The 269366-nt window shown below is 39.2% G+C and overlaps 4 protein-coding genes and 1 long non-coding RNA gene across 10 annotated transcripts; 1 reads left to right on the plus strand and 4 right to left on the minus strand.

Moving 5' to 3' along the window:
- Positions 1–30075: 30075 nt before the first annotated feature.
- etv1 (ETS variant transcription factor 1) lies at positions 30076–53809 on the minus strand. Of its 5 annotated transcripts, none has more exons than XM_023277869.3 (13): positions 53026–53809; positions 52653–52755; positions 52026–52116; positions 51653–51700; positions 47172–47225; positions 41146–41275; positions 39717–39905; positions 37754–38001; positions 34721–34789; positions 34558–34626; positions 34277–34446; positions 32754–32855; positions 30076–31907 (listed from the first exon to the last, which is right to left on the minus strand). In XM_023277869.3, the coding sequence occupies exons 1-13, from the start codon at positions 53157–53159 to the stop codon at positions 31686–31688; spliced, it is 1629 nt and encodes a 542-aa protein (XP_023133637.1). In that variant the 5' UTR covers positions 53160–53809; the 3' UTR covers positions 30076–31685. The 5 variants fall into 5 exon arrangements, with proteins under 5 accessions (XP_023133637.1, XP_035807605.1, XP_023133638.1 ...); XM_035951712.2 differs by having other exon boundaries at positions 34721–34792; XM_023277870.3 differs by having other exon boundaries at positions 34721–34792; positions 53022–53799.
- A 1924-nt stretch (positions 53810–55733) lies between these two features.
- On the minus strand, positions 55734–147892 carry dgkb (diacylglycerol kinase, beta). 2 transcript variants are annotated; one of them, XM_035951706.2, is made up of 27 exons: positions 147780–147880; positions 147182–147240; positions 134227–134522; positions 131267–131406; positions 121844–121920; positions 121247–121267; positions 120665–120812; positions 117742–117879; positions 114513–114562; positions 113204–113278; positions 112903–113022; positions 110331–110448; positions 109621–109709; positions 109146–109262; positions 108771–108869; positions 107855–107956; positions 105851–105924; positions 105150–105224; positions 102541–102626; positions 101798–101887; positions 100287–100447; positions 90557–90621; positions 74314–74404; positions 73212–73407; positions 65653–65773; positions 64856–64916; positions 55734–60349 (listed from the first exon to the last, which is right to left on the minus strand). In XM_035951706.2, the coding sequence occupies exons 4-27, from the start codon at positions 131334–131336 to the stop codon at positions 60242–60244; spliced, it is 2352 nt and encodes a 783-aa protein (XP_035807599.1). In that variant the 5' UTR covers positions 131337–131406; positions 134227–134522; positions 147182–147240; positions 147780–147880; the 3' UTR covers positions 55734–60241. The 2 variants fall into 2 exon arrangements, with proteins under 2 accessions (XP_035807599.1, XP_023133624.1); XM_023277856.3 differs by lacking the exon at positions 121247–121267 and having other exon boundaries at positions 147780–147892.
- Positions 147893–176332: 28440 nt separating this feature from the next.
- On the minus strand, positions 176333–237739 carry agmo (alkylglycerol monooxygenase). Its single transcript, XM_023299745.3, has 13 exons — positions 237289–237739; positions 232059–232189; positions 230295–230446; positions 208835–208938; positions 207252–207347; positions 204402–204468; positions 204107–204172; positions 203186–203265; positions 202648–202782; positions 199171–199287; positions 195722–195804; positions 194519–194624; positions 176333–176967 (listed from the first exon to the last, which is right to left on the minus strand). Exons 1-13 carry the CDS (start codon positions 237406–237408, stop codon positions 176887–176889), a joined length of 1338 nt encoding a protein of 445 aa, XP_023155513.2. The 5' UTR covers positions 237409–237739; the 3' UTR covers positions 176333–176886.
- A 2857-nt stretch (positions 237740–240596) lies between these two features.
- meox2a (mesenchyme homeobox 2a) lies at positions 240597–250246 on the minus strand. The gene is made up of 3 exons (XM_023299741.3): positions 248817–250246; positions 244391–244563; positions 240597–241577 (listed from the first exon to the last, which is right to left on the minus strand). The coding sequence occupies exons 1-3, from the start codon at positions 249364–249366 to the stop codon at positions 241359–241361; spliced, it is 942 nt and encodes a 313-aa protein (XP_023155509.1). The 5' UTR covers positions 249367–250246; the 3' UTR covers positions 240597–241358.
- Positions 250247–251426: 1180 nt separating this feature from the next.
- LOC118469635 (uncharacterized) lies at positions 251427–259583 on the plus strand. Its single transcript, XR_004846568.2, has 2 exons — positions 251427–251655; positions 258570–259583. It is a non-coding gene; the product is annotated as an uncharacterized LOC118469635 (long non-coding RNA).
- Positions 259584–269366: the final 9783 nt, after the last annotated feature.

The following is a 269366-nucleotide window of genomic DNA, read 5'->3' on the forward strand; positions in this document are numbered from 1 at the left end:
GTGGGTGGGGGGAGAAAAATAACAAGAAAAGTCGTTATTACGTCTCCATTTTAGGACTGAGAGGGGTTTCTGAATTGCCCCGGATTGCGATCCTGCCTTCGTTCATTCCTATATAGGCCCTCGGAGCAGCAAATGGGCCTTGGGCCAGTGTGATGCTCTGGAGCTGGAACAAGAAGAAGATCACAATTGCATTTAAAGCCCAGAGAGGCAAAGAAGAGGCGGAGAGACAGAAAGAGGGAGCCTATGAGCCCTAATTGCCAGATGGTGAATATTTTCGCTCCCTTTCAACGGCGCATTAATTGCAGGGCTGCCCGGGGGTTGAGACGTACTGATCAGTGTGGTAGAGGATCCTGACCCTGATTATCCCCCCTCAGACTCCCCCTGCTGTAGGGTGGGAGGGGGAGGTGAAGGGGGTCTGATAGGGGAGAGGAGGGGAGGTAAGGGGTTTTGCAACAGTTACTCACCCAATCATTCGCCTATCCAGCCACCTGGGCCTTGACACTTTTGGGTTTCAAGTTGGAAAGGATGGCGATCAAGCAGGGTGGAGGGTCTTCTGGGTGCAGGAGAAGGGGACTCTAGAGGGGTGTGATAGGTAGAGTGGTGAGGGGAGAGAAGACCACCTCCTGTCATCCTCTCTCCTCCCCTTCATCTACCTTTCCCTCCCCCTCCTCCCCCTCCTCCTCCCCCCTCTCTCCCAGCCCCTCGGCTCCTCGTTTACATATCTCCAAAAGATGTAATTGAATTAAATAAAGCTTTCCTTCGGGGCAGCTGCCACAGCTGCTGTTTGTGGCATGTCGAAGGGGCCGCCACTTTAAGAGCACTTACATATGCTCCAAATTAGCAGGTCAGATAGGCGGACGCACGATGACAGGGCCAAGGCTGCCAACGCGACAAGGGGCCCACAGCTGTGAGCAATTCACTGGCAGAGTGGGGCCTCTTTCAGACCCCTGATTATGAAGGGCAGCGGTGCACGTGCTCATACACACACAAACACATTAACAGGCGTAAGAACACCCATGTCAACACTTGCACATCACCTATTCACAGATGTAGACACAGGGGTCAGTGTGGTAATTGGGGAACATCTCTGATTTATTAGAGGATGATCCTGTGCATACGGTGACCCAGAGGAATCCTTTCAAAAGCACTAATTATTCAAAACAGAAAAGTGAATGGCAAACAAATTGAATCAAATAACCAGTGAAATGAAATCAACAACAAATTAGTCACCTGCACAAAACTAAAAAGTGAAAGCAGAAACTTAGAATGAATTAGCAACTTGAGGACTTCAATTAAACTTTAGTGCACATATAATGTGTTATACAGTATGTCCAGCACATAATGTGCATTCAGGACAAACTATTAAAAAGAAACAAGTGCCTAAATTACTTTAAACTCATTTTAATCTTCTGCTTCTTGCTACACAGGGATATTAACTGAACAATAGAAGCCACGGACCACATCCAGTCTCCTGCCAACAGTAAACTCTAGTTTCTTGAAATATGATGATTTGCCTCAAAGCTATCCGCTATTTGTGTTTTAAAATCTACTAAAGCATGCATGCTACTACTCACATGCAAATGATTGCATTTCTGAACAACCCTGCCTCCCAAAAGATATGTTCCTATGCATCACATGGTGTTTTTATTTTTGCCTTGAAAGAAATGCATTTTTTCCCTGAAAGGTTGACTGTGATGAAGCAGACGGCAACATTGATTCTTTTATCGAACACAGAAAAACAGAAAGGGCTCCTGTGAATGCTTCTGAAATGGTAGCTGTGACTGTGCTTTTTACAAGATACAGCAGCTGGTTACAGATCAGACTTTTGTTCTATGTCAATGTAAATATTTCCAAGGTGTGCCAAGTACAGACGATGGATATACCACAGGATTTCTGGAGAATTTAGAACTTGCTGCTGTGTTTGGGGACCATCAATGGAAAGCATGTGCAAATCGACACACCTCCAAAGTTGGGGACTGAGCATTTCAAATACAACTGTATTGTTGATGAATTATAAAGATGTGGAGGATTAAGAATTTCCTCATATGGTCTTTCCCCAAAACAAACATTTGCCGTAACTGCCACTCATTTTCCTAGCACAGCCAGTTTACTTACAGTAAAGACAGCACGTGTCTCAAATTTTGTCCTGCACATGGATGTCACCTGCACCTCATCGAATTGGGTGAATGAAAAAATGCATGTGATGCACACTCTTGCAGACTTTTAAGTGAACATGAAAGATACGAGTTGGCCTTAACTCACAAAATGACTTTAACCCAGGAGACGAAAGTTTGTATCCCGTGTTCAACCATTATTTCAAAACTGAAGCTTTTGCTTTTTTTCTCACTGTTTAGCTGTGGTTAAGTTCAGGCACCAAAACTACTTAGTTAGGGTTATGATTATATTAAAATGGGTCAACATGTTGGAAGTTACTTCTCCATTTTCTGGTTTATCAAGGTCATGAGTCCCTCCCCATCCTTTGTTGGATTGGCTGGCTGAAAAGGAGCAACATTAAAGCAATAAAGTAAATGGCAAAAAAATGTATATTTAAAAAAGCATTTGTGAAGTTGAGTTATTGTTATTTATATAATGAATTTCAACAACAGGCATTGAGCTAAAGTACTTTCCAGTAGAAAAATTAATTTTTGTTTCAAATTTAGCATACATTGAAAAATTGAGCTTAAAGGCCCTACAGTGCTATTTATGATGAATATTTACCTGAATGATTTAAATATTAAAGATAAAAATTCTAAAAAAAAATTGTAGATAATTCAACTTTACCTGACTGTGGTAAATATTAAGGTCAAGACCCTTCAGTAGTATTATTGAAGGATATTCACCTGACTAGTTTTGAGACTAAAGTTATAACCAGAAAAATATACATGAACACCCAACAAAACCACAGGGTTTTAATTTTTAATTTATTTTATTCCTTTTTTGGTCACAAACAAACATAACCCAGCGGAAAATATGTTTCCCTCAAACTGTAATGAAGAAAAAATGAAGAAAAAAAGTTTAGTTGCATGTGAATGTACTTTTGGGAAGCAGTTGCCTGCATGGTACATATAGTAGTGATGCCATAATGCTTAAAATGAAGTAAATAGTTAATAAGCAAAAATGCCAAACCAAAATTCCCAAAGGATCCAGGTGTGATACAGTTTAGGAGGTCTGGGTGCATTCATTCAACACTCTATAGTAAAATAATAATAATAGCTGAATTCCAGTTAAGTGCTTCAGTTTCAGTGTCTTGGTGCGCACAGTTAGTCACTGCTTATGTCTATAACGCCTTTTTTTCTTTACAAGTCACATCGTCTGCTGTGAAAAAGATCTACTGTCAACTTTGACTTGGGTGTGAGGGTGCTTACATTTACATACAAACCCTATTTATACACACACCATAAAAGTTATCACATAAATGAAGTCAAGACTTTTATATTCATCTCACTTGTTCATATTCATCTTGCTTGTTTGTTTTAGTCTCGGTTTGTTTTTGAGAGCTGTAGATCCGACTGCTACAAGGAAATGCTGCAAAAATAAATGAAAAAAAGCACCAGTATTTGTAGTGTAGTGACTGTCGCTGTTTATTGAGGGTTTGGAAGTGATGAGCAGAAGCATCTTAAAATGATCAACACTTTACTCCAGTTATGTATCTAGTGAGACACGCCTGTCATATCGTAATCAACCGTTGTGAACAATCATCTAATGACTTGTCACTCAAGGTCTGCTGGGCAATTATGTTGCATTTGCATGGCAGTGAATGATGTTTATGACAAATAATCCATGTCCTAATTGCTTGTCTGTTTTCCTTAAGACGCGCACTGCTGATAGGATGTGATTAGGTGGGGACTGAGGAGTAAAGCAAAGTTAACACTGATCATACAGGTTATGTTTAGCAGCGCAGTGCAATCTTTTATGAGTGCTGAATGTATGGGGAGCTGCTTTTTTGTTGGGACTCCGACCTGATCATCAAGGGGAGACTTTTGCAGTCACTCTTCTTAGCAAATACACAGTCAGTTTGTTGGCTACCAAAGGGTGTAAACTTCACCGAACTGCAGCTAGTACAAAAACAAATGTTTGCTGAAGTTTGCAAGGTAACAAGAGAATTGTCTGACTTGTGTGGAAATATTATACTACAGAAATAAAACCTTTCTGACTTTACTGAGGTGACAAAATAATGGCTCAGACATCACAGAAAAGGTTCTGAGAGCTTCTTATTTCAGATAAAAAAAGTTCTTGACAAAGCAGAATAATGCGTTTTTAAGGTTATTTATGATCGATGCAAGTGTTTGTGTTATGACCAGGTCATAAAACAACTTTCTTGGAATAAAACAGAGATTTTGCCATGTGCACATTTAAATGAGATCTATGGGTTAACACTCAGAGTGGAAACATTTGTGTAGGACAAACCAGCTATGGACTGTTTCAAACAATGATTGGTACATTGTTTTTTGGTGTTTCCTAAATACTGGATTGTTTATTGTAAAACGATTCAGTTGCAGCCATAATCCTTTTTTAATGGAAGTTAATAGTGTGGGCTAGTATTTAACCCAGTAAGCCCCAGAATAGTTGCACTATCATTAGTTTTAAGCTCTTATCCCTGTTATTATAAAGGCTAGCCATACATGCGGTATCCTGTTGTTGTTTTTTATAATAATGTAAGCCCTCCAGAGCTTCCATCATTTGATATAGTCTAGGGTGACCTATACTCAAACTTTTGAATCACTGCAACTAAAAGCAAACACATTACTTTGTGTTTATTTTTCATACAAAGCGGGATGTACAGTCAGCCCTGTTTTTGAGATGCAGAAATTTGTTGTCATTTAAATAATGAATTACTGTTTGGTACACAGAGAAACAACTCGCGTCAGCAGAAAGAGTAAGTTCGGCTGTTTATTTAGATACGTGATAGGCCTTCGTTTTGATGAAACGACAGACACTTTCTGACTTATTCAACCAAGAAGAGGGTGTGTGAAAATGGGTGAAGAAATTGGCGAAGATATTTACAGAAGTTTGATCTGTCTTTATGTCATTATTACTTTGATGTGTACAAAAATGAAACAAGAATTCTCACAAAGTCGTGCTGTTTAATTTGATGTACGTCACATCTCTGTGTAACAAATACAAAAGTTTAACTCCTTTAATCGCTGCGTATATTTTACAAAAAATTTACAAGCTAGAATTAAAATGTTTTAATGCCCACAGATGCTGGCTGTACATACTATAAATATTCTCCTGCTTGCATTTTAATTTTGTTTCCTTGCTTATCTCCTATCTGACACAGCCTGCAGTACAGCCGAAAAGAATTTTTGTCCTGTGAGTGTTCCTCTTGCTTGCACCAAGGAGCACAGAATTGATTGTTTTGGGGAATCTGGTGCGAAAGGTTTAAATCTGATTATTTTACTTTACACTTTGGTGGACTGTTTAGGCTGCTGAGGTGCCAGAGAGTGCAGGCCTTCGGCTCAGTACTTGCAGGGTTATAAAAGGCCCAGCCCTGAGCGAGGTAACTCTCTCTCTCTGCTCTGCCTGTGACCACATTTTGCTGTAGGCTACATCCACACTAATTAAAACGGCGCTTTATCAGTAAAATGACCTCCAGCCAGATGAGCATTTTGGCTCTGGTTCAGGAATTTCTGTACACACTAACATGCCTGAAAATGCTGTGACATGACGTTTTCATATACGCTGACCATATGGGTACTGGTGTAAACATGAAGCAGGAGGCTGGTTGTTTAGTTGCAGGGAGTGTTACAGAAGAAGAACAGTGATGGTGAAAAGTAAGACCATAGATTTGCCTTAAACACACAAGGTCAGCAACTCCTGTAGCTACATTTTTTCTATATGGAATTAAACAATGTTTTCTCCCAGAAAACGATCACATGGTAGGAGTGTAAGGAAACAAGGAATGAACGAGGTGACACTAAGGCCGCAACAGAAGGGAGTGTCTGTATTATTGACTCCAAAAGGGTTCATTCGGCCTGTCCAGACTAAAAAAGAGCTATCAAACTATAACAGGGTCAACAGTATTTATGTCATCATGCTAGATTTACACACAGAAGGACTTATGTGCTTTAAAATGAAAATGTATCACTGTGGATTTAGCCTTAATTTGACGTTTGTTTTGGTTTCTGCACCTTCCTAAACCTCTCACTACACTACACAACCACAGCTTCACCACAGATACCACCGATTAACACACCCAACACACACAGTAAATAAATATTCTTTCTTGCTGGTGTTTTGCATGTCCATTCCTAACTTTGTCACAGCCCCTTGGCTGGAATAGAACATTGGTTTCAGCTTATGTGATGACAGGACTGGAGCAGGGATTATTAAAAAACCAAACCACGAGGAATGATTCACTTTACCTTCCAAGTAGGAACTGCTCAGACTTCTAAGTCGCTGCTCAAGAACCACCTCTTTTTTTGGCATCTGATTTAAGTTCAGCATGAAGACCTGATTTCATTTCTTACTGCGTTGTATCTTTTATTCCTATTATTTTGTATCAAACTGGTCTTTTAGTCACTGTGTATTATTGTGTTTATATGACCTGCAAATTTTAATTGTGCAGCACTTTGGTACAGCAACTGTTATTTTTTAATGCCCTTCATAAATAAATTTGACTTTAATTTAATATGGAAACAGAACAACGCTCAGATTCCATTCACCTGCACTGATTCTTTCATGGATACGTTTGAACAAACTTTCCCACAAAACAGGAGTCAATGTTCAATGTTTTGCCATTCCAGCAGTATTGTTGCCGTGGCGATGGATACACAGCTTTACTCCAAACCATATTATAAAAGTAGATACCATTAAAGATCCCCTCTGGTAAAACTTCTTTTTATTTATTTATTTATTTTTTTACCTTGTAAACATTTCCATATTGTGTTTTTAATGCTAGAAGACACATCATGAGTAAAACAAGCAGTCAGGGATGATTATTTCCACCTTAAAACTGCAGTTTACTGATGATAGTCACAAAAACACAGATTCAGACTTTCAGGGTTTCACACATAACAAACCCAAGGAACTAACATCTGCAGGGTGTGTGTCTTTCTGTGTCTGTTCATCAGAACTGGTTTCCTTTTTTGTGGTGGTTTTACAGTGTTTTAGCAGAGTCATAGGTGAGGTGGTGTGCTAGAGCTGCAGCGAGACAGAATCATCATACATCTGCACGTTCTAGACATTTAAACAACATAAAGGCATAAAGGAATTATTTGCATGGAAAACGTGCAGAAATATGCTATTTTGATACACACATGAGTTTTTAGGAATTAAATCAGTGACCAAGGAGTGACTTTAAACACATTGTATGTTCCTATCAGTCAAGAACGCATCCATACTTAAGGCATAAGTCAAAACATAACATCTCTCCACAGCATCATTTTCTTTGAATTAATGGTAACATGAAAATGAAATGTTTTTTTTAAGTTAATGGAACCACTAGCTACATGCCAATGTCACAACTACAGCTTACAGATTACATTCTTCCATAATGTAGTTTACCTGAAAGAGGGCTGAAACTTGTGTGTACTTATTCCTACAAATGTGAAAGGCTTTGCCATCACCTGGACTTAAAGAGCTCAGAAAGACTGACTGAACATCTGGCCACAAACCGAACAGAATCACAAGTACTCCAGGGTCCCTCTACTGTGTCCTGTTAGATTATAACACATCATTTGACTTCATCTGCAGACTCCAGCAGGAACAAAGGTTGTCAAACACGATTTAGAATGAATAAATCATATTTGCCTGTATACTAGCGGACACTTTTACAGTGGGCACTCTAATTTAGTATTTCAGGGTGTTCTTGTTTCTTGTTGTCCTGTGGCAGCCAGAAAGGCTGTGACTCAGCTGTTTGCATGCAACATTTGAGAATAATGGATGTGAAGGCACACCAAACACGGACCTTTAAAAATGCATGAGCGCCCCCCCAAAAAACCTCCCTCTCCCTCCACAGAATAGAGCTATCACTGGTGCCTGTTATCTCCCCGAACCCCCAGGTAGAAAATGGTAATGATACCACTTAACATCGCTGCACATATGGAGGGAAAATGGAAATGCCAACAGCACCTCAACTATAAAGCAAATCAAATTGAAATATTAATCCGCTGATTAATATAACATTATGAGAGCCCATTCTCTTTGTTGTTAAACAACAAAGGGTTGCAAAATAAGCAACTGCCTAAGAGGTAAGGGGTTTAAAAGAGTCCCACAGAGGTGCTGAGGCCCCTCTCAAACATCATTACTCTGCATAATGTATTCCCTTCCACAGTGCTGAGATTTGATATTGATGTTTACTCATTTATTTTTTAATTAACGTTCGTTGTTAATGAATTCTTTGATGAGAGGCATTTTGTAAATCATTATCCTTGGAAGAGGAAAAAAGGGATGCATCGCTCTTGCCCCTTTTCTCGTGACAGAAGAAAAAAATGTTAGGTGTAAGGGGAAAAAGTTGCAGCAGAGAAGTAGGGTCATTGTTTAAAGTTTGTTTTTTGATGCGTTGATTTTTTCTCCCCCTCCCGTGTTGCTGTTTTTTTTTTTTTTTTTTTTTGATTGCATCGTATCTACGGGGATGAGCGAGTCGACAGGGACTTGTGCGGGAGCTCTGTGTGTGAGAGAGCCGGTGTGGATACTTAGCTAATTACAGGAATATAACTCAAGGCTTTCAGAGAGTTGCTTCAGTGGGGAGGACGGGTGCAGTTTTATCCATGGAGCCCTTGGTGGAACTCTGTCCTTCCCCTCTTTAATATTGATCACTGGGGATCTCTTGGAGGACACAAAGTAAGCTTAGAGGCAGGGAAAGTTTGTTGAACCAACAGTTTACTCTTTCTCACAAGTGTCACGAGCGCAAATAGTTTGTCAGTCACACGGGTGGTTTTAGGTGATCTGCTGCCCCTCATCTGTCTTGCAGAGTATATGACATCCATTTTGTTTTGTACCACTGCCTGTTCTTCTTTTACCAATGCAGGTAGAGTATGAGTGATTCAAATTTCCATTAAAAAAATTTAATCTGGAAAGAATCCTCAGTTATTGTTAATAAAATTATGGAAGAATCAAAACAACAAACTTTTGGTTGTCAAAGTGTGGACCATGGCCCCATATATAACTGAAGGAGGTGGAGGCAGAAATCTGTTAGAGGATTTTCATCCATGAGAACGATGCTTGCGTACTAAGTGGAGCCATTACCCTTACACTTTTATTTCCCTTCAGTGCTCACTTTGGAATATCATGATTTTGTTTAATTTGTGACCCTCTCACAACATGTTTGGAGCTTTTCTACCACTTTCGGGGTTTCCAGAGGGATGAATCCCACAACATCTTACACTGACTAGATAGACAGAGAATTGTGAACATCTCAGTCAAACGTTCTGTTGGAGTAAATACATTTCCCTCAACTGAGAATGCAGATTAGATGTACATGAGTGCAAACCATGGTAGTATGGCTGTTGCTGTAGATAGTAACTGGAACATTAATGTGTCTTAATCCGCTGCTGAAAATAGTCCTAATAAAGTCAATGCCTATTCTTGTTTTAGCTACATTTCCTAAAAGCTACCATGTCCAGCTGTTTAGGAACGTACTAAGCCTTTGAAAAATATGCCTTTATCATTGACCTTTGAAGTTGTACATGTTTCGTAGAAACCAGTGGTCTTTGGGCTTAGTGGCATAATCAATGAAAAAATTTCTGTCCATGCATGGACTGACAGTTATCAAGTAGCAATTATGCAGAATGAAACATAGCAATGTGCCAGTAAATGACTGAAGAAGCACAGTGCTAGTTGATGACCAATCCCAATCTCCACAGACTCAAGGACTTTGAGGCACGTTCCTGTATTTAAAGGCTTTCCAACTTTTAAGAGGTCAAGTGTATGAGTGCTGTGATGTAAAACTTTCAGATAATATTACATTTTCCGTGAGACTTTCTGCAAGATCTTGCTCATGATTCACTGTAAAATTTATGATATATACATGTTTGTCCTGCACCCTCACAAAATGTACTCAAACTAAACATGGTTGTGTTGGGAAGAAATTTGTTGAGAAGTTTATCTGTAGGTGACAGCACAGTTGTCATGTTTTTTATTTTGAGAGTTGCTGATTAAACTGCGAATGACACATGAGTCAAAGTTCCATTTTTGTATAAAATGACTGTTGTTTCTAAGCTATGTGGTCTCCCGTGATATTGTGTTCTGTTCCCCTTCTTTCTGTCATTTTAAGCCTACATGAACTCATAAACTTGAGTACTAGACATATGACATCAGTTAAGTTTGCATGGGTTTAGTCCATAGGTCTTAAGGTGGGGACTGGATTTAGTCCAGCATGGACATGGCTGTATTATATGAACAAGGTGGTTGCAAAATACTGAAAAATGTACTTTTTTGGCCACTTGTGGCAGTGCAGTTGTAGATAAAAAGATCACCTTTTCAAGTTGACATGCAGCACATATGCTTTGAGTATTGTTTGCAGTCACCTGATGAAATATTCACTCTCACTATAGCTCAGTTTTCGCAATTCTCTGAAAACAGGTGCCTGCTGTGGCCAAAAATGACACCAAGAATGAACCAGGAAAATGCAAACTCAGACGGAAATTCAATTACAAGACTCCTTTTACACTGTCATTTGATACTTTTTTGTAATTAAAAGGTTGAACATCATTATCAGACCTTGAGGAAATGCACAGTGCACTTTGGTAAGAAGCAGTCAGTGTAGCTGTTTGTTTACAAGAAAACTCCATGGGGTATTTAAAAGTGCCAGAGAAGAGAGAGGTCAGCAGGGAAATGCATCATTTACTAATGATTTTCCAATATTGACAACAAGAAGCAGGAATATGTTTCAGAGTCTTGTTCGGGGAGTTGTGGGCCTCTGATACTGTAGGCTAGTCCCAGTGTGAGTTTTGGACCAGTTGGCCACAGATGAGTCTCAAGCCCCCAACCCATCTGGAGCCATCTTGGAGATGAAGCAAAAACCTGGAGCTTGTCCATCTCTTGGCAGGGCCGGCCTCGTCTCTACACATACAAGGCTGATCTGATCGTCTCTAATCCTACCAAAGAATTAATTGCTTAATTGGATCAATTAGATGTCCCAATAGGTCCCGATGACGTGCAATAGGTGCATCAAATAATTATGAATCAAATGTGATTCAGTACTTGAAAGGACTGCGTGGCTGTTGTATCCAGGTTGCTGGCTACTGAGAGTTGTTTGCGTCTCCGTCACATGATATTGAGACAATTCTAGACAAGTTTCAAATCTTGCTTAATATCCATTTGCTCATGTCACAATCTCATTTCAATCATGCAAGCACTTTTTCAAGTTTGCGTCACTCGCCGACATTATGCAGTGCTTTGAGACAGAAGAACTATTTTCATGACTTATGGCGTTTGCAGTATCTCAAAGATCGCACTGCTGTTTTTCTTCCTTCAAGCCAGTTTTAAATGGAGCCAAACCGCACAGCTTTAAAGGCACATTCATCAAAAAGCGAGTGCACTGCAGATGCTGCCACTTTTTCTTTAAAAAAAAAAAAAAAAAAAAGAGAAAAAAAGATTGCAAGTAGAATTATGGCTTTTCATCAGCCGATAAATTTCACTTGTGATTAATTGCAACACTCACTTTTGGGATCACTTCTACACAAAAGAGCATTTCTGCTTTGTAAAATTTATATAAAAGAAATGCAAATCAATGGTGTTCTTGGCACCAAACATATGCTGCCACAATGCCAACAAGCCTGCCCCTGACAACCCCAGCTGGGGGCTTGTAAGACTTGCTCTTGGCAAAAGACGTTTTTTCCACCCGCTTTGCAAATGATCACCAATTAATACGAACAGCATCCAATTCTAATTTTGCACCTGGTAAGATTGTGAGTATCTTGTAAAGCTCTTCTAAGCTATGGATCCAAATTACTGGATGCTTTTTCCCTCCCTTCTGGGATCACTGCAGAAAAAAAAGGAAGAAAAAAAAGATGGCAAAAGTCCATAACCCATCAAGATCAACATGAGTGGAAACCATGAAAATGACCATTTAGCTAGAAAGGTGTTGTGTGTCAGAAGATGAAAAGAGAATTTAGCTGAGGGGGTATCAGAGGCGAGAAATACGGTTAAGTGTGGGATCTTTTATCATGATGAAGCAATATGATTCTAATAAACCAAACAAATATGCCACAAAGAGGAAAAAAAACATGAACTGTTCTACTTCTTGATGAAAGTATTAGAAAATTTCTTTATTTTTCGTGGATCCTAATAACTTTATCTGTTATTATCTAAGTAGAAACGTCACTTTTCATTGTCTCTTCACTCTGAAACTTTGAGAGGTGTGGGAGAGAGAAACTAGGGATGTGTTTATCACTTGGTAACACAGCAGCATCCATCCATGTGATGAATTTCACGTATTTCGCAAAGAAATGAGACTGTAACAATTCAAAGGCGTTTCACGTCACTAATTGCTCATCAGAGTTCTTAGCATCTCCCTGTCTCTTTCTCTCTCCATCTCTCACTCTAAAATTGATACTCGCCATACAACTTATGATGGATAGGAAGCTTTAATGAGCTCTTACAAGCAATTAAGTAATCAGGGAACCCTGCTGCTCTGCGCTGGAGCTAGCAAGAGCAGTGACAAACGGAGGCCCATCAGTACTGTAATCAGCACAGGACACAGTCACCGCTGCTCACTACTCCCTAACCAAGGGCAGCAATGGGCTGAGCAGCAGGCTGCCATCTCATTTTATTGTTTTGTCTGCAAATAGTCGCTGAACTTTGTGACTTGGAGACGTGATCCTGCTCAAGTCTCTGCATTCTCTGTGCTTTTTTTCTGGAAAGTTACACAGTTGCAATGAGATTTACAACTTTACAAGACATCAAAATATGGGAGAAGTAAATGAACACAGTGTAGCTTTCAGGTCTCAGTGTCAAACAGAGCGATAATGGAACCACCTTTTTGTACTGGAGAAGCAGTAATGGCCAACAGGTAACATGTGTGGAGGCAGGTACCAGCTAATTCTCATTAGGCTCATTAAGAAACAGTGCAGTACCTTTGTGTGAGGAATAAATAGGGACACTAAATATACAAAAAAAGAAAGAAAAAAACAAAGAAAAGCAGAAAAAAATCGACCACCTTCAATACAGCCACACATAATTACAAAATTAAAAAGGTCAAGTGACTGATGTCCATATTTTGATGACTTTCAGTCTTATTATTCTCTTTCTGTCATGAATCACACTTGTTTTAATGTCAGCTCTAATTTGTTTGCAGCACTCGCTTTTGTTTTCTTTCTCTCCTGCAATAAAAACATCAAACCACTAGCTAGTAAAATCTATGAAGGAAGTTTCCGAGTGGAGTAAAGCTTTATTCAAATGGAGATAACAGAGTGAATCCAGTTTAGAGGAAAACTGCACCTTCCACTGTTAAGAGGCATCACAAACAGATGTGCTTCTAAAAATGGGACGCCTGCAAAAACTCATTGTTTCTTGCATATGCAGTATTCGGATGTTTTAGTTTTTCTGCCTTTTTCCAGCAATAAGCCTCCTTTAACCAAAGATGGGCATGCATTAAGGAGCAATTTTGAAATGAACATACAATAAACAACACATGTAGTAAGTACTGCTAGAGTACAAATGATGAAACCCCACCCGTTTAAGCCTGATTTAGCCAAATGTTTTGGTTCCCCAAACGGTATTTAGACAAATTGGTGCATCTGCCCATTTTTCTTAAAACAGATTTTTTTTCCTGTATCATTATTACATCATGTAAAATCAGCAGCATGCAGAGGATGACTTCAATAAAGCAGCCCACATGGAAAAATGGCAAATGTTAATGTTTTTTTGCATAATTTGAGTAATCAACATGTCCAATATCACTAATATCTATATTAAGTTGGTGATACATAACACCAGCTTATATGGGGGACACAGAACCACAATGATGGAAGCTTGCTTCATGGCAAATCTTGCTAATGTACAGACTGTATATTTTGTATATTTTACTCAGTTTCTTTTTTTATTGAACTGGGACCATAGTTTACGAATATGACTACCATGCCGTATTCACAAAGTCTTGAAACAAGCAGTTGAAATTATAAAACTATTAGGACAATTATTACTGTTGTAGCAAATTAAATATTGCAAAAGCTCGAATTTAATGCTAGATAATCAGTATTCTTTTTGCCACCAGATAAGTTGCCTCCTGTAGGTTTAAGGCACTTCCATGCTTGCTTCACTGTCCAGAGCTGTAGGCTATGTCATTTCGTCATATGCAGCCAATGGATTCATGTTAGGTGACACCAGCACTGAATCATTTAACATTCATGTGGCTCTAAAGGTTTTCCAAGAACATTATGTAGCTAAAGATATTCTTCATAGTGTAGAAGTTTGTATCAAAGGTGTGATGAGTCACTTGATACTTTATTTTGACTGTGCAATCTGATTATGCGTTCACTATGAAATTAGAGCCAGTTAGCGTAGCATAGCATAAAGTCTGAAAGCAACCTGTAACAAAGCTCTCTCCAAATTACCATGCCGTTTCAGAAACAGTAGTGTAGGCAGCTTTCCGGTGCAGGAACTTGGAGCAGGTATAAAGTGGCACAAATATTTGCAAGAATTCTTCCTTAATCAGCCCTTTCAGTCTGTTTCTATTGCAGTCTGACAGTTTTGACAGCAACATGAACTTCAAGTGTGCCAAAACAAGACACATAGGAGCTAATGGATGCAATTTCAGTTCCACAAGTACATAGGAAATAAAGAAATTGAGGGTTTGTTATGTTAACAGTATATTCGATTTTATGTAGTTGCTGCTGATGTTAGAGAGAAGAGTACTTCTGGATGAGGGCATCAGCAAGGTGGAAAAAATTACATTTGTCCACTCTGAATTCCACCAATCAGTCTTGTCTTCTGCAAGTGTAGCCAATCAAGTCTGAGCCCAGCATAGCAGATAATTTTTGCTTTGAAGAAAACATCCCTGAAAGAGGATCTAGAGCTGCGATTCTTGCACAAAGGTTCAGGTCACCCTACGATGGCACATAGACTAGGCATATAGTTGACCTCTTGCCACATTATCTCATTTTCATCAGTTTTGTGAATCAAAATCTGTTGTTTCAGGACAGTTTGAGCTCCCTTGAGCTACATGTGGTAGCATGTTGTGACAAGGAAAATGAAATCTAATTGTAAGATCTGGCATTCTCAGCTCCTTGCTCACCTGGGGCATCTGAGCTGGTGAGCTCCATGTTCTCAGCTCCACGTTCTCACCCACCCAAAGCATGTTGGGCGCCCCAGGGCGGCGTGACACCTCTCCCACACTCTACGAGTCGCCTGAATAATTCTGCCCCGACCATACCATACACATCTCATGGCATTTTAGGGGGGCCTGAGATAACACATTTCACATTGAAAATCAAATATGTTGCTTATTAATAGGACGACTTTGGCGAACGCTACCTGGAGAAATGCCGGAGGGGGGAGCTAGGAGAGAGGGACGCCTACAGTGTGGTGTGCTTTCTCTCTCTTCCGTGCAAACTGTAAAACAGCTGAGGGTGCAGATTTTCATTGCTAAACTGGCACAGTCGATGTAGGTGCACACACACACACATAGGAGTGTGCTCACACACACTGTATGGAAATCAGAGAGCCAGGGTGTGGTGGTTTTCCATGCATGAAAAGCACAGAGATTCGTGTTTACTGCATGTGTGGGAGAAAGATGAAATGAAGAAGAGACAAAGGAAAAGAGGACAAAAAAAGTGGTCACAGAGATGATCCTAATTTGCACATTTTTTGGTTTCACAGCAGCATTGAAACACCAAAAACACACAAACACATGTCAGTCAAAACAAAGCCTGATGTTTGGGTGGCAACACTAAGAGTAAAGGCAGTGCCAGTTATCTTCTTTTGCTACCATCTGCTCCATTATATTCCTCCTTATTCAAACACAGACTCCTGCACTGTACAGTTTGTTTGTTTCATAAAGCTGCCTGCAAAAGGCTGCCGACGTCTCCATGTCTCTCTCAGGCTAAACGGAAAGCGAGTTTCGGCGCGCCGTGCCGCTAACTTGGCGTCATTTCCTCGGATTCTGTACAGATTGCACCAGCTAATTATGATCTAATAACTGGCAGACTGTCTGTTTCAATATTATTACAGGAAGAGTAGGTTAAATGAATAGCTCATCATCTGCCCCCTGTATCAGTCATGTTGTTTTAATGATCATAATTCCACCATTAAATCTTAATAATATGTCAAGATCATAAGGGAGACATGTCAATTTGGGGCTTCAATGAGAATTAAGCCAAGGATTGCTGAAGTTGAGCCTGTTTTTCTTTCCTGGGAAGGCTTGATTTCGTTAGCTGTGTCCTCACACACAGCAGCAGAACAGACCCAGAGCTGTTTCTGACTCAATCTGACATTCAAAAAATTAATTTCTAATCCCTGATTGATGTGTTGATGCTCAACAGGAAAGGAGCACGGTAAATGTTTTCTACCATTGGCATTCTCAGAGTAAATATGCTCCTTTAATGATGAAATTATTTTGATCTGTTTCTATAGTTTCTGTCAGTTAATAGAGATTTTTTAAATTCTACATTCTATATATAAGCAGCAGCTGACAAAACAGGCACCCATAAGTGCAGTTAGGTGCTGCATTTGATCATATTACATGATTCTCTCCAGTATTTGGAGATTGTCCAGGCAACAGTTGACAAAATAATCTGACTTCAAGATCCATCTAGTAGCTGTTCTGACTATAATATGAAATATTCATAAGCAGATACCAAGTTGACAAAGAAGTGTAGATTTTCAAATGTTCAAGGACTTTCTGTCCACTCAGTGCTGACCTTGGAAACAGTTGACAGCAGCACTAATTTGAAAAACCCTTTTCACCCATATTGGAGCCTTTAAAAACAATTTTAGAAAAAAGAAACAAATTTTATACCACATTTCACTTATGAGAAGTATTCAAACAGCATACTTGAAAAGTTTTGAATAAAAAGCCAACATGTGAAGAAAATATCTTGTTAAGTGAAGACTAAAATGGAGGTATGTTTGATGCTGAAGGATCATTTCTTGGAAGACTCTATAGATCCTCTGCTGCAGTCACAATTACAGCACATTAAACTTTGAAAGGCCTCCAAGGACCTGGAGTGCAGGCACTTTTTGGATGGACTTCTAGAGTCTCTTAAAAAATCACCTCTTTGAGGTACAAACTTGTATTCTAATCACTTTTCCCTCAAGGTTTTTTGTTTGTGAGGCAGAGACAGTCACTGCATACAGCTCCCAGCTAAGAATAGCTGCAGGAGAGGGGAGAGAAAAGCAGCAAAGTGAGGAAAGTGAGGCAACACGAAAGGCACAGAGTGGGGGGAGAGACACAACCATAGGGGAGGGAAAAAAGAGGAAGTGGGCGACAGTGGAAAAAAATAACTTAGGGAGGGAGTGTGAATGAGACAATGGTTCTGTCAAAGAGTCAAACGAAGTAAACATCATCAGTGCGATCCGGCAGTGACTCGGTCTGGCTCGGGACTAAACACGACACTGGGAAGATAAATCTAAATCAATCAAGGGGCTGGTGTGTGTTTGTGAGCATGTGTGGACAGGGGTGGGTGGTATCAGCGTGGTGACGGGATGTACCCTGCCCCGAGGTCACTGCTCTGGTCAGACATGTGTATATATAGATATATAAATCTGTGTGTGTGTGTGTGTGTGTGTGAATGAGTCTATTGACGGATAGCATGCTGCAGAGTTAATAAGTGAGCATTATGTGGGTGTGTGCATGCAGGAGGGGGGTAAAACAGTCAATGAATCTATTGATGAACAGCAGCCTGTATACAAATAATAGGACTGCGCAGATTGAACAGTAGCTGAGGAGAGGAAGCCCACATAGGAAGTTGACTGGCACATTGTTAGAGATGCCACTTAGTGTCATGTATCTGCATCCAGATTAGAAGGAGCTGAAATATATACGTCCATGGTACATAACGCACGATTCACAGTGTTACAGTTTTCCATTTTTTCAAACTGCTCAGGCCATTATTCTTACAGGTTCATCAAACATCCAAAATGCACTAGTACAACCTAAACACTACGTACAATGACAACAAATGTGAGTTTTGTGCATCCCAAAACCCACATTTTGTTCCTCATAACACAAGGACCTAAAACACTAACAACAGGTACCATTACAATATGTATCCCTTTAGCCCAGTGTCACACCAGAATGAGCAACAGCTACATTGGTCCACAGCACAAAAGGTATAATCTTCATTAAAACGCTTATAAAATGCTATAATCCTTTGTTCTTAGCAGACTCAGTCTGGTATGATGTAAAGCTGTTTTCACTTTTTGCCTTTCATTGCATGGAATGCATTTGTATTGAATGTCCTCCTAGCCTTAACCATTGCGCATGATTTTTTAGTACTGTAAAATGACATGTGAAAAGCTCAAAATGCATAGACACCACAAGTGAAATGTGCCTGAAGCGGCTATTCGTGCTATTCATGTTATCACTGTAGTCATCTTTAGAACTTAGAATACAAGCAGAGCCTTGTGATTGCAATTTGCACAAACCAAAACCATGATCTTTCCCTGAACTAAACCAAGAAAACAAAAGCAGACAGTGGCTGAAAATGACAGAAAATGAAAAATAAACACCAAATTAAACACAACACGGGGGTTGAACCGTTAGTCTCTTAGGGAAAGTCTTGCATTTGGTTAATGTAACCATCTAATGCAGACTTTGTAGCTGTTTTTCTGTGCAGAATATACTTGCACGTCGTGTAACATGGACGCAGGCCAATAGAAAAGAATAGGTGGGAAACAAAGACATTTCACAGTTTTACAGCCTTTATTGTGAATATCCTACATTTTGTGCTTGAGATCAGTGTAGATTGCAGTGTAAATTGTTGATTCACTGCTGTATATTTTGTTTATTTATTTCCTATCAACCATGCCTCCACTGAAAAAAGAAACAATTTCAGAATGCTTTGTTTTTATTTATTTATTTATTTTGTGAGCATATAATAATTAAGAAAGTGCACATAATAAAATTCCAGTAATGGAATGTAAAATTATATATTATATATATATATATATTCCCCATGCATGCATGTATAATTTAACTTTGACCACAGATATTTATCACCATCATATCTTATACTATCTCTTGCAATATACAGGGTTATATGTCCAAGTATTTGGGAAAGACATCTGCTGGTCTTAAATTTTTCACTTTCACAAAGGAAAGAATTCCTCTGTGGGCCTGAGGAATGTGGAGTAAGATGGAAAGAAAAGTCACACCATCCTGGGATGTACTGTGAAACATTCTGAATGTAAACACTTTTATCCCCTTTTTCTCACTTGCCACAAGTCTCTCAGGTCGTCAGGGAAATTAAAGTAGGTGTTAGTGCTGTATGTTCAGCTGTACTATACAGTCCTTTTGTCTTATCTTAGTTTTTGAATATAAATGTAACTAAATGGCAAGTGAACATGTGCAAAATAGAGATTGATGTTGGTAGAGTCCGAGTGAGAGAACATTTTCTGAGTTTTAAAGATGCGGTCATCAAGTGCATCTTATGTCAAAACAATGAAACGAGGGATGTTTTTGTCAGAACTGCAATCTTTCCTCAAACTTTAGAAAACTGTGGCTGCCACATGCAAACATGGTCAGATGCCAGATTTGTAAAAATGTGGAGTTTTTGCATCATTGTTCAATATGCCAGTATTGTCAGCTGCAACATAATGATAAACAACTCTGTATATCAAGTGATTTAGATGAAGTATCTCATTAGGGCTTGTTGTGACTTCACTGGAAGCTGATGGTAAGTTGAGTGCCTTTAAATATTACTTAGAGGCTTCGGCTTCAGATCAAGGTTTGACTGACTGCTTTTTACCATATCATTCTAATTTTTTTGTTCTTGCCAGAATGAAAAAGCCTCTGAAACAGCTTTTTAAATCATCATTGATACTATTTTTCCTGGACTTCCAGCCCTAAATCCAATCCAAACTATAATATTATAACAATAGGCCTTCAAAAAGCTTATAAATATGAAGAATATAGCAATTTATAACAAAATATATTGCACAGTTAAGCCTATGTGCATGTACCAGAAAGCCTTGAGCCCATAGATGTAGGTCTGTAGTAGTTGGACAGCCACCAGCAATATCTATCTGAAGTACCAAACAAGCCTGCTGCTGGAGTGGACACCTAAAATAGAGTGCTGGCTAAAATAACAATGTCGTCTCACATGCTTGACATGCTCTAATGCCAGTTGATCAATAGTAATTACCTACCTGTGGACCTGGCTAGCGGAGCTCCTTAGGCTCCCGGGTCTTTCACTATATACGGCTCACAATCCAGTCCTAGGTAACTCCATAGGACAGACCTTTTAATTGCTTTGTTCACTGTGAGTAATTGAGGGTTGGAGTGTGTTTGCCACGAGGAGTGTGACTTCACTTGGCCTCCGTCTAATTAATCCCGTCACACAAGCCTTCTGCCTTTAATTTTCACTTTGCGCGTGGCATCGTGAGGTGCGAATACAACTGGAAATATAGGTTGGTAACTGTATACGGCATGCTGAGCCAGATGCACCACAAATGCAGCCATATGGATAGACGGCGAAGTGTTTCTGTGGGGTTTTTTTTTTCCCCTCAGTGTGGCGGAACATATTGCCAGACGCTCGATGCATCATTTTAGCACAGCAACTGTCCCATGGTTCTGATTTGATCTCATTCCACACCAGGGCCCCTAAATCACATACATGGAAGTGTATCAATATGGTTTCATTAGCATACTGATTAATCAGCTGGTTAATTAGACAAATTTCCTATAGGCTGATTACGCCGCCTGGACCTCTTGGTGTGAAGACATATAGAGTGCATAAGTAATTTAATTATTCCAACTGTCACATGAGACAAGGCAAGATTTACTTTTTTGTACAGTGTAGTATTGTTCATACACAAAAGCTTTTCAGAGTGTTTGAGATAAGGCATCAAAAGGAAAAAGAAAGGAACATTGCAACATGTCCTGTGGTTCTGCTTGATTCGTTGTGCATTAAGGTACACAGTAGACTTGCAGTCATCATTCTGTAAGTCAGCTGGATAATCATGCATACAAATGTCATCCTGTATGTGGCTGAATGAGGCTGTCCTCGCTGATCTTTTGTTCAAACTACATTGTACTTTGAGGCAGAGCAAAGGCCTCGGAGGACAGTCTCAGCTGCTCATCATTTCAACAGAAACCTCAATGTTGGACACTCATTTATGACCTTTTATAATGGTTGCAGCTCATGTCACAGCTCATGTGATAAAAATATATTTAATTAGTCATAGTAACATGTTATTCTTGTGAGGTTCTTTAAGCGTTTGTTATATGTAATTAATTTTTTTAATTGTTAAGTATTCTGCATTGTGACCATGTTTGATCAACATTAAGATGCACCTCAGTGGAAAACAAAATGATTAGAGCTGGGAAAGGAGGAGGAGGAAAGTGTGTTTACAGGAACCAAATATGGACCATGTCTCCGAAAATGACCTTTCTGTAGAACCAACCTACATTTTCAGTTATGTATCAAGGGAAAATGATTTTCTTCCAGATCCCAGATTATGGTTGTACGTTCTGTTAACGAAGTATCTTAAGTACGTTTCAGGTCAACATTTCTTTTGCTAACCAATCCTATATTAGATGGCGTGGGACTCATCACTCTGATAAATGGAAAATTGAGAAGAAACTTCAAACATTAACCAAAACCATGGTATGTTTGTAAACTTAACCAAGCTTCTATGATGTAGTTAACTTGGTGAAAGCTACGTATTAACCCAACTGATATTTTTGTAAAGCTAACCAAGTAGTTTCTGTGTCTAAATGTAACCGTATATCATTTGAAAACAAAAGGAAGCAGCGAATAAAAACAAAACTTAAGTTGAATACCAACCCTAACCTGCGGGGTGAAAGTCTTTTGCCAGACTTATGTCCAGGGTCATAACTTGGAGTCTTTGAAAGTGGCAATCATTCCTACTAAACTGCATTATTATGTAACTGGGAGAAATCCTTCAAAATGTAATTGAGACTGCAGTTTAGTTGTACACGATCATAGTTTGGGAGAAAGAAATTGCTATTAAGACTAATGTTAATTGTCTCCTGCATGCAGTCAGATGTGTTACACACTGATCCCCCATCCCAACCTCCACATCCTTATTTTCTGCCTCATAGGAAACACTATTTCTTGTACTTACCCTGAATCTTGGCATCAGATATCAATTGTAAGTATTCATTCAGTAATATGTGTTATTTAAAAGGATATGCTATTTTTATCCACCTGATAGGTGATCTGAATGTCAGTGCTGTTGTGGCACAGAAAAAACTGGATCTAGAAGATTTACAGAAGAATATTTATCCTCTACCTAAGAGATGTAATTGAAATGACACTGATATATATATTGAAATGTGATACTGCTATGGAAAAAGACAATTTTGAAAAACTTGCACTGCAGCTGCTAAAAAGTAATACAGAGGAGAAAGGATATCGTCAATGTGGAAACACTTTATGTTCATAAACACATTCTCCAGATCCCTGCATGTTTCGCTTGAGATATAAATAATGTATGACATTTGGAACTGTGACAACCACTTGAAGCAGAAAATTTTAGTACGAATAGTGAAATGATGCTATATACAGACACTCTCATCCAGATATTATCCTTGTCCATAACCTGTAAAATAACCTCAATAATCAACAACTTCAACTGCTCCCTGTGCTTTTGGCCTCTGTTTGTCCTGTGAGCTGCACTTGCAGCAGCGAGACGGAGTGGGTGCTGCTGTGAGGTGTGATGGGTGCCGGCGCTGGCACCGCCAGGCTTGGGTGGCCGTGCAACAGTATCTGCAGGCTGCCATCCTTCTGTTCACAGAGCATCTGAAGAAAGCAAACTGCACTGTTGCTCACACTCCCCGATCCCGTTGTTGTCATTGGCCGGCAGCCACCAATAGTGAGCCAACTGAGTTAACAGACACTTCCGCTCTGCACATAAGGAACCATCTGTTTTAAAAGCTAGAAAGAAATAAATAAAAACCTCTCTCTCTCTCTCTCTCTCTCTTCCTCTCTTGCTTCCTCTCTCCCCCTCTTACTCTTTCTACCACAAGTCTACACTATGCAGAGCTCTGCTATTATCCTGCACCTCACTCTTCATCATTTGTAATCTACAGCTAGCAACCAAAATTACCGCTGTGACTACGCTGACTATCCACTGTCCTTTATTGGCCTTTCAAATTGTCTCAAAATGAAAAAGTAACCAATTTCTCATTTCAGAAAACTATTTTTTTCATCTGTTCTCCTGGTAAATAACAAAATTGTCTATTTGTTTTTGCCTTGACTGCCAACTCATAATGCATCACCAAGTGAGGCATTGCGGCTGTTATCGCACACATTTGTAATTTATTGGACATTAGCAAGGTCAGAATCACATTGAAGGCTGATGTTTGTAACATCTTGAAAATCACGGTTGCACGGCTGTCTTGGCTGCGCTGGGCTCCTCAGACATGCCAGCTTGTAGCTAAATAAATATTGGCTGAGGGGCATTTGAAAAAACATATTGTCCTGGCTCAGCACTTGGTCCCCCTGCCCTCTGTTGCCAAAACAAGACGACGGGGGTCCAGAGCAGAATCTCCTCTCACATGAGCGGTTTCGTAATGGTCAGCTTGCTGCCATGGCCTGCTCCTGCAGCCTTTGTGTCTGTGCTTGCAGGTCCTCGAGTGTAATGTATTTACTCGGCTCTTCATCGTGTGGCTTGCGGAGGGGAGTCCTGGAAGCTTGCCCACTTGCGCTATCACACTACGCCTTTGTTTCTCATGCGGCTTACGAGAAGAAGGCTGCACTTGTCCTGTGTGTTTCTTTGCAGGTTTTTGTGATAGCCAGAGATATCTTTGTCACTCCTGTTTATGACACATGTTTTGAGATTGAGCCTTAAATACGACCGTTTACCACAGCGGGGTTTATTTTTCTGGCATTTTTAGTGCTGTGAACTCCATCTGTATGTTGATAATTGTTTGCTTATTTTAGTTCGTATGTATTTACTGTACATGTGCTCTAATTTAAGACCAAGACATGATGCTCTTTCAGTCTTTGATATTCAATATTGTACACAGAATCAGCACTTGTACTGTGTTTCTATTTACATTTAACACCTTGACTGCTTGATGACCCCAAAATCTTCTCCCATCTTAAGTAAAAACACACAAATCTCCTTTTTTCCACTCATTATTTATTGCCTCATACTCTACTTCCCTCACATTAGTTTCCACAGTTGAACCTGTGCAGAGAAATAAAATAACTTTAAGAAAAATATTACTAAAACATTATTGCCTGCATTCAATTTAACCTGCGAATACCCCATGAATTCCTCCCTCTCTCCAAGAAATTAAGGTGTATTGTAACAAGTGCATTATTTAGTAGATTTGACATGGCTGCCACATATTCGCAGAGAAAGAATTAATACGCCTGTGGAAAGGAAAGCAAGGAGAAGAAATCTACTGAAAATAATTAATTATCCGAGCCTATTTCTAGTCCTCCTCTTAAGCCTATTTAAAGGGCATTAGGTATTATGAATGTGAGGTGGTCTAAATTTACCCCTGTAATATCTGTCTTCATCTGACTACATTAGTATACTTTTCCAGGCTCCTTGCTTGCTATTTAAGTCCCATTGCATGACTCTGAAATCCAGACTCATCTGTTTTTCTTTTTTCCTCCCTCTTGTATCTGTATTTCACACTCTTTCCACCAAGATTAATCTCTCCTTATGCTTTACTGTGATCAGATTTGCACACCTGAAAGTGTCGTACAACAAAAAGATAAACCTGACATGATTATTTGCTAAACGGGTGAAAGGCGCCCGTAAGTGACTTGGAGAAATGAATTATGTATTGCGCTAAAGAGAACTCATTTGGGAATTAAGGAGGATAAGTAGCAGTCCATTTTGTGCCTGTTAGGGGCCCTCTTGGAGCTACGCTGAGCTGCATTAGGGAGAGCTAATGGGTCCTGGGAGGGGGGCAGAGGGTGGATGGAGGGGGTTGGGCCCTTTTGCCGCCCAAGGTCTCCGGGCCCCAGTGACAGATGGTTGGCCACCTCGCTGGGTGGCTGTGGCTACAAGGTCTGTCATGAGGCTGATCCGCGGCGTTGACAGCGTCGCGGAGATCAAACGACATTGTGGAAGGTGAAGAGACGGGTGGCGTGCCAGTCCCAGAGCGGGAGAGTCCGAGTTAGGGCTCCGTTCGGGGGTTTTCGCGGAAGCTGCCAATACTGATATTTTTAGGCCCAAGCCACAGATAGCTGATGTTTTGTGCTGCTGTTGAAGAGCTGGAAAATCCTCAAGATTAGTGGAAGTGCGTCTTTGGAAAAACCTCTCAGACACAATAGATGAGACACTGAAAGTTTCACTGAGTCTGAGTGGATAAAATACCTCATTCTGGATTCTATGCATCAGTTCAAGTAATCTAATGTAAATCTGGTGCAGCTTCCTCAGTGACAGATGTATATAAAAACAGCTAGTTGAACGTCCCCTTTATATCTTAATATACTTAGTAATCAATTATATTTCACCTACATGGCTTCAGTGAAGTGTTTCCTTGTTTCACAAAAAAACCTAGAAACTATAGAGAGATTTCTCACACTGTTGTAAGAAAACAATCTTGAATGAAATTATGTTTTTTTAGAACATTTTTAGCAGGAAAACTATTTTTCATGTTCCGTATAATTCCTACTTGCATCTATCTTGGTTGTGCAAATGTTTCTTCCCTGAAACATGAATAAATCCTCTGCTTTAAAACGTAGTTTTAGTTCAGGTTTTTCTCATTTGCAAGTGCTGCAGTCACTCAACAACATCATGCCACATCATATCATAGCTGTCTTGTGTAAATATGTGACTACTGAGAAAGATACATGCATCTACCATGAAGAAAATACAGGTTTTGTATGAGTAAAATTCTTTAATGCTGATTACGTTTGATCACAAGATATTGGACTACTTTACTATAAATATGAAAATACCTGAAAGAAATACAATCCTTGTGGCAGTTTTTATGTAACTGATCAGCGAAAAAGCTTCTATACATCTACCAAGAGTAGCCAATATTAAATTTTTCATTAAAGCAAAGTAGCCACGCACTGAGTTCTCATGTTTATTAAGACGGCAACCGTACGGCAAACAGCTTTCATTAGGTTTCATCACACTCTGATCAAAGCTGTTTGCATAAACGCTGGTGTCTTTCTAAAGTTGCAGAAAAGGAGAACATAAAGTACGGCTACTTCATCTGAATGTAGTGATTTCTTGCCTTGGCCTTGGCCTTGCCTGAGGTGTTTGTACGTACAGACTGACTGCAGAGCTGAGCACCAGCAGGCAGACACTTGTACCCAGCAAATGGTGTTGGTCTGCGGTGAGGATTAGTTCAGTCTCAATAATGAAGGAAGGGAATTTAAAACAGCTTTACGTTAACTATCTCGTAGCAATGCAGTTTCACTCATTTTTTCCCCCTTTTGGTGATTATATTATGAAATGGTTTCATGAGGAGCTTTGTAAATGAAAATGATCCAATAAAATACAAATATGAGAATAAAAACTATACTTCTTCCTGCCCTTGTTGGAGTGTTTTCTCCATCGCTGTGCAGGTCACGAACTGGACATATTGCATTGCACAATAGCATTTAATTGCCCATCAAATGCACCAACATTTTGACAAACAAAAGACATAAAAGTGCTTTTATGAGTCTCGGTGAAACTAAAGAACTGATAAATCCCCATTCAAAAAGAGCACGGCATCAATTCCCCACCACCAATGCCCCGTGGGCACGAGAGACCCGGCCCGTTAGGCGATTAGCCCATCTTACATTCCCGGTGATCGGATTAGTCGATTCCCACAGTCTAGTCTGAAACTACTCCCAACCCGCAGCTCCGGAGAGCATCTCAATATCCAATTTCACAGCTTTCTAAACCTGGATCACAGAGGCTATTTATTACTGTCACAGTCTTTGTATTGGGGAAGTGGGGTGGGGGGCATCTTTTGTGTTTCATCTGCTCCGAAGCAGGAAGATGATCAACAAGACAGTGTAATGAGTGAGCAACCTGTGGTGTTGCCTTAAACCTCCTAAAAAATAACAGCATCCCTGTTAAATTAGACCACAGCCATGCTTGTTTCAGCAGTCAGCAGACCTTTGATCTGTATGCTGACCTGCCAGTGACTGCTGCTGAAAGAAATCCTGACCCCATTGTGTGTCCTGCAGCACACTGCAGTGTGTTCTGCAATGGACAAAAAAGCAACGAGAAAATGTCGACTTGACTTTGAATTTGGGACTTCCGAAGAAAATTGGGATGTTTTTGAAAGTTTCTGATTACAGTTCAGAAATGTGTTCAGAAATAGTGAATTTGGACAGATGTGCTAGTTGCCAAAATAGAGTCTCCCAGATTGTAAAACCATTTCTAAGGCAGCCTTAAACTGGAGCAGCAGCTGTAATAGGGGCCTCCATTATAGCAGCTTTATAATTTCCCTGCTTTTTCCTCTTAGAGCCTCTGTTGTTCCTCTGAATTACCTCTGAATGATTTATGCTCACTGGTCTGGCCACTGATAGACCCTGGCAACACAGATAGAAACACACTTAGGGCTTTTTGGTGTGTAAACACACTGTATTAAAAGCCAACTTGTTTCAAACAGCCAAACACATTTGCTGCGACGGGGGCCGCTCGGTGTCATTTCACTTGTCAAACACTGCCGTGTCACAGCCAATCAGGGGACTCCGTGGGCAACACAAGCCATTTAACCTGAGCAAACACAGTGTGTCACGAAGCCCGAGGATGACTTAAGAGCCTGAGCAAACACTTGCGAGAGCCATCGGGCACGAATCAAGGCGGCCTGGCCGAGGACAAGTCACTCTCATAATGGGTTTGTGATGACTCAAGATCGAGCGGCCATCTGTTTGTTACAGTGGGGGAGGACCACAATTCACAGTTCAGATACACAGAATATTAGCCGGTAGTGCAGCAGAGGAGGGGAGGATTTGGCCGGTGGCACAGGATGTAAAGCATATGTCCATAAATGGTAAATATGTTGATAGCTGAGGCCCCGATTCCCTGAGCAGGGGCCAGATAACAGGATTTGCATGGTGATTTTCAGCCTCAGTGACACAACGCCTTTAAAAGGTGTAAGACAAGTAATCCTGCGAGTGACCTTCAGACTCCTCACTACATACATGTAGAAGATGCTGCGGCATTGCTTGTCCTGTCAGCAACTCACCGCTGACATGGAAAACTCACCACATATTTAAAGCACCAGCGTGTTTGCATGAGATTTCAATGATGTGAGTTTGAATAAACCACAGTCATTTGTGTCCGGTCTGTAACCGTGAAGTTCATTTGAACAGCGAAAGTCAAACCACATGCAGCCTCTGAGGAAGAAACTGGTTTTCCTAGTGCAGGACTGTCCCCCAGTGTAGTCTTTTGTAGTGGGAATCTCACCAGAGACCTACTAAAAATCCTTTAATAAGTGAAAGTACTCGAATACCATGGTGTAAAAACACTCAGATCTTAATAGAAACCTTCATTTACTTAAGTAAATCAGCAAATTGTACTCAAAATCTAAAAGTAAAAGTACTGACTATGCAGGAAAATTGTCACAAAAAGAGGCCATATCAGGCACTGCTGGGTGGTTTAATTCACTATATAACATTGCATCAAATATTGTATCCTTATTATAGAATTTTGAATTTATAATCTAAGAAGTAAGTGTGTAAGTGGTTAAAAATCTAACATGTTACAAGCAGCAGAAAATTAAAAGTAGATAAGTAAAAAAAGCCCAATAGCCTACCTCAGTAAATGTACTTTCCACTACCACCCAGGTCTGTAAAATGTTCTCATCAACCATTTTTTTCTCTTTCTGGTGGTGAAACATCTACTAAATTCACTATACTGATAAGTAAATGTGAACATTGTTTCAGTTTCATTTGTAAAAACCAGAGAGGACATAAACAAAATAACCTCAAGAAGTAGTCAGAAGCGAATTTGTGGTTTTGGAAATTAGAGGTGTTTTAAAAATTAGACTAAAAAATTAGACTAAAGAGCAAATGATGATTCTGGAATTACACTCGATGTTGCTTGTTGCAGTCTGCTGTGGGTTTGGCCATTTTTCATAATGCACTCTTATAACTATGCTGTATTTTTCACGGCTGAAACAGTTTGTTATTGTGGATTATTGCCATTTTAAAGGGAAAACCCAAATTAGAAGTGTCATTCATCAAATTCGGATTAGATGCTGCTAAATATCCTCAGGGAAGCAATCAGGTGTTTAAAGTTAAGGGCAATTCCCTGCGCTACAGACAATCAATAAAAAAAAATCTAAGAGTGGGGACCGTAATAGGGTTGGCTTGTAACCTGCTCTGACAAATTAAGGCAAGTAGTGTTTTTTCATTACTTACACATCCGTTTTCATTTTTTTTCCATCAGTGGAACCAATTAAACAATGCTTCCTTAAATTAGTCATTGATTTTTAGCAATAGTGACACTTTACAGAAGGAAATAATAACTTTAAGGGAGTGTTACCACTTTTTTTTTCATTACTGCCAGTCTTGTGAGAGCAGCAGACACTAAAGGACAGAAACAATCCACCTACATGAAAAAGCGGTGTCTTCAATTAGCCATTGATTTTTCCTCAGGTGTCACTTTGGTTAAATGCTTTGTGGTTGGGAGTTTTCTCTCCAACTTGGAAATTGACAAGAGTCCATAATCTATTAGTCTTTGTACACAGACAAACATACACGCATTTTTGTTTTTGTATTTTTTTTAACCCGTTTCCAGTATGTAAATTTATCACCTCAAACTCTTTTCTGTCAAAAAAAGATGTGATAAACGATAAGTGTGTGTGGAAATAACCAGGAAAATGTTGTTTAAAATCATATGTAAGCAATACATAAATCTGTTAAGAGGATAAATACTAATACTCCTTAGCAACAAACCTTTTATGTAATGATCAGTTACGTAAAACATGTGAAAAGTGGTCATAACTTTGTTTTTCAGAGCTATTTTATTACAGAATTTTTCCTATTGCCAATCCCATCCCACACACTTGAACCTCGAAAACAAAACTGAGACAGATCAGATTCTTTTTTAATGCTTGAATTAAACAAAAATAATAAAAAAAAACAAAGGGAAAATTCAAAAAAGAGAAATAGAATAGAATAGCAGGCCATAGCTGCCACACTTCCTTTCTTTTTGTTTTTTTAAGACTAGAAAATACACCTAGAATTTGAAGCAGCAACAAAATGTGCATTTACCTGATTATACAATGGAACATTAAGATATAACATGAGTTTTTTATTCATCACATTATAAACCTCTAAATAATTCTTATACCAAAAAGCAACCTATTAATGGCAAAGCAACAGTTTTGAAGCAAAATATACACCTTATGTTCGCCTGGAACAAAACAAACAAAAAAAAATTAAGGAAAATTTAGTTTTTAAGTTTTTTGTTTTTTTCAGCTTTTTATTGTCTATGCCAATGAAATCAAATGTCTTTTTTTTTTTAATTATTATTTTTATTCTGGGGATGCAAATATTATCCTGAATGTGAATGAACTGCTGTTTTCACTCGATCTGTACATACACTCCATCTGTTCATCGAAAAACTGAACACCTGAATGACAAAATGAATGACTACTGCTCTGATGCATTTCAGAATACAAAGGAAACTGCTGTTTACAGTGAATGAGTTATTTTACAGCAGCCTGAAGCTTTATCGATTATCCTAAACACACGTCGGTCATGTGTGATGCAGAAAAAATGTATTCTCCATCCATCCATCTCCTTGGTGCATCCTTGTGTGCCGCAGTCTCATGTTTCCCAAACCACCACGTGTTTTTTAGCTGTCGAGGGGATGATCCAGTGCAGTTTATGTAGTTACAGCAAGAACACCTACGTGATGAGATCTAAAGTTTGATTGGACGAGGGGGGCAGAGATCATCGACAGACAGAGGTGCTGTGTTCAGACTGGTGGCGAGGCAGTTCTTACTGATAGCTAAAGGTTTCTTTTATTATCACATTACTTTTTCAAGTCTATATTCATGTCACTTCACCATAAAAGTATCGTTACAATACGTTTCCAGTACAGGATGGTCTGGGACAAACTAAACGACAGTCGAACAAAAAAAAGGTCATCCTTCCATTTGCTGTGTAGACTGTTTCTTTTGCAGGAGATCAAAGTTTCAGAATATCACCTCGGGGTGACCATGAATTAGCCGCTGAGTCCAGTCTCACAAGGCGGACACATGCTCAAAATCATAAAAATAAAATAAAAAAAACAAACAGAATGATTCCCACATTAATGTACAAACATAAACAACGGTCAAAAGCCAACCACATAGCTAGCCCCCGGCAGGTTAACACCATTCCTGTCCATAAAGTGCACTCTCCATTCTGCTGTGCGGCTTGGATGTCAGAAAGACAAGAGCAAAAAAAGAGGGTGTGTGTGTGTGTGTGTGTGTGTTTATACGAGGCGGGAGAGGGAAGGGGAGCTCCGCTGCATGTGTGTGTTCAGTCTTATTCCCGGAGCGACTGTGAATTAGAGGACAGGACAGTCTCAGGTGTCTGGAGGGGGTGGTGGTGGGGGAAGGAGGGCAGCGTGGAGGTGCTGGAGTGTGTGTGTGTGTGTGTGTGTGTGTGTGTGTGTGTGTGTGTGTGTGTGTGTGGGGGCTGACGTTAATAAACGTAGCCCTCGCTGTAGGGGTGCGGCTGGCAGTAGGGCCCGTCCTGTACGTAGGCCATGTTCTCGTCAAAGTGCGACAGCGGCACCGTGTCCTCCTCATTGATCTGCCGCTCCATGTCCGTCTTCAGCACCGGCCGCTGATTGTCAGGAAACGCCATGGAGAACAAGGCCTCGGGGTCGCACACAAACTTGTACACGTATCTCTCGCCGGCCACCTACAAGACGACGGACACGACTTAGAATTTTACATGTAAGATGAAACCTTCTTTTCAATATGTTGTCTATGGAATGCAACTCTTCATCTGAACCCTTCAATGCTTAAAAAGATTACATTTTTATAAACAAATTCTATTTTATTAACCTCATGTCTCAAGTCAGTCTACGGAAATGGCTTCAGGTGAAATAAGATTTGAGTAAATTCAGCTATGGCTGCCACCCAATGCAGCTCGGATGGCTGAAAATGATTGGTGCAGAGAGCATGAAGTGGAGAAGAGGACTTTTTATCATTGTAGACTTCATGTTTGTTTTGACCCCTAATGGCTTCCTTATTCAATTTAAACTCCTCATATGCAAACCTAAATGCTGCAGCTCTTGAGCTCCACCAACTCAATCATTCATCCTACAAAACACTCTGTTTCAGCTGCCTGTGGAGGGACTCTATTTAGTAAAAGAAACTGAGGAGCTGCTCACAGCAGAAAAGCGTCACAAGAACAGAAATAGCTCAGAAAACACAAAAATAACAAAATAAAAGGAAATGAACAAGGTCTTGACTCTTGTTCTTTAGTAGCTGCACCACTTCTGCTCTGCTTCCTCCTTTTATAAGCTACCTGGGGGAGGGGAGTTAACACCTGATGCTGCTTTAACGCAGGTGGTGTCAATCAGCTCATTTAATGTGTGTAAAAGCTTGCAGCTCTTCATCTTAAAATGGTGAGCTGTTTTCAGAATGTGCAAATGGCAGCAAAGAATAACTGACTTCTGGATCCCCCTCGGTGTTGTTTATGATCTTTTTTAAAAACACAATATTATCTGTAGTTGAAGATTTTTTTTTTTTTGGCATTTACCTTTTGCATGATTCCCTTCTCATAGTAGTAGCGCAACGATCTGCTGAGTTTGTCGTAATTCATCGCTGGCCGATTCTTCTGAATCCCCCACCGACGAGCCACCTTCACACACAAACAGCACAAAGCCAGTCAGTAAACAGACACGTCACACACAGGCCTCATTTCCTGACGAGAACATTGCCGCAGCTGAAATGTTAAATAAACTTATCCATATTCTCCAAATAACAGTAATTAGAGTGTGTCCAGCGTGAGCAGACCTGACCAGGGATGTGTTCATTAGGAGCTTGTCACACACCCAGCGGAGGAGGCAGCAGATGTTACAGCACCTGTCTACCAGACCACCCACCACCCGGCCTCGCAGTCCAAACCCACAGCTCTCTCTTCAGCTTCTCTTCTCTGGGATTTTTTCACTCTACTTCCCACTCTCACTCTTCCTCGCCCCATATGATCCTTTTCCCCCCAATCAGTGGATCTGCTGTCTTTTTGTCCGCGTAGCCGTCGACATGCTACACCTGCCCACCGCAGAGCCAGGAGCTAACGTGTGTCCGCGGCGTCCCGAAGCCAGTGTGCTTGGTCACCTGATGGCATGAATGGGCCCCCCTGTCAGCTGCAGCTGGCCTGTGCTTCTAGACACCATGGGGCTGTGTGGACCACTGCCAGGCTCTGCTCCCTCCTGCACTCCCACACCCTCCTGCACCCTGCATCCTCCCCCCTCCAGCAGCCAGCAACAGTGACTGAGTCCCACTGTGTGTGATGTGGACGTACACAGACGCAGCCTCTGTTCCATTTCAAAAGGCCCAACCACCAACATGGGTTATATTTTAAGGAATATGTCCTGTGAAATATTTAGCAGGGGCAAAGCCATGAGGGTCAGATGGTTAGATGTGGCTGAATGCTAAATAAATAAATAAATAAATAAATAAATAAATAAATAAATAAATAAATAAATAAATAAATAAATAAATAAATATATATTGTGGCAAATCAGAGTCTGACCACTTTAAAAGCAGAGAACATTACACATTCCTTTTTAAATGTTGTCCTTTGACATTGTCTGATTTGATGTATCACACTTGTTTCTTTTTAAACTAGCAAATGTAGGTGTGGCACGTTGAATATACACATTTTCACCTGGCACTGGTAGGATTTAGAGAAGTAACTAGCAATTATTTCAATCATAATTGATCTTTTATGTTTGAGTGAATCGAACACCAAATATAACAGAAAAACTACCAAAACTAGTCCTAAAAATCTCATTTGTCTGCTCAACAGTCCAAAACCCAAAGACATTTAATTGATAATAATAAAAAAACTAACCAGAACCTGCTTTTTTTCTTTGAATAACTTAATCAGGTAATCATTTGAGTTTTTCTAAGGTTTATTTCTCACATAAAAAAAAACAATATGTGTAGTAAAATTCAATGGGCGTGCTCCTAATAGTATAAACAAATGAAAACAGAATAAAAACTCAAGATAAAAACAGTCAATTAATACAAAGAATAATGCGTTCCTGAGTCTCTCACCTCCTCTGGCTCGATGAGTTTGAACTCCATGCCGCGGCCGGTCCAGGCGATGAAGTGGGAGTTGGACGGGTCGTCCAGTAGAGCCACGAGGAACTGCCAGAGCTGCAGCGAACCTCTGCGCTGGTATGATGGGCCCTCACGGTACAGGCCTGACTCCTGCTTGATGTCCCCTACAGGAGGTAGAAGAAAGGCTTATTGCATGATCGTCAAAAATTACTACAAAATACTTAGTTTTCATTGTGATATTCAAAAGTATTAAAATCTTCTTCGGGATGACTCACCTTCGACCTTTTCCGGCACCACGCAGGTATCGTCGTAGAAGTGTCTCGCCACTTTGTCAAACATACAACCTGGAAGACACGTCAAAAAGGAGCGTTTGATGCCACATTCAGGGAAAAGCCGTAAGCACACAATCACAACATCCACACGTATCATCGTTGGTACCTTCAGTCCTGTTAGTGTGAGCCAGATAGCCGTCTTGCCGTAAGTAGACAGAATGGCAGCTAGGCACTTCTGCTGAAAGCCAGGCAAGAACAAGAGTGGGTGTTAAAGGGCCCGAAGGCAGCATTAAGAACACTATCTCAGTTATCTGAGAGCAGTCAAAGCCTGTTCACTCAATGCACCACTGGCTCTGATTAAAGAAAATGCCCTCCAGCATCGGCATTGCAATGGCTCCCAGCCACAGGCGAGCTCACTATATCACACTGCTAATACGCACCGCGGGCGTCTCCACTCAGAGGAAGATTTACTACCGAATAAAACACGGCGCTAGTGTGAAAACACCAGCTGACATGATGTAAGTTCTTTCATAATGCGAGGGCTCAAGATGATGCTTTTACACGCTTTTTCAGATCAAAACTAAATGGACCTGCAGGTGTTGGTTTCTTTGACGTTTTCCCTGCGACATGTTAGCTAGAATGGCTCTGAAGCCATCATTTTGGATTTAAAGACCCTGAGAACTTCTCTTCTCAGTCTTACTGCAAGTGAATGCATCCAGCGTAAACACACTATTAGTCATTAGTTGGGTTATTTAACACGAGAAATTTCTGTTTTTCTATTTTTCTCACTGCTCTTCTCACTGGTTTTGAGCGGTTGGGGCTCAAGCGGAAAAAGTTATGTCGCACAGTTTTATACAACACTCAAGATTAAATAACAATGCAATCAAAATGTGAAGACACCTGTTTATCTGATCAAAACACACAACACACATACACAGGCTGGATGAAGCAGATGTACAGATCATATGGGTGCTAATGCTCTGAGTAGCAAGTGTCACTCAACTATTTTTGTCATTAAAGGGACACAAATTCACCAAAACAAGTATGTAAATTTTTTTGGACCATTTCTTGTTTTGTCATGTATTTTTAATATTGAATGCATTAAAACAGAAAGTACATAATATGGGAAGAGACTGTAATTTGGTTTCATTTTGTTTTCTCTGGTCAGCCTCTCAATCTGAGGGCTGAACAATATGCAAAAAACATCACGTTGCGATTATTTTGACTTATATTGTAATAAAAGTCCCAATCTTATTGGAAGTCGTAGTTTTTATATTTCTTAAGTAATTGGAAATCTTTGCTGCAGTCTGGTCCTGTACGTCTAGAGAATATGATTTGTAGGCCGAGGGATCTCTGCAGCAATATGTTGCTTCATTAAAAATGCTATTTTGTGACATATTTTACTTTCATGAAGAAACTGCAGCTCCTGTGATTTGGATGTTGCATTTAGCAATACTGCCATTTTGATCTTTCATGTATTTTTTAAAAAATCTTTTCTTTCCTCAATTAATATATCAAATTTTCACCTGGACTCCCTTGAACAGTTTAATAAATACCGAAGAATCTGTTAAATCTTTTAATGAAAAAATTACTTTTTTGTACCTATTTGGTGATTAAAATAATCTATCTATAAATGTCTAACCCTCTCATAATGCAAGTTTTGTACACAACCCCTCCTTTATCAGTTTGCTTTCTCACACTGTGCCATTGACTTGCCTGTTTACTGTACATGTCCGAACCTCCCACAACACAGATGAGCTGCTGTGATCAAAAACGGCCAAACAGGTTACAAAGTGAATGTTCAATAAACAGACTGAGGCCCTTCATTTAGGCCCATAAACATTTCTCTGAGCTTCATCAAAGTAATGGGCTTGTAGAGGAAATTGCTGCTAATGAAATTACCAGCTCCCCTCCCATCCTTTCCAACAGGCCTGCTCCAGTCAACATGCTCCACTGTGACTGCTAATAAATTCACTCTGATGCTCCATCTTGGATTCACAGCAGTGGATACATCACTGGCAAGACCTCTTGTTACGATTAACTAAATATACATTTCTCTATTTGTTTATAATCTTTTTATTGAACTCTATATTTTAACATGTTTGCTGCTGGTTACTTGTAATCTTACCAATTTTGATAATCGTTTAACCTATTTATCAAGCAATATTGCAGCTAGTTTACTGGTTTTAGTAGTTAAATGCAGTTTATCTCAGATTTATGTCATTGAGAATAAAGTAACCTTTGAATTTAGACTGTCAGTTAGACAAAACAGTCAATTTGAAGCCTGCACACTGAACATACTTTACCCAATTTAGACAAATTAATAGTAAAAATTTGATTCAATGATATATTAATTGATGCAAGCAGTTGTGCTGCTAATAAGAATCAACCTGACAGACATGAGAGAATATCCATCAAAAAATAGGATGTTTTTACACTGAAATCAATGTTTCTTTCTGAAATTTTCCAGTGGTGTTAATTAGCATTTAGAAACCACACGGCTGTGAAACTCTTCAAACATGTCTATAGAGAAGTAAACCTGCCACTGCAAAGTGAGAAAACACCCAGAAAAAAATCACTGCTTTTGGTGACAAAAAACTGCCGAGCTGCTGTAAGGAAAACAAACAAAGTGCAACATACAGTAAAAGAGATGTGAAAGAAGCCCACAGTGTTTTGTTTTGGGTTTTTTTTCTTCTGGGTAAGAGGATTCATTTCATCCTGACTGGTCACACAGATTCTCCTCAAGCTCTGCCTCTCCTGGGTCTCGCTGTCGCCTTGTGAATGAACCCAGCAGTCCGGTGAATGTCCATTCATGTCCTGATGTAGCCTCAGGCTCCACAGAGGCTTCGGGTTGATGATTATGTCCCTTTACTCTCTGACCAAAGGGAGCGGACAAGCGTGGGAGGGCAGATTCTGGATTGTGACCAAGCATAGGCCCCCCTCTTTTCTATTAGAGCACGACAGGAAATGGCGAACGGCGCAGACACCCGGCCCAACCAGATCCCCTGCCCTAATAATGGGCAAACTTAATAAACGCCACCCCCTCCCACCATGTCTTCTTCCATTCCTGAAATTATAATGCTCTGGTAGCAAAATAAAAAAAAATAAAAAAAAGACTGCTAACACTTCTTGGCTCTTTCACTTCCCAGAGTAGTTTAAAGCAACACCCACACACCAGAAACTTTTCCACATCTCTCACCTGAGTCGTAGGTGAAGTCCCTCGGCTCCTGCTTGATCATCATGCCGGCGGGATAAGTGTGGGGCAGCGGCGCCCCCATTATGGCCGGGTGTTCGAAGAGGGGGTCGGGGTACTCCTGCTTGAAGCCTTGAGGAGGGAAGGGGATGCTAGGCTCAGACATCTGCCTGTGGTAGATGGGCCGGCCGTCCCGAGCCATCGTCGGTGGAGAGGGAAACGAGTGGCAAGGCTCTGAGAGCTGACGTCGAAATCTGAGCCACAAGACAAATTCAATGTCTTCAATATACACCAGACATACATTTGATATCGTTTAGTTTAATCCTATTTGAAAAATCAGTGACGAAAAACTATCAAGAAGTAATTTGTAAATACAAGGATGCATGACAGTATATAAAGTTGCATGATTTGAATATGACATTACGATAAAACATTATAAGCTTAAAGGCCTGCTGGCTTATTAGCTTTCACAAAACACCTAACGAAGCCCATTCTTATTCATGGACAGATAATAATATCATACGACCAAAATAGAAAATTCTTGCAACGAAGAAGCCGGAACTAGAAAACAAGACTGGATTAACTTATTATCTGTATTATATTACTTTATTTCTAATGGAATAATCTCCACGCTCTGATCTCAGTTCCCAAAGATGACAAATCAGATTGAACGATCAAACCACATTAGATATAGAAATAGGGGTTGACCAATAGGTTTTTTTAAAGGCTGATTATAATTATTAATAATCAAAGAGTCCAATAACCAATATTTGGAACCAATACACATTTACAGTAAAAATAAAAATTTGGTGTTAAATTTTAACTCATACAAAGTCACTGAAATGCCTGTATTTATTTATGTTTTTTATATGTTTGATTAAAACTGAGGGCTTCATAGTGGCTTGGTGGTTAGGACTCTTGCCTTGCAGCTAGAAGATCCCTGGTTCACATGAAGTTTGCATGTTCTCCCTGTGCATGTGTGGGTTTTCTCTGGGTTCTCCGGCTTCCTCCCACAGTCCAAAAACATGCTGAGGTTAATTGGTAGTTCTAAGTTGCCTGTAAGTGTGAATGTGAGTGAGAGTGTGTTTGTCTCTGTGTGCAGGCCTGTGATAGACTGGTGACCTGTCCAGGGTGTCCCTCTTCACCCTAAGTCACCTGGGATAGACTGCAGCCCCCCATGACCCTAACGAGGACTAAGCGGTGTGTAGATAATGGATGGATGGATGATTAAAACTGAGCTTTTTATATTTCTACTGCAGTGTTAACAGGCTATTATTAGCCAATCAGACAGCACTGTGGGCGGGGCATTGGTCAAGAACAGAAAGTCGTGACTACAGATAGAGGTGGCTGCTTCAGAGTCAAAAAAGAAAACTTTTAAATTCTTTTACTTTATCGAGTTATGTAAAAGCAAATAAAAAAACTGATAATTAGTGAACAGCTGAATATCAGATGTGACAACTGAGTGATAATAGGTGATCCTTATTATTAAAGCAGGCATGAAGAGTGGGAGAAGCAGAGTGTGAAACATGCAGTTAATGCATACAGATAAAGATGTGCTGCCATTTTTAGTAAATACAACATATACTTATAAATTAAAAAGAAATAAAGTTCTGCTTCATGCATATTTGTTTATACAGAATTCCACCAACGGATGACACAAAGGAAAATTTTTTGCCATCACCATTGGCTCTAAAATCAGTAAATCTCTTTGAGGACACTGAAATTTTAATACTAAAATAGAAATGTCTTTGTCACCCACGTTTAGCAGTGAGATAATGTGCATCTGGAAGTTCCTGGTTTTGGCCCCGCCCACTGATGATTCACTCAGCCAATGGAATTCTCCTGTAACTAAAACTCAGATGTGCATCTGCTGCTGTGACCTTATTCTAATATGTTCTGAGCACAACCGCCAGCTAAAAGCCCCACATGTAAATGTGATGTAAATGTAAAAGGCTGCAGGCTGCAGTACCTGTGGTCCATAGAGTAGGCGTTGTCAGGGAGAGGCTGCGAGGGCGGTATGTGGGCGTAGGTCCTGTCTGGTTTAGGTGTCGGGGCTGCCGTGGGTGAGCCATGATGGAGGGGGGACACAGGGGTGCTACAGGGGGGCGTCACTGGGCTGGAGGGCTTCATTCCTGTGGGCTGCTTCTGCTCATAGGCACTGTGGTGAAGGCAAGAGACAAGAGTCAGTGATGCCTCTGTTACTGCAGGTACTAGGATTTTAGAGTTCAGCATATGATCTGTAATGTATTCTAACTGTGCTGAAATGAAGCTTCATATTTGAATTGGATGCTGTAAATGGCATGTTTCAGGTTTTAAACATATGTGTATATGTCAAATAAGAAAGGAGAATTGTTACCGTCTTATCTTAATTTCACTGTATTTTCTGTAGAATAGCTTGAAAGAAATTTGCAAATTGTCGCACAAAAGACAGGTTAAACAGATTTTAATTAGATTAGAGTTGTGTGAATGGTTGCTTTGCTACTTCTTAAATTGGTGTTTCTTTTAAAAGGGAATTTGGTAAAAATGTCTATTCTATTACTGGCCTCTTTTGTTTAGCACTCATCCGTCCTTCCTTCAGTTTTTTAATAAAAAGAAAAGCTACCTCAGAGCAGGGTTGACTTGTTTCAATGAATATATTAGGAAACATTACAACATTTCTTGGTATAAACCATGGGGAATTTTGATGTAAAGCAACATCAACTAAATGATATACTTTGCCTTTTTTGTTCTCTATGTGCATCTGAGCAGATGTCACCAGATGAGCAAATGAATCACAAACTGTCAGCATACGATGTCATTATAGCAGCATGCAAGTAGATTGGGTGCCACGCAGTACAAATCAAGTCAGTTCAGTGTAACTAAGCAACACTCGCATCCCAAGGACCTGTTAATGTTCATTAAAGTGAACAAAAGGAAACACTCACATGACTGTACATGTGAGTCTTTTCTGAAGGTGCTTTGGATTCATTTTAAATAACAGAAAGAGACGCCTGCAGTTTCTGATACATCTAATTCCTGATAGCAACCAAATGCATGCAAAATGTCTTTTTCAGGCCAATTAAAAATAATCACAATACAGAGTTGAACATTGGAAAATTATTTACAATAACTGATTGTACATACATCAGTGCTTTATTTTTACTGCCCGGTTGGTTGATTTAATTTTAAAAGCAAGTGTCTACAGTCATTTTCAGTTGAATACAGAATATAATGTTGAACTGAATAACTGGCAATACAAAATATAGAGACTGCTTTTTTTTGAGATGCTTAAATAGCAGTGGCTGTTCTTGCAGCTTCTTTTCAGTGTTTGCTTTTATTCGCAATTGTGACGGAAGCTTTCGTAAGAATAGTTTATGCATTTGTAAAAGACATTTGAACGAGTGCTGTGTTTCCCCCACCTGATGCTGTACGGACATTTCTCTCCATACTGGAGTTTGAAGGGCCGCTCCTGACTACAGTTGGAGCTCTGCTCTGAACACGGGCTGTGCAGCTCCCTCTTGATCTTCAGCTGCAGTCCGTGGAAAGCCACTATGAAGGGGGGAGGAACAAAGAAGAAGAAAATGTAGTCACTGAAAGACAAGGTGGAGGTGCAAATGATTTTTTTTGCAACATTTTGGAAAGTTTCTGATGTTTCCATATTTACAGCACGATCTCATTTTTGCCAGGGTGAACAAGTGGAAAAAGAAACAACTGAAATTCTGTCCTCAGTTCAGGCACTGTGCAACTCATTCACATAAATTAAGAAGGAAATTGATACATTTTGCTTGTATGTTTTTGTAGCAAATGATGTAAGTGGCCGTTATCCAAAATTTTTACCAAATCTGTCAAAACTACATCCAACAGCTTTCCTCAGATTCGAAAACAGTTGTATTGTATTGTAGGTATCATGAATGTGCACCAAGTCAACGCTGATAAAGTGAATTTGTGATGGATAAATTAACGTTGAAAGACTTGCATTTCCAAGTGTTCGTCTGCCAAACTATTTGACATCTCAGGCCATCACTTACACAAACAACTCACTTCAAATCTCATTTGTTTGGCCTTTTCCTGACGGCGACTCTGTTAGTGAAATATGACAATCATAAAACTGGGTGTGCGGCAAGCTCCTCTAAATGCTTTATCTGCTTTCAGCTGGCTGTCAATACGTTCCAGACGACAACAACAGGGTTCATTGATCTGAAGGGGGCCCTGCGCTCTCTACCTATGGCCCCACAGCGAGCCCAGTGCATCTGAGAGGCTGTTAAGTGCCTGATCAGTCCTGATTAACATCCCATCATCTTGAGTCATGATCAACGCTAATCCAATTGACTGCGCCTCTGACGAAAACCCAGTCAGTCAGAATGAAGTCAGACTAAGGTTGCCTTGCCAATCGCCGTCTCACCGCGACTGCACACAAAGCAGCAGTGCAGCCATCCCACAGCGCTCTATCAAACAGGACAGAGGGCCAGCTCAGGCTGAAGAGGGGGATTTCTGACTGATGTTTCAGGCTGAGAGGTGGCCTTTTCCTGGGTTAAAAAACAAAGTGACCAGAAATTATAAATGGAGAAAGGAAGTTCATCAACTCCTGGTCCAGTCTGAGTGCAAACATTTAGACATTCGATGACCAAAGAGACTCAAATCTGTGGTTTGGGAGTATTTTTCTTTTCAGTCAGAAAGGTCTCTGAGGCTGCAAGGAGCTGAGAGAGGAGGATGTTTTGGGGAGTTTTCTCACGGCTGACTGACAGCTGCCGTACGAGCAGGGGTCGATCTGCCAACACCCCCATCTGACGCACAGCCGAGCCCCTGGGGGACGGACCACACGGGCCCGGCACGACAAAGCTCAGGGGTTGTTCGCAGCCCTCGCTGGGGGCCTGACCTTTCCAGGTCATCGATCGGAGGTCAAAGAGACACTTCCTGAGGGGAGACCTTTGACGACACTGGCATGGCAGAGCCTTGTTAAGAGCTTATGAAGTCAAAACAATACCTCAGCTTTGCCTGTCGACATCACCATCAGCGCCACTTTAATTACCAACGACAATAAACATACAGGAATTAGTTTTTCTGAGTTTAGTCCCAGAGCTGACTCCTCTGACGTCTTGTTTGCAGCTCATTTCTTGTTATACGTTTTTTTCAGTTATTCAGTTTAGATATAAATCTAAAATAAAACTTTAAAAATATTGTGTTTAGCTGCAAACGTTGCATCAGCCATTAACAATGTCTTCACGTGTGCCGCAGCACAGGGTCTTAAATTAGAAATGGAAATGTCACAATAGATTTCATCAGTGGGGTGCCAAGGTACACAAATCAATAGCGAGGGCATTGCCTCTGACTAAAACAGACTTCCTTTTTAGTCCAGAATGTCATGCCCATCACTGCTTGATTGCTCTCATTATCTACATATTGATTACCCGAGATGGTAGGGTGTTTAAAAGAAGGAGCAGTTAGAACAATTACTGGGTCTATTTCGAATGCAAATGTTGTTGGCTTTTTTTTCCTTTTCTGTGCGACTGACTTTAACATTTAACAATTTTATTTGGTCTTTGCAGCACAGACTAAATAGAAATCTTTGCTTTAAATATTGAAAAATCTGTTTGTCTTTCACGGAAGCAATATTTTACGGTTCAACATTCAAGATTTCATTTTTATCTTTATTTTCCTACAACCCTTAGTTCTAATAACTTCAGTTTAGCTGCAATTTTTTTTGCCAATCCTTTCACTACACTATCAAGGAACTCTTGGCCTCAACTGTTGTTTACTCTGAGGTACAAATTGTGCATTTTGGCAGAACCAGAGCCTTCGTTTGGCAGATATTTCTCCAGTCCATTCATAAAAAAATACAGGTCTTTTGGCAACAGCGAAAAACCTTCCATTCCATTTTCACCTACTGTAGGTGCTCGCCTTTGCTGTTAAATGACCGAGGCTCGGATCTGCTGGTAACGTGTGGCCTCATTTTACACCTCCTCTACTCCTTCATTCCCTGCTAAGTTATGCTAATGGTAAGCATCTGTGTTGGAGTTTGAGACAAAGAAATTTCTCCTTCTCCTCCTTCAGCCTGAGGACACTTTCGCTTCGAGGCCGCTCACATGCTGCTTCGGTGCCGCATAGATGGAGAGTGCGAAGTTGACATTGAGGGAAACAGTCACAGCTTCTCGAGAGAGAGGTGATGAATCTGAGGCCGTGAAAATTTAAAAGAACAGCAAAGGGACAAAAATCCTAAACCCACTTTTCTGATACTCCTTTTGAATCTACAGTACGCCTCAACGCAGATCTCTTTTTCTTTTCCCCTCCTTCAGCTTCCACTTGTTATTCTCATTCTAGCTGTCGACTGAAAATAATATCGAAACATTTAAATGTAAATGTTAGCTATCTTGAAACAGACATGAACCTACAGTTGTATAGAACAGATACAAAAAACTGAATTTTTGGATTTTCTCAGGATAACAAACATTTTCATATTTCATTTCACATTCTACAAATAACATTCTTAAATTAATTACACTCCTATCAGAGCATTTTATTAAACTCCTATTCTACTATTTGCTACTGCTATCAGGTAGTTAGCATACACTATACAAACAACACAAAAGGATTAGGTTTTGGCTAATGCTAATTGTGCTACATTCTTTATGGCCAATGTTAGTTTAGTTAGGATATTTTTAAACCTAAATATTGACATATTGATGTCACCTATGTGTGTGTATATCTATCTATATCTATATCTATCTATCTATATATATATATCTATATCTATATCTATATCTATATCTATCTATATATATATATACATACATATATGTATACATATATGTGTGTGTGTGTATATGTGTGTGTATATATATATATATATATATATATATATATATATATATATATATATATATATATATATATTACGTAAAAATAAAGGCAACACAACCTTAGTCTTCTGACAGTGTGCCTCAAGTGAATTATCATAAACGCAATATATATAAAGCTTGTTTAGTAATTTATTTTTTACAAAGCTATTTCCTAAAGTAAGTGCTTAAGTAAAAATTACTTAAGCAAAGTAAAATTATGCATTTTAAGGGACTTTATTCAGATGCAGATTTGAAATTTCCTCCAAATAATCTACAGTGTTGAGCTCTGTTAACAAATGCTGCTCCAACACTATTTTCAGCTGCGGATTACTGCACATGCAGCGCTTTGACGGTTATTTATGGCCAAACTGTAGTGTGTGTGGAACTGACGCAAGACAAACAGTGCCCGCATTGATCGCAATAAAGGAATATGTCGCCCAGTGTTTTTTTGACTCTTTAACTCCCAGACAGATTAGCTACTGTATTTCACACATCCTTACTTTGTGTAGAATCGGTTCATTGTTGTTGAAAATACAGAATATTCCGGGTTTAAAAGTCACCATCAGAGCTGCTTTGTTCCACTACAATATCTCCACCTTTACTCTCTGTCGTCTCTCATCTCTTTAGGTACAACTTCTTCTTGCATCTCACTCCACCTTCACCTCTTTCTGTCTCTCTATCTCACCATCTCTCGGCCTGGTGAAACCCATATGGGAGAGCTGCCGGCTGGGATGCCTGCTCAAGCGCCCAACCACGGTGCCCTCACCCTCCTGCCATCTGTTAGTGCCTCTCCAGTCTGCTGCAGGTTTGCCAACAGGACAATTCAGATGGTCAGCAGTCTCCTGCCACCATGGCCACCCACCCTGGCTACCTCTGAAGGACAACAGGACAGTCTTGGTGACCTCTGGTTCTCTGCTGCTCCTCCATCTTGGATTTTAGGGTAGAATAATTCACATCCAAGGTTTGGACTGTTTTGGTTGCAATACAGCTGCTGAATTCATTGTTGTACTGTTCTGAACAATGAAAACCAAGTCAAATGAATGGAAAGAATTGGATAAAATATTCTTAAATGAAAATGGGTTTAAATGTATTTTTTAGTGGTCTTCAAACTATAGTTGAATTTGATTTCGACTAAAAGAAATCTGTTTTAAATGCAAAGGTCACAAAGGTCATGAAATTGCTCAACTTAATTTCACTATAGCATTTTCCCAGCCATCCAAAGCTGTTAAAGTTTGCCATTTCAAGGTAGAAGCAGTCACGGCAAAAAACAGAGAAAACTTTGACCCCTCCCTTGCTTTTAATCTGGAAAACCACCAGTAACCTGCTACATGATTATCTGGGTCACATGGGGTTAAAAGAGCTGTGACTTTGCTCGATGCCAGACCCATCCCAGTTTATTTTTACCATAATGTTCTGCGACCACTAAATCTTTTCAATGTACACTGAAATTAAGGTTGTTAAATATGAGATGTGACCTTCTCCCCTTGTTCCAGATCAGAATCCAACTTCTGCCTTCTGTTCAACTTTTCATTTCCAGGTTAAAGGGCGTTGAGGACATAGGGAAGACGCAGGGTGTGGACATGCAGTTTTGTGTATTTTCTCACAGTTTCATGTGCATTTTGGCTCCTCTGAAAGACATGTGCTCGCTCCGGGTCCCACTGAGCTCCACTCACTCAATTTCTGTCCCCACCTTGGCACTACTTCCTCCAGAAATGGGCCGTGCCAAGTCACCAGTCCCCATGTGCCACCACCGTACACAACCAGGTGAAGTACGACTAACTACCTTATCCTCTACACTGAGAGCGCAAAAGCGGCTCATGTCAGACATTAGAGGATGTTTACGAACTTTAAGGAAGTATTCTTAGAAACAGAATTTGTTCTTTTGTGGGATAAAATATGTAGAGAAAGAGAAAAAACAAACAAAAAAAAAAACAAATCCACGCTTGCTTTCATGCTGTAAAATCCCCAGTGAAGGTTGGGGGAGTGTACAAGAAGGCCAGCCAAGGATAGATATAGTAGTAACTAATATTACACTGCCTGATTTAGAAAATGTAACCACACTGGATGGTTTGCACAAAAAGCACTTCGAGGAAAGGTCAAGGCGGAGCATTTTTGAAAAGATTTTATTTTAATAAATTCAAAACAGCCATCAATTGACAGCAGTTTGGACTACCTGGAGTTAAAAATATCACTTCAACCACTTAAAAAAATCAGCCACAATATTTTGATGTTTCCTTATGCAAATAAGTCACAGCGCAATAATATCTCAGTGGCAGGGAGAGGTTCACGAGCAACAAGGGAAAGACAGCGAGACAGACACAAACAGAGAGATAACCCCCCACCCAGGCACCTGTCTGCAGACCCACTAGACTGCTGCAGCTCTCCAGAGAGCACTTGTGCAAGCAAAGGTGAGGGGACTGAGAGACACGGAAAAACACACACCGACACTTTCCACGAGTACAAACACACCAGTTGGGACGAGCGGAAAAAAACAGCACAGATGTTCACTCACACCCAAACACACACACACACACACACACACACACACACACACACACACAGAGAGAGCGAGAGAGAGAGAGAGAGAAGCGACATGGTCTCTTACTCACAGTTTTCAGACTGGAAGTCTGGAACGAACTGCTCGTCATTGTCGGGAACTTGAGCTTAAGACAGGAACAGAGGAGAAGAAACGGGATGATTGTTTCTGATGTTGATGGACAACGCAGCATTGATCACAGTTCTTTTACAGTTCAACATTCCCCCCCTGCTGGCAAAAGCCTCCTGGGATGATAGTATGGCCTATCCCAGCACTGTTTGCCTCTTGAAGAACACAGCTGTGAAAAATGTTTTATAGGAAACCAGGGAGAAAATTGGTTCATTTTTACTCTGGCACCTATGTCTATTTTTTAAATGCCTTAACATCCTCATAGCTGTGGCGATAATCTAATTAAATTATCATTTCTTTTAAAATAAAACAAACATTTCAATGACAATTTTTCGTGAAAATTCCAGAGCTTTCAGTCATACCACACAATTTTCACTTTACTGACTTCTTGTCAATATCGATATTATTTTCATCCAGCTTGTATCAGTAGCTGACACACAACCTTTTAAAAATTACAAAGAGGTTAAAAAACCATGTCAGATCTTAATTTAATCTTTTGTTTTGCTGATAGTTAAATCTGACTTTTACTATTCAATAACAGGAAGAAAAACACATGAGTAACCAGGAAAATAAACACACCAAATAACCTTGAAACACTTCCACCAATATATTTTCTACAGTTTACTAAAACTACTAAAATTTTCCAACAAACTCCAGCCTGAGAGGGAGAAAATATTTTGCTTTAGGTGACCGTCTCCCTCCTATTTCCACTTCCTGAGGTCGCTTTGTCCATTGACTGCTCTGCAGCCTCATCGCTCACTTCTTGCCAGCAGCCAAACACCCATTGTTAACAGTATCTAATTGGCTTCTTCCCTACTGGTGAATCCACCTGTACCTACCGAGCTAGGTCTGTTCCAAACCTTGCAATGCTTCACCTGCGCTTCAAACGCCCCTGCACTCAGGCTAATGCTAAAATAATGAAGCCTGCTCCACTCTGGCTCCAATTACGCATGTACATATTTATATCACACATATTTACACTCAGCGACAGTTCTCTGTGTCCGTCAAGTTTGAGTCTCTCAAGCGAAAGGCAAAAAAAAAAAAAAAAGAGGAGAGATTTAAATGTGTCATTAGCACATCTATTTATATAGACAATGAGGTGGATCCTCATTATCACAAGATCAGGAACGTGCCTTGACATGTTGAGCGATTTAAAAAAAAAATTACAGATTTTCCATTTTTGTCACTCTTGATGTGGTCAGGGATGTTTTTCTCCTCAGCAGAGGTGTGAATTGAGGAGAGTAAACAATTAACAGATCAAGAGGAGAAACTGCTCCATATTTTCAAAGAATGTCAAGCAGCTGAACAGAGCAGCAAACAAAGACGCAGAAGTCACTTCATTCTAGATCCTGGTGTAGTTGAAGCTGTCAGCATTTTTCTTTTGAACACAATTTGTATTTTGTCCTGTTTGAATTACTGTCAGTGGGAAACAACTCTGGCTTAATGAGACCTTTTACAAAGAGCTACTTTGCTGTATTACTCCACTTTGTTGCATGCTTTCTTAAAGGGCCATGACATTAACATCTGAATATGTAACAAATAAACAGCAATAAAAGGAAGACTTCTTATGATAACTCATTCGCACACATTACAAAATGTTTGACACTTAAAAAATTCTGTTTTCCAATAAAAAGTTCAACAACCTCAAGTGCCCAACCAACACAACAATAAAAAACACAATCCAGGAACCGCTCCCTCACAAAAAACTTTAGAAAACAGAACTTGGACAGGGACACTGAGAGGAGAAATGGAAAACAACAACAGCAACAACAACAAAAAAAGGAAACAGCAACGTCTCAGTGTCCAAAAGGAAGTACAGGATGGATGAGTCACCGGCCTCAGTCTGTGAATGAGCCAGCTGATCTCTGCAACAAACTCCTGGGGAGAACGGCAGGGCTGGAAATCTGCCGCCATTCACAAAAAAAAAAAAAAAAAAAAAAAAAGGCGGGGGGAGAAGGACAGAAGGGAAAAAAGAGGAAGGATAAGAAAAGGGAGAAGTTGTAAAGGTTGTAAACAAGAGGCCTGAGACTATCAGAGGAGTTTTCTAAAGCTACCACAGCAGTGAGCAGGATTGAGTTTTAAACAAATTTACCATTTTGCCTGCTGATTTCCAAGACAAACAATGTTATCTATGCCTGATTTTCACGTGGTAACACAGGAAAATGCACTTTTAAAGCCAGAAATCTGTGAGAATGTTTTTCTTTGAGGCACTTAAACGAGTGCAGGAACCTGTGTGGAGGAGGAGGAGGACTGCTGTGGTCTGAAGGGTCAAACATTTGCCTGTCAGATGACAAACCTTCAGCCTCTCGGTCTTAGGAGTCGGAAATTCAGTCTGTCGCTATAATTCCTCCTCTTGTTTCAATTACCTGAACTAATAAATCTTAGAAATGGGAAGGTATTCCTTTTCATCCTAATGGACAGGAAGTCATTCATTAAATCTACAATCTTGAAGCGTACATCATCACATTGATCCATGACAGGCAGAACTGTAATCCTTAACAGTAATACCTCTTATCAGCCGCTGTCTCTTTTCTCACTTTGGATACTGAAATATTAAAATCGTGTCTTATTCTTTTACACACCCTGCGGTGTGCGGCGCGACGCCTCATCTCACCTCACTGCTGCTAGGAGTCGGCTCAACTCTTCCAATATCAGTTTCAAAGAATACGTCTCATTTTTTAAAAGCTTTGGATTGCACTGCGAGCGTTTTCAAATGTGTTAAAGAATAGATGGAGCCCATAAATGATTGAGTCTTTTTTGGCTGCGCGGAGAGCGGAAGCTAAAATTTCTCTCAACAGTTTTCCAGTGGATGTATTACGACTCAATCCTTTGTTAAAATAAAGTATTAAAGTTGATTCAATTATATTGCACACTTTAGAGTTCTACTTTACGGCTAGAATTATGGCTTTACGTGTGCACTGGTAAGAAAAAGATATATTCTCGAGCAGGGCAGCATTTTATTCTTGCAGACGTATAATAGAAAAAAAAATTTCTAAATTCACAAATTGTAATTGACTTTGTTTGATACAAATTTAAAAAATATAGTAAAAGCAATTGTGGTCATTCTGTCTTTCTGCCCTGTATTCTTGTTTATCAAAATTTAAATATGAAGCATTTTAGTAAAAAATTACATCCCTCACTCCAGTATTTTTTTCCCAAACAATCCTTTCTTTACTTGAATTTTAATGTTAATTTTACAAATTAACGACAGCTTAAATATTACATTTAGAGTTTTTCCTTTTTTTTCGTTTGCAGAAACCAACAAGCTGCAGAAGAGCAAAGACGGAAATGCTTTTACAACTGCAGTCACAGAAGTAGCAAAGTGATTTACAAACTTAATTTTTACACCATTTTTCAGAGGAAAAACTGTTAATTTGTTTTACTTTTCTGATCTGTAAACAAGCAAAAACTTTCCAAGCAATCGTGTGTTTTCACACTCTACAACTCCACAGTCGCATCTGCTTGTAAAGGGACAAAGCAGATCAAATACTACTTTTAATATCCTCCAAAATGTCACACCTTTAACTGTAAAATTCTAAAATATCCTTCTACGATCATACGTGGTATGAACTTTCAGATTACATGCAATATTAAGGTAAGTTGCATCCCAGTGAGATGCAAATACAAAAGTCCAACATGCACACATGCACATAAAAAAAAACACAGTAAGGATGAACAATATTCACCACTAACCAAAACTTCTGTGCTGCAGACACGACGGAAAGAGGACGCTCGCACTTAAATCCTGAAGCATCACGTCTCAGTTAGACCACAACGAGCAAGTCTTGCCATTAGAGAAAAAAAAATATGAAAAAGCAAAGAAATGGATGGAGAAATCTAAAAAAAAAAAAAAATCAATTGTTGCTTTGAGAGACTGACTGGTGTTCTGGAAGTTTGCAAAAAAAAAATTATAGATCCATTCTCTCTTTTTTTTGCCGCCAAGAAATGAAATTGAAGAAGACAAGGTGATGGTACAGCTGTAGAAGATAGAGAGGTGTGCTGAGAGGAAGCAGAAAGAGAGAGAGAGGGAGAGAGAGAGAGAGCAGATGAGAGAGGGAGAGAGAGAGAGAGAGGGAGCTGGTGGACTACAGCAGAGCTCTGGTGGAGGTGGAGGTAGTGGTGGCGGCTGGCGTGCAGCACGTTAGCTCCTGCCAAAAGCAGAAGAGACAGTGAGCGTCGGAGAGCCTTCTCCTGGTAATTTGTGATGACACTCTCTGGGTAGAGCCTCCTCAGTCTCCCTCAAGACCCCTCGCTCACAGTCTCTAATGTATGCATGACACACAAGGTGCCTCTTCCACACAGGCTTTTAATTGGACTGCGACGCTAGGCATGTAACTCCAGGCAGCTTTTTTCCCCCCTCACAACCTATCCATTTTTACCCATCTCTCAGCTCTCTCCTTTTTGCTCGAGATTTAAAGCACTCACCTTCTGCAAGCCAAGTCTCCTGCAGCTGACTGAGGTCCTGGAAGAGCTCTGAAAGGGAAAAACCAAAGCAGAGAATGAGGTTTGAAGGCGGTTAAAAAAAAAAAAACAGAGTCAAAGCCCAGGAGAAGCATCAGAAACAAGTTGCTTCATTATGGCTGGCTGATATGCCATTGGAGCTCAGTGGGCATGTGTGCAGCTAATAACAAGTCAATTTGTGTCTCTGACCACTGACAGAGGCTTGTGAGAATCATCACAGGCTGCTGTGTTGTAATTGAGATTCTGTAGTTAGCAGCGCAGGTGGCCACAAACCAATTGAATTTTGCTAAATGTTTAGGAGCCGTGAAATTAACTTCTCCCTCTGTCCTGTGTCTACCTTCAGTGTCCAGAGCCAGGTCGGACTTAATGAATTTTCTCTTTCTGTCATTTGCTGGCCTCTCGCAGCTCGTTGCCTTTTCTTGCAGCTTCTGAAAAAGGAAAAAAAAAAAAGAAAAATCAATTTTTTTCTCTTTTCCTCACTGGAGCAGCGATTCTGTTGTTGGCTGCAGCACATGTGCAAGTGAAATAGCGAATGAAAGAGCCTCAAGGAGCCACTCATTGATGCCTTACACACTTGCAAAGCTTGACACATGCAAAAGGGGCCTGCGCTTCACATATCAGACATGATTAACAAGTTGTAACATGGTGCATAACCAACAACACTGTGTAAAGTAGTGGGCACCTTGTTTAGCTGTTTATCTTTGATGATTAGAGGAAACTTAAATGGTCCCTGAGGGAGAAATGAGTCTTGGCAGCAGCAGAGAGAAAGACAGAGATGGGATCAGAACAAATAGAAGGAATTAGAGGGGAGAACAGACTTTCACAATCAGAAACAACACTGAAGATGCTGTGAAAGAGACAAATCAGGATGAAAAATCTTCATTAAGAGACTGGGAGCTGGATGAAGACGAGGAGGCGTGCATTATAAACTGATTCACTGTTTTTTGAGGCAGAGATCACTCACTTTGGAGTTACAGTAAGGCACTTGCTGGTCGTGAAATCCATCCATTCTGCACTGTGGTGGCTGCAATTGGCGAGCAAGCTGCAATCTGTCCCGTCCCGTCACCCTTCAGACACATAAACAGAAAGCAGAAAGAAGAAGAGCATGACTGATAGTTTCTCATCTGTGTTTTATTCACTGAGAAACCCCGTTTTGTATTGTTCTGAGCCCGGAATGACCGACAACGCCTCCGGCACTGCTGCAAAGTTAAGTTGCCAATTTAAGTCATTTGGTGCGTAAGGAGAAGCGCGCCGAGCTAGAGGGCGCACCGAAAGGCTGTTCGCTACGTAATAAACTTATAAAGCGGAGGAAGTATGGGAGAACAACACGTACTCACCCAGCGACTTCATCCGTGTGCAGAGTGCCACAGAACGGCTGCAGGATCTCCACAGTCCCGGCTGCAGCCTGCGCTTCTCCCCGCTCACTGTGTTGCTTTCTAGCCGCTTGGCATCGCCTCCCGGGGCCTCCCATGGAAACAAGCCGCACTCCGCTTCCTATTGGTTGTCAATGCCTTTCACTGGATCAGATTGCTGGCAGTCAATCACGCCCGGTTTCAGTCACGGGGAGAAGTCACTGACAACCCCAACATGTGCTTATATTTACGCTTCAAGTTTGGAGCGCTTCATTAAAAACAGGAATTACGCACCAAACTTCAGCGGATTATTTTTTTTTCCTGCTTTTAAATTTACACTTCAACACACATGCAGACTGCACCTGCACTCCCCCTCCTCTCTCTCTCTCTCTCTCTCACACACACACAGTCCTGTCTTCACCCACTCTCCCTCTCGGTTTCTACGCATACAGTGTGTACACACAAACGCACCACTCACTCCTCTCCCGGTCAAGTTTGTGTCCATGGTAACGGTGTTTTGAAGAGCCTCCAGAGGGACTTGCTGAAGCGCCAGTTCTTCCCTCCTCTGTAAGGGAGACATTGTTGGGAGAGCCGAGGACCTGCAGAAGCCACTGACCTGGAAGTGAAGCTCAGGTCAGCCGAGGAGGACGTCCAAAAACCTCAGCGTTGCTTCCTAACGCACGTTAAGTAAGAGCAGTGGCCAAAGCAAGAACACTCATTTACAGCTATTCCAAAATCTGAGGAAAAAAATAAAAACACAAACACTTTAACTTTTTAAATGAACTGAACAGTCATATCTAATAGTTTGTGCATTGCTATGATTATTGTTATTATTTTACTTTTTGTGTGATTGCATCTAATGGATTAGAGATTAATCAAGTCCAACCCATAAACAGGAATGTGTGTATTATTATGTAAGTGAAGTCCAGATATTGTGGTGAAGGTTTAGCAGGTTCATTCACATCATTACAAGTACACATCATGGCCGCTGCTCTCATTTATTCCTCTCTCCCTGTAAAAATCTTTATGTGGGCGTTGTGGCAAATGTAACATGATGAAGATATTAATGTTAGTTAAACACAGCTGTGAACACCACTGTTGTTTGCAGGGTGAATGTGTGGCTAATTAACATTTCAAGTAAGCTACAGTAGCTATGATAACTAACACTATAGTGATGGTTAATTAGCAGTCACATATTCCTGTTTTCACCTAAAACTTTGCTTCCACTTCATATAACTTCTTTGATATTATTCATTTCTACAATTATAGGTACTACACAAATTGACATATTGACATTAAGATTACTTTTCCAAATATGTTCTGACTAAATTGTCATTATTTTGTCCCATTAACAACTGCTGGGAAGATAACAGATGCTAACTTTATGCATAGTTAACCACTGCAATTTTTCCAGAATGGTCTGCTCACCAGGTATGCTAAGCCAGGTAACGTTTTGCTAGGAATTTAGCATAACAAAGTGAGACAACCATTAATAAAATGAAAACATTTTTGTACTTTTCCATCCTAAATTACAGTTGAAAATAATGAAATACCCATTGTCTGTGGAGAACTGTTCTGAAGCCTTGGGTTTGGCTTTTGTGTGTTGTCATCTTGTTTTTTTGAAACTGGGCATGATGAGTAACTACTAATATTTAATGTGGTTTGCCGGGAAATTTTTTCTAATACTTAGCGTGTCAAATACAGTATGCCAATAATACCAGGATGTCATTCTACGTCTGGTTGCAACTTGCAGTATGCAAGTCAGCTTGGTTTTCTGAACATTCTTACCCACAAAATCTTTTGCTGAAAATACATGACATGTAAATATGTCTGCAAGCTTGAGTTGCTGAGAGTGTACAGATAAATGATTGCTCATTTCAGACTGTGACATTTAAAACACAATCTTGTGATAAAGTAGTTTGTCTCAATTTTGCACATACTTCCTGCAACAGTACGTACTCTGTGGGCAGCTGCAATACGTACTGAAAGCAAAAAAGAAAAGAGAGAGCATGCAATTTGGAGCATTCCCTGCTTTGTATTCTAAGTAACCGTGACTGGGACCAGAATTTACAAAATTAACACCATGCTGTATTAAAGGAGACTTGACACTAGTGATTGAGACCATGAACTCATTAAGAAAATGTTTACTGAGGTAACAGTTCATGTGAGAAGTAGGATCATTATCTCAGACTTCTATGCAATTGGTCTTCTTTGTGCAGCCAGAGGAGTGGCCCCCTGTTGGCCATTAGAAAGAATGCAAATTTAAGGTAATCCAACTTTGGCTGCATCCATTGTTTACATACATTCTATGATTGTACATAACCACAACAGTAAACTAACAACTTCTGCTGGGCTACAGCAGAACAGTTTGGACAAACCACAGACAGAGTTGCACTACATATAATAAATTATACTACCAGAACGTTCAGCAGTACTATAAAATTTAGTTTTGGTCTCATATCAAATAATCTTTAATCCAGAAACGGTTAAGACTGATTTCCATACTATTCACTGCTGAAAGGAGTCCTTGTGTTGTCATTCAGGAGAGAGGAATATGTCCTGATATTTGAGGCAAATGCAATATTAATAAGCTACTCCTGAAAATACAATATATTTAATTACCACAAAACAAATAAAACAAACACGAGAAATTTCTTTTTAGCTATTCTGTTAATTACTTAATCACATGCATGTTTACTGCAATCACAAAACAGTTTTAATGGTAAATTAATAATATTCATTAAGTGAATTTATAGTACACATACATACAGTAGCAGCAAATATACACATCAGCAATAAGAGTATTTATGTGCCCAGGATGTGAAGCGATAAAATTATGTTTTTATTCACATAAATACATAAGTTGCAGAGTTCAGCCACAGTTTGCTGTTGACTGGGGAAGTGATATATTTACTAAAATGAGCTTTAGTAAGCAACACAAACACTTCTCAAAGGCAGAATAACGTTAGTGTAACTGTCCCATATGCTGCATCCAGTGAGTTTAAAATATAATCTATTATACAACCTTATTTTGACTATAATCCTGAGCAGCAAAGTGAGAAATGCTTGAGTAAAAATATAAATAGAACGACGTGTGAATGCAAGAACAGCAGTTTAACTAAATGGTTAGAACTAACAACACTTGCAGCTTTGACAGCAGCAAGAAATGAATCCATCCTGTTGCTCCTTTAGAGTTTTCTCCTTCTCCTGTTCAAGAATGAATTTGGGAAGTATTCCTCAATCAGAATCCAACAAGTATATTGAAATATATATATTTTGATTGTCTTTCCTTCTCACTTTACATTGTTTTCTCTGCACCTATCTAGGCCTGACACCACTAAGACATCCTCAAAAAAAGCACAAAGCAGGCCTAATGGTGAAAATAGAGCAGGTAACAGTGGATAGAACGCAAACATTATTTTGCTCAGATTAAGAAGGAAATCCTGCCAAAAAAATATTGAAAGGAAATATTACACATAAATCTGTTACCACACTTTGCACTAAGATGTGACTGCTGTAGCTTTTCAAAAAAGGTGAGACAAAGAAAACAGTGTACAAATGGTACAAAGAAAAGTAAATTGTCTACAACCACAAAGTATATTTCTGTATATAAATATATAGGACCAAATTGTAACTGGTAAAAATCTATTTCCACTGTGCAACAATCAACAAAGATATCTGTACAGCGATACAGGCCAGTTGTAGGATAAATCCCTCAAAGAGAACTTTACCTCTACTTCAAACACTTGACTGAAAGACGGACATATCGGAAGTCAGTAGTGGTCACGCTGGTGCCATCTTGGATCCAGGCAAGGTTCTCTTACCAGGCAGGTGAAGTGGATGTGAAGTGAAGCACTGTGTCACTCCTGTTGAACACCCCCGAAGACGAAGAAACGCAGGTCAAGTGCAGGCGTCCACCCATCTAACACTGAAAAACCAAGTGGCACTCCAAGGAATACAATAGACCTTTCCAGATTTTGTTTGGCGTGTACTTATTTGGCTAAAATTGTAATCACCAGAAAGAGGGGCTGTTAATCTTTGATATGCACATTATCAGCACTGGCAACAGTTCTTTTTATCACTTAAATTCCAACAGCCTTTAAGAAAGTCAATCACATCATTACTGTTTAGTCCTTAAGCCCCTATATGCCATTAAATTATCAGCAGGTTAAAATTTGTTGATGTAAGTTTTGGTATTTTGATCATTTTTCATTACATGAAAGAGACGCAGCTCATTTGTTAATTAGGCACATTTCCTTTCTAGGATGCAGGATAAACAGCAAATGTGCAGGAGCTCACAATAATTCAGCAGGTGTTGGAATAAATAAACATCTAGGGGGAATCTGTATTAATCTTTGCAACATAGTGCCACCTAACCAACATTGTTTTTTTCTTTCAATTGAGAAAAGGTCTTAGATTGAAGCTTAAACTCTGTTTCTGAAAATGTGAGCACATTTACTTGATGCCCATTTGAAATATGAAGAAAATATGTACAGTCTTTGCTAGCCCAGAGATGCAAAACACAAATTCTGGTGATTTTTTTTCTCCCAGTAACAACCAAATAATGGTGTCCTTATCACTGACAGCAGGTAATGCAAGAACACAACTTAAATTGCTATATCATGCAAAAAATAAAAAAATAAAAAAAAACAACATCTGTACAGTGGTCTTGAACAGAAATATTAGCTATGGAGACCAAAACCGTTATTTGTACCAGGCTCTAAACATGTTTACTTCTTTCGTAAAGTTGGACATTTTGACACTGGGGACTATGAGGCTTGACTTGCTATTGCAGCTGCCTAAGGTGGTCATTTCAGGAACTACAGTTTTTGGCACTTCCGCTTCGCCTTCGATTTTCAGCACCAAAAATTTTGTCTGATATTGTGGCTGTAATATCATTACAGTTTTAATTTCAAAGAGTGAGGAGAATTTAAATTTTAGTTTCAGTATGTGTATTATGATGTGTGTCCATCTGAAATCACTTAAATCATAATCTTGAGAAGCAGAGGGGGAAAAAAACATTGCTCACTTGCAAGTCAAACCACAGACATGTCAAAAAAACTGTTGGTAGAATGACTTCAAAGCGTCTGCTACTGACAGTTTAATTTAAATAAATTCAATTTTTAACACTAATACAATCACTTTAGCTGACTTCATATGAATTACACACTGTTTCTATCTGGTTTTGTTGGATAAGGAACTGAAAAAACAAGTAGCACAACAAAAAGCTAATTCAGACCATTAATCTGTTGTGCTTACAGTTTTTTGTGATAATGTTTGAGAATGTCCAAGTCAGAATAGTTTCTGTTCCCCTCATTCTGCAAACGTTGCTTGAATTCAGCTTTGGTGTTCCAAAGGTCAAGGATTTACAAGAACACCATTTCAAACAACAAAAAGCTTTTTTTTTTAATCATTTCCATCACTTTTCTCAGTCAACACTGGCAGGCATAATTTGTTTTTAGGCAAGAACAACATGGTGTGAGTTCTAGAGTGAAGCAGTAAGCAGAAAAATAAATAATACTGTGTACAAAAATACAACCTCACTGTACAAACGCTGCACCGTACAAAGCAAAGAGACGGGAGACTCATCACCTCAGACCTCAGTCTCCACTGACGTATGGCACTTTTAAAGACTAAAACAGTCAAGCCTAAAATTATTCTCAGAAATCATGCAGAAGAGCATTTCTGGTAAAAACAATGCATTTATCAAGTGTATCTTGCTGGTAGGTCTGTAATAAATCCCCCCAAATTTAAATGAGTGTGTGTTTTTGCCTTTGTTGTGACTGAATAAAGTAAGTAAGTACATAAATGCAGAAATGCATTGAGTTACTACCAGTGCCACACAGGATACTGCAATAATTTGTATAAGGAGACTAATATGAAGCATTTTAATAATATTTTTCAGAAGCTACACTATGAATTATTTCATAGATTACAAGTGCACACACGAGTGCTGTAAAATGCTTCTGAATTATGCTTATTCAATGGCATTGATTTGCAGTATCGATTCTTTAAATCATGCTTGTACTGTATATATGTCAATAGTCATCTTGTATTTAGACTTTAACTGGTTAATGTACGCTTGTATGCGCAGTGGACTGTAAACACTCAACAGTAGACATCAGAACAAATCAATGACCACAGGAGGTCAGACTGCATGTTACTGTACCAATATGCAGTTTGAATACCAGACACTTTCCTGCTGCCTTTCCACTGTTTTTCATTTCAGAAGTACCTGAGTACCTGTACACAAAACACAGGGTTGCATAAAAATGCAGCCATCTCATAGATAAAGGATGATATGGTTGAAATCGAGCAGCTCTGTAGATTCAAAAATGATCAATTTCCATAAGTGTCAAAACAGATCTTGGTCACTCATGCAACACAAAGTGTGCACATAACTGGTAAAACTGTCTGGAAATCTCTCGTGCGACGTAAAACAAAGAATGTCATGCATTTATTTTTATGAACGATCAAAAATCATTCCTAATCTTTCCACTGATGGAGCAGCAACACAGCCAATCAAAGCATGACGAGGATGACTTGCAGGAACCGTTAAAAGAAAGCAAATGTGGTTCTCTGTCTTTGCACTACTTAAAGCCATTCATGAGTGAAGCGCAGAAGAAATGCTGAGCAAAGAAACTTCACTTCTTACTAAACACTTAGGGAAAATCAGCCGCAAACTCCAGATATGTCCAACAGTGGCAGCCTCTTTCACTGTCCATCATGCATCAAGGGTATGCAAATACAAAAAAACAAAAAACAAAAAGCATTAGAAAACATCAATAGCAGCAAAAATCTGAATAAATAAATAAATACATCATATCACAAAACACATTCATCTGTGGGTTTGTTCCACATGGCACAGAGCACAACAGCAAAAATAAAAACAGACTTTGAGAAAATAGAAGAGAAGTGGACTTCCAGAAATAGCTTCAGTATTTTTGGAGCTAAACTACACTACACACTGTAGATCAAAGCATCAGTGTTAAACACGCCTCATTTTGGATAACATGAGGGCTTCTCAGTGACATCTCCATGCTGCAGGCGACACATACTGAACCTACAGTTTGCTACTGTACGCTGGGCTATCAAACAGACATCAAAGACCCCGTTCACCAACGGGCCGAGCAATGATCAACCTGTGACCGCTGACTCTGCAGGTGCTTGTAAGGATGCCAAAGTCTTGAACCATGTTGGATCAGTCCTTGCTCTCAGTGCGTGTTCGTCTGATGACTGAGGAGAAGAAGCTTCGTCCTTGCGGTGGCCCCATTAGCATGGGAGCCTGGTTCTTGTGGACAATCTCAATCTGGAGTTAGAAAAGAAGGAAAGAGGTGAGATTTAGCTTAATGTTGTTCACTGTAGAGCAGGCTGCATTAAAAAGAAATGAGTAGTCAAATGGCACAGAGTGTTCAGTCGACTTTGTACCATATTCTGTTATGTTCTGAACATCCACTCACCCACCATATAGTCCACTATATGAATCAGCCATTTCACACTCCTCCTCCACTGTTTGCGTTGTTGTTTTCAAAATCCCTTTTGCTATGGGAAGCAACACCATACCTCTAGCACGTGGCAAACTTTTGCAGAGAATTTAGATTGTGTAATAAGGCATGCCATTAAGCAACATTTTAATGACAGTGCTCACCTCTCTGCATGGAAATGTTCCACTAAAACATTCCCCTGTTACTATTTTAGGGGCACTGTAGCTACATCCTGGGCTTAGCACCATCCAAGATGAATGTGATTGGTTAACACAAATACAGACAAGTATTTATGAATATTTTTTGTACTTAGTTTAAATATACGATGTATTTAATTTGACTTAAGATAGGTACTTAAATATTTTTGGATTTATTTAATGCTATGTTTTTAAACTAGCATTCTAACTGTGCTGTTCTGTTTGATTTGTATTTAGTTCAGGCGTTCGTATTTTATGTTGCCCCTATTGTGTGTAACTGATATGATCAGTCACTGCATATGTCCTGTTTTGTTCTCTGTTTGGCAGGTCAGGACTGAGTCTCGTTGAGTCAGGTTAGTTGGTCTGTGAAGTTACTTTGTTTTCATAATATGACTTCAGTTCTGTTCATGTGACCTCTTCTATGGGCCCAGCTTGTTTTTTGTTTTTTTTTAAATTGATATTTCTCATTTATTGAGGGGGAAAGAAATAAAACCCTTATTTTGAGAATTCACCTGCGACTCCTCATGCCTCATAACAAAGTGTGGTGTACAGAAGCTGTACCCCACACTGATTGACTTAGACCACCGTGCATCATGATAGCAGCCTGTCTCTCAGTTGTCAGAATAAGAAGTTAAGTATGAACAAGTTGAGTTATCAAGCTTTATTTCAATGTTGTGAAACAGTACATCAAATATAGTGTAATTATCCACAAAATGCAACATTGTGGTGTCCATGGCCTCAAATATGGCGCAGATGTTTTGAAGTTTGTTTGGAGGCAGTTGTGAAAATGCGCCACAACAGCTGTCTTCCCTCGTCCCCTAGTGAGTCTTCTTTGTAGCCAACACTCTATAGTGGACAAGTTGACATATGAAAGCAGCTCTAGTTTCAGGCAGCTGCTTTAATCTAATCAGCTCTTAAAGGCCATTCAGCCTCCTCCCAGCCAGCAGATTCCCCCTTTCTCAGATTAACACTAATATAAACTGAAATTTGTCACTTTGTTATATTATCTCTAATTAGGTAGTAGATTTCAGAACTGACTGTCAGCAGTTTTGGGAATCTGTAATTGAAAAGAGAAATGGCTGCAGGCTTTTTTCTGTTTAGTATCACTCTAGGCTGAATGTCTTTGAGCGCTGAACTGACACTCATCACTGCTTGTGACGGGCCGTTTTTGTGATTTTCTGACAGCAACACACTTTATCGAAAAGTTAACTGAGAGATAAATTGACAAAGAATATGCAAGATTATTTACTTGGATGCGGTTACCCTTTAATTCACAAAGATAAAACCATACATTGCTCACTGGCTCATCTTTCATAAGAGTTCATCCAAATAAAAAGCTCCACACAACAACATAAACTTTTTTTTCCTGAAACTTCAACTCCAACGGTTTTCCCACTGAAAACAGGGCAAACAGAAGTTTCCACCTTTAACTAAAGTAGTTCTCTAGGTATCTACCTGGGTTCTTGAAGGGTTCCACTGAGTTCTTTACCTTTCATTTGAATTGCTAGAATGTATCTTCATTAAATAATGAATTTTCTGGGTACAGTTCATTATATGCAGTGATATATCTACACACAACAACAATGGGTCTTGTGTCCATATGGGTTCTTGTCAATGGAGGTCTTTTTGCTTATAAATGTATATTTGAAAGTCCTTAATACAACAAACTTTGAGAATCCCTGGGGTTTGTGACTGCGATAATGAATGGTAACATATTTTATGGTGGATTACAGTAATGTTTGGCTTTTATAATATCTGCTAATATCCTGTTTGCCAGCAGTGACACCATTTCTTTTGAAAGTTGAAATTGCAGAACGATGGAACAGCAAATATCAACCATCAAGGGTTGTCAGATTAAGCACATCATTATATTGCCACGCTAAGAGTCTAAACGCAGTAATGGGGAGGGGAAATGCGACCATCTGCATTCAATGCCCACGTTCACTTCAAAGAAAAGCTGCCATTTATTGTACTTGTACTCTGACTCTGTAGCAATTACCAGCTTTTGTAGGCTTTCTGTCAACATTTAACGTGATTGAACTTCATGTTTCTGATGTACTTCACAACATACATGATAACCCTTTTGGCCAAGTCCACAATATCTTCAACAGCTGACGGTAGTTTGATGCTATATTTATGTTCAACATCTTGCATATTGCACCTTTAACCATATGCAGCATATGTCTCAAGACCCTCAGTTAGAGACCACGTTTAGACAGAAATTAAGACCAATTAGAACAAATGAATTATGTGTGTATTGTACTTATAAGCTATCAGAAATTATCCAAATTAATAAAACTCAGAGGGTATTATATTTGGGCCTTAATACAGAGGAAATCTATCAGGATTACATCTGGAAAAACAGTAACATTTTGAGTTTGTTAGCAGTTATTTCACACCTAGTTATCAGAGAGGGTGACATACATGTCATGTGTTGCTTCAAAATGCAAATGGTTTGATGATGTTAAATATGTTATGCATGCAGAGGAACTGAGATGCATTTGCATAGTTGTTGTTGTTGTTAATAATTAGTGGAATAACATTCCATTTGAACTGTCATGTTTTTAGAAGTATTTAACAGGTTGAGTGATGCAAATTCAGTTCTGACATACAGTATGAAAAACTTGCCGTGGAAATTATTGCTGCACAATTATGTGTTGTGTGTCCTAAGTTTGCTCTGTGGAGTTGTGCTGGCAGATAGAAGAGCACTTGCAGGCTACTTGTTTTGTCATGCAGTGGGTTTTTTAGCTTTGCCTGGGCAATCCATATGTAAATCTAAGCAACACTTCATCTGCAGCAGCATTCTAATTAAAGCTAAACACAACCATAATCAACACAAACTCAAGAGCTTCATTTTGAAAAAACAGAACTCGGACAGAGAGCAAACACTTACTGAGGTACATGTTTGAGATGTAGAGGGTAAGCAAATTAGAAGAAATAAGCATCGTCAAGGATTTGTTAACATAAATTACTGCACAATAAATACACAAGCAATAATGTGTGCAATTAATGCAAGGGACAGACAAACACACTGGACACATCACTTTCTTACAATTTGACAGCACAAACTCAGAATCCTTTTAACAACCCAGCTGATTTGTCACATTCTATTTGTTGATAGAATATCTGTTTATGCAATATATGTTTAAATGTACCTTGTCTTAGCTTAACTGTAAAAGAAGTCTGGCACTGACTAAAATCTGGCACATTTATGGAATAATTATATTTAATGTGAGGTAAAGAAAAGCAGGAAAGTGAAGTTTTAATTCAGTAAAGCTTAAGAGGAGGGTCACTGATTTTTTTTTTTATGATTGCAGTGAATAGCCGACATCAGCACAGATACCTTTTTAAAGGTTTTTGAAAGAGCTCATGCAGATGTTTCCAGTTATTCTGGCTAATCAGACTCCTATGGAAGATAAGGTTCAGTTGAAGCAATGATGACAATCACCTGAGGTCACCAAAGTTCACTTCGACTGAGAATGATCAAGGTGTGAGCCACAGTTTGTGCTCTAAAATCAGGCCGAGTAAAATCACTGGTGCAGGTGGAGCATGGCTGTGTGAAGGTTGTTAATAGTACGTCTTTCTGTTCTCTTACACCTTATTCACATATGCACCATTAATTCTTTTCAAAACTGTAGCTTTTTGTTTGACCTTTGTTGTACACATAAATGCAGTTTTAGGTCACTGAAAATGAACCTTTTGGAAGTATCTGTCCAGGGATAACATTTTCAGAAACACAGTTTGCAGCGTTAACAGGGAGAAATGGGAGAGACTTTTGGAAACGATGGTGCACATAAACATGTTAGCTTTCTGATTGGGTTAGTATGAATGGAGGTTATTTATGAAACTATTCTTTAGCCTTATATTCTTGCAGAAAACATAGTTTTTACTAATGGAAACAAATCTTGTCACCTTGCAGTAGCGATGTAAACGTGCATCTGTGCATCACCATATCACTGCTAGACGGTGTTAGAGGTGTAACAGATCACACTTCTGACAACAGACAATAAATGATGTGTGTTGTCAAAGGTGCCACATACAAAGCACTCTCTGTGTGATGCTGTGCCCCCGCCCTGACAGTATGTCTCTGCTAAATGTTTAGGAAACGTGAATACATTCACTGTAAAAACTTACAGTGCAGGGAGTCTGCATCCAAGGTTCACCGTCAATCTGCATGGGAAGTGATTTACTGGTTCTGCAAGTGTTAAACAAGAGAACATGTTAGAATAACACGAGAAAAAAAGTCTGAAAAACAAAATCAAACAGAAGCATGTTGCACCAGGGAACTTTATATCCCTGTTCGGTTATTGATTAACCCATCTCATCTCTGTGTATTAAAGTTACAATTATAGAAGTTTTTTTCAGTAAAACAATCTCTTAATGGGTTAAAACAGCTTAAATGGAACTCCACCCACCCCTCTCTACCCACTGCAGCTCAGCACACCAGCTCACTTAACTGCGTGTTACGAATGAAACCTCGAAGTCTGAATCCATGTTTTTGAGACTGTCATTGGCAGCTTAACAATTTTAAACTGGAAATGCTCAGCCATGAAGTTGACTGCTTATTTCTTCGTGATTAAGTCCTCTTCTAGCATAAAAAAACACCAGTGTTAACAAGGCAAAAGGGTTCTTTAAAGGTGGAGTCTGTAATACTGCAGGAAGATTGCTGACAGCTAGTTCAGCACACACATGGAACTACAGCTAGCAGACTGTGAGGAAATATTCACTACTTTTGACAAAAAGTGTACTGGATTAGAATTGTATACTCCACCTTTAACACATCAGTCTTTTTGAATTACAAAAATTAAAATTTCAATATTATTTTTTTTCCCATACGCCACAACATTTGTTGACTCAATAACCTCATAGAGATACAGTCTCTTGCTTGGCAGGGAGATATTGTGGCCATGCAGAAGAGAGTTAACACAGACCTGATGGTCACTGAGGAGCACTGTGCCAGGCGTCTTCCAGCGCTCTTCAAGCCAGTGTAGATCTGACCCATCTCCATGGCTCCTTCTAGCCCCACGACCTCCAGGAGCTGGTCAGACAGGTCTAAGACAAAAAACACCAAAACCATCACAAAAACACATCTTCAACTACAGAAAGTCCAAACAAGCAGACATGTTGCCACAGTATAAGCCCTGTGTTTGTGTAATAGCTCTAAATATAACAAGGTTAAACACGATAATTTGTAATGAACAGATATTGTATGTTTGTTTCTTCGGGTATGCTAGAAGAATTCATGATATACTTTAAAAGTCAGGCTTATTCTAAAATGGTTCAGTAAATGATCTAATATTAATCAAGCATAACATCTATCTTGCTTTTAAATATCACTAACTCTTTTTCCCTGTGTACTTTGTTTAGAAATAACAAAGTAAACAGTGATAAAGAGTTCTATAGGGACAGAAGAAAGTGAGATGCAGGTGAGGAAGAACAGAAGAACATGACACATGATCTTCCTCACTTTGTCTTCTGCATTTAACATTCACAGTTTAAAAAAAAGAAAAAAGGCAACAAGCTACAAACAAAACAGCTATTAATTAGATTGCACCGGCAATGCAAAGCAATCTTGTGATAATATAATTATTAATTTCTCTTCTGTTTTTCAGTTATGAGCATTGATTTTGCCCCTGCTGGAAGCCCAGTGTCACGCAGGGCCCATCTGTTTCAGCGGCCCGCTCTGCCTCCGACTCTCCATCGACTCGTCCCTCCACAAATTAAGAAGCTGCTGCCTCGCTGTTGGGAGTATACAGACTCTAATTGAAAGTAAGACCCATTTTTAGGCACTTGGTGCGTGTGAGCGTGTTAGCTCGCTGTCACTGATGCTGCTCCGTGGCTGTCATGCTTATGCGAGTCGTGTTGGTTTCCTGAGGGAGTGTCGTAGGTAATGTTGCTGTTGTGTTGAGATGTTGCTGTCGCTGCCGACCTGTGGTGTCCAGCTGTCACCATGGTGATGGACATGCGTCTGCCCCTATCTTAGTGCCGCACAGTGAGTGCAGGGCTTTCCAGGGCTGGAGTGGAAGAGTGTGTGTACATATAGTCCACAGCAGGTTGACCTCCTGACACTGAGCTTTAAAGCTGCTCCCCTCATTGTGACTTCTCACGTTGATGCAACCGCCTCACACAGGCTCGAGCTGACACATATGATGGACGGCATCACCGCAGTGATAGGGATTCCTTGTTGCCCTGGGCTACAAAGATCCAGTATACCCCAGAGTGCTTGCTATGGAAAAGAACACAGAGGCTGCAGCGTCTCTGCCAGTTTAACAAGGTCAGGAGGAGTCTGTGCAACCAGTGGATATTAAAAAACAAAAAAATATATATATGTTTTTCCAGCTGGGCGTCAATTCCAACTTGTCACATATAGGTGGCCTGTCAGGGCCCCTTAGTGTCACATTTTAGCATTTTTTTAGTGTTAATAGTAGTCTTATAAACCTTAATTTAACTCCCTGAATGTCTGAAATATGTTGTTGATGTTGCTCTTTTTCATGCAATAAGAAGTCTGCATTGTAACATACAGTTAATGCTGTGAGAGGGTGTGTTTTTAACCCAAATTATGATCTTTTTCCAAAGCAGCAACATAGATTTGGTGCCAAAACATAACTACGCAGTGAACAAAAAGAATATTTACGCAAAAAACATTGATAGAAATGAACTGAACATGTGACACAAACCCCATGCTCCTGTGTGAAAGTCCTGTGACACATAGTCCTATCATCCCTCCAACCTCCTTAGGTGCCTTGCAAACTGGAAACAACCTCTGTATGTCTCCAAGGTGTTTGCTCTCTGTGTGTTATATTGCTGGGCTGAAATCAGACCTGATTGCAAACCTTGTGCATCACAGCACTGATACCAGGGGACGCCTTGTGCGTATCTCTGAGATGCCACTTTGATGAAATGCATTTGCACCCTGGGAATGAGATAGTTAGATGAGGAGTTCAATGCCACTGTCTCATATGTTAGTTTAATACACCTGACGCCTGAAAAAAATACCAATCAGCACACCTGAACACAAATAATTGTTTAATTTGTGCAAAAAGAAACAGAATATGAAATAACAAGCTTTAATGTTGCATCACGTTTTCAAAATTAGCCAACATTTCAGTTTTTCTATTTATCTCACGCTGTCTCATTTTCACCTGCTTTAATACTGTGAAAACACATGATTTCAATAAAGGTCTTGTGTGAATGAAAGTCAGTTTTCATCTAGTATGATTAACTGGTGAGTTTCCATTTTTGCTTTGAATCAGCAACCATTATTTATTATATTCGTAGTTCAAATGAAACACCTGGAACAAACAATAAAAAGTTCTCCCTGCCAAATATACAAAAAGCCAGCTTGTTCTTACCAGAGATAAACTGGGAGAAGACAAGACAAGAGACAGGCTGAATTATTAACACAAGATAAGCAGCCTGTGGCCAAATATAAACCAAATCACCCCTTACCTCACCGTCAATCAGCATTATGTGCCTCACTCAGGTGATGAAATCAGTATTTTGATTGTGATAAACAGACACTGAAGGTGGCAATGCAGAGAGAGTGACACAATCATATGAAAAAACATGTCTGTACGGGACACAAACGCAGCACTGTGCAGAGTGTGGGATTAGAAACGGCGTCCTTGTCACTGTCAAACAACTACCTGTCGAGGCCGGTGGCTGCACTGACACATGTGGAGTGACAGGGTGAGAGCAGAGGAATAAAACACTGGCAGAGACGGAGCGGAGCAGGACCAGCAGCCGATCAGCTGAAAGTAAAACTAAGGAGGAATGGCGGGAGGAGGAGGGAGGGCGTGCGGAGGCCGATCCTCCAATGAAAGCTTCATGGGGCTTGTCGCGGGGGATCAGTCCCAAGCATCAACCCCTCCACCCACACATGAACCCCCCTCCCCACCTCGCAAAACCTCAGTCCCATTCTAAATAATTCACTCTGCAGCCATTCCCTTCCACCTGAGGGGCTTGTCTCCTGGCGTCACCAGCGGGACGATTTAACAGCTCCCGAAAGGTCAGGGTTTTTTTATCCCCCAGCCACCCACCAGCCACCCATCCACACACAGATGCACCAACACACACACACACACACACACACACACAAAAAAAATCCCTGCCAACAGTTTGATCCATGCGTCGTGCTCGGCGTTGCCCCCTCTGGGCTAATGCACTCCTGTGTTTACCTCTAAATACGCTGTTCTCTTGATCTGACAAGTTAGGCGGCTCACCTTGAGGGCACCTTCCACAAGGGCATTTATTCTTACAAATACAGTAGAGGTGGACACAGGACACAAACATCAATACACAGGCACAGACAGACACAAATGGGCACACAAATACACACTCCCCACTAAGTGCCTTCCCAGGTTCTTTTTTTAAACCACTAACACCAAAACAATTGATTTTTATTCAGGGATTAATGGAGTGTTCATCATAGTGAGGTTGGGCTTTGAACTGATCAACTATCTCCCTCACATTCTGCCCTTCTCTGTACCTTCATCTGACAATCACAGCATTACATTAGAGAAGTTATAAGCATCCCAACATGCAGCACTTTGTTTGTCTGTTTAGGCTGATTCCATTCTGACTGACCTGTGTTTCCCCTTTTGTCTTCTTCCCCACTGTCCCTGCTATGATTTACAACACTTTCTTCTTTTCTCAGCTTTTCCAACATCACGTAACATTTACTTTGCCTTTTGATCAGACGTACAATAAATGTTGCTACTGTGAATTAGGGACTAATTTGACAGATTCTAACAAGCTTTGAAGGCACAACTGCTCCAAAGGAAACAAAAAAAATGAATCAAAACAGAAAAAGAGGAATAGAGTTTCATCGGCAGCTTCACAGAGATCTGTTTTTCCAGCAGTCATGTTCCGACCAGTGAAGTCTCATAAGGGATCACTGGCAGCCATGTCTGGAGATCCTCAGTGACTCGTCACATTTCAAGCCCGACACAGATTGTAACATCCACTTTATCCACAAGTACAAACACACTATCCCACCAGGAATCCTAAAGACATGATAGAAATAAAACAGAAAAAACAAAGCCACACATATAAATAAAAATTTAGAAGGAGTCCTGTACTATGCTGGTAAATCCAGTGCGAGACAAGATCCTTTGCAAGAAAACATCCAAAAACAATTTTTTTTTGTTGAATTCTTACAACAAGTAGTTTAAGCAATTTTAGAAACTAAGTAAAATATTGTATAGAGAACATTAGCGAAACATATAAAACCCTTCAACTGCATAATTACATAACGGCAAAATGTCATTGATACACATGAGAATCCATTTACAGCTGTTTGATCTGCTACATTCAAACCACATAAGTTCACGCAAGGCTGATTTAGCCTGTGAACGGCAGATAAAACTCTATTTCTTAGCTTTAAACCTGTTGTCTGTGGTGATATTCCTGCACTGGTGCAACATTAGCTACACATTTCACACGTAGATTGTATATGAAAAAAATATGTGCTGACTGTGATGTCATCATTTGTTTGTGGACTGCTGTTTTTAAGCTTTGAATGTGGAATTTGGTTTTAACATCTTGCTTTTTTAAACCAGATGTAAAGAGCACAATTTGTCAGGTGATACGGTAGCAATCAATCACGATAAATGACAAAGCATGTCCTGTTTTTCCATCAATTTTACTGTAATAAATACTTCACAATGTATACGTTGTGCTGTATGGAAGGAGATTTGAAACTAGTGGTTGAGAACATAGGTTCATTAAGAAGATGTTCGCTGACATAATAAATCAAGCGTCAAGTAGTGTCATTTTCTCATAGACTTCTATACAATCTGACTTCTTTTTGCAACCGGAGGAGTCGCCGTCTGCTGACCGTTAGAAGGAAAGCAGGTTAAAGGTACTTCTGCATTGGCTTCACTTTTCAGAACCAGAGGCCACATCCCATCATAAATACCATCAATGAATCAACCAGCTATAATTAGCTTCACAGATGAGGGGAACAACTGCAGCAACAGTGACTGAGACCACAGGCCACAACTAGAAAAGGGGAACACAGGAGGGCAAAACTTAGGTATTGTCAAAGTTTCTGAAGCTCCAGATGAAAAAGAAAGTTGATGTTCATAGCGGGGGTCACAGTCTAAAAAAGAAAGTGACAGAGCAAGGCATACATCATAAAAACATCTCAACAGTGTTTCTGTAATTTCTCTCACTGCCAAAAGGGGGAGACAAAAGTTCCACACTGCTGGTTTACCCGAAACTTAACATTGTCACAAGAAGAGTTAAACTGTAACGGTAAATTTCACATGATGGGAATGATTGGTTTTGCAGGTATTTGAGCATTAAATAGAGGATAATAACATAACTAAAGTAAAATCTGACCTGCTTGTAGAGCTACAGGAAAAGTCAGGGCATCACCGCAATTGCTAGCATTCATCTTTCATGGAATTTCATGGTTTTAGATCTTGAGATATTTCAGTGCAGAACAGAGCAATTAATTCTACCAGTTTGAGAATGACACTGCCAACATTGCTAAAAATCTTGTCTGTCAAAACAGAACAACACAATATCGTGATCTAAAAGTAATAACGCACAACAGCAGTAAAACTCACTTCTGCTCCATTATCATTACATGGAATATTTGTGCTTTTTCAAATTCTGAATGCAAGACCTTTAGCTGCAAATCAGCACTGCTCCACTTTTGGAATGGAAAACTTATTCTGCTGCTGGTTTTTGGATATTTTTTCCTATCCCTGATAAGTCCTTAAAGTGGTTAACACATTGTCACCAGTTACCACAGAACAGCTGACTCATTCTGTTTCATTCATTCACACATTCCCATTGATGGGCTTCCTTTTGACGTAAATGGATTCAGGGGTATGCCCAACACCCCACTCAGTCCGCTCCTATTAACTGAGCCTGTCCACTGGCGCCCACACATACCATTAATACACAAGTGACAGTTCCAAACAGTGACATGATTGTACCTCTTCTTTGCAAACAAACCCTGCTGGCTGTGATTCATTTTGTCATCAGTGAAATATTAATGTGCTCTGGAAAAGTTTGGCCGAAAGTTGTCTCTGATCTATCTGATAGGAGCAAGGACACAGACGGACTGTGTGTGATGTGGGCTTTAGGAGAAATACCCTCCTATACTGCCAAACCTTATTAACTTGCAGTATTATTCTCCAATAGTGCAAACCAACCATACACTGTAGCATTTGAAATGCTTCTAAAGTGCTGTTGATGACTCACCAATTCCATCATCATGCGTCAAGCTTTCTGACACAATGTTAAACACATCTTTTGTGTTTAAACTACTAGGCTCTGGGTTATTCTTTGAAATTTCCACATGAAAAACATCCCTAAATTTAGTCATTACAGAACAACCTTGGACTGATGAATAAGAGACACTTGACTTGGGAGAATTTTGAAAGACAATAAGCCTCTCTGTCCTCATCATCAGACCAGAGTGAGACTTGGAAAAAGCACTGCAAAAATTGACAATTTTACTTCCGTCGTATCAAAGCTGACGATGAGCAATGAGTGAGAAAACAATGATGGTTTTGAAGCTATTCTAGAAAAAGCTCAACTGCAACTCTACTCAAATTGATGCAACAGAAAGAAAGCACAGCAATGATCGCTCAAACCATCCATCCATCCACATGCATCCATCCTCCGCCTAACCAGACTCCAGTCGTGGTGGCAGCAGGTTAACCAGGGCATTCCAGACATCAAGTGTTCCTCTTGTGGGATCTCAGTGCCTTCCTAGGACACATCAGTAATGTAATCCCTCCTGTAAATTCTGGTTCTACCCTGTGGTCTCCTCCCAGTTGGATGTGGCTGGAAAACCTCCATGGAAAGCACCCAAGAGGCATCCCGATCAGATGCTTAAACCACCTCAGCTGGTTTCTTTGGATCCTACTCTTAGCTATCTCCAGAAGTCCAAGCTCCTCATCTTTCTCTAAGATTGAGTCCCGCCACCCAATGGGGGAAAGCTATGGTCATAGGTAGTGACCAAAAGAACAAGACTGCAGATACAAGTCTTTGAAATGAGTAAGCACTGGAATGTTGATCAACTTGTACATGGAGAGCTTTATTCCCTCTTTACCATTAGGGTTTGGTGCAACAAAGAATGGATATATCCATTGAAATTGGTCTTGGTACAAGGACCTTGAGGGTGGAAAGGATTAAAGCAAGACCAAAAATCTAGAGTCTTGCTAGCAGCTCTCTGGGGCTGTATTTAGGCACTGCTGAGGAGGATCATCAGGATTCATCCTCTGGGCACCACGAGAGTCTGCGCAAAAATTCTTAGCAATCCCCCCACTTTGTTGAGATACTATATGAACCGACATTGCTATCCCTGAAGCTACACCTCTAAGTGTGACTTGAACACAATCATCTATTTCATAACACATTTCCTATTTTAGTTTAGACTTGTGCTATAATGTGTTTGTTAACTACAGTAAGTGCAGGACTAATGTCATCAACTACAAAACAATCGAATGCATTGTGGTGTTAAAGCTACCTTGAACTGCAAACATGAGTTCTTTGGGGTCAACCACTGGTGTCCTTTTGTCTTGGCCCTTTTTCCCTCCTTTGCGGTTCCCCCTCCTTTTCTTGCTCTCGCCCCAGAGGTTGGAGCCGCCGTGCATGCTGGGAATGTTGAGAATGGCAATGCCTTCCAAGGAGATGCTACTGAGGTCCAAAGTAACACCATCACACTTTCAGAAAGGAGAAAGAAACAGAGGGAAAGACAGAATTTAGTTAATCACAGCTGTTGTAATAAGTTAGGTGAAATAAGTGGTGTGGAGTCTATCAGAGCACAAAGCTGAATCTTTCTGTTCTAATCTAAATATTTGTTAGCCTGAGCCACAACCTAGAACTGCCTCTTCTTTTCGAAGTCTGTTTATGAATTCTTACGACCTTACTTTAAATTGGTTCACCATCTGAGCCTGAGTCTAAGCCCAAGACTAATTCTGCCTCTTTGTCTGAACCTGAGTCTGTTTTTCCAGCATCCTCTTCATAGAAAACAGTTTGTCAATTTGATGTCATTGAGCTCAAGAGTCCACCAGAATGATGGCAAACTCTTGGCTCTTCACAGTTGTCCTCTGTTAGACTCCTTACTATGTAAAAATAACACTCTCGATCATCTCCATACCTACTCCTCTATGGCGCTGTATGTACTTATCCAGCACTAATTAATAAAGACCTTTGCACTGTGTGGATAGCTCTGAGAAGGGGGAAGATGAATTGTATAGACACCATCTTCATTATCACTCAATATCACACACAGCGGGGTCATGTAGGGCTAATTACCTGCATGTTGAACTGAGGTTCTGTGAGAAGCGTGTGTGGAGGTGCACAGATAGCCTTCACACATCAACACTTTGTCTAGGTGAATCTGAAACTTGTATAAATTTGTGCTATTAATGGAACAGCGGATGACCAGAACATTTTTTTAGTGTCAAATATTCTTAATAATGCAGAGAATATATGACTGCTTCAGTAACAGAGTAGATAGAAAGGATGAGTTACAGAAGCAGTGACTTTTCTAAATGTTTTTCTTTTGCTTTTGTTTCTTTTCTTGTCTTGGTCTCCACAAACAGAAAAGACATGGTTTGATTTACCTCAACCTCCAGAAAGTCGTGGAGCTTCTTACATGTGGCCGAAAAGGTCTCCGAAGTGCCGAACTCAAAGTACCACAGTTTATTCTTTGTTCTGAAAAAAAAAAACAACAGGAACTGCAAAGGGACCAAGAAAAAAGGAAACATGGGAGTGTTTTCCCCACATCAAAATCTGAAGCTTGTGCACTCTGTCTCAAGTCCCTTATATGCTGAGATTATATATATAGAAAAACAACAACAGAAGACCGCTCCATAAAGGTGTGCTTGATTCATGCTTAAAAAGGAATCTAATTTACACAGGAAATACACCTCTAATGTTTACCGCCAACCAAAATCACACAGCCATTAATCTCCAAAGAATGCATAATGTGCTTCATTAATCACATATTGAAGCATAATGATGAATCTAAAGCTTGTTAAAGAGGCATTTGAGGGAGCACATGGGGTGGCCAGTGGGTACCCATGCCCAACATTAAGGCCCAGGGAAGGGCATGAGAGAGGGTAATCTACCTGCCCCTGCAATTAACAGAGGACTGGGGTGCTGCTCCCCAGGCTTCCTACAGCACACACTCCCATTGCTAAGGCTGATGATCAATGACCTTGCAGGGGTGAGTCACCATCTGTCTGCACACTGCTGCGCTGCATTATACTCGCTCACAACCACACAGATAAAACATTAACTTCATCTACATGCACACTAGTATTCCACTATTACTCAGAATTCGATATGGGTAAACAATGTATCCCATTTGAATATACTGAATGGGGTCTCATTCCAAATGTAGTGTTTTCCGGTTAAGACATATGGGACATGTTGGCAGTCTGTGAGTTTTAGGAGCATTCTTTGGACATGTACACAAAATATGCATTTTAATTAGGGTTGTTACTGCAGTTTGCCTGTTCATGGTCAGTTAGCCAGGAGTTTGTCAGGTTGAGTTGAGATGCATGCCCAAAAGAAAAGCCACCTTTTGGATGGAAGCAACCACACCTACTTTAAAACACTTTAAAAGACTTGGATATCCACTGGTTTAGGACATGCGCAAATATCACAACCTATTTAAGGAGGCGTCTGAAGGAATGAAATAGGGAGGCTGTATTTGCACAGTCGAACAAGTCTGCAAAGAAGCTAAGTGGCACAAGTGGCTCCAGCTGTTCCACGTTTCCATATTTTTCGCTGTGATAAATAACATGTCGGGGCATTGACCCGTCAAACACAGAAATTCACTGATATGGGATTCTCTAGTCTCAGTGGTGAAGATGCGGCAAGCTCCTAAAATGGACCACATTTGCATGAAAAGGGGAAGATTAGTACAATAATTGTTTTCAATATCCATGTAACCAGGCCAAAATCTTATTTTTTTCTTTCTTTCTTTTATTTTTTTGTACAAGGCTATAAACATGTATACTTCTGCTGTAAAGTTGGGCAATTTAACATGGGCATCAATGGGAATAGACTGACTTTTGGAACCAGCTTCAAGTAGCCATTTGAGGAACGGCAGTTTTGGGCATTTCTGCTTTGGTCGCAGAGGTCTTTGCTTGTCACAGGAGGCAGCGGGAGCAAGAGGGACTGTCACTCTTAAAAAATTAACTATCTAAATATTAACAATCTTTCTCCAGAACCACAGATGGCTTTAAAAAGATGTAAAAAACGTGAATATATTCAATATATTTAGAGGCAAAGAGTCAGTCTATCCGCCCTTACACATGATATATAAAAATCAGTCAACAAACACATAAACATGGCTGTTCGATATCAAAGAGGGAGGGTAATTGGGCATTTATGAGATAAATATATGTCAATGCAACAGCTTCACAACTGTGTGGAAAAACCTTCAGATGACTTTGTGACTTTCCCGCACAACCTTTATATCATACGGCATGCCAATATGAAAATTCTAATCACTATACGATTGGAATTATCATACAGTGGTGCGACTAACTCTTTTTCAAATGCCAAGCAGCTTTAAAAATGCTTACTGAATATAATGAATTAGATCCTAGTGCTTGCATTGGCAATTCACAAATTTTTCGAAGCTGCGTTAATGCCCTCAGGCTGTACATATTGAGCTGTACAAGAATTCAAACCTAACTTTTCCCACCAACCCCTGATCCAAGGTGAAATACTCAATGAAACATGTTTCCTCCAACTTTTTGTTGGCAGATATCATAACCTCTTTAGGGCTGTCAGTGAAAAAAGACAGCAGGAAGGTTCACTGATGGTGGGAGGAAATGATTTCAACCAGCCAAACCGCCAAATCTTTACAGCCGTTTATTGTTTTATTAAATATATTTTCGATTATCATGGTATGGATGGGTAATGGTGCTACTTTACTTTTTCTTTCTTTTTAAATTTTTTTTTTTTACAATTTTAGTGAATATACTTTATCTTCTGCATTCATTGTGCAAGAAAAGTGATTTTAGGTTAATACTGAAGCACAGATTGTGGTCGGCTTTTGATCTTACTAAGAAATCCAACAGACAACAGCACATAATTTATCTTAAAGATTCAAGGAGAGGAGAAAAAAAAGCCTACAACAGTGCTGACACGCAGAACTGAACACAATAAAAAATGGCCTTTTCTTAGCTGGAATCAAAGCACTACAAGAGGAACGTATTAGTATAAGCAGAGTAACAATCACTGAATTATTGATTTCCTCATTAGGACTTTTGTCAGGACCATTTAGCCACTTTATAAATGAGCTTTCATTAGGGTACTTGCAAGGTAGCCCGACTCACAGTTGATTTATAATGTGCAACATGGTCAATAGCAGAAGGATGGGTGCAGAGGGAGGTGGGAAGAAGCAGGAGGGTGACAGGGCCATGCTGAGAGGCTTTACACAACACATTTCTACATCTGCTACACCTTCATCACCATCATCATCATGAGTCTGTAAGCTCTGCAGTCAGGAGGGAAAACCAACAGAACACACACACACGGGCCTGTACAAGTTTGCAAATAAACAAATGAAGGTGGCTACTCTGAAAGGCATATTCAAAACTAATGGTTCATTGAGGCAATGAAGTCAGATACAGTACAGGTAATGTTTTGGATCCCTTTACCCTTAGTTGCTGGTTTATTGAAGTATTCAAGAGCCTATGAGTGCAAGGTCAGAGTTTTAGAAGCAGAAGACTGCACCGTGTTCAAGTATTGCACAGTGAGCTGAGGATGTTTCTGTATGAGCTGTTGTACTTTAACCAGAGAGATGATAAACTTGTACTTATTCCAAAATATCACCATACTTCCACAATGTAAGGACACAAGAGGAAAAAATGATGAGAAACTAGAGGAAAGTAAAAAAAAAGAAAAAAAAAAAAAAAAAGATGATTTGGACACATTTTACAGGGGAAGTGCACCAAATTTACACATTAATGTTTGTTTACAGGATTTGCTAAGCTGAAAAAGATTGGATAAGGTTTTCAATATGATGCCAAAAAGAGCTGTGTGCAGTCTGAAAGTGGTGCTGAAAATCTGAAGTCTGTTGCTCTGTTTATGTGCAAAAGGATGTGCCAAACGAGCATAGACAGACAAAACAGACATCTCACAATTTTATAGTCTTTTGGGGGTGTCCTCAGTAAAGTGTGTTTTCCTGAGGCCATACATTTATGCTATACAACATATACCATAAAAGAACCAGCAACAGGGACAGGGCACTAAACGTCTATTCGACGCCGCATTTTTAACATTTTTTCTGGTTGTGGACACCTCAACAACTTTTCATAAAGCCCTGTGCTTGTCACTGTCACTTTTTACCCAATTGTCCAATCACAGTAGAGGAGGGGCGGGACAAGTGCTATACCGACCAACTCACACATTCTACTTGTACAAGTAGTGACAACACTGAAGGGGAAGTTACTTGTACTGGTTTCTGACTGTCCTACCAGATTAACACAGCATTAATATGGTATACCATGCGTGGACAAACATTTCTTTATCATTTAAACAGCAGTCTGCTTTGTCACTTAGTTGACCGATACTTGGAAGACATTACTTCCGTGGATATTTGTATCATGGTAAATGAATAGTCTTAGTAGAAAACATGCTGTACCTGCAATGCATTCACAGGCACTTCTAGCTGGGAATTTTTGGAGGTTTTTTTTTTTGGTTTGTTTTGGTAGACACACAGCCTTGTGGTGAAACTGATGCATATTGCCAATTGTCGTGTAGTTACTACAAAAAATCCAATAATTTTGATGTTAGACTGCATCACCATAGAATAAAAAAAGATGATCTATCTGGTTCTGCTGTGTCAGTTTTGGTTCTTAAAAAATAACAAAGAGCCTCTTTTCAGTCAAACAGTGTCATAAGATTCCAACCTTGGTGCAGTACTCTTGAGATATTAAAGCTTCCAATCTGCACTCTACGGATTCTCATCAAATTTTACAACAGGACCACAACTTGGAGGAACTGGAGGAGCTGGTGGAGGAGCTGGCTGTATTGATGCAGGGTAGCATCAATACAGTACAACATATCAAAACCGAAGCCAATAGCAGGAAAACATAGGCCACTGTAAGAAGAGATACAGTAAGAGACAACATCTGACCATCCTGTCGATTCCCACCACTTAACCTAACAAGCACACCATGGCAACAAATCACCTCATGGCTCTGTTCATTAAGTAATTAGGAGCATCTCATTGGCTGCATTGGATTGTCATTTGTTATCTGCCGGCTAATGCCAAACACTGGACTCATCTGACAGACCGACTGCTAGGAGCATCTTCAACAGTGGCCCGTTTGACCAAGGATTAATAGGGAGTCCATTTGAGTAAGATGATACTTTTAAGGTAGATTAGGAGGACCTTACTTTATGGTAAGTGTAATAAAAGTGAACATAAAGTGCCCATTTACTTAAACTGCTGGCTGAAGTGAAGCTGCTGCATCCTTCCAGGACATCTTAGAAGTTCATTCATTATATTGTCGGTCAGAGCAATTTGTGTTTTCAGGGAAATAAATAAATAAAATCAGCAGCATTAAACGTGTAGCAGCTTTTCAATTCTCTGAGTGGCCACAATTTCTGTGTTTGTGATTGTACCTGCAGCGTATCAATGCAAAGTGTACTGCAGTAATAACTTTAGCGTTGTCCATGTGAGATCAGCTGTAGTAGTCATAGCTGACAGGCCCAAAGAAAACAGTGGCTCAGGTTTCCAGAGCCAGTGAAGTGTTGTGTATTTGCACAAACAAATCATAAAACAAAACTGAAAAAGAGAGGACAGATACAAAGCATGTGGCCAGGAAGAAAAAAAAACACGAGCATTAGAAAACAAAAAAGCAGGAAAAGTGAATAGACAGGTGAACTGTGCAACAGAAAGACAAATGCAGCTCAAACAGCCTGAATCTGAACAACACACCATGTTCATCAAACTGCCACTGCTCGGTCACCATATTAAAGGATGTCAGAGGCGATAATCTTCAGTGTAGCATCGCTGTCCTGAGGCCACAGCACCCTTAGATGCACTCTCCACCGGCCACACTGAACTGGAGGCACACGGCCATTGATTTTTTTCCCCCCTGACACTTAATCTCACCCAGAATGATCTATGACCTTATTTTCACACTAATTTCTTCTTGATCAGAGGTGATAAATATCGCATTGACATAACCAACTCTTTGTGCATTGCATCAATGCACTGTTTTGTTTAACATGACACCGCCTAGAGCGCTCCGAATCCGACTGGCAGTTTGAGAAATGACCCGAGCTGCGTCGTCTTGCCTTCAGAGACGCAGCGAGCAGCTTGAAAGATGTATTTCTTTGTGTTGCACTGCAATGATTTCAAAGTGTTTTTTTTTTCTACTCAACCAAAACCACTGACATATATAAAGTATCCAACATCTTTCGGAACTTACACTCGAATGGAAGTGCTAGAATGAAGTGAAATGATAAACTTAAATATTTTTCAGATACCTTAATTTTGCAAACTTGATTAAAACCTCAATGGAGAGCCAACTGTTTTTTACTCTGCCAAGGAACAGCGGAGTTATGTGACGATCGGCGTACGTCTGTCTTTCTGTCTGTCTGTAACATTATTCAAAAATGAACTAACGGATTTGGATGAAATTTTCAGGGAAGGTCAGAAATGACACAAGGACCAAGTGATTAGATTTTGGGAGTGATGGGGCTTATAGTCTGGATCCACAGCTTTGTTAAGGATTTCCCATTGGGAGATATAGCTGCCAGCACGGCGTCGCTGTAACCATGACATGAACACTGTGTCAGTTACCTGCTGACGATCACATGATTGCGATCCTACTACAAATTGACTGTGATTTATCTATTGGAAATCATACAAGAACAAATGATTAAACTGTGGGGTGTTTCTGAGTCCCATCAGTTCCTGCCTCCCGCTACATATTTAGGTCACGCAATGTAGCAAACCCCAGCCAGACACGTTAAGTTCAGCTGTCAGCCTTATTTTGAACACAAATTCACCTTTCTGTCTTTCACTCATTTCTTCACAGTAAGAGCTTGTCTCCATTCCAGCTGGTGCTTCTAAGTTTAGACACATCCTTTGCTAGACAGCAGCAGCGTGGAACCGTTTTCTTTCATCTTTATGTGAATTTTCGGACTTTTCGGCAGCACCTTCGTTGTGTCAAGAAACCGCTTCTTAGATAAACACTTCCTGTGCCACTGGCACGGTGACAAAATAAAAGCCCGCAAAATTAAAAATACGTCTTCAAAATAAAAGCATGGAGGGAACAGTTATTTTAACACTAGCAAAACAAAGGCTTGCCAAAAGTGATGAACTGATCAACAGACCTTTATAAGAGTAATTTACACGCAATTCAGTATTCATACATAACATGCACATGCATAACACATGCCTGTGCTCAGCGCAAGGTCATTTTTTATTAAAGATTTCATCCGTCGAAAATGATACGTCAACCGAGCAGCCTTGGCGGAGTACGGCGCTCTCTGAGTGCTTTTCTAGTTTTGCTAAGTAATGTCAGAGCACAACTTTGAGACACCATCCCCAAACGTAGTGACACTTCAGGCCCATTTTTCGACAGAGTTATGACAAACAAATGTATTGTGTGCGTAGCTGCAGCTGGAGATATTTTGCTCCTGTTGTAGCTGGTGTCATTAGTGGACACTGTCCTAGTCCTCTTTGTACTACTTGGTCTGTTTGTTAAAGAAGCAGCTTGTATCTTCAAAAAATTGTTTGTGAGTGCCAATATGTAACATATTAATTGCTGACATGAATATATCATTAAATTAATGCCTTCATCAGCTGCTGACTCAAGCAAGAGAAGGAATGTCATGGTGTTCTATTAAAGTTCATATAAAATACAAATAATATGATACATACAGTAGTTCAATTACTGAAATTATTAAATACATGTCTGTTATATTTGCATGTAACAGAAAAAAAATCCCACCAAAATGTTACATAAAAATTTGGCTGCGGAAGAAGATACAACTATATGAAACCGTGCTAGTCAAATTCGTAGTAGCTCTGGTACCATATAAATGTTGAGGCAAGTGAAGTAAACTTAAATGTTGCAAAACAATGATACAAAGATAATGCAAATTAGGTTTGCTCGCATTTTCTATTAGTGTCGTCAGAAGGGGACAGTGTAAGGCTACGTTATGCATGGTTGTAATAAAACAGAGTAGACAAAACTGGTAACAAAACCAACTGGCTAAAAAGAAAAGAAAAACAATGTCTATGTCAGAACTTACTCAGAAATGGCTTCTCTATCACCCATAAAACACATTTGTATGTTTTTAAAGTCCAAAAATTACCTCAAGCAAGTGTGTTTTGTTTTTTTTTGTTTGTTTTTGCAAATCAGAGGAAGCCTTTCTATTTTGTTTTAATCTTTCCATGAAGTTTTTTCTGATGTGTCACTTCAAAATGCACAATAAAATGCCTTATGGAAGCTACTTTGAATCAATACTTCTGATATTAAGAGGACATGAGGTAACATTTGTAGCATTCATGGTGCAGCTGTAACCTGGAATAACATGCAGAACAATCTAAGGTTTCACTCATACTTGGAGGGCAATTCAGGTTTTCAATTTCGTCTCATTTTACTTCCAGCTGTTCCTGTTTCAGTTGATTTACCTTTTAATAATTTTATTGCTATTATTGACCAAGTTTCTTATTTGTGTTCCTGCATAACATTATTTCCCAACTCAGCTATATTGTGAATAAGGTCCAAACACCTTCATGTTTTCCAACTAATTAAAGGTTAAACACTGAATGAATTACTTTTAAACTGATACATATTGCTTTGGGGATTTGCAAGTCAATAGAAATGTAGTTATTTTGTTTAAAATTGGGTTAAATTTGGTTGAAAGTGGACATAGACAAACTGAAATACAGTTTGAAGACTTAAGGTTGCATACAAGCACACCCACATATAATCATATGCCACCCAAACATATTTAAGATTTCACGTTCCAAGAATATGTGTAAATATATTCAAGAAAATCGGACATTTTGCTACATTTACAGCTGATGATAGAACACTTTGGAAACTGTATTTAAAAAATTAAGAGGGTGCAGAGGAGTGAAGACAATGTCACTAAGTTCTACACATGGTGCTCCTGTTGTTATTTTCATGATTTTATATTTTAAAAATCTAGCTAATTATCAAAATTGCAGAATTGTATGGGGTTCTTTGCAAAGGCATTCATGTTCTTGAATTAAACATTTCATTGTGTGTTTTGTTAAAGGTGTTGCTGTGGAATAATTTAAAACAAGCATTATGGTAATTTAAGAGTTGAAATGAAACAAAGATTCTCATTTGTGATCCATAACGCTGCACCAGCAACAACCATTAATTCTAGGGATTGTTAGACATCTAAAACAAACTTAACAAACCAGTGCTGTTAATTAATGATTTCATACTATTTACAAGGCTGGAGGTGTTTTGGTAATGTATTTATCAGTATGTTAGTGAGGGTGTGACTCAGTTTATTTCATCAGCATCAAAGTAAAACCGCTAAATTATCATGACATGATTTTTCAGGCCTCTTACTGAATGTGCAGATTCTAGTGTGTAGGTTTAATTCAGGTTATGCCTTTTTGTGTGTGTTTTGGATGTGTGTGTGTGTGTGCGCTCCCACTGAGCTGGGGACAGGGCCACAGGTGAGATCCCTCTAAATTACACACAAGTGGTCATTAATTATAGATGACACTTTAGTCACATAAACGATTTCATCCTCAAATGAGGTCTGAGGGCGACCGACACTGAAGTCCACCATGCATGTGTCTGTAAATGAGTGTGTGCATGTGTAATATAGAGTGGTGTCACCTGTGGCCCTGTTCCCAGCTCAGCAGGAAACACACATACACACACACACACACACACACGTGTGCACATGGGTGTGTTGTGATGGGTGCGGGTGTTAGTGAATCCGGCGGCCCCATCCAGCACATCGCAGGGCTTTGATGAACGTACTCATTATGCTAAAGAGTGCTTCATGCCTGGGCTTCCCTGTGCCTTCAGGAAAGGTTAACTCAGGATGGTTACACAGCACAGCGAGAGCCTGTGGGCACACAGGGACAGAGAGGCTCTGGAGGAGCATGCTGATGGTGTTAGAAGTCTCCGGACCAAAAATAGATCGGGGTATGCAGAGCAAATATCATGGGAACATCAAGGTGTCATGATGGATGCCGCAGCATAAACAAACATTGCAGGTGAAGCCACAGCAGCTTTCACACTGCAGCAAAATGGTCCCAGACCAGATGTTTTCACAGATATGCTGTTGTCTGATGAGTGGAAAACGCTTCACGGAGGCCAACTGTGTTTGCAAAATATGATCTGAATGACACAGAAAAGTGATCCTGAGGGAAGCAAAAACTAGTCCTGAGAACAGAAGACAGTCTATTTGAAAAACCTCCTGATACAGCCGTAACCTAATCATTTACAATTGAAAATAATGTATTTTCTCACCAAACGGTAAGACTGTAACACAGTAGGAAAGGCTTAAAGTTTGAAAGAGCCACAGTCTGTGTATGGAAGGAGTAGGTGATAATGGAGCAACCAATAAGCAACAGGAATTCCACCCAGCAGACAAGGATTAGCTTCCAGCGTGGGACTTTAAGTGTCGTTTTCATTTGATGGATACTTTCGGTTGTGACTCACCATTTGTATGTATTTTTTTTAGGTCCAAACATGTCATTTGGATGTTTTTTAAAGTGCTTTTTTCAAAGTATTATATTTAAATCTAGAAGACCTTCCTCACCTATAATGTTAAAAATAAGACACTAAAATGGCTGTGTGCTGCTAACTAGAAGCTTACAATCCATTACAATGGGAGCAGTTGTACAAATTAATTTAAAATAAGAAATTACAGCTTCAGCACTGAAGGTAGGACATGCCTTTTGCTGTTCCAGTTTCAGCAGCATAAACCTGTAGGGTGTATTATTTCCTGCCACAGCTGATCAGCAGAGTGGTGCTGTGAAAGGGGAAGCAATAACCCATGAAGACCTTAAAGGATAAAAATGGTTACTACTACAAATCCTGGTGAAATATGGACAAAATGTTAACATTTAATCAATTTCTTCAAAACCTTGTTCTAAACGTCTTTTTAGCAGTGAGCATTGTCATTTTATTAAAACATCTTTAACGGAAAAGTGCTCACTGGGTCGAGGTTTCATTCAATATCATTGTTCTTCATGGGCATGAAGAATTAAATTTATCCTGATGCTGTAGTGCCATGGAATGTTAAAAGGCCATCAAATTATACAGGATTACACGGGTTGATAAGTGCACTTGTTAACTGAATTTTCCTGCAGTTACCACAGTGTTCATGAGTTATTGCTGCTTATATTGGGTAAAATCGTTTAAAAAAAATGGTAACAGGATATTTTTCTTCAGTACAATCTGTTGAAATTAGTTTTAAAATGTGTCAAGATGTGAAGGAAAACATTTGCTAATCTAAAATTTTTGTGGACAATATTCCAAGACCTGCACAGAAAAAAAAGATCCCCTAACTCTCCACAGACTTTTAATAAAAATCCATTGGCAAGGTATTAATCCTGCAAAATAACAAACAGACCCACAAATGAGAACGAAAGTGAAAAGGCTGATGTGATTTGTTGGGAAATTCATAAACAATCAAGTCAAAATTTTGCACATGAAACTCAATGAAATATTGTTTGTCTGCCTGAACTTGGCATCACTATATTGGATATGAGTGACATTGTAGAATGTCTAGAACTTGTTCAGAAAAGCTTAGTTGAGCAAAATCCATTTCAGTGTAATCTGTGTCACACACCAAACAGAAAACTGGTTAATAATATGAAAGAATAACTTGTAAGTGGTTCATAACCATAAAAAACGAACAGTGCAAAAGAATGAAGATGAATGACAGCACAAAGTTCTAAATTTTCTAAACCGCTGCTTTCTCCTTCTGCACCTCTTTCTTCTTTTCCCTCACTATCTGTGTCTTTCCCTCGGAGTCAGAGATTAGCGTGTAATTACATGGGAGATCAGCAAAAAAAAAAAAGGGGGGTGAAAAAAGGGACCAGTATATTTTAACAAGGCGGTCGAGGAGGAGTGGCATAGGGGGAGGAGGTGGCGCAGCCCTCGTCACGGGCCGACTGATTGTCTGCTTTTAATCCTCGACCTCATTATCACCTCCAGGTCCGGCAGTGGCAGTAAATGAATCTATCTGCCGAGTGTCAAATCTTCACACCTTCACCCTGGTAATCACCCCAAGGTGCAAATACAGAAGATGGATAGAATGAGAGAAATGAAAGGAGGGAGAGAGTGAGTGTATGACCCCAGCGTTTCATCAACAAAATCCCCCCAGTTCATAATTAAGTGGTGCTGCTTAATTATGTTGTTTGCTTGGTAATTAAAGCTAATTAAATATTCAGTCTCTTTAAGGTCAAAGCACTTCCAGAATGTATAGATTTTATTCATATAGGAAGTGAAGAGTCATCACTGTTGTCAGATAAAGGCCTAATAATTGAGATTTTGACATTTTTCTTTTCACACGTATTACATCTTATGTGCTTTATTATAATTTTTTTTATTTCGACCTTGAAGCGTGTCCAAGAGCAAATGCAAGGATTCAAAAAATGCCAGAAAAATAACACAATAACAAATTACAAATTAGTATTTAGATGTTTTCAGATATACAGAAAGACATCATGCTTGATTCTAAATACTAGCAGTAAGAGATTTCCTAACTTTTTTATTTCTATTTTTTGTATGTACAAGAGGATATTAAAATAATCATATAATGCAAGTGAGGTGTGATAAGAATCAGATGGACATCTAATGGGGTAGAGAGAGTGTACAATATGCAAATAAAACACTTTCATTTATGTTTTTAAATGTTGACTTTGCTTAGAAAGTGGCTCATTTAAAAGGCAAATTTAAAAATATATATTTAATTAAAAAAACATAGGATTGTCTCAAAGTAAATTTACTGTAATAATAATGTGCATTTAAAAGACAGAAAACAGAATATTTTAATTTCAAATTACAAAATATTTGATTAAACTAATAAGATATAGAAATGAATAATCACACTCCATCTTTAGTAGAGGAACCATAACCACTGTGTAGTTGTGTGTCTGTAACGCTGTATAAAATCACCAGTGCAGATGCTGTATCTGTTCTGTGAATATTTTCTGTGAAACTTTTATTCAAGAAAAAGATGAACCCATTTATTAGAAAACGTGTTTTTTATTTTATTATACTGTAACAATGCTGTCAGTTTAGCTTTTATATGTTGCTTACGATTACGCGTTGTCTTGTTTGAGTATTTTTTATACTGTTTAATCTTTTTTCTATATTTAAGTTAAAAGTGTGGTGTTGTTATAATGGTCATCGTGGTTTTGTAAGTTATTATTGCATTTCTGTTTCTAGGTCTTTGCTAACAAAGTTAAGGATTTTCTTTTATTTCACAGGAATTTTAAAGTGCATCAATGTATTAAGTTAGTGTCATGATATTTGAATCCTGTTAGAAACTCATCAAAAACATTGCAGCTGCTCAGCCTTCTTTAATTCACTCCTGACTTGCACATACTCATTGCAGACTTGATAATAATGAAATAAAATCTTGCCCTCCGGACACGCCACACTTTGCTCCAATTGTCACAGAAGTTCCTGAGAAAGAGCTTCCAGCTGCAGCAATATGACTCAGTGATAAGTTGCAATATACTTCCAATGGACATGAGCCCTTTGGACAAATCTAACAAAATCTATGCTACCTTGAAAAACTATAATCATGCATTATTGAATTGGCTAAGGATAGTGTGTAATAGAGAGATCCTAAACTCATTCCCCTGCCTGAATTATTAATTGAATTCAAATAACAGACAGAATAATTTTCTTAAAATATCTCAATCATTTTTCACAAGGGCTTAAAATGGTGTAAAACAACAGAGATGCGGCCCTTATGTCCTGTATGGAGGTACAGAATGGGACTGACAGCAGGAGAATTATTTACCAACATCTGTAAAGGATGCGGAACCATGTTTTAGTGGATGATGACCAACACTCGCCTTTTTAATGAGGATATTAGTGTCGATAAAATTACAGTCTGTCCTGCTTGTTGGCTTTCCTCCAATGCGGTGCCACGTCTGCAGTAACGACTGTTAACAATTAAATGGCAGGACTGTGTTCATTTGAAACCTTGTTCACTTCCGTTTGGACCATTTCACTGGCTTATCTGCATGTTCTAGCAGCGGACGGAAAGCTGGCTAAATGTTGTACTAAGACCAGAGTAAAATATGATAATGAGTACAAATGGGATTATTAGGAGGCTGTGTGTCATCAGTCTGACTGATCCATGATGTCAAACTAGCCAAGCAAATTCAATTAGGCCTGCAATTACTCCCTGGCGCTAGTGGAGATGTATTGGAGATGTTAAATATTGATGGAAACATAGATGCCACATTTGTTCATCTCCAAAGGTGAACGCATCTCCTCAAGGTAATCAGAAATGCTAAATATGAGGCCTGTCCATTCGTCATGCCGTGCAGCTACACAGTCTCTTGTCACAAAGAGGCCATGCAGAGGTTCTACGAATGTACTGCAGGATTATTTCAACTGAAAACACTGTGTGATTTGATTTCTGAGACTTTTTTATATCAAAGTGTACAACAGAAATGAGTTCACCAAAGTGCAATATCATTTAAATGGCAAATGTTTCAAAGTGGTGTTACCACCTAATCTATAAGCTGACAAGTAGAGTATTTATCCTCATGAACAAGTAGGAAATCAAAAACAAATCCTTAAGAGCAACTATACTGAAAATTCAGGCCCCAAAGTAGACATTCAATGCAACAAAAGTAAATACAGCTGTCATCACTGACACACAAGTTAGACAACCTGTGATTACTGGAACTAAACAGACTACATCTAATCAGCTTAATTGCACAAATGGGGTTATAATAAGGCCTGTGCACCAGAACTCTCTTAATTTTGGACCCATGGATCCATGGACCCTATTTGCATGTCTGCATCATGGCTCCACATGGAAAACAACTGCCAGAGGAAATGAACAATCAGATTGTGAGACTGAAAAAGACAGAAAAGGATTAAAAAAAAAAACAAAAAAAACAAAACTGTGAAAACATGGATGAAACAAAATCAGGAGTGACAGAACAGGCCATAATATCACTAATCAGAGCTGCAGTGGTTATATGCCTAAAATGACACCATTGACAGTTTAGCATTACTCGTACAATGTAGCTGAGAAAAACAGACTGACAGGTGTCTTAGACTTAGACCTATAGACAGTGTCCAGTAAGAAAAATCTTACTTGTTTCTGGGCACAAACCTACAAGATTAAACTTGCTAAAGAACATTAAAAGATGCCTAATGTATGTTAGGAGCACATTGTTTGGTCAGATGAGTCCAGCATGTTTGCTGTGAACCTGACTAGGACTACCACAGTGAATGCATTGTCCTTACAGTGAAGAACGTAGGTGGGAGTGTGATGATTTGAGGCTGTACAAGTGCAAGAGGACATGTATAGACTGCACCAATACCTGTGGATGTAGCAAAATACTGGCTGACAAGATGATTCCTAGTCTGCAGAAGTTTAGCAGAAAAGGAATATTCCAGTATGAAAATTATTCAAAGCACAAAATCACACCTAGTATGTCACCTGCTGTGAATCCAATACAGCAGCTTTTAGGGTATTTCAAAAAGAAAGGCGGCAAAATAAAATAACTCAACTGAAGAGCAGCTGGAAAAAATAGTAGGTAGAATGGCAAAAAAACTCAAATACCATGTACTGAAAAAATAGTAGATTTAAATCTCAGGAATGTAAGGTCTACGACCTTTCGTCCCAATTTTTAATCATTTGACAAGTGACAATGCAAAATTGGTGGTTTCGACATATAAGGATGGAAAATTTATGTAATGTCCATGAGAGTTCACATTATGAATTTCCCCATTTAAAAACAAAAAAACCTCAAAGCTTCAACAGTGTACAAGCTCATTAATTTTAGGAAAAAAATAAAAGAAATGTGGTGGTTCAATTTCAACTTGTGTGTTTTACAACAAACCTTGCATTCACAAAAATAAGGGATGATGGAATTGGTTGATATAGTGGAGAAAAAAATCTGCCTCTTGTGAAGTCATTTTTAAAATTGCATGGCATGAAGACACCAGTAAGCTTCAACTGATACCAGAATGTAATAATGAAAACAATTCACTTGTAATTACAGCACAGCAAATATAAGCAACATGAATTAAAACATGCAAGTTATCACAGTGGTTACTGTTAAATGATGGGCTACAGTTCAAAACTAGGCCGTGAATCCATTCTGAGTTGGTCTTGAAAGAGTCAAGTTCATAACTTCATCCAAAATCATTTGGAATTAATTAGATTTTCAGCACAGTACTTCTATTTTGTAGTATATCTTCACTTTACTAGTGAATATGTACATTTAATCTGCCAGAATGCTTCATCAGACGTACTTTCTCAGGCGGTCAAATACCTTCCAAACTGAGGAGATGATGACTTGCTTGAAAGTATGTTACACACAGTTTTTCTCGAATCAAACATTGTATTTTTAAAAGCTATATTTAAATATTTGCTTTAAAGACGTGATTTTAGTAGAATGTATGAGCTGGAGTTAATTGTAACTCTACCACTACAGAGCTTCAAAGGTTTTGTTAAAATGTTGGATTCTAAGCCCTAATTGCACAGTTTTTTTTATTTCATTAAGCTTTTAATCTCAGTTGTACTTGTTATTGTAGTTAGAATTGAAACAAAATGGGGCTCAGTGGGTAGCTCAGTTTCCTAGAAGGCAAAGAGACAAAAACATACCTGCTGTTAAACTTCTCAGGGTGCTTCTCTCTCATAACATGGAAACGATGTGCAATGGAGGCATCCTGAAAGAGAGAACAAATCTTTAATGAAAGCACTGACGATATGTATATTTTGAGGTTTATTTCAGCTCGTTAGGTTAGGTTGATGTTATTGTAAAATTAAACCACCGTATCTGCATCCAATTCGACTGCAAGTAAATCTGATCCTTTCAAATTTAAAACCTGCAGTTTTGGCTTCTTACACCCTGGAGTGGATGCGATGGCACACTAAAGTAGAGAAAAGCCAAATAAAACCCCATGTTTGCAACTCTCCAGTCCTTACAACATCTAATATTTTTGCTTAAAATATGCCATTGAACATAAGATTAAATCTATATCCATCTGATATTTGGAGATGCTAAGATGTGGAGGTACTTCACACCCAGAACAGAAATATAATCATTAACATGCAAATTTTACTTTCGCATCCAGTGCAGCCTCTTCCTCTTCAACTCTAACACTCCCAACTTCTCCAGCATTGCAGCTACACCTCGCCTGTCCCCTGTTTGTATTTCTATAAGATGAAAGGAGATGTGTGCTGGAGGTGGCAGCGAGGCTGAGCCTGGGATGGAGAGGTATTGACAGAAACCCTGATGAACAGCATGCCGTCTCCACACGGGCTAATTAATTAAACACACATTGTGAGTAATCACAGCTCCCAGCTAACCTACAGGATGCTGCCGACACCCCAGCAGCCGACTTGTTTTCACTCTCCACTCTCTCTCTTTCTCTATATGTTCACTCTCAACCTTTCTCTCACCCGCTCTATGTTCCCCATCCCTCCATCCCCCCTCTTCCTCTCACTCTGTGACCTGGGGAAATAAAGGTGCAGCCACATTGGAGTTCTTGGTGTTAAGGCATTCTTGTTACATACGTTATTGTGGTGCAACTCACGGTACACTTCAGCAGTATATTAACACCACCTCAGTGTGATAAGGCTGTTAGTAGCGTAGTAGTGTGATCTTACAAAATAAATTATAGAATAAATCTACATGGTTAGTTCATATAATTTAGTTTGCTAATAGACAGAAAATTCCTTCACAGTTAGATGATGAGTCACACCTCTTATTTACATGTCATCTGCATCTGCGATGAGTATTTCGATCAGGAAAAATGCAAGTTAATGGAAAGCTGAAATATCCCTAATGACATAGAGGTGGTATTAGTTGCATTGCCATTTGACCTACAGTGCAAATGCAATCTGATCAATTTGGACATGTTCTTAAATGTAACTTAAATTAATGTAAAACAGCAGATGGAACGGGTGTGTTTCCAGGAGCTCACTTGGATTCTTGAGACAAATTCTGATAGAGATATTTAGAATTTTTAAAAAAATCTAATGTTTAGGCATTGCTCGATTTTGAAAAGAGTCATTACATAAACAGTCTTTCATTTATGAGAAAAATACAACCAATATTCTCTGGTGGACAAACTAATTCATAGGTTTAAAATTCTAAATTACTTCATGCCTACTTTGGCATTTCTGTCCTGCAGTAGGTTGCTTATCTGGCTGGTTTATCTGTTTTATAATCTCTTATCAGAAGTGCGTGTTGTCAGATCTTACAGTACATTCCTATACAACTAAACTGCATCCTTAATTACATTTAAAAAGAAGCAGATTTTCTCCTGGTCAGATAAAGTCCACATTGAGAGGTCTCTTCCACCAAGAAGACTGGAGTTTGTGTCCCATGTAGGAGCATTATTTTGACTCACTGTCTGATTAGGGTCATGAAAATATCATTTGATTTAGTTTAAAATAACCCCTTTCACAACATGTTTGCAGCTTTCCCTCCAATGTCATGGTTACCAGGGATATGAGTCCCATCCCATCTAAACATGACTGATTCACTGAAAAGGACCAACACAAAGCAATAAAATAATGCTAAATATATGTTGATTAGACATGTATTTGTGAGAAAAAGGAGGAAAAAAGAGAGAAATAAATACTTTTCCTTCTAAACATGAGTGAGAATTCTGTTTAGTTGAATGGGAAAGTAATTTTTTTGGAGGCAGATCCGCAGCAATCCTAGAACTCACCTGTACATCACTGCAGCAAGGTGATAGTTTAAACCGCAGGAGGTTAGCAAGAGCAAGATTTTACAGTGATTTAAGATACTGTTGAAGAAAAAAAGATTGCTGTCCTTCACCTCACACATGCCATGTTTGTTGTCTGCCTGCACCACCTGCCTAGAGTGCATGTTATTGCTTTGTATCTGCTATTTTCTTCCAAGAAGTGTTAGAAATTATGATTTGAGAAAATACACATTCTTTTGCATGCAATTACCCACTGAATTATATTAACTAACAACACGACTGTTTCTTACTATCAGGTGTATCCAGATAGAGATCATATGTTCGTAGCAGCTGTAAAAGGTGTCAGAATGACAAAACCACCAATCCAGTATTAGTTAAACAATCGTTTCCATGGAGTTAACAGCTGACATTTTATTGTGGCCATGCTGATAGATTTGTTTCACTTATTGTTCGACTGTGTTTTAATGGAAGTTTTTCTTCAACTGGGTCATAATGTTCAGTGCAAATGTAATTCCCTTTAAAGCATGACAGAAGCTCCTTTACATAAACCTGCATATCAACAATTAAAATGTATTCCAACACAATATTGCTGCCTAAGAAGATGTTGATATACTGTAAAATCTATCTTTTGTGCATTAATGCTAAACAAGGTGTTTGATCAAAACGCCAGTAAGCCTGATAATAAACCATATAAGTTTAATTATGTTCTAAAAGATGCAGAGGACCTCTACAGAGTGTGAGGTCTGAACTAATGAACCACACAAAGAGATATAAGACTAAAATTTCCTTTCATTCACACTTCCGAGTCAGTGTCAGCAGAAAAATGCTGGCAAGGTCTTTGTGGAAAGACTCTGACGAACGCAGCAAACTTGTCCGGCTCTGAAAACATCTCAAGAAAGAGAAAAGGAAAAAGTTGCTGTAAACTTTTTGGGTTTGTTCCTCCTCCCCCCTCCGCTGAAGCAATCTGTTTTGACCCACTCCGTTTTGAGTGGCACTATTGAAACAGCACCTACAGGGAGGACCCCCTGCTAGCTCTCTGTACAAAAATTTAGGAGAAGCCAAAAGAGAAAAATCAATGGAGCCTCTCTTGATGTCTCTTCAAGACGCTGTAAGCAGAAGACCAAAAGATTTCTTCAAGATCCCCGCAGACTCTCCTCACGCTTCCAACGCGAGCCAGAAAGGTGAGGTGATAGATATATCTGAGAGATTGTAACTTGATTTTCTTACAAACAGGACAATAGCTGCAAACAAGAGAGCAAAAGCGAGGTGAGGTTGTCTCCCCTTTGGTTTGGGGTCTATTATCTGAGATCTGTACAAGCTTGGAGCTGTGGCTTCGCAACAGTAAACAGCGATTTCAAGCAACCAGGAGTGGATAAAGCACTTTGTCATTCTTCATTGCTGGAGCGTTTGTTTGATTTAAATTGTGAAACTTTTAAAATGATCCAATCTAGCACTGTCCTGCAGCTCATATCACAAACACGGAGTCTATAAATGTTTTGACATTTAGTTTGATAGGGTTAGGGTGAATATATTTAAATATATAAAAACATTACAGTTACACACAATTATTTAATTACAAAATATTTCAGACAAATCTTTACCCACATCAGATGCAAAAATGCAATTTTTTGGCCTTTAAAATGTGCATCCTTCAATCTATCAAAAAAAATGGAGATGTTTTAAAAGTATTTCACAAGAAAAAATCATTGAGAAATAATTGTTTCTTTTTTACTGCTTTTATAATCTTTTTGGATTCATTTAAATTGAATTTAATTAAAAATGCAATATGATTATAGCATTAAAATAAAGGAATTCTGCCAAAAGTTGAGTATATAATTCAAAGATTTTTTTTTCTCATTGATTTAACAAAGCACAAGCAAACAGCTACAGAAAATCTTTTTTAATTTAATCTGAGTTTCAGTGATGTAGAAGCATACTTCAGGACATGTTGGTTTTTCATTTGTCACCACATAATATTATGACACTTATTCTAGTCAGGTCAGTTTGTAGAATTTGAATCAGAAATAATCCAGTAATATAGATTTCTTCACGCTATTCCAGTTTTAAGAGTTCAGTCTTTAAAATCAATCAGTACATCTTTGTTTAAATAGTAGCTCTCGGTAAACTATTGTACATTTATGAGGTTCAATCTTGCCCAGTAGTCATGAGAGTGTAGATATTCTGGTTTTCATATTTCCTGAGCAGGAGGTGCATGATCCTCTACAGGATCAAGCAGGTTAAGAAAAATGGCCATTTCAAGAGCACTTTTCTGTCTTCATGTTGCCTTAAAGTGTCCAAACTTCCTTAAACATGAGATACTACAGAAATCTCCAGAGCAACTATTAAATGGACCTGGTGGCTTGATTGTTTGTTAAATTGCTATTTTTAAGGTCCAAAATGAACTTTGAAGTTCAGTTTTCAAGCAATGCCCTTGAAATGATAAATTGAAAGATCTACAATTCTCATAACCCCTGCAACTCCATCTGCTGATGAAGATCATGCCATATGATGACTGAAAGATTCAGAATATTACTTGGAGCTTGGTGAGCTTTTTCCCCCAACTACTTCATAGAGCTTTACAAACTTCATTCTTTTTTACCTGGAGCCCGATTGTGTGTTCAAAAACTATAAATTCTGAATAATACAAGACTGGTCCGCTACACTGTCAATACATGCTGGACACATCTTGGAGCGCTGACCCCCTCGCAGCGGTGGGACGTCGGCTCCTCACTCACTCTCTCTCCCCCCCAGTTGCCCTCAAATAATTACCAATGTAAAAATCTGGCACCCGAATTAATACAGGACATGTGTAATGTCCTCTCATAGCTCAAAGTTTAGTCCAATTATGAGTGGGCCCCAGCGGTTTGATGTGCCTTTCACTACAGGGGAGAGTAATGGCTTTGACAGGAGCGCCAGGGTCATTAGGGCGACTGACTGCATTATGGTAGTGGAGTGTGCTCAGTGATTAGTTCTGTCTCTCACCCCTGGCCCTGATTGAGATCATTACACTTCACGTCACTTCCACATCCTCCCAAAGGGATGGCGCCATTAATTCTCAATCCAACTGGGCCGTGGCAGAAGGTTAGGTTGGAAGAATTTACTAAAAGAAAAAAAAAAGACGATCCTTTCTTTTCTTGGAAGAATTACCTGAGCTGTGAGATGGAAATGATTTGGAGAACGGACTTGTACTGAGATTGCTTCAGATTGTTTGTCAGCTGCTAACATTCACCATTTGTGTCTCAGAGCAATCAAACAAAATTTACAAGGACTTTTCTTGAAATGGCTCCACATTCAAGCACATGTTGGCGGCGACGCTCGCTGGGGCTGCTAGTGCTGATCTTTGGATTTGAATAGTGTCATTACAGAAACAATCTACTCTTCATCTGCATAATCTCTGAGGTAATTATTAGCTTGACTTGTCACATAATCTTTAATGCAATTTTTTCATTCAACGGAAAGCAAAAAATTTGATGCAAACAAAATATTATATCACACTCAAATCCATAGAGAGCTCAAAGTCTTGTTAATCCCCCACAAACAACTTCATTTGTCATCATCGCGCCTGCCGGGTGCTAATCCCACTAACAGCAAAGACAACAAGGCCTATAATGAGTTTATGAAGCAGTCAGGACGGAGTTGTTTTCTTTTAATGTTCTCATACAAGTTTGGTATGGTGAGAAGAAATCAAGTGGTTGCTGAACAATACAAAAACCTTCTGTAATTAATAGAATGCTGTAGCTGTAATAGACGTACCATGTGCAAAAGAGTTACAGAAAGAAAGATGGGGGAAGCGTTAAAAGCCACTCCATATATTTGATATATTTGGTGCAAAGTTTGCCTTCTGAGCAAACAGTAATAGAATTCTTTTTCAGTTTGGGAGCTGCCTCCAACTTCAGTGACTTTTTGTCCTTTTTTCAGTTACCACCCTCACATGTGAACAACTGTAATGTACTCTAGTACTGCTCAGATCTCCACATACACTCTGCCTTCTTTTCTAAAACTCTGCATTCATTCTTATTTAGACAAAATCATGAGTGATTTTACAAATGCATACATGTGTTGCCACACTGTAAAAAATGTTCTAAGCAAATTTCAGTGTATTTTTTTAAACAATTTATTATTAATTTACAGAATTCTCTCTTTTGCTTTAGTAAAATCACTCAAAAATGCACATGCTAACCATAAAACAACAGGGTAAGACTGTGAATAGTGTCCACAATTCAGTTTTGCTTTACAAGTGATTTTACTCAAGTTTTTACAGGTATTATAGAGTAACTTTACAACCATAAAACTATATCATGTTAAATTATTGATTATTTTTGTCTACTTTTAATATAACTTATATAATACACTATATAATTAGGATATTAATCTTCAGCTGAAAATCTGTAAGGTTCTAATACATTCCTGTCATTTAAAAGTAATTACTAGTGTAAAAGTGATATTTATCTGTACATTTCTATTCATTTTATTACACTGAGTTAGTGAATTAATCAAACAGCTATAAGCTATAAGAAACTATTACAATTACATCTTCACCAAAATTCATTGTGTACCTTGATCATTATCAAATATGTAAATATATTTCCCTCTGTCTCTTTAAAGCTGCCCTCCTGAAAAGCTCTGAATGCTCACCTGGCCTTACAAAAATGAGTAAATACTGAATAACTGCATACCTATGAGGAACCCAGGCAGAAGCAAATCATGGTGACATAGATAAGTAATGGAAGAAGGACCTGGGCTTCAAATGAGGCAAGTCAGACAGATAAGCAGCAGTGTTTTCTGTGAGAGAGATTAACTTGGTGGAAATTTTGGACTTTGTAAGTTTGCTGACCTTGTACATGGACAAAAAAAACTATAACACACTAAAGGAAAAGGGAAAATTCAAAAATCAGGACATGGGCTCTTTAAGATATATTGAAAATAACACTGTGTACATCTATGCATACATCAGCTAATGCTGATCTTATCCAGGGATAACACTAATACTTAATTTGTTTCTTGCACGTTGTCATCACTAAGTTTGGACAATCATGAAATCACACCCTACTGCTGCTCAAAGCTTCATGGTGCTTTAAAGCTGGGTTTATAATTAACACAAGGGATTACAATAAATCTTGATTTAGATTTTGATCAAAACATGAAAGTCAGACTTCAGCAGTCGATATAACACTTCATTCCCAGGCATCAAAAAATCAATATTTGACACAAATAGACATATAGGAGCTTTTTCAGTTAAAAAAAATAGCCAAGACAAAGGATCTCTTTGCACTCCTATTAAATGAGAGGTGCATAGGAGAGGGATGAACATATCATAAACAACCACACGCTCATTGAGGTGTCCCATGTAGAACCATTCAGTTTACTTTTGTTTCTTTTTTTGTTTTTTACCACATTTTGTTCTATTTTGTCACTTAAATTCAATTTTCACAAATGATTTGGTTCAGTTTAGGCAGTAAATTGTTTGAGTTTAGGAAAGAATTATGCTTCAAGGTAAAACAATTTTACAACATTAAACATGTTACACGGAAAACATCTTGTTCCATGAAATGGTGACGACACCGTTGGAGAAAATCTCGAGGTGTGTATTTATGACGTTCAGGGATCATACAGGCCTACTCAACTGTGGTTTAATGTTATGGACCTGAGCATCCTAACATGTTTAAGCTCTAAAACCCCTTTTATTGTTTGAAAAACTGCCTTCTGCATAAATTACTTTGCTGTCCAAAAAGAAGCAAAAAAGACAAAGCAACTTTTATGCTGGGAAATGAATGCTGTGAAACATTAGGATGGATGTTCGGAGATGTTTTCCACACTGTAACCACTTCCCCTGCACACATCACCATATGTTCAGCCCTGTAGACAGATTACAGCCATTGCTCTCCTCTATCACAATGTTAACAAGACCTGTCCTCTAATATCCTCAAACATCGTCATTAGGGGCCCAGGCTGGAGGTGTTATTCAACTAACATTTGTAAGGCCATGCATCACTTATGTTCCTGCCACGGTCTGTTCAAATCTCACAATCCCGAATGGCTCCCTCCTCTGCCACCTGCAAATGTCAATTACCATATTTCCCCCTGACATTTATCAGTAATAGCTAACATGAGCTACGTGAAATCAGTGTCATTACGGTGGAGATGTACATGGGAGGCGCTGATGGGTGAGTAACTCCATGCAGATACATGGCAACGCTTGTTTATCAATCAGACATGGTTGAGGCTTGAGCACATCTTAATAAAGGCCTAACCAAACTGTGATCAAAACTAATAAACTGACTGATCATGATGTTACTGCAGGTGCTCTATTGCGTATTTTTTATTTATTTATTTTTTTACCCAACATTTAATGACAGACTTAAGAATCATTGAGGAGGGAATGTATTTTCAACATGTCAGTCTGCACCTTAGTGGCTTCTGCCTTTGTTCTGTTGTACCTCGGTTAAGCTGTTAACTGACTCCTGTGGCACTCTGTGACTGAGATTCTTTCTCGTCAGGATTAAACTTGTTTAGTCAGTGTAATTATTATGAATCTGATATCAGCCTGTTTAAAGTCTTCCTATTTCACTGGGAAACTTATTAAGATTCGACCAGCTGCCATTATTTTGAGAAGCGCGTTCCACCACATTTTTTATCCACAGAGCCCAAAGTTGTTTATTTTGGCCTCACAGTTGTGTAGCTATTACATATTAGCGTTTGCAGGACGAAATGGGAGTGCAAAACAGCTAGCTAATGCAGGCTACTTTGACATCTGGACCAAACATAACTTGTCGGTTTGATTATTTGTTTTTTGTTAGTTTAGAATACCAAAGACATTATTCTATAGCAAATAAAATTACAACCCCTCTTTATTTTAAATGTTGATTTCAGTGATTTACCATATTATTATTAGTAGTTTCACTCATCAACTTTTTGCCTGACATTGATCATGTTTTGGTGCTGCATCTTTCACTGGATTTATCTTGTCTACTTTGATCATCCAAAATGTGTGAGGAAATTACACAAAAATCGCTTAGAATATACAACTTTGGGTGCAGATGCTAAACAGTCGAATCGTGTTTTTTCCCTCCAACTTGGGAGTCGTTCACATTTGACACTTAAACTGTGAGACTCACCACAATCCCGATCACACCGAGGTGTTTTTGTAGTGAGAGGCGTCATGCAATTGCTAGGCAACATGCAATCAGCTGCCAATTGCTTGTGTGCAGACAGAGCTACACATAAAATCAACTATAAAGATTGTTTACGTAAAAACGGATTTACTGTTAATGCAGTGACAACAGCTATTGCGGATCTCTGTGTAATATTAAATTCTTATTATGGTACTCAAGACACTGATTGGATTGGAGTTTTCCATCTTGTTTGCATTAGTAATATTCTATCTTTCTCTTGGGAAACAGATTACAGTTTTTTTGTGTTTAAACCATTCAGTCCTTTCTTTTGTTTCAAGATCTGAGTATTTTTCTGTGAAAATTAATTTTTTTAAAGAAACTAATTCAAAGCATGGACCACTAAACTCGCATAGAAAAGTGAAGAAGCATGATGTATGTATTTGTTGATTTAAAACTAAAGAATGTGAACTACCAAATTAACGTATGCATTATCATTATTATGCAGAACTATCTGCATGTAAAACGTCTCGGTGTCCGACTCACCACTCCGATGGAGAAGTAGTTGTTGATAATGCTGTAAGGCACTGGGTCCCCGCGCTCCTCCTTGTCTGTGGGTGTGACATCAATCTTCCAGCGATCCAGCATCACCTCCGTACTGTTCTCGATGTCCCGCAGGATCTTAAGGAGGCTCTCGCCCTCATAGCCTCAGGAAGAACAAGACGAGACAAGTGAGACTTTAAAATGAGCCCAGGACAGCTTGTGCCACTCGGCGGATACTTTGTGACTTGTGCGAACACAAGTGCAAACAAACTACCATTGATTTCTTCTTGAAATAAGTTTATATATGTATGCCTATGTTTATATTTAATTTTATTATTATTTAACTTGTCTAATTTTGTGCAATGCTCACTTAAAAAGTTAAAATCCTGAAAATGAATGAACATTTGGCAGCTATAATCAGGACTGAAGTTGTGTAAAGCAACTGAACTGAATAAAAGCAGACATGTAACATTTTGATGGGAGTTACTGACTCTGGCATTTTTGTCCTCTTAGTTCTTGAATGTAAATTTTTATAAAAACTGCATTAAAAACAATGTACTAGAATCACTGTTGGTGCGAATCACTGACTCATCCTGGACTAAGCCTCCCATAAATTCTACTTGTCACTAATCGCATGGAAAATGATAATTGTTTTCTGTTCAAAATGATGACATCATATAAACAAACTGGCATTTAAAGGGCTAAAATCCTGAAGATGAATGTTTAGTAGTCATGATCAGGACTGAAATCTACCAAAATAGAAAACAATGTTACTAATGAAAACGTATGTAGTATTTTTATGGCAGTTTTTTGACAAGGACATTTTAGTCCTTAAGATCTAGAAAAAATAACATGTCATAATCAGAGATGTTGCTGACTGACACATCCCGGACTGAAAAAAAATCCAATAACCACTAATTATATGGAGAATAAATCTTTTTGCATGTATCTGTATTCATAAAGAATAACAGCGGCATCATGTAAACAAAATGGCATTCAAAAGGTTAAAATCCTGAAAAATAATGAATATTTCATAGTTATCATCAGGACTGGCATTGAAGTTAAATTGAAATACTAAAATATAATATTTCTTGACCCTTGTTTGATGAGGACATTTTTAAGAACCTCTGTGCTGTTCTAAAACTATAAAAGTGTTGCTAGTGTCTGTGTCAAAAGACCTTTACTTAGGTAAAAGCAGCAATAGAGGCATGTAAAAATACTCCATCACAAGTCAAAGTCTTGCATGAAAAATCCTACATGAGAGAAAGTGAATTAGTATAAGCAGCAATATGTAGGTAAAGTATTAAAGAGAAAGTGCTGGTTGGGTTTCCCTGACTGATATATTGTTGTATCAGACACCATTAGATGGTTAATAGTGAAGCATCAGTGTGTCAGCAGCATGTTACTGTCGTACCAGCGTTGTAGTGTAGTACACTAGCATCGCGACCTACGACTACAGCAAAGGGAAGTGAAGTCATGTTGTTCACTGTTTTGTATCTGTCTTCTGTCAGTACCTCCTCCCCATCGCAGACATCTTGCCAGGTCGTTGCCAGTGCCAAGAGGAAGTATGCACACAGGGGGGTTCCTGTCCAGGTTGGCCTTATCTGGAGCAGCGGGACAAATAGCACAACAAGATGCGAAACAAGGCCAAAGCGAGAAAAGAAAACTCACGGTAAAAACTCGCAAAGACAGCACCAAATCCATTTTGCAGCCCCTACTTGTGAAACTACAAGTCAATGTCCAGTTGTACAGTCTATTTCAAGAGACACATTTTGCCTGACAGTTATTACCTCTCTTTGTTTTGATTGATAAAAAATTGAGGCAATTTTTGAAAGCAACACATCTTCAAGATCAAATAGAGGAGGCCAGGTGATTTTATTTATTTTTTTCAAATGATGACTAATATGTTGTTTTCCAACTCCTGTAATCATGCCATTTTACCACCCCTGAATACACAGGCTTGGACATAATGAAAGTGTTTATATACAAGTCATAAATTACGCTTTACCATTTCAGTCTGAACAAGAGTGCTGCAGGCTTTGAAAACTAATAAAAACAAACACAATTTTGCGCAAAAAGGGAAATGGAGAGTTGAACTTCTGTCATGTTTGTACTTTACCACAAACATAAGATAGTCCATGCACATTACATGTGCAGTAGCACCCTAGGCAGTTTGGTGTGGAGGAAGGACAAGGCCAAAAATGCTTGTTAATGTTGTGATAGTGTAAAACACTATGAAAAGTAATATATTGTGTACCAATGAAGTCCAGGATCCAGCCTACAGTGCCGTCGCCTCCACAGGTCAACACTCTGAAATCAGCAACATCTCTGAAGAAGTTCAACCTGTAAAAAAAGACAGCACTGTTTTTTGGTAAATGTGTATATTAAAAGAGAAGTTACCTACTTATACATGTTTTATGCATAGTAACAAATTTTCATTGGTTTGGTATCTCTGTCAGGATCTGAAAACATAATGTAGCTGAAAGGTCAGTTTATTGAATAAATTGTGCTCTGCAATACAATCAGTCCTATTTTCTGCTCTTACAGGTGACAAAATTGTTCAGCTGATTAAAATAATAAAGTTTTATTAATAAAATCTCACCTTTTCTCACTCTTTTGCGTGTAACAATTCGAACAACACAAGCATATAAAGAGTGCATTTTTTAACCCACTGCCACAACAAACCCCATCAAATCCCACAAAATAACACATGTCGCACTGATAATTATTCATTCAGTGAGCTAGCCTGCCTGTTCAAGGCCTAATTGGATCATGACAGGCAATGTTCAGTCCAACTTCTTCCGTTCCTTCACAATAACAAAGCCCTAACTGAATGAGCCAGCCTCCGAGCCTCGTATGGCGGGTAAATGATTCGCTCAATTACTCTCCAACTGGGACCACAAACCATATTAGACGCAAAACAGACGGCCGCGAACATGAAAGGCAACTTTGGGGATATTTAAATACCAAGAAACACACACTTAATTTGCTGTAATTGCATTAGTGAGGCAGCTAATTGACAGCAGTGCGTGCGGCTGCCTCGGCCTGCAGTGTCCGACGGTGACCGTTCGCCCTGCTAATGTGCGCTGTGGTGAGCACACTTGACAAAATATTAACAAGGTTACAAGGGGGCAAGGTCATCTGGAATGTTCTCAGCTCTGAGGAGAAGCTCTGGATTCATCTCCAGGCAGCAGAGCAGAGGTAGGTGACGCTACACATCAACGGAAGAGTAAGAAAACAGTGGGCAGAAGGTCAGTCCCCTAAACTTGGAGCTGCGTTGGCACAATCTGTGACATGAAGGCTGTGCCAGCTCCTCATGCAGACAGTCTGAACCTCATGAAGGTTTTTGAGCCCTGTGTGTGCTGCCGTGTATTTATTTTTTATGAGTCACAAAGATTCTGTTTTCAGATCTAATCAAAGCCAAACAACGTGGCAGCACGGCGCTGAAGCATTCCTGTGTGTTTCACCTCTGCTAGACGCAAACGCCAAATTGAAGGATCCTTATGCATGTAAATGATCAATTCATTTTCTCAATCACAGATGTGAACCATAGGAAACCCAACGCCGCCCACACCGACAGCCTGCAGTGAGCCGCTTGTCTGTATGCATGATCACATGTGGTATGAGGAGAGTTTCACCTCGCTTCATCCATCAGTCATTTGTGTCTGCGGCTCTCCATTCACAGACAGCCTTATGCATATGTAGCCGCTGCTCGTCTGACGCTGCAGCATGATACTGTCGTCTCCAGGATTGGTTATGTGTGAACTCACCTCATTTGCGTGTGTACTGTGTGAGGCAGCCGAGTGGAGGCTTTAATACTAAAGGCCTCTCTTGCATGTGATGGTGGCTATTATATGTGAGCAACAACACAAAACACCAGTGTGTTTGTAAACAGAAGATCATTAGTTGATATGATTTATGAGCTAACAAACAAAGGGATGGACTTTGTTCTCTTTTTTCTATCCCTCTTCCTTCCTTTCATTTTATTTCGTACCTTATTTGTTTTTTGGTTTGATATTGACAATTAATGTAAAAAAGAAAAAAAATTATATTTAATGCAAAGTATAGAACAGTAAATCCAACATATAGGTGGAAATACAATAACTGAATTTTTAAAGCATGTTTTGTAATAAAAACCTGCAGTGTAACAGAATGAAGATCTTTTTTAATTTAATTTTGCTCTTTTCCTACTGTACTTTAAGCAAGAATTGATTTTAAACAGTGCATTAGCTGTTTATAGGACAATTGTCTTTGACAGACTTAAAGATTATGTTTACTTTTTTGCATGTCTGTCTTTACAGCTTGGTGTGATCATTGCTCCTATTAACATGTTATCAGTGAAAGTTAGGCCACGCATTTGTGAGTTAATCAAATCAAGTATGTAAGTGTTTTGCAAAGATATGGACTTTTTAGTAAAAAAAAAAAAAAAAAAATCTTTTTGTTAAAATTTTGACCTAAGAAGACAAATTTTGGAAGACTTCACAAATCTCATTTTCTCTTTAGATGAATACAACAAAAATTGCAGCTGTTTTTTTTTACCACCACTTGCTGACTGGCCTCTAAAACAGGAGGAATGATTAAAGCAAGCAAAATCTGCCTCAGTAATTGTGAAGATATCCTCTGAGGCACGCTAGCTGTCCCTGTCATTTTTTGTCCTCATTTATTTTCAAATTAGTAAAGAACAACTGCCATAAAACTTTGGTAAATAATTTCACAGTGTGTTGTTTGGTATTTAAATCAAAATAAACAATCAGTAGGGTAGTAAGGTTCTGCATTGATGATATATTTGATAAATATTTTTAAAAATGCAAATCATGTTATAGACAAATGTGTTGTTTTTCGTCAAACACATGGTCAATCACGTACCCTGGCATGGGTCCATTCTTGGCCAGGTTGTACACTTGTCTCGGGTTCAGAAGATACTGGAACTTTCTGTAAATCCTACAGGAGCAAAGATTCAGACAAATAACATCAGAAAACATCTGTGCAAAACATAAAGACAAATAACTAAAACTCACATTGCAAACATCTGACTGAAATCTCACACATTAGCCTGGGGTTCAGTGTGTTCAGTGCAAATGCAGACCGGTGTCCAATCAGAGTGTGAGTGCAGTGGACTGGGCAGCGGGGTGGGACATACCCAAAGTCCCCTTGAGGAGAAACCATTAGAAAGACTAATTCATTTTAATTTCAATTTCATTATATCAACTGGCTGAAGTCATATTTTGATCTCATAATTTAAACAAATGAGATCTGGCGTAATAAGGAGTGAATGAATATGTTTCAGTAATAACCCAATTAGCCCTGGGTTAAAGAAGAGGGACCAGCCAGCGACGTGATGACAGTGAGAGGAGTGTCTGAGGGCAGGCTGAGTGTGAGAGCTGACGGTGGAGGCAGCAGCTTTAGGTAAATATTATTGTGTTTTTATTTGACTACGGGAGCCTAAAGCACTTGGCAGCCATAGGCCACGTTGCTGCTGCTGCTGCTGCTGCTGCCTTTCCCTCTGCGGCTGAGGAGTGCCGCTTCAGAGGCCTCTTGTAGCATGTTGAGACAGATTGTGTACTTACCTCTCTCCCTGCTTCCCCCCGCTCTTTGGATTGACAAACACTAGCAGAGGATGAGTGCCCTCTATTGTTGTGATCTGAATGGGAGATGTCAAAACAAACCGTTGGTGTTTGGAGACTGCAGGATGCTTCACAGGAATTCACTTTCAAGCCATATCCCTCAGACATTTTATTGAGTATATAAAGCACTTCCAAGCAATGCCAGTCATCAGATTCCTTACACACACTAGTTTTCCTGTTACCTGGCTGAAGCGAGCTGTGAGCGGTCCATGTTCCTCTGGCCGAGCAAAAAATTAATCTTGTGTTAATTATAAGATCTAATTATAAAGGAGAGCAGTGATAAAGATTCTTGAGCCAATATCCCCGGATTTTTATTGAACTGATACAGTGTTTTTAAAATAGTGCAATTCCATCTTTTTTTTTAATTGTCAAAAACTCAAGCAAATCTGACTAAAACCAACAGTTTAGCAGTCTCACAACTGTATTAATTCTAAATAAGGATGTAAATATTTAGATTTTTCAAAGGCTGGAGAATTTCCTAATGGTTTATGTAGGATTGACTCAAGATAAACTGCAATGTGTGTCTTCTAAGTCAGGAAATGGCTAATTCACATGTTTGTTTTTAAAGATTTTCAGACTATAACAGAACTCAGGCTTTGTATATTAAGCGTTGACTACACAAACTTATTATTTGTTGGATCAGTTCATTATTTTTTGTGGTCTTCTCATGGGATTTGCTGATAATAATAAGACTCACACCATGTTTATACTTACAATACTGACTAAATGATAACACCGAATTAGTTTTTGTTCTAATTTTCACCCAAATTTACGATTGTTGTAGTACGGAATGCTTTAAGATACAAGCCGTTCTTCAGGCTTCAGTGCCCATAAAACACTGTATATATGCAGCACCGTAAAACAACTAATCTATCTAACAGCCAATCAATACTCTCAACCTGATAACTCATAATTCACAATTTAGTGGTAATAGTTGTTTGTCACTGCCTCCTAATCGGCAGGGCAGTTTGTCTCATGTGACGTGAGAAAGGATTTTCTGGTTTCCTCTGAGCGGCAGTGAAAGCGTGGACAGGCAGAGCCCTCAGTGCCGGAGGCCAAACTCACAAACTGCCACAAAAAACAAGCTCCGATCCAGCGGCCCCTGTTTGAATTGCCCTTCCTGCAGCTAGTCGGCAACAACTCGCCCAGTGCTCTCCCTGACACAGATGAAGCACTTAACTCCCCCTGTCTGCTATCCCAGCAGGCCAAGGGTGAATTAATGAGCACCCTGTCCAGTCCAGAGTGATCCATTACTTCCTGTAATTATAAATAATAATCTTGATTATTACGCTGGTTAGCCAGCGAGAGGCATAGATGGATGTGCCTGGGATATGATTTATCATATTTCTCTCCCAGCCACACGTAGACGAGCAGTCGCCACAGACGGCGGCAGGTTTCCATCGCCAACATGCTGGCTGACAGATATTAGAGGGGATCAGGCTGGACTGGGATCTGCTGTATGATACTGATTAGCAGCAGGGCCTGCAGAGTCCCATCACACATCCCAACACCAACTGCAGAGGTTCATTTCAAAACATGACATTTAACAGTGAAAACAGGTCTCTTTATTCATTGCTTTTGGCTCTTATCTTAGAACTAAATTTAGGATTCTGTCTGTACTTGCAAATCCCCAAATACTTTGGCTCCAGTTAACCTTTCATATCATGTAACCTCTTATTCTGCGCCAAGAGTCCTCCTCGGTCAAATGCTGTCCAATCCAGGCTTAAGGAGTCTTGCTTTTACTTACTCACTACTGAACTTGTGACTCATTTAACAATTAAGAACTCAAAAGCATTTCTCAAGTCCCCATCTGCAGATACACCCCTTTTGATTTGAGCAAGTTTGATTAATCTTGAAATTGCATGTAGCATATCTATACCATAAAAAGGTGCAAATTAACACATAAACCCAACATTTATGTTGAAAAGAGTCAGATTTGAGTGTAACCTGCAGTCCTTGGCCGTCCACTGTCACCGAGTTGGCTCTCTGCATTTTCCCTCGGCTGGACTGGCTGGATCGAGAGTCTTTCCTCAGCGTCGACTGCCTTTCCTGAGGTCAAAGGACAAACATTACTGAAAACCATAACTAATGTTTTGATCCAAAAAAGATTATTTCTTCTAGGAGGTTACGAAAACTTTATATATCTCATCATTTACTTTGTTTTTAAAGTAATTATTGACTGAGGTGTATGACGTGCAGCACAGACTCAAACAGTGGATTTTGTATTTCTGTGTGTGTGTTGGAGCACAGCAACCACTGCATGACTTTGTTTTATTTTTCTGACTCATTTGGTGTCATTGACAATTGATAAATAAAATAGTAAACACACATTTGGTGAAATTCAGACTGAACTGCATACCTGGCACCATGGAGCACAGCAGTTTAGCCTTCATGTTAGTAGACAAATCAGCAATGCTTCATTTATTTGACTGTAATTTTGCACAAAGTTACCTGGAAATACCAATTTAACCTTAAGTTCTTAGTGTTATTTTAGCTACAGCTCAGCAGATTCTATACTCCAGAGGCACTTCCTTGAAAGAACTGCCCATTCTAAGTAATTCAAATTGACTGCTATTACTCAACAAACAAAATGTAAACTATCTGGTTGCCTACTCTGTCTGGCCAGCTTTTACCAAAAAAGTTTAAAAGTAGCTAATTTATGTTTTATTGAGCAAACACAGTTTTCCCCTTCAAACAAACTTGTGCCATTTTAGAAATAAACTCCTAAAAAGTAAATTGTTGCGATTTCGGAGCTCAGTGGGGGAACACAGGTTGATGATTGGATGCTCAGATAACACGGCGTCAAACAAGGTCAGGTTCACTCAGTCTCTGAGATCCTGACCGGTGAGAGGCGAAGTCTTACCAGGACGATGGGACAGATTGAGTTTGGGGGCAGGATGTGATCCTTCAGGGGTCCACAATCACACTCAGGTTTCACATGGGAGGCACACTTGTTATGGAGCTGGAGGAGGTGGCAAACATTATTAACAACCAACTTGTGTCACTAACATGTTTAACTGTACAGTTTCGGGTATATTTTTGGCATTTATTTGCATTACATGTGTCACTGCCTCTGTTTTGTTTTCTATTAACTCGTGACTGAAAACAAGTGTTTGCCGAGTGTAAATTGGTGGGATGACTTGTGAGGTATTGGAGGTGCAAAAACGAATCCCTAAACAAGAAGAAGCAGTGGGAATATAATGAGGAGGTGGCTGCCTCTCCTCGGGTGGCGGCTTACCGTGATTTGACACCACACACAGTGGAGCCCAGTCAGGCCCTGGTAACACTTAATGGTTTTGTGACACTTGTCACACTTGGTGGGGCAGTTCCCTTCCACCCAGAAATGATGCATTACCTGCAGAGAGAGGGAGAGGCAGCATACAGGGAGGGAAAGAAGTGAGAAAAGAAACATGGTGCAGAAAAACAAGATATATACAAAGGCACAAGTGACACAACAATTAAAGAAAGCAAGAGGGAAAGAAAACAAGCAAGACGGAAACAAGAAAAAAAGCAGAATGGAGAGAAATAAAGGAAAGAGACCCAACAAATGATGCTGTTTGTCTCTAAACTTGGCTCGTCCCGGTAATTAGCAATGCTTAGTGGCACACTGAGTAGTTTCAATTCCATTAGAGGAAGAGAAGCCCTTGTCCTAAGCTCCATGGAGCATCGCTGATCCAAGCGTGCTGACTGGTAAACACTTCAATTGGACGCACCTCTGTGTTTTTCTTGGACTTGACGTAGGTTTTAATGCAAGACAGCGGAGCACGAGCCACGCAGCGCTCATGGACTGTGTACTTGCAGACTGGGAAAGGAAAAAAAGAAGCATTTTAATTTTTTCAATTATAAAAAATAGGGAACATAGAGGATAGAAAAGCAGGCTTCATATATGGTTTCGTACATACAAAAATGCACACTTGAGATTGAGTCATGTGTTTGTAAAAGCTGTGCTGAAGGTGATCTCTGCCAATATTTTGTAGAAAAACAGCTTGTGTGTAGGGAGTAGAGTTTTGTGCACTATGAATAAAAAGGAAATTAGGCACTGGGCCTGAAACACAAGCAGTTTCCATACTTTCAGAATTTAAAACCCATACAATAAAGAGCAGTCTTTTGTTTAGTGACTTGTTTCTTTTATTCTCTCTCATTTGATAGTTTCTCATGAATCCTTGGACATTTTCAACAATTACACAAATTGGAAAATCCTCTGAAGCAGCTTTTAGATGATCCCAGGACACAAAGGCTAACAGGCTAATTACATATCTATTTCAAGGCCAGGTGATAAAATAAATTGTCAGTTATTTTTATGTAAATATGATCACCATCATATTGGAAATGTGACACGTGAAAGGCCATTGTAGCCTATTAGATTACATTGCACCTGTCTGAATAAATCTGTCAAACCCTTAATAGTGAGTGAATTACTCACACGAGCAGCAGAGTCCCTGCTTCCCCAGTCCAATTAGCATGTTGAGACACAGGTTACAATAGGCTGGCTTGTTGAAGTGCTTCAGTCGCCACACATGTTGCCCGTCATCTTTTACATTCTGCAGTGACAGAACAGATCCAATGATTAATTGATTGAATGACTGCTGATTGGCTGCTTCATTACATCGCTTTATATTCTGGTGGGAGATTCATTGGTTAATTATGTGACTGATTTATTTGTCATTTAGCATCTTGATTGTGTCACCAGTTGAATTTTGTACAAAAGCATTTTGTTTGTATTTTAGTTTTCCGGTGAAGCGATCCAAATTCAGGAAAGACAGCTGACAGGATTTGCTGTCTTCTTTTTTGTGGTAATATTCATTCACAAAAAACATTACATCTGATAGAGATTTTCTATCAAAGCTGGTGAAATGCTTCCACCTAGTGGGCAAATTGTGAACTGATGGTGTTCTCAGTTTGTGGAGCAACAGAGTTGTATGTGTTCTCCAGGAAACAACTAGAAGGCATTTGAGCTGATGTGATTATTCATGAATAATAATAAAAAATCTTCTGTTTATGAAACACATAATACACACTGCCTCCAGTCTTCCTCGAATTATCAAGTTCAGCAGCGAGGCCCCAAAAAGCAAAAATAAAGCGATTCATTTTGGTTTCATGTTTGAAATATCAACATCCTAGTTAACACTATGAATCACAGTAATTTACAGTGAATTAGACCTATTAAAGAAGGAATGCAAATGCATGGGATCTAAGTATCATTAACATAATTATAATCTTATTGGAATGATCTGAAATAAGACTGAAAAAGTCCATTTACACTTGTGGGATGTGAGAAAAGGCACTGTCAAGTTTTGGCAGGTGAACGAAGAACGTTGTATAACTAAGTGCCTTAAATATTTATTTTAAAAAAGCTGTGTCTGGTAGAAGTTCAACTACTAATAGGTTTTGTATTTATATTCTAAAACATGTCAGGTTGACTGAGCATCCATACGGCGTTTGGTTACCTGGTAACAACTGGGCAATATTGAGTTAAGTGCCTTGCTTAAAGGCACACGGCACTTTCTGGCAGTTGTGTTGTCTGTCCAGATGATTCAGTAGTTTGATCTGGATAGAACATCAAGTAATGTATGATACATAATAATGCACTAATAAAAAAAAGACAAACAAAAAAAATGTAATTAGCTTATCTATTTGTCCAAATAATTGATAACCTGAGTTATTTATGTTTTCCCAAACATAGAAAATTCGGTCTGATATAATCCAAACAATCGTTGCAACTTTGATGGAGTTCAGGACTCAAACTGAGGACGACCCACACGCTAACAATAGTTTATAAACTGACTCTGTGTGACAGCTCACCTGTGTGAAGAAAAGTATACGCTATCATTTGGTGTTACATCTTGATCGATACTGGATATTAATCCTGCTGCTGCCTGATGCTGCTGGTATCCAGTAAACTCAGAGAAAGGATTTCTACAAACAGCTGGAAGCAACAAACTAAACTTCAACTCCACTTAAATCATGTTGATTGTTTTTACTTATTTTTTTTCAAAACCTAGATTAGATTCATTACTGATGAGTGTTATTAATCTACTACCATCTCTGTCTTCATCACAGTTAAGTTTTACTTCTACGGACACACTGATGTGCTATAGTCGTGAATGAATGAATGAATGAATGAGAAAGGCGTCTTGTGATTTTGGCCGCAAACCGTGTCTGTTGCTTTGTGGGATGTTTTTGGACCAATATATGTGCTAAAACATGGAAAAATATTTCCCTAAATCACTTCACATAATTCAAAGTGTGTCTTGTCTGTTAATGTGAAGGACAACATGCAGTTCAGACTTGTGCTGTGTTGACAGTGGTAAGGAAATGTCACTTGGTCGGAGCAAGTTAAATTATTGCAACTTTTACAGAAAGTGACCCTGGTGGCCAGGAGAAAGGAGTGCATGTCAAAGAGCGGCTTCTTTAATGAGACTGTTTTTGTCTTTTGTGAAAACTGTACAAGTCGATTTGAAATATATTACATACAGTACTTTGAAGACTTTTAGCAGTGCACTAATTCTGAGAGTTGTCAGAGGCCTCATCTTGCACCACCACCAATTTAAATATGATTGGACCTGTACTTCGATTTCTGAACAGCTGTAAAAATACTGACTTCACACATCAGAATTTGTTTTATTTTATGCGTGGTGCTAATTATTAAGAGTTGGCATTGTGGCATGTTGATACGAGGGCTAACATATTAAACCAGATCATTGGCACTGGGATCATGAACCTGTTTGCCCCACAGAGCCCAGTTCCTTCATTCGGTTGTTGTTAAAAAGCTACAACTGATTAAAGTCGACACAAACGCTTTCGAACCTTTGCATTGTTTTTTTTTTTTTTTTGGTTAGTTTTATCTGCTTGGGTGTATCCATTGTACTTACAGTAAATGTGTCCTTTATGCAGCACTTTTAAACTCTGTATTAGAAAGGTACGATATAAAAAAATACAATTTGACAGTTTTCTTTATATTTGTGCATCTTGCTAGCCAGCAGTAAGGGTCTCACCGTCTCCAGGCCCAGCAGGACCAACAGTGGGATGGTGGTCAGACCTCCTTGGATCCACTCCCCCAGTGACACTGTGCCATCGTGATCGTAGTCAATCTCCTGCATCATTTCCTGAAGGATCTACGATAGTAGCAGAAAGAGAAGTCAAAAGAAAGCAGAAGTAGATGAGGGTACGTTTATTTCACTAACTGCAGTATGAAATATGTAAAAAAAAATACTGTAATATAACTTAACAATCAGGGTATCATTTATTGCTCATATTTTTACTCATTTCCAGTGCAGGATCACGTGTCTTTCTTACTGGTTTCAGCTCTGTCACATCCCACTCCAGGTACTCTGCAACATGCATCATCTGGGAGATAATGTGCTCCAGCTCCTGCGGTAAAACCACAGACAGTCATTACAAGCACAAAAATACTGTATTTACCTTTCTGTATATTGTAGCCTTACAAGTTAATGTCACTAAATGTCTCTGGCGTGAATAGACTGATAAACAGCCAGTAATAGCAGGTTGAGAATGTCATTCTTCTGCACATGAGAGTTGGAAAACAAAGGCAGCGTGGGAAGAGCTCCGCGGCTGATGGTTTAATTACAATGGTTGCTTTTTGGAAAGGAGGGGGCAGAGGAGGGTGACATTATTATCTAGTGGCGGAGTGAATCACTATGATGCCCTTTGGGCTTCTTAAAAACCTAGTGTCAGAAAGAGTGTAAATCGAGATTTCACACTTTTTTGTTTAATTTACTGGAAAATCTTGAGTAGAATTTGGGTCACACTGAATGAATATCTCTGTTTTTGCATTGTGTGTCCTTTTGTCTTCACTCCTGCTCTTTCTCTGCATCTCCCTGCCAATATTGTGTGGGAGATGACTAATAATTGGATACATGACAAACCCCCTCCACCCAGCCCACCCTTTCCCTATTAACCCTTTAATTCCAACTGCTACTCCCACCTATATGCTGTCTATAAACATAAACTCTGGTGTTCTTTCATTCATAAAAATTTGTTTTCTCTCTTTTGTTTTTTAATTCATTTGTCCATTCATTTAATTTCATGAATCCACTGGTTACATCTGTTTAAGGATTTCATGTCCAGGGTTGTAGAATGCTACATAGATGTGATACATAGAGATAGATTTAGAGAAACAGGTGGATGGAGGAACAGAAAAAAATGATAGAGACAGAGAAAGAAAGACCTAGAGGTGTTGAGCTGGCTAACTAAGGGTTAGGATGCATAGATACACCTTTTAAATAACATATACAAACACGTTCAATTTAGCTTCTCAGTTATGGTAATTTATTGATTTTCTTTATATTACATGGTAATAAACTGAATATCTTCATGATTTTCATGTCATTTTCACTGTTTTCAGTCATTTTCTGACATTTAACCCAAACAATCAATTACCTTATTAAAATGACAATTGGCAAAGAAAATTTGAAGTGAATCTTGTTTTTGATTTGACTTTTAAACACCCATCATTGCAATGCTCATGTGAAAAGACCAATATGAAATCTTTTGCTCATTAAAAACAACATTTCTGGGGAGTGGGATCAGTTTGAACACTGAAAATATTTTTAAAATAACACTCTCTAGGAAGGGCAATATTTACCGAGCTGTCCAAAGACCCATTTCCATCTGTGTCATAGAGGCGAAACATGACTGTGAAGACAAAAAAGAAAATGTCAAGCTCCCGCAGCAACTCCCTGTAGCCTTCTCAACCCTTAAAGTGAATATTTAAAGGCCCACTGCAGCTCTGGCAGCAACCTACACAGCACTCTTCTGTGTGAATGTCACTGTGCACTTCACTGCAAAACAAAGCCCATATCTCAGCAGCTGTAAGCATCTGAAGGATGCAACTTTAAGTGTCCCCCAATTACCACTCAAAAGTGTCGCCATGGTAACAGACAGGTCCCACATCAAAGCTGCGATTGGTTGCTCCTTAACGGCACCGACTCTGAATGTAACGGAGTCGTGACAGCTACAGCGTGACCTGGCTGCAGATCATTTCCATGCTAATGCCTCCAGATAGAAGTGCTCCAACCCGCCGCCGCTGCACCTCCCCTCCCCCAGCTCGGCCTTCGTGTGAGTGTGGCCGAGCTGCAGCAGAGGGTGGCTGCTGACATCATAAGGAGTTTACGTCAGATGGCTGTTCGTCAGGCCACTAACGAGGAGCTAATTGCCAGTTTCCTGAGGGGGTGTGACCTTTCAGAGCGAAGGGAGGGGGAGGTGATGCCGGTGTCTGGCGTTTGGTGTTGGGTGGAGGTTTATGGTGTTCGGAGGAGGTGACTGCGGTGACCCAAAGACGCCCCGAAAAGGCAATAAAGTGCAGACGATGAAAGGGTACTGCCTGCAGTATGAATGCGTTGGAGGGAGAGGTGGAAAATCTTTTCATCACTTCAGTGTGTTAAAATGAATCTTCGTGATTGTACAAGTTCCAAAGCAGCTCCACTCTAAACAAATAGTTTCCTGATTATTTCCTGTTAACTTATTGTTGTCTTCTAAAATGAAGGCTTTCCAATCATTGCCACTAATGCTTGAGACAAACTGGATTGCATTTAGAATCCAATACTTAAATTGTTGTTAGAATATTTTAGAGCATCGAAAAAGAAAAAAATAATTTTCTACAACCGCTTAGATATTCTCTCTTCAGACCAAATTTTTGGGGATGTTTCTGTTAGGTTTGCATAAACCTTGACGCAAACACAAATTTCAGAAGTTGGTACTTTTTAAGTTCGTTTCTAAGTTAATTGATTAATTACTTGATATGTGCCTAAAGGAGTTTTCTTAAACATGTACATTCAGCTTTAATCATTTCTCACAAACACACTGAACACCTTTGCAAAGCTATTTTCCCCCCCTTACTGTTAAAAAAAAAACACACGGCTTACAATGAACCTTCTTCTTCTTTTCCTGCCTTTCTGAGACTATTGCAGCACATCTTAATGTGTTACTGTCACCTGTGCTTAATGTGACACCAATGGTAGAAAAATCTCAGCTGCATAGCACTGACAGAACAAACCCTCTGACCTCTGGGCTATTTGTTTGGGTCATTTTGACACCTTCACTTTTAAGCTGTTATCGCAGGTGTTGTAATGGCTAGCCATACATGCTGCAGCTTGTTTTTCTCACAACAGTCCAGGCTATCCAGATCTTTCATCACTTGATTTTATAATAATCAAGAAAAAATGTTTTTACATATATCACATATGTGTCTCACCACAAAATGCTGGCACTAGAGGGGTCTTTCCTTAGTTGTGCAGGTGAGATTGAAATCTGCAAAAATCAAAACCATGCTGGTGGGAAACATGACGGAAAAATTAGGAAAAAAAATCACTAACTTACGTTGATCTCGATAAAAGGCAACAGCACAGAACCAACCTAATCAAGCTGAAATCTGAGCAGCTCTCAAACAAACCAGCAGAGGGACCCATCTACTACAGAAACACAAGGCAGGGACCCACAGGAGGAGACAGACAGATACAGAAGCAAGTGAAGTTAATTCCATCATGTGTTCACACATAGGCAGTATTGGATGAATTATTTAGTCATCCCAGCACTTAATGAGCACCACTCTTCTCAATAATTCAACATATGGATGACAACTACTGCAACACAGAAAAAAGGCTGCTGTCCAAGCAATGTAACCTTGTGAATAAATGATGTGATAAATGCAATTAAGAGATGTGTCGATAAGCTGCCAACTTGAGGCATCAAACACTCATTCGGAGAAGCTTTATAGGGGCTGTGAAAATTGTTTCCGAAGAACTTACAGAAAGAGGAAACAGTTTAATAGAGGGGATTTCATGTGATAATCAGCTGTGAGTATAAGGTCCAGCCAGAGGGATAAAACGAGTGCAGAAAACCTAAAATCTTAATATTGCATTGGTATCTTTTTAGTTATTATTTTCACTGGCAGGGAAGAATAACAGAATAAACGAAACTAAGTTTGATTGAATGCACTGATTAATCACCAAAATACAACCCAGAAATTGCAAATAAACAGAAAAGTAACAGTTTAAATCAACAGTGAAGACTCATGAGTAATGCAGCATTTCATGAGGTCTGTGTGGTACTAGTTAGAAAAAAAAAGGCTGTCGGTATGATCGGTTTACTGCAGAACCAAAGTTTCATGGCACTGAGCTTCTCATAGCCTGAAGTAACAGAAGCAGAAATAATTCAAATCCACAAATTCGGGGAGTTCAAGTCAAGTACTTCACAGTACAGTCACAAGTGAGGAACTAAGGTCAAAATACAAAACAAAAATGATAAACAAGAGTGATTCATTGATTTTTCCTGGCGAACAACCATTTTGAGAAATTCTAATGGGAGCATTTCACAGATTCCTTCAAACATGATTTACATATTGGTTTGTTCTCAAAGTGTCTGTTTCATTCATTTTTAAATATGATTCAGTAATAAACAGCTACATTTAAAATGAGGTGGTCATTTCACATATTTAACAGGCAGATTATACAGTATATCACCCCAGAATGCATGCACAGAAAAGGACACATCTCTTAGCTAAGATGCATGACTTTATACTCTCTTACCCTTTGGCTTTTTCACTGAGATTCAGTCTGACCGTACTGAGCCTGAAAAACTGCCCTCCACCCACTGAGGTTTAACTCAGCCTGTGACATTTCTCCTACCTCTCGGTGGCTCAGCTGTCAGGCTCATGTGCTTTATCGTTTCATTTGTGTTCGAGAGGTTCCCAGTGTTTTTTGCATCCATACAATTTATAAATCTCTGACTTATTCGCAGTCTGCACATTGTTGTACTTGTGATGCTTGCTGCGTACTAATCTAAGAACCACTCATGTGACGTGGCACGATACTCACACTCCAGCTTGTCCTCGGGACGGCCGCCCTCCAGCAATGAGAGGTAACACACAATGTCCTTCAGCTGCACTGTTTCCAGAGGCCTGGGCAGGGCGGGCGTCTTCAGAGGGGTCGAGTTGCCTTTGATCAGCTTCAGGCCTGGAGGGAGACACATGAAAGGTCAAAATGTCCTCCACAATCCCTCTAATTTTAGCCCTGCCACCTGCTGGGCTCGAATGCTGGACATCAGTCATATCCTCAGATTGATCAATGGTGGTTGGTGTCAAGTTCACCAAACAAACGGCAACAGTATTTCAAGGCCCATCTCATTGTGTTTAATGGCAGAGTTGAGATCAATACGCAACGCTAAGTCATTAACACGCCCCCTATTGATTCACCGTTCTGATTAGGTGATATAGAACTGAGAAATAGACCTCAGTATTGAAGTCAAATATACAGCCCCATATCCCACATGGTTCTTTTGTTTCTCTCTGTGGTATATGTAATATTGTATTTACACATTTGCAAGTAAAACACAAGGTATTTGTGGTGCTACAAAACCACACACTCAGCCCATAAATATGAAATTATGGATTTTTTATTAACACTGACAGGAACCATGCATTCAAAACTACATTAAATGTATTTTTATTTTTGAATCTTAACCGAATGAGCTTTTTTTTCCTGACCGACTTTATGATTAGAACTACATTCATTTCTACACTACATAGCTGGCCAAGTATTACTTTAAGGGAAAATATGTTTTAGTTTGAAAACATGCCAGCGTGGCAATCCCCAACTGTATTTATAGATTTACAGCTGTGGCAACCTCATTTTTTGCTGTTGCTGTGTTTCAATACATTTCAGTCTCTATGAGGAATGTTTTCAGCCTCCAGTTATTTAAAGACGCCAGCAACTTTGTTTCAGTCTTATTTTATGATACACTATTGATTCTGCTGTTCAATGACAGAACAAAATCTGCACTAATATTGCAGAATAAATGTAGGCAAAAAAACACAGAGGCAACTCCACTATTTTAACAACTGTGCTCGACATCACATTTATGCATAACTGCAGCTTGATGTAGTTATAACACTATGTTTAGTTATTGCTAGTTAAGCTTCCAGAAGTTGTCAATGTAACGAGCCAAACCTGCATGATTCTGACATTACAAAGAAACCTAGTCCTTAAAATAAACTGCCATGAAAGTCTCAAAATTGAATTACTCAAGAGACGATTTTATCAACACGAACATTTTTCATACATCATCAATTTCAACTGAGTGCTTTAGAAGAATTTTGATGATGGCTTTCCTTTCTCAAATCAGTAAGTAAAGATAATTTAGTTTTAAGGTTTTGCCTGCAACTCATTTTTGAAATCACATTCAGTTCGAAAACATGAGGTCCGATTGCAAGTACTTTCATCAGAAGTTTGTAGAGAAATGGTTCATTAGAGAAAGCTGGTGCTGATATTTGACATCTTTAGATCACAGGTGAGCAAACCACACTATTCAAACAAGTTTTCCATATTAAATAAAATATTTTGTTTTTTTATTACCTATAGAAAAACACATAGGTGTGATATGAAATCAGCAAGAAGACAGTTTGTTACTATTAAATAAATGTGTTTAACGATGTGATGTTATAAAAAAGAAAGACTTGGCTAGGTCAGACCAGCCCCTGGGACTGGAAAATGAAGGCAATGTGAAAAGCTGCAGTTTCTTTAATGACCACTTGAGGCTGATTCCAAAAATGAATCTCCATAGACCTCCATGTTAGAATGTCCAACTTTACAGCATAAGTAAACATGTTTACAGCCCAATATAAAAAAACAATTTTAATCTGTATAGCTAATTACCCCTTTCATGACAACTATACATTGGGTAAATTATGCATCTTTAGTTTTTTGATTAGCTGGGATTTGGGAGTCAGGTTGTGCTGAGATAGCAATGGCAGAGGACCTATACTGAGCTGTAAAAAAGCTTTTTTTTCTCCACAAAATCTGTGGATGAAGTCACAGAGTCCGCCTTTATATAGAGTCAGTGGTTTGGACACAAAAATTTCTTGATTAGTTTAACTTTTGAATTATTGGAGCTTTATCAGTATGTTCACAGTAACAAATATGCAATTATTACTTAAAGTGATGTTTTCACAGAAACAATGCTGACTCTTGGTTGAAAATGGTGGACTCCTCTATTAAAGTTCTGTGTTTTGTTAACCGCTACACCCACTATCTCACTGACCTCTATCTGCTTTTGTCAGAATTACAGCTGCCTCTGGAGAGCTTTGCCGCTTCAACATGCTGGATGTCATTTTGAGCCACTCTCTGAAATGACTGATGCTCTTCTTGGGAGACCAGCCTCTATTATTCATCTCTGATACTAGGCAGGCATGGAGGTGTGCAGCCAAGTGTCAGTGCAGGGAGGACAATGCTGAGTGGACCAGCACTGGTCTGACTAAGTGGTATTTTAATATCAGTTAGTCATTACCCCACAAGAATGAGATGTTAGTATAAATGTGATAAACAAACAAGACTCTTGCCAAGACAATTGGCAGCCACTGCACTACAATTTACATTTGGTGCCACCGGGCTGGACTTGGCAGAAAATTGGATAAATCATCTGACAGTACATGACAGAAACAGTAATAGTGGCATTTTTAGAAAGCAAAGAAATTTAAGTTTATGGCAATGGCAAGGCAAAGTGGCAACAATAATAACACTGTGAGGGCAGAGATTTACTGGCACTATGTCAACAAAAGCTGCAAAGGTTTCTTATACACAGTTCATATATATAAGTATATATATGTGTGTGTGTGTGTGTGTGTGTGCGCGTGCGTGCGTGCGTGTGTGTGTGTGCGTGTGTGTGTGAAACTATGACACACCAGCATGATGTGTTTATGAACCCAGGGTTTGTTCGGGAAAAGAATTTCCATCCTACACTTACCAGAGACTCTTGGTTTGTCAGAAGATGAGGGACTGGGTTTGGGGCCCTTGTTGCTAAACGACATGAAGAGGTGTTGACAGAACTCTTCGGGGAGTTCACTTTCCAGGAACGTTTGCATGAAGACCTTGAAGCCCTCAAAGTCAATCTCCTGAAAAACCAAGACAGAAATAAAACATGTTGCTTGTCGTGGACGGCTACAGTTGTTGCCTTCAGGGTTACAAGGAAATACAGATTAGTTTTAATATGAACAGAGAAAATCTGTGATCATTTGCAAAAATTTAGGTTGCAAAGATACAAATCCGACTATCACTGATTGTTTGATTTATAGACTGAATCTGTCACGTGTAATAGAAAAGAGGGCCTGTATTGTCTTACATTTTGCTTATGAACGTACCAATTACCAGTCAGTGGAAGACATCTTAAGTGCGTAATATTTCCCTGTAAGTGGTTGTATGTCCTCGAAAAAGACGATTTTTTTATTGCTTCATCTCTGCTTGAGAGAGTTGAGTTATTCAAGGAGGAGCTATTTGAGCACTCAGCAAAACCCCAACAATAAATTAGAGAGGAAGAGATGGCGGTTACCTGGGAGAGGATTTCCTGCTTCTACAGTCCGTAGCATGGGAGAAAGAAACAAGCTCAACATGTTCATGGATGCTTTTATGCAGCCACAACACTTAAAATGCACAAAATATTCACATTATATATGCTCTTGTAAAGCATTATAACTGCCAATAAATAAAAGAACGGTCAATTTTTCATCCTGCATCTATTCCCTTTTTCCAAAAAACATACAGATATTTATTCCATTCATTATTACATGTTTTCAGCTTATAGCTCTGCTGTGTGTGGAAGGATTTTTAGGAAAAGTATGAAAAAGGCAGACTGTAAAAACTGCAAAGAAGATTTAGAGCAACTGCTCTGAATTGATCATTTCATGTCTAATTGTCAGCAAATTCAATGCTTAAAATCTGTTACAAAATCACTTATGAATGTCAGGATATTTTTCAGCAAAGAAAAGCAACTATAGCAACGAAGAAGTGTCTAAACATCAAAGAATGGACATTTTTCCATTTCTATCAACATACAGATAGGTGTGCTGTATAGACGCACACATTGGCAGAGTTGGCATCAACGGTCTATGAACTGTGTGTTATATAATGTAGTATAAACTGAACATACCTCTTCTGGATTGTATTTAGCCAACACACCATCTCCATGGAACTCCTGCAGCACATCCTTCAGCTTCTTGGTTGAGTCTGAGGGGAAACATTGAAGACAGGCGACTGTGTTTACATTTTGTTTAATGTTAAAGGTTCATTTATAGTACAAGTTAGATTTATATATGCATTTTGGAAAGAACCACTCCATATTATATCCCACAGCTTAAACAAGTGCATGTTTTCACTGCAAGTGACTAAGCCACCTCAGCTGCACTGAATGTAATTTTACTGGACACACATCACACAGTGGTAGCACCTCTAAGAGCTACAGAAGCAAACAGTGCAATGCCAGGCACCCTGTCTGGATCACACATTTGGCTTAGATGTAACATCATCATGTCTGCAGGGAGACATCCTCCCCATCTGTGAATCAGAGGTGTGAAAATGAATTCTACACTCCAAGCACTCTCAAGTTCTTGTCAGTACATGATGGGAACGTCACTCAAGATCTGTAACTTTTAGTGATCTTAATGGTATCAGCCACTATTGGAAGATTCAAAAATAGATGGTCTTCAGTTAGTGCAGCTATGAACCACAGAATTTAGCAAGACATACAAACAAATTGGCATGTGGTTTAAAAGAAATTAAACTATATCGGTGCAATAAATACAGTGTTGGAGTGGGATGTGGTTAGTATTTGAGCATAAACACTGGAAACAGCCAAACTGTCTCTGTTCATGGAAAAAATACACTTTCCAATACCTTTAAAACTCACAATTCAATGGGCTGTATCTTGTCATTGTAACTTGTGAAATATACTGAGTTTATATAGGTTTCTGAGTTAAGAGTTTATACTCATCTGATGTTAGCTGAGATGTGAATGGACCATTAATGTCAGTTTGACATAATTGATTATTAACAAGATTAACACATGATAAATAATCAGGACGGTTTCATGTCAGCTCCATAATGTTTCACTCTGAAACCTTTAAACTAATATTGCACATTTGGGAGCTTTTCAAATTACTGACCATTCATCACATAAAAGGCAAAATTGTGGTACAAATACAGTAATTTCCAACAACACTGTAGTGAGTTTACCCTGTTTGGTAGTCTACTATTTTGCCTGTACAGAAACCAAAACCACAGACTTTATTTGGCAGCCTGCGCTATAGCTGGAAACAGTTCACATGGAGCAGCCACAACATTAAAGCCACCTGCTGAATATTATGTGTACCAAAACAGCTCAGGCCTATTAGTTCATGGATGCCGGATGTCTGGAGTGTTCTATGGGTCCTTAATCAGATGGGGAAGTGGGAAGGTTAGATGCTGGATCAATGCCTTGAGCTCTTTGTGGTGTTCCTCTAACCCTTCCTATGCTGATTTTGCAGGGTTTCGGGATGAACTGTCCTGTTTCAGAGTGCCGTTAGTGTGAGGGGGTGCTCTTGGACTGCAACAACGCTTAGGTGGGTGGTACATGTCAAAATAACACCCACATGAATACCAGAACTGAAAAGTTTACCAGCAAAACACTGCACTATTACAAGATGATCAACATTGTAAACTTCAGCTTCCAGTGGTTGTTATGTTGCTCAGTGTCTCATACAGAGTATAAGCCTTTGTTTCTCAGAAATATGTTGAGCATATAAACCTCCCTAAAACCACAAATTGTTGTTTTCATATTTTCTTTTTATGAACAGGTTACATTTCCTCCATTCTTCTCTAGACTATTTGTGTATCCCCTCGCAAAAACTTTTGCAATCCTTCAGATCTATATGAACAGTTGGTGTGTTTTCCAACAGGCTGCCAGTTCAGGGTAAAACCCCCTAAGAGACTATACAGAGACCTGACACTTAATGCGATGCGTTTATTGCCCATTACTTATTTTAAAAGGGCGGATTTCTGATACACCCACTGGCTGTGAGCAAAGCTGCAGCTGCTTTCTTGACTCTGATGGGTGAGACTGTGGCTGGATTTGGTTGTTGCTCTTAATTTCTGGTGCTATCTATATATCCAGCTGCACTGCTATTTGAACCTGTGGTGCTTCCATGACAGATGTGTTACAAATAAGCTCAGTAATACAGGAACACTCAGACGGCAAACTATCACAGCAGCATTAATGTTGTGTTGCAGCCATTATTAAGCCAGATTTGTAACAACTAAAGTACAGCCGTGAATGCAGTCACAGTCACAGTGATGCTAGTCAGTGTCTCAGTCTGTGATTGGTCAGAGAGCTGGGTAACAGCTGAAATGCAATGATGTAGACTTGAGCTTAAGCAGTCACAGCTGAGGATGTACCGATTCTCGCTGGAATCATACCCAGCTGCAGTCAACTATACAAGATTTTCTTTCACAATACAGCTCATCTCAGTCTCTGTAGGTCAGAAGAAATGCTAAAATTAATGCAGGGTAACACAAAAGCAATCCAGACAAAAATAATTTCCATCATGACCCTTACTCAAGGGCTTTATACGTCTGCACAATGGCAGAATAAGCAAAATTGCCGTAAAACAAATAAAAAATAGACAGAAATAACCGTAACACAAAGGTTGATCCATTTCACTTGCTATTTAAGCAATCAGCTATGAACAAATAAAATAAATAAATAAATTGCTGTGATAATTACTGCATGCAGCAGAGAGTTTATGAGCCCGGCTGCTAAATCAATTTGCTGCACCACAGATACTAGGTTCTATTGTTGCTGAAGTTAATTAGAAGCACTATTTCCTCACATGCACCAGAGGGGCTCGGTTCATCCCTGAGCTTAAGCTGCTGCCTGCTCATCACAAATTATATTAAGATGCTTGCTTAAGTTCATACTTTATATTAGCTCTACCTCTTTACAGGTCTAATTAGCACAAGAATATGGATCTTTAGCTCCTCCCTCTAAAGGTTCAGCATATACACAGACACACGGATGAATGCAACATAGCAGCTGTAGACAAATGTTTGTCGAAGTAGAACTCCAACCCACCTTTAATTACACCGAGCAGCCCGGGAGGCCGAGGTAAATTTGTTGTTTATAAAACTGCACAGCAGGGCATAGATTGATAATCAGCTGTTATGGTGGGAGTTTAGGCTTGCTGGTGGGGAAGTAAAGTGCAGTTACTTGGTTAGAAAAGCAGTCCAACTTGAAACTGTATCATCAGACTGAGTAAATTAATCAAAACTCAGATTTCAAAACATATTATCTTAAAAATAGCAAACGTCACACAGGCCTCGAGCTACAACATCTACTTCATATTACTTCCTGTTGCTGTTGTGGAATAAATGCCACAGAAAGTCCCTGCGTTACGTTACAGTTGGCTGATATTCTGTATCTAGTTGGATGTGCATTTGAGCTCTCTCCCTCGTAACAGCAATTTGTCACCTTCTGCACTAATGGCTTTGCAACTTTGCTTTGTCAGGATCCATTTTACCAATAGTGAGTAGAAATAAGCACCTCACAGTCTCACAGTGGCCCGTCTGTGTGTCATCATCACTGACTATCTTTATTAGCACACCATCCACACAAAACCATTATGCAGCAGAGTGATTATGTATCCACTGATTGTCTGTCTACAATATATTTTCTCAATCAGGGTAATGATTTAACCATTGTCTGGCACACGGTAATCACACAGTAATGTTTTTTATAAACACATCGAGCTGTTCCTCTACCTTCCAAGGTAAAATAATTGTCCTTCTGTCCTTCATCTCGCTGCCACACGACTCATATTAGCAATGATATCACATAAAGAGAAACTCTAATTGTTGTGAGTCAGATCTTCGGTGCCTGCCTGGGCGCATAGCCATTAAAATGTTATGAAAGTGTGCACAGCTCACTTTAATGAGAAGGAGATGAAGGCAGAGATGAGGAGGGAAGGTGAGGCAAAGACATGCCCATTACTGTACCTCAGAGAAAGAGATATTTTATAACCTGTAGCGAAAGTGTGCAAAAGGAGACGCCCTGAGCTCGTTGAAACGCGATTATCAAAAAATCTGCCGGGTGTGCACAGACGTCAGGACCTTCTCTGCTTTTTTTTCTTTTTGTACGATTGCAATTTCAAACATTTGTGAAACGTCACGTCTCGGATACATGTTGAATTCAACAAACATTTTAAAAGTTCTGCCGGAAAATACTTGCAAAACACGGAAAGAACAAGCAGAACCTGACTCAATTGTAAGTCTGTCATCCACCAGAGAAAGAACAGAGTTTTTTTCCTCAGAGTGGAGAACAATGTTTGCTCTGGCACAGAGCAATTAAAGGGAGAAATGTCGTTACCAAGTGAAACACTGGTGCTAGAGATCCTGGGTGAAAAGCATTAATTATTAAGATTCATACTCGGTGCTCTGAATAGCAAATATAAGAGGTTAGCTCTGAAATACATTCAACCACTATATCTTCCCTGCTACTGCATAAAGACAGCTGATAGAAAAGGCACTTAGAAGCTAAAAAAGTTGGATACTTAATGACTATTCGTGTCCATACTTAGTTTCACCATTTATCTTCCTACAAAGGATTTACTGTGACTGGTGTTTTGTACTTTCAAAGTCTGACCAAAACTATGTGTGGGTGGTGCTCAGCATCCTGCAGTCAGCCTGCCAGGTATCGTCATATTTTCCATTCTGGTACTATTTCGAATGATGAAACGTGTCAACATCTTGGAGTGAAACATAAACTCCAGGCATCCACAGCACAGTCTGCTGAGCAGGGAAGCCATTTGTCGGGCTGTGAATTAATCATTCGGAGCTCACCATGAAGTTTAAATGTTTGAGCAGCCTGAGCTTCCTACATCAGCAATTTGAACTGAAAGTCGGCAATTACAGCATCAAAGTTATATCATTAAAACAAGACGTGTTTGAGATGAACTGCAGTGAATTTAAGCGCACTGCAGGTTACAGCTCACAGACCTGCTCTTGTTATTGTTACTTTGGTGGTTTGATGCTATCTGAGAGAATCTGTGTTTGCATGTGGTGTGCAGGGACCTCTGTGAATGTTTTGTTTCCATTTATGAGGAGGATTACTGAAGGCACGAAAGCAGAAATCTGATTCATGCCAACTTTCCAGCAGCTCAGAGCGCTGAAGTGAAAATTTGCCTCGAGTCAAGAAGACTCAAAAATCTAATGGTGAGTTGGAGGAAAGTACACAGACAAAACAAACAGGAGGTAATGAGGAGAGAAATACTTTAACAGTGGAGTTTTGTTTTCTTAGCAGAAGCTAGAAGACTGATGATAAATGTGTATTATGTAGAGAGATCAGCTAAGGATGTGTTGTGCCTAACAGCAAACAAGATAGCCACGGTATCCTAAAACCATCTGGGGTTTTCAGAGCAAAGGAAACATGCACAGCTGAAATTTCAGAAAAACCTTGCCTACCTGTTGTTAATATAAAAAAGTGTGACCTAATCAACAAGCTACATCTGTGCTCACATTTACCTAAATATGACCATTTTGGAAACACCATCTTAAACATGTTGTGCACCTACAGTTGTGCACAGAAGGCATGGACTGGCCTTGTTGAAGTTTGAGAATTTTCTTGGCCTTGCTAGAACTGATCTTTATATTCCTAACTCTGGCATCAATAGCCGATACGACTACATACAGATACTCAGCAGGTCATCTTAGCTGGCACAGCATGACTGGAGGAATCTGTAACGGAAGGTAGCAGTTGCCATCACAACTGAAAGCACCCATTAAAGGTATCAGCACTCGTTAGCGAAACATGGATAGAAAGAAAAAACACACGATCAACTGTGCAGAGAATGTGTCAAACAAAAGGGGGGGGGGGGAAGTGTACTAAGATGTAACAGATTCATTGAAGCAGTCTGCAGGTGATGATGACAACAGAAACACCAGAAAGGACTGAGCAGGGAGCAGCTGCTTTGTCATGCTCATAAGCTTTCTACTGTGAAATCACAAAATGCTTTGGTTACCTGTGGGCTTTCAAAGCTGCTGCAGGTTTGAACATTTTCCTAGTTTTAACAATTTAGATTCGGTGCAGAAATGCTTCCAGAAATGTATGCTCAATTTCACAATGGTCTTCAGCTTTGAGTGCAATGGTGTAAAATATGTGATAATGGCAGTGAGACCTGCACAGATGCAATTAGGGGTGCATGATTGAATGTGACTGTGAAATAAATTAGTATACAATGCATCGTTAATATGATAAGGCTGGACTTCATTCAAGAAATTCATTGTTCATTGGTGAGTAAGATGCAATATTTCAAACAATTCTGACAATAAAAGAAGGCTTTTAAGTCATATTAATTATCAGGAGATTATTACATTCGTTCAGCTTTTAATTTTTGCTTCCTGCACACATAAACATCAGGAGGAAAACTTGGGAAACAAGGCTGGTTAATCAGGATATTTTGTGATTCATTGATTGACAAACATGTTGTGCCAGTTCTAATTATGGAATCAAAATGGAAGTGCTGGGCAACAAATTCCTGGGTTGCTTTTAGTAGAGTGTCTGCCCTTGATACACAGTAATAAATTGGTATCAGCCTTCTTGTAGAACTCCCTGCAACAGATAAATTAATATCAAAATATTGGAAGAGAACTATGTATACACATCACCTTGTGCTAGTTATTTGTTCACACTGTGAGGGTTGACAACCTTATGCTGAGCTACGTTGAGGTAGAGCAGAGCAAAGACACAAATATATGTTGAAGATTTAGGCTTATAAATAAAAGAAAACTGAGATAAAAGTAGCAATAAACCTGTGAAAGGAGCAAATTAGATACAACAATTAAGATTTCAGGTAAGTTGAATCAGCCATCACAAGAACAAAAACATGATTTTGGCCGAAAACGAGTCAATCTTTAAATGCGTGTTATTCCAGGTTGTAGGTGCATAGTAAGTAAAACTGGATTTCCCAAGTTCAACAGAAACAGCTGGAACTTGCAAAGTAATCCAGTCATTTGAGCAAATTCAATAAGGGCCTGCATTCAGCAGTGAAGTAATGTAAAGGGGTGAAAAACCAATAAAAGCCTCATAAGTAAATAAACCCCAGTGTCTCGCATGCTTTACAGAGAGGGGGAGCCAACTCAGCATAAAACTCACACTGATGTGTTTTATAATTATCATCAGTTATAAATCTTAGTGCAGAGTGACAAAAAAAAATCACATCTAAGTGCATGCATATAAAAAAGCCACCACAATCCAATAGTGATAGAAAAGTTATGAGAAATCATAGGAATTGTCAGAAAAGAAACAATTCTAGAGGTAAATGGTACAAGGACAACAGAACCTCACACTGAGGATGGGGGGAAAAGAAGCATGGTTATAAGTCTACTCATGACTATCTCTTCTGTCCTGCAAGCATATTTCTGCTGGTGAGTCAAATCTGATTTTTCATCTCCTCCACAATGAATGTTTTCAATCATAGATCCATTCAAAGATCACAACCAGAAAGATTTGCATTCAGGAGTAATGACAACAATGGATAACATACTGATGCAAACAGATTCAGCAATGTGAAAGTCTTGCAAACAGTAGCCCTCATCGAAGAACATTTTTATATTCTTACAGCAGAATTCTGCTTCTGTTCAGGCATGGGTAAACCTATGCAGGTTTACATGCACGTGACCTGCACAGATCAATGGTATGGGTAACGGAGGGTCCCAGAGGCTCACAGAAGGAACCACACTGTTTATCTTCTAAATCTCAACAATATATTATGCAGTTCAGCACAGTTACCCAGAACACTCTTCTCTGTAGAGGCCATTTGACACATAAACTGGTGCAGGTGGACCTTCAGAGAAGCATAATTCTGCTCAAGAACACAAAAAGTTCTTGCATGAGATTCTGCACATCACACAAGCTGATTGGTTTGCTCGGTTTCTGTTGTGATGCAGGCACAAAACATAAAGATAAACAGGTATAAAAGAAGCTGCCATATAATGCGACCTCACACATGTTCATTTCCATGCAAGTATAATTAAAATTTTTGCAAAGTGGCCCCGTACGTCCCACAAATTACTCTAAATCTAGCAGTATCTGTAGTGGTATTACAGGACCTTAAAATACTATTGAAAATATCATCAGACTTGTCAACAGTGTGCCACTCACATAACATGAAAGTGAGAAATATTTTGATGTGAAACGGGTTAAGCGAGTGACCCATGTACAGGGGCTGGTCCCCCACGCAGCGGCCCGGGTTCCTGCTCACGGGTTCCTGCTCACGGCCCTTTGCTGCATGTCTTCCCCCAACTCTTCTCCCTACTTTCCTGTCTGCCTCTCAAACTGCACCTATCAAATAAAGCCAAAAAAATAACTTAAAAGAAATTGAATGATACAAATCATCTTGCTGAAGCGAAGTGATCCATGAAAGAATACAGTCAAGGGAATGTGATCAATATGGATAGAGAAATGAGACAATATTGTATGTATGCTAATATAATAACAAGTCAGAACTCCAAATTTATTTTTTGGCGAAGACAAACTGACTTTAGAAAGACTATTTGTGCATTAACTTTAAGCCAGGCCTTGAATTTTTGCTTTAAATGTGAAAGAACGGGTGACAGATAGTTCCTCTATATCCTCAGCACATTATTTTTTAGATCATAAGAACATCAAAAATCTTGCCCAGTCTACGTACTACATCAACGCAACATCAATAATCTCATACACACTTTGATTACATCCCATACCGACTATTGTAGTCCTCTCCTCTTTGGTTTTCCTCTCAAGCGCCTTTATAAAGTGTACTTGGTCCAGAATTCAGCTGACTGCATCATTCCCAGAACCTCCCCCATAAAACATAGAACCTCTGTTCTCCAGCAGCTCCACTGACTCCCTGTTAAATATCATATTGATTTCAAGAATCTGCTTCTCACCTTCAAAGCTCTTCATAGCCTGGCACCAGTATATCGCTCCAAACTCCTCCATATCTGCACACCCTCCGATACTTTCAAATCCTCTTCTGCCATCCAGCTCACTCACACCATCTGCATGCTGGACTGCTATGGGGCCAAGGGTTTTCGGTCATTCTGCTCTGTGCTTCTCAAACTCTGCTCTACAAGAAATTTGCAATCTCTTTCCAGCTTTAAATCCCTGGTCAAAACGCCCTTTTTAAACTGGCATATTTGGTCTCACTCTGACTTTGATATTTACACATGCTCAGGTTTGCCCTGATTATGCTTTTATACCTATTTATTGTATAAAGTTATTACTTTACATCACTGCTTTGTCTAATTTTGGTGCCTTAATTCATTGTTGCCTGCTTTTTTGAGTGCTTTAAAATACACCCAAATGCATTATGCATTATTATTAGTGGAAATTTTAACAATCACACACAATATCTCCTTGTTATCCCAGTCACCCATTTTTAGCTGAGCTGTTGGCAGCATCTATAGGCACCTTCGTGGCTGCCTGAGGCTGTAATATGTCACCTGTTAGTGTTAATCAAAACTAACAGGAGCACAGTCAGACAAAGAGAGCATCTCTTCTACTCACACTGGGTGTACTCCTGCAACAAGGCGAATTCAGCTGGGGTCAGTGTGACCCATTTGTCCTGGCTGCTCATTGTGTTCGGGCCTCGTCTCAGTGTCCACCGAGCATTCCCTGGGCGGCAACACACAGTGGGTCGTCTCACGCTGGAAAAACAATAGACATCAGATCACATCAGCCACAACTGCAGACATCTGTTTTTTAGATAATGGAAAACAGAATGGCAAAGCAGGGTAGATGCACCAACTACGTGGCTGAAGCGGCACACAGCTAGTGATGCGTGTTGTCTGTAATTAAAGGAGGCAACCAAACCAAATAATTGCTGGTACATTGTAGAGAAATAAAGAAAAGTCAGAAGTAGATGCCTCATTTTGTCTCTGATCCTATAAGACAAAAATTTTGGACGTTTTCCTGCCTGCTCCTTCTTTTACAGCTGACATCTTAATCAAAATGTTCCTTTGTCTGTTGATCACATACTTTTCAAAGTTGATGCAAGAACATATCGTGCACTAACATTCAGTTTTATTACACAGTGCAAAAGGAAGAATTTAAACTTCCGCTTCGGCCATAGATTAACTCTCTAAATGCCAGAATACTCTTGAAAATTTGAAAAGTATGTTATCACAATTGTCACAATTTGTCAGATCCAGAACTGTAATAAATATTCAGACAAATTAGATAGATTGAGAGCTTAATAAAACATAGTTGATAAATAAAATAAATACAGCATGGCTAAAAACTGGTATGCAGAGGTGCAAATTTTGGAAGATACATTCAGAATGGTGAAAGATCTCTTCAAAGCTATGAATAACATGATTTTAGAGGGTGTAAAAATGTAAATCATAAAATATCAATATTAGTAGATCTGTATTTTTTTTCCCAGTGTTGGTAACACTTGTAGACACTTGGACAAATATTGTACCTGTTGATTCCAGTTGCTTTTTATCAATTTTCAAACCAAAAGAAAATCGAAGAAATTGCATTTTTGTTTATGACATTATACCTTTGTACAACTGCACAACAGACAGAGATTTTTGAGTTCTTTCTACTTCTAGCCATGGCTGTGCTGTTTCCTAGGATTAGGGGATCCTCGGTTTACGACGTCCTCGACCTACGGCATTTTGTCGTTACGTCGGAACTGGTAACGTGGAACTAGTTGCCGAGCAGAGCGGATGGTTACGTCGTCACATGGTGCTATTAGAGGAAGACGGCTTTGTTTTTATTCCATGATCCCATTTATTTCTGATTTTGGCAATTATAATATATACATAACAATATGAATAACGTGGGTGTGCGGTATGCATTCCCTTTCCAGAAATCAAAAAAACAAACCACAAAAAACCCCCAACCTGAATCTAATATCAGCTCAACTGTCTGGTTTTGAATGTGGCATCACAAAATTTCTGCAACAAGTGAAAGGCCCGTTTTTGAAAGAAATGTCTAATTTGGGCATTAAAAGCTGTGTTGGTGCTGCATTTCAAATGATCCTGCCTCAGCCTGACTGGTTGCTATGATGACAAGATCGAGTTCAGGCTTAATGGGCTTTTGTAGGCAGGTACTTACATTTTTGAACTGAGTCCAATATCCAGTGTTTTCACTGGAGGTAAATTACGAGCTGCCTGTGTTTCGGCTTGAGCTGTAATTCTGTCTACATGTATTGAACCAACTTTTAAATTATAACAGCAAACAAAATATGTTACAGTCTGCACCTGATTTAAGGCAGGATGGTACACTTTACCGGAGGCAGAACATGGAACAAAAGTGTGTAAATAAATCAATTTCAGGTTTTGCAGGATAGCATCAAGAAGGTCAGCGTATAGATAACATGCTTCGCAGATATTCACTTGATACTAGCAAAGCATCATTTATCACTTAAACACAAACACATTCAAGTTGTAAGAATTCATTCAACGTCACGATTCTGGTATTGAGATTTCAATGACCTTGCTTTTCCTGTTGTTTGTGCAATATAAATGTGCATGTAACGGTTTGTGTAGGTGTCACACATGCATCTGTGGGTGTGTTTGTGCCACATCACCAGTGAAGCATTTGACCCAATTACTGGGAACTGAAACCCTCGATCAACAAGTGGAGGTTCATTCATGTGGAGGATAGATGTGTACGTGTGTGTGTGTTTGCATGCCTGTGTGTAAATAATTTACATTAGTGTGAGCGTGTAGTGAGGTATAAATGTGTCTAATTTCTACTCATGTCTGTGGGTGCCTGTGTTCATGCCAGTGTGTGTGCATTCATGTGGAAGTGCAGAGAATTTGCTTGTGCCACATTTTTACCACCAAGAGGTGATTGCATAAACAAAACCTATGTAAATTATTAAGTGAGCATCATTATTATGTAGACCGCACAGATGAGGCAAAGCAGTCAACACAATGTGCTGCCACCAGTGTTGCTGCGTTAACACACTGGGTGCGTGGGAATCAGCCTCCCTCGCATAAACTTTGATCTGCCTCTGGAGCTTAAACTAGAAACGCTCTGCAACACCATTTTTAATGTTTGGCACAGACAGCCAAAAAAAACAAAAAACAAAACAAAAAACAAAAACGGAGATGATGGGATATTTCTTGTTATTTATCTCTCATCTCCGCTGTGTCTAATTCCAAGACAGTGATACCATCTCTAATATAGAACTGATGTGTGCAGCGTGTTCCTTCTGTGCCCTGCACTGTAATCATCCTCCTCTTTCCCTTATTGCCTAACTGCAGTGCATCCTCACAAAACGCTCAGCTGGCATCCTCTCAACAATCAAAATCCAGCTCAGCAAATGTCATCAGACCAGCTTCATTGTCCTCCAGTGGTGCAGTGAGGAGATAAAGTGTGGATCCATGTGTTACGCCCCACCAGCAGAAGATCATAGCTGAGATACTACTGTTGCCGTGACTCGTAGGTAGTGGCCACTGCGACATACAACACCATGAATGAACGAGATGAGACATCAACATGCTGCTCACCTGCTGCAGAGCTGGAGTAAAAGCACCAAGAGAGATGAGGGAGGAGTCCTCCAGGCAGATGCTTGCAGATGAAGCTCCTCACTCACATAACCCTCCTCTGGATCTTCTCTCAACTGCAAGGCAAGCTGGGTGTTTGTAATTAGATGGAGTGTGAGGAAGTGTATCTGTGTATAGAGGAGAGAAGACGAAGGAGCAGCAGCAGCAGCAGCAGCCCTCTCCGCTGCATGTCAGTGTATGAGAATGTGGATGGTTTAGTGTTTGTTTTTCTCCGGCGGAGTCTGGTCAGAGTAGCATCGCTGGGGAGGAGAGAGAGAGAGAGAGAGAGAGAGAGAGAGAGAGAGAGAGAGAGGTGAGAGATGAGAGAGAGCAGAATTATCCAACGCTGCTCTGCCTGCAATGATCAGTTTCCATACTCCCGCTCGCTCACGTCACATCGCTCCATCCCTCCCCTCAGCCGCTCTGCTCCTCACCATCCCCTCCCTCCCTTGAAAACCCTGAGTCTTCTATGCTCTCCTGCGCTCTGCCCCGTCTTTCTCATCCCTCTCCCTACTACTCCCCCCACCTCCCTCCTCCTCTCAAGCCATCTCCACTCCGGTCACTGTGGCACGCATCAGCCGGCCATATTAGCATTCAACACCACCACAGGAGGTAAGTGCAGCAACCTGTGAGATATTCTCTCCAGAGGGCTGAGAGAAGGCAGAAAAAAATGGAAAGATGAAAACAGAAATGGGAGAGGGGATGGGAGTAGGTATACAAAGTGAGAAGGAAAGATGAGAAAATGGGACAAGTAGATGGAAAAGAAGAGAGAATGATGGAGAGGATAGTAGAGGAGGATGGTCTACCTTATTGTGATCATTTTTTCCCCCATTCCGTTTTCCCCATTGTCTCTTTACCATTTAGAGGTCAAGTGTGAAATTTAACATCATACAAAAAAAAAAAATCACTCTAAATTCCTCTGCTATCAGTCATAGAGGGTAATTTTACAGAAATTATGATGATAAAACTTTGATTTCTACTGCAGGAACTTGGGGCAGGCAGAAGATAGTGCAACAGTGCGTTTACAGCCTTCCTGTTTCCATTGTGTTGCAGGATCAGACAGCTTCAACTGTGACTCTAACGGTATCTCCAAGTGTGCCAAAATAACGAAAAATAATAGTTACTGGATGTAACTTCAGTTCCATGAGTATGTAGAAAACAGGACAACTGAGGTTTGTTATATTAGTCTATATGCAAATTTTATGTTTTTTATGGTGATGTTTAAGAAAATCACTGTAGTTGATGTGATTGGAACACACACAAAAGTCCTGGTCACCATAAAATGATATGCAAGTTCCTGCAGTGGAAACAACCAACAGTTAGTATTTTAATCAAAAAAATCTAAAATATAAATGTAAATATATATAGAAATATAAATTATTAAGCACGAAACCAGAAGATGATGCACAAGCAGTATACCTGCCAGAAAATGTGTAGATTTAGTGCTTGTACCACCATGTGGAGTATTTTTCTGTTGACCGAGTTGGAGTTACAGGTGTGTTTGCTGACTGATTCATGCTGACACTAAACAAAGCTTAGATTTCAATTGCTCTGATCAAAGCTGTGCACTACTAATCTACTTGCATTATTGTTCGCAGAAGCTGCAACTTTTGGTTCCCTTGAGTACAAACATTTGGGGGAAATGAGAAAAATTGCATGATCCTGGATCAGGTGGATAAAAAGGGTGGTCGAATAATGCGATGCATCTCTCAGTCAAAAACTACTTTGCATAGAGTGCTGAATGTGCTGGTACACTGTCCTGATGAAGGATGAAACCATTTTCCCATAGTTGGGACAGCTTTCTTCTTTCTGACCCTTTCTCAAAAAGTTTCTCGAAACTGTAAAACTCATACATTGATTTATGATATTGGGGTCAGACTTTGTATATAAAGATGTATGGAATTCATAACAGCTGGTGTTCTATGTACAGGGTTAGGCAGGTGGTATGCTTGAAACACTGCTGCTTTGTCTGCTTTGAGACAAAAGGATAAGACAGTGCTGCTATTCCCACCAGCGACTACTGATCACTTACATGCCATACAGGCACCATACAGACACAGAAGGCAAACTATAACAGCACTGTGAATACTAAAAAGGCTGCAGGGCCAGAAAACCCTTCACAGACTGCTGCCATCATCTTCAATCTGTCCAAAATTAGTCTTCTTGCTTGTCTGATATTTGCCACAATCATAGTAGCGCCCAGTAACACCAACCATAGCAGTGTGAATGACAGTGTGAATGCACTCAGATTTGGTTTAAAAGTAGATTAAAATCACTCTTCCATCTCGCTTATAACCAGCATACCTACAGAGAAAGCCATCATCATGTCTCTCCAAACTGCATTAACCCACCTTGAACAGAAGAGGATGCTTTTTCTAGGCTAAAGCTTTGCATTCAAAAGAGCAGGTTCACCAAACTACTTGACCTGTGTCCCTGTCCATGTGGGTCAAAAAGCTCTTATCTAACCGCCTACAGATAGCCAAATTCAGTCCCCACCGCTGGTCAAGCTGGATCCTTTCCTATCCCCAATCATTGCATTTTCAGATGATGCCACAGGTCTGATCTCAAACACGGATGATACAGCCCACTGAGATGAAGTCTGAAAACTACGTAGGATGTTGTACAGAAAACAATCCGTCAGTGAATGTCAAGAAAAACAAAGAACTCATCACAGACTTAAGCAGATACTGAGAAGACCTCCTCTAAACATCAACAAAGAACAAGTGAAGAGGAGTTCCAGTTTTCCATATTTCTAATAAACACATCATAGAGGGGGCTGCACAGTGGCGTGCATTATTTCATTACATTTAGAAAAAAACAGATTTTCTCCTGGTAAGTTTAAGTCCACGTTGAGAAGTTTCTTCCAACAAGAAGACTGGAGTTTGTGTCCTATGTAGGAGCATTATTTGGAGCTAGAAGATCCCCAATTTGTGTCCCAGCTTTCCCGGGATCTTTCTGCATGGAGTTTGTATGTTCTCCCTGTGCATGCATGGGTTTTCTCTGGGTTCTCCGGCTTCCTCCCACAGTCCAAAAATATACTGAGGTTAACTGATTATTCTAAATTACCCATAGGTGTGAATGCGAGTGTGATTGTTTGTATATGTAGCCCTGTAACAGACTGGCGACCTGTCCAGGGTGTCCCCTGCCTTCACCCCAAATCAGCTGGGATAAGCTCCAGCCCCCCTGCGACCCTAATGAGGATTAAGCAGTGTATAGATATTGGATGGATAATGGACACCATAGATGACCTTATATTTAAGATCAGCGTAGGATTGTCTGCTTTCTCAGGACACTTTAAAGGATCAGAAAACTAATTTGCCTGCGATGGCGAGTGTACCAACATACTGTACTACAGTGAGATACGCCTGTTCAGCTACAGACCAGCGGGCTCTCTGGAGAGTCGTAACCACAGCCCAGAAAATAATTGGACTCCCCCTACCCTCACTATAAGACACCTTCAGATCACGGTTCCTCTCAGAGCCAGCAGCAGCCTGAAGGACACAACCCACCCCTATCATCATCTCTTCTCTCTGCTGCCATCTGGAAGGCGCTACAGGGCCTTAAAGACCAGTAGTTCCAGCTTCAAAAAAAGCTTTTACCCCAGAGCCATCACTTAACTGAACTCCCCTAACACTGTCACTGACTCCACACTCACAAAAACTCATCATAACACTTCACATCACAACGAACAACTGGAATAATATTTCCATACAGAGAGGAAACATTAAATAACATCTGTAACTATCGGTACATAACCTGGAATAACATTTTGATAAGGTGCAACTGCATTTGGTGCAATGTGCGTTAGTAGCGTCTGAGATGCTACTTCTCTTTTTGTGTGCCAATTTTTAAGTTTATCTTTATGTTGTAACCATTTATATGGATGGACAAGAACAACAAAGAAAGTGCTCCATGCTACTGTACAGAAAAGCAACTGTACAATAACTGAATTTCTAATTTAAATACTGAACCTAATACATTCAATATAAAATGATGCATTTCAAATTCAATGGATTATTAAATAAAATTATTAAGGTTGAGCAATTTAAATTGAAAGCTTGTTATTCAACTTGGGGGCACATGTTTCTGCCCCAAGTTGATAGTGGATGATTTAGCAAAATCTTGAAATACATCCAGCAGCAACACCACAATAACAGATAAACACTAGATAAGGGCAACATTCCTACCACCTCTACAATCGTACCTTCCCACCTTGCTTGATAAATGACATCCTTCTTCTGCATTGTCACTTTACAATAGCATTGGATTTAAATTGTAAGTCTTCAGGATAATAGAGAAAGAGAAGGAGTATTTTGGGAATTTTTACATTGCTTAATCCCATCTGTAGGCTCTTCGTTAGCTTAAGGTAAGAAAAGTAATGATTAACTGCTGGAAATAATGAAAAGTCAATCAGAAAAGATTTATCTGTCAAAAAAGTCATATCTCTGTGGACAAAATAACCTTTTCCTCCACACAGTTGCTCATGGCATTGTGTGTTCATCTATCATTAATATTCCAAAGGCTGTCATTGACATTTCAGGCATTTAGCTGACACTCTTATCCAGGGAGATACATGAGGAGCGCACATGCTGAGATAGGCTCAGATTCTTATTTGGCCTCAGTGACAGCAATCAATAGTAATGAAGTCAGGGGTTAGAGCGCCGACACGAGATGTAAGAAATCATTCAGTTTGCACAGAAGGATCACACGAGGTAGAAAAGTGTGCAAAGAACGGAGGCGAAAATAAGACTCAATTTTTGGGTCAAGGGTTTGTCAAAAGGTTCACACTCATGTGCGCCACAGTTCACATGAACGTTAAAAACATCAACAAAATAGGAAACAAGTCAATGGAAACAGTAACTGTAACAGCACAGTGCATGTATACTCCCCAACATAACATATACTGCACATTCATATAAAGGATGCAGAAACACCAAGTCAACTGAATAAGAAATATTCTGTCTGTCAAGCAGAATTTATGCGTATATACGATTATTTTGTAACATAAAATATGCTTTAAAAGAAACAAATCCAGGCAAAATTGCATTTTCTATCAACATGAGGAAATGTTAATTAATGTAACTACCAAGTCAACAAAGGAGTTGATCCTGAACAAATCACTGCAGGAACCAACGATGCTAATGGAACAACCAGAATTTAATTAACTATTATGTATACATTGGGTGCTACTGTACTATTACCCAGGGCTCAGGTAGCTCTATAGGTAGCAAAGACACTTATTTTGACCCCAGAAGAACAAAGGATTTTTGACCACTGTGATGCTAAATGTTTATTGGTCATGCTGCAAGTTGTGTACAGTTTATCGACACTGGAAAATTTACGTTATTCACATGTGTACTTTGGGAAGCTTACGGATTTTTTACTGAACACGGCGCACAGCAAATGGTAACAGCAGACTAAAGCAAAGTGCATCAACCAGGTCAACCCTGGGTTAGACATCTCAGTAGGTTAAGTAACAGATTTAGGTGCTAATTTTTACTAGTCCTCAGGCCTATTCTTATTCTAGATTCTTTTGGTGCAATATTTTGCAGTGTAACTCATCCCACAGCTTTGAGCAAACCCATACAAATTATTTATAAAAACATGAGGCTCAATTGGGAATGGTGTGCTGTGTCTTCTAGTAGTGATTCATAGTACGGTTTTAACAAAATTAGTAATTAACATTGCCAAATCCCCATTCAAATGAATGGGAAGTCTGCCGGACAATGTCCAAAACCCAGTTATCTTTGCAACCCTGTAGCTCTGGCATTTTTTACAGTACAAACTTCATTCGAAATTCAAATGGGTTACAAGGCTTTGAATGTTATGCATTTATATCCATGTTTTGATATCTTTTACAGATTTTCACCAAGGTTAAAAGACCTCAAATAATGCAACTCACTCCGTCATCACTCCTCATCAGCGTGTAACACTGCGTTATCTTTTTGAGCAGAATACAATGGTGGGTCATTCTATGATGATTGAGACAGTCAGAGGCTGTCATATGCTGTATTTTGACACAAATTTGTAATTTGGGCTGCTAAATTAACAAAAATAACCCTAAATTGGACCATACCCAAGATTTACAATGTCAAGGTACACCAGTGTGCCGTACAAATGCCGAGCTTTCTAGAGCAAATGTTTACAGCAAAGCCCTTCTGCAGGAGATATAAAGGTTACAGTTTCTGCCCTGCTGCTCTGCTTTTCATGAAAGCCTGCAAGAAGTAAAGGCTATAAGCATGCCATCCCCTGGAACAAACCTAATATCCCCAATGTTTTCACCTGCCCACTCTTAGATAACCTTTACGTTGCCAACACCTTTTATGTAGCCTCCCACCGACCGGAACCAGCATTTGATCTGACGCATGGGACCAGCGTGAACTGAGTTTTATGAAAGATTGCTGGACAATGACCCAGATATGAGGGTTGTGTGGAGGGAGGTTGCTGACCAGTTTACCAATAACGACTGTGTTTTAGTGCGGCCCCCAGGCAGTCTGTGCTGGTCATGTGGGTGTTTACGTTTGTGTCAGAGAGGCAGAGGCAGTTGGGGTATCGACATGCCCTTCAAATGTGGGTAAATACAGGACATCTGCTCCTCAGAGTGATGCCCAGCCAGCATCTGGCCTCTTTCACTCTACAGAATGTTTTACATTGATCTGCTACAGAATAGTTGAATCATTATAAGCCAAATAAATGTGGGATTCTTGATTAAAATGTATATTAGTGTTTTGTAAACCTGCTTGAGGTACACTGACTTTATCAGTTTATAAAGTTCTAAACTTTGCTGCTTCTCCTTCCTCTTTCCTTAGGCACACACACTGAAACATTAGTATTCATTTGCACCTGATGAATGTATATTCAATAGTCACTTTGCTTTTATCTCAGGATTTGTATCGAACAGCTCCTGAGAGAAAACTCTCTTTAGCTGCTGAATACTCCACTTTGTTTACCAGCTAGGCTTGTCTGCTCAGTGAAGCCAGGCAGGTAATGGTTTGTAATGGAAAACTGTCATTAATCGCATTACCTTAAATAAGAATACAAATATATTGCTAAATTTAATATTGCACAAAATGTGGAAAATAAAACTCCATTGGGAGAGAACTGCATCTCTCTCGCTCTCTCTCCTAGAGAAGAATGAATGAATGGTTTATGGTTTAGAATAACAGCTGATGATAGTGAACACTGAACCTTTTCCTACTGGCTCATATTTAGTTTGTAGGTTTAAACCTCATGCCACTGTTTTTCCAAGTTTTACATTTCTTAGAAGACCTTACTAAAGGTGGGATCATTCGGAGGACCTGTGGCCTGCGTTACCTTTCATAAGTCAACCAAGACTTCTGAAAGTCAAGACTTATGGTCTTCAGACTGAAACTCCAAACCTGAGAGGACCAACAAGCTCATATTACAAACAGCAACCTGTACCTTTGAATACATAAGAATTTTATTTCTGTATAAACAACTGAACTTCTGAGCGTTTGATCGCTAACAGACGATCACCAGATGATTTACACATAAATAGCAATGACTTAAGAGCTTACAACTGATTTTTCTTTAACATGGTTCATCAAAGCAGGAAGTGAAAGTAAGACTGAATGAAAACAGTAACACTACTGACTGGTCCAACTTTAATTAGATTTTTTTTATATTTTATTATGGTTAAATTCTCAATCAGCAGGAGCAGATGTAAAAAGAGTAACACCACTTTTGCTGTAAAATACTTTGTTCCTCTGTCTCGGTTTATGTTAAAAATCATTTGTCCAGTATTTCATATTTTTCAAGCAAAAGTCTTTAAATTATCATTACTAAATTCTGCGTTATAATTGCTTCCAAACAAATATAGAAGTACAGTAGATATAGATCATTTTATTAAAAAAAATATAGATAATAAACCATGGCATAAACATTTACATCTAAAGCAAGCTGTTCAGTGAGATTTTGCAGTAATTTCCTACTATAGTATTAGCAACAGTAAGGTTTCTCAAAGTGTACTTTGTTATTTTTACAGTTAATCTATGCCATTGTTGTACATTGACTAATTGCATTAACGTGCTATTTAGAAAAATAATAAATGTTTAAGATAATTTTGTTTTACATATATACACATGAACTGGAGGACAGCCCTCTGCATTATGCATTAGTTACAGTACTGTGCAGACATTTACGAACTTTAAATGTTAGATTCTTATCCATCACACAAAACCATCAGGGAGACATTAGATTGGCCTCAATTCCCTGTGCAGCAGAACAAGGGCCCTAAAATATACATCTTTAGTCACAAAGAGTAACGCTCATCCACAAGAACAACAAGGAATCCTGCAACAGATAGTCTGAACCCACAGAACCATGGGACTACATGAAGAGACAAAAGACTCTGTGGCAAGCTTTCAGGGTGGGTGCTGTTTTAAGGCCAAAGGGCAGATACATCACATATTGATTTTATCATCATCATTATTCCTGAAAGCATCCTCACTTTACTTTGTGCCTATCGCTTTTGCACATCCAACTCTTGACAGATTCAGTTCAATGTGATTGTTCTCCGTATCTGTGATCAATACTTTCTTTTGTTGTTGTTTTTTTTGTGCAGAACATGCCGGTGAGTTTCACATGACACAATAGATGGACGTCAGATGCGACTGTCACTAAGCACCAGCATCTGACCCGCATCATCATGGGGCCAGTGTATATGTGGGTCAGACACACTGCAGGCAGCTTGAATTAGCCTCGCTGGCATCACACTTGGTATCAATAAAAATTCAAATATAACCCTTTTGCCTCCATAAAAGGAGTGAAATGTGCAGTCGGCTGTCTGAAAGTCTAGCGCTGATCTTTTTTTGTCCTGAATGTCAGTCTCCAAGCCGATCTGGGGGCAGAAATAATCTCACTGGTTCAGTTCAACCAATTTAGTTATGGATTTGTAGTCTAGCTAAGCAGCATTCAGCTGAAACTGTATGAAATGTCAGAACGCAAAAGAGTCGTGACTATTATGGAACATCATGTTCTGTCTGAGACTATATCCACACGCTACCACATCAACCATGAAAATGTGTTTGCTCTTGCCTTATACAAAGACACAAAAGGGAATTCTGACCTGAGATTTTTATTAGGAAGATCACATTATGCGTCTGTGCCTCTTACACATCACTGGGGGAAAAATAAATCTGTTGTAGGGTTTAAGTCTAGGAAAATATCATGGCTTGTGTTGAAATTACTGCTTAGTAAGGTTATGGAATGGCTGTGGTCATCATTTAAAAAACCAATATACTTTAAAAGGCAATTCAAGCTTCCACATGATGGAAATTTTGTCATCTGTTCAAATCCGCGGTGGACCCATCTGTGACCTCTCTATAACCCCGTATGCAGTGTAAGTGCATCAGCTGAACATGCACCAGGAAAACAAATGGTGCACATAACAAATTCTTCTTTTATGGAATGACTGCATGAGGATATTCACTGCTGTCCACATCTTTAAATTCATCGTTACATTAGTTAAAATTATGGGAGTCGCTGCTAGACTTTGGAGTTGCTTTGATTTGCGCATGATTTCCATTGATGGTGCCCAGCTTCATAGCGTGAAGTTCCAAATTTTCTAGAAAGCCTGTGCTATGTCCATTCATGTGTCTGTGGCAGCAGGGCAGCAGACTCCAGGTGCAGGCTATTCAATAACACAGAATGATCACTGACATGGTGCTAATGTCCGATCCGTAACCAGCTTCTACATCTTGTCCAAAGGGTGAAGTCACAGGCAGCCTTTAGGCGACATCCTAGAAGTCCTGTGTGCTTTTCTCTGTTCAGTGTGAGAGATAATGCAACAATTTGGACAGTATGTAAATTAGGATATGAATGAACTCTGGTGGACATAAGCTGTTCACAGTCAAGGTCTGCAAAAATCAGCACACAGGAATACAGAACCATGAATTTGCCTCGGTTCCTACTATACACTAGAGGGCTTTATCACATGAGTGTAGGTAATGCTAGCCTGGCTGCCAACTAAGCTAGAGATGTGCACCCATCCTGCCAATTGTCCAGAATCACGAGCTAAACTCTGTGCCATCTAGATTCTTGTCGGTTCCCTTTTTCCATCTAAAAACCCACAGAGGCCCTTCAACCTGCTGAACAACATCTGTTACTTTCTTCTGTTTTGTTTACATTGGATTAGTGACAGATAAACAGCTTCACACGACACAATAAGACAGTAGCACTACAATGATGTTAGTGATTGTACATATTGTTAACTAATCACTGTACTATATGCAAGAATGTGAAGCAATTTACATGGATTTTACTTTTTACTTCAAATGTGTGAACAGACTGCAATGTAACATTACTGTCATTAATAAAAAAATAATAATAGGACCTTCCACAGCTGCATCAGTCATCTATATCAGCCTGAGGACTGATTTCTATGTGAAAATGTGACTTATTCTCACTCCTCAGTGCTTCTGCTCTGCTCCTCTACAGCACCAATGCTAACTTCAACAAATGATAGTCTTCCAGTGCATCCAATGTTAACTCTCCACCCATTTCTGTTCTCCACACTTTTGAGCTAGAGGGTCAAATATAGTCTATAGTCTCAAATATAGCTTACAGTCAAAATATTGTAACAGTATAACTTGATCTGTCAACATGATGGCAGTCGATCTTCACTCGCATGTACGTCTTGCCACTAGACGCTTACTTGCTGCAGGACATAGGCTGTAGTTCACAGCCATCAGCATCATTTAAATATTACACACACAACCTTTAAAACTGTTAAGTTTGGTACAGAATGTCTCAGCCTCCCGTGTCACTTGAACCATCAATCAAACCAAAGTCACAACTGACTTCTTGAACAACATTTTCTGGAGTATGAGAGGGACCGGGGAATATATTTCCTTTTCATTTCCATGCAGCGTCTAGGCACTCTACAGGCATTTCTTTTTTTCTTTGGAATTTTCAGTTGATGAAATGTTAATGTCGAAGTGGTGAATTACCCAGATTTGGTGGTTATTTGCCTGTCACGCCAACTATCCAGGAAAAACCATTAGGAAGAACTGCAAATGCAAAAGCTTTGAAGAGCCAGAGATGGCTTCATTCCTCTGGAAAAAAGCTGAACATTTATTTACAGGCATATTGCAGGGCTTATTACACCATAGCAAATTTGTTCTGGATAGCAAAGTACAAAATTTAATGTGTTAAGCTCGTGTACATTCTCAGGTCAATACACACAGCTAATGCAGGCACACTGCTGATGACAGAAGCTCCCATATTGTACATATTGCAGCTTCAACCCTCTGCTGTGAACAGATGGGTTGTAAAATAAATGCACCATCATCCAAATCAACTCTACAGCTTCAATCAAATCTCCCTGTTATGAGATCCTGTGACTCGGTCACCATCACGACCCCGACTGACTGTCCAAAGCATGTATCAATCCTAGCCTACTTCTGGCTCTCTGTGCTATAAATAGCAGCTCGAGTGTGGAGTCTAGTGCAGAACACGGTGTAACATAATGGGACTATTACGTAAGGTCCCATCCTGAGCATCTACACAGGCTGACCCCGGGTCTTCCTTCCCGTGGGGCCCATGATGATGCTGCTGCTGAGGTAACAGACAGCTGGGTCACCCTCGCTGAGTGAACATCCCACAGGCAGCAGCAAGAGAGACTTAGGCATCTGTCATTTTCAGGAAATGTCTCAGTATGTTGGAGGAGCACTAATTTAAAGAAAAAAGGATTTAATTCCACGCTTTATGCTTTTAGACTTGTTTGCACAACCCTTCACAGACTGCATTCATACACACAACTAATTTGCTTTTAAATTAAAGCCTCTCTGTGGCCACAATTAAGCTCTCAGACACTTTAAACTTGAAATGACAACAATGCTTTTTTTGTTTTTAAGTCAGCACTGATTTCATATATTTAAGCAAGACCATCGCTTTGCCTCAAGTTTCCAATTGAACCGTTCTGTTTTAAAACCCTGTTTTGCATTGATGCCCAAATCAATAGGACCAACACAAAAGAAGCAAAAGAAAAAAAAAAATGGGTTCATTGCATGTTAGATCACACCATTGAACACTCAATATTTTTCATCTCTGCTGCTGTTGCATGTAAGTTCAGCACGCAGTGATGACTTCATCAGTTCACATAAAAATTAACATCCATTAGGTTATATACTATTTAAACTGCCTATTCCTTAAAAAAAACAGAATAATGAAAGTATCATTTTCACCATATTCTTTGAGTGTATTTGAAACTAAATTATAGGCCTATTCTGAGGTAGCCTATTAAAATAAATGTCAATAATAGCCAACATTTGCTGCTTCTAGCAGTAGAACGTAGGAATATTTGTAATGATGCTGACCCTGGTAATCCTCAGTATCAGATCTGAACTGTGCTACTGCTCTGAAGTTTAAAGGGAAACACAAGACAGATGTTGACAGTGAAGGTTTCAGAGAGAGGCAACGTAAAATATGACACAAAATGCAATTAGGGATTATTTAGGGTGGCAGAGTTGGTATTTTGCTAGCAGCATTTGATTTCAGATCAATGCTCTGCTGCTATAGCAACCTCTACTGGGACAGTTCTGCAGCAGTTTAACTGATTTTAGTTACTTTGGAGCCATTTGTCAAAATGGTGACCAAGGAAATATTTGCCATTTAGTTGTTGATTTGTGACAAACCAAGCCGTCTGAGGCCTAAAACAACATTCAACTGAACTATGTGGACTTAGACAAACTGGCTGAACTAAAATGATTGTATTCAACCAATCAGAAAAGTTTAGCACTAGTTTTGGAATTTCACAAAGTGCTATTGTACCCCTTAAGCAGGGACTTTGTGGGAGGTAAAATTATTTCCCCAGAATTTAATGTATGCCATATTCCTGCCATGGAAAGGTAGCTTGAAATATAAACACCAATTTTCACATTTTTGGTTAGATACTTACAGCATGTTGCCTGGAGGGGTGTATTGATCCTTGTGAGGCATGAGGAGGCCAAACTTCATCTATGAAAAAAAAAGAAAAAAAATCAAGAGGAAAAAAAACTGCTGCATTGTGCAGTTTCTGAACAAAACCATTACCTTTGCTTCTCTCTCATTACACTCATATATATATATATATATATATATATATATATATATATATATATATATATATATATATATATATATATATATATTAAACTGGCCAATCAGGACACATCTACAATCCGTCCTGCCCACTCAGGTAACCTATCAAATGGCCTCCACAAGGAAGAAACTCAGGTGAGAACTTCTGCCAACTTAATGTGTTTGTATTAGTGATGGTGAGATGAAGCCTCATGAGCATGGACTGTATGCTCATGAGGCATCGAACCACTCATGCCAACTGGTTCGAGAAAGGGTTAATTTCTTGAAGCTTCACGTGCACATGAAACCTCCTACTGGCCAACTGTATAATCACAGGCAGCTGTATCTGAACCACATGCCTGATGCATTGAATTTTTACCCCGCCGAAGAACGGCGGAGTTAGTACGCCGTCAGCCTTATTTTAAACACAAATTCACCTTTCTGTCCTTCACTTATTTCTTCAGGAAACACCGTCAGAGCTTGTCCCCATCCCGGCTAGCTGCTTCTAAGTTTAGACACATCCTTTGCTAGACAGCAACAGCGCGGAACCGTTTTCTTTCATCTTTACGTTAATTTTCGGACTTTTCGGCAGCGTCTTCTTCATGTCAAGAAACCGCTTCTTAGACAAACACTTCCTGTTCCGCTGGAATGGTGACAAAATAAAAGCCAGAAACATTAAAAATACCCCTTCAAAATAAAAGCATGGAGGGAACAGTTATTTTAACACTAGCAAAACAAAGGCTTGCCAAAAGTGATGAACTGATCAACAGACCTTTATAAGAGTAATTTACACGCAGTTCAGTATCCATACATAACATTGCACATGCATAACACATGTCTGTGCTCAGCCCAAGGTCATTTTTTATTGAAGAGTTCATCCATCGGAAATGATACGTCAACTGAGCAGCGTTGGCGGAGTACTGCGCTCTCTGAGTGCTTCTCTAGTTTTGTCTGTTATGGCTGTTGGGAATGACTATAAATTACAAAAAAAATGTATGACCAAAAATTTCTGTACATAAATGATCACGTGTATAATAAAATCTATTTTCATGTATTCTGTGTGTGTAAATTTTCCCAAAATGGTACTATCATATGATATGGCAGCAGGGATGGACTAGCTATCTGGCATACCGGGCACTGTCCCCGTAGGACAGACTATCTCCAAACTATCTCCCTCTCTCTTAACTATATAAACGCTATCCAAACTCTAGTATTCAAATCTCAACTGACTGCAACTCTATCAAAAACCCACATTTTGAATGGAGCCTGAAGGCTTTATATTGCTGTCAAACCTTGCGGCAAAATCTGAACCACTTCCCGAAGCAGTCACATGGTTCAGCCAAGCAGCGAGGCTTCGGACGTCATCATTTTTGGCTCCTCCTCTAAATGAAGCAAGCCTCGATACGCGATTCGTGGAAACGCCCCCTCCATTACTCGACACATGCTTCTAAGCCTCGGCACATCTGGCAACATCACTAGTTTTTATTAACATGCTGTAAGTAAACTTTAAAGTACAATTTTCCCTGTAGCCACTGAACTAAAAGTAAACAGACAAAATAGTGTCGTTCATGCCCACTTCTCTACACAAAAGGTCTGCATGAGGTCAAGTAGAGAGCTCTTGCATGCGAAATGTTTGGAAATTTAACACTTAACTAAAGCCATTTTTTCCCCCAAACCTTAAACAAGGGACTTCTTTTGCCTGAACCTGAACTACAAACTGGTCTCAGGAGGTGAACCTCAGTCTCTGGTGTCATTTTCCCAATTGGTCGATCCATAAAATAACAGTAAATAATGAACAATCCTTATTATAGTTTCATACCCGTGCCAAAGTGTCATATTTAAATATGTTCAGAATCCAGATATGGAAGGTTACTATTATTTGTGACACCTTTGAGAAGATACCAATGGAAACATTTGACATTCTTGGCGAATCCATTATTCCATTATAGAAACAGGCGTGAGATTAATTTGATGTCTGACAGTTCTATTTTAAGCATACAACCTGCACGGATACTAAGAGCAGTGGAGTGTATTTCTATTCTCTGAAGAGGTATTTTGTAAGTGAGATGCTATAATTAAGACCACAGTGAGTAGGACATCTGAATCATCATTTAATGTTCTGAACACACAACCCAGCTATTACCAATCACATCTTTGTTTCTGTTCATGATATCATGAAAATCGCAGCAATACTTAGGAAGTGTTCTTGTTATGTTTTCAGACACCAGACTTCTGCAAACTGCTTTAAAAAAAAAAATAAATAAAAAAAAAAAAAAAAAATATATATATATATATATATATATATATATATATATACATATATATATATATATATATATATATATAAAATCAACGCATTAAAAAGATACATGCATGTCCTTTTAAGACAATTGATTGCTCTGAGATTTTTCACTCAGATGATAGAAATCTGAGCAATTTCTAGTTTTAAGCCCATCTCCCACAGCACCCTGTTGGTTTTCAGACAGCAGAGCCTGAAAGGAAACAGTTCCCTGCGCAAAGAGCAAATGTAGAAATAGGACGACACGACATCTTTGCATGTACGTCTGTCATGTGTGCTCGCATGTGCCCACATTTGTGGATTCATGCATGTTCCCTACATCCCCATGCGGAGCGTTGAACTAACTCTACAGTATTTTCATAGGATGAGTCACTGGAACATTCTGTGGCTCCAAGAGAGCAAATCACATTTGTTCGCTCTTCCCATCTGCCATGTAATGTGAAAAGGAGCAGAATAAACGACGACTCACACAGACAAATAATATGTTGAAGCCGATGCGTGAAGCCGGTGTTTGGACAAAGATAAAACTCACATCTGTCGAATATGAAATAAACCGAGTTAAAAACAAAGCAAATGAAAATGCAGAATGTAGGCTGAACTAATAATCTTCCAAATGTCTGCTACTGTCTTCATCTTTGCTACTGCAGCCTCAGTGCTTTGGTGTTTTTGTACTACACTTCCCAGAGATCACCTGTCCAAACAGTGTAAGCTTGACTGACATGATTCCGTCCGTCCATCCGTCACTGCTTTATCATCTAGAGTGTCTTGTGGGATTGAAGCTTAATTCAGCTGACATTGACTGAGACACTGATACATTACCAGTACTGTAATTTTCAACTGAAAAAGCATTTTTTTTTCTGACATGCCTTTCTCACCAAAATAATGTGTATCCCTACATACTAATAACATTTTGAGTGCATTTCCTGTCCTGTGATTTCTGCAAAACTTTTTTTCTTAATTTCTTTAACTACTGCTCTTCGAGCTGGTTTACTACTGTACTTCTTGAATCCTCGTGCATACCATCTTTGGTCAGCCAAAATGTGTTTCACAGCATCCCTCAAGCTCTCAGCATGGTGCATGTAGAAAGATGTGTGACGCATGAGCACACAGTGCTCAGTGGTTACAAGTGTAGGCAAACTCATGACTTGAAAGTCATGCTCACCAACATTGGAGTGGGTGCTGTGAATTAATCACTATACACTTCATGGACTCTATATAAAGATGGACCACATGGCGGCTCTCTGGAAGTGAAGCCAAAACATCTTGACTTCTCTCATAAACCCCTCCATGTGAGCAGATGGGATATCAGCCAAATTAAAAAGTGCATCTTAAATTTTTTCCAAATATAGTTTCGATCATATTAAGCAATTGTCATTGTCTTTTAGTTTATTTGATGCAATAAAAACAGTTGATATCAGCTGTGACTGACATCTGCTTTCATCAAAATTGTTATAAAGGCACCCAAAGAACCTCTGATCAAGTTATTACGGTCATCTTAGTACTAATTATAATTTACATAAGAGCACAACCTATCTATGAAGAAAAAACTAACAGACTTTGGGTGCGTTCAAATACCCATCCTTCTTTTTTTTTTAACTGTATAGAAAAAACACATTTAGGTATGTTGTAATACAAAGCATGTCAAATGCAGTATGCCTCATATACTATAATGTTCTATTACATTCAGTTGCATTTTGCAGTATGCAAGTCATCATGCTTTACTGACCAGCCTGACCCACAATCCTTTGCACAGTGGAAGACTGTGTTTGCATGAGTATAAATAAGCTTAAACACAAATGGATGACAGCTCATTTCCCACTCCAGCTACTACAGGGACATAGCTGGAATGCACTACAGAGCACTATGTCCCCGTTATATGCATATTGTATGCTGCAGTATGTACTTTGTAATGGCAACTGCAGTACATGCTGAAAGGAAAAGTATGCCATTTGCAACACAAACCCAACGCTGCAGCAACTTGGCTACATGTGATCTGAGGCTCACATTTAGTACATGCAGGACTCTTAATGCTGCATCTCTATCCCCTGATCCCTACAGCACAGACTGCTTGCAAATGATGTCCACGATATTTTGCACAGTGGAAGGAAGTGGCAACATGTCGTCCACCTCTCTGTACGGTCTATGGTTAACAGCATGTACACAGGATAGTGTCTGACATTTCAGACTTTGAGAAACCTGTAGTAGTCCTGCATGATGGATGCTTCTCTGTTAACAGGTCTGATTCTGCCTCAAGGTGTTGGTGGAGGATGGGTGCATGAAGCATACAATGAATCACAGTCCTGATCTATGACTGCCATGCTATTTCATGCTACAGTTCAATATATATTTACTCAGACGTTAACCCCCTGAGGAGCTCAAAATTTGCTGGAATGAAAAAAGATACTCAAAGTACAAAGTCACCAGATGTTTGCTAATCCTCTAAGTGACCTATATGGTGGCGGGAAAAATGCTATGTTATGCAGGTTTAAAGCAGCAAAATAAAATAGTTTGTTGCTGAGGGAAGACTGATAATCACTCCATGTCTTCACCGAAGCCAAGACAAACCTGACTGAGTTTAGCTTAGCATTATAGGATTAAACTGACACACATGAAGATAAAGCATATCTAGGGTATAGCATAAAATTATATCCACGAGTAGTCTCTGTGGGCCTTATTCTCGCTGGATGCTCGTCTCTCATGTGTCTTTGTATTTTTTTTCCACAAATAATTGAAACAGCTGTACACTCCTGCAGCAGTTAAAAGGGTTTTGAAACTGCCACAGCTGATTGGTTGAAACACCTTTTAGTTCCCACTATACTCATATGAGCTCACCTAGTCTCATATAACATTGGGGCAGCTGCTTCGCTCTCTGTGGCTGTTTCTGAGGGTCACGTGTTCATGTTGTTAAGCTTTCTAGGAAATATTGATAATTAATGTTACATGACATCATTTCTATTATGCAGATTAATTGATATAATGCACAAATATATCCTCCAAGCCATCCTGGTTGACTCCCTCCAAACATACCACTATTAGTTCAATCCATATGGAGACTGTGCATACAGGATCAACACTGGCTTTTAAAGGTTTAAAAAAAACTGCAACATTTTTCGTCGATCTCTGAGTTTTGATAACAACTGAGGAAATTATGTTTAATCAACAAACTACACTAAGATATGGGGAGTTATTTTTTCCTAAACACTTTCAATTACCAGTCTTATTTGTCTGAAATTGTCCAGGCATGGTAAGATAGGGAAGGATAGCTGACCTGAAGGTGAATCAAGCCAGTTCCATTAAGTTACCTCAATTTGAATTCAGTTTTAAGTCAACTAATTCAGAAATTGCATTTAAATCACATACTATATTAATTTGATGCAATTAACATTATTCTGTCAACCCAACCCATTAAAATAATGTCTGCAGCTTAAAATGTGTATCTAAATCTGGGGATTAGATTTTTCAAAAAATCTTGCAACCATGCATTCAAGTGGTAGGAACAGGTACCTATCAACGACTTTTAGTGTGAGTCTCTGTGCACATTGATGCTCCAGCATCAGCAGTTACTTGGCTAATGATTAGCTGACTGGTTTAAAGAGGAATCCTAGTGGACTAAATCTATTTACACTTCTTGTAAGGGGTGAGAGGGGCCTCTGGCAGCTGTTGTGAAGTTTTTGGATACAATGTTGATTCTCTCAGCTGATTTATTCAGCCAAGTTTATTCTAGCTTCTGCTTTTTCTCCACCAAGATGCCCCCAGTTAGTGAGTTTTATAGGTAGGTTACTTTTGACAGAACCAGGCAGGCTGTTTCCCCTTCTGTGTCCAATTATATTGCTAAGCTAACCAAATCACCCGCTGGCAAGGAGGCAATTAAATAGATTTCCCAAAGAATCAAACTCCTCTGTTGTTTACATCCATTTACAGAGCATGTATTAACTGATCAATACCACATAAATCATAGGTGGATGGCTCTGAAGTGTTTAAAGCCCATTTTCACATTACATTCCCATTAATCAATATTGAAACTTTGTAATAACTGTTCACATAAAGAGCAGTCAATTTAAAAGACTATTTTCAAAAAAATAACTTCATGTCATAAAGACACTCAACTACAAAATGATGATGATGCACTGATAGTCATGTACTTACTCCCGGTACAGAAGCAGTGATCAGCATTGCAAAGGTGATGCTGGTGAAGCATTCAGGTGTTCACAGGTTTTCCCATCTTTCACATCACTCTTTTACTGGACACCTTCAGTTAGTTTTGCAAATTATGATTTTCATGCAAAAATACATACAACGTCATGGTTTTTCTGAATCAGGCAATAGTTATCAGACTACTCCATAATATTAGGAATAAAATAAATAGTTGCCTTCCTACAAAATAGTTAAGATTAAATCCATCTGCATTAATGCACCAATTGAAAATAATAATACACAATAGTATCACAGTCACAGGTACATTTCCCTTTGCTTGTAACAGAGTTTGTTTTTTGTTTTTGTTTTTTTTCTTAAGCACAGTACTTTCTTCACCGTTTCTTGGGTTTTTGATGAATGGATATTTTGACTCAGGGTTTTCTGCCTTTCTAGTTAAATGCCTTCACAGCCCTCTCAGAGCAGCGAGAGGAGAGTTTGAGCTGAGAGAGGAGCTGGTTAATTGTATCACTGCAAAGACGTAGCTGCTTTTTGGGAGAATATTCATTTTTATTATGGCTATTTGGCCCGACCAGGATAGTAGTGTTTCCCATCATTCCAAATCACGTTTAAGTTTTTCGGTAAAGAGGTCCAAATTGAGTTTAAAGGTGTCACTTGGTTTGAAAGTTCCTAGAAATTTAATAGACTGGAAAGGATGGACAAAGAGTACGTTTTTGACCACTGCGTCCCAGAGGAGTCACAGAATCTTAGACTTGGACCAGTTTATGGAGGAGCCAGAAACCTTATTCCTCGTCTTCCTCTCGCCAGTGAATCGTATCCATTCCAGAGTGTCTTGTGGTTTTTGTTTTGGGCAGTTTGAGTGCTTTGTGCTTTCCCATATGAGGCTTAGAGAATTTTATGTTCTTTTCTTTATGACTTTTATAGAGCTGATGATATTTCATATTTCTTTTTATGGTCAAAACAATCCAATGAAAATACCAAAATCCAGCAATGAAGTGATCCAAACAAATGCTGTCTGTGTGTCTAAACCCTGATTGTTCTCTCTCACAGGACTTGCACAACGTTATTCTATTTGGACACAGGCTTGCTCGAGTATAGAATATTGGTCATATTTCTACTACAACATAGCTTATATTCTAATAAACTGAAACTGTAATAAATGTAACTGTAAAAGTGCAGAAAATGCCAGCAGTGCAAGGAATTGTTGTGCAGATTTTACCATGGTTTAAGATGATATGATATAGTCCGGTTTATGTTAACATCAGCCAGCGATGCTGATGTTGTAAACTCTTCTAGCAGATGGGATGAAGGACCTGCGATAGCGCTCTTTCTTGCAGGGTGGATGTCTCAGTCTGCTGCTGAAGGAGCTGCTTAAAGACCCCACAGTGTCATGCAGTGGGTGAGAGGGATTGTCCATGATGGATGTGAGCTTTGCCAACATCCTCCTCTCACCCACCTCCTCTATGGAGTCCAGGGAACAGTCCAGGACAGAACCGGCCCTCCTGACCAGTCTGTTTAGTCTCTTTCTGTCCCTTTCTGTGTTTAAAGGCTTCCCTTATCCATCACTTTGGTGATTAATGATATACAGGCATCATATTGAACTTGACCAATTGGATTTATCAGACGAATGAGTCAGAGGTTGTTAAATAGCTGCCATTACACAGTGGACAATGAAATAGCAGCTGCTTTGCTTCCCTTTTACATTAGAGCGAGCCCTGTGAGATCTAATTCTCATTGACTTCTTACTGATCGTCTATCTTGAGTGACATTTCCTTGTTCCATTAAGTGAGCCCGTGGGCAGAATTCCCTCACCGCCAATTAGTTGGATTTCATGCAAGGTGAAGGCTGCACCCCTCTACACTGGGATCAATACATCGGCTCCTCATCCTGTTGGTGGATTGCTTTAATAACGCAGAAGATCATTAAAAAGCAAGAGAATGTGAGCACAGCTGCACAGAGAAGCACTCTTAGTGTCAGTGTCGAGGAATATTCAGTAACATTAACAGGTTAATATCACTGCGCTGCAATAAATAAACAGGCTTAGTTAAACATTAAGCAGTTTTTTTTTGGCTTCACAATGTCTTCCCCTCGTCATATTTATAGCTGTTTAAACATGATATGAAGATGGAAATAAGGATTAAATGTGAGTAGCTGAAGAACATTCCCAGAGGGACTGTAGACAACTACTCCCTAAGCTCTCTTTACTTTGTCCCATTTTCCAGTAATCATTTATAGAAAGAGACTGAACACAAACAGATCTGAAACACATTAAGCTAAACCTGATCACCAATATGCATCTGCAGCACTTATCGTTAGGGATTAGAAGAAAAAAAAACTATAATATTAAGTCTCAGTAAGTTGTCTATTCACAGCTTTATTTTCTAGAATGTTTTTTTTATTACAGCTAATGCTAAAATGTTACAAGCACTAACCTTTATATAGGTTTTAATGTTTGTCTACAGCTTGCTACTGTAACTAAATAAAGCGATCCCCTACAGACATACTTCTACATGTACAAAAACTACTACATAATGCTATAAAATTACTATATAATAATTAGGGTTTGCTTTTTCCATATAAAACTCCAGTGACCTCATTAAAAGTCATTCTACCTCACTGAAAAGTAATGAGCAAACATTTTCCACAGCACTGAAAAGTCCACTCTCACCGTAAGAGAGCTGGAGGCTTTTATATATGACCCATGTGTCTGAATGGGATATGGGTCACAAAGTGATTAAACAAATATCTGAGGTTCAAGGTGGAAACAGAAATGCTGGAAACTGCTTCTGCATTGCTCTTTATGATGCTGAAACTGAAGAGCATCACACAAACAAGCTGAATGTTTGTGATCACCAGGCAACCACAGTGGTCAGCACACTGTAAGACCGAACAGTTAAAGCTCACTAAAAAAATAGAGTTGTAATCACTCAAAAAAATAAAGATAAAGATAAGATAAGATAAAGTTCCTTATTTCTCCCCACTCCAGGGGAAATTTACATTGTTACAGCAGCTTTATTTACAATATATACAAGGGTGGCAAAAATTTTTTAACAGAAAAAATAAAAATAAAAATAAAGTTTAAAAAGTTCACCTCTATATTTCTGGGTTATATGTATTCGTTTTAAATTTTAAGTTTACAGTACTTAACCGCTTTAATTCATTTTTGTTCGTTTACTCACTTTTCACAGTAAATCCCATATCTGACGTCACAGACGTAAGTACGTGCTCCTCCTTGACCGAGCAGGAGAAATCCGCCATGTTTTCTCAGCTCGATTCGGAGGAGGAAAGGTCGCCACTCCTGGGCTAACTGGTGTTGTTACTACATTAAAATCGAAGAAGGACATTTATTTCTGCAAGAAAATTCATTGTGGGCTGCGTGGGACGAGTTTTTGAAGTGGAAGCATAGCCTAAAGCGGTGAATGTCGCTGTGGCATGTGAGACTTTCCGAATCTGCTCAGACGGCCTCCACCTTGACCGCACTGACCGCCATCACGTTGGTTTTTGCTTTGGCTGTGCTAATCTGGTGAGTAAACGCTGATCATTTACTGTTATAGTTCACTGCAGTGCTACATGTATGTATGCATCAAACGTATTTAATGATAAGTGGTAGTGAACTATTACCTTAAAGTATGAATGTGTTTTGTATTTAAGAAGTCAGTGTGATTGTACTAAAGGTACACTTTCTTTTTTAAAAAAATAAGAGTGGTTAATTTTTCGACTGAGGCTGAATGTTCTTTAATACTTTGATGATTTCCGGGGCTCACTTACAGGGAATATCTCGGTAGTGCCGTCTGCATACACACACCGGAGCATCCATAGCATATTAGCGCGGGACGCACCGGACCGGAGCATATTTCCGTTAGCGCGCGCGCACACCGACACCAGCAACGTAGCTTACAGATGTACGGGAGCGCGGCGGCTCCTAAACACTCATACGCAGTTTATTAAACTGCGGTTAAAACTGCTTTCTCGCGGCGACTGAACTACACACGTTAGCTGCACTACGTTGAACAGGCGCTCTGTGGCTTTCACAAACGGTCGCCTGTACTGATAGCATTCAGGTGAGTTTTGCTCACATTCATATAAAACTGCACACACGGCACACCACTTCTCATTGCTCGGATTAAAGTGTATCCACGCAGCTGAGTCTTCAGCATTTTTGTCATCTGTTTACCTGGTGCTGTTGATATGCCTGCATTTGTACATGTAAAGTATGCTGCTGACAAACTAATTTTTTCTATGATTTTGTTCAGCATCTAAAATAGAACTATAAAAACTAGCTTATCTTTTCAATTCTTTCTCCAGGCTAAAATTGAGATTGCTGGCTGCTGTACAATCTTCTCTCTCTGGTATGTTGAAGGTCAACAATCAACTTTAATACACACTTATTGCTCAACACATGAAAAAAATCTAATGGAAATGCAAAATCTGTGCTGCTGTCTTTGATAAGAGGACACGTGTTTGAACACTGTCGTTTGCGTCATAGTAATGTTTCCTCCGTCAGCCCATTGCCATGTCTCTATGATGACTGTCTGCACCTTTCAGTCAGTAAATGCTTTGAAAATTCACTTAACATGGCTACATACTCAGACTATTGTGCAAAGTGGAAATCACATGGAATGTGTATCATTTATCTGTCCAGTGTGTGGATTCAAGCAGCCCTTTAATGAGAAAACTGTAATCAGTCATTTAAGAACACATTTGAAGCAGCATGAGATGGGGGATTGTCCATTCAAAAATTGTCACTACCGTACAAATGTGTATTCCTCTTTTAATGCCCACAAAAGTAGGAATCATCCAGATGGCGATGTCTCAGATTTCAAGAATGAGATAGTCTTGACAGAAACTGCACACATTGACAGCTCAGTGCAGAGTCAAATTGAATCGGGCAATGCTGGCCCCTCTCAGAATTTCCCTGAATTGGATACTCCTGTCTGTAATCCTCATGAGTGTAGTTATGACATTGTTGAATTGCAGGCTCAATTGAGAATGAACTTGGCTTCTTTGTTCTTGAAAGTGCACAGTGTTCTTCATGTATCAGAGATAGCAATACAAGACATAGTTGACAGTTCGGTACAAATATTCTTATTGTCTAAACCTCTTGTAAGAGACTCAGTCATCATGGTACTGCAAGAGCATGATCAGTCTGTCAGTGATGTTCTTCTTAATGAATTAGTGGAAGCCATCATGAAAAGTAATGTCTTGGTCAGTGCAACTGCAGAAGGTGCAGAGCTGTCCACCACTAAGCGGAGGAAAACATTTATTAGGAGCAACTACCTCTGGTAATGCCAGTGCAATATACTGTAGATGTCAGTGGGCACACAGCAGTCTACGTTCCAATACTACAGATGCTTCAAACAATGTTTAAAGAAACTGATCTTCTTGATAAAATTCAAGAAGCTAAACCATCACCACCTGGAACATACATGTGCCATGAAGATGGGACATATTTCAAAGAAAATCAGTTACTGTCAGAAGAGGGAGAGCTTAAACTGTCACTGATTTTGTATGTGGATGACATTGAATTAGCAAATCCTTTAGGCACAGCTAGAAAGATCCACAAGCTTTGTGCAGTATATTGGTTGCTTGCCAATGTACCCAGTAAATATAGGTCCAGCCTGCATGTCATACAGCTAGCTCTGCATTGCAAAGTACCCGACATGCAGAAGTGTGGTTATGAAAGTGTCCTGTCACCTTTGTTGAAAGACTTACAGACTCTTGAGCAGGATGGCATTTTCATTGAAAGTCTTGGTCAGTGTATCAGGGGCACTGTGATGTGTGTAGCAGCTGATAATTTGGCAGCTCATGGTCTTGCAGGTTTTGTGCAGTCTTTCCGGGGAAACTATGTGTGTAGATTCTGATGCTGTACTACAGACCAAATTCAGACCAGTGAAGTATCTGAAGCAGTGTTTGCCATGAGGACGAAGGCCGACCATGATCTACATGTGCAAAATGTTGTGCAAGGAGAAAATGTAATCCATTATGGTGTTACTGGTGAGTGTGCTCTCAGCAAGGCATTGCAGCATTTTCATCCCATCACTGGTTTCCCACCCGATATACTGCGTGATCTGTTTGAGAGTATTGTACCAATTGAGCTGGCCTTGTGCATTCATCAAATGATTCGACTTAAATATTTTACTCTTGAGTATTTAAACACAAAAATTCGCACATTTCCATATCAGCACTCTGATAAGCTTGATAAACCGCAACTAATACCAAAGAATTTTGCAACAAAACGAAGCATGGGTGGGAATGGGCATGAAAATGCCACCTTGTTCAGGTTATTACCACTTATGGTAGGAAGTAAGGTTCCTGAAGGAGATGAAGCATGGGCTATATTGATGGACCTTAAAGAAATTGTGCAGCTAGTGTTGTCTCCATCTGTCACAGAGGAATCCCTGCAATACATGCAGACTAAAATACGTGATCACAGACAGGGTCTTACAACAGTCTTTGCAGACTTGAAGCTCAGACCCAAGCATCATTATGTTGAATACTACCCAGACCTGACGAAACGTTTTGGTCCCTTAGTTCACCTATGGACCATGAGGTTTGAAGGAAAACATAGATTTTTCAAAGGGTAATACATGATGCACAAAATTTCAAGAACATCTTGAAAACTCTTGCTACTGGACATCAGCACATGATGGCGTATTACCGCAATGCCCCCTCATTTTTCAAACCTCACACACAAGCTGCAAATCTCACCTCTGTCCAAGTTGCTACTCTGCCTCAAGTGGCGCAAGACTTCATAGAGACCAAGACTGATAGCCAAACCAGATACAGTACATCAAAGGTCTCTATGAATGGCACAGAGTATGCAAATGGTATGTTTGTTTCTGCAGGCCAGAGAGGAGGACTTCCAAAATTCAGCAGAATTGAGCACATACTGCTTGTGAATAACTCTGTTTACTTTGTTTGCAGGAACTACGAGTGCTGGTATAGTGAGCATCTGAGATCATTTGAGCTGACATCATCAGACACTTGCTCTGTGCATCTGCTGACCGAACTAAATGACACAGTAAGTCTCGCGGCATACTCCATTGATGGACATTTACTGTTAACACAGAAAAGATTTATTATGGTCAGAGACGTGGAGGACTAAATTGCATTTAGAAATTGGGACTCATACTACAGTAAGATCCGGCCAGAGCTTCATATGATAATCTCCTGAAGAAGAAATTACAATGTACAATCTGAATCACAGTTTTTCTCACCTCACTTTCTTGAAACACTGTTCAGAAATAAATTCACACAAGTTAACAACAAATTAATTTATTCTCTCTTTTCTTTTTAAAAAATAGGAGATGGCAGCACAAAATTTCCTACCACATGTCCATGTCTCCACAGACCTTGTGAGGAGATGATGTTATCCTCATGTCCGGAATCTGTGGATGATTTAAAAATAATGATAAAAGAGAAATTTAATCTTGACTTTGACTTCAGCCTCTCATACGAAGATCCAGACTTTGATGGACAACTGTTCACTAGTAGATATTGAGGAACTTCTACAGAAGGCTGTAGTAAAAGCTATAAGATTTGAGAGTGATGACAGCTCAGTAGCATCAGATGACACAATAATATTGCCCCATGCCATGACTCCAGAAAGAGCTGAGAAATGGCCTCAGGTTTTTCCAGTGCCCACTTTTTCCTATGAGGTAGAATTCATACTCAGTGAAGGGAATGCTACATATGTGACAACAGGGAAAACTCTCAAGTTATCTAGAGGGCCAAAGCATGACATCCTTGAGACTCTCGCTGCCAAAATGCATAGCTGTAAAGCATACCCCAGTGATAGGGAAGTTTCAGTGGTAGCAGAAGCTCTTGTAACTAAGCATCCTTGTCTAAAAGAACCAGGATCTCAGACAGGGTGGTACGGTTGGAAAAATAGTCTGAAGTTTAAAATGGAGAACTACCGCACTAAGTTAAATCGGGCTGGATTTCAGGAGGTAGCTGTAAATTCAGGGAAGAGAAGTAGAAACAACCCAGAGAAACAGTCTCCTCACAGTAACATCAAAAGACCCAAGAAGGCAGAAGTGAACTTCCTCCCCAATTACCCAAGGGGTGAAGATGCTGCAAGCCTTGAGCAACTGAGACTGCAAAATGTGGACGAAGTGAAGATGAGTGACAAAAATCTTGTCCATATTACAACGTTATTGCAGACCACGTTTGCCCTGCGGCGCAAAGAGGTTGTCAATGATGACCTACCTGTTGCTGAGATCCTGGAACAGTGGCCTGCCCTCAAAATAGAGTCACAGGTGAATAGATTTTCCTTTGTACACCTGTTTTAGCACATGTACTATGTCCTTTTTGTATCTGTGTCAGTGATAACTGGGTCAAATTTACATATGAAAACTGCATATTATCAATCAAATCATAGTTCAAAATGTTAAGCTGTTTTTCTTACAGGGCCACAGACAGCCGATAAACACATACTTAAACACAGAGTTAAGCACTGATTTATATCTCTGCAGATCTGTGCTGAGTTTCACAGAATTACAAACATGAACCTGAAGAATCACTTCTATGCTGTGTTGGATCGACATTCTCCCCATCTTCAGAACTTGTTCAGGAAGAAAGCTGCTCGCACTGGGAAAGTGGCTGAAGTTCTGGGTCAGCTCTTTGGGATTTATGACCTCCAGGTCAGTGGGTTACACTTCCTGATGCCTGAGAAAGATACTGCAGTGGATTTGAGATAGTTTATATTTGATCTGTGTCTGTAAAGATATGATATGACAATACATAGTATTGTGTGTCTGTGAATTTACAATACGTTCTCACATTTAAGGAACATGTTGACGTCCATGTAAGACGAGCTGCTGTCCTCCGTGCTCTCACTGTCTATCTACATGAAGATGACTCTGGCTTTCTAAAGATGTGGCACGTAAGTGAGCTTGTTGTTTAGAATGTATGACAGTACCGGTGTAAAAAGTGTATTCTGCCTTGTTGTCATCAGAAATGGATCTGAGCTGTTTTACTGCAATGTAAAATAACCAAATTGTTGTGAACACAATTTAAACCTAAGATGTGCCCCAATTCTATTTTTTGGTTAATATTTATTGACACCTGAAGGAAATAACATGGATAGATAGTGATTAATTATGTTTGACAGGTCTCTTTAACTGTCCCCTTATATGTCACTGGGGACAGCTAAAGAGACCTGTCAAACGTAATTAATCACTATCTATCCATGTTATAGTGATTGCATTTTTTTAACTTTAAATTTGACGCACCAGGTAATGGTTCTCTTTTTCTGTTTTTAGGTGGAGCAGTCTGATGACCCAGACATTGATGACATACCTCTTGGACTCCTCTCTGTTGGTGCCAATTCAAGAGATGTCACATTCTTCTGCCCAGAGAAGATTGCAGTCGTGGTTGAGGGTAACATAGTTATCAGTGTCTCCACAATGGCTGATGCATATGTCATGCTGTTTGCACTGATTTACTCCCTGCATCTAAGTTACCCAAAAGAGTTGTCCAACACATTTGACTTTATCCAGAAAGTCTTGATGGGTCTGGAGGATGGGAAGTTGAGGCCCAGAGTGCTGAGTCTTATAAATGACCTTTTAGCCATGGAGTAAACTCTGTGTTGGAGTTTCAGTGTCCACTTCTGTTTCTTTTGGGACACAGCCTAGAAAGGATTTTTACACATTTTACAGGTGTGTGTGTTGAAAGTATTGTTGTTCATGTTGTTCAGCTTAAAATATAACTTGTGGATTTTTGAACTTGGGCTGTACAAACAAAAATCAGATTGATCAGTGCTGTATTCAGTGAGTTATTTAAGTCAGTTTGGCCTTAAATTGAAAATTGGTTTGTAAAGCATTGTGCAGGCATCTGTTATCTGTCAAAAGTATGCTAATAAAAGTGGTTGTCATGGAAATAAAAAAGTTAGAAATTGTTTCCATAATGATGTCAGATGCTTATGACAAACTGAACTGGTTAGCAGCAAAACAAGCAACCTGCACAGTGCTGTATATACTTACGTTCGGTTTCAGGCAAAAAGTCACTGAATATAGCACCAATCAAGATAATCATGAACATAAAGTAAACACGTTGTTAGTAAGAAATTAAATACTTTATGTTAGGGTAATAAAATTTTTAAGTTATAAATGCTTATTTTAATTAGTAGAGTGAACCCCAAATACCTAGTACATATGACTTAATCAACAATGTTTCTCTAACTTATAAAATTAAGTAAGTTTGACTTAAAATGAGCTAGTTCAGGTTACTTAATAAAGAATGTTCCCTAAAATTAAAATATGAGGTAGACTTACTTAAAAATTTCGATGTAATCAGTTTCAAAAAAATTTTTGAGTCACAATAACTCATTGGGTTTTACAGTGCAGTGGGTTTCTACAATAAAAACTCAACAAAAGCTAGCACATACTGTACAATGTATCCTGTTTCATCCCCATACTGCCTTCAAACTTTTTAGCAAGTTGGATGTGTGGCCAAACACCAATCAGCGATGTCCCAGCAGGTGTTTTTGCTTCACCAGCTGTTGCAAATTACTGACGGTGACATCTATGATTAAGATATTTGAAGCCTCAGAGACCAGCAGCAGAAGCAGCGGTTTCCAGCTGTGTGTGGTTCTGCACTGATTGAGCTGCTGTTTCCAAAACCGGGATTCATCTGCAGGTTTTAATGGACATTTTACATCACATGATGGTCTGACACTGTGACTGTAATTCCATCATGATGTACTACCCTGTAAAAAAAAAAAAAAAAAAAAATAATTATATATATATATATATATATATATATATATGTATATATATGTATATATATATATATAAATATATATGTATATATATGTATGTATATGTATATGTATATATATATATATATATATATATATATAAAATATATATATGTACATGTATATATATGTATATATGTATGTATATATATATATATATATATATATATATATATATATATAAAAGCTTCTGTGATGGTATTTGTTTTTTTGCACATCTTGAGTGTTTTAATGATAAACATAAACTGTATAAAAATGTTCTTCCCAGGTGTTCTGTGCATCTGCTCAGTGAACACATTAGATAAGGTGTCTGGTATTTAAGTGAACACACCATGAGTGTTTCATGCACATATGCACAGTAGAGTAATACCATCTGTAGACCCGTTAATATGACACATCATGAATATTCACACGCCCACTTGTGCTCCTTCAGTTTTCACAAAATACAGTCATTTACATAATCTGCATACTGTTGTTTATATGATGAATACCATGTTATCACACTAACAATGAAGTTTTTTTTCCTGTTAAGATATACTCACTGTTTTAGAGTTCCATCCCATCCATCCATTATCTATACACCGCTTAATCCTCACTAGGGTCGCGGGGGGGGCTGGAGCCTATCCCAGCTAACTCGGGCGAAGGCAGGGGACACCCTAGACAGGTCACCAGTCTGTCGCAGGGCTACATACAGAGACAAACAATCACTCTCACATTCACACCTACGGGCAATTTAGAATGATCCATTAACCTCAGCATATTTTTGGACTGTGGGAGGAAGCCGGAGTACCCGGAGAAAACCCACGCATGCACAGGGAGAACATGCAAACTCCATGCAGAAAGATCCCGGGAAAGCCGGGACGCGAACCAGGGATCTTCTCACTGCAAGGCGAAAGTGCTAACCACTACACCACTGTGCAGCCCTGTTTTAGAGTTAATGTTATGTAATTTAGCAGCATGTAAATAACAGTTGTTTCATATAAACACATCACAATGTTTAAATGGTCATCACTTGACCAATTCATCACTTACAACTGATAGAAGCCTGATGTTGTGAGACAGAAGTGTTTTATAATATCTAAAATTGTGACATGTATATCAGCTTAAGTTAGAATACCTTTGTATTAAAATACACATTTCTGTAAGTTATTTGCTTTAGATAAGCCCCTTAGAAATCTCTGAAGTTGCTGTCATATTTTTTTTGTCAGTACCCAACACTAACTCTGATGCAAGATTTATTATTTTCTGGTCAATCTCAGTACTTTGAGAAATGTTTCAATGTTGAAATGCTGAACACAGGTGCTTCTTGACACTGTGGATTTCACATCAAAATAATGATGGGTGATAACAGCACCATCTGCTGTGGACTGTTTGTCACTCCCACACAAGATCTAAGGGTTGGGAGCAATGTTCCCTCTAATTTTTCATGAGTCTGAGCAAACACACAAACTCCCTGAGCGTCCCTTGGAAATTACAGCATTTACATTTCTGTTAAAACACTTTGTCAACAGGAGCCAGTTGAAGGCTGCAGTGATTTTAGTGACACTACAATGTGTAAGAGTGAAGTTATTGAATATTTGTCTCTCTTTACTGTTGCAGCGGTTTTGCAAATTGCAGATGGACCCTGTTCACTCCATAGACACCAATGTTATTCCTGTAGCTTGAAAGACAGCTACTTTTGATAAAACTGGGCTTGTAGCACATTGTCTGCCTTGCAACAATGGGAAAGAGGCACCGTTTATGTTTTGACAACCTATATCTAATGAGTTATTGATGCTGGAAGTGTGAATCTGTGAATATCTTTCCAACTTTACTGAACTGTGGTCCCGAGGACCGTGGTGGGCGTCCTTTATTTTCATTTCTGAAAGGTGGCAACCCTAGAGTCAGATATAATGTGAGCAGTGAACCCCAGGAGTTGGAGTTTATTTGTGTGTGTTGACCAGAGAAGAGAGTTAGCATCCAGTGAATATTAGCTTTAATGTGAATTAGCGATGCTAACCAAGCTAGCTGACCAGTCTTGATTAGCAGCTAGATGTAGCATCAAGCTAACGATGTTTGTGTTGTTTCCTGTCAGCAGCTGAAGTGTGTTGTGTTCCTGTAATGTGGTTCATTAAGTTCATAAAGCTGTGGCTGGTTGACGTTAATGTAACGTTCAGGAAACTTAAATGTGATTAAAACAGTAACGTTAATGTTCTAGTTGTCAGTAATCAGCTTTGATTTAACACTAAAACAGACTCTGATAGTTTTAAACAACATCAGTTTCATTAATTTGTTGAAAATTGTCTCAGTTGTGATGTTGCTGCGGATTAGTTAAAACCAGATGATCCGTGTTGACACGTAATGTTTAATTTTCTTTTTAAACGCTTCATTGTATTTTCTGTTTAATTCCTATTTAAAGCTTTATTGTCTTTAAGATTTAATTTTCTAATTAAACATTTAATTAAAAAATTAAAAGTTTTGTCTTTTTAAAGGTTTAATAATCTAATTCAATGTTTTATTTTTTTTAAATGTTTAATTATTCTTGTTTAATTGTATTTTTCGACATACTACACTATGGCGTTTTTTTACGCCAAAATTCATGATGATTTTTTTTTTTTCAAAGAAAGCCTTTCTGGAGTGTTTTTCACAGCTTGCTTTACATTATTTCATCATATGGCACGTTTTTACAACATGTTTGAAAAATCGCATTTTTTTTCGACATAGTATAGTAAGGCGTTTTTTTGCGCCAAAATTCATGATGATTTTTTTTCAAAGAAAACCTTTCTGGAGTGTTTTTCACAGCCTCCTTAACATTATTTCATCATATAGCACGTTTTTACAACATGTTGAAAAACCGCTTTTTTTTTTGGACATAGTATACTATGGCGTTTTTTTTTGCGCCAAAACTCATGATGATTTTTTTTCAAAGAAAGCCTTTCTGGAGTGTTTTTCCACAGCCTCCTTTACATTATTTCATCATATGGCAAGTTTTTACAACATCTTGAAAAATCGCATTTTTCGACATAGTACACTATGGCGTTTTTTTACGCCAAAATTCATGATGCTTTTTTTTCAAAGAAAACCTTTCTGGAGTGTTTTTCACAGCCTGGTTTACATTATTTCATCATATGGCATGTTTTCACAACATGTTGAAAAACCGCTTTTTTTTTTTGACATAGTATACTATGGCGGTTTTTTTTGCGCCAAAGCTCATGATGATTTTTTTTCAAAGAAAGCCTTTCTGGAGTGTTTTTCACAGCCTGCTTTACATTATTTCATCATATGGCATGTTTTCACAACATGCTGAAAAATGACATTTTTCGACATAGTATACTATGGCGTGTTTTTTTGCGCCAAAATTCTTGATGATTTTTTTTTTTCAAAGAAAACCTTTCTGGAGTGTTTTTCACAGCCTGCTTTACATTATTTTATCATATGGCATGTTTTCACAACATGTTGAAAAATGACATTTTTCGACATACTACTGTGGCGTTTTTTTTGCGCCAAAATTCATGATGATTTTTTTTTCAAAGAAAACCTTTCTGGAGTGTTTTTCACGGCCTCCTTTACATTATTTCATCATATGGCACGTTTTTACAACATGTTGAAAAATCACATTTTTTTTCGACATAGTATAGTAGGCGTTTTTTTGCGCCAAAACTCATGATGATTTTTTTTTCAAAGAAAACCTTTCTGGAGTGGTTTTCACAGCCTCTTTTACATTATTTCATCATATGGCATGTTTTTACATGTTGAAAAACCGCATTTTTCTTTTTACATAGTATACTGTGGCATTTTTTTGCGCCAAAACTCATGATCTTTTTTCAAAGAAAACCTTTCTGGAGTGTTTTTCACAGCCTCCTTTACATTATTTCATCATATGGCAGTATAGCATGTCGCTTTAAAAACATCATAGTATAGCACGATGCTCAAAAAAGGTCAGAGTATAGCATGTCGTCCAAAAAACGTCATAGTATAGCATGTCGCTTAAAAAATGTCATAGTATAGCATGTGGTCCAAAAAACGTCATAGTATAGCCTTTAGTCTACAAAACGTTCTTATGTCCCGGCTGTCTGAAGTAGGTGAGGAGCAACACCAAAACAGTCCAAACGCTGGTTTCCAGAGGGTTAGACGAGTATTTATTTGAAAGAGTAAGTTTACAACAACACAACATGTGAGGGGGTTAAAAGAAAATGGTTGTTAGTAAAACAAAAATAAATAAACAGAACTAAAAGTGAACTTCACGTTGACATTGATGGGCATTCCAACCAGGAACAAAGTAACAGATAATCAATAGAAAAAAAACTCTTCCTGTTCACCTCTTAAAGCCCAAAAACACACCACAGTAGCACCCTAAACTAAAACTACTAATGGGTTTCCTCTTTTCCTTTCTGAACAATTCAAAGGTCCCTCTCTATCTCCCCACACATCCACCAACCACTGGAACACATCTCCAAAGTTCTGCTGGGCCAGCTCAGCTTCCCCTCAGAAGAAGTGCCGCCACCTGCCAGATGAAGGAGCCTTTTGAGAGGCAGCTGGCATCGTGATTGGACTGTACTTTGGTCTGTTCCAATCCAGCTTCAGCACCAGAGACGGCAGGCGGGACGAGTCAACGGAGGCCTGGTGGACGAAGGCATGCAGCTGAGTACAATCCAGAAAACAACAGAGGAGGAGTGCAGCGGCCAGAACAAACAGAGTAGCATGGTATGTCTCTTAGAAAACATCATAGTATAGCCTTTGGTATGAAAAAACGCCATCATATACATCGTATATTGTACAAATAACAAGTCAAAGGAAAGAGACATACATTGTAGAATTGTAGTAATTGTGGGCTGACTGATTTACTGATTATCAGTATTTTTACTGATTTACGGTAATAAATACATTTAAAAATGGCGCTGCTTTGGCTCTGAACCTTTATCTACCTGTGGTTGCTCTGTCTTCTGGAGTGATTTGATTGGTTATGCATCACGAATAAAACTCCTTTAACTTAACATCTGTAAACAAAACAAAAACGTATCAACAAAGTTTTCTGTTAGAGTTTGTGTTCTTCTAAGTTTAACTCAAGATTTTAAATACTTTCATTTAATGCAAATGAATATCTACTCCAAATGTCTCACTAATAATCATTATCAGCCTTAAAAACCCACAAAACACCCCTCTATACTCGACCACACTTAGTACAGTCTGGTTCCCCCTTCTATAAATCTGCTTGGAATCTTCCACTTCCTGTTTGTCAAAGTGGCCTTCTACCTGGACAGGTTTTCTTGGAGCTCATGCAACAAACATTTTGGGTAACTGCACTTTAATGTGGATGGATGACACTGAATTAGAGTCTGTTTTAATGAGACTGAGTTAAGATGTGTAGCTCTGTCATTAAATAGGAAATTATTTCTCAGAATTCACAGAGAAAAGTCTGAAATGTTTGCTAGGTTAGCGTCCCACATGTTCTTTGGCTCAGCTAAAGCTAACTCTCTGCAACTTCTGGATCTCTTGAGTTGCTTGTTGTTAAAATATCTTGCTTGAGGTGCTGAAGCTCAGAAAGTCTGAGATGTTTGTTCAAAATAAGCTCATTCTCAAGTCTTATCTGAACTGTCCTCTTTTGTTTGAACTTTCCCTGAACTTAGAAGTTAATGACAGAGCAGCACATCCAGACTCAGTCTCATTTATGTAGAGATTAAACTTCAGTGTCATACATTGATGTTAAAGTGCAGTTTTTAAAATGTTTGTTGCACATGCTCCCAACCAAACCAGTCCAGGTGGAAGACGATGTGAAGAGAAAGCTCCAGAGGATGAATATCACACATTTACGTTGGAAATAAATGTCCTTTAATTAGACATTGTCATGCAAAAGTTGGATTTCCCTTTAATGATGTTCAGATCTTTGTTGAGTGTTTTGTTGATGTTGGTTTCTAAGTGTTTTTTGACACTCGGCCCCAAAGATTAAAACCTTCTACGGCTCACAAACTGCAACAATTCACACATTATCAACTATTTTTCTGACTAAACTAAGATAGAAAGTGAAAAACTGCCAGATTCCTGCATCATGAATGTAAATCTTTTTGGTTTTTATGACAGTAAACTGAATATATTTGGGTTTGACATTTTACAAACCAAAACAAGAAATAAATTACTGGAGAAAACAACAGATTAATGGACAAAGAAAATGTGTTTTCCAACATATATGGCTGAATTACTCCAACATTACAAGATACATGCAGTTTTAATTTTATTTTATTTATATAACCCCAATTACAGGTCAAATTGTCTCAAGACGCTTTATTTTTATTTATTTTCTGTCATATTTAAAATGTGACAAAGTAAGAAATTTAAACCTCTTGACTAATCCAATTTATTTTTTGGTTTTTAAGAGACTAATCAACAATTAAAATAACTTTCTCGACTAAAACTAATAAACATGAGGTCAAGTAGAAGGAACAGTTTTAAATACTGCAGTCCCACGACGACAAGAATAAAGTTTGTCAAGAAAAACTAAATCTGTTGGTGGATTCCATTAAAGTCCTAATAAAGGATAATAAAGTGTGATACTAAAGGTTTGTGGTGCTAAAAATGTCAAAGTAAAGATATCAAGTTAAACATCTGGATGGACGTTGATAAAAGTTGACCTCCCTTCATTTCTCATTTCATTTCTCTGGAGCCGACTCCATGGATTTTATGGATGGTGGTTAAAGATCTGCTCTTCTAGTGGTCGTCCTTCTAGTCGCTGTAAAAAGTCAGTCCATCCTGGCCTACTTCAACACCTCTTCATGACAACTTGTTCTGCCTCCGACCTGGTGGAAACTCCAGAAACTCGGGGAAACCTGTGGAGACTCGAAGAACTCGTCGGGCGGGGGAAGGTGTGGTGGGCGGTGGAGGGAGGTGGGGGAGTAGAGGGGGGAGGCCGCCACCCACCTCCCCGCCTACTCTCCGCCCTGACTCCACCCAGGCTCCGCCTTGGCTCCGCCCGTGTGGTCACTTCAGGAACTACGATGCCAAAGGGACGACGAATTTATTTCTTTTTATCTGATCTGTAGCTCAGTGAGTTAAGGATTTGCCTATGGAGCTGCAGGTCGCCGGTTCAAGACCAGACACTTCTTAAATTTTCTCAATATTCTGACAAAGACAAAGAAAGAAAAAGGCCGGTGGCGGGTCTCGAACCTGCGACCTTCCAGTCTGTAGTCTGTCTTCTTTTCCCCTGAGCTACTCGCTCAGATACTAATTCTTCTTTTTTTTGCGCATTTATCATCTATTTTTTGTCGTTTTCGAGTTTTTTTTTAACTCGAGTCTCGACTCGACCGTTTTTCTCAGGAGGTTGGACTTCAGCCTTTGTGCTGGAGGGTGGAACCCTCAGTTTCAAGACTTTCCAAAGCCTCCACACCTCCCGAGTCCTCAGGACCTGAGCTTTCACACAGTCTGAGGACTGAAATTTTCTAAGTCCCACAGTAGTTCTCTGTTAGATTTACCTTTCAGACAGTCCAAGGACTGAAATCTTCTCAGTTCCTGAGTAGTTCTCTGTTAGTTTGAACCTTCAGACAGTCCAAGGACTGAAATCCTCGAAGTTCCTGAGTAGTTCTCTGTTAGTTTGAACCTTCAGACAGTCTGAGGACTGAAATTTTAAAAGTTTCTCAGTACTTCTCTGTTAGTTTGAACCTTCAGACAGTCTGAGGACTGAAAACCTAAAAGTTTCTCAGTACTTCTCTGTTAGTTTGAACCTTTAGACACTCTGAGGACTGAAATTTTAAAAGTTTCTCAGTACTTCTCTGTTAGTTTCAACTTTATGGTTAACAGAAGCCTTAAAACTTGTGACCATGAGTCTTGATTTCACATTTAGACCATCCATCTGAGTTCTTCTCAGACCTTCACCTGTTGGTTTTTTTAGAAATCCTCAACAAACTTTGAATTCTCTTCACTGAACAGTAAAGTTTGTGGAGATCAGAAGGTAACGTTAGTTTGATCGATGCCTTCAACTACTAGTAGACTTTATCCAGAAAGCAATTTTCTGAAATGAGTTCTGAGTAAATCTGTCCACAATCAAACCAAGAACATAGAAAGAGGAAATGTTTGAAGAAACAACTTGATGTTTTCATTTCAGACTAGAAAACGCTTTAAGACCTTTTATCTGTTTTTGCTCTTTTTCATCGTTTTATTGTCTCTTCTGTTTAATTTGATCTTCTAAAGTTTAACTGGTCTTTTCAAATGTTTTGTCTTTAGTTTGATTCTTCTTAATGTTTACTTTTGCTCTTTTCTCACCTTTTCTTTTCTAATGTCTGATTTGATTTCAAAATGTTTTGTCTTTTTAATGTTTAATTGTTGTTTTTTCAAATGTTTTATTGGCTTGTTTGAGTTTGTTTTTCTTTCCTAATATTTAATGTTTCGATTAAATCTTTAAGGTTTTTCTTTTTAAATGTTTTACCACCTTTCAATGTTTAATTTTCTTTTTAAATGCTTCCTTGTATTTTCTGTTTAATTCCTATTTAAAGTTTTATTGTCTTTAAGATTTAATTTTCTAATTAAACATTTCATTTTTTAATTCAATGTTTTGTCTTCCTTAATGTTTAATAATCTAATAAAATGTTTTGTATTTTTTTAAATGTTTAATATTGTTCTTGTTTAATTGTATTTTTTTAAATGTTTATCGAAAATATTTCATCTTTAATGTTTAACATTTTTGTTTAAAAATTTTTGTTTAATTTCATAATTACATGTTTTGTATCTTCTGTTTAATTATCTAATTAAATACTTTGTTTAATATAATTTAATTGTATTTAATGTTTAATTTTCTTTTTAAAAGTTTTATTGTATTAAATGTTTTTTTTCCTTTGACTTAGTTGCTTTTTTAAATGTAGTTTATTTCTTTAATCTTTTTTTCTGTCAAGATTTTAACCCCAACCTTAAAAATGAAATAAACCCTTAAATCACAATGAAAATACTTCTGTTGTCACAATCATGAGTTAGTCAATTATTCAGTTTATCAATTCAACTTTATTTGTTTAGCACCTTTCACACAGATGACAAAACTAAACAAGCAAAGAGAAAAAACTATGCTAAAACTACGATTAAAACTCAATAACATATTTAAAAAAAAAAAAAAGATTTAACATGATAATAAAATATGTTGTGTCCAGGGGATGGAGGGAGTTTATTGAAGTCTTCTTGGGCTCACATGGTAAATCATTTAAAATATAAACTTGATATTCAGTCTAAGGAAACTGGAAACTGCAGAGCAACAGAAGAACCAACAATATCTCCTTTTTTCTCCTTTAATGAGTCGACTCTACTGTGCTTTCAGACCAAAGAACTACAGACTCTTCACAACCTGCTCAAACTCTTGGTACAGGACCTCACCACACGGGTCAAGAAGGTTTCCTTCTCATTTCTACTCTGAAGATCACCTTCTCCTGCTCAAACTGCTGACAAATGTTTCTGCTGCTCTAAAGTCTGGTCTCCAGAACTTCCTAAAAACTCTCAGACTCTTCTGCTGCAGGTTGCTATGTAGAACTGTTCCAGAAAACCTCACTGAACCACATGGAGGGGCCTCAAGATAGTCGTCCAAATGAAACCGTACAAAAACCAAACTAGCACAACCCAAATGCTAAAGTCTCCTGCAGCCTACCAGAGAACCTCTGAGAACAGAGAATCAGGACAGGAACTCTTACCTTCTGGACAACCAACCTTGGTTCACAAACAAGAATACAGAATGTGTCTGACCAAAAACCTCTAAAGACTCACTACAGCCAAGATAAAGACACAACTCAGCTGCAGCAAATCCACTAATCACTGCACACATTAACACCATGTGCTAACTGTGGCTAAAGAACCACCTTTATCAGGACGACTATCCAGTACAAAGCCCCAAAACACACCAAGAAACACATTAAAGACGATTTTACTGCTGGAAGCTGCAAGCCAACGCCTAAAGAACAGAGTAAAGCAACGGAGCTAAACCCGGTTCCGTGGTGAAGAGAAGCAGAGGAAATGTTTGGCTGCAGCTAAATAAAGCAGGAAGACACTGAGCTGCTCAGGTGTTCCTGATAACACCAAGCAGCCACCTGGACAGCCAATAGGAACACAGCTTACTGGAAGTCCAGAGGGCTGGCTTAGTGAAGGAAATTTAATTTCAAGTTGAGGCAGAAAGTTAACAAAGAAAGTTGAAAACCACCTTCTGATACCTGAAATCTCTGAGTTTTCACACAAAGAACGCCTGAACATGTCAAACTGGTTCCATAGTAGAACCATCATTGTAAAAACGTCATAGTATGGTGTGTTGCTCAAAAAACATTAGGACCCGGCTGTCAGGGGACAAACATGTAAGAAACATGAGAACAGAGAGAACCCAACCAGTAGGTCACAGTTTATCATCATCTAATCATCTCCTGAAGTCCATATGGTGAGAGACATCAGTATCTGGTTGTTAATTTACCAGAGGATGCTTATAATCATGCTGATGTGGTCTGTACTCTACAGTATTTTAGTGACTCAATAAATGCCTAAGTCAACCCGCCCGGCCAGCAGCCTGATGGGTCCCCCCACATTAGAGCCGGGTTCTGCTCGAGGTTTTTTTCCCTGTTAAAAGGGTGTTTTCCTTGCCACTGTCGCCTTTTGGCTTGCTCTGGGGGTCAGGCATATGGGTTCTGTAAAGCGTCTCGAGACAATTTGACTGTAATTGGCGCCATATAAATAAAATTGAATTGAATTGAATTGAATTGAATTGAATTGAATTGAATTGAATTGAATAGTTTTTTTAAAAATGCGTTTTAGTTTTTAATAAACATTTAAGAGCCTATATGTAATCAATAAATGGCCTTTGCCTATCTTAAGAAAAATTCACTCAACTCTGATATGTTAACAGTACTAAATAAATCAATAAATACATGCATACACACATAAATAAGTTAATACATTAACTGTGTTAAGATAAGATTTAGATTTTTAAAAAAGTTGTTTATGTTTTTGCAGAATCCAGTATTGCTCACTGGTTGGTCATTACATTTTATTAGTTTGATTTCACTGTTTAAAATGATGCCACCTCTTTTCAGACAGAACCTGTGATAATAAAACAATACAAAATTAAAATTAAAGCTTTAAGTATGGCTAAATGCTTTTTTCAAAATTAAATATATCACTCCTTAGGTGGTAGTGGCCCCAAGTTCAGTTAAGTAGGAAAGATATTCACAGATTCGGACTTCCAGCATCAATAACTCATCAGATATAGGTTGTCAAAACATAAACGGTGCCTCTTTCCCATTGTTGCAAGGCAGACAATGTGCTACAAGCCCAGTTTTATCAAAAGTAGCTGTCTTTCAAGCTACAGGAATAACATTGGTGTCTATGGAGTGAACAGGGTCCGTCTGCAATTTGCAAAACTGCTGCAACAGTAAAGAGAGACAAATATTCAATAACTTCACTCTTATACATTGTAGTGTCACTAAAATCACTGCAGCCTTCAACTGGCTCCTGTTGACAAAGTGTTTTAACAGAAATGTAAATGCTGTAATTTGATTCTTTTAATGAACCATGTAACTTGAATGGATGTGATGCTGGTGTGACCACAGTGCACACGTCTGATGTTGCTCACAGTGGTCCAAGGAACGCTCAGGGAGTTTGTGTGTTTGCTCAGACTCATGAAAAATTACAGGGAACATTGGTTGGGAGGAAGATTTCATAGAACGTACCCGCTGTTTCAAAACCTTATCAAAGCTGACAAGCCGCTCAACCTCTAGGGTTTCATTTTGCATGTAGCTTTTTAGATTTTGACGGGCCTACATACACTTTTAGGGGTTACAAAACAGGCATGGAAAAAGCAAGATTACAATAGTTTATTGCAACTAGGAATGGATAAACAGCTGACTGTTGTGCAATATTGCAATTCAAAAGTGAAAGTAGCAGGCATTAATTCTGAACAGCACTTGTTTTGTTAGTGGTATACAGCTGCATGTGAAATAATAAACAATGTGAAGGATCAGTTTGCAATGTAGCACCACTGCTATTTTAAACAAAAGCATCGAAGATTCCCTGAAAGAGAAACATTTATCAGAATAAATCTCATATGATAAAAAAAATTGTGAGCACCGTGCCTTGTCTGGGTTAGTGGCTAATTCACAAGACAAAGCTTTAGTTATAAACAGGCTTTAAAAAGCTACTTTTACATAACAGGTTAAACATGAATCAAGCAGAAGCTAAATTCATTTTGTTTGATTTCTCCAATAAACACGAGAGGTTTATGGATGCTGCATAAGGATAAGGTTGTACCCAGTGTTTAAAGTGATTGAAAACATGTTACTATGAAATTACTCCAACACTGATGACTCCCAAAGTTCATACTTCCACCCATGGCTTCGTGTCATCTTGATTTGGATCAGGCTGCCTTCCTCTTGATGCTGAGCAGCTGAGAGCAGCTCTGCAGAGCCCAGTACAGCAGAGAGAGGGAGACAAAGGCCTGGACAAGACAGATAGAGAAGGTTAGGGTTAGAGGCCTCATGTTGGTGGATTTCATTCAGAATAAAGGCTGAGACACTTTGTGAAAGACTAAGAATTTGAACACATTACCAAACAAGCAGAAGTGATGACCTACGCTGTTAATTAAGCTCTAAAAAAAACGACAGCTGCAGTTTTGTGCTATAGAACAGACAGAAGCTGAAAATCTGTTCAAACTTCAGAGATATAGATTTGTAAAAAGTGTTAATGAGCTGACTGCTTGAATTTAAATTTTATTCAGTGTGGATATACTGGATTATCGATGTTTCGCTGAGATATTTCTCTAACCGTCAATTATTTTCTCAATTAATCTATTCTGTATATAGTCAATAAAATGTCAGACAATAGCAATTTCTCAGAGTAGAAGTTAATTTATTTATTTTATTAAATAAGAAGAAATCTACCAAATATTCACACTTTAGAAGTGTGGACCAATAAATGTAGCAGTTTTGGGCTTTAAAAATAACCATTAATAATTTTAACTTTTAGAAATCTGTTAGTAGTACTACTTTTACAGATATATTTGCCTTATCAAAGCCACAAAATAGTAACCTTTGAGGTCTGAGTTTGACTTTTTTCCTTGCACATTTCAATTAAATCAGGGATTATATATATAAATATATATATAAATATATATTTGCATGTAACGCTCTGATAAATCAGTTTTCATTTTGTTCAAGAGTCCTTAACCTGCCTCAAACTGCTGAGAGATTTATTCACTTATTCTACTTTACAGCATCAGTTAAATTGCAAGCTGCAAAGTGTTCTGCTAAAAAAAAGCAGGTTGGTTCATCACAACATTTAAAAAAAACAAAAAAAAAAAAAAAAAAAAACATGAGTGGTACTGGGATGATAACGTGAAGCTGAAAGTTAGTCCATAATGGAAAGAAAACAGTGAGAGGACTCAGATGGAGCCAGTCTCAGGATGATATAGAAAGTGGGCTCAGGGGTTAAGGAGCAGGTCTTCTCCCCCGATGCTCTCGCGACGAGGTCACAAGGGTCACAACCGAGAGGAAACTCGCTATTCGGATAGAAGAGAAGGAGGCCTCAGCCAGAAGCAGCCCTCGCCTCCACCCCTCGCTGCGTTCTGGCCCATAAACTACATCCTACACCGCAACTTAAGCCAAAACCAGACCGTTGTCCATCAGAGGCAAAAAAGCCTGATGGGGGGGAAAAAAAGTTCCCTTTCCTCGTGGACACGGCAGCTGTTTTCCTCTGAGAGACACAGAGAGAGTTGAGCTCTGCTTTTCTACCTCTCACTACCTGCTCTGATAACTGCCGCCCCGCTGAGAAAGAACGGGAGTTTAACCAAAAGATGAAACAAACGAATAGAGGGGTTTATTGATGGTGATTAGATTCTAAATACGTCTACACTCCTGTTTTTAAGTTTTCCTTCTACTGTTTCACTGCCCAGCACTGAACAGCATCACTTACACACCTGTAGTTTTAAAATCACACCACCTAACAGCATATAAAGCAGTTAAAATTAACTCCAGCTACGACAACTACACCATCAAAATGCTCATTATATTTTGATGCTACAATATTAAAAATAAATTATGATCTAAAACTACACACGTCATCATCAGTGTCAACTTTAATCATGTTTTATTGATGATACTAGTAGAATTTTACTGCAATAAAAATGCTTTTTACTTACAATGAAAGACTTACTGCGAAGTAGTAATAATTTTGCTTGCGTAAGAATTAAAACAACTCCTTCTACTTATTATGACAGAGAAGACAATAAGAGAATAAATTATAAAAGCAGTCACGTGTATGCAGTGCTTAAATAGTAATGAGCTCCTGGTCACCATTACCAAAAGTAGTAAAATATTTAGAATGTATTTCATCAGTCCATTTTTACTTGAATTACTTGCACATAAAAAAAATGAAAATCAAAATAAATCTGCACTCAATATATTGAATGAAATGAAATGAATCTCTGTGCAATTGTAGCAACAACAAAAAAAAACATCATATATTTCTGCATTTTTTATCAAGACAACAGAAATTGAAACGTGCATTTACTCAATTTGCTTTTTGGAGAACAACGAAGAAAGAGATTTCCATTCTTTAAAAATGAGTTACTCTTTCCATTATAATGTTAATAATGAAGAGATTGTTACTTTTAATGTTTCTGTTTTTGCATAACTAAAAAAAAAAAAAATCTGAATGTGGGTCAGAGAGCAGCATAGCTTTACTGCAAAAAAAACTGCAGTTGCCAGGTAATGCTATCCAATCAGAGCACCACAAAAGTATGGCCAGTTGGTTAATAAACTGCTTTAGACAATGGAAACTAGTTAAAGACAGTATGTTTTTCAACTGGATCTACACTATGAAAGATAGACAACAGGCAAATACGGTAAATCTGACAAAGATTGTTGAGACAAAAATGTTGGATTAAATGTATAAACCAGCAGTAAGTGAGACTGTTGTCAGGATTTTTCAATTTGATTCAATGCTTTCCTGTAGGATCATTTGCAGTAGGTTTGTTAGAGATTGTGTGTAGTGTAGAAGCTCAAATCAGGAATTTAAAAATCTTACTGGATAAACTCGTTTCACAACCAGCTCCTTGTTCCTGGTGAGTCTGCTAAATACAGTTTAAATGAGAGGCTAAAAGTCTAAATTCCCAAAAAGAAAAACAGATTAAAGACTGCAAATACGTGAAGTTGGATGGTGATAGACTGGGATTGAGAGCGAGGGCAGGCTTGGTAGAACCTCGCAAATCACATTTCAGCCAAACTCGAGGCCCAACCATGACAGAAGTTTCTATCAAAGCCGCATGTGGAGGGCACCTATTTTTCTCTGTTCCCATCCCTCCTCATTCGCCCCACTATGCTACATTTTAATAGACTCTGTAGGAAATCCATGTGGGACAGATTACATGGTGGAAGGAAGCAGGTTTGATCGTCTACAAATAAGCACTACATCCAGACAGCACTGGCTCCCAAAGTAGACATCTCAGCAGATCCACTCACACTCACTTTGTTTTGGGCAGAAGGCACTTCGTTAAGGGTAGTAATATGAAAAGCCACGAACATGTGGTTTTTGTAGTGTTTCCTGCTTCTTTGTTGACCTTTATTTACTCTGGGAAGACATGGAGGCTTTTACTCAGTACCAATGTGCTTCTGCACTCTGAGCTCCACTGAAATGCTTGAAGTCAAAATCAAGTAACTTGCTCAAGATCAGCTCAGTTACTTAAAGTTGTCAGCTAATTAGGTGCATTTTGCAATAAAATTGAGTTTCTTGAAAGTTATAATGTTCAGTTTTTGTTGGAACTGTTTTTGAAAGGTGTTATATGATCCAGTTTGAGGTACTGCTGACTACTGATGTGTTATACCGACACTAGTTTTTTTTTGTTGTTGTTGTAGGCTAAATAGCTGTAAATGTAAGGCAAGACTACATTTCTACAGAAACTGTGCTGTCCAATGCCATCACTCACAAGCCAAACATAGTTTTTGCACATAAATAGTAGCATGTATACGCTATTAAAGTAAGACAAGTCACAATCTATGAAAAAAAAATGTTATTTAGCATTTTTATGAGTAATAAACACTGAAAGAAGCACTTCATGGGCATTGCTAGGTTTTTGCACTTAAGCAAAAATTGTATAATCTTGCAATATTCAAATGTCCTGAATCCACAGGACATCCTTAAATTGCTTCCACTGAAAACACCAGTTAAGTTAGTAACATAACTGTTTCATATAGTTTGTTCCATTTCTCAGAGGAGAATTTAATCCTCAGTAAACAATGTCAAGAATCTGTTGCAACCTGAAAAAAATAAAATCTTCTGGATGCTTAGTGCTTAAATCATAGTGAAATATCACTGATCATTTAATGGGAGCTACTGGCAGTTTCCACATAAGACCATCTGTGTACTGACCTCCGAACCATATTGTTCCAACATTGCATTGCATTTTGGGTGTTATTGATAAATATGATGCATCAAGAAGATGTGCTAAACACCCCAGGGTGCACTTGGTAACAATCTTCCAGCCTTCAGCGGGTTAACATGGCAGAGGCTCGCTGTTCTCCAATGCAGCTGCACTCGTGATTGAAATGAAAACAAGGCAGAATGGCTGCTGTCAGACGTGTGATATATGACCTGTAATGGGATGTTTCCAGAGCTCCCTCTCCATATGGCTGCCTACAGTCCACCAGACCTGGCCTGAACTGTATCGGAAAATAATTCTGAGCGTTTTGTTTTAAACTGGCTGTACAGCCGGGGTGGGTGGAGTCTCTTGCATCAGGACATTGCTGAACTGCTGAAAATAATGGGCCTTGACCCGAGCATTATGAGTACTGATACACAAACAACAGACGGAAGTTTTAAGCAGAACTGCATCTGTATTTTCTTTTCATTCTTCTTTATGAGGATTTGGCTGATTTGCAATAAGCGACTCTCCTCGCCATGTGGATGTAAAGACAAAGGAAACCAGTGGTAGAAGCTAAAAAGCAGCTTCCTATATGTAACAAAGTATGCATGATGATCTATTTTGTGTCTCTTCACACTACTTTTCACTACATTTTTACAAGTGCATCACATCTAGTTGACAGTTTTAGCAGTTACATTGCAGGTCAAAGACTCTGCACACCCATACAGGTGTCTTCAGTTACATGTGCTGATCATACTTCTGGTCAGGTGTCTATTAGGTGGAGCAATGCATTGAATTTTCACCAAACTCTGCACTATGAATAATGTTTGTTCAAATTGCCCTGCTACAACTGGCACAACAAGACCAATAGAGGGTTGATGGAGATGACAATCAAGTAACAAATTAATTAGGCAAAATATAAACAGGTTGACACATTTAAAGGAAAAATTTGAAGCTTGACCCCTACAGTGAGGGGATCTGCTAGCTCTGCTGTGTTACAGGGGTCATTTTTCTGGCATGCTTTGGGTCCCCTTAGATGGAAGGGTCATTGCAAATCAATAAACACTGAATGGTTTGATGGAAATGATGGAAAATATACACTACGACCTTCACAATCACTAGATCTCAACTCAGCTCAACACCTATGAGAGATTTTTCTATCTATCTGACAGCGTTCACCATCACCATCAAAACACCAAATACCTTTAGAAGAACAGTGTTCCATCTCACCAGTAGAGACTTCAAGAATCAATGCCAAGGCACACTGAAGCTGTTCTGGCGATATGTGGTGGCCCAACACCTTACTAAGACACTTTTTGTTGGTTTTTCCTTAATTTGTCACCCAACTGTAAGTGAAACCACCTGTATTTGTGGACCAAAAGTGCTATAAAAATTATAGGTACGTTTATATTATATGATGCATCACTACCAATTAAGCTGCCAAACAGTAAGTAGTAGCATATGCTCTTCGCATCAGTAGTTACAAATTAGTAATGCCAATAATTTAACACTGACATGGTCCGCATTTCATAAGGCATGCACTTACTTAATACCTTTAATTTCGATTTGATTTGATTTTCTGATAATCCTTACATTCTTTTACTGAAAGGTGAAGTCAGCAATTCTAATCCAGTACTTTTTTGTCCAATTCAGCGAAAAATCCTCTCACCGTCCACCTGCTGTCCATTCTATGTGTGTGCTGGAAAAATAATCTGGTGTCGGTACACAGCCACTCCCATAAACAGGAAACAAACCAAAGGACTTGGACCCTGTCTCCACAACATTCCATTCCTATACAACTAAAATTCATTCTCAATTATGTTTTGAGCTCAACTCTAAAATTATGTTTGCTGTGTACTATGACCATCAACACACTTTCCCCATTTATTGTATTGCTTTACTGTCACCCCTTTTCAGCCAACCAATCATATATGGTACGAGACTGATCACCCTGGTAACCCAGAAAATGCAGATGAAGCTTCAAGCATGTTGTAAAAGGGTCATATGTTCATGCTTGCAGGACATCTTTCCCCAGAACTGCAAACTTAATCTTCAAACAATATTTGGTATTCATCTTATTTAAGTAGAAGATCTAAATACTTCTCCTCCCAATAACTGAAATAAAAGAGCTTCTTCGTGCACCGGATCATTGCTGAAGTCTGGAATAAAATCAGTTCAAACTCAGTTATTCCTTATAAAAATACCAGTATTTTCTGTTGAAGTCTATAAAACCAAAAAACGTGAGCCTAGCAAAACAGATAATCTAAGATAAAAGAAAAAAATGTGCATGTCCACCTACAGAGATGCACTGTATGCACATCTACACAGTGAGAGACACTGCACACAGTAAATTTTCTGGTAGATATACATGTACACACACACACACAGCTTTTTGCACGCACAGTTGTACACACGTACACCTGCACATGTGCACAAAAACATGTGTACCTTCACACACACGCACACACGGAGGACTTCCTGTCTGTTCATTATGAGCAGATATACAGTCTCTGGGCTTGGGTTGTTTGAGCAGACTCAGGAAGGATACGCTGAGCTGGTTAACATCCCACCAGAGAGTCACAGCAGTGCCTAGCTTGTAGCACTGCCATGAGAAATATCGCTGTTCCACTCCCACGCACACACACACGCAGACATAGTGCAGCCAGACAAAACACATGTGAAACGGCAGTTGCTGCTTGGTGAAAGTGTAGCAAAAACACAAAGTAGTCTGATGATACGCCAGTTTGGAGGGATACAGTTGTTTAGACATTTTTCTTCTCACATCTGGTACTTGCTGTCATCAACCATGTGTCAGTTAGAAGGTCACATGAAAGGTCAGCAGCGACTCATCCAGACCACTGTGCCATTGAAAACACAAGAAAAAAACCCAGAGGACACCCGTTTTCATATATCTACAATGCACTTCAGACCCCAGCAGCTTGGCACCACTTCAGCCTCAATAAGAGAAGTCTTCACCTCATCATTAACCATGGTTCCCTGGGTGGCCACATTGGGGGAGTTGCCGGTAAAGAGGCGGAAATGTAGAAGCTGAGGTATTCAGCAAAAGTCCAGAGAAGGGGATGAAAGCACAAAGTCTGTAGAACAGACAGGAGGTTAAATATGTTCTTGCAAAATAAAGCCCCTGTTTGTATTTTAATGGAGCAAAGAGAAGACGTCTGGGTCCACTGTGAATTAGTTCAATGGATTCCTCTGAGAAGAAGTACAGATGAAGGAGTCTCCAAGGCCCTGTAAGAGGTGTATCTTTACCCCAACTCCTTCAATCCACCCACTGAATTTTATAAAAACTCAAACAGTCTCTGTTGTACATTCCTACTGTGGAGTTTGGAGCCAACTGCTCTCAGAGCCATTCTGTTTTCCTGCCACATGTGTGGCTTTCTGGCTAGGCACATCCAAAGAGGCAGTAATCAACAACAATCAGCTCAATGATCAGAAAAAATGTCTATCTCTGTCAGCCTGAGCCAAGGCTCTGGCACAGCCACAAAACTGGCAAACAAAGATCCACTGCCAATTTTAAGTTTATTTAACTAACACAATGTGCAGAAAATCGGAAACAGGATCAGATCTTATCTTTATAGAACAAGAAAAACAGCAAAGTAAAAAAAGTGACATTCAAGAATTTGGCAGGAAAATGAGACCGAGAAGGCAAACAAAGTTGACATGAGGCAGTAAATTAACTGTCCAAAGAAGATGAGCAGCTCAACTTGCTGTATCAAAAAGAGAAGCAGGTCAGGACCTCAGAGAGGAAGAAATCTGTCACAGTAAGAGGGAGCACAAACTACATGGATGTCTTTGCCAGTGAAGCACCAGCCGCAGCAGTTGAGTAGAATTTAAGGTTCACAGAGCAGGTACAATCAACAGAAGCAGTCTAAGGATGATAACGCAGGAGACATATTTTTGCTTCCCATTTAAAACAATTTCTGTAAACAAGATCAGCTGTGTGACATAAATCATATATGAGAGGTTTCAGTGGCATAACGCTGCCTGCTCAGATGGCTGTGCACCTAAATTCAAAGGCTTTGAGAGTGACAATGAGATCTAGAGCAGTAAGGCAGAGTGGACTGAAGGGCTCAAGATGGTTTCAGTGCAAATCCATGTGACATCTCTCGTACCGCGACAATGATTTACTTCAACTCCATAGTGGCTGCTGGTGGCACGTCCACAGTAAACACACAGGAAGGCTGCTGTTGAAGGAGAACGCTACTGTTTTTTGCTGAAACCTTTACAGGTCTTGTACGCTGATCAGTCACAACATCAAAAACACTTACAGATAAGTGAATAACATTGATTGTATCATTAGAATGCAATGTTGCTTTGGGTGTTTGTTGGGTCCCACCTACATATTGTTGAAGACCAAGCGCACCTTCTTGTGGCAACAGCAACCCTGGACAGCAACAGCTTCATTCAGTAAGACAATGTGCCGTACCACACCACAAAAACTGAAGAACACAACAATGACAATTACCCATTTTTTTCCCCCTGAAGCCACTTGGCTTGCCCGTCAGCTCTTTAGAGAGGCACAAGCCAGGTCCGTGAGTCAGCCGAAATAAAATGACTTTAAACTGCAGGTGCACACTTGAATTTTCAAAGCCCAGCATGAGAAATGTGTAGTGGACCTTAACATGTGGTTTGGCTTAGATGGCAGTGCAGGCCCCTAAAAGTCTATAGGAGTTCAACATGAAGGTCCAGAAAGAGAAAAATTTTTGTGAGTGGAATAGCTGACTAATACACAGGATCAATAACATCACAGATGCTGACCTTATTAAGGAGGCTGGGCGATGTGTATGGTCCAGTTTAACCGTCTGGACCCTGAAACCCTCCACTGGCGTTTACATTTTCCATCAGTCCTTCAACTAATCATGTGTGACTTGGGTTTCGTTTAGGAAGAACAACCAAGTCTAAGCTTACAATTAGGATATTTCATCAAAATCTTTTTACTGTGCCTGTCTCATTTTAAATGTGTAAAAATGAAACCTTTTGAAGTAACCAGATTTATTAAGAACAACTGTGAAACCATGACTGACTGAGCTGTGACCAATAATCTAACAAAAAATCAGGCTAAACAGCAGGCTGTGGTTGCACAGAACAGATAGAAAAAAGATGAAAACAAATGTAAATATGTAAGTAGTTAAATACTGATATATGTAATGCCACCAATTTTGTGATTTGTAACACTTGTGGGCAATTAGAAAATGTTAAACATGTTGAGTCCAGTTTTTTCACTTAAAAAAAATCATAGAAGATCAACTTTAGTTTCTTGATTTATGGCATTATAACTGTCTCAGACATCTTTGAGCTGTTTCCACTTTTTGCCAGGGATGTGCTGTTGCCATAGATGTGTGGGACTTAATGTTGCAGTGAAAAATGAGCCCACAGTGAGAAAAAATGTGACAGGAGCAAAAAATAAAAAATAAAAAATTGACAAACTGCTTGGAGTTCGGAGAATTAAATGTTACTTCTTAGTGCCTCTGTAAAATTATGCGTTCCTGCTCTTGAATGGCACGTGGACAGTGTTCATAGGAGCATTTCTATCTAAAATGTTTTACAATTTGCCTTTTACTCACCCATTTGCAAACCAAAAGCAGTGTACTATAATGTAAAGTACAAGGAAAACCGCTGGATACTGGAGAGGAGGTGGAAGATTCCAAGCTTGAGGCTTAGGCAGCAATGCTGCTTATCCACCAATACCCTGAGATTAGGTATTGTATTCCTGTCTGCTCCCAAGAAATATGCAACCTCGGATCGTTTCATCACACTTCGTCAATCGATTCTTTGTCAGTGTAAAAGATATTCATTGGTGGAGCTGTAATCTACGCAGTTTCTCTGTGATAAGACAGCAGGCAATGTGCTTATTGTGATTTGGTTCTTGTGTGACAGTGGCTACTCAAAGTTTTATAACTTCAGATTTGAAGTCTGTCCAAACTGAAACCCCCCACTGCTCACAAATCCTGGCAACGGGAGACACTTCCCAGCTAGATCCTGTAGCTTGAACTATTGTGAAAAAAGGACCATGAAGAATTTCATTTTACTACAATATCACATGTGTGATTGTTAGCCAGTAAGCCAATGAGCGTGGCTGAGGAGAGCTTAATAAACTGAGTGGGGAGCGATGAAAGCTTGCACTGCAATAAAGATAGCTAAATTAATAAGCCTTCATTCAGAACTATCTTGAAATATTTTACAGTAAAAATCTTTGAGTTCTTTATATTTAAACTTTATGACTTGGCATCTTTTATCAATTCTGATGTTTTGAATTTGTGAGCAGACGTCTCTGGAAACTGGCGTTACATTTCTGTGAAATCAGCTTTATATGCATTTTAGAAGAGAGAGAAATAATACACTAAGAAAAAAAAACAGAACAGCGTCAGGTTCAATAAGGTTCACATGCTGGCTATGAAGCTGTATCACAAACTGGATGACTGTTGTGTTTCACTCATGAATTAAAGCACAGATAGGAAGACAAATCTCAGAGAAAGTCAGTGTTGGCCACAGAACCTAATCCCACAACAGCCAAACTAAATACAGCTAGAAACCTCCCTGAGGACCACTTTCTGTTAGATTTCCATAGCTTTACCTGGCAAATGGTTTGACAACATAAACCAAGCGGTTACTTTTTGACGGGCACGATCCCCTGCACATTGAGTGATAATATTTCACACTGTGTATGCTCGACCACCCCGCTGTTTACTCCAACGGAACAGTCCTACCCAGCATTTCTCTTTCAAATCCCTCCATTTTCTCCCTGGGAGGAGATTTCCTTTCCTTTCCATTCCTGTGAGCTCTCAGATGATGTCATGCTCGCTGAGTTTCCACAGCTCCAAACAAGCCTGTTAACCTCAGCGCTGCCTCTTGCTACCACACATTCCTGCTTCAAAAGAAGAGGCCGCTAACCTCTCGCACCTGAGTTTTGGCGAGTGAAACGACACACTCAGATAACTGCGACCTCTCACCGTTTGCTGTCTTATCTGCCTGCTCGTGGCTACGATGCTGGGAAAGACAGGGTGGGATTTGTAATTTTTACAGACAGGGCAGGTGATGTGTGAAAGATAAAGTCAGTTTGTGCTGAGGCACTGCCTTTGTGTTTGACATCAACTTAATAATATTGTTCTGACCTCTTCTTGTGGCCACGGATCATTTATCTTTCCCTTCAAATGCCTGACAGAAAAGGGCTCTTGTGAGATCAAAAAACAGTATCAGCACAGAGATGAAAAGATGGAAAATCTAATGGGGTTTGAAAACAATTTTAATTTTTTTTTTTATATATATGTATTTTGGAATCAAAAGGATTACATAGATTTAGATTTGCTTCTCATGTGTCAAACTTGCATGAGCTAATATACCACTTCTTAAGCTCTTTTATTGCAAGGAAACATTTCAGTCAGATTGTAAAAGAAAAGCAAAGTAGACCATGTTAAAAACCTCCCCGGCTTTTTATTATTTTATTTGGGTGATTTTTGCTTTTTTTCCGACCATAAAACAGGAAAACTGACAGAAAGAATTAGCAAAGAAACCAAAGAATACCAAATAAAGTTTTTTCTTTATTTTAATTTAAAACTGGTGATATAGCTAGTACCAAAGCCAGCAGGAATCGTTGAGATGCTTTCTCTTACTCAGCCAAAGACAGGTGTATTTTTATGAGCGCTCCTCTTAAATTACTGTGACTTCACTACCAGTTAGTGGCCTTTTGAGAGAATAGCTGCATAATTACTCTGGGATATACAGCACTGTGTCTATGCTCGGCTCTGCAGCTTGTTTCACTGTGCCTTCAGGCTAAACCAGGGGCCGCCACAGCACACAACCATGTGTTACATCATTACAGTCCAAACTCCACAAGTGGCCCCCTGATAGCACACAGAAATACATATGGACACACACATAGACTGATGGTAGATGGAATAATACCAGATATTATAATGCAATCAAACCGAAGAGCTCTGCAGAGGAGAATGTTTTTTTGAAACATTGTCAGGAAGGTGCTGATTCAGGTAACTGCTGAGATGATGGTATCTTGTCTTGTGGTGCAAAGAGTGACAATTATGGTCACTGACCTATTAGTTATTTTCTTATTGTGTTATTTTTAGATATTTATTTCAGCAACAGAAAACAAACTTTTTAATCAATCATATCTTTCTCCCTTCTTAATTCTTTTTCAAGCAAAATAGCAATCAATTCCTGATTACAGCTTCTCAAATGCAACAGCAAGTGGCTTTTGTAAACTAAATATTTGGGATTTTGAACAAAACAAGATATTTAAAAATGTCACTTTTAGCTAAGCGCATTCTTAGTATTTTCATCCAACCTAAAGGAAAACAAGAAAATTACTACCAGATTAAAGCTGGGGTAGGTATATTTTTGGGCAAAAAAGTGGGCAAAAATTCCATAATAGGCTTTTAGTATATTGCAATTCCAATGATCTGAGATGAAAACAAGACTTCTGCACCTCCTTTTGACTCCATTCTCAGGCTTCAGAAAATCTACGATTGTGACAGGAGACTTCCGGTAATCCCAGACCTATAACTCAGATTGTTTTAGATGGTATAAAGAACAGCAATGTCGGAGGTGGAAGTATGATGTGGTTGTGCAATGTGTCAGCCCAGTGTTACTGCTGTTATACTTTTTACGCAAGAATGCAAAGGTCTACGTGACATAAATTTTGTCATTTCCTCAAGTCTGTGCAGACCACTCCATAGACATCTGCCCAAAATGTGTATTTATATTGCCCATGCGGTGACTGTGTTACCAGGGTTGTACTACGAATGCTTGACAGTAGAATTCATGCACAGAGTACACAGATGCAATTGACAGCACATGTATGAAACAGGAAGCTGCAAGCAAACTCTCGCAGGCGAGAAAAGTAGCACAACAACAACAACTACGTGTGCATGGTATCCATAGCTGTCTGTGTGCACGCCTGCCAGGGAGTATAATTCAGGTAATAGACGAATTAGAGGACTTAGAGAAGAGGGTGGGTATTAAAACCCATGTGCAACCACAAGTGAATACTGATTAATATCTTGATTCATTTTTTTGAATGTTTTCAGTGGATTGTAACAGTTTTGCATTTTTTCCCTCAGATTTCTGCATGCTACAGCTTTAAGCAACAATGAAGGTAATCATTAGCTGCAGACTCCATTTTTCTGAACACTACCATCCAACCAACAATCTCAGCAGCTAAACTATTCAGTTGAAGTTTGGTTGAAGGGGTGTATTAGCAGTCTGCAGGCTGGAGGGCTCAAACTCAAAAGCAATTCACTGTTCATTGTTAAATGAGCTGATGCCTGCTTTGCCTCCAAACTATGACTATTGTTGATTTTTTTTTTCATAAAATGGCTTTCCACATTATGTCATAAGCAAAATATATTTGTTACAGGCCCTGGCTGGCTTCAGCTGGCGTACTGTGAGCTCCATTTGCTGTTGATTTTGCTTGTCTGAAAACTTGCTAAATGTAGTGACAAAGATGCCAAATGGGCAACCGAGCATGTATGACTGTATCAACTCAACAACTAATCACATTACTGACCTGAAGACTTGAAGTTAAACGTACTCCAGTCATTCTAGGCTACTGCTTGTGCAGTGACAGTATCTTTAATAGTCTTCTTCAACAAAGACAAAACTGCAAGACAGTAAAACACACAACTTCTCTCTCTGGGGTTCGTATCAGTCTTCCTGTGAAAATATCTGCAAGAACTAAACTCAGTAAGAGTGAGCATGGCATGAGTAAAAAAGGAACTTAAATGTTACATTACAGCTGTAAAAAAAATCAAAGGGAAATAATGGCAAAATTCTGCAGCAGTCCAAAAAAACATGTACTGGCACATTGAGCTATATTGTGTAAATACACAACATAAATGAGCCAAATAAACTTGCATGATTGACAGATGAGTAAAATAAATATGGCTACAGTGAAAATCACAGCAGTCTTTGTTTTTCAAATTTTCTTGCCCAGTGGCTTAATAAACAGTCATGTAAATCTGATAAATTAGCCAAACTGATGCTAGCATATTAACAGATTTATCAAAATCTGCATATTTAAGTACTAACTACAGTAAAACAATACCTAAAATATAGGGTTTAATTTATAAACTCTACAGCTATGACATAGTTAGAAAAGAAGTTAATTTTGTAAATGTCCTGGCCAACACGTATCTTGGTGGTAATCTATATAAAATATATGTATAAAAGCAAAACTTAACTAATAGCGCACACACTCACCAACACACACATCAAGCTGCTTGTTGCGCAGACAGCTATAACCTCGTTCAACCCCACCCCCTGCTCCCCCAGTCTCACTCATTCACACACACGGTTACCAGCCTCGTCTCGTCTGCAGCAGCGAGGCCTTCATGTGAGCCGCACAGACGTGGGTTTTGGCGGGCGAGTAGGCGGCTGGGAGCAAGAGGCAGCCCTGGTTTACAGGTCAAGCCTGCAGCTTTACAAGGGAAATCTCCAGAGCCACTATAAATACCACTGTGAGCTTTAAGGGTGCAGTATATCACACAACTGGTTTTGAAGGACCACAAACCGACCTAGTTTTTGTACTTTTTTTTGTAGTCCCCCCCCTCCTCTTTTTCCCAAATGTACAGTGAGCCTGAATACAATTAAATGTGAATTTCCCCTTCTCCATTTCGAGTGACTGTTAATTGATTGGCTCGACTTCAAAACATGCCCACCCCCCTCCGGTCCCCCCAACAAAGAGTCAGCCGTTCCCCTCACGCGTCAGGCCCATATATCATTAAAGTACCTTAAAAAGTTTGGGGGTGGTTTCACCATTTTTCCCTTTGCTGTAGTTCTGAACAAAGGGCACAAATATGTCAGGAACCATTTCAAGTAAATTGTGAGGATTTTCAATGAGCCCCACCTGCAAGTAAGACATTTATTCAGCTCAACCTGATGTACTGCGACTTGAAATGAGGCCTAATGATTTGCTTAAGGAAACGGCTGCATAAAACTTACAGCTCAGTCAAAGTGACACAGCCATGCAGCATGTGCAGCATAAATCAACACGGTCTCAAGCTGATACGGTATGCACTTCGTTTTAGACAGGGCTTTAAAAAATTATAATTCATTCAGTTTTATTTCATTTTATGGTGAGAAAAAGAAAAAGGTGGGAAAGCCTCGAGTTGTCATTTGAACACCTGAGCAGCACAGATGTGGAGTCAGAGGACATAAAAGCAGCGATTGCAAATCTCACATGCAAATCTCATCAGCCAGCGCTAGTTAGCAGCAGACGACACTAATTGGTTCCAGAAGTGTTGCTCTCATTCACACTAGCTGAGATGGCAAGCAGTGAGTGCGAGCAGAACGAGGGAGAAACCAGAAGAAAAGAAAAAGGGAGTTGGAGTGAGGGAGGGCGAGTAATGAGAGGTCAGCCGCCTTCTACAGTTGGGTTGCCAGAGCCAGAGAGGCACGCCAATTTTATGGTCAATTGGGCGACGCATCTGGACTCATAGATCACAGGACTGCAGGGGTGGACTTAGCACCCAGCTCACACACATTTCACAGTTCACACACACAAAACAGACCACACAACACACACAATCGCAGGCAAGCAGGCTGCACACACCAGGGAAACATGATACTGTCAAGGAAACATATGAAGATTTTCACATGCACACTTTTAATTTCACATTTTCCCCCTGACGATGATTTCATGATTTGAGGATTTCTCTGTGTTATACTGGCAACACTCAGTCATCCTATTAAAACATATCACCACTGACATGAAAAATTATTCATCATATTTTCTTTCCAGTACTTTCCACAGTTACAAAGATCTGGAAGCTTGGTTTCAATACACTGCCAAACTTTTCAGATTCAATTAACGCCAAATAAAATACCCTTAAGATTTAACTTTGAATAAGTGTGTAGTTACAAAGAAAATATCACCACAAGACAAAAACTAATTAGCAAGTAGCCTGAGATCGATTTGTGCTCATGTATGCATGCTTTTATACACTGTATACCCAGTCTTCATTCTATGCCCTGACAGCAGGCTACTTAGGTGCTGTTTGGTTGACTTTGTGTTCTTCATGTTTAGACAGATTCAATGTAGCACATAATGTACTTTGGACACAAACTGGGTCTCTGGTTCATGCTCAATTATGCTTTAATAGAGGAGAGTACACAAAGGGCCAAACTCCGTATTAATCCAAATGAATAAAGGATTTCCACAAAATGTAATTACAGGGAAAAATGATATGGAAAGAATTTTGGAAAATGTTTTGAATGGACATTCAAATGTCAGTTCAATTCTATGTAGAAGTCGTCAACTCAGTGAAGGTCATCATATTGGCATCATATCAAAATGATTGTAGGTGGTATAAGACAAAGGGGGCATAGGGTATTAAACAAAGCCAATTGAAGGTCATGTGACATGATTGAAAGGTCTCTGACTGCTACTTAATGGAGGCTTGGAGGTTAGATAGTTTTGCCAACTTCTGTTTCCGTGAGCTCTGAACTTCAACTGTTCAGCCAAAACAAGCAAAATGGGCCAAATATAGAAAACTGAATCTACAGTTTCATGACATCTGAGCAAACACTGTCTGCAGATGAAGATCATGTCCTGTGATCAAATGCTTGCACAGATACTGTAAGGAACTTGAGGTCAATGTTTTTTTGCCAAATCCTAAATCCTGTCAGCAAACATTACTGCTTTGACCACAGTGTTATGGCCAGTGTTATTATCTTACCGCTGCAGTGCCACTTGAAGCCATCACAGTTTTGCTCATATGTGTGCTCTAATAATCCATCGGAAACCGTGTCTTTTGTTTTCATTGGCGACCGCCAATATCTGCAGCTGAAAAAACAACTTCACTGTAGCTAATTATTGTTAATTCCATGAGCTGGCCAAACTATAAATTCAACTCCTGGCTGTTGCCTGGTTAACGTGGTTTCTGCAGGCCAGTGTCAGTAGTATTTACACTCAGTCAAAGATGGTTTGGTTGAAAAAGAGGCAACGTCTGTGTAAATAATCAAGATGATTGCATCAAATCATTGTTAAAAGGTAAGTGGCAGGACAGTAAACACAAGAAGGAAGCATAAACGAACATGTTGGAAGATTTTCACCTTAAACACTCTGAATCAGGACTTAGAGGATATTAAAAATGTCTGCAGGCAGCTGAATGTTTAAAACTTGTTTTGTGTGTTTTCTGTTTTTGATTTTCCATGTTGTCCAGCCAAATTTGACAATCAAAGCAAGTCTTCTATTCCTGTCAAGAGGTCGCCATTATGTTTTCCAGTGCATCTTTATGTATAAAAACACACAAAACTCTGTTGTTTGGAGCTCAATCTGTAGCAGTCCTTCTAATCATGAATAGGTTTCTGACAACTGTCAGTACTCAGAGGACAGGTCCATTAATTTTATAATTTTTTAGCATTCAATAAATAATGATAAATTGCCTCACATAAGTCGACAATAGCTGTGTCAGAAGATTAAATGTTTGAAAAAATAAGAGAAAGTGAGTTTACGAGAACTCTACATCTTGCTTCTCATCGCTGCTTGAGGCTTGTGGCTCAAGGCCACATTAGCAAAACAGTAAAATCTTCAACCAAACCACTGGCAGCAATGAAGGCAACATGTTTCCACAGTACCTAAACACACTACAGTTGGTCTTACCTCTGTGGGCACAGCCAGCAAAGGCAGGAAGGGCTTTATGTAGCTGTACCTATGCATTGTCACCATGATGACACAGCGAAGCATCTCCAATGAAGCTGCTCTTGGCCTGAACACAAAGATACATCACAGAGTAACACAACACTGACGTGGAATAGTTACAAAACCCTTCAAACTCATCCAGTGGGCATACTTCATGTAATGTTAAGCAGAGTAAACATTTTACTACCCATCTACCCACGTGGTCGCTGGTGTCACAGACCTTGATTTCAGCTGCTTCCACAGTGAGTCTCTTGTCTGACGGTGGGCTTGAACTCTACAGTTTTGGACAGTAGCTGGCTGGACTGTATTTGGCTATCGGACTTTAGCAGAACAAGGCCTAAAACCAACGGCTGCAATCCAAAGTTATTGAGTTGGAGTCCATCCATGAGAAGACCGACTCACTGGAGAGGCAACTGAATGACATCAAGAGCCGCCACAGCAGTGACCTGGCCGGCATGGACACATGAAATGAGACTTGGCTAGTTGGTTTGCAGTGACTGAATTTAAGAATAAAATACCTACATATTACACCCTGACTGATTGGAATGATTTCTCTGGCAAGCTGACTATATACAAAATTACCATTGTCCACAATATGATTGTCAGATCGGCCAACCCAGGCTGTTCCAGCTGGGCTTCAGACCTCTGACTCTGGGCTGGCAAAGACCTGTAGCTCCCGGGCCATTTATTGTTTTTTTGCTCGTGACCCATTTTAGCAAAGCAATGATTTCCTTCTCAGACAATTTGATTGGCCTTAGAGGCCTAAAGAGGTCAGACTATACATGTATCTATATCTATTTTATTATGCACAATAAAGAGGCTACATTTTTAATTCTTTGACTTAGAGCTACAACAAATTATGAAATATTATCAGTTAGTGGAATAAAAGACAAACTGTTCAGTTATTTAGTTTAGTAATTCCTTTTTCAGCCCTTAACCTGCAAAGACTCAGTGAACCGCTGACCTTAACAAAAACTTGACTACATTTTGTTTCAGATTTATATTGTGATGCTATTTCAGGGTTTCAAAGCCAAAGCCAGAGCAGAACTTACTGTTCTCTAAGCTCCAGCTTCCTCAACATTTTATCACTGCATAGTCAAATATGCAAATGCTCTGAATGCTTCTATGAGAAAATGAATCCATTAAGAAATGTGAGAACTGTACCTCTGGTCAATGATGAAGCCCAGGGAGGTGAGAGTGAGCAGAATGTAGCAGGTCATCCCCAGTACGGTTAACTGGGACAGCATCTAGGAAGACACAATTGCATACCATGAGAAATGTGGTTAGGAAAAAATACATTAGACTCAAACCCCTAAATCAATATCATGGCTGGTCAAGTTACGATCACAAGAGACCTTACTGGGAGAGCAGTCATAAACCGCAAGACTGTTCAACTGTTTACTTGGCACTGCCAACCAAAACATGTCTGACCTTCAGAATAAGTGTACTGGCACACACAGTACGCTCCAGCAAATGCGCTCTGCCTCTTACTTTACACTGACATGCCTAGTTTACACAGACGCTACAATCATCCCAGATGGATCTTGACAGGGGACTTGACCACAGTTGAAGAGACTGCAGTTTGAATCCCCTAAACAGAGCCAAAACAACCAACATCGGAACAGAAATCCCATGCAGATTCTCGCTGACCTTTTCCGAGCTATTTGGGACGTACACACAAACAGACTCGCACAAACACACAAAGTACAGAACGTGATGTACGGTCTAATTCGTGTTCTCTAACCTACAGCCTTGGCTGAGGGCAGCAGCTGGAAGCCTGGTGTCTCCTGAGGATGCTGTGGGCTGTCAGCTTAGGTTTATATTTCTCTGACACTCAATACAGAGTCTAACAGCCAAGTCTCACTGACGGCTCCCATACTGTACATACCCTGGAGGCCATATATAGGCAACATAAAATCAAGCCATCAACAGGATGCAATAAAGTAGTATTTATTTATGTTTATCCAAGAGTCGTAATAATAAGGACCCATAAGAACTATATTATCTGAGCCTACATAGGGGAGACGGATGATACAATTAGGTTTTTCATTAATCAAATGGGGGGAAATTTGGGACTTAATCCATCTTTCACACTATTGGAACAAAAGTCACCCCAGACTGTCAGAGTTTATTAAAGCTGAATGATCACTGTGCTAGAGTTCAAAAGCTACAGATTCAGTTATTTTTTGTATGAGGTATGATGAGTAGAGAATTAGTTTGGTATCAAAAGTTATGTGAACTTATCTCCATTTAATAACCCAAGGGGCTCAGCAGTCCAGGAGCATTTGGTCACGATCTTCATTTTTTTGTTTGTGTGACTATCAGTCACCCTCAGGGGACGCTGCCGAGACGCTACACTGGAGACAAAATCACCACGCATCCCTCAGTTGTTGTGAGGTGGAGCCACATTTAATTTCTAGGTCCTTTTACAGAAATAGGAGAGGAAATGTTTTTGTTTCTGTCATTGTGTTAATTTTTAATGTGATCAAGTGTCAACCTGCAGCAATAACAGCAGAGGACAGTAATGAAAGCTAACATCTGGTGGCAGTAAGCATAAGCAGAGGACTGATTGTGTTATTCTGTTGTCCCCTGAGACAAAGCAGATTAACTCATTATTCAGGCCATTATTTCAGCCGTTATTATGATGAAGCTCACTAAAGGTTGGTTAGACAGTTGGAAAAAAATACAACAGTGCCTCAGTTATGAAATGTTATTTCACCAAATTACACAGATAATATGCCCTAAGGTGCTGGTTAATCAGGAACAAGTAGCTAAAAGTGGCTGTAGTTTGTGATGCTGTTCAACTGGATTGCATTATTTATCTCACGCTGACTGTTGTACAGAGGGTGGACAAAATGTTAGACACCTGTTAGTAAAACACAATACAATTACAATCACAGTAGCACAAACTGGATCTGCAGACAAGTATTTATTGCAGGACTATTGCCTTATACAGTATTAGTTTTAGATAAGTGTAACTAAATAGTAAACTAGCAACACAGCGTACATAGATATTATTGCTGTGTACATGTAGATATGAGGTTGGGCTATTGAATAACAAGACTCAGGTCATGGAAGATGAACTACAACATGCATGCATGAACTGCATGGTACACATCAAAAATGGAATTAAATAAAAGTGAATTACTGCCTTGGTCTATTTATTTAATAGCCACAAGTTGTATATTTAATTTTGCATAGAATTAAAATGCACAACTGTTTTTTTTTTTTTGTTTGTTTTTTTTTTTTTTAACATTTTTATAAAAAGAAACACTAAAAAGTAAAAAGAAAATGTTTAATCACTGTTAAATGACAACTTAAAGAAAATTCTGGTCATTCTGTGCTTTTGTATGAGACCCTAAAATTTTACTCCTTACGCATTTTACATAAATTAAATAGTTTATTTTGCCATGTCATGTCAAATGTTGCTCTGTAGTGCTTTAAAATGAACTTACGCTATAGGCACCACCAATGTCCAAATGCTGCAAACACGGAAACACTAATGCAGACTTGCGTTTAAATAAAAAGTCTTGTCACGGTCAATTTCCCTCCCTGCCTCTAATAGCAACTGTTTAGCAAACCTATAATAAAACATACACGTTGCCCTGATGATGTAATTGAAGAGTAGTTTCTCTTGTTTGAAATAGCCATGTTTTCATGGCTCCGAATTAACGCAAAGCCCATAAATTGTCCAGCAGTGTATCATCAATTGTCAAGCTAAATAAGCAGCTAGCGAACATGTGGGTATAAATACATAACAGTGACATGATTTATTGTTGGGCCAGAGTGCTCACTTTGTTATTTTCCCTCCAAGTCCTGATTGCTGCATCCTGAAGGCTATTTGGGTTGGGAAATGGTTAAGGCGTTTGTGTTCACTGCTGGACCACCAGCTGGTGTTTCATTCGCCAGGAAGGAGGGGAACCCTTGGAGGAGGTGTGTGTGAGTGTGTGTGTGTGTGTGAGGGGGGACCACAACTGAGGTCGTGATCAGAAAAAAAAAAAGAAAGACAGGCCATTTTATTTGGGAGTTTGAAGAGGCTGGGCGTGACAGCAGTTTTTGGCTAACCAAAACTATGCCTAGGGAAAAACGCCTTCCAAAGATAACTGCTGAGGAGACCTGTTTCTGTTTTTTTCTGAAGAAGGAGGAAGGGGGTCTTTTGGCTTGTCGAGTGGAAAATAATAGACAAAGGTTGTTCTAAAGGGGAATGTCGATCCGTCATTCTGTCATGATGTTAGACAGAGCTAGTCTTTTCCTGCTGCCTAAGTAGAGGACTCTGCTCCACCATGGATCAGCCACAACAAACTGCATAATTGGGTGAAATAATGTTGGCAAACAAACACACAAGAACCCAAGCAACTTTAAATTAAGAGCTCTGGACCACCTTGTCATACTGTATATGAGGGATTACAGTAGCCTAAACATATCAACAGTCAGTCTGGAATAAAAAGTTCACCAACTTCAATCTTCAGTCTGACTAAAGAAATGAACGTAAAAATCTCTTCCCTTTTATCAGAAGTACTGTCGAGGTGCTTCTGAGCTAAGGGTGTAAATCTGTTGATCAACTGTAAGAGAAAATCCTCATTTACAGTTTTCCTAATGGGTCAAATACATACCATCTTGTTCTCAATCAATTCATGGTAAGTCCCCAAAACCAGCAGGAAATGTATGACCACATAAACTTGTAAAGGCATCGACCAACTGGGATCATGAGGCACTTCCTTTCCGGTAACCTGCACATGGAAAATAAACATGTTTAATTCTCCAAAGCCTAATTTTTGAGTAAGTAGGGTAATTTTCTGGACAGATTCTCAACACCAGCCAACATGTCTATACTTATATAACAGCACTTCATTCAGGTTTAACTGCATGTTAACAGTTACAGGTTCAGAAATTTTAAATTGTACCTTTAGGGGCAGTGAAAAACTTGAACTCCGACGGCCGATTAATAAATAATACAAATAAATGTGAAGAATATTGTACTCTGTGTGTTATTTCTGACTTGAAAGACCATTAAAGTCATGAAATCAGTGAGCCAAAATGCTCCCCATTCATACCGCCTGTTAGGTTCCATATGTTAATCTGAAATCCAAGGAATTATAAGTAATAAAAACAAATAGATATATTTACAGTATCCAGGAGTATGCAAAATATTCACTCAAGTGAAAATTGACATAGTATCGCAAAAGATAACAATAATCCCATTTATCATTTAAGAAGCTGTGTGTTCATGCAATGCATTAAATCAGTGTCTATGGCGGAGGGTGGGGAAGACAGGCAGTGTCACTGGCATGCATCTTTAAATAATGCAGGTTCTGGGGTTTTGGTTGAATAGTCTATTTTGCTTAGGAAGGTTTCTAACTGAGTGAAATTGCACAGAAGTTTCTCAGTAGCAGAAAAGAGCTGGGCAATTTCTGTAAATGCTAAGGAGAAGTATTGGAGAGGATACACTGGTCCATCCTTCACAAAAAGAAAGGAAAGACTGTTGACCCTTAATTCCTTGTGACAGCATCTGGCCATTCATTAACTGCAGTAGTGTCATTATCTTACCTGATAGTAACATCTTTGTGGGATCAACTATTTTGTCACATTACATATTCACAGTCTGAACAATCAAGTCAATATTTCCAGGTATTAACTGAGTTGTACGGTGGTCCTTTGGCTATTATAGGCTGATAATCAGATCAGAAGCAGCTTATAACACAGAAGTTTGTCCAAAAGAAAAAGGGATATGAGATATTTTAGGTGGGTGATGTTTATATTTCAATATAAGGCCTAACAAGCTATGCTGAACTTGTATTAATTTAAGCCTTATATTTATACAGTCAAACTAATTGAGGTTCATGTCGAGAAGAATGAATAAACACAACGGTGATCATGTGCAATAATTCTCAATGTGACAAATATCCTGTATAATTTTTGCGACCGGTAGCTTATAATGTTATTATTTGTTATTTCAGTTTCAACCTTGGTAATGAAGTAAGGATTTTCATTGGATTGCCCACCTCAATATAGCCTCCATGAAACAACACAGTAAGAACACTTGTTACTTTTAGCAATCCACTGGCGCATAACTACACGGCTAAATAAGATGGATTCTCTTAGCACCACTTGCCTTTTCCGATGACCTTATGAATTCTCCTTTACATCTTCCCTTGACTTTATAACATTTTCCTTTAAAGTCAACAAAAAGTGTTGAAGAAAAGATACATAACATAATTTTTGACTATTCGACCATAACCCTTGAATTCAGTTTGGTGAGCTACCACTGGGGGAAGAAAATATCCCTTTAGAGTTTTGTCAGAAATGCAACAAGAAGAACAGGCGTGTCAGTTTGCAGTGCAGCCAAAAAAATCTGGAGCTTGGAGGATTCATCCTGTCACATTATGTTAAAAAAAGATGACTAAAAGTCGCCCAGATAGCTCAGTTGGCTGAGTGGGCGACCCATAAACAGGGGCTCGAGTCCCTGATGCAGCGCCCTGGGTTCAATTCCAGCTCATGGCCTTTTGCTGCAGGCCTTCCCACCATTCTTCTCCCTACTTTCCTGTCTGCCTCTTGACTAACCTGTCAAATAAAGCCAAAAAAAGCCCTCCAACAGCTACACATCCTCTTCCAAATGTCTGCAACTGGATTTAGTTGTGCATCATGTTCTGTGTGTGAATGCATCACTTCCAGTGAATCAATTTGAGCATGGGTATTCAATTCAAACCATGCAAGACAAATGTGTACTCCGCCACTAATAATAAAAATTACTAAATAGAGAGGCAATTACAGAATTCAAATACACCCAGTGACTACTGATGAAAAAAAATCCACACATACATAGAAAAAGGTTTCTAAAATACTGGAAATGTTCATGAATATAACTTTAACAGACCCTAAAAAGACAATAAGCAGCATTGAGGGAGGGGTGGATTAAGGACATGACAAACAGAAAAGAAAATAGGATCAAGGGAAGAAAAAATGCTAACTTTATAATAAAACTAACAAAAAAAATCATGAGGAAAACCTCGTGAGTCCAATGTGTTTATGCAAAAAACAGGTTCAACTTTGTCTTGACCTTTCTCACTGCTCAAAGCCTCTTAATTTTTTATTTTCTTCAAAAAAGACCTTTTGCTAAAGTCTCCTACAGGCTGAATTTCAAAACTGTTGACATTTAGCTTGTTGTGTTCCATTTACAAAGTCATCCAGGATTTAGTGGGTGTAACGGTTTGCTCTAAATATTGAGGAATATATGAATTCTTCTGTGAGAATTCCCTGAGTCATTTGACCTGCTTTTGTCTTCCAATGCGTGCATAATGATAAGTGATTAGGCCTGAGGGCTTCATATTGAAACTGCAACCTCTCTTGGGGATGAAATATAACAACAAAAAAACTGGCCAATCACAGATGCCTCTCTCTAATTCAGGGGGTTTCCCAGGATCCTGAAGAACCAAAAGACCACATGTGGGTTCCCCCTGCATCCTATCCCCAACCCTGTAGGTATTCCAGCCTGTTGCTCTGGTTTTTCTCAAAGAGCTGAAACCTTTTCTCCTCCTTTACTCCCCTCTCTTTGCTTTCTTTCCCTCACCGGCAGATATCAACAAGAAGCCGCCTACATGAAACCTTTAAAGACATTTCAGTTAAATTCCAACTCTGTATTTAGAATCGCCCCGCTGCGTTTAAAGGGCCAATTTAATAGTAAAGACAAAAGGGAGTTTTTTTTTTGTTTCAAGTGTGAAGCATGAGGGAACTAAATATGTGACACCATCAGCGTTATTTCAAAGCTAACCACTGGGGCATTCAGCTGGAGCCTGTATTTCTTTCTGCACACATACACATACATACATGCACGCACATGCACATTTACACTCCACTGAATGTGGTTTTATTTCTGCAGACTGTGTTTAAAGACAGTGAAACTGAACTTATTGTGTTGCCTCTACAAAGGCTTTGCAGCTTTATTTGATGTGGCAGTTCCTTGTAAAACTTTTAAGAATATATGAATCCCTCAATAAGGAATGCTCTGAGTCATTTAAGGCCTGTGTTTTGCGTGTGTCAAAATGATGGGTAATGAAGCCTGAGGGCATTTTTCTTTGAGGAATGATGCAAACCTTGGGATTGTCGTCGTGGTCGCCCAGCCGGGATTTACCAGGTTTCCAGCTTGGACCATTGAAGAAAGTTGCCAATTTGTGGATGATTGTTTTGTAAATTTTGGACTTTTTCCACAAATATAAATAGTAGTGGAACTAAAAGAGAGAGAGAGAGAAAAAAACCAGAAGTCAGACATCAGTGTACAGTCACAACACTACATTTAACTGACGAACACTAACGAGGCAATAGCTGTGATAATTAATCCTGAGTAGGAATGTTTCTGCTTTCATTGGGCAGGACATCGCTCACGCTGCGCTCTGCCAATGGTGAGGGCAGCAAAAATAATCATAACATCCACCTGGCATTTGGTTTTATTGGCCTCTTTCACCTCAGCTGGGCAGTTTGTTTAGAGTAGAGTAATAATGTTATGGTTACAAACTGGCCAGTCAGCCAGCGGGGGAAACATGAGCTCACACCTCATCTACTGAAGGCGTTTACACTCAGATGGAAGTGAGCTGCTTGACCGATGGCCCACTCATGGTGGAAGATAAGACTGACCTGAACGTGAAGGATTTCAAATCTCCTGATAGGGAAGACAAGGCCATATATCACTTTATCTGTCTCTGAAGCAAAGGTGCCTGAGGAGGAGACACACCAAATAATTAGACTTAAATTTGTATTCAATGATTCTTGTAACTTATTCAACTTATCAAAGATAATTCTGTAAAGACTAACATGTCGGGATCACAACTTCAGCGTTCAATCTCCTTAAAACAGTTTGCAGCTACAAATAAGAAAAAATGGGCAAAAAGATTTTTCAGTGATGTGCACCTTAAAATTTGAATGAATTACCACATATAAGATTTGCTGCAAATCTGAGTCCAGTACGCATGTTATAAGCACCTACAGCTTAAAATGTCGCAGTATCCCTTAATTGTGTTTTCGTCATTTTAGAAATGGGTGACACCTTAACCATTCTCGAAAGTTCTGCACAGTTTCAGAAACAATTTCAGAATGTTCTTCTTAAAAGCGGGATACCCAACTTTTGGAATTTGGTGATAACTCCGTTAGATGGTTATGCCTAAAGATTCTTAAAATTAAGTGCTGTGATTGTAACAAGAGAAAGCATTGCTCGTATTGACAAGGGATCCTACAGCTAACTGAATACTCCTTATTTGGAAAAGATGCAGATGATACTTCTCAGTGCTATTCAACCATTACTGCTCTAGTGATCTAAAGCCATGCAGAAAACACAAAAACTAAAACTCACTCTGTTGTCAAGACAACTACATGGAATTTAAAATAATTAAAACATTTTTTTTTGTCTGCATTTATTCTCATTGTTTAACTCCACAAAAGGGGTGTCAACATTATATGAGATTGATGCATATTTTAGTCTTGCAGCCAAATATTTTAATAATTAAAACATTAGAAAAAACAAAACAGGTATAGAAGCAAACACAAATTGTTTTTGCTTACCAAATATTCTGTCCCAAATGATCAGAATTCCACCGTAGTTCTTGTCAATGCAATAAAGGTTTCTCCCTGTTGAGGTTACACTGTGAGGTTACTGCTGAAATTATTCATTTGTTTAAAAATAAGTACATAAACAGATAATTGGCATGCTCCTTTTATTCCATTTTTTCCAATTCTGTCCTTTTTCTCCACAATGATAAGCAGTTGCTGCATCAACCTTTAGGTCTTTATTGTTTGATATACTCAACAGCAAAAGGTTAGATTCCGATTCTCACTTATAAAATTTAACTTTTCTCACCATGATGAACTCTGTGATGTTTTGGGGTGTTAAAGATCAACTCGAGAGGTCCCAGGTCTCTGATCAACTGAAAGAAAACAATATCGAAACACTGCTATTAGATATTTTGCAAGCAGACACATTTTAAAGTAATAATCTCTTACATTTTCTATATGTAATGTACTAAAAAATTCATTCAATCTACGATCATAGCATCAATGTGTTTTCTGTCCTCCAAAGGTGTTACAACTTATATATAACATGATGTTTACACTAAACGTACAACTCTAAGTTTAGTGCAAACATGTTTTTTTTTTGTCCTTAATCTGCCAGTAAAATAGGTGCAGAAGTTTTATGTCTGATATAATTCCACAATATTTCTATTCTGTACCTTCAGGAGAACCCAACACCACAGTTATGAGTCAAATAACCCATTTGTCTTGACATTACCATAAGGGTTAGGGTTAGACTGAATCAAAAGGATTTATTTTCGCATTGGGAGCATGAATGGGATCAATAAATTTTAAGGGAAACTTGTGTACAAAATTGACATTTTTGGCTCAATAGAAAAGTTCATGGTGTATCAAAAATGGAAGGAAAAAAAAGTTCCATCCACTGGACAGCATTGTGGCTATCTGACTATTAGATGTTGAAATTTTAAATTTCTTGTTTATAAGTGGAAAATCTGGACTGATGGTGGCAGTAAACCAACATATATGTGGTCGCCAAAAAGGGACCATGAAGGATCACAAAAAATAAATTCCTCTGAACGCCAGACGGTGTTCCAGGATACACAAACAATGAGTTCCCTGAAATGATGCTGAAGCTTTTCTTGCACAAAAACATTTGCTGAGGGAAATTTTGACTAAGTGGCAACCTCAGTGGCTGAAAAATGAGGCCACCACAGAACTGCCAAAACTGTTGTTTCCTGAATAGCCAGTAGAGGCAGGCTCCAAAAGTGAGTCAATGTCCATAGACCACAATGTTAAAATGCCCCATTTGAAGCAGAAATAATTATGTTCATAGCCTGGTACAAAGAAATAGTTTTAGTCTCTATAGTTAATTTCTCTGTTCATGACAGCTGCCCTGGAGGTGAATTTTTATATAAATCAACCATTTAAATTGTATTGAAGCTTAAAGTTATGCATAATTAATGGTGTAGCCACTAAAAAGTGTTCAGAGACACACGTGACCAGCCTTAGCTCAAATCCTGCTCCACCTCTTTGCTCTTTTTTGGATGTAATTTCAAGTCAGGCACAAGATGAATCCACCTAAAATGGTGACATGATGGCCAAATGGCTGAAGTTTTCAGGCTGAGCCATATTTATATACAGTCTATGATATATATACAGCAGTGCATATAATTTGTTTTCCTCATTAAAAGCTAAACTTGCTTTATTTCTACGTTTCTTTGATGGCACTGGTGGTGGCTTAACAACTGCAGTACTGGGAACGAGACACAGTGCCAAAAGCAGGGATGTTAACACTACTGATAATAGTTAAACCCATTAACACACACACATACAGAGCCCATCCACATGTGCTCCAGTCTAAACAATCATGCAGTTGGATGCCTTATGAGTACATTTCATACGCATTAATCATTTTAGCTGGAAGATATCAAACAGATGCATCAGTGAGTCATTACAGATTGCAAAGGTCACGCAGCACATTTCACACAGTTTATGTTTCCCTTTAAGTTGCAACTCAGATATTTTGATGGTTCACACCCGTATGACAGACCTCTCAATCTGGAGAAATGCGCACGGCTGGACAGAATTTCTCAGTGATTCATTATTTCCATGTAATGGCTGCGTCTGGCAGCCAAGCGTGAGAGTTTTATCTTGAATGAAAGGGGTCTCCACCACTTCACTCTAGCTCTGACGCTGCAGCGAATAGTGTGCCAGTAAATTACATGACATCAAAAAAAGCCTATAAAGGAGGCATAAATTACATCCCCTCAGAAAATTGTGACTATTACGACTGTTTTCACTAATAGTGCACTAAAAGATGGAAGGCATTCCAAATCCATTCATTCCCTCTAACGATCGCAGGGATTGTAAAAGTGATACTCCCAGTCACTTTAAAGGCAGACGGAATGGTCATGCTTCTGTTTGGAATATTTCATAAAATCTCATTATTTTTTATTGAATACAGGTTCCACTACAGCACTGAATCCACAAAAGCTTGGCTTAACAGAGCGATTAGTATTGGCACAGGGAGAAAGATAACTTTTCTTTTCATATTAATTCTGCATAGCAACAGTGAATAGACGAGTAAATTCATACAGAGAAATATATTTGATCACTGCATTACATAACAATTGATCTTTCCCATATGTATAAAAGAAAGACAGCTTGGACTTTTTGGTTCATCTTATAGTTGCAAAATACCAAAAAATAAATAAAATAAATACAAATTGCTCATGGTGTGTTACCAGAGTGATTCCTTCAGTTGCTTAGTTAAAACAACCTAAAGGTTTTCCATTTAAAATGGTAAGAAAATATCAAATTTCAGCAATCTCTTAAAAGCTTCTTCATATGGAACCGTTTTACTGAAAGACTATCTACAAAAGATATATGAAATATATTTATATAGAAATATATAGTAGGAGACTAATGCTATTCATCTAGAGACACTGAAAATGATTATACAGGTGAAGGAAGAAAAATAGGACCGGTGGTTCCTTTGGACAATGGCAGCTAATGATACAGGACATTATATGTCATTGCAAATGTTTGAAACATCTATAAAACAACCTGACACCAAATCTCTTATCAATCTACACATCTGCTATCTTGAGGTTGCTTCTGTGCTCAGTGTTTATCACAACTAGAGACAGATGGATTAAAGAATTAAAGAACTATTCACCTCTGTGTGGATCCAGAACTGGTACAGCAGGTTTAACTGTATGTGAACAGCAAAGATGGATGGAGGTAGAGCCAGAGCCAAGGGCATGTAGAAAATCTGAAGAAGAGAGAAGGGAACCAAGTCAAAGAAATCTCCTGGAACATCTTTACACAACTTCACAGGGCTCCAACAACACAAGGCAGAGCAATGAACTGATATTTGGTTTCAATTAAACAGTGATGATTTCATTCTAAGCAAAGCCAGCAGATTTCTTTGTCTTTATTGGTATACTGTGTTATTTACCAGCTTCAACACTCCAACACAATCCACAATTCACAAGCCAAGCTATTGACAGGTGGAACATTTCTAGTTGAAGGAAGAATGTTTTCTAAATGTAACTTTAATATTCCAAATTAGTGTGATTACCAGTAACTGACTCCTGTACGTGTGCATGTGTTGACTTTCCAATATCTTGCTGTAATGAATGTGGGTTACAAGGCTGTTACTCAACATGCTACCTGTCAATTTTACAAAAGCAATAATTTTGCAAAAGACAACAGAAAATATAAAACAAATTCTATAAATGTGCTCACATCGGTGAAAACATTGTAGTATTGTGCTAGAATTATATAAATATGATTGTGATAGAGTTGAGAGAGTTGGAGCCATGACAATACTTCAAATATGAATGATGCTGCAACAGAGCTAAAAATTCAGAATCATGAATGCTTTCCTTACATCTTCAACCGAGTAACACATAAAATCTACACAGTCCTGAAGGGTTCATCCTGAAGAGTTATCCTATTAATCATTTCTTTGAAATTTCACCATAACTAGTGTATAAATTCTTGAGTTATGGACAAAGACATGTTTTGTGATCATAGAGATCTTTGACCAACAAAGTTCAGTCAGTTCATCTTTGACTCCTTGGAGCAGGGACATAAAAGTGCACCTTTAAGGTGTGTGAGTACACTGTGACATTTGAAACAAACACAGTTTTTATGACAGTGAATTTTACCTTAGCTGCTTCTGTGCTGTGTGCACGAACGCAACAGCTACCAGCTCAAAGCTTTCCTCTCCTTTTTTTCTTTGATTGCTTCAAACATTTGAGATTTTGTAAACATCGATATCAGGCTTTATGGTAGACAATTAGACCCAAAATTTGAGTTACAGCCCTTGTTTCCAGGTGAGGCCAAGAAGTACCCTTGTATATTACCTCTTTAATTATTAAATCTATAATAAAACAGCTATCCGTTGTAGCTGATAGCAATCATGTACACAGCGCATTTGTTGGAGACATTTATTGCCAGCAGGTTTGATGTTCTAGTGAGTAATTACAGTAGCAGGACTGTATACTAGCAACTGACAAAGTAAACTACAGTGATCAAGAAAATGAAGGAACATGTCACAGTGCAACTGTGCGGCTCACTGATGTATTTTTAATAGTTTTGGGACAACAATGGAGCTCTGCGGCACAGAGAAATAAAAAATATCACTTTCAGTCACTAATCATTCTCATTCATTAATCCATCCATACATCATTGTCTATACATTGCTTAATCTTTACTAGGGTATTTATATATATATATATTATTATATCTTACCCATGACGTGAACTGCTGCGTGAGGGACTGTCGGAGAGCTGTCGTGAGGTTGTAGTACTCAGAACTGTGGTGAACCTGGTGAGCAGCCCAAAGGACGGCCACCTCTGGAAAAAAAAAATCACACACACAGATTTAACATAACATTAGTTTGTCACTTCATTCACTTTCTCCTGATTCTTAAAGAGCTAACAGCATTCATGTAACTTTCTACACAAGATTCATGCACACACACCTCGAACCCTCCCACCACGACAAGTGATTTACCCAACAATCAACCTTCCCCAGATGAGTAACTTGACACTTTCATCCCCAAAAGGAGTCCTTTCAATCGTGCTCCTGGCCAGCCGTGATGAAAACTCGAGGCATGAGACTCGCTGGCCATTAAGGGGGGGTGGGGTTTCAGGCTATTATGACTACGGGGGTATTGGGCTGCAGCTGGGTAGCCTCCAGCCTGATGTCCCAGTGCTCCAGTTTACATTCCTCTGCTGTGTTGTGATACTTGCTACATTAATATCTGTGTTACACTTCATTTTAACATCCAAAGGGAACATGCTTGTTAAATTTCACTGGATCTCCAGACCGTTTCCGGACCACCCCGTCTGGTCTGTGCTTTTTGGCACCTCCCGTCCACTTTGGCTTCTGCTGCCGTACAAGAGAGAACAGTAACCTTCAAATATTGCAGAACCACAAAGCCTTATATGCATTATACTATGTATAGCAATGTATTCATTATAATAAAGTCAACTTAAGTTATTACATTAGGTTTAAGTTTTATATGGCAGCCTTGATGTGTAATGGGATTTGTGATTAAGGGTTAGATTGTCGAACTGTTAAACTTGAGTTAAATAAGATATTTAAGATGAGTGAATGTGGTTTTATTTTGGGTGGCTGAAAAGCTAAAATGTCAAGGTTAAAATCACACAACTAACACACAGGAATGTGTGTGTTTTTACAGACATATACAACCTTATTTTTAGCTCAAAGAATTTTAGTTTACTACCTTAAAGAAATAGTTGGAAAAATGTAGGAAGTGTAGAGGTCACCATTGATGTGAGAGCTCTACCATTTTGAACCCTTAGTTTGGAATTCGGTTGCTATCTTGGTCTTTCGAAACCACACATGACCAGTGAGAGGTGGATCTCACTGGAAGTCAAGGACACTATGTACGCCACATACCTGGCTTTATTGTCTATTTTACTCTAAATGGGACCATAATTTAGAATATTAACCTCATGCAGTATTGACAAAGACTTGAAACCTCTCTCTGAGATTATAAAGTCATTAAGAAAATGTTTCAAGGAAATAAATCAAATGAGGCAAAGCTACGTTCTCATAATTTTCTATGCAACCTGACTTCTTTTTCATTCAGAGTAGTCACCCCCTGCTCGTTATTAGAAAGAGTGCAAGTTTATTGCACTTCCACATTGGCTTCATTTTTCAGATCTGCATGCTACATCCATCTGTTATATATAGTCTGGTAACAGTGCTCAACTGCCTAACATGTATCCCAAAAGACACATATAAAGCATAATACATTTGCCTAATGTGGAATTACTGCCTTCTATTCAAAGATAAGCATGCAAAAGTTAAATCTCAAACTCTTCCTTTCTCTCTGTTTAATAAACTTGTGAATTGTATGGAGGCCGGCAGTCGTAAAGCCCAATGGGTCGAGGCTCCGCTGCAGCTGAACAAACACACCGCTGAGAACTGAAGGTGAGTGCTGTGAGAGCGAAGGAGCACCACGATCTGTCTGAACACATTTCTAATCAGTTAAAACTGAGGTGGAATTCCTCAAGTGTTTGGGAAACCCCGAGTGAAAACTACTGCTCCTGAGCAATACTCCACACCTCACTCATTTAACAGGGTTATTGCTGGATTTCAGCAGGTGTGAGAGAATAAATGTCACAGAGAATGTTTTTGGAAGTGTCACATACAGTGTTAAATGGTGTATTTTGGATTGAGTCAAAATGGAAGCAACAAGGTTGGATTTTATTTCAAACTTTATTAGCCCTCTCAACGCAACTGACAGAAGTCTGCAGACAAGGTTCGAGTGTGAGAGGGGAGTAAGGGGGGAGGCTGGCTGCATCTACAGCAGTCAAGAACAAAAATTATGATGCTTCTTCCGCTCTGAGCCGTGGGGGATTCAAAGATGAACTGTCCAGCTAAGAGACATATTCAGGGGATAATCCAGCCTTTGTTTAATTCCAGCAGCCTGAGGTTTTTGCTTTTTTTCTGCTCACTGGAGTCATGCTTGGCAGGGTCCAGGACTAAGGGCGGCTAAGATTGATGCTTGTTGTCATTGATAGGAAGTTGGAACTGCTAGGCTTCAGTGCAAGCCCATGTCCTCATCTCTGGACTCGGCGGGACGCTGCATAGTTTGGCAGGGCCTATTCAGGAGGGAAGCCCTGTTAATGGTGAGAACCAATGCCACAGAGCCCACATTCCCAGCAAGAGCAGAGAAATGCTGAGGACGGCACTTCCATCTGGCCTCCAGTGAGCCTTAAATCATGACTTCTCAGGAATAACAAGGATGAGTGCACACTAATCAGGTGAGGGGACATTTATGGCACTTTATATCACATCTACAGACAACACTTGTTTGTGATCGCCTGTCAGATGTCCACTAAACTCAGAATAGCTCAAATAGTGGTGACCAACCCCCCACAGTTAGGAGATTTTGTGACCCTGTTAAGCTAGTTTGCTGACTGAATTTGGGTCTACTGAAGATCAATACAAAGCTAAGTAGGGACGGGTATTGTTAAGATTTCAACGGTACTACTATTTTTATTGATACTGCTAATCGATCTGGTACTTTAACAGTATTGTTATCTGTACTTTTGATTGTTTTTGCTCGTTTTGTTTTGTAAAGATAAAAAACAAAACAAATTAAGAACAGAATAAACATTGCTCTATTTTCTCATACATACTGTACAGTATGCATGAGACAGTAATGTGTTGATGGGAATGATCAGAGACCTATGGACACTGTCAAAGATTTTACTCACAAATAAAATGTTATGCAATGCATTTCATTTAACTGTCCAGCATTATATTGGAATGTAAAGCTCTACGGTATTTTCATCGTGTCATTCTAGTAGTTTAGTGAAGAAAACAGTGAAAGCACTTCTTCTGCCACTAATGACAACATTCAGCTAGATATTTGATAGTAGATGTTTCTGCTCTGACATGCAAACAACTTGTTTCTCTTGTGGCAACGAACATTTTCTATATAAGCTGTAGTGAAGTTTAATTACACTATTGAATGTTTGTCACCTGTTTGTGCTGCTTTGCCCGTCACACACTAGGTATTCTTTCTGTTGGAGCCTGTAGCTCCGACAGATCTGGAAAGCAAAAGTGCAAAATCAAAATCAGAGTCAGAAAAATTTTATCCCTGAGGGGCAATTAGGTAAATTAGGTGTCATAGACACATACACATCAGACATAAGTCTTCCAGTGACGAGAAAAATGTGCAACACAATGTTCTTCTTACTTTCTAAAGTACTGTTAGCAAAACGTTAATGACGGATCTTATCGATCCTCCAATATTAAAAAATTTTACCCCGGTGCTTGTTTAATACCGGAGCTAGATACCCATCCCTACCTTTGATGAAACATTACTACCTTGTTGGGAGTGGTCTCTTCCAGGATGGAAATGTACAGGCCATGGGTCACCTAATAGTTTGATAGGGATGAAAATGATGCAATTCATATGCTGTGGCCTTCACAGCGACCAGATCTCAACCCAGTTGAGCACCTATGGGAGATTTAGATTAGTGGGTAAGACAGCACTCTTGACTACCATCATCAAAACTCTAAGGATTCTAAGACTGCGTTCAATCCCTCCAACTGAGTTCCAAAGACTGGAAGAATCACTGCCACAACAAAAAACTGCTCCAACTTACTTCTTGTTTTGTTAGGAATTTGGAGAAATGATACACTATTAGTAAGATCTTTGCAACAAGCCAAAACTCCCCAGGGTTGTTCACAGCATTGAAAAGTGGCATTTGGACTAGACTCTCAACAAAGATTTGACAGTCATGCTTGTGGTCATTTGAGAATGTGCTTTGGTAATGCGGTGCTTTGAGCTAAATGCTAATGTCAGCATGCTAATAGGCTCACAATGAGCCTATGGTGTGTGATTTGTAGGCCAGAGCATCTCTGTAACACCACAATGCTTCATTCATAAAGGCACTTGGTGACACATTTGACCTTTTTCAAAAAACTGCAAGTCTTGCAAATTGGATGTTGCACTTGGCCAGATTGCAATTGCAAATATATTTCAGTTCATTTTTTAGGACAACTGTGCACCATAGAACAAATTCTATCCAAACAACCATACCATTTAATTGGGCTGGTAGCAAAAATCTAAGAGATATCTGACGACTTAAACACATAATGAAACCATCTGCATAGCTGGAAACGAAAACAGGTAAATAAGAAAGCAATTTTGTTCTGTCACAAGAAACACAAACTCTGGCTGTACAATTCTGATCATTTCCAACATCGATTAATATGTTAATCATTTTCTCAATAAAGCAATAAATAAATAATTAAATGTATGATATTCAATTTACCAGAAGTGAATTTAATAGAAACAGTGGCAGGACAAGGACAAGGAGTACAATTAACTCAACCGAGACTTTGTGGACTGGTGCCTGCGGAACTGCCTCCAGATCAATGTGGTGAAAACCAAGGAACTGGTGGTGGACTTTAGCAGGAACAGACAAACTTCTCCTTCACCAGTGAACGTCCAAGGAACAGACATTGAGATTGTAGACTCTACAAGTACCTGGGTGTTCAATTAAACGATAAACTGGACTGGACTGTTAACACCAACGCACTCTACAAGAAAGGTCAGAACAGACTCCACCTGCTCAGAAAACTGAGGTCCGTCGGGGTGCAAGGAGCGCTTCTGAAGACCTATGATTCTGTGGTGGCATCAGCCATCCTGTATGGAGTGGTCTGCTGGAGCAGCAGCATCACAGCTGCAGACAGGAAGAGACTCAACAAACTGGTTAAGAAAGCCAGCTCTGTCCTGGGCTGAACCTTGATCCTGTGGAGGTGGTGGGAGACAGGAGGATGATGACAAAGCTGTTGTCTATCATGGAGGACACCTGCCATCCCCTGCAGGAAACAGTAACATCACTGGGCAGCTCCTTCAGTGACAGACTGCTTCACCCACGGTGTCTAAAGGAGAGATACTGCAGGTCCTTCCTTCCTGCTGCAGTCAGACTTTACAATCAACCTGCTCACAGTACTTCACTTCACCCACGAACTAACTGCAATAACAATGTAAATAAGGACACTATCTGCAATTTCACTGAATTTTTTTCTGTATATATTTATATTCATATTTCTTCTATAAGGAGGAAGTAACTGTTTATATATGTGCACTGTGTGCTGCTCTTATTCTTTTCACTGTTTCTGCTGCAGTAACACTGAAAATTTCCCCGCTGTGGGATCAATAAAGTTTTAATTTAGCGATCCATCTATCTAAAATCATCATGTTTAAGAAACTGGAGCATTGATTAACCAATTACTATAATTGTTTGGTATATAAATTGACTAATTAGTCAACACACCAGTTCTTATGTGGCCCTTTTCAGATATTTTGATATCTTCTTGTTATTTCTGTCCTTCAGCAAAATCAAACAATACGCAATATACAATAAACCTTACTCTCCTGGCTTTCTGTGAACAACAACAAAAGAGGTCTGTTAGCAGGGTGAAGTAATGTCTTAGTTTTTAAGCTGAATTGTTAAATTATATAATGAGACATAATCAAGGCCTATAAGTACTAATCAGTCATGTAACATGACTGGGTTAGACTTTGACATAGACTGTTTACATCCTGCTGCACCCTGTCAGGAGCAGTGCTTACATAACTAGTCATATAAACGCAAGAACCAAAGTTCTATTGAGCTCCATAAATTTTGCTTCTGCAGAGTCTGCAATAAGCACCAATGACTGCCAATCTGTACCTTGAATAATGCTGCTATAAAAATAACATATGACTACACAAAAGAAAAATAATCAGCATAGGAAGAGATCCAAATTGACAATCTTTACCCACTCAAACCTTATAAAATGCCTTTACAGTTGTATCAATCAGCTGCTTAAATCATCACCCTCAGCGACAAACTCCTGGCGTTAACAAGTGAAACCCTTCATCTGCAGCCCTATGAGTGGTGGGCTTGCCTGTCAATCACAGGAGTAATGGGCTGTGAACAGGCCTCCAGTGTTTGGATTGGAGGGCTCTTGGATAGAGTGCCAACCCAAACAGCGTGAGCAGGACTCGGTGGGATGGTCGGCCAACTCCCCTCCACCGCTGCCATACTTCATGCTGTCCACACAGCTCACTCACACACTCTAAGCTAAACACACTAACCCTGGTCAGGCCCACTTGCAGCTCTCACAAACAGGGAGTAAAAACTATGCATAGAAAGTGACAGGTGAAGTAAAATGACTTTTCTGTTTCATTCTATTGCATTAACACATCAACGTGCTGAAATCCAAAAAACCTCTTGGTTCTCTATTTACTGCTCTCTGCGGCAAACTGAGTTCCATACAATTGTTAAATATTTTACATATGATGTAGGGATTGTGGAAAATTTTAATTGTCAACATTAAAAAATAATCATATGAAAAGACATAAAGTAAAATGCTACATACATTTTTAGTTGTATTTCTTTTTAATGCATGTATTTACTGTGAGAAACTGAATCGTTTTTCATTGTGGCATGAATTTTCCTGCCACAGTAAAATTTAAATACAACACAGAGAGCAAAGTGTAGCATTAAACTGATGCCCAGTAGAGGGCAGTTTATACATGCCAACACTTAGAACATTAGTTTTCACAAAAAGGTGCAGGGAAGCCCTCTCTTTTCTGAAAAGGAGACACACAGTACACCAGACTTTGCTATGACACGGTCAATGCATACTTAAAACACATCTACAGTCATGGAAAAAATTATTAGACCATCCTTGTTTTCTTCAGTTTCTTGTTCATTTTAATGCCTGGTACAACTAAAGGTACATTTATTTGGACAAATATAATGATCTCAACAAAAAAAGCTCATAAGAGTTTGAGCTGATATCTAGACATTTTCCATGGTTTTCTTGATAATAACCAAAATCACTAAAGTTCTTACATCAATAGCTATGGCATTGTACTGCCAAAAACAGAGCTTTAAGGCATTCCATGTTTTCTTTTCTGTCTGTTTTAGTCACATGATCCACACAGGAGTTAGTACTTTATTGCATAATCACTGTTTTTGATGACTGCAGCCATGCGTCTTGGCATGTTCTCCACCAGCTTCTGACATTGTTCTGCTGTCACAGCAGACATTTCTGTTGCACAAATTCTAACAAATTTGCTTTGTTTTTGGGCTTGTTTTTCTCCATTTTGTGTTTGATGATTTTCCACAGGGTTTCAATTGGATTTAGATCTGGTGATTGAGGAGGCCAAGGCATGGTTGGAATGTTCTGGTTCTCCATTCAGGCTTTAACTGACCTTGCTGTGTGGCAAGGGGCATTGTCTTGTTGGAAAATCCAGTCATTGGAGGCAGGAAAGTCTTTTCCAGCTGATGGAAGAAGACTGTTTTCAAGAGTAGCCCTGTACATGACCTGGTTCATTCACCCTTCACACAACTGCACTTGCCCTGTTCCACCCACACTGAAACAACCCCAGATGGTCACTGATCCACCCCCATGTTTTACTGTAGGGGCAAGACAGTCTGGTTTGTAGGTTTCTCCAGGCTTCCTCCTAACCAGTAATTTGGCTGGAGTGAACATCAACTAAAAATTGGCTTCATCGTCTTTCTACATCATGAGATGACTCATCCATTCCTGTGTCAGGAATCGTCGTCAGACCTCCAGGGACCTTAAAAATGAGTGGGCATTGTGGAGAAATGTGACTTGTTAGGTAAGGACAGTTGGAAACCGACTTCTTGAAGCTGGTATGAAGTCACACAGGGCATGGAAGAAGACCTTCCTCAACGAAAGGCAGAGAAAAGCACGCCTTTAGTGGTAAAAGGCATTAAAATGAACAAGAAATTGAAGAAAACAAGGATGGTCTCATAATTTTTTTCCATGGCTCTATGTTCCCATGTTTGTTTTCATTTAGACAGTTCAAATCCTCCATAAGAAGACCAACTAGGCAGAGATCATGATAATAAAAATGACTGTTGCAGTCATAAAGTAATGTATTTTACCACTCCAGCAGAGACGACTGCAGTTAAGAAAATGAAAGAATGTAAGAAAATATAACAGCAATGAGTATGAGCAGCCTTAGCGGAGTAGACAAAGACAGAAACTACAGAAACTAGCTAAAAATTCCAAATAACTCAAAAATCACAGAAGGAAAATTGAGGAGAAAAGCTATTAAAACAAACTGCAATTCAAAAGCATGAAATGAATGAGCATGTAGAATCAAAAACATACTCAAATACATACTTGCAGTTTTAAAATTAAACCAAAACATCACACCTGAAACTTTCACAATAATCGAGCATTGTCCTATTACATGTCGTCACAGATACACTGATTACATCACCAGATAAGTCACCAGTTAACTATACTGATGAGAAGAATGAATAAACCCCGGTTGTGGAAAAAAAAAAGTTTTACTCTGAAATATCTCCCTATCCTCATATTTATCCTTCATATTCACACTTCATCCCTCCAGTCGGCGGAAGTTCATCCTCAGGTGAGTCTGCATTCAAAATCACTTCCTCCGTCAGCAGTGCTGACAGAGGGAAGTCTGTCCCTGCAGCGAGCGGAGCACACGAGGGCAGCAGACAGCCAGACTGTGGCCTCCGCTGAGCCCAGTGACCCTCTCAAAGATCATAACACGCTCTTCTTTTCTACACTTTGTTTAAAGGCTGCACATACAGGCCCTGAGGATATTATCTCTTTGTGGTATTTTGGTTCAATCAGACCATTTTCTCCCTCTCTTAGCAGACATTCCCCCTCTCTCTTTTTCAACACAAATGCAGCAGGCACAGAGTATGAGCACAGAGACCTATAGATCACTGTTGATGTTATCTTTACCTCCCATGAGGCCTTTGACTTGCTCTCTTCTACGTCTATGAGCGAGACCCCCACATCCTGACCAAACCATACCAGCAGAACCAGCAAACCAAGCAGGGGCCCGGATTCTTTTGTCGGCCCCGCAACCTGCACTGGGCCAGGAACTTGCCGTCAGCGTGAAGATTTATGGAGACCTGGCCGCCCAGGGGCATTTTAAACCCCCCCGCCCCACCACACCTCCTCCACCCTGCCCCACAGCCAGGAGGAGCTCCTCTTAAAACAATAACATCCACACTGACGGCGTCTCCTTGGGGACGGAGGACAGTGGAGGAGTGCTGAGCACATCTGTTTGTCTTAACTGCTGCTGTCTGCAGGGTTGAATGCGAGGGAGGGATGAGGACACCCCAGCAAACACTTACAGAGGATGTAATAAGGTGCCAGCAAAGCAAAAATACTTTAAAGAGGCTGCTCATTCCAGGCAGCAGAGGGTCCGTCCACATGTTGAATACATAAACTTCACGGCCCACATTTCTGTCAATACACCTTTTTTATGCTTGGAGGCCTTTGGGTTACCTAGATCTATATACACCATTCTTACAAACCTCTGCCTCAGCAACTTTTTGTGTGCTTTTACATTGCCTGAACATGAGCTAAACAAAAACAAAAATCTGACAAAGTGAATGAAATAACAGTTATGTGAAAAGAGCAGCAATGACGTAGCTGACACCAAGTCTGCATCCTATTATAGACCAATTCTGACCTTCCTAAAGACAGAAAAACACAAAGAATAAATGACTGAAATGCTTAATTACTCATTTCAGGAACCACCAGTCACCAGAAGTATCAGCTAAATAACTTTCCCTCCCTTATTACATTGCATAATCTCAGACTGCACCCTGATGAGTTGAATCATCAGCCGACTGAGATTCTTCAAGTCAAGCATTTTTTTCCAGTCACTGCGCAATACAATAAAAGGAAAAAAAGGGATAACATTTCAATGAGGAATTATAAATAAAGGAAATAATAAATCTGTTTTTATATTCTAGCAGAGCAAAGAAAAAGCCTCGTGACAACATGCACTTGTGGTTAACTGATGAGAAAAGCAGAAAGCTGAGGTGGAGTGGTTGGTAAACTAGGCTAGTTATAACTGTGTCTCAGAGGGAGCCCAAATTATGGCAACATTTTGAACTATTGGTGCACAACCCTTACAATGTAAAATCCAAATTCTGTATGCAAGACTTCACATATCATGCAACAACACTGGACTGGGAGAGCTGCATAGCAGGCAACGATGGGAATATACACTACCAGTCAAAAGTTTGGACACACCTTCTCATTCAATGGTTTTTATTTGATTATTTTATACATTCATTCAGTATTAATCTACAATGTAGAAAATATTACACATAAATAAAAAGCATTGATAGAGAAGGTGTGTCCAAACTTTTGACTGGTAGTTTATATATAATTTTTTAAATTCTTTTTAAAGTTCAAGTGAAAATAAAAATAGTCTGTAACAGCAAAATGGTAGCCACCGTCAAATCTTACGTCATATGCAGCCTCTTTTGATTTTCTCAAAAATCAGTTCCGATGACTCTGTTGCATATAATCATGTTAATGTGATTGAAATCACAACTACAACTCAACTGATTATATGAGTGCATGATAATCAATAGGAAGGAGTACTCGAATCTTCAAATCGGATTCGACAGGAAAAGTTCTGAGTTTTTTTCCATTGGAAATTACCCAGAAGTGCATCAAAAGAAGCTCTACTTTAAAAGGATTATACAGTATATTAGCATGCTGCATGTTTTGATATATAATTAACACTTGGATCCCGGAGTCTAAAAAAGCATTTGCCAAGTTTGCAGTTACATTCAGTAAAACTCGAGAAGCTGTCTGTAATGGCTGTGGCCCTGCTCAGTGAAGGGATCATGTGACATGACTGAAAGAGATGGGTGACTTTTTAGTGGAAACTTTTGAGTACTTGCCATGACTTTGTCATTGAACCCTGGTTATCCGCAAAAAGGGAATACCTCAACATCCGCCTACCTTCCAGGAATCCACATCATTACTTTTTACTGTGATATTGTATAAAATGTCATCCAATTTAAAAAATGCCATTGCGTTGATACAGCTAATCCTTTCATGATGTAGAAAAACACTTCTGACTTTCTATTTTAATTGCAACACAGTTAACATGCAATAGAAGCAATTAATGGGTGGATCAAAGTACAAGCAGACATCTGGAAGGTGAGGTCCCAAATGCAGGCTCTCAGGCAGGTGAAGTTTAGGAGAGTAAATTTAGTCAGGATCACAGGAAAGGAAGGAAGAATCAGGCTTCACAGGAGATAATCTTAAGAGGTCATCAATCAGCAGGACAAAACAGGAAGGGATTCCCTACAGCTGAGACGGATTACAGTAGAAAAAAAAATGGAGGAGCAAATTCTGTGAGTTCATTTTTTTCCACCACAGGAGTGCAAACACTATCGAACGAAAATATTGATTTACAAAAAAGTTTACACTGTGTGAAATATATTTGATGGCAATTTTATTCTGTCTGCATCAGATTGTCAAATGATAATACTGAGGCACAGCAGATGGTTTAATGAATGTCTGATAAACTGCAGAGCTACAACGTAAACAGGTTCTGTCTACAGTGGTAGCTACATTTTGAAATGCATCCAAAGAGTTGAGGCTGCAGTCGATATTCAGATTTATTCAATTCATTTGCATTTATGCTGAATACACTTTTAGCTGGAACATTATGCCAACTCGGGCTGCACAGTGACTCGGCAGTTAGCACTGTCACCTCACAGCTCGAAGATTGCCGGTTCGCGTCCCGGCTTTCCCGGGATCTTTCTGCGTGGAGTTTGCATGTTCTCCCTGTTCATGTGTGGGTTTTCTCCAGGTACTCCAGTTTCCACCCGCAGTCCAAAAACATGCTGAGGTTAATTGGTGATTCTAAATTCTCCCTAGGTGAGAATGTGAGTGTGATTGTTTGTCTCTACATGTAGCCCTGTGATAGACTGGCGACCTGTCCAGGGTGTCCCCTGCCTTTGCCCTAAGTCAGCTGGGACTGGCTCCAGCTCCCCACAACCCCATTGAGGATTAAGCGGTGTACAGATAATAAATAGATGGATTATGCAAACTTACCAGTATATTCTGCATCTAGTATAAGCGCAGGCTGCCAGCAAAACAGCTGATGACTAATTTAGGTGAAGCCACCTACCTGAATGTGTGTGTGTGTGCTCTGTTAAAGAGGCTGTGTCCTGCAGAGTGGAGCCATCTTCAGGGTTTGACTATTAGCTATTAGCAACATAACTGAAGACAAAATTCATTAAGAACTGCATAAATGGCATAGACAGGGCACATCTTCATTAGACAGGCAACTTCAGAAAACACCAGTTGCACCAAGTTGACACTGACATTTGTGGGCTTAACAAATGAACAAATTCATGAATAATCTATATTTACATTGCTCTTTTTATAGCAGATGAAAATTAGACGTTACGTAGATTCACATAATCGAGTGATAGCTATTTTTGACATGGTTTATTAAATAAAAAAAAAACATAAAAATAATCTCTTTTTTTGCTTCATTGGAGTGGCATGCACTGATAAATTTTACAGTAAGTAATTAAATAAAAAATTATTAATAAGGTCTCATGATTCTTGATTAAAATTAGGCCATTAGTACTTACATGTACAAGAAACCCAACTCTCCTTGACGGTCATTCAAAACATTTTTACTATCAGGTTGGCAAACTCATTATAATGCAGCAATTAAGATCAGCACATATGCAGCAGTGGTATTAGAAGGTGCCACAGACCACCAGAATTTGGGCTTTTGAAGCAGATTTTTTTCCGCCCAGCGAGCTACTTCCCATCCTTGTGGAAAGCCCTGTATTCTGCATCATTATATTCTGATTTTTTGTTTGTACATGTTGGTCATAGCAGCAGTTAAATTGTGGGATTTTGGTCTTAAACATCTGACATAACGTGTCTCCTAGTACGATGTAAAACCACCGTTTCTGATTAGTGACTCAAGATTTTGCCCCTTTTTTTCTTATGACCATTGATTTTCATCTCGGAATGCACTAGTGGGTGTAACAAAAACAAAGCTCCAACCAAAGGAAGCCAAATCTAAATTTTTAACAATTCCAGCGTTTTGCCTTTCCAATCAGATAAAACAGCCTTTCTCTCAAAATACATCACTTTGCGGAGGTAATGATACCATTTCATGAGGTCTTTAAGTGATGCTCTGATGTTTCAGAGCTATAAGTGAAACACGGAGCAGCAGCCGTCAGTGTGGTCAGACAACTGCAGCGTAACTCCATTACCTCACATATAATCAGAGTACAGACAGCTGACTGCCTGATTAATGGCTTCATCCTAGCTGGCACGGCTGGATATAGATGCTGCCCGAGAGCAGAGCTGCTATTAGTGGCCCTTGCGATATGAGGTTAGAATAAACAGAATCAACGTGCCTGTCAACAACATGGCCGCATCCGAACCAAGCCGACCTCCTGCTCACCCAAAACCGTGCAGTTCCAGGCGGGTTCAGAATAGAAAGGTTTTGAGCATATATAGTCTGACTGTTATTGAAAGACGACAGTAGGGAGAAGGAACAGAAAAAAGTGGGATAAATTGGAATTTGTTTTATATTCTTGTCAGTCATCAGGTTATTGACCCAATCTGTTTATAAAATGTGGCTTCGATGGCTGTTAATACATAAACCAGTGGTTAAATGTTTAGCAAGGGTCATATTTGAGAGAGCAGGGGAGCTACGCTTTCTGGTAAATCTGTCAGCAACTGAAAACTTAGCTTTGACTCTCTAAAAGCAAAATAACACCATGAAAAATGCAATAAAAAGAGTTAATTAGGAAAGTAGCACTCACTAAAGCTACTGCACTGGTCCTGCATCAATGATGAGAATGAAGAAAATATTTGTGCCAGCAGTCCAAATAACGATTCACTTTATTTGAGTCCGTGTGTGCACAAAGATTATTCAAATATTTGGCTATCTAGATGTGCCTCAACTTGAACCACAACTAGTGTTTGTCCATGCAGATTCCAATCAAATGCAAAGCAAAGGCAATAAATCCTAGTCTAGTCCATTCACAGGATTTTGCTAATTCTTCTATGAATGGAGCATCCTGAATTTCATCCCAGTCTAAATTAAAAAGCGCAGATTGAGGCGGTTGAGTTTCCTTTCAATCTGTTGCTATCTCCAAGATCACAGTGTCTGGCAAGAGCGAACCCAAGCAGTAATGTCCCCTTAGTAAAGATGGCATCAGCACAAAAGACTGCAGTGTTTCAAGTACTTTCCACTTAATTATCTTTGAGCTGTCCTTTCATGTGGAAGTCATGAGAAGGAAACTATGAAAATGGCCATAAAACTGGCCAAACTGAAAATGATATTTTATGCTGAGGCTAATATGGACTCATACTTGCCAGCACAGAATGTCACTTCTGCTTCTTCTTGCAGTTTTCTATTGTAATATTTCCCTTATTATGCCACATCAAGATTTATAGCTCATATGTTTTGACACAATATGACTATACATGCAGCATTCCTGCAGGTTTGAAGCAAAACCCAGCGAGATTGTGAAACTGCTCCAAGAATGCAATAAAACTAGACAGTGCCCCTAAAGCATCATTACATGACAGTCTGACGCTTTTTGAAGTGTTGAAAAACACTAGCTGCATCCTACATGTTTCATTCCTCAGTGCTTCATTATAGAAAAAAATCCACCCGTCATATTTTGGTTGAACCTTCCTTTGGAAGGAGCTGGAGGTCAAAACTGGGTTGACCAAGATGACCTCGGCTGACCAGAGTGAAGAGTGAGGATCATGCCGGCCCTGTCCTGCGGTCGGAGACAGCCACTTCCCTTTGGTAACAAGTGGAAAAGCTTATATATCCTGAGCGAGCGCTGTGGCTGCTCAGCTGCAGTAGACTATCTGCGACCCCACAATGTTCCATAATAACAACCCCAATAGGCTGGAAGAAGAGGAAATGAAAGTAAGTGGAAAGTTTTTGAGACATTGAAATGATTCTGCAGCTCAAAAATAAAATAATTCCGACCGTATAAACCGAGCCGATATGTGATACTGTAGGCGGCATTCCTCTGCGTCGTCGGACAATGAGAGAGAACACACACTCCATGAAATCCCCTCACAGATTTTATTGAATGGTATTCAGCAAGCACACTGTCTTGGTAAAAATGTCACACACAGATCATCAACCTCTGAGATATCAGAGTATATTGACCTCGGTATCCTCGATTCTGAAAGCACCACTCTGAAGATGTGTGTACGTGATTGTCATGCTGTGTATTTTTCCAGTCAAAGATTACAAAATCTAGAGGGGCAGGTGAGAGGAGGACAAAACTGTTCACTCTATGACAGAGTAACTATGAACTGGTTAATGTTAATCTGTATGAATTGGACCTTGACTTGATTCCGGTGCAAACTTGCACAACACTAGATAGAAAAGATACAATAGTGATCAGAATAGAAAGGGGTTCATCTGTATTAGGGGACAAACAAAACATGTTCAGTTACTGTTGAATGGAGAGTTTCCAAGTCTCATTTGTAGCAGGACTGCATGATATTTTAAAAACTGACATTGCAATATTTTGTTTTGCTGTGATATATTGCATTATTAAAACCACCCAAGGAATTGAATCATTTTATTTGGAAAGAATTACTCACCCTAAAATAATCGGGTGATTTTGTAGAGGAGTGTAGAGAGAATAAAACAAAATTTAAAAAATCTGAAAAGTGACTTTTGAGTGTGACCCATTTAGACTCTTTCTCAGGTGATATAACACTGGCAAATAGTTGGGTTTTTTTTTTTTTGCTTTGAATTTCATTCAGATCTGTATTTAAATTTGTCATACAGCTTTGAGTTCTGTGGTGCTAATTTAAGGACAAACAAGTAAGTTATGTTGCAACAATTGGAAATCACCACTAACAGAGTACCTGTTTTAATCAACATACTCCCTTGTGTAGCAGAATTATTTCCATACAACTCACTAGGTCTTTTATTGATAACCCTTTCATCATCAACATTGCAGTCAAAATTAGCATGTTATCACAATTATTGCTTGATTTTAGAGACAAAATATTTTCATTGCACTCACATTCAAATAAACAGAGTACTGCTTTGATTTCCAGGTTTAGCTACAATCCTGCTAAAAATCACTGAATCAAAATAAGACCTAAAAAAAGGCTCCTCTTCCCCTGAATCTGGTTGATCTTCAAGGGGCAACATATAAATGAAATTGTACTCAAAATTCCTTACTCTACTGATGTTCTCTGAACACATCAGGAGCAGGGTGCAGAAGATAGCTGGGAGGTTGTGCACATGGAAGCCTCTAGTCTCCACTCAGTTACTGTAGTGCAGCAGCTCATACAGGTATGTGATCAAATACTTTGAAAGGAGTGAAACAAGATGTTCTAATATCAGATTTACACTCAGTTAACAAACTAGCTTGATTTTATCAATGAACAGTGCATTGTAAAGGTCAATACCGCGTCAATATATATGTCTTCATTGAATTGTGTGAAGCCAAAATTGTGATCATGACTAGCATTTCATTAATTGGGTAGCCCAACAACTAACATGGAGTTTCTGTCCTTATTTTGCTATTAACACATTGAGCTTGCAAGTCAACGAACTCTGCAAAAATGAACTCAGTATATCCAAGAATCCTAAATTGGAGTAAATTATGTTGTATTGTGCAGTATTATTTACAGCCTTGACGTTGTTAGGCTAGCGAGTGTTTTAGGTCTGTTTATTTTATATTGAGTCTTAAAGAGTTAATCAGCACTGAAAATGTTTGGTTGGATCAGTTCAACCTGCAGGAGACTGTGAAAGCTTCTGCAACATGTTTTACTGTCATAGATTATATAATTTAATGATGAACTGGGAGAATATCACCTGTCACAAGTTCACAGAGACATACAGAATGTCTACGCCCTTCAGAGACCTTGAGAAAACCTTGCACAATGCACACAAGAAACCTGGTTCACATGGCTATAGGCACTGCGATTGTGGTTACATCACAACTTACATTTACATGCAGCTTAGTAATCAGATATCGCCATACCCCAAACCATACTAGTTCATAATCAGTTTACTTTTGGGTTGAGGCAGGCCAGAGGTTTAATAATTCTGGTTTCAAGGGAGCACAGCTACAATTTTAGATTTTTTAGACCAGTCACACTGACACTTTCACTGTCTATTGGTCTTGATCTTGTACTTACATATATGTGGTAAGAGATTTTTTAAGTTTAAAATGCCTGAAAAATCAAGTTCACCAGCAGAAATTACGGTTATTTATCATCACCAAATCAGAATTACAGTATTTATATAAAGTAAGTTACTGCAGTAGGCTGACTGCTCTAAGCCTACTCACTGTTGGACATACTGGCCTATCTCACTGTCTTTACAGCTGCCACTAATGTCAGGTTATGTAAATGGGAGGTTAAACAATCACTTACCATATGTGGAAATAAACTGGGGGCTATGCAGAGCAGATGGCCGAATGGCACTTTGACAAAAAAAATGTAATATTGCAGCACTGCAATGCTTAGTTGATTAAATAGGGCCAGAAATGTAAATCATTTGGTAAGTATATATAATAGCTGATTAAATAAGTATTTTTTGTTTGCAGTTTCTTCAATATGAGGTTTTGCTGCTTCCCTCTGTTTTATATCACTGTAAACTCAACATTTTGGGGCTTTCACTGCTGGTCGGGCAAAACGGGTCTTTGGATGATCTCACCGTAGATTGTGAGAAACTGAGCTGGACATTTTTCTGTTGTATCTGATAACTTGTTGACAAAATGGCTATTTGGTTACTGGAGAAAATAATAATACAAATGGCGATTAGTTGCACCTCTGTAAGGATGCTGCGCTTTGTCTAAGACACCATCTCTGGCTGTCTAACAATATTCTACTCTCTCACACATAAACCGTCCAGAACTTCATGTCAACAAACAAAATTAATGTCTAATGCCTGACCAATATGGGTTTTCCCATGGCCAATATTTGACCTATATCAATGGCGATAGTATAAAAAACTATTTTTTTAACAATTCAATCTGATGAAATAATGCGATTTAAAAATAACAGCAAGTAGGACAAATTTCTGAACTTTTTTATTTTATTTTACACTGTTAATATATGTCTTGCTATTGTTTGATAGCTTGCCATGGCTTAGGCCTCTATCTCTGCTCATTGTGCCACATGCTTAGTTTTTCCTCTACCTCTGTTAGCAATAATATCTGTAATAAATGCACTCTCTTTAAAGCAGTGGCGACGAGGTTTACTGAATGGGAAGCTAAGCTCTGCACCATGGAAAATGTCCCATTAGCTGCGGTAGCTAGTCTGGCCCCAGTATTCGGTGTAGACAAACCCAACGTCACCTCTTTAAGACTCTCCCTCGTTATCAACCGATGCCAATTAACTCAAAATAGTATTTAGTCAGTCCTTAATCAGTGTATCACTAAATATGATAAACACAAACTTTCTAGCTCTTTGCCGTTTCAAGAAATGTACTGTATCCCCAAAGATATGTATTAATAACTGATTCAGTAAAATACACACATCTAATTAGATCAGCTTTTCAGCAGAGGAACCTGATGTTTACAGATGATGGATTGCTTTGTATGTATTGTATTCAAAACAAAGTGTCTTAACGCAGACCTGCACATACAGACACCATCATTACATGCCCTCTGCCATGGTGGTTGGATGCTAAAACCACCTCTGGTGCAGCTTTAAAGTGAAGTAAAAGTTAAAATGACCAGCAGAATCCTGAGGCGATGTTCACAGTCAGAAGCATGTCGGCCAGTTCTTGGCGAGCTGTGGCAGATGGTTTAAAAACACAGCCTCTGTTTAGCCAGATTCTAACATCAACACAGCAGCAGCAGACTTTCTTCCAAAACTATGTGGACTAGACGGCTGGCCGCTTGATGTGCCACTGACACAAATAAACATGAGTGCAGGCCACAAATAAATACCTCTCTTCCGGTGTGCAGCTGAGCATCTGGCACGTGCATCAGTGAGCCAACACACACGGAAAGAGTCTTTTTTAAAGATGTTGAGCCACTACTGTAGAAATACTGTATCCGGTATATATTTTTTATCTGTGTTCTTTTATAGTGATGCTGCAAGACGTCGCTGCTTCAGAGGCATAACTATATACAGCCTGTTGCTGTGACAGCTCCGGGTTAAGACCACAGCTCTCTGGAGACCGAGGCCTCTCACATCTGCACAGCTCTAAAGCAGCTGGATGTAACTCAGAAATAATTGCTTCCTCTACAACGTCCAGGAAAGCATGATGTGTGTCCTATCTTCACGACTCCTCCCTGTAGGGATGGCAACTAAGTCAACATTTTACAGCCATTTATCATCAGCTAACTTTGTAGTCTCTTAGTAGTATGTGAGGGCAACATGAAAGCCAAGATAAGTTAGTTTGACGCTTGCAGGCAGCAGAGTTATAATGGCAAAGTAATCTAACATTCAATACAAAGAGAACAAAAACACAATACTGGAAACTATAGCACCACCTATAAAGCATGACATGGAAGCAGCTTATTAAGCCATAATTTGATGTAAATATAATTGCTTGAAATATACAGAGTGTATGTATGGTCAGTGGAGAAGAGGACTATGCTAGAGGCATCATTTGAAAGGTTTAATTGTTTTCTTTCCCTCTAGGACAAGCGTGTTACCACCGTGAATTCAAGCTGACCACAGTGACCATGCTCTGTGAAGGAGCAAACTTCAAAGCTGATACATCAACCTTTGGAAGCTTAGAGGAAAATGAGTCTTTCTTACTCTATGTGCTGATTTATAGGCTATAGAGAATTGCTGCTTTTACTCCACAAAACAACAACAATAAAAAAACACTCAAGAAGTAACAAACCGATTGTAGATAGCTAACATTGCTTTTTCTATCTGGGGACTAATTAAACCACTAAAATCATCTTTGTGTATCAAAATTAAATATTTAGACATTCTTTTCCCCCCCATTTCTGCTTTAAAATGGCTTCGATATAACTCTACACTGTTCTCAATCTAGACTGAGCAGGTCAATAAAGAGCCTCTCGCCTGCAGCTGAGCACATCAGCTCACCTACGACTTTGCTCAAACATTGTAGAACTTCAAACAATGGGAAGTTGAAATATTGGAGTATTAAGACATGCACATTCAAATTGATTTTGAAAACGTATGATATGGAAAATCCCACCCTGCAAGTTGACAGAATTGTTTTTTTTATGTTTGTTATGAATGAAACCCAAATAAATCTGAATCCGTGCTTGGTACGCCGTAGTTTTAAGTTGGAAAAGCTCAGGCATTGTGATAGCAGCTTACTTCACTCATGAAACCATGTAAAAAACAACATACACAAATGTTAATAAGATTTTTAAAAAGTATGTTCTCAGAGCAGAAATATTAATCTACACTAGATTTGTTGCAATGCGATCAAGAATGAAGCCTATCAAGGCATTTTTCTAATTGTTTGGTATCAGCTTTATTGAGCATGAATTCAATCCTTTGTTTGCATCTGCTATCATACGGGTGTCAGGAAGGGAGAGCACAATTTGTGGCAGGATGCTCATAATGCAATTTTTCAATAATTCTTTAATCAATAATCAGCTGCATTAGTCATTGATAATAATGCAAAAGGACATTTATCCTGTGCTGATAATATTGATTCAGTTCATGGACACATGATATGGGCGTCAAAATTGGCTCTGTTACACACGCCACTGCGATATAGGAATGCTGTTTAACTTGATCCCAGCTGGTCTGGAAGACATGAGCTCTGTCTACAGGACATTATGTGTCCCAGAAGTCTTTGTCATGGTGGCTCATTGCAAGCTAAACTCCTACAAGGCTCTCTCCTGTCAACACAGAAGTGTCTGCAGTCTAAGTGACTGCTTACTTGAGTCACTACACTATGAAACAATAAAAGGCACCACCTGGTGGTGCAGCCAGGTACTACAGCTAATGTACAATACATGTTCTGACATTCATGTATTGAATACGTCCACATCTTTCACAGCTTGTGGAGCCACAGTACACCCAATGCTCTTAACACTGCATTTCTTTCTAGATCTTTTTAACAAGCTTCGCTGTTTGTTGTCAATCATCTATGCAACATTAAAGAGCAGTCTGGAAGCAAAAAATGTAGTTTATCTCAATACTTTATATAGCTTGTCAAGCATATACACTGGATTGATTTCAATCAAAGTGAGTATTATTTAGAAAAATAATTCTGGGCTGAGAATATTAAATGACTTGGATAACATTAAAGGCAAGAAAATTTGATGGCGCCATCCCTAATCTACACCTAATGAATTTGAATACTTGTCTACTATGGGAATCAGTATCAGAGTCTTGTTGGTACCGTGAGCAAACCGATGGACCCAGTAGTAGCAGAAGTCCACTCCCAGGAAGGTGAGCCACCAGGTCCAGGCAGAGTCCCAGGGCAGCTCCACCAGGTGGTAGTGGTCCCAAACATACATGTAAGCAGACAGCTCACAGCCTCTCATCAGCAGCCTGATGGGCAACCAAAGCTCTGTTAGCTCACAGTGTGCTCAGGTAAGTATATTATGTAGTGCATGTTACAGCTGTAGTCTGGGCGTGCATGATAATCATCTGTTCACCTCATGCTTCACATCAAAACGTCATAATAGAAAGACTTGATCCTATTTCATTTGTAAATTTCTTTCTGAGAATCAAACATTTAAGAAAAACTAAAGGAATTTTGCATGACACCTGTCTAATCCCTTTATATACAGTATATAGGATCAAACAGAGTTACCTTGTCTATCTTATTCAACTTTTTTTTGCCATTATCCATTTTAATCATTTCAACAGAATGCAATACTATAGCAATGTGACTGTCATGTACAAAAGGCAGCACTGAATGTTGTCTGGTCTAAACTATCTTTAAGGAAACAACCTATGTATCTTGTGGCTACACACAAGAGCTGCATGTTTATGGTCAAAGTGCTAAAAATGATTATTATGATCAATGTTGACATCACATGTATTTATAATATTAGGTCATTGATTTTTTTGGGAAAAAAATAAATGTATTGCAATCCCTGTTCTGATACATTCCTGCTAATATAAAATAGCCCAAAATATTTTTTTCAAGGGGCACCATAAAAATAAAACTGTACTCGAAATGCCTCACTTGCTGAACATCTGCTAATGGAAAGAAAACAAGCTATGCAAGAACCCCAAGCTATAGCAAGCCCTAAGTAGACTATGCACAGAGAAGCCTCAAGTCTCCAAACTCAGCCACTACAGTGCACAAACTGAGACAGGTGTGTGAACAAAAATTACTTTTAAAAGAGTGAAACAGGATGTTATTTTGTCAGATTTTACTGAGCTGAAACTTAGTGATTCTATCTATATTTGATGTTTTCTATGGGCAGAGTTTTATATGAGATGTTAAGCCATAATCATGATCGTAATCAATATTTGATAAATTTTGCAGCCCTAACATACACACCAAGAGTGGTAGTGCATGTAAAGTATTGTGAATTTAGTTACCAAACTTCACATCCTTTTTAACTTATTTTATCAAATTCTAATACTTTTTGACCATAAATCTTAAGACAAACTCAGATTCATTATTCTAGCAATTTTGGATTAAAATATAGCAAAATAACAATAAATACTACTAGTGCATAGTAGTGCACAGCTATCAGGGGTATGGTGGCTAGATAATGTTAAGGGAGATGGTAGTATTATAATTATTCAATTACAAAAAGTCACATGGACAAATTACAGCTTCTCCCAAAGAAAAATATACACGAGTCCCAAGAGAAAATTGGGGCATATCTTCTGACTTCTATGCTCTTTCTGGACCTACTGAAGTAGATATAGATTACATTAGCTCACTTTAGTTACAGAAATCAACTAAAATGCCTTTGAGACCTACGAGAATTGCATGGGTACCCTATTTCTTTTTAACCCTTTGATGCACAACATGGGTCAAAAGTGACCCATGTTGTGCATCAAAGGGTTAAATTCAAAACATAAAAGGTGACTACGATAATGACACAAAAGTAAAGTAACACTTTTTCTGCAACTGCACACACAACTTTCCCATTTTATCATACAGTGTGACCTGAGTGCTGCCTGCTTAAATGCTCACATTGGGAGTCTGGAGACCATTCCAGCAGATATGGAGGTGAGTCCATCACTGATGGTGACCACCGAGCCCCCTGTCTTCAGCACGCCCACCAACAGCTCCAACACCATCAGTCCTATAAAGAAAGGAGTGGCCTGCACACACACACACACACACACACACACACACACACATATACACGCACACACACACACAAAAAAAACACACAAACACAAATCATGATTCAGCACTGTTGCATACTGTCAAAACAAGACAGTTTTAAGTCCACTGTTGCTTTTACCAGTTGTGTTGAGCTTGAGTATTTGTTTTGGCAGATGAGCTATAAGCTTGCACGACTTTCATGTCTTGTGATCCGTGATGTTTGTTTCACTGTAAGAGCCAGGGGCAACGGGTCTAAAGCCACAATAAATTGGCAGATTGGAGAGCACAAACATTTGTCTGAGCAGAGCAGCAGTGGGGGTAGAAATGATCTCAGTGGATGAATTAAACATCATTGCTAACAAACAGCCCATTTCCATTTTATTATTATATTGGAGCCAAGCGAAAATCAAACAAAGGGTAAAAGAGGCTATTTTAGGAAACGTAATAGTCTTTATGCCGACTCATAAAATCAGGGCTGCAAAATAGTTGGCGATTAATTTATTTTTTGACAACTAATCGATTACTTGGTTATTGGCTTTGAGTTTTTTTTATTAAATCAAAAGCAAAAAAATCAATAAAAAGTCAAGAAAAATAGAAACTTCTTCGATTTGAATATTTTCTGATTTCTTTACTTCTCTGTAACATTTTAGGACATAACCTTGACTGTCTGGAAACCATTTTCTTTCATTTAATAACAGACCAAAACAATCTATTAGCCAAGATGAAGCTAGTTGCAGTTCAAAGAAATACAGTCACACAAAGTTACCTATGTAATGTGAAGTTAGTCTGTTAGCCTCAATAACTGACAAAGTAGCCATAAGGACATGTAGAGAGCAGGCAAACAAGCTACCCTACCTTTAGAATAATTTGGTCCGAAAAGAAAATAAAGAAGTACCTGTCATTTTCAGTGTATTCCTAATTCAGGTTTCACGTAGAAGTCCCTCTCTGCAGTGCAGGTTTGTTGGTAACAAGAACTTTTGCTCCAGAAATCTTTGTATGATGCTTTTAAAATTCACTTCGTTTAAGATTAACACAGTACTTTTTATGTAGTTTGAAACGGCTGAACCGTAAAGTCGTGGTGGAAGAGCTCCAACTTTCACTCATCTCACGAGAATGTAAAGTTGAAAGCTGCAAATTAACAAGTCCTAAGGCTCCATTTCAAAGTGAATACAACAATAGCAGACATCAAAACGGCTTAGTTAAAGTCCAAGTATGACATTTGCACAGTTTGTGGCAGCATGTCACATGGAACTTTCGGTTACTACCAGGATAAGTAAACCATTTCTTTTAATCTCATGAGACTTCATTTAAAAGAAAAAAAATCTTCTTTTTGAAGAAGAATGTTTGGTATTTCCAGCAGTCACCACAACAAAAAAAAAAGCCAACAGCAAAAAAAAAATAACACTGGAAAGAACAGATGACACGCAGTAACGACTTATGACAAAACAAATGGTGAGCACTAACCAAAGAGTCAGTGACAGGCCTTTATTTCTAACGGTTCTGGAAACACGTAATAACGTCTTAATGGGTCTGTCAAACATGGAACAAATTAGTGAGGGACGGGGTTAGTAAACAGGTCACTACTGTGACTTGAGCAGCGTGTGGGCCCTGCTGCTCAGCTTTAGCTCGAAGGCGCTCATTGACCAAGTGACTGCAGTCGTAACCGGGGGACACATGGCCTCGGTAGGAGCGAGGAATGAAAGGCTTGACGAGACCATGGAGGAGCACATCTGCAGGTGGGGAGAGAGGAAGTGTGTGTGTGTGTGTACTCATGTGTGATGGAAGTGAGAGTGAGTGTGCATACATGTGCATATCCCCATGTGAATGATTCCACTTTAGCACGCAGGTGTGTGATGTGAGTGTGTGCGAGTGTGTGTGCACCAGCAGAGGCGAGAGCGCCACTAGGGACCTGCGATCACACGCAACGCTCCAACATCTGGCAGCAGACTGCAGAGCTGCAGCTAACAAATGGGCTCGCAGCGCAGGCAGACCTCCTCCAGACCCGCTGAGAGAGAGATTATCATTCTGGACCACGGCCTAAAACCTTCCCTCCTTTTTTCTCTCCTGTCTAGCAGATAGTTTTACCTCTGCAGCCCTGAGTTCTTGACAGCTCGGGACAGAATTATTCAGCAGGGCAAGCCGATTCTCATGCTGTGCAAAGAAGAAGACTGACTTTATTTTTCTTTTCTTTTTAACACATGCATCTCCGGCCACCGTCTCCATTTTTATGCTCCTTTCTGTTCCATTTGTTCATGTAATGTTACTTTGATATTTTTAATGTTTTTCTTTGTCATCTTGCGTGTTTTTTCCTACATTTTATCCTTTTAACAACAAAAAAAAAAAATCACATTAAAGAAAAACTATTCTATAACGCAGCATGCTTTGAGCTCATGCAGACTGTTGTGGCGTCTAATAATTCTATTTTGTTTTCTTCTAAATTCAACCTTCAACTTCAACTTGACATTTGTGGACCAGATGTCTGCATTTTCCTCAACAGCCCTTTTATAAGGTCATGGATGACTGATGTTGGTGGAAAACATTCAGCCTGACAATACACTTTTATCACTGCTGTCTGAGAAATATTGTGTTTGCGTTCAAATCACTAAATAACAGAGACCTGCCAACAACCCGCAAAGCCATAATTCCAAACAACTCCAAAATTAGAGGATTGTTTTTTGCTTTTATCTAATTAATCTGGCCTGTTGGGATCACAGAAAAACAGTTGTGAAGAATAATTAATGACACGTCACACACTGTAAACAAAGCTGAGTCACTACACTGGCCGGGCACACCCATGCAAACTTTTATCACCATCAAGCCCTGCAGCAACAACAAATTTGCTTAATCACATTTGGTAGTGGGTTATAAGGACGCCTGCTGTGGGGGTAATTGTTCTCCTCCCCTGATGTGCTCATAAAACTTCATAACAAACATGTGCTGGCAAACCTGCACCAGACATTCACAACAATAAAATGGAATTGAGACACTGTAATGTGACAGCAAGGCGCAGGGGGAAAAAAAAACGCCTTTTTGTAAATTGTGCATTAAGCAGAAGTAATTAAGTGCATAGATTTAGTCTCTGCAGGCATGTGTGTTACCACTGGATTGAACTGCAACACAACTTGAGGTTAGTGAGACACATTCATGAGAACTGAAAATTTTGCTCTTTCTTTTAATTTGTGCCCATATTAATTAGTGTCTTTGTGCAAAATGAGCCTATTTTATGACCTACCTGTCTTGCTATATGTACACATGTGATTTATTTTTGAGTCTCTAATGAAAAAGATTAGACTCTAGCAACCGGTCAAGTTGCAGTTTACATCCATGCCTCTCCAGATTCAAATTACATATGTAATAAAGACTTTAAAGTCCAAAAAACAGAGTCAAGTTCCTAGTATGTGTTCATGACTGGCAAAGTTGTAGTCATGACAGTAGACAATGCCTCAAATATGGATGTTGCTGCAAAGAAACTGTAAATTCTCATGCAAGGATCCTTTAACTTGGTACCACAGAAGAACAATCCAATCATTACAGTTTCAAGTTGGGCACCCAGCATTAGTGTTACTAATTCAGCATCCAACAAAATGTAAAATCTGATTACAATCTTCAATTTTATTCCCGAGTTCTGGCATTGAATAAGGACCAAAAATGTGTTTTTGCAGAACAGTGTGATTTCACAGTAAAGCCGACCTTTTAGCTTTAAAATGTCATCACTTCATCATTTTATCACAAAACTCTTAACATCTGACCACAAAATCTACGTCACTTCAACCATGAGTACAACAGATATTTGTGTCAAATTTGAAAACATTTCCTCCTGGTGTCCCTGACCCATTGCATTCCTGAGCATGAGATGTACACATGACAGAAGCCAAAAACACAATGCCTCCAGATATAGCTTACATGAGTGCATAATAAAGGTCAAACTAACTAACTTTGCAGATTAGCTTTTTTGGATCTCTGAAACATCCAACTTTATAGAAAGCTTGTCATGGCTTGACTGCAACACCACCACACAAGATTTTAGTTGTAAATTTCCTGTCATGTAGAAACCCATTTAAACCTTCAACTCATCTGCAAGTACAAAAATACAACAACGTGGAGATTAGCAATGATTTGCATAACCAAAAGTCATTCATGTCAGCAAAACTTCACTGGTTTCGGCTTCAGGAGTGTGAATATTTGCTAGTTTCCCCTTTTTTTAAATACAGCTTTAAAGTCAGCATTATCTGGATTTTTGGATATTTAACATCAAAATCTCTATCTCATTATTTATGACATTGTGAGTTTTTCCAATTCTGTATTGTTTTTAAAGAATTGTTCTTTTGATAATGTCTTATTGTTATTGTACAGCCTTGAGAACAGTCACTTTACATTGCACTGCACATACTGTATGAGCATGTGACATATAAAACCTCTTGAATCCTGAATCCAGTCAGACAAAACAAGCAAGTGGAAACATCACAATTTGCCTGTGATTATAAGTAGTACTACGCATAACCAATTTTGTTGTTAAAATGACTTCTGTGATGCTAGATTTTAAGTTTAACACCATTCCATGACACTAAAATTCACAATTAGTACGTTGGTGTTGATAGCTGGGCTGCAGAGAATAGCTACTTTAATTATCAATTAACCTGCCTGTTATTTTACAGTTGCTCCATCTTCAACATGTCAGAAAATACTGAAAATTGCTCGCTATAACTTCAGATGATTTGTAAGTGCTAGTTCTATACAACTAAACAGAAACAGAAAGATATTCAGTTTGGTGTCATTTATGGCAAAGAAAGGCAACACTGGGAGGCTTGAACCGCTGAATATTTTACATTTTTATCTCACAAATACCAAAACAACGAATATTTAATTTGCACATTAATTTTCAAGTGATCAGCTAATCAAATAATTGACTAACCACTGCAGCTCTACTTCACTGTGGACTCAATCCCATTTGTTTCAGTTGTATTATTCCTCCACCTCCGAATGACAGTAAAGGTCAGTGGAGGTCACAAGGAGTTGGGTGAAGGACTCATTTTCATCTTACAATAAAAGCATCAGATTTATTCCATGTGAAAGAGAATGAGGCTACACCCACCTGTTCCACATACTGAGGGACAGCTTCCACTTTCTGAAAAGATGATTCATTGGGTGTGAGCATGAAAAACATGCTCCGGAACCCCCTGGACACCGTGCCGAGCTCCATTCCTCCTGCCATGGTCCCCGCTGCTGCAGCCCAGGTGACTTCTGATACCTGTACAGGTGCTACACTCAGCGGACGCTCCGTTGCACCCGCTGGAAGACCTCACTTCAACTGTTTAACTGCCTTGTTTTGGTCTTGTTTCAACTGAAGTAGGTCAGTTACGAAATACAGAGCCCTCCACAGCTGATGAGTGAACTTCTCACACGCACGAAAACCGTCTGTGTCGGTTTAAAGCGGCCGCAGCATCTCGTTACTACTAACGCCCATTAATCCGCCATTGATAGGAGCCGCTAAATTTACCTTTGGTCACGTTGGTTGCACTTGCAGGTGTCGCGTTCCGTGTCACCTTATCTCGCGAGACTTCGTGATACACGCAGCCTGTTGTTTACATGTTTTGGAGCCTGCTGATCAAAGTCGAGCTGTCCTTTCGGTCATGGTCACCGTGCTATTTATTTTTTAAAGGTGTTATTGTGTGTATAAAAAAATACTTAACAGGGCTGTAGCTAGGTTTAGAGAGTGCAGGGGGCGTTGCATTAAACACCATATTTGAAACCTTCATGTTTAACAGTGTTGTTAATTGATTTATGAATTGGCTTCACCATAACCTTTAAACTGTGAAATGTTAACTATGTTATTTCGTGGTGTGAAGTTATGTAAGTAATTTGATGTCATTCACATGCATTCATGAAATATAAGGCCACATCTAGCAGCCGTTCGGCTTAGTTTATCATAGCTTAACTTGGTTATAACCATAAACTGACATTTTGTGTTTCTTTACAGTTGTTTTGCATCTGTTTGTGGTCATTTTGCATCTTTTTTTGCCATCACTGTGTGGCTTTTATTGGTAGACATTGTGTTTGTTTTTTTTTTTATCATTTCATGTCTCTGCAATATTTTCCACGTTTTTTTGTTTTTCCTCTTCCTTTTATTTATTTATTTTGCATCATGTAGCTGTTTGTAGTCCTTCTGATGTTATCATTTTGTGTATGTCTTTGTTGTCTTTTTATAGTCATTTGATTTGCACGATTGACTTCAAATCAATATTTTTGTTGTGTTTTGTGGTTGTTATAAATTTAAAGGTGTATAATCAAAGCTGTTAAGATGTTGGGATATAAAGATGATATAACGATAGAAAGGGGGCAGGATGGGCAGCATCTCATTGGTTTTCAGAGCAAAACAGCTTGTTTAGAACAGCCCTAAAACCAGGGGTTATATACTCATGATGAAATTAAGCTTCTTTGCAGTATTTAGAACAGAAATGTGAAACTTGAATTAATTTGTTCAAAAGAGGTACAAAATGGGACCTTTAGGTTACTTCAGACAGAGTAGATGAATACCACTTATTGAGAGGGTGCTCAGCTGATGTCCCTGCAGACTTCCCTGCACTCTCACACACATTTCACATTACACAATGCTATATCACTTAGTGGCTATTTGTAAAAACCAGTCAAACTGGATTGAAATGGATTGCATTCAGGCTAATAGGTCTGGGAAACCAGTGTGACCAACCACTGTGGATAAAGTCTATAGATATAGTGTAGATATGAGGTGGGACTGCACAGCTGCTCTTTGTTTGGGTGAGAGTGGGTTTCAAGTAGAAATACTTCAGGTCAAGGCTAGATGGCTGACACCTGATACAGGAACCTAAACCCAACCCAGGTCCAAATTCTGCTCAGTCTTATCAGGTTAGTTAACGTTTTAGTTTACTGCTGACAGTCTCTGCTCTGTGTGTTGTTACCCATCACTGATGATATAACATAATGACTGCAGGAAAAAACAGTGCACGGAGGGGAGGATGTAAACTTGTGAGTGGATGTGGTATTATTCAGAGGACAAAATGTAAGGAGGTAAAAGCAGCTGGCTCAGCTATGATCATCTCACATACCTTGTGCTACAGATATTTTTTTGGCTTTATTAGATAGCGACAGTGAAGAGGCAGACGACATGCAGCAAATGGCCGCAAGCGGGATTCGAACCCGGGCCGCTGCATGAGGGACCAGCTCCTGTACATAGGTCGCTTAACCTGTTGAGCTATACAGGGGTCCAATTATAGATATTTTTAAGTGAAACAAGCTAAACAAAGATGGAATGCATCTACCAGCTATGTTGTAGATTTTATTATTATATAGCTATGACTGTTAATTTACCAGTTTAACTGATTTATGCAGATGAACCACATTTTGCATCAGGTAATCCTTGATTTCAAGTAGCATTCCCATGGGCCTGTTTGCAGAAGACCTCTATCTGATACCCACTGCTGGTCTTAGTTACAGACCCAAACAGGATTCAACGTTGACTGGGCGGCACATTTGCTCTGTCCCTTGATGAAAGCACTCAACCAAATACTGGTGCATTTCACCATGTGTATCAGCGGAGGATTTTACACTATCAGAGGAGACCACAAAAATTAAAGAATTTCCAAAAATGTGCTCACTTGTCTTATGATCATGGTGCTGTTGTATAGTTAAGAGATAATAGCTTTGTTTTTTATTGTTTACAGATACAGTACATCAGGCCCACTGATACTGGCCTGTTGGTAAAGAGCATTAATAGTTTTGAATGCACATATCTGATGCTTTTAGTGAAATTTTACCTATTTCTGTTTTAAACAGCCAGAGAAGAGGCAACAAGAACACAGCAGCTGGTTGCTGCTGCTGAAGTGGAAAGAACATATTTGGAGGTGAGTGTGCTGTGACGCATGGTTTGGTACATTTAAAGTTCGTCATAACTTGGCTGATAATGTCCACATACTAGATTCTGAGGCCTCGTGGAAAAGGTGAGTGTCCTCCATATTTGTAAAACGCTGCACTGAGTGAGTGTCGATGCAAAACTGGAACATTTCCATCTTGTGGGTTGCCTTTAGTGGAAAAGGAAAAAACTAAAAGCCTCAAATGCCGTGCGAGGTGCCTCTTCAAGAAATTAGAATGCACAATCACAGCGTGGTGAAAGATGAGCTCAAGTCATGAAATTATTTTCAACTGGATTTTGTAACAGAATCCGATCCTTTGCGGGTTCTCCTGAGTTTTGGCAGGAGCCTCCGACCCTGCCCCCAGGCAAAGGTGAGTTTAGCATGCACCGGCTTTCTACACTCTCTGCAATGTTTAATTCATTTCAGCTTCACTTCGTGGAACCCACATTCATCACCCTGGATATATGTGGAAGGATGGCAGCGTAGATGAAAAAAAACAGTTATTCATAAGAAATTCCATTTACCACTGGTTAAGTTTTATTCAATTTGCAAGTGTCCCTGAAAAGGTTTAATAAAATACTTATTTCAGGTTTCAGATTTGTTTGAAAAATGTAATCTCTAGGCAGAAAAGTGTCAGCTAAACAGCTGTCAGTGTTTATTAGTGCGTGAGCTGAATAGTCTGGGTATAGAATTATTGTTAAGGTAAGACAATACTGAGAATTATTTACAGATCATTTATATTAGCGAGGCAAATTTGATTTCCTGGCACTTGATTTGATCAAAAACTCAATTACATCGTAATTTACACTTTTATACGGTAGAAACTGATCGAGGTGCAGACTGTATGTTTAACAGTGCAAGCCCAAGCCTTAGCCTGCTGCTCTCTAAACACGCAACATGGAATGTTAACAACAGTTTTACTAAATATGATTTTCAAACTGTATTGTAATATTCAGTAATCTTCTATAACCAAGACACATCGCATTTGAAAAGTTACAATATTCTCTTTTTTTGGCATTTGTCAAGGAAATTTTAACCAATGGCTCTTTGAAATAGTTCACCATCTTCTTTTATGTGCTCAGTTCTTCAAAATTTACATTTTGCTTACACGATGAATTCATTTTCTAACATACGTCATTCATCTGTACATTTGTACACTTATTTAGCATCGTTGTATGACGATGGCGAATCAGCAAACAGCAGTCCTTCTAAGGACGGTCCTGAGGCAGAGGCAGGGCCTAAACTCATGAGGGAGGCGGGGACGGATGTGTGTGCATCATAAGTGAGCGTGCTCGGAGCTCTGGTCGCTGTCATGACTGTCCTCATTGGCTAAGGAGTCCGTCGAATGGTGGAGCGCTGCGATGCCAGAGAACTCTGACGGCAGCAAAGTCCCCTTTTTCACATTCACCAGTTCTTTCTCTCGAGCTGCTGCCCCCTGCTGGCCGCCTTTAACTCTTTTCCACTTCATCCTCCTGTTCTGGAACCACACCTTCACCTGTGGGGTTAAGTAGACAGAAAATGTCAAATTCAGAGCTCTTTAGGAGAGAGCAAACAGTCACAAAAATAATCAAGAAGTAGTTAGGAAGCCCTACTGCTTGACAGCAACTTTCTCTTAAAGTTTGGCAGCTATTTCTACAGCTGCAATTAGTGTGTGTACTGTTCCATCTGCCACTTGGCGTCTACCTGTTTTTCCCTGACTCAACAGCCTCGGCCGTATTTACGTCTCTCAGATTGATGATTAAGCTGTTGCTTAAAACGGTTTACACGTCAAGTAGCAGCAGAGGCTCCCTGAGTGTCGACACATGCGCCTGAAGGGAGGAGGGGTAGGACAGTGGTCGAGCTTGCCCCTGTCAGGCAGGGTGGGGTGGGTTTATTTTTGGGGAGTGTCATTCCGAGGGGACCGAGCAGTCACATGGCCAGGAAGTTAGTTGACAGCACAAACGTTTATCTTAAACGTCAGGGCCGTACGCTGTGCTGAGTATCACCTCAGATTCTTTACAAGCCTCAGGGCCTTTTCTGAAAGTGGGAGAGGGGCGAGTACTGCGGCAAAGGATCGCTTATTTATGGCTCTAATATCAACCCAGACATGTTATTCTCAAGGTCCATGGACACACACTACTCAGAATCAGCCACAGTGTACCTGGACTGCTTGACATTACACCTACAGTGACGCTCAGTTAACACCAAAGACTCCTGACCTCAATGTTAAGAAGGTTAGCAGAAGTGTCGATCTACAGGTTCTGCACGGCTCATTTAAACAAACAGTAATAAACCCCTCAACCCATTTTTACAACTTGAAATCAAATTAACAGTCTACTAATGAAGCACAAAAGCACATAACAAGCGTTGAATTAGTATGACTTGATTTGCAGGTCAAAAGATGCTGACATTTTGGCTAAAACTGCTAAATGAAAAGTGGCATCAGGTTATTCTTTTATAGCATATCGACAGCTAGATTTCATTGTGTTACTACTATCTTTTAAATACAGTTAAAATAGATGTAACTTAGAGATCTAGAGAAAAACCTACTTTTTAACTCAATTTAGTCTGGTTTTAAACTAAGCGTGCAAGACCTGACGCTCCACTGCTGCCATCTTTGAAAACAGTCCAGTTTTCACAGCCTACAAAGACATAAAACATCCATCAGATTTCTCCAAACAGCTCACACAGCATAAATGAAGCGCCGTGGCCAACTGATTGTATTGCCAATATTTACCTCACTATCTCCTGCTGTATATTTTCCCAGACAAAGCTGAGGTCACACACATCGTATGCAGCACGAGCTGAAGAAATTTCACACACATTTTATGCTGCTTAAAGCCACAGAAAGATTAATTGCAACAGTCTGGGAGAAGGCTGAAGGGGAGTTATGGTGGCGAACTCTGCACTTGGTGGCCCCGTGGAGTTCAAGGGAACGATGCCGTCTTTAGAGTTTTAGCACTTTCGTAACGTAATGCATTTGCAGAATGATACTTACATACTTTATGGTACATTTGTCACTTTTCATGTCACAATTTACTGTTGTTCTTAGGCTGAGGATTATGAACTTTTATGCGATAGTCCAGATGTACAAACCCATATCGCTTTAAAATCCCTTACAACACACCTGCAGACATTTTTATTCACTGGAAAAGGCAGATTTTTTCATAATAGCCACTTTTATCTAAAGCTCCTGAAACAAGGCCTTGAGTGTCGTACAATTTTAGCATCTATATCTATATGTTTAAGTAACGGAAAAGGTCTTACATTTTGAGAAACTTTGAGACTTCTATAAACGAAACAATATTCAGTTAGTTTAAATCAACACTTAGTTGTTTAAAATTGCCATTTATTCAATTAAAGTTGGGGTTGTTCATACACATACACTGTAATTTTTATATCTCATCCCTTTTTAGATCTTGTTTTTTAATACATTTCTCATGGCTGACATTTTTATTTGTGATTGAAGGAAAAGTAGGTGTAACTAAAAGCATTAATGGTGGCTAAACCCCGGTAAGCTGTGCCATTGAACCACTATAAAAAGCAGCAGCCTGGTACTAAATGGAACTGAGCCACTGCTGATGTTATTAGTTGCACCTGCTTTTTGAAGGTCCACTAGAGTTATTATTCTCCTTCAGGGCATTAATGTTGACTCACCAGCTCATTTTCTACTTTTGGATGTACTCAGCTTATGTCGTCATTATAATTTTTAATTTCGCATGACATATTAGACTTAAAGCGTTACAAACATATATATCTTTGGGATCTTATGTAGTTATTTGCACCCGAGGCATCATCAGAAACTCCATTTTTCCATCCAGCATTTTCTTTACATTTAATCACGTTGCAACATATCACTGGCAAGGTGTCAACTAAGTGTGAGTTACAGCTTCCAAATGGGTGTCATAGAATAACAGGCTGGACGCCGTTTCCTTCCCCCAACCATTTGTCTCCTGTTATTTATTTCATGTGCCTGCATTTTACAGCAAGCGGCCCACGCTCGGAGACCAATTTGTGCTTGCAGGGGTAGTGGGAGAGAGGAAGTGACTTGCTAGACAGCACTTCCTTCAACCCGTCTCCCTGCCTTGACTGTGGGCTGCCTGAAAGAATAGACAGGAACATCTGGAATATGATAGTCCCGTCTCACAGCCACATCTGGAGCACAATAGCCCTTGCACCGAAGTTACAAAAACACAGTAGCGAGCCGAAAAGCCTCCTTGTAGTCCCGAGGCCACCTCTGTTTTCACAACATGGCATTAATGTGCTAATGGGGGGGTTCAAAAATGTCTAAACCCAGGGGGAAACAAGCAGCAGTGGATAGGAACATACTTGTCTTTCAGTGAGGTCGAGGTTGACGGCGATCTCGTAGCGCCTTAGTCTGGTTAGGTAGTTGTGGTGGGCAAACTCGGCCTCCAGCTCTCGGATTTGCTCCTTGGTGAACGCCGTCCTCTCCTTCCTGGGCTTGCTGCTCACATCTGACTTGTAATTCCCATCTTGGGACTCTGAAACCAAACACCACACAGGTTTCTGTTGCACTCAGGGCAGATTTATATGCAAGAAAAATAAAAAATAAAGCAAATGTTATGTGGCAGGTGCAAGACAGCAGGGGAAGAAAAAAGGCAAAGTAAGAGAAACAATGAGAGCTGTCAGTCACACTTTATTGTTCAGTCATTGTTTATGAATTCTTTAAGTGGCTGGAAGGACTCATGTGCAGTAACACGTGTGTGTCTGACTGCAGCAGCTGTGCTGTTACAATAGGCTGCCTCTTATACTGCCAACATGGATTTAATTTATCTTAGTCTTGAAGAAATCTGCAGCTACAACCTCATTTTTTAAATGTGGAACAAAACAATCAGCAAAGCAGAATCAGCCAAAGTGCCACTATTTGGAACCAATTTTTTCCTTTTTTTCTCCCAGCATTGTATCTTTTGATTCACATCTTTCAGAAAGACAGTAAAAGTCATATATATTTATAAAAAAATATCCTGAAATCATGAAATTGACATTCATAAAATACTTCAAACACATTATTCTTACATTATTACAGTAAAAAATGTGCACGCACTAGATTTAAGGCAGATATTTGGGGCAGATTATGCGTTCCCCTTAGAAAAACAAAAATCCCCTGCTTGTGTCATCCCCACTTCAGATCACCACCCCGGAAAAATACTTTTTGTTTTGGTATTTCCAGACTTTCCGAGGAAAACACATACAGTTCATTTGCCCTCCGAAATTTTCCTATTGTGAGCAGCCTTTGTGGTTTCTTTGTTGGACACGCTTCAGTTGCACATTGCACTTGAAGGCAGCAGCGATTGCATGCTAATTCATCTGCGGTCCTGTTCTGCAGTGTGTGTTAATCCAGCAGGCCTCCACCAAGCCAAACTGTAAATAGTCCTCCAGCCCTGAGCCAGACTCACAAACGGTGCAAAGCTGAAGCCACGTAAGAGGAGAAACTATCTATTCAAGTAAGATCTCTCCCCTTAGGGACCCCTGCTGGTTCTGTTTTTGTGTCGTAAAGCGAATCTTCCTTCTAATTAAGTGTGTATTTTTTCAGAGCAAAATAACTCCCATGAGAGTCTAAAGAGAAGATGAGGGGTGAACTGAAACTGCTCTACAAAAGTTATATTTGTAAAGCTTTGTAAGGCACTGTTTTAGAGACAGAGACAAACAAAACAGATGTAAAACTGCAAGAATTCCCTCATGAATTTTATGAAATGAAACAAATCATTGCTTGACCCGCAGCTTGTGTCCGGCTCCCCCCTTGACCTTGCCTTTCCCTCCTTGTAATTTCTAACTCGGAGCGCTCCAAACAGTGTGTGGCTGATTGAAGTTGGCCTTCAGACGTATTCAGTCGCTCTCTCTGGTAAACACAGACATTGTGTAAAGAGAAATAAAAGTGTAACACCGCCAGCTGCTTTAGACAAGCAGGCCTGGAGTTAAAATGAGTGGCAGGCTTTTATGACACAGCCACTACACCACAGCAATTAGGTCCCCGCCGTAACTTTCATCTCCCCACAAAAAAGGAGGAATAATATGAGAAAAATACATGCACCCAGACAGGGCACGTCGTTTTGGGTTCCCAAATGAACTTGTGCAGAAGGGACTTTAAAATTAATGCAAGAATGGACGGTTATAATCATAATATGCTGATTTTTTTTTTTAATTTCACAGGCTGGAAATGGTTATTTTCCCTTAGTGAAAGTTGTGATATTTTGTTTTTTTCTAATATATATATATATATATATATATATATATATATATATATATATATATATATTTTCCTCACACACACAAGAATGAAGTCAAAAGCACCAACACGTCCGCAATGTTTTTCTAAAGCTTTCTCAAGGAAACTTCAGCCGCCAGCGAGAGGCATTCGGCACCTCACTCCTCCTTTTTACAACTCGGCCTCAAAATAAGACTTCAAGCACCTTTTATTGTTCCAGAGAATCTAGTAACTTCTTAAAGAACAACCACTCCCTCGACTATGCAAGTATGACCCAGAAACTGAGCTAAGACACTCTCCCCTTGCTTGCGCTAACAGCTTGCCCACAAAAAACCCGAGCAGGTTATCCAGAAACCAGACACCCTGACTCATCTTATTAGCCCACCCTGCGACCTTCCTTGAGGAAACAATCACAACTGGGTATTAGACACAGAAAGTTGAGATGCTTCATATGTGAGCAAAAGGGGGTAAAAGCTTGCATGGAAATGAGCTTTCAGGTGTTCCTATTATTTCTGTATCTAAATTCAGGTTTCGCTCAAGTTTCTGGCCCAGATGGTGAAACCTAATCAGAGCTGTATCTCGTGCAACAGGCAGCGGTCTGATATTTAGACAGCTGATTGAGTCAGCAACCCAGTTAGCCCCAATAATCAGCGTGATTGGTGTTAGCGAGGAGAGAATGCACAGCACATGTAATGAGTCTGCACTGACTATTGTTACAGGGGAAGTGGGATTTGGAGGCAGAGGCTCAGTTTCCCAATGATTTGACAAAAGAGAAAAGGAAATAGGAGGTAGTGTTTTAAATTACCAGATTAAATACACTATTGCAGCATTTTGCGTGTGGATAACTGGACACTGAACACAAACTAAACAAAAAAAAAAAATGAAGCTTTGAAAAGCTTTGCTGTGTTACATAATTTTGGTACATTTTACGCTGCAGAAAACTGTCACATCTGGTGTTTCTGTTAAATTGATGAGAAATGTGGAAAATAAATCATGTCCAGTGATGTGTATTAATTACAGCCAGTCAAAAGTTCAGTTTATTATATTTGCAAACTTGAGGTCGGTAAACTTTCTGTAAACTGCAGAAACAGCAGCCTGTCAGGGGGAATAGAAGGTGTCTTAGGTGACAACCAGCATCCTGAGCAAAAACTAATCACAATAAAGTGGATATGGTGCACTATGAATACGAAGAAGTGTTTAAAGGGTGCAGAACGGTGGTGAAGGCCCACAATCCTCAAATGGACAGAGAGAACGGCGAGACACAGTTTCCCTGGAAAACTCTAACCAATATCATTTTCCCAGCGAGAACCCTGGCGACCCGACCCCGGCAGTTTGTCATGCTGTGATTGATTATTGTGGTGACTGCAGGTTGGAAATGCTCTGCAGGTCATCAGGGAGGCGCTATCTATTCGAGCATAGTACTAAAAAAAGGATTTGTTTATAAATTTGTGAAGAAATGTTTTTCGAATTGTCTGTGGTTTGGAGTTTTTGCATACTGTCAGTCATAAGACTGTGTGTTGATTTTAGTTCAATAAAAAGTTAACATCACATACATGATTTAAGGATTTTATTTTTTTGTGTGTGTGTGATTTTTTTTGTCAAAGATTAAGGTAAGAACACCTGCAGCCACTTTAAGCTGTACAGTCGCAAAGTTTCCTGAAACTTTACTGAAAAGTAGCCTTAGATCTCACTGTGCTCACAGTAGTTTTAGGGATCAACAGAGAATTTATGAATGGAATTAAAAAATCTTGAAATAGAAATATCTTTCACAAAGATTTAAATAAGATAAATTAATTTTGCAACCCACTAGCAACCATTGCCTTTAAACTGCAGTAATTTCAAATGTGACACCCTTAATCATTCTCTGTCCCAGTATTTTGGTTTAGTTCAGTTAGTCTGACTGCGATTTGCTTAACATCCAGGATTTAGACGAGAAGAAAGCCTGAGAAGTCGCGTCCGCCGGGGTGTTTAGTGTGGCGCGAGGCGCCGGTGTAGCCTTTTACAATCCATGACATTAATTCTTTACTATGCGCCTCATTCTCTGCCCTCTGAAGAGTGTCGCAACAAACCAGATGTGATTTTTAAACAAAACATGGCAGTAGTCAGATGTGCCCACACAGTTATGATGTGGCCTTTGCTCCACGCTTCAGTCTGAGTGCTGCCTGCAGCCTTGCTGCGTGTCAGCCGACACCTACAAACTGCTTTTCAGACAGTTTTTTGTTTTTCTATCAGAGCTGCAGAATTCTCAACAGTGGTGCTGCTGAATGATTTAGAGTGACATGTACAGATGCTTGTGTTATTCTTGAGCTCTGCCTGGAATTTCTTGGAATGCTGATATTTATGTGATGATGTTTATCTAACAAAAGACACATTAGAAATGTTTCCAAAGATTTTTACTTTAAGTCTTTGGTTGAAAGAGCGTTTCATTTCATGATATCTCAAGAAAAACTATCCGAGAAATAAAATCTCTGCATTTAGAATCGTTCCTCTTCCTCTTTCTTAAAAAACTTCTCATGCAGCTCCTCTTACCTGAACTGTCACTTTTCCTCTTGCCGTTTCTCTTCTCGGCCTCAGCAGGTGACAGCGTCTGTCTGCCAAAGTCTGCAGGCACACAGGAGGCCCCTGTAGGGGTGCTGCTGCCGCCCAGACTGGGGGTGCTGGCACACATAGGGTGGCTCCGGTCAGGAGGTGTGGGCCCATTGTCATGGGATGAGTGGGAGTGGGAGTGCGGGTGGCAGAGGCTGTGGCGCGTACTGCTGCCAGGTGACGGCATCTGTGGGATATGCCAAGATGCGTGGTGTTGAGGTGGATGGTGATGCTGCTGGGAAGGCAGGTGGCCGCGGTGGGGGTGGTGGTGGTGCTGCCCGGGAAACAGGCTGTCATCACCCGGGTAGCTGGAGATGATACAGGGCGAAGGCGAGGACGTGGAGGAGGAGGACGAGGAAGAGGCCAGGTCTGGGTAGGAGACGTGGTCCGAGCGTCCGTGAAGAGTCAGGGGAGACTGGGTGAAGGCGGGATGCAGGGCCTGTGCTGGGGCGTGGGGGCTCCGCAGGCAGCCGAACAGTGTGTGATCCATCATGTGCAAACACACACGGCCCTCCAGTAAAGGTGAGAAGGGCAAGTGAAAGGGGGTGAAGTTACTAAATCGACCGAAAAAAACAAAAAAGATCACAAGCACATATCCAAGATGCTTCTCTTTTCTCCTCGACTATCCCAAAACTTCTCCCTTAAGTTAGAAAAATCAAATAGTCAGAACAGAAAGCAAAATGAGTTTTGAAATGGGTGTCCTGTGGTAATCCGGAGCATGCGGCCAGTTGCCAGGCTGTACAGGATAAACAGTTAGCCCAGGACAAGCTGCAGCAGAGCCTCTCAGATGTCAGGAGGAAAAGGGGACTGGAGCTCGAGGCTGGGAGCAGAAGGAGGTTCCTAGGAACTGCAGAACGACGGGAGCCGGCGGAGGGGATGTTATAAATAGGGTGTAACGTGAGAGGGAGGCTGGGTCATAGACTGCATACGCGCTACTGACCACATACATATGATCACCCTCCAAAAAGCACAGCACAATAAATCTGTACTATTAAAATGGCTGAGCCTCAGGAAAGAAGGCAATTTATTTTGGACTTGGATCTGACCTCCGGTGGCCATCTTTTTCCCTGCAAGAAAACAACCTTAATGGTTGATGGGTGGGGCTGGAGGGGAGGGAGGGAGGGAGGTCGTATGAGGGGAAGTGGGGGAGCGTGGAGAGGTAGAGGGGGAGAGGTATCAGGGGTTAACTCGGCATGTCATTCCATCTTTGTCAGTTTTGACCTCTTCAAATACTGTTAGTCTTGTGGAAGCGAGGCAGGGATGCTTGTTGCTTCCATTAATGGTTTCCTTTGCACACTGTTTTTGTCTTCTCATGCTCCAGTTAGAGACTCTTAGTTGCCATTTATCAGAAATATGAAAAGTTTTGTTGCAGAATAACTTAAAAGTGAAAATATATATATTTTTTATTGCAGGTTTAGATGTGATTCAACTAAGTTACCTGCTTCTCCAGTTCATTTTAATGTAGTTAAACCATTTTGCTAGGGATTTTTTTCCCTTTTTTTTTTTTTTTTTTTTTTTTGCAAATGTGTTTATCTCATTTTGAAATGAAACACATCATCAAACCAATCCGCTCACGAATACAGATACTAGTTTGACATGATACGAGGTCATGAAATTGTGAGAACTGCTTTTATTCCAAAAGCTGCCTCAAGTAACAAATTAAGTCACTTTCAAATGACTTCTAATTACTGACTCAAATTTTTAAAAAGGCTGTTTTAGATGCCAATGCAATGATTTCTTTTTTTTTTTTTTTTTAATGAAATCAAGTCTGTTACAATTTATATCATAATCTGAAATTATTGACATTTACTAGTATGGCGTAGAGTTCAGAGTGACCAAAAGGAAAGTCCCGAAAATTGCACAAGATGGAATATTTCAGCCGCCTACACACTTCAGAATACATGAAACACTCATATCACACACTGTCAGGGTGTCTCGCTAAATGTGTTTGGTCATAAAAATGTCATTTTCTAGGAGTGAAGTAGGATAAAAAGACAACAGCCGGGAGTGTTTCGCTGGTCTTAGTCTCTGCAATTATGATGATCCAGGTCTATATGAATGCTCAAAAATAAAAGAACAGATTTATGACAATTATTAGTCTTCAAATTCATTTACATAATTTATGATACAAAGACAGACAGTATGGTAATTAGATGACATATGAATAATACTGATCTGTCGGTGTCTGTTACTGATTTGATAGGACATGCTCAAAAAAGTGATTTTATGCTATTGAAATCTCTTTGTTATTTTATTTATACAGGTAGGAATTGTCAATATATATACTTACACATGTACAACTAAATGTTTTGAGCAAATATGTCATACATCTGGTTAAAGTTAGGATAAATAATCACCCGATATTCTTATTCCCCCCTTTTAAATCTCTTAAAGTCAAAGCAACATCAGGACCAGTGTCTAAAGTTTTGTATCCTGATCATAGTATGAATTAAAAGAAAATATAGGACAAATTACATTCAAATAATATATAAAACCAAACTAAAACTCAGCACTGGGAGAGTTTTTGTGCAGCAGTCGGATTTTACTGGAGGACGGTCGCAGTAACTCCACACTCTGGGGATCCAGTTGGACGACACAGGCTGTGCCACAGGCTCTGTGGGCCGCCTGAGAAAGGAAATTAATTCCTCTTTGAGAGAAAATTACTTTAACAGATAGCATGGCGGAGGCAGGCTGTAACTTTGCCGCCGTTGCTCGCCCCCCCAGTCCCTCCAAAGCCTCCGAAGGCAGCAGAGGCAGCGCAGCAGAAGAAAAGGCACCTTAGGTGAGTGAGTGTCAAACTCTTCTACTGTTTATCTTACAAATTAAGGCTATTAGCAGGTTAGCCGGGGCTATATATTTGCTCTGGGCCTTGAGCAGGTATTAATACACACGTGTTTCCAATCCTGTGGCTGGTCTCGCAGCACAGATGGCCTGTGGCGTGGGTGTTTTCAGTCAGTCCTAGTCTTTGCCCCATGTGGGCTATATGAGGCAAAATCTCCCAGAGTGTGAATAAGTGTGAGTGTATTTGTGTGTGCAGCAGGGACACTCATGTATTGGACTTCTATTGTGAAAATATGAGTTATCACCCAGTCATGTTGTCCACTTCAGCATCAATTAAATGTTATTTTCATTACACATTTTACTTATTTAATTTGTGATTTTTTCCATTTTCTCGTATCCTCAAATGTGTCCCTTAATACTGAATACATGTGGTGCCTTTAAGAGCTGCTAACCCCAAAATAAATGTCATTAGTTCAGATTCAATGAAGAGTTTTAGTGTCCCGTGATGGTGTAAATTCAACTTCCCATCTGAATTGAGCAAAATCCAATTGGAAACTTCTTATTTGGAAGTGAAAAACTCTCAGATACTGTGGCATAAATCATCAGTGACATAAATCTCAATCTACTTATGCTGGCCTCCAAAAGCACATATTTGTCAGACGTTTTATGTGATGACTTATGCAATGAAACGGGGAGTAAAAAAGAGGTGAAGGTGCAACATATATAAAAATTGTAAAAGGAGAGACTGCTGAGAGGTTGTGTTTGGGATGATCTTGATGCCGTTGCAGGCCAGGGAGGTCGTGGCGGCGCGTTTTCTCCACAGTAGACAGAAACTGAAGGTAGACCTGCTGCTCAACCTGTGGCTGTCAGTCACACAGGCAGGAAGGATTACAGCAAACGCAGCTCAGTGCTGCTGTCGCCAAAACAAACACGCTACTGCCACTTTAGTCTTTTTCTCAAATTAATCTAAGAGTAACCGGATCATTTGTTGCATGTTGAATAAGCAAACCTCACCTCTGGATAAAGTTTGTCTTATTGCAGAAATGTAACACTGAACAACAGTGACAGGCTGTGCCTTTCACCAAAAGATAATACAATAGAAAAGCACTGAAGCCTCTGCTTTAATGCATCCTCAAAAGCTCCCACAACATGAAAACAGTTTAATTTAAATCCCCATATTTAGCACATATAAGCCATTTAGGCATTTAATAAATGGTGTAAAACATTATAATTAATGTGAGCTGATTTATTGATATATTTGTCAACAGATATACAAGTAGTACAAACAGATCAAGAATGGTAATATAGTAAATTGTGATAATATAAAAATATGTCTTGAGAAGCTGTATGTTAATTACCATTTTTAAATGTCCTTATAACCACATAAAACTACATTACAGTGTGTTGTTAATTATTTATGTGGATATATGGATTTTAAATATAATAAAACTGGGGTTAAAATAAAGGGTGATTAAAAAAAGTTATTTAATATTTTTGCTCATATTTTATTTAAAACAAGCATTACTGAAAGTGAGAGTTGAAGCTTTTTTTTTCATATAAACCTAATAGCTGCATCGGCACACCATCGTAAGATTTTCAATCTTGAATAGATGGTCTGATAAAACTGAATCCTGTTTTTGTTGCCACTCGCTTTGCTAAATTTACCAGCCCCGGATGTGTAATATGCTTGACTGCAGAAAAGCTTTGATGTCGCTCTCAGTGTATAATATGAGCATTTAAAAAGACCCAGTGTGTGTGTAATCATTATTAAATATTTTCCTCTTGATTTAGTCAGTCTCCTGCTAATATGGAAACATTTCAGAGCGTATAACACTCAGTAAACCTCTCTTGATACATAAAGCGTGCAGCCAAGTACACTGAGATTAGAATTAATGTGTTTTGTAGCAGCAGTAAACCTCACATATCCTAAGGAGGACATAATCGCATCCCTTGTAAATAAACCTGCAGGATTTTGGCTCCTCAAAACTTCAAGAGCACAGATTTCTTTTGTTGGTTTTTAGTTCTTTTCTGATTTTGAAGAACCCCAATTCTACTCCTTTAAACTGGTGGCTGGTATGAAGGTTAGATTTGTAAGAGGACTGAAAAACTTTTTTAGATGTGCAGCAGTAAAAGTGAAAAGTCGACCATTAATTAAAACAAACTTTTTAGAACTGAGATTCCTTATAATTTGACAATGCTGTATTATGTGAGCGTCCCTCAGCTTCGGGGTTAAATCACATATTTCCTTGGTCTGATCCTGCGACTAATGACAGAGCAGGGACAGTGACAGTGTTGGAGCGTAGAGATGAACATCTGCGGGTGGCGTGGAAACTGTCATCGCCGCTCATTTCCTTTCAAACTTCAGCCGCAGATTTACAGCAGTTGTCAGGAAAATTGTCCGTACGGAGGACGCCTGTGATACGCGATGAAGAGAGAGAAACAGTAAATGTTGTCTCCATTTACAGCTCGATTACGTGAAGAGAACAGCAGCCTTCTCAGGGAGTGACAGCAAGACAGCATAAAGGAAAAAAGTGTGACAGCTTTGAAAGCATTTGTCATTTTTAATCCGACTCCCTTTGGCTTGAGGAGGACAAAATCATTTGGGTATTTGCTCTTCAGCGATTTGTATGAGGTTCAGTGAAGTTCTCTTTACACGAGGATGGAAAATTGTTAAACCTCTGAGAAAGAAAGTTTGGATCTCATTTTTAAATATAGTTAAACACCAACATTTTCAAAGGGTTGCGTCAAAAATGTTTATTAATCTTGAGTTTTTTTAAATCACACTTTGCTTCAGTGAGTTGTTTTAGAGTTGTAATTTTAAGTTTAAAGAGTTTGTATTTTCATTTCTTGTATCTCTGCTGTAATGGGAAACTTTTTTCCCTACATTTTCCCCAATCAATTTTTTCACTTTGTTACATTTTCACCTAAGTAAAAGTATCACCAGGCAGCACTGACAAAACAAATGCAGTTGACCTGATATGATAATTTAAAAAAAAAAAAAAAAAAAATTCTCTTTTAAAAGTGCCATTTGTTAGATGTAGCAGCCCTGATGTAACACCGATGATATATTTATGAAGGAAAATGTGTCTTTAGAGTCTGTTTTGCTGCTCTGATGGCATCATCTAAAACACTTGCAGCTCTTAGGTGGCCACTTTCTGTGTCTGTAATGGCCGTGGACAGCCGGGATGAGATCATCATCTATAATGGGGGGCGGTTGGAGCAGCCTGGTGCGATGGTTCCCCTCCGCCTCCAGCTTGAAGGCATTGGAGCCTGAGCAGACGTGTGTGATGCTGTGCAGGGCCCCGCACCGAGTCAGACCACACCTCAAACAGCCCGGGGTCGCCGCACTTAAACCTCCATTTAGATCTGGACCCGGTACAACCGCCAAAACCAAAAGCGGCACCGACTTCAGCCAGCCGCAGTGCTAAGCTCGTTTCCTCCCAGACTAAATTTGTAAACGCCCTCCTTCATTTCGCCCCCTTCACACTCCTCACCATCCTCAAGCGAGGGGGAATTGGTGCCAGGCGGGGAACAACTCCAGACTTCTCAATTTGTGAACCGGCCCATTAGTGATTTTTATTTGTTCGATTGGATTGCCTGCCCACCCACCACCCGACCAAAACCACCCTGCACACTAAACTTCCTGCTCCACACTATAGCACATAATGCTGCCGGCTCGGTCCAGTCGCTGTGGAAGAACTCTGGCCATATTGCATCACTCCATCGTCCCTCTGATGGTCCGGCTTCAACATGCTGTTCCAATAAGGCAAATCATTCAGAAGAGTGAAGTCAACCTTTTATGATTTAACGGCTTCCTTCTCTCTTTTGGTTCCTGGGGGTTTCTGGAAGATTCCCAGAGAATTTGTTCCATTGAGCTGCTATATGGGGGGACTGGCCTGTTTTCTGACTAATGTTAAGTCAGTGTGTCGTGGCTGGTGAATCTCATTAACACTTAATTCAGACTCTGTGCCATCAGTTTGATTTCTGCTAGTCATCATCATACAGCTCTGGTGGGCCGGTGATAGAGCTTCGTTTGCAAGTCCGTCTTTCAAAACGTACATTTATATAGGACTCATTTGCAACAGCATCACAGGAAACATTTATAAAGTCACAAATATATTGATTTTGAACTAATCAGAATGATCAATGCATTTAGTTTGTTTTGTAGTGCAATATCCACTCACATATCGTCATTCTGCTTTTATTTTAGGCACTTGGTTAAGATTAGGGAAGGACTGGACTGGTTTAATACAGAAAAGGTCCACAGTGACTTGAGAGACAATGTGTTTATTTACATTTAACTGAAGACAGTTTTCCTAACTTTAATCAGTGCATTTCTTGCCTAAACACAACCACAGACGGATGTGATCACTCGGGATGTGAACTCTCTGCTGTCACACACCCACTACGCATTTCGCAGTTTCTAGATTTGACTAACCAGTCTCAGGAAAAGACCACATCACAAGAAAAGTTTAAAACTTGATTAATTCGTATAAATATACTGTAATTAAAGGCAAACTATCTAGGCCTGTAGCAATAATGGATAAACCTTTGGTGGCATCCCCCATAGATTTCCTGAACAGCGGATTTGAAGCTCAGTGTGGAGTGTGATTGGTGCTGAGGCAGATCTCTCAGTCAGTGACTTTTCTATGCATAACTTTAAGCCTTAATACAATTTAAACAGGTGAGTTATAAAAAGAGTTATTCTCCATACAGTTGTTATGAACGAACAAAGCAGCTAAAGAGACCAAAACCATTTTCTGAACCGGTCTGTAAATGTGTTTTTTCTGCTATAAAGTACAGCATTTTGACATGAGAAAATCGGGTCAATGAGTATTTTGGATCCAGCCTCAAGTGGCCATTAGAGGAACTGCAGTTTTTGGCTCTTTACACAGGGAGTTTGTTTTTTAGCCCCAGAGGTTGCTATTTGAGCTGACGCTGATCTGTACTCAGAGACACATAGGAATGAAGTTAGCAGTGTTTTCTGCATGTAGAATACATGGACTACAGAGTAAACCCACGCTTAGACACACCTCCACCCCCCACACACACCTAAAACCACCCCTAGTACAAGTTAGTGTGAAGGTGATGATGCAGAGCTACTGTACTAATATCTACACTCTGTACACTCAGTATCCACAACTGAACCTCTCCCTGTAACTCCATGTGATTATTAAATGTAGCAAATCAATAGCTTAAAATAAAACATTGCTTCTAAACATAATCCAATATTTTTCACCACAACATAATTGTTAGGATGTTATATCTTTGGTTTAGATGGACTTTATCATAACAGATCTGTCAACAATCAATCACATCTCATGCCAGCTGATAATTCCCATAGAGCATAGCCAGAAGGGCTGTCATGTGGACAAGACTTTTGGTGAACTCTCCTGTTTATTTTTAGGGTGCCCAGACTTTTGCACATACCACAGTTACTCTATGATGATTTTTTAGGTTTGACAAAGTAACTGTATGCATTTGAAGAAGTGCAATTTTTCTAAGTCTGTCTGCTGCAGGGGTTCTATTTACTTTTTTCCCTTGAAAATTCATCAGAATCTGTACATTTTTTTGCATGCAGCTGTGTATAGAAGGTCGCTGTCAGGGATTCATTTAGCTGATATTTCCCAGGTGCTTTCATTCCTGCCTGATTAAACCTCTTTTTGGGCTGTTACTGACTGACACTTCCGTCACTCTCCTGTTAGCTTTGTTGCACCTGTTGAAGCAGGACAAACTACAACCTTATCATTCTCATAACTTTGCACGTTTCAGTCCGACCAGATGTCCAATCAGCCGCAGTAACTGAAAACACCTGTATGGCTCTGAGAGTAGTTAGTTTTATTTAGTTTATTCATTTATGAATTTTTCAATTCATTTGTCAATGACAGACTAAGCTTTTACTATTACTAGCATTAATAGTTATTTAATACTAATTACATCTAATAATTTTATAGTGTTTAATTTTATCCTCAAATATTTTATTAGTGAGTAATTAGTGCAAATCAAGTACAACTGTATACTACTACCACAAGCACCACTAATAGTAATCATTTTACTAATAAAACTTTAAGAATAAAGTGAATTTCCTAGAGTGACGACAATATGTAGAAAAACAAAAAGCCACCAAAAAGTAAAGTAAAAATGATTTCATAAATTAATATGTTCAGACAGAAGCAAACTACACAGGATGGGATTCACGAGGACAGATAAAGATGCTGAAAAAACATTGTATTATTTAATTTTAAAAGATTTTCCCATCAAAGCGAACTCTGCAACAGAAATGAGACTTTGATTTGTAGCAGTAGTTAAACTAAAGTTAGCTAAGAGAGCTTATTCGAGAAAAAAATTAGAATAAAGCGTTCTTTTTTTCAATTAATCATAATTAATGTTAACATTTAGCTTGGTAGCTGACATGTTGCTTCTTGCATGTCTCTTCCTTTGTTGTCTGTCCTTTTTTCTCACTGCTGTAAACAACAGCATTGTACCAATTGATTGCTAGTTAACCAGAGTTCGGTTAGTTTGTTTATTGTGAAGGTGCTTTTTGCTGACTGTCTGGGAAAAAATGTTATGTCACTGTGATATTACTGCCACACCGTCCTGGTGGTCTACATGCTGTTTCATATGTCTTTTCACCACAACAAAGACAGATTTGAAGCTTTTTTAAAGCTAAATTGGCCAATTTTGAAAATTTCATGAGTATTTGCAAAATCTTCAAGTAGTTTCAGTCTAGAAATACTGACAAAATATTCCTTTTCTTAACCTGATGAAACTAAAATCTTGTTTGCCGTAAAAGGCCTTTCAGAAATTCAGCTGATTAGCCTAAAAATGAAATGTAGATCGCATTGTTAACATCTTCCAGTCATTTCATACACAGTTGTATATGGTTCTAATATTGTTATTTTGTGTTTTTTGAAGTTGCAGCAGATGCAGTGAGTCTTCACAGTGATCCATCTTTCTTAATGCCGAATCTCCCTGTGACCTGAGGACCTAAAGGTGCTGCAGCCTTCATGGCTCCGAGGTCACAGGAGGTGCAGTGTGCAGCAGGAGAACAGTGACCTCCACTGGTAGGTCACGATATTAGTCTGTGATTGGAGGAATGGGGATGTATATACAAGCCTGCAAGTGCCCGAGGTGTCGTGTGAGTTCCTGTTTTAAAAAAGTGGATGGAAGTCTCATTTATCAGTGCTGTATGTGGAGGCAAAAACCTGCTTATTTCTTAAATTGAGTTAATGACACACGATGCTTATGAACCAAACAAATGAAAACCAGTAGTAATAGAAAGACACAGTATTACAATTTTTCTCTGCTTTAAGATGAACATGCCTTCACTTCCTTCATTTAGCTTTGAATTTTTCACAATGAAGTGACTGTAGAGAATATTATGTACCCAAAGGTTTGAGAAAAGATGCCAATACATAGAAGATGAGGTTTTTAGCAGGCCAATGTTCTCTACAACCACAGATAGATTTAACATCCAATGGTCCAAAATAATTTCATCACACCCCATAGAGTTTAAATGAGCGAACAAAATAAAAGGCAAAATAAGCATGCTTCGAGTTTCTTTGAAATGTGAATGTGCAAATAAATTTAGATTTGGTGTTATTTTTGTGTTTTTCAGTCCATTGTTCTTTTTTTTGTCATGTTTGGCTCTGATGTTATTTTATTAGGATGGCTATTGTGACAATTTTGTTTGATCTATGTAATGTAAGTCCATCTTTCATGTACTGTTTATAACCTGTAACAAATGCCTTTAACTGATTTTCTGTGGGAAAAAAATGCAAAGGATATGCCTTGCCTCAGTATATCTTCTGCTCCCCTACAGCACCTATAGTGTGCAACTGTGGCCAAAAAAAGCTCAAAAATGGAGTCTACTTACGTCAACAAGCAACTGACTCCTACCATAATACAGACTCCAACACAAACCCTCAACCTGTCTCTTATCTCCTCATTTCACTTTACATGATGCTGGCCATGTTCAGTCTTGTGTTTGTCAGTGCCCAGGATCATTCATAGTACCTGTGAAGCTCGAGCACCGTTGACTGTTGGGACATCTTGGCAGTGGCTGACTCCTTCTAACTCAGAGGCCAGTGCTAAAATGAGGAAAGTGGTGGTGCCTGAGTGGAGCTTAAATGGTCGTGCAAACGTCTCTGCACCCTGCACTGTCCTATGACAGCATCCACCGGTCACTTATAGCAGCCACACTCTTAATTATGCATACATTTATGTCTTAATACAATTTAACTGGGTGAGTTATAGAAAAATGTCCTCCTGGATAGTAATCCTAAGCAGAGAAAGTACCTGTAGAGACTAGAAATATTTTTTGTAACAAGCTGTAAACATGTTTGTTTCTGCTGTAAAGTTATACGTTTTACCATGGGGGTCTAGGGGGATTAACTCACTTTGAAGCCAGCCTCATGTGGACATTTGCGGAACTGCAGGACATTCAAGTAGGTACACAACACTATTAAGCAGTGTATTATTATTGTGTTGCTAATATATATGTGGTATTTTTGCTGTAATAGATTGAAATGGAGCTCGTAATTTCTATTATTTATATATCTTTATCCAAGATAATAAAAAATAATTGTCAGATAACTACCAACTGTTCCTCAGAAGAAATCCGTCACTCACCACACTTTACATCACAGATTGTTGTCTACTGAAGGCATGTTTAAAAATGTACAACTGTTAGCTTGACATTCATCTGCCTGTAAATAAATAGTGTGTCTCTACGGCAGCTCTGGAGTCAAGGGTTATTGCTGCTCGGTGTCAGTCAGATTTAGCTCTTGCCCAATAGAAACCCAGTGACCTCTGCATATTTTGCACTCAGAAGGGTCAGCGGCGGAGCCTCCGGGGAGCCATTCTGCTCTCCGTCTCCTCTCACGCTGGGAAGTGGAGTTCCCAAGCATTTCCCCTGACTGTGGTGCAGAACAATCCCATGTCGTCGCCCAGAGCAACCGGCTTCAGCCGTGTGGACATGACGCATGGTCAGGACAATAGGAGGATACATAGGCATGCTGTAAGGGTGAAAATACGCACGGGGTGAGATAGGTTGTTAGACAGTGTAGTGCCGATTTCCTGAATTTTATGTTGTGACACCTTAATCCAGCTGAGGTCGTATCTGCGGTTTGCCTTATTAAAAATGATGACCCATGCTGCATAAAAGAAACCCTGATAATATAGAAAATGTGTTGCCTGTGGATCATTTCCATAGAGAGTCACGCTATGAACTGACCACAGTCGGGCCTTTCTGTTGCCTGTGCGTTGTGACATCTGTTGAAATCATAGCCCTGTTTTCAGCAGGACCCTATCCCGTCCTGTTTGCAGTTGCCATAGCAACAGGTCAGTGTGCAGGAGGCAGAGCAGGGTTTGGTCCAAGCTCGCTGGGACTGAAGAGGAGGCGGCGGTTTGGACGGGATGGACTGCACTGAGTTCCAGGGCTTTCCAGAACCTCCCAGGGGCTTCATTAAAACAAAAGGAGGAGGCGGAGGAGGAGGTGGAGGAGGAGGGACTTCCTGTTGGAATGCAACAGACCAACCATGACCACATAGGAGCTGCAATTTTTAATGTGGACAGAAGGTCTGCACACTATAGAATTATCGTGCGTATCACTGCAGACGTTCTACATCACGCAACAGCTCGTGTTGTTGATTCTGAGCAGTCTGCAACACACTGTAACTGTAACACAAACCTGTTTTAACACATCTGTATAGTGAACTTTGACCTCTAGTGATGAATACGAGGAACTACAACAACATCAGTTACACTTATTACATCTATATTTACAGTTATCTTACACTTCTGTTCTACCAGTATTTGTTCCATAGCATATAACTTCCACTGAGGTCCACAAGACATATAAAGTAAAGTCTATGCTGCCTGTATCAGTGTAATCTCGCAGGTCCGAGGTCACATTTCTTTACATCTGACTTACTGTGTGTTAGGACAATAGAATCACTGCTGCACAAGGTTCAGAAATGTAGAAGTTTTTGTGGTGTGTTTCATGAACATAGTAAATAATCCACTGATAACTGTGGGGTGTGATTGCTCTGATAAATATTCACGACTATATTCAAAAACATTATATCATGTCATCTTTTAGAACTTGGGTTGATTGATTCAAAATCTACTATCAAATTCTGTTATCAAATATGGTGTAGAAGATATGAAACACTGATTGATATTGATCATTGTGACACTGTTGGAACAGCTGGAACATGTTGACTTTTACACCAGATTTTTCACAAACTGCTCGATCCAAATAATGGAAAAAATTATTGAAATACTGGTTTGATACGCATTAAAGGTTAAACTGCGACTGTGATTAAAGTGCCGCAAGACTACATGGTCATTGTTCCATACAAATAACTAGGGAAGATGATTTGGTGGCATTTGAGCCTAATGAATCCTGGTATTTAGCTGACTGGGAACCAGATCAAAAATGGAACAAGCTTTCGGAACCCAACTCCAAGTGAAAGGGCGTTCATAGGGTGTTGGAATTATCAGTAAAATAAGACTTGTGACCAGCATGAGTTGTTGAAATCATATATACAGAAACATGGTGGGCAACAGTAAATGTATGGGTAATGGTAAATTACCACAGATTCATTCTGCAAACATAATGTATTGAATATCTTTCATTTTTTTGTGCTAGCATTTAATTTGTAGTAGTTTTTAGGCTGTAACCAGCTGTTGTCCAGAAGTGACCTAGATTAGAAAAGTTGTTTATTTGCAGTAACAGTGATAACAAGTCTTCTAAAGCAATATTTTACTGCTATCAATGTGTTCTTTAAGTGTTCTGGGCAAGAAAATACAACTCTTGTGCAGCATAAATGTTGTTTCCACATTTCAACTTAAAGCATTTTGAAGACACTGAAGCTGGAAGAATGAATTCCCAACACAGGTAATGGGACCATCCAAGGAACACATGAATGTACGATGAAATGTGATCGTATGCTACTGCCTCTAATTGATGTGTCATCACATTTGGCATCATTTCTACCTTAACTCTACTTTTCTGCAAATCCACACCAGTCAGTTGAGGACACAACAGATGTGTAGGTGTTATTATTATACATCTTTTTAATCCACTGGCATCTACTTAGAAGACTCCATTCCATACATGCACAGTAGCATGTCTGCATTTACGTATTCCAAACACATGCGCTACTCCCCCACTAAAGAAGTCGCTGTGTCTCCTCCTGTCTGCACCGACACATTTTGGGCTATAACTAGACATCTCTGGAGGAGTTCTTATGAATTCTTTGCAGATTTGGGCAGATAACATTACCCTCACGTACTCATAAATATGGAAAATTATATTATTGGCCTTAAGCGTTGATTATACTCCCTTGTACACAGACAGTTCTACACTACTTTGCATGTGCACTAATGTTGTTTTAGCTTAGTTGTGAGGTAAATTGTCCATGCAAGACATCGTCATGTGATGTCAGACGTCCACAGAGGCGGCTGCGTGAACGTTTGGAGACTTGGGAAGATAACGAAATTAAATGAACGTAACACGGATCTTTGCATGTCCTTGACCTCCAAACGTATAACAGTAGTCCAAATTTTAACAACAGAACAATAAAGATGCTTCTTGGGGCCAAAGGAAACTCTTAATCTTGTAATTTTTAATTTGATAGTGTTTCTGCTTTGGAAACACCTTCCACTAGGAGCTGTATCGACCAGAAAGTCTCTGCGTCTTACTGTTTGCCATCATGTGCTTCTTTGGAGAAGCATAGTCTCTCAAACTGTCAGTGGTTGGGCTGCATTGTATTTGAATAGCATTGGGGCTGGATTGAAGAAGAATGTGTGGAATAAAAAGATGACATCTCTGTTTTTTTTGTTGAAAAAAACTACCTACTGTGAGTCTGAGTGCAGTGCAGATGACTTTTACATTTTAAATTTGATTCACAGCAGTGCACGCGTATGGTCACTGGTTAAACTATTTAAAGTTTCAGGTAATTATAAGAAGTCAAAGATTCTCTGAGTGTGAGATTGTTGTCACGTCTTTACTATTGAGCATGACAACTACACAATGAGTAACTTGTGTGGGGATGGAAAGCGTCTTGATACTGCTTTGTTCCATAACAGAGAACAAGCCAGAAAGTGAGAGCCAGAAACATCAACACAGAAAAGTAATCCATGAGTCACTGGCAGTGATAAACAACTATCAGCTCCCTGCAGACATACTTGTAGCAATTTAGTGACAGGAAATGTTGCCGCACAAAAGCTGAGCTGAATGTAGGAATGACCAACACAAAATGACTCCATATTAAGATACAAACAGTGAAAGTAGAAGGAGGGAGAAGAGAACAACACCTGGGTTTTGACAGTTGCATTACTGCAGTCCATCATCCAGCAGGAAACAATAGGGATGTTTTCAGTCTGAAGCAACAGACTCACTCAGGAACCAGTGTGGGAGGACAGCCTCTTGGATCGCACATAGTTTTCTATAAAATTGATCTACATCTCCATTTTCAGAGCTTTTATCCTCTGAAACCTTGAGAGAAGGCAACAAGAAAAACTAAAAACAGCTCACGAGTCATTTAAATTCAAAGCATTAAGTGGATAAAATAATAGAGAAATAAAAACAGATTCTAATACATCTGCTGTAAAATCATTGTGTTTTTCGGAAAATATTACACTTTTGGATAAAAGAGTGTTGCGCTGAATAAAAACTCATGATCTTGGCTTCATTATCAAGGTTCTGTGAGCTGAATAAATATACTCTGAATAAATAAACCTTTTGGTTTAATTCTCATTTTGTATTTTTGCCAAAGGTTTCAGAGCTGTTTGCCAAGTATGCAAACAACATCTGCATATATTAAATTCCCTTGGAGGTGTCTGGTTATTTTTGTTGTCTATCAACTAAAGACATGGTGCCCAAAACTCCACTATATTCTACATAAGCTGTGTAGTTAGAAAATGCAGAGAAAGGATACAGACTACATGTTGGTTAACAAAGCTCATGGCCTCAGAAGTTGTGCACTGATCAGCCGCAACATTTAAACCGCTACTCATAATTTTAATGTTGTGGCTGATCGAATGTCAGCTGACTACAAGCAGAATGTCAATGTAAGAACTTTGGAATGTATTAATACATCATAAATGAAAAGGGAGAAAGTACAACATCTTATACATTGTTATTATACTATTAGAATAATTTGCAAAATCGTACTATAATTAACGGCACAACACCACAGTGTCAGTTGACTAGACATACTCCCGGTGCTCCTCAACACCTTTTTACTCCTAATTTTGCGTCAGTCATCCACGCTGCAGGGCTTCTGCAAAGGATTGAGGTTTCTACATTAGACTCCCCTCTGTTAAATTGCTCCAATTACACTTTTAACACCAGATTTTTGACACATAATGTGAGCGTGATCTGTCCAGGGTGCCTCTCGGCCTCGTCAGCAACATATAACATTACTATAATGTCATAATTGGCATTTCTATCCCGTCTTGAGTGTAGACTAAATGTGCAATAACAAGCCTCCCTTCTCAGAGAAATCTGTTTGGTTTGTTATGTCTCACATGTTGGTCTTTGCATTCAGATTTTACACAATACATTTAGGATTCAAATACATTATTTACTTTAGCTGTGCTCCAAAACTGGGCAATGTTAACTGAGAGGAAAACAGGCTTTTTTCCATCAATAAGGCCATGTGCACACCAGCTTGAGTGAAAAAAATGCCAGATGTCAGATGAACAGAGTTAGTATTCAGGCGGTTTGTACTGCCCTGCTGAAAGATGCTAACGGAACAAGAAATAACAGGAGAGTCCAGCTGTAACCTCTAAGCAGAACACGTGTCCATCGGGTCAGCATGGGTATCAGGGCAAAGGGTTCCAGAAATGGACAGCAATACAGCAAAATCTAGCACAATGATACATTGACCAATCAAATAAAAGCAAACGTGTTATAGGTGGAACTCAAACAGTGTATTTCTACTCATTATAGTTGTAAAATCCTGAATTGTGCAGCTCTTTGCCAGTTGATAAATCTTCACATTGACAGCTCTGTTATCCAACCTCCTGTGCTCCTTAATGCACTGCTCTAATGCAACCCTATCACTTAGAAATTACACTCATAGGTGACTAAATTGTTTCCACAATAGTGTCGTGGTAGCTGTAATTGGTGGTTGGATTATTTTCAGAGGTGATGTTTCTTTTTAATGAATGATTGAGCATTTATGAACTGCATCAGACTCACTGGAAGAGGTCGGGGTTGATGACAGGCTTACAAAATGCACAACTCTCATACCAGAGATTGGGGTTTGCATTAAGACTTCTGTTTGTGGTTGCATTTATACAACAAAAGCATTTTGGTTAGAGTTCGGGGAAGTTTGTGGTAAAAAAGAAATGTGTCAAGTTATTGAGGGTTTACTCAGTACTGAACCAGATTTCAGTGTTTCTCTAACCTTATTCTAGTGCTGTCTGTGCTTAAAAGCAACTGTAAAATTTTTAAACTGCTCAATGATTCTGTACTCACTACAAATGGATGCTACACAGCAAGATTGGACCTTAAGCAAATTAAAAAAAAAAAAACAAAAAACAGTAAACATGTTACTGGTTCATTCTGTATGCAGCAGGAAGTTGTTACTGTTACCAGATTTTGGTCATTGAATGATGAATTTACTAAAACTTTGGTGTTATTACTTCGCCAAGGAGAGCAGCAGAGTTATGTGACGTTCGACGTACATTTGTTTGTCTGTGTTAGCAACATTACGCAATAACGGATTAAGAGATTTGGATGAAATTTTGGACCAATTGATAAGATTTTGGCAGTGATGCGGCTTTTAGCCTGGATCCACGGATTTGTTAAAGATTTCTGTGAAATAGCGGCATGGTATCACTGTAACTATGACAACAAGTGAACACTACATGATCACATGATTGTGATCCTACTACACATCCACTGCTTTGGACTTTTTGAGACTTATCCATCTGAAATTATACAAGGAACACTTGATTAAATTGTGGGGGTGTTTCCGAGTCCAATCAGTTCCCGCCGCCTACATACTTAGGTCACACGATTCGGTATCCGTACGTAATGTACACATGCATAACACACACCTGTGCTAAGCGCAAGGTCATTTTGTTTTTGTGTACATCTATATTAAATGGCCACATTCTATGGTGCCTTGATTTCTGCCACAAATTTTTTCAAGATTTCAGCTGTCGGAAATGATACGACGACTGAGCAGCCTTGGTGAATTTCTGTGCTCTCTGAGTGCTTTTCTTGTTTTGTAGTTTGCGCCACCATTCCTGCTGATGACTCACCAGGTCTGAGATCTGCGAACAGAGAGCTTCGCTGAAAAGATGTCCAACAATGCAAGAAACACAAGGAGCCAGATGATTAGAGCAATGTCAAAGTTAATCAAACATATTTGAAAGGCAAAACAAAGACGAACAGTTAAACTATCACCCAAACTATCCGTTGTAAATATCCATCACAGTTTATAGACCAACTTCCTGCTTCAACTTCATGTATTATTACACTGACAAGTGTGGTCACTCATGTCTTATATCTAAATGTGGTTAAAAAGCATTTTAGATATTCTGGCTAAACTTTTGGCTCGTTTACAATATACCTGATTGTACATGCTTATTTTCCTGTCAAATTCTGTTGCCAAAACTACCACAATGGGACCCAATTTATAATAAACTTAAATGATTCTTTGGCATAATCTATTAGGAATATTGTTTGAAATTTGCATCCCTGAATCAAAGTGTGGAGGTAGAATGACCCTAAGTTCTAAATGAGGAGCATTAGAAGTATTAGAAAGTGCAGCGGTTTGTGTAAATATTGCAGCGATGTTCTGTGATCACACAGCTCTATTTTCCCTCTTAATGAAGTGTGTTACACAACCAGGCCGTGTTTATCTTCCACCTGATTGATCCTCTATAAGGCGCTGATTACGACCGACTAATTACACATCACTGAGTTGTGCAATTGCAGGAACACACAGAAAGTTGAAAGACGTATAATTAAGAAGGGCACACAGGGACATGTGTGTGTACAGGCACAAACTGATGCACAAATTTGCAAGAGTGCATGAAAACGGAACGAGACGGAGTGCCCGAACGTAGACACACAAACACACGCATACATCCAGGCGTGGGTATAACTGCCTCATTCTCACACCCACACAAACACTAACACACACATTCCTGGATTCCAGCTCTCGTCGGATGTGTTTACATGCCGCCATCACTTCGTGGTCTGGCGAGAGGCATCGAAAGTGATCAGAAACGGGACCAACAAAAAGCCGGGCCAAGCCAGAGAGTAAATAAGTAATAAATCTATCCCACATCAGCGGAACGTTTCACTGTAAACACGCTCTTAAAAATGAGCATGTTGCGGCATCCCGTGCTGATGGGAAGATGGCTGACATTCCTGCTGCTCTCCACAAGAAAGAGCAGCCATAGAAAAAGAGCTGTGAGTTTACGGGGTTTTTTTGGCCAGTTTCTCCGAAGCATCTGGTGGCTTTAATCACAACAAAGCACAATTAGTCAACGTCAGAGAGATGGAGAGGAGGCAAGATGGGAAGTTTTGTCCTCGACATACAACGTGTGAGAAAGACGGAGAGAGAAAGGGCGGGTGTTGTGCCAGAAATTGTATCACACTAAAAATGTGTTTCCCGTGGGATCTGTACAGTGATATTATAAGTACATTAATATCCAGAGCACTGTAGAATGAAAGCTTTCTTACAGACTCCATGGATATTTGTGGTTTTTAATAATAGGATCAAAAAGGGGAAGATTGTGAAATGGTTTTTTTTTAATGTTTTTTATAGTTGAGAATGAGGTGTGTTGTTTGTTCCATAGTGGCAAATTCAAGGAAGCTAATTTTGGGCACAATGATTTAAACTCACATTTAAAATATGTGATGAAATATACTTAATATTTGTTATTTTCTCTTTACAAAAATATAGTCATCCATTTTGTACTCACTCTACAATTTATCATCATTATTATTTGTAATTTTGGTGCAGGAAAACAAGCAGAAAAACAAAATATTCCACATGTGAATCATCCTGTAAACTTTTTGTGGTTACCTCATTAGCAAACGTTGCCTTAGTTTGAAGTTGCTAATTGCCACATCTAAGTCCAATATTCTCTCTTGTTTTAACTCTCTTTTGGTCTCCACTAACTTTTTAGACTCTTCAGAATGTTGAATGTTCCAATTTTTATAAATGCTTGACACTAACAAAGAATCTCAAACAATATTATTGTGAATGAGGAACTTAGCATGGTGTCTATGAACTTCCAAGTGACATTCAAGTTGATGTAACTTAATGAAATCAGCTCGATAACAAACCCCCATGCCAACTTAATAACTTGTGTTTCTAAGTTCGATAATTAAGTACGTAATGGAAATACCAGTTGAAACAAACAAAATTTTCTGAGTAATCAACTTAAAATCCTCCAATCATTTGGAGGATTGTAATTTAACAAATATCTTTGAATGTGGAGGAAAAGCTAATTCCCTTAACTCAATATAGTTTGTTGGTTGAATATAATTTAAAGTTACCAAAACTCAAACAGGTTCATGCAAACTGCTGCATTATTTTTTTCTTAGTAAAGCCCAAACGCTATTTTTTTTAAGTGTAAAATGTCCACAAAGTTGTCAGTTTTGTTCAGTCGACAAAAATTTAAATGCCATATTTTAAATATGACATTTTATTAAAGAATGATGCAAAAACA

Source organism: Amphiprion ocellaris, chromosome 9 (genome assembly GCF_022539595.1).
Source record: "Amphiprion ocellaris isolate individual 3 ecotype Okinawa chromosome 9, ASM2253959v1, whole genome shotgun sequence".
Classification (NCBI taxonomy): domain Eukaryota; kingdom Metazoa; phylum Chordata; class Actinopteri; family Pomacentridae; genus Amphiprion; species Amphiprion ocellaris.

Bases quoted from the DNA above. Each gene is read 5' to 3' on its own strand.
- etv1 (XM_035951712.2), bottom strand. From the start codon at position 53,159: ATGGGAGGCCCCGGGAGGCGATGCCAAGCGGCTAGAAAGCAACACAGT. The intron at 51,701-52,025 runs GTAGACACAGGA...TTTCCCTTTCAG, and splicing joins CCTGGCTCTGGACACTGAAG to AGCTCTTCCAGGACCTCAGT. The intron at 39,906-41,145 runs GTGGGGGAAACA...CCTTCACCACAG, and splicing joins AAATGTCCGTACAGCATCAG to TGCCTATGAGCAGAAGCAGC.
- dgkb (XM_035951706.2), bottom strand. From the start codon at position 131,336: ATGAGCAGCCAGGACAAATGGGTCACACTGACCCCAGCTGAATTCGCC. The intron at 101,888-102,540 runs GTACACAATATA...CCGCTGCTCCAG, and splicing joins CTGGATCCTGGACTTCATTG to ATAAGGCCAACCTGGACAGG. The intron at 60,350-64,855 runs GTAAGTTTTTAC...TTCTAACTCCAG, and splicing joins GGATGCAGACTCCCTGCACT to ATTGAGATTGTCCACAAGAA.
- agmo (XM_023299745.3), bottom strand. From the start codon at position 237,408: ATGGCAGGAGGAATGGAGCTCGGCACGGTGTCCAGGGGGTTCCGGAGC. The intron at 203,266-204,106 runs GTAAGCAAAAAC...TCTCCTCCTCAG, and splicing joins CATTTGGGACAGAATATTTG to GCACCTTTGCTTCAGAGACA. The intron at 195,805-199,170 runs GTATGTATTTGA...GTGTCTTCCTAG, and splicing joins AATTGATTGAGAACAAGATG to ATGCTGTCCCAGTTAACCGT.
- meox2a (XM_023299741.3), bottom strand. From the start codon at position 249,366: ATGATGGATCACACACTGTTCGGCTGCCTGCGGAGCCCCCACGCCCCA. The intron at 244,564-248,816 runs GTAAGAGGAGCT...GTTTGGTTTCAG, and splicing joins GAGGAAAAGTGACAGTTCAG to AGTCCCAAGATGGGAATTAC. The intron at 241,578-244,390 runs GTATGTTCCTAT...TTAACCCCACAG, and splicing joins TCGACCTCACTGAAAGACAA to GTGAAGGTGTGGTTCCAGAA.